We start from the raw sequence: 288,358 nt of genomic DNA on the forward strand, positions 1-288,358 counted from the left end.
GCTGTCACACATAAACCCATGCTGCACAGTGAGACCAGGCAGACAGGGCAGTGTGCTCTGGGAGAGGAAAGCCTACAGCACACACTCAGCTGGAGTTTGGGTTCAACCCCACTGCCTGACAACACGGTGTTGTTTTATCACGGGCCTGTCCTCTTTCATCTCCAGGAGCTGTGACAGAGAAAACAACCACTTTCTAATACGATCAGACTGGTTTCTTGCACAGCTTTCAGAACAAGCACAAGAAAGAAGCCACCTTCAGGATAACCCCTCTAGGAGCCATGTGCATAATCAAAGCATCTTTTAAACAAGTGAGCGATGTGGGAGCGCTGCAGGAACAAAAGGCTGCTCTACATAACCCGTCTATTTAAAATACTGTTTATTTGTGATTTAACATTAATTAGCATTACATCTATGAGCAATTTCCGATAACATTTATATATTTTCCACAGGACACAAGAGTTGGCTGGCTCATTCTTTATGCCAAAGCAAGTAAATAGAGGCATTAGCAAAAGGTGCAAATAGTTCACGGGTTGCATTTTAAAAAATATTTATGCACATTGCATTCATTTAAGATATATCCTTAAAAAAGTTATGAAAAGCATCGTTCACAGGTTACTGTTTCTACATCCGGTGTAATACAACACGAGTAATGTAGAACGTAAAAAGAAACAAAACCCAAAAGTTAAGCAACTGAAAGTTTCCACTATGATTAAAAACACTGATTCCAGTATTTAGTGATAGCTAGAAAATTGTTTCCAGGATCCATTCCAACATTGCGTTATCACACTTACACGGTCAAAGCTAACCAGCCCCCAAACATGCTATAATCAACATTTGTGCATGCCAAACCACTCTCCAGCCATATTTAACAATTATATATGGTATAATATTTCAACTGGCAGTTTGGGAATCACATGGATCTTTAAAATGTACTTCCTATTGCGATGGCTGATTTACAGACGATTTGACACAGCGAAGAAAACCCTATGTTAATTTTCTATGTTTAGTTTGTATTTACAATACAGTAAAAGTACTAAAATGACAACATCAGTAAAAATGAGTAAGTGGCAGTACCACCCTTACCCACGGCACTAGGCTCTGGTTTGCTCTGGGTTCACCCAAAGGACAACACGGATTCATGAGACCCTTTTACAATTCAAACGAAAGCGAAGAAGAAACCCAAAGTGTTGCACTCCGCATGAATCCATACAAATGATTTCAAACGTCTAATACGGAAATGTCACTTTGCTGATTTAATAAAAATATCCCACAATCCATAGCATATATTTAAAAAAAATAATCACCAAACTTTTACTTTCTTTTGACTCTTCCTATTTTCTTACTATTTCACTTTCCCTTTTAACAGTTTTGTTTCCTTCATTTGGTTATGTTAAGAGATTATTTTTCTTCATTCATTAGCAATACCATGAGAGAAAAATAAAACAACCCAAAGTAATTTTTAAACATGAATCCAGTTCAGTTTTATACGCTTTGATTTTCTGATTCCTAAGTCCCTGGATTCCTGAATTATATTTAAGTATACTCTAATCCAAGCATTCTTAAATACACTCTACTATTAAATGCTTGGTTCACATGCTTATAATACCTTTATACTGAGTGGTATACAAACATTTGAACATATAAAATCTTCTTTTTGTTTTGCCAGTTAAACTAAATTATCAATGTTAAGTGTATAAAACCCCCCTTCTCGAAAAATAAGGGTGTCCCCCCCCCAACTGATAGAATAAAAAAGAAGTCTTCAAAAATTATATTTCACTAAAATGAAATATTTGGCAAAAAAGTTATTGAAGAATGGAACTCTTTAGACATTTTGTATAATTCCAAATAAACTTTCTCTTACACAGTTTTTTCCCTAATATTATGTGCCAGTGTATAATAGTTCTATATGATCTAATCTTAAAAAAGATTTAAAGGTGTGCTGTTAATATGCACCCACTCAAACAGGGGTACAGAAACCAAATATATGGTCAAAATCACAATACAAAAATGTATGAGCTGGTTACCAAATGAGACAGCAGTTTTGAAAAGTCCTATGATCACTCAACAGCAACTTTAATGAAGACTTCAGCTGTACTGATCATTTTAAGGTCTGCAAAATACTCCAAGCAGAACTTGCTGCCGCATACTGTGATGGTATTTGATCTTGCTATGATGGGAGTTGAGCACCTGCCAGTGTAGCTCTACATGAAACTAATGAATGCTTCCAATCCTCATAGCAACTTTGGACACAGTTAAGCGAGAGATGAACTAACTTTCAATTAGCATGAAAGGGTTTCTTTGTTTTTTGTTTGTTTAGTTGGTTTTCTGAAAGCAAAACCTCTTCCAGTTCCTTTTTGCTTAGGTTAAAAGTCCAGTTACTGCACACCCCTAACACTACGCTGTTAATGGTCAACTTAAACGTTTAAAATGTGCAATGTCTCCTCGCAACAGAACTGCACTTACACTTCTACTTTCTCCTTCTTTTTGCTCTTTTTCAGGAAAGAAGGAGTACGGAATTTCTTCTTCTTCTTTGATGGGGATTTGGAGGGTGACCCTTCAGGGGACAGGGCCTCTTCTATCTTTTCAGAGCTTTTAATTGTGATCTCCACGCTCTCCACAGTACTAGTGGTTAGCTGACTGACCCTCTTGGTGAGATCTTCTTCCACGTCATGTGCATCTTCCTTGCCGTTCACCACCACAACTGGCAGCTCCACAGATATTAAGTTAGCATTCTGGGTGTAGAGATCTTCATGGTTTTCTGAAGGAATAGACAATTTTGCAATTATTTCTGTACACTATCATGCAGAAAAACCCAGTATTGAAACAAAGTCTGTGAGTCTGGACTGTGATCCAAGGAATGAAACCCGAAGTGCTTAGATGTGGTTTTTTTTCCCTTTTATCCACACTTTTACTTGTTGTGAGCAGACAATACTTTGAAAGTGTCATTAAAGCAAAACAGGGTGAAAAAACTAATCTTATCTCTGGCAGGTATAAGTACAGCTCAAGCTATACAGAGTATATACAAATACAGTCTGCACATACAGCATATACATGTAGTCTCAAGCACATTCAGAATTCCACTTCACTGCAAGAGACTACTTTATGAAAATGCAGCCATTCCATACAGGTGTTCTTTAAAATGTCGCCTTAGACTTTGCTGGAAAAGTCTCAGGCAAAAAATCCTTATCTTAACACCTGCAGTAAAATAAAAATAGAATCGATTCCCTCCACCTTATTAATATCTAAGTTGAAACTTAGACCTGTGTTGGTTTCTGTTTGCCAGAACTAAGCATCAGAAAAGAACTGGGAAACGCAGTTTTCTGGACAGAGTCCCACCCAGACTTGATAGAAGTGGGCTCTTTTTAGCTCAACTGACTTCATGGCAGTGTAAGAATGCAGCAGAAGAGTGGATGACTCAGGTTATCAGAGCCATTGGCATTGTACAGAAATTGCATTGAATACCTTCTAATTTTTCTGGGACATTTTGCGGGGATTGAGTTTGTGACTGAATTTGTGACACAGATGAACCGTCATCTGAGAATAATTCCTGTTCAGCATCTGCAGGACAAGATTTGAATTAGTAGCCATGCAAAGTGAAAATCAAGCAAGAATGTCAGTGCTAGTGCTACAGGATTTACAGCTCTGCTAGCATTGTGTTGTTCATGCTGACAACATCAAGAAGTTACAGTAAACACTTTAAAATCCACAGAATCATAGATTTACACATTTATCCGCTAACAATCATTATATATTAGTTCTTTCATAGAAAACATTAAAAAGATTGGCAGGGTTGCATTCCAAGTAGCATCTGTTTTATCTGTTAAGTCACACAGTTTGCTGTTACAGTAAGTTATTACGCTATGCCCTGAATGTGATATATAGTAACATTGTTTTATTACACAATATTAGTGAAGAAGAACATATAGTAAGTGTTATTGTTTAATAAAATACATATATATATGAAAATCAACCCTGAATTAGTAATTCCTTGTGCAACAGTAGTATTGGAAGATGTAAAAAGTGAAAGTAAATGAGTCTTGCACATTGGGAGAATAGAACTAAAACTAAAGAAGCCAAGACCAAACATCTCGGCAAACTTTTGCTCAGCTGGGCACAGACCTGAGCTACTTGACCTAATTCTGATAGCAACTTTGAGGAGGAAGTTGGACTAAGATGACCTTCATGGGCTCTTCCAGCCTAAGTTATTCTATGATTCTGACAAAAGAAGTCATTATGTTAGTGTGGTTTTGCCAACCCCATTTCTGTGCAAACCTTCCATTGCTTTAATGTTAGCACTAACCAAAGTGAAGAAAAAAAACAAACCCCAAACCAACATTTAACAAAAAAATCTGTTGTCTCAAGGAATGATTAGTTCAAAGTAGTTGTCAATGGTACATATTAATAACTATTAATTATACAGTAAAAATTAACTCATTCAATCTCAGCAGTTAAAAACACACTACTGACCTTCCAACCCTTGCTGCTTGCGTTCAATTGTTTTCTTGTACTCTTCCAGTTCCTTTTCTGTGAGATGGCTGAATGGGTTGGGTGGTGCTGGTGGTGCATGCTCATCATCTTCAAATTGCATTGGCTGGGAAAGAGAAAATCACGACATTTAACAGCTGAAAACCACAAAAGCAGCAAATGACCAAGAAGGATGTACATGGTTAATGTCTCCTTTTTTTTGCCCAAATTTTGGTGACACCAGCTTTAGAAGGAATAGAGAAGAAAACCACAAGACATATCCAGACAAAAATTAACCACTTAATAGGCATTCACATAGTAATGAATATTAAGTACTGAGCTTTAAATCACCATCCTTTTGCAGCAGAACAATCATATTTGAGGTTTGGGGCTTCTTTGTATCAAGGTGGATAGATTTAAAGTAGAGATCTGCCTCAACAGCTTACACTTCAGGGATTAACAAACCCTTCAGAGAAGTAAAACTCCTTTAGCAAGAGGGATTCAAAAATAAGGTTTCTCATATTTTTTGTAAATGCCCCAGATTCTAGGATTTTTCTTTGTAGGAAAGTAACTGTGCTCATTCACCAGTTTAGGAATCTAACTGGAAGAGCTCTTCTGAGAGGAAGAAAGAATACTCATTTAGAAAAATATTATTCTTGCCTAAAATAAATAAGCAAGCTCAGTGTTATCGCAAAAGAATACTGGAAATCAAAATGAGGAAACAGATGTACTATTTCATGGATAGTTGGAAACCTTGTAGATTTATAGAATTCCAATTACAATTCATCACAGTTTGTTAGACAGCCTTATTAAGGATGTCTGTACTGTTTGGAAGTGAGTCTATTCTATTCAAGAAGAGATTAGTGTGGAAAAGGTCTCCCAAAGAGAAGAACGTTTCTAATGAAAGCTGCCTTCTACATGTTCCCATCCCACCTTTTAAATTCAGTTATTCTGAGTATTATTTTGTTTAGCAGAATTTGCACAGACTGATGAAAAGATGATTTTTGGCACCCTGTTCATTCTTTGTAGCTTAAATGGTCTTAGGCAGGGGTCCTACTTCATTAATATTAACGATAGGCAAACTTACCATGCATATCTCCATTTGAAACTAACATTTCAAGCCATTGAAATGAAACATGAATAAAGTGTATTATACATCCAGAATCTGGCACTAAAATAATCAGTTCTAACAAAGCATTTGGAAAGAAAATGGCCCAAACTGGTGTTTGAAAGACAGGCAGCTAAATAACCCAAACATTTGTCAATCAATGAGTTATGTCTTACTCACTGGACTTGGCTTTTTATCTACAACAATCCCAGCAAGCAGTTGAGACTGTGGTCCTGCTGTCTTTAGGTCATATCGGTTTTGTTCCCGTATCTATATAGAGAAAATAAACCGGATTAGAAACAGATATTTATCTTTAACAAATCCCATGCCCATCATCTTTATAAAGCCAGTAACACAGTCCACAGTGAATGGCTGGAGGATCAAGATATATGCTGCTGCACCTAAAAATTAAGAACTCTCCTTCCACCTCTGGACACGCTGCGTATGTTGTTTTGCCCTTTGAGTACTCCCAGATATCCACCCTCCTCCCAGCTCCTGCACTTCATGGAAGCCAATATTTAGAAGCGAGCTCCAAGAAACAGTGTGTCTCTGAACCTGTCCTCTCCATCCCATAAAAGACCCATGTTGAGCTACTAGAGAGATTTCTGCAGTCACAAAGGTTTGTACCATTTTCCTTCTGTGACTAGCTCACTATTTTCCCCAAACCAACAGCCCTTGCTTCACATGGTCAGTGCTTAAGAGATTGACAGATCAGATGTAAATACAAGTACAGACCATATTAAAATAAAATCTATAGCAGAAAAATAGGAATAAACTATCTAATGAGACAGTGACATGCATAAATCTAAAAATCATTTTCTGGGGCTTGTACTATTAATTTCTAGATGATTAGTGGGTGCCTTTAAACTTCTAAGGAAGGGAGTTTCTCCTTCTAGCTCCAGTTCAGTCCCCACGGACACTGATATGGTGCTTTCCACGAAAGAAAAGAACATGTAATCAAATGGAAAGTGTCCTGAATATCTGTTAATATAGTTATGTCTAGGGTGGAGTATTTGGCCATTCTGACAGTCAGTGTCTTATGTGCTGGAAGAGAAAAGCAGTGAGACATTTGTGTTTAGAAAGAGGTCCAACAATGATCTCTCATTTTGTCTTTTTACTGCCATTATGAAGCAGACTGGACCATACAAGCTCCACCTTAATAATTGCTAGGCAAATTAATACAGAACACAGTGACATTACAGTCTGAGATTGAATCGTGCTCTAGATGACACACAGCAAGTTGGTTCATGCTGACACCTAATTATTCACTAAATATAATGCTAAATAGCAGGACTTACCATTCCCAATCTACCATTTCCAGAGAATACTCATCAATTATCAAACAATTTCATTCAAAACTTATATATATATAGCATATGCATTCATGGATTTCATGTATATCAGACATTTAAATAAATGCATGCTAGTGCCAAAAAAAGCTAAGAAACTTCTTAGCAAAATCAGAACATTTGAATATGTTATTTTACTGCTGTGCTGGATCATTACTTGAACGTAAACTTTTATTTGGGAACGTTACAACTTTCATTTCATCACACTTTTACCTTATTTCTCTTTTCCAGCACTTCACTTGGGTTTGTGTTTAGAGGAACAAATTGGTTTGGATCTTCAATTTTGATTGGCGTTCCTCCACTAGTCTTGGAGGAGTCATCAGCTTTCATCCACTTTAGAAAAAAAAACCAAAAAAAGCTAAACACACCAGTATGAAGGTGAGGAACAATTTTCAGCATTGTCCTAGTGTTAAAAAAGAGATATAGAGAAAGGACTTCCTGACTTTCTTCTCAATTCCACATGCCACCCACAAAATAATCCCAACTCCTTGCAGGTTTGTGTGCTTGCCAAGAGGATTGTCTTGAACATGTACCATCAAGATTGCTTTTTGTAAACAGCGAAATACATTCCTTAAGAATGCAGGGGTTTAAATCAGCTGCTGAGGGCACTTCTCCCGAACTTCAGTTTAAAAGCTCGCTAGCCTGCCAGCAGGAGGAGCTGATGCTTTTACAGTTTACTATGCAACTGGGAGTAGCCTGACAACAAAAAACATGCTTCGTAGTCCCAAAAGAGCCACCTCTCTCCATGCTGCAAACACAGCGAAAGCATCTTGGTGAGCCAAAGGAAGGGGAAAAAATCTTGATCGTCATTAAAAGTAGTAGCATGAACAGACTCTTCCAAGTTTGTTTTCAGTAGGCTCACAAACAGGAAAGGGGCAATTAGAGATGAATTAGAGCTTGTATCTCACATCGGTAGAGAACAGAACAACCCACGGATGATTTAAAACCTTACTATGTTTGGTGGGTAATTAATAGCACAGAAAGATACAGTAGAAAAACTGTTTTCTACTTCAGGAATCAGAAAAGCTAGTAACAAGAAGGAAACCATTATTAGATTTTATCATAAACTGTTACTATTCCAAACAGTTAAACCCCCTTGCCCCAAACAGAGGGGGCCCTTAGTACTAATGTCATTAAGTCTCCCCAAAGCCTAGTTTTATTTGCTGGATACACTTATTTGCTAATCCTGTTAAAGATTTCTTCATATAAACCATGTGTAATTCTCTTTCAAGTAGTGCAAAAACTATGTGACCCCCTAAAAAATCTACTTACCGTGATCTTAGTCCTGGGACTGGTTTCCCCATTCCAGGACTCCTCAGGCACATTAACTTTCAAGTATGTGTTTGGAGAGTTCAGCCATCTTGTCTTTTCTCTTTGTTGCCTCTGTGCTAGGAATTTCAGGGGGGAAAGTGGGACTGTATCATCTTCAAAGGAAAAGGCAGTCACAGTGGCTGGGATCTCCACATCACTCTTGTGTCTGGGTTTTTCTCTGACTAGTGGTTGCCTATAGGCATAGCCAGTTCTGTATCCCTATGAAGGAGGAAGAAAAAAAGGAAAAAATGTTTAAAAAAATAAAAAATTAAAAAATAATAAAAATAATCAGAAAAAGGTACCCAAAGAAGTAATGGAAGCTTTGTGTGCTGCTCTATATGCATTAGAGGTCCACTGAGCTCTTCAGAGATCAGGCTAGTGGTGTTGCCCATCATTTATTCATAGCATTAGCATTGAAGAGACCCATTCAAAATACAGTACAGCAGCAGCTGGACAAGACCCAACTCACGCTTCACCTTTTGCCCACCTTTGTGAATGCATGACCACCAAATGACTTCCTGCTCAGGTTGTGACCTAGGTAGCATTCATGAGGACATTTATCTGTCTTGCAAAATGACACATCCTCATTGATGACACTCTCTCATACCCCTCACTCTCATTTGTATTGAAGGCTGTTCCAGAATTCAGAGTGCAGTGAAATGGATATTTCAAACAAATAATAAGTTTTCCTCTTATTCCCTAATATTAGAGTGAATAAAAAAATATAAACAGAATCTGTTCAGTCTATTTACTAGGTAGCCATTAAAAAATATTTTTACTGTTAAGCTACTATAAAGAGCAAATGTGTTTGTGAGATGGGTTGGACAAAATTTAAGTTCAAAACATTATAAATTCTTATCAAGACTTAATACTACCGTCAGATACAGTGACACAGTAAGAACTAAACCAAGGAGAAGAGATTTCATATACAATAATAGTTACTCCATCTTCATTTTCAAACTCACAATGAAATCAGAAAAAATTGTTTGCTTTACAGAAGCTAATCCTACACTCAGAGCTTACAGAGACTATACGGACAATGCCATCAACATGCTCTCACCAGGTTGTCCAGCATCCGCATGAGTGCTTCAAATTCTTGCTCCCCAACTTTCCATTTCTGCTGAGAAGCCATATTAACCCCACCACCTCCAGCGGCTGCCACACCATGTGTGAAAGGCTTGAACTTCTGCAGATCCAGTAGTAGGAGATTGTCTATCCCACCTGCTCCGGCTAATGCATGAACCTAGGGACATGAATATTTCATTTGTGGAAAAGCTTTTGGATTCTCTGCTTTTCTGAGTTCACAGGAGAAACACACTCAAACATATGTTGCAGTTGTTTCTCAAGCTAATTTTCTGCTGTGCAAAAATGCATTAAAACATATAGCAAGTGATTCCTGTGGAAAAGATGATAATATCTGCTAAAAATTTCACTTTAGCAATTTTATTTATATATCAATTAGACTCAGACACTAGCTTCCAGAGTGCCTTAAAATCCTTCCTTGCATCACAAGACTAAAAACTGTTCATTTTTATATCTACTCCAACATGTATGAGTGATCAAAAGCAAAATAAATGGCAGGAAAAGGGAGGAAAGGAAAGGAGTGGGAGACTGCCATTTGCACCTCCAATCGCCTACTTGGGAGGACAGGACTGGATAACAAGTAAAAGCAAAGGGATGGAGTTTCTGGGGGTGTGTTCAAGAGTTATAGAAGGTGAGGACCCTTTCAGTGGTCTCTTTCCCCAGGTTATAGATAATATCTAGACACTTAACTAGGTAGCTGACAAAACAGAAACAACCAATTTGGGGACACACATTCTTTTCAAACACCCTATCCTCTACCATTGCTCCAAAGACCTTTTGTTTATTTGGTTTTACAAATATTTGTGATCATAGTGAGCAGCTTCTTTTCTTGTCACAACATTCAGCTTTGATAAACAAGCTGGATGTCAAGAGATCCTAACTCATTCTTCCCACATGCAGTGAGCACCACTGAATCTATTATCCAACAGATTCTCTGCATGAAGCTCACTCTCCACAGCATGGAACAAAACCTGCATCATTCAGAGTGTCACTTAAAGTGACACTCTTTCTAAGAAGACTGTATTTGTGCTCTTCCTTCTCTCTTTTCCTGATTGTTCCAATTTCTCTGGCTTGGTATATGATTACTGGATTTCACCATCATAAATATTCTGTAATATTAGAGATCTTCCCATCTGGATGTAATTTATAACTCAACAGCAGAAATTATTGAAACAAGATACAGATAAATTCTCTCTCACCTGTGTTTCACAGGCCAGTTGCACATTGAAAATATAGTGGAATGCTTCTTCCAGTGTCTCTCCTAGTGCTACCACACCATGGTTTCTCAATACTAATACCTAGTAAATGAAGACACTAATGTTAAATGGTAGAAACTGTCACAGTAGATGAAAATGGTTTATGAAGAGCGTGAATGAGGTTGAATACCTTGCAACTGGGTCCAAGAACTTTCTGAAGCTGAATTCGCTCTTCCTGTTCATCAAGAGATCCCTGGTAGTTGTAGTAAGCAACATCTCCCAGAATCAGAGCCTCTTGTGATATGGGAAGGATGCCACACTTCATAGATGAAACCTGTTTCAAGAAAATTAATTATGTACTGATAATTAGCAAAAAATGCAATCCTTAAGCCCCACATCTCAACCACCCAAGCCTTAGCAGGATGTATTACTAGAGGACATACAAACTCTTTATAGTTAAAGCTTAGAAACAATATCTTTTTTTTGCACACACACACACACAAATGCACATCCCATCTAATTTGCAATAGGGTGACAGAGCTGCTGCTACCCAATCTAGGGACAGTCATTACAAGAAAAGACAAATTATCCCAGCTAAGTTAATTTCTGTGATTTGTATCCATGTTTAATTCTCAATATAAGCCTACTTAATGTTTCTTCTTTCTTTCCCACCTTTATAACTTCAAAAAGCTAGTATAAAAGAAGTTATTCCTTTTTTTGTCCGTAGTCAAGGAATGCATGTGTATGCATTTAAATGTAAAATAATATGAATTTATCTATTTATCTCAAACCAATTCTTTCAAGTCTCCTTATAATTTTATCATTGTTATACAGACTGTTTTAAGCTTCTATGTTAACTATGACTTTTTAATAGAAAGGTAATCTAAACTGAACATAACTACTAATTAAGCCACTTAAAAATGAAGTCACAGAATGCAAATGATATAGAAAAGCAGAGAATCCAAAAGCTTTTCCACAAATGATGATGCATACAGCACATTATATGGTCTAAGATGCTACAAATGAATCCTGTGTAAACTACGTATTTTACAGCACCTAACCCAAGTATACTTGTATCTGAGCACCCATTTCACTATGCTGGACTAGCCCTCTTTCTCTGCTTATTTGATAACCTCACACCTTTCTTTACCAGTGGAGAGTCAATGCTAGAACAAAAACAAAACTGCCGTGAGCAGTGATTCGGATTCAGAAATGTGCTCTAAGTTATGAGGTAAACCTGTTTTCTTTTACTCTTTATGCGAGAAAGAAGACTTACAGCTGCTGTTGCAGGGGTATGTATGTGTATTACACATCTGACATCAGGGCGTGTGGAGTAGATGGCCACATGTGGACTGAATCCTGCATTGTCAATACTTAGACTTGTACTTCCCTGGTCAACTACATCTCCCAGGATGTTTACTTTAACCTGGAAAAGTCAAACAAAGGAACAGCACTTAAAACAGTTTGCAAAAACTGATAAGCCTCCCTTTCTCACTTGGTACCAAATTTCCTCCCACATATTTATGGGTCAGAGCATTAAAAAAATAGGAGAAACCATGAGTCTGTGTGTCAATAAACCATCCTGCTGTCCAAACCCTTGATAGCTGTTGGAAGTCCAGCCATGGAAGATAAGACACTGATACAACATATATTTCTCTTTGGTCTAACTAACCTTTCCTTGTTTCCGACTTTCAAAACTGAATTTCACTAACATTTCCTACATTTTAAAGATGAAGACACTTCAGATTCTGAGAAATTTCCAGTAAGAAAATTAAATGCATAGGGAATTTTTAATTTCATGGGAACATCAAAATAATAATTTCAGGATTCACAAAAAACAACAGCAGGGTTATTCCAGGTCTTGTTCTCTTGTTTGTATTTTGCTTCTGTGTTTGCTGGTGTAATGCTATCAGTCTCAATCTGCTACCCCTTTCAAGGCGGTAATTTCTTTACAGATACATACTGACACAGAGAACATATGGCAGGTTCTGCACCAAAAGATGCATGATTTAGCAGCTACCACTGCCTAAATGCCAGTCTGTAACTTTACCCAGCTCCTTTGTTTGGCCTGGAGAAGATAATTCAACTTTAGTTCCCCATGTATAAAGATAAGAGCTGATTCTACTAACACTACTCCTACAGAGTCATTTCATACGTATTACCATATTGTCAGGTTATAAAAAAATTGTTGTTATACTGAGGCTATTTGATGAGCTTCATCAGATGGGAGAACAAAACGTTGCTGCTCCACATTGAAGCTGAAGACAAAGCAACAGAAAGCGAAGCTAAACCCAAGAAGAAATGCTGAGGACAAAGGATGTTAGTATCTAAATAGTTCATCAGCTTTTCATCTGGTGAGTAAATATTAAAACCCAAATAACAGCATGATTATAGTTTAGAAGACCATTTCAGCAGCCACAAAAGTTTTTTAGGTAACAGGTTAAGCCTTACTGGTTATTACAGCAGGTGAATCACGTACCAAATTAGAAGCTGAAGCTTCAGAAAAGGACAGACCTCTTGGAATGATTAGAATATGGTCATGTTCTTTGCTCACTCTTACCTGCAAAGGAAGAAGAAAACGGATTAATGATCTATTTTTGAATACGGATTATTTAGGGGGGAAATTAATTTGAATGAGTAGGCAAGATTCCAGTTTTTGGTCTCTAAAATACTTACTGTGATATAGGCATTTGGCAAATGTGCCCACCCAAACAAGTCCGCCAATCTGTATAAACTGGCTAACTTGCAGCGAGTAAGTTTTTCTCCCTTAACAAACGAGGAGGTATCTACCCCAGGTAGATCATTGATGGGTGTAATCATCCCATGGCCTGAAAAACAGATTAAAAACCAAAGAGATGATGACCAGTTGGACAATTAAATAACTCCTAGTAATGCCATGACTTTCCAGAAGGCACGTATTTTGATTGGTAGCATAGCAGTACCAACAATCCATATACTGGAACTGCACTGCTGGGATTTCTAAGGTCTTTACCAAAACCTCTGTTGTTTTAAGACAGTAGGAATCATACTCCAAATTTCAGTTTTCATCTCAGTTTCAAAGACAAGAGAAGTGAAATAAAGGTTTCCTTTGAAATACCACTCACATTTGAAGCTCTCTCCTGATTCAACATCCTATTTAGGACTGGAACTGTGCTATAAGACATTTGTCACTAATAAAGTATTTTTACAGATTACTTTGTAAATGACAGGAGAACACACTTCTGCTGGACTTCTGACACCAGTAAAACTAATTTGAAAAGATGTTTCATTCTTAGCACTTAAATTTAGTCCTAATGAAGAAATGAGAGTTCTCAAACACTTAGATCACTTCTTAACAATGAAATTATAGAGATCAACTTATCTCTTTGAACTGTGACTGCACAAACATACCGCTTTCCCCTTCATGAATGCATGATATCCCTTTGAGAGCTCCAACCTTTTCTTACAGGGAAAGTTACGACCAGAAGATGTAAAAGTCATTTTGGTTTTCAACAAAAAGAGTATGCACTTTGAGATTAGGCTCCCTGTCTGAGTCTCTGGGCAAACAGCAGACGCAACAGTTGGACCCACAGTCTCACTAACCAAACAGAGACATGGGGATGAGATTATTTGGATTCTCTGTTGTTCTCTTCTACTTGTTTTGTTAACAAAAAGATTTTTTTTTGTCTAACAAAAGATTCTGAATGCTGACAGCTGCTACTGTACTTCAGGCTTGTAAGCTCCCATATGATGTCCACCCACAGAATTTAAATTGACTTTAATGTTTCAGCTCTTCATGACTTGGAAAGAAGAACTTGGGTGTTTACTGCAAGATTCTAGCGACATCTTTGTAACTAGAGTGCATACTACAAGCTGTTTTTGTCTGAGGGAGCTGTTTATGTAATGATTCAGTTTGACAGTCTATTCTCCCCCCTCTTTTTCTTAAATAACAATTTATATGCAAGAGTAGGAAAAGAAACAATCTCAATGGTTATGTATTTCACATCTCAGTTTATGCTAGTGTTAAACAGCTAATAGTAACAGGGCACAGCATTTTGTTCCCTACTTCAGTTTAACTTTTATTAGCAAATTCTAGAATAACTGAGTGTGAGGATGGCAAACATTTTGGATATCACCATACAAATCAAGGAATTTGAGAGAAAGAAGCCTGAAAAGCAAAGTTAAGGCCACCATCTGTACTTCTTCACAGCTGAAAGAAGCTTTGACAGAACTTTCATTCAAAGAAAGAGGAAAACCCAGCATTACTAAATCCAGCTGATAATAAAAAAAGGAAGAGAAAAAGTGCAATTATATGCATAATTCACTTACTGAGTGAAGATGAGGAAAAACCTGCAAAAGAGCTTGCTGTAATGTAGTCAGCAATCTGCTGTAATGCAAGCAGTCCAGTGGGGTTATTGCCCTTCTTCATCTGTTCTTGAATAAGGCATTCCAGATCTTCTCTAAAAGCCTGTAGAAACATTTGAGAATCATCAAGGAAACCTGGCTTTGATAGATGTAAATTATAGGTGGGGCTGGTAGCTTTGCCTGTTACTAACGTTACATGAAACTTCCCCCTAGACCTTGCTTTTATCTGCTTACAAGTTTGCCAAACTTTAACCATCCAACCTAAACTTTGTATGTTAAGTACTGGCAATTTTTGGGGCAGAAGGAAAGAGTTTGGTCACAGAGGGCTAACAAAATAAAATGCATTTTTGTAAATAACAACAAAAATATTTTTTATCAATAATTAAAGAGTTTCTCATATTTTGGAAGAGGTACTTGACACTCAATTGGCTTTTACTGCTGGATGTTCTTTTAATTCAGTAATCCTTCCGAAAATCCATCCAAATTGTGATAAAGTTATAAACAACTGGAAAACTGGAGCTCATTCATGCTCAAGTAGTATCAAAGACGTAAAAAACTAGAAGGGAAGTTGGGATGTCACCTCCTCCCTATTTCTCTCCTTCTCCCAGAGGGAAAAAACCTTCCGTCCTGTATAAAATGTCTGCAAGTCCAAGGGATAAACTCTTGCAGAATACATCATGAGAAAGGTTTTCACAGTACCAAATTTAATCCACTGTGGACAAAGGCTGTTCATTCCAGATGACAGGTTAACCACTATCCACAACAAACACCTGTGCTAGGACTAGTCCAGTCCTGACATTTCTAGACTAAGTAAATTCATTTCCCTCAGAATTTCCTTATGGATTATATTTTCTAACCCTCTCATGATTTCCTGGCAGCAGCTTCCAGCTTTTGTCTGAATCAGCAGTATGCAAAGCTGCACACAACACGAGCTGAGGTGTACTGCGAATGCTCTTGCTGGTTCGTTACAGAAAGACATTTGGTGTCTTTAACCACACAGCTGACTCCTATTATAACTCCAGGCTATTCTCTGTATGTAATTGCTCCTTTCAGTTTGCCTTCATTATCACAGTACAAGCTTTCAATTAAAGAAAATAGTTCTATATAGTAAATGTAATTTTTCACTGAATTTTAATTCAGTGCTCCAAAACACCCACTTTGTTGGGTAAAATCCACCAATCTTATGACATAGTCAGTTCATCAACAGGTTTGAGAGAGTGCTACCCCAATAAAACATCTTCAAGACTCTGCTTGATATGGCCTCCCAGTTGGACAGCTTAGCGTCCATAACTACACTTTAATATCCCAAGCTTTCAGACAGCCATGCTCGTCCTTAGAGTAATCTTGTTGGGATCATGTGTACCTGAGACTCACTAGATTTCCACAAGTAAAGCCCCTAAAATTCATGTGTACTGACTATGCAGTGATCTGTTACACGGATCTCTTGGTGTAGACCAGACTATGCACGTAACATCCTCCACACAACTAAACAACCTCTTGCTGGCCTGAAGATACAAGGGCAAATTCAGGTTTTTCTCTTTAGCAGCTGCTGCAGGTAAGATCTATGCTGCAGGTGAAAGGAGCGGATGGGGAAAAGTGAATCAAGTGAGGAAAGGAGCCTAGCTGGGACAAGGAGAAAAGAAGTGGAGGTACGGGAAGTGCGTCAGCACTAGGAGCACATAAGGGAAACTGATAGGAGGTAATTATGGGGAGGTAGTTGCCAGAAAGGCAAATAAGGATTTGTGTAAAACAACAAGTGGTTGGAGAAAACATCCTGATTTTCATCCTTCAGCAGGTGACTGTGAAACCCAGTCCTTTGAAACAGCTCCAAGGACGTCCATTATCATCATGACTCCATGTGTTCCAATGGCAGTGTGGGTGCCACCCTCACTGACAAACCAACGAGCACTGTGCCTAGCCCGGAACTCGAATGTGGCCGCAAGAAGTCACTACATACAGAGCATGTTTCTTCGCCCCTCTTGCACACAGATGATAGAATCATAGAATAGTTAGGGTTGGAAAGGACCTTAAGATCATCTACTTCCAACCCCCCTGCCATGGGCAGGGACACCTCACACTAAACCTCGTCACCCAAGGCTCTGTCCAACATGGCCTTGAACACTGCCAGGGATGGAGCATTCACAACTTCCCTGGCCAACCCATTCCAGTGCCTCACCACCCTCACAGTAAAGAATTTCTTCCTTATATCCAATCTAAACTTCCCCTGTTTAAGTTTGAACCCATTACCCCTTGTCCTATCACTACAGTCCCTGATGAATAGGCCATCCCCAGCATCCTTATAGGCCCCCTTCAGATACTGGAAGGCTGCTATGAGGTCTCCACGCAGCCTTCTCTTCTCCAGGCTGAACAGCCCCAACTTTCTCAGCCTGTCTTCACACGGGACGTGCTCCACTCCCCTGATCATCCTCGTGGCCCTCCTCTGGACTTGTTCCAACAGTTCCATGTCCTTTTTATGTTGAGGACACCAGAACTGCACACAATACTCCAAGTGAGGTCTCACAAGAGCAGAGTAGAGGGGCAGGATCACCTCCTTCGACCTGCTGGTCACACTCCTCTTGATGCAGCCCAGGATACGGTTGGCTTTCTGGGCTGCGAGTGCACACTGAAGCTGGCTGATGTTCATTTTCTCTTCGACCAACACCCCCAAGTCCTTCTCTGCAGGGCTGCTCTGAATCTCTTCTCTGCCCAACCTGTAGCCATGCCTGCGATTGCTCCGACCCAGGTGTAATCACACAGGTACTAATTGATGATAATCACACAGGTACTAATTCACACAGTAATCCACAGGTACTAATCTTTTAAGCATAGCACAGTTGTCTTGTCCCCATGCCTCATCTGACACACAGTGGCTAGTTCTCACTAGGGAAGAAATTTAGAGTATTTTTCTCTTCTCGTGGCTCAGCATGTGGCCCTGTGTCTTTTTTGCATGCTACACATACTCTGTTGAGATGACAATTATTGTTTATCTCGGAAGATTTTCTCTGTGTAGATAATTACTGTAAATCCAAGTGCTTCACAAGCATTAATTTACTAATCCCTGAAACATGTCTTTAAGGTACTGCAGGGCCCAGTCATCATTTCCACAGAACAGCAGCAAGGAGTTTGAGTTCAGATGATTCCACCAGTCTGGGACACTCATTCTGAGAGGACCAGAGGCCCGTTTGCAAAGCACTGTAGCTTCTTACATACTCAAAGCACAACTCTTAGTGCAAGTTCAAGTGCAGCACTGTGTGTTCAATGTGCTGCCATACCTCAGGGTAACAAGGTGGATACACAGAAGATCACAATTTGCAAGAACAGGTAAATGATGATTGAGAATCACCCATGACAGCCCAGTTTAAATCCTTGTGGTTTGTTGGTATCCGAATCTGAGCATCTCTCACTACAACCAAAGTGGGTTTGAATGGAATTCAGATGTGTGTGATTTAGACAACCCCCTGTAGAAGACGCAAGGATTTTTCACATAACTAGAAGAAAGCATTTTGGTGGTCAAACAGCTCGCAGTGGATAGAAAAAGGACTCGAGGTCCAACTTTTATGATCTACCAACCTGCCTGAAAGTGCAAAAACCTCGATAAAATAACAGAGGTTATGTCCTTGGCCCTTTGCACATGATATCCCTCACATTACAGAAGGTTCCCCCTACTCTACACATAAACCACACTTCCAAGCACCCACCACCCCAACACCAGCTCGCTTTTCTGATAATGGTTCACCACAAAGCCATGGGTTTATGGCATTTTCTCCTTCTGTTCCTGTGATGTATTAAGACTGCAGAAAGAAAAACTGGCCGATATATTTCAGCAGCAAGCTACACTAACATTCATTTTCAAATTCTATCATTCCAAGATATTCGATTACTTCTCAAATATTCCTGAAAGAGGCACCCTGCAAGAGAGCTCTGCCATTTCACACTCTGCACAGCTCAAATGCTCTTTCAGTCTTGTTTATAATATGTATACAAGGAAACTGCACATCTGTAGTCTCCCGGGGGCCATATGGAAGACAGAATACATGAAATTCATGAAAGTATTTGCTTGGGAGGAGGCGGAGAAAAGCAGTTATATGCATTACATTAAATCACTTTCACTTCATTTCAACAAGGACTATAAAAAGGATCTGCAAAAGCATTCACAGTAAATTCTTATTAGTCATCTTCAGATTTTACTTTTTTTAAACCCGTACGAGTAATATTGCTTCCATAGTAGGAAAAAACGGTAATGTAGTGTATTTCAGGCAATTTTTGTCAGAAAGATTTGTATTTCTTATCGTATTTCATGCTATTTTCATTCTTCTGAGCTTCGTTTTGGCTCTTTAATGTTAACAGCAATATACTGTAAGCTTGCTGAGGCTACTACAAATAAGGAGCAAATATGGAGGTTTGGGATGAGGTGTAATATAAGGTGAGGCTGTGGAAGAAGTGTATCAAAATAAAGCACACGATTTATCCATGTGCTAGTGTGCAACCATGTTTTCTAGCAGACTGCAGCTTTCAGAGTGTCATACACATGACTCATGCACATTTCTCCATGAATATTTATGAATATTTCAATACTTTTTGTTTACTGCTACAGACCTTTAAAACTTGGATTTTTCTATGTCCTTAGATAACCATCTCATGTGCTAACATAACCTCCCTCCTTTGGGAAATACAGGCTTATATGAAGGGCATCACCTTCTTCTGGACAACAACTTACCTTAAATATTAGCCATTATATGAATGATATTTACTGGAGCTTTCACTGTACGACACTGATTTCGGTAAAACCACTGCCATGGAGGGCTTTGAATTTGGGATCTGACCCACTCAGCAGCAGGAATCTACTTCTGAAAACCTAAGTGCAGCTTGGAGACCAAGTGGTTTGGTTTTGCTTTAATTCATGAGACCGTAATATATATATATCTATATGGCATTACACTGCAACTGCCCACAAGTGACCAAGTAAAAGTCATGCTTCAGAGAAACATTTTCAGAAAGATGACAAGTACTCTGCTCTGGCACAAAGCTGGTATTTTTCAAACAGAAAGGTCATTAGTAATTTCAGATGTAGTATTTGACAAGAAAATGCTGACAAAAGAAAAACTACTGTCAGATGAATGAAAAATTATGTTATTCAGCTGTGTGCTCGGCATTGCTCAAAAACGAGAGAGTTTCAGCTCTGGGATTTAAATAGCTCTTTGGGTACATGTGGGATTTTTGGTTTGTTTGTTTTAAACCACTAAAACTTTAGACATCAGATCATACAATAAGAACAGTGACTTTTTACAGTGGGGTCTAAGTCCCAAAGCAAGAAGCACAGCACCTCATGGCTGCTCATCAACACGGTTGCACCACTTCTGGATTTGGCCACCCTGCCTGTGCCTGTACAGATGCCACAGCAAAGCTGCTGCCTGGATAACCCACCCTGCCAGCTTGAGAATCGTTTCCTGTTTGCACAAGCATCCTTCTGCCTTCAGTGAGCTCACCTGCCCATCCAAACACCAGTATCCCTTCCCTTGTTTGCGCTGGAACAGCGCTTTGAGCATCCTGCTGCAAGTTTGCATAGAAAACAGCCTGCAGTAATGAAACTGGGCCCCTGACAGCTCTTGGAAAGGAGGTAAAGCAACATTTCAGACCAGCTGCACAACTAGGAGGATGCTGAGCAGAGCTTTTATTCACCTGGGAGCACACCCAATAACCCAACCTCTGTATGCAGCAGTCTGCAAACTCCCCTCCACTACTGCCAGCTGAGGTGATTGTCTCCAAAACTGCAGTAAGATGAACTACACTGAGTTACACCAGAGGAAAAGATAGTTTTGCATTTACACCATGAGCCAAAGCACCCCCTGCACAGCCAAGCCTACCAGCTGCTGGCCCAACTACATTAAGCAGGTCTGCTTCCATCTTACTCATCTGCTGAATGCCACTCCACCACCTTGCACTGAGACATGAGCTACTCAAGTGAAAATATACAGGGCAGCTCAGCTTGTTCCTAAACCCGTTTCTAGAACTCCACTGATTCTAAACTTTCTGTTTCTAAAACTTCACCCAGCTCTTTTATACCAGCTTAGACAGCCTTGCATGGTACTGCAGCCTGCAGAACAGATACAGCTTTTCTTATTGAGTCATTAATTGCATGATTAGGTCAAGGTCTTTCTAAGACTGCAAAACTGCATCTCCAGAAATAGTTGCAATCATCTTCCAAACACACATCATAAACTAGCAGTTGAGATGCAAAATCTTTTGACTCAGACCTTAGGGCTCTCTGAAACTCAGTAGTAAATTTACAAGCCTCAGTTCTGACTCACTTACTTCCTTTTTCATTCAGGACAGTCCAAGTGTGAGCTGACAGTGTAGATTTGGGCTCTTAAGAATCAAAACAACATTTGCATGTACTAGTTGACAACTGCTATTTTCCAGTCAACATAAGCAGAAAAACTAGAATAACCAACTTGCTAGAATAACCTATTTTACATATATACACATCTATATATATAGCACAAAATAATAATGTAGCTAGAAAATTTTAGTATTAATCTGTTCGTCTTGGTAGGCAGCTCTCTAAGCACATTAAAAAGTATGCAGGTTCATATCTTTCTATGCTGTTTCTTGTTTGTTGACCACTGATTTCTCCATGTACTCCTTATTCACTCAAAAGAAGTAGAAATAAAATGATAAGGAAAAAAAAGTCTTTGTAAATAGATAAAACAATGGTAATATAGGTAATCTACAAGTACTCCACACCACTGCAAACATGCAAGAGGAGAAAGCACATGCTCACATCAGGAGTAATTACAGTCAGGTGCAAACAGTTTGATAGCTAGAAAAGCAATGTGAGGTCCCTACATTTAATAGCAGCACTGCTGTCAGCCTTGAAGCTGAAGAAGACTAAAATAAACCCCCCTCACCCATTTTCACTCTTGCCCATTTTTGATCAGAGTTTATATACCTTGCATCCATTTTTAAACAGGGTCTAATTCAACTTAGCTACATACAAACACACTCACACTGAGTCTCTAAGCCAAATCACCACCACTGAAGGAAAGGTTTAAAAGAGCTTAACTGGTATTTTGTTCCTGAGAGCACTCCTGTGCTGGAAACGCAGCTGCCCGGGGAGAAGACGACAGACCTTCACCGAAAGAGCCGATGTGGCTTTGTGACAGGCTGCTTCAAAACTGGAGTTTAGATACAAACAACTGGTGCCCTAAGTGGAAAAGGGTGGAGCTGGCCACAAAAAAACCGCCAGTGAGTTAAGGCTGGTGGGGAGAAGATAAGAGTCACAAAAAGTGCTTGTTAATGCCATGAAAATAAAAAAAAGGGAAGGGCAGGGAGCTTCTGTGTTACGATAGAAAGAAATGGGCTCAATAATAAATATGGGGAAATAGGTAAAGTTCTAATAATCCCTTCACTTGCAGTGAAGCATGCGGGTATCTGGGCTGGACTCAATGACTCAACCAACAGCAAGCCAGTCCACACACACTGCTCAGCCGGCACCAGTTTTTCTGGCTCCTCGACCCTGGTCCACACCAGTTCCCCTCTGTGAGCTGAAGCAATGTTTACTCCTGCGATAAGCAGCCCGGAGATAGCCTATGATTAAAGCAAAACCTGAAGCACTGAACTCCTCTGCAAAGCCCATCTTCAGCACAGCCAATTCCCACAGCACCAGCAATCCCCACACTTACACAACTGCTGCTCTGTGTCCCTCCCTTGTGTTTACTCATGGAGTAAAGCTACACATCTTGCTGGATGGAATGGAACTGCCAACATTTAAAATGCTAGAAGAAATCAAATTTCAGCTTGACAGGGGTCTTAAACACTTTCAAACAGAATTAACTTCTTTCAGTAAGCACAGGAGTAGGGAATGTGGGAGCACACGTGGTGGCAATGCACCATCAAATGATGGGCAGAGCTCTTGCAGGGTGTTCTGGATGCCCATGCTCCTGCAGCCAGGGAGGAAAATCGTCAGTCATGATTTTCCAGGATTATTTAACAGCCAAAAAGGCTTAAAAATTAATATAGATAAGCAAGTCCCTGTAGTTATTATACATGTACTGCAATGGAAACCGCCTTCCTGCTCTCACCAGACTGAGTTGATGTCTTTGTTAGACAGAAGTTACAAGCCTAGTGACTAAAAGAAAACTTGACGATTTTGCTACCCTGCATTTTATATCTCCTTATCACTTATTATTAATTAATTAGGGAATTAATTCAGATCAGAGTATTATTTACCATTAATAACTTCAAATATACATAGGACCATAGGAAAGTCATCAGGCAAAGGAAGATGGATCTGATTGTTGTCTGTTGTCTGATGGTCTGAATAACCTAAAGAACATGGTCCCAAAAGCACCACAGGATCTGCAGACCCCTCCTCCCCAAAGACAACAAAAACCTAAACCCAAGCAGTTAACCAGCAGGAAGATTATATATATGGATAGGGGGTGGAATCGATCTGGAAACTGTTGGTGTTTATATCTAATGAAAACCACAGTTCAAACTAAATGGAAAGCAGAAAATATGGAAATGAGAGAGAAGTGAAAGGTAACTCATGTTTAATGTAAGGAAGCAGAGAAAAAACTCACAACTGCACTTGTGGTGCGGGACACTGGTATGAAAGATCATGAGAAATGGAAATTAGGCAATGCGATTTCTTGGTTTCTCACAGGAACACTGGATATCCTTGATTTCAGACAGCATTACCCTGAGCACAAATTCCCTCTTACTTAAAAGGCTGAACTTGCCCAGCCCCCCAAATCCAGGCTCATATGGATATTGTCACAGCTAGAGGGATCTTTATGGGACATTTTGTGGCATGTCTTAAATGATGTGCCAAGTTGAGCTCATCTCCCTTGCTGAAAGAGATGCTGCACAGGTCGTATGATGAAAGAATGTGATTAAATAAGCTATTGTGATGAGAGGAGAGTCATGACCCCAGCAGGAAGTCAGAAAGATGTCAGAGAAAACCAAAGCCAGAGGAGGGAGCTGAGATGCGGGAGGCGGATATGTGAGGAACTAAAAGGACTTTTGATATTTTAAGAAAATAAACTGCCCGAAAGGGAGTGGTGGTGTGAAAATACTGGATGTTCACTCGATACAAACCAAAGTGAGCCAGACAACTGCAAAAGAGAAGGAAAAAATAAATTAAGCCATCCTTCATCTCTGTCCTGATGGTTTGAAAATAACAGCGTTAGAGAAAAAAAATCAAGTGTGGGTGGGTTTGCTTGTTTTTGAGGAGAAGAATCTGCCTGCATGCTGAAGCAGACCTCTGAATAGATGAGTTGCTAAGCTGGACTGTTATCTCCCCTCTTTTCTGGGCAAGAGCAGCAGGCATGGGAGGCAGGGGGTGTGTGCATGTACAAGGCAGGAAGGAAGAGAGGCACAGGAGAGAAGTACAGTTTTAACCTCAGCATAAAACAACACTGATTTTGCAATCTGGATGGCTAGACCTGAGCCAGTGCCCTCATGTAATGGCACTGCTGAGCCAGATGTGCCCTGAACAACCTGCAGAGCCTTGACGGGTTGGTAGATGCTCTCAAAATCCAACATGAAGTTAAAGCAAAGCATGATGAGATCCTGCCAGTGAAGTGCTCAACAAATCAAAGAGCTCCAAATAACCGTGTTTCAAAGGTAAAAAGAGCATGTGCATATTCAATGGGTCTTGAAAAGACACACAAAAATTTCACTGGTAAACTGAAAACATAACCCAGGCATTTAAATTCCAATAACTGGGCATTTTTATCTTTACATATTTCAGCTGTTCAGCTCATCACTTTATACATAGATTTGACTACTCCAACTTTTTCTTACACCAGTAACAATAACAAGATGTATCTCATATCAGTATGTCTTCTGTATGAGTGCATCTTCTTCCACTCTGACCTGTAGCTTTTCTTCAAATACAGTGATATTAAGTGGACGTAAGGCACTCCTCAGTGCAATTTAAGCAGTGATTCTAATTTCCTGCCAGGTTACACACAGAGTCCTGTTAGCTAAACCCTGTAGTAAGCTTTCCTGCTGGTTAGCTAACTGTTTCAAATGGTTTCACTTGACTGGAAGCAGTGTGGCACTGCTGCACCCAACACCTTCCCTGCCTGCTCCGGGAGCCGCAGGGAGCTTCTCCCTTCTGTAAGTTCACGCAGCTCCTCAATGCTGAACTTACTCTTCAGTCTTCACACACCAAAACTGCTCAACCATTGCTTTTTTGTTTTTAACTAAGTGTTTTTGATTCTTCTGGTTGCCATGGTAAGGGCACCAGAGAGAGATGAAGGCCTGGAGGACTTGTATACCATAACTGAAAGAAGTGTTTTGATGATACAGCTAATGAATGTTTCCTCTTTGAAAAAGGCAGTTACCCTGTATAACAAACAGTATGACTGTTCAGCATATAAAAAGACAAAACTGTTTTTAATTTCAGAATTAAACCAGAAAATCTAACCCTCACCCCAATCTTTTCAAATTATTGGTCAAGTATCTCAGATCCAACATAAAGCAATTACATGAGTCCTTTAACAATAACATCACAGAACCTGAACCTTGTGAGCTTGCAGGTGTTACTGAACTAAACTTACATGGTATAATCTTAAAGATTGGCCAGCAGCACCTCTGGATGCTATCAGGCTGCTCACATCCAGCTGATTCTAATTTCTTTCCACCTTTCTAACACACACGGAACAACAAACAAACAGGTCCTATCAGATTCTCCAGGCCATCAGATGCTCACAGGTTACACACAGTATTAAGCAAACAAGTCTGAGAATTCACTGATAATGTCAGGACATTCTTTGTGAGGAGAGGTCATAAAACTCTTATAATTTGTTTAAGACTTATTATGAACAGAGTCTAAGACATTAGCAAACACCAGAGGTAATGAGAATAGCGTTTCAGTAGCTTTTAAATGATTTAATTTAGGAAAGGGAAATTGCACATCATAGAGGAGTAGTCAGACTGCACATCAATATGTGCATCAAACAGCACATCAGAGAGATGCAGCAGTTTGATGTCTGAAGATGTCTGGTCAGGGCTGCGGCCCTTACAATAACAGGCACTACACAAAGCATACCATGGTTCCTGAAATACATTCTCTAATTTATTTTCTTGCTAAAGGATTTAATTTTCCTACTTGAAAGAAAAAGTCTTGCTAATAAAATAGACTAAATCAGTACCTAAGCTTCCTAGTATATGACACTGATTAACACTTTAGTTTTACACCGTGAACCTCTGTTCAGAGAAAGTGCATGTCCAAACAAGCTCACCTCAAGTCCATACATGCTTGTGCACTTTTAAGAAATGTAGCAAGGATAATACCTCCATCTCATATTTACTAATACTTGCCAGAAGATGAGTCAATGACTATTTCTGTGATCTGAAGGCATATATTAAGGCTGGGTAAAGATATGAATGCATATATCTAGGACTGGGTGAAGGTTTCACACTGAGCAAGCTCTTCTTTAAAACATGTCTGATACCCTCTCATCCTCCCCTTCCAAGCATCTTCAAACTATTTCCTTCTTGTCAACTGGAATAAACCAGAGAAGCAAGAAAGCTCTACGCAAACTTCTAATGCAGTGTAATTCTGCAGCTATAGAACAAAAAGAACAAAACCACTACGTACAATACCCATTAATTCAATCCTGAACCTGTGTTACACAGACTGGTAACAGGAAAAATAGCTTTTGGCCTTTTAATGACAAATATATTCAAGAAGAGACAAGATACTTGTTTTCTATACTGACTCTCATGAACATTGGAACTTGGAAGAAATAATGCAGTTTCTATTCCCAAATCAGTTATGAAATCTGCTTGATGGATATAGAGTCACTGTATTAAAAATGCTTTTATTTCCTCACACGAGAAGCCACAGCAGGGTTCCTCTAAACTTTCTATATCAAGAAAAGAGACTCTAAAAGGAGATACTTGAGTAAAAATGGTATTTCAGACACCTCCTCTTCGTGCCTGATCACACACTCAGCTCCCACGTTCCCATTTCTCCCTGGCAGATGCCAAGAGCTGAGCAGGCCCCTGGCTTATTTGGACAACTGCTCCCTCACACAAAAACTTGTAACTTATTGGCAGCTCCAAACACTTTCCGAAAAGTGCTGGGCTCAGCTTCTCTTGCAGCAGGACACTAACAGCAGAACGGCAGCTCTTTGTCCCTCAGCCTCCATTTAAAACACCTAGACTCAAGGGTTGACCTTCTTCATCGCCCTCCCTAAAATCTGCATGCTGACTCTGCATCCATTCAAAAAATACCCACAGAGACTGCGGCAAAGGAACATTTACTGACAGACTTGGCAAAAGGTCCTCCAAAATGCTGGAGTAGTTACACTCATCGAATTCAATACTGCAATCAAAAGGACCAAAACGTAACACACATACAAACCCAAACAAGATCTAACTTATCTTTATCTATCAGGCTAAAGATCTAGTCTTTGCTGTGAGTTCTGGCTACTCACAATGTGAATATTTTAACAGGAAGAAGCAGGCTCTGATCACATTTTACAATCGAGTGTTAACATAAAGTTATCATGATTGAAGAGTTATGCAATACTTCCTTAGAGTATTTTCTTTATAAAAGAACCTCGCTGCAAACCCAAGCTTGCACAAATAGACTTGAAAGTAATAAATTCCTTAGTCAACAAGTTCACATTATACTCAGAGCACCACAAAGATCCAAGAGGCACTCCATGACAACACTTTAGCAAACAATCCTGTTATTCATGGATGAGTATAATGGGGTGATTACTAACAGCTGTTTGCAATCTCATTACATAGAATCATAGAACCATAGAATAGTTAGGGTTGGAAAGGACCTTAAGATCATCTACTTCCAACCCCCCTGCCATGGGCAGGGACACCTCACACTAAACCTCGTCACCCAAGGCTCTGTCCAACATGGCCTTGAACACTGCCAGGGATGGAGCATTCACAACTTCCCTGGCCAACCCATTCCAGTGCCTCACCACCCTCACAGTAAAGAATTTCTTCCTTATATCCAATCTAAACTTCCCCTGTTTAAGTTTGAACCCATTACCCCTTGTCCTATCACTACAGTCCCTGATGAATAGGCCATCCCCAGCATCCTTATAGGCCCCCTTCAGATACTGGAAGGCTGCTATGAGGTCTCCACGCAGCCTTCTCTTCTCCAGGCTGAACAGCCCCAACTTTCTCAGCCTGTCTTCACACGGGACGTGCTCCACTCCCCTGATCATCCTCGTGGCCCTCCTCTGGACTTGTTCCAACAGTTCCATGTCCTTTTTATGTTGAGGACACCAGAACTGCACACAATACTCCAAGTGAGGTCTCACGAGAGCAGAGTAGAGGGACAGGATCACCTCCTTCGACCTGCTGGTCACGCTCCTTTTGATGCAGCCCAGGATAGAGTTGGCTTTCTGGGCTGTGAGTGCACACCGAAGCCGGCTCATGTTCATTTTCTCTTCGATCAACACCCCCAAGTCCTTCTCTGCAGGGCTGCTCTGAATCTCTTCTCTGCCCAACCTGTAGCTGAGCCTGGGATTGCTCTGATCCAGGGGTAGGACCTTGCACTTGGCATGGTTAAACTCCATAAGGCTGGTATCAGTCCACCTCACAGGCATGTCAAGGTCAGAAGAAGCACTGCAACTTACAGAGGAACTGAAGGGAGAGGGATCTGTAATGCTGCTTAACCCCTTCTCAGTCACATTACCCCCACCATAATACACCAATACCCCCAAAGGCTCATCCTCACACAGACCTTACTCACTCTCTATGGCTTCAAAATACTTAAGGCAACAGTATTACTTTTGAATGTATTCATCAGGTTAAAACCAAAGCATACATTAAAATAAAAATTTCAGCTAATATGAGTGTGTTTAAATAGATTTAATAGTGTTCTATGTAGCCTACACAAGTACTGAACTTACACAACCAGTAGATAAGTGCCAATATGGCCAAGTATGGGTATGATCACCCGAAGGACATGAAAAGAACATACAGTCTAGCTTTTAAACAAACTTAACCCAATAATGAATGTTAATTAAACCACTCCTAATGCAAATGATAGGTTAATATTCAAACCCAGAAAGCAGAACATCATGTAATGCCCTAATTTTTTCCTATTTGACCAGTGACTCCTTCACTCTCTTCCCTGCCCCTAAGTTTTAATTAAGCCCCCTGCAGCCAGCCAGATATTTTTATTATACTGCAATGAAGCATGAGAGAATCAGGAGAAAAACAAGACAATAAAGACTGCTTGTTCACAGACAAAACACTGCCAAAAAGATGCTGGATAATCTGTTTAGTGACTCTTCTTAGAAGATTGTCCAGACATATTCTAGCTAGCTGTAACATCAAAAAGATTCCTAATAACACTCTTTATTCTTATTCCCCCTCAATTCCACTCACAGGGCTCTGCAGTATCTGAGTGACTCTCTTCCTTTGCTCCATCATATTGAAGTCCTGCCTCAGGTCAGGAGACATGTTTCTCTCCCGGATATACTCTGGGTCATTCTCGTTGATGCGATCAAAGTACCGCTCCTTGTGAGGCATCGTGGCTGAGGGAGGAGTAGTGATCACCACCTGGCTGGCATCAGTACTCATGCTTCAACGCTGAGGGTGATAGACCTCACCTGAAACAAATAACAAAGGGGGAAGAATGATTAACAATTAGAAGGAGGGTACTGAATATGACTTCCAAGTCTGGACACAAATGGTGTTGTTACTCATCTCTGCAGAGCAACATCTAAAATGAAAGGGGAACAAATGAATTACCATAATCAGAAAGCTGAGGAAGAATTCTAGAACACTGTTTAAAAACCATAGTTTTATGATAGTGCATAACCAGCTCTATTCAAGTTAAAATAAATCCCCAACAGCATACAAATATGACGTTCAAAATGACCATATTTTATGATAAACTTTCCTGCACCATTTTACATTGCAGTCATCACCACCCAAAGTTTTTACATAGCTTTCCTTCCTGACATGTTCAACCAAACACACTCAGAAGACGAGGCCTCTGTTTAACATGCGCTCAGAGCTCATATCCAAGCTCTTCCTCGATCAGAGCATTTCCGCAGCATCTCATAACCCCAGCTTAAAGACAAGACATGAGGATGCTTGAAGACTGCCAGGGGATCTCTGCAGAGCCCTGGCTGATGCCTGCGCTTTCAGAAGACACTTGGAGACACTGAGGGAACTGCAGAAGAGGATGTATGTTAGGTTGCACAGGACTGAGGCTGCAAGAGATTTAGCTTTTCTCCTCTTATGTGCAATTGTATGCAAAGATTCTCACTGAATCTCATTACATTAGGAAAAGAAAAACACCAAACAACCAACAACTTTCATGTCTTGGTAGAAAGCTATGCTTAAAATCTCATTAAAAACCCTGATAAGCATTTGTAAACACAAACAAAACTGGATCAAAAGCAAAAAAGCAGACACCTGAATTTTCATACAAAGAATGAGGCTCAGAAGCACACTCAAGAGTACCATTCCTCAAACAGGTACTGAAGGGGGATGTTTTCTCAGGTTTGAGGAACAAAGAGAAGTAAGATTTGTAGGAAGAGATAGTGTATTATGAAAATGCATCTTAACATGCAAATATCTGCATTCAATAATATATTTAATATAAAAATATTTGCATGCAAATGTATTTGGTATGTAAATAATTCACATCTTCAGAGGAAAAATAGCCAAACATGAAGGAATGGGAGTTGTCAAGCAGTATTAAGCAGAGTGGTTTAACATTATGGTATCAGTGGTTTTAAGTGTCCTTGCTCTATGGTACAGTTCACCCTTCCCTCATTTGGGTCAGAGCAATTACTATTTGGGGTATTCTGTGAACAGTGAGTGATCTGACATGGAGCACCCGAACTCCTCAAACTATAGCCCTGTATATTTCCCAGATGAAACATCTGGAAGTCCTGTTAAAACCAGCTTTAGCAGCACAAGCCCTCCTGCTGCTGCAACAAGCCCTTTTGGTCCTTGTGCTGAACCCTCTGCTGTGCAGTCACACCATGAACCAGGCTGGCAGGAGGATGCAAATTGTTCTGCAGCCAGTTTCCCACACTGACGCCCAAATGGCTTTGCTGGCATGCTGCAGGTTCAGCACAAGAATGAAATCCTGGGACACTGCAGCCCTGCCATCAAATCTGAAGCCCCAGACAGAAAACAAGGCAGATATCACCTACCAAGCTGGGACAGCATTAGCAGATAAGATACAGAAAAAGCATGTCTATGATTTTCTTGTATATTACAGATTATGATACAGTTTGGGATTGAGATGAAATACAACTAACACCCTTCTAAAAGAAAATGCTCCATGAACTCCGATGCTTCATTACAGAGGCTGTGGAATCACACCAGTGAGTTCTGCATTTGCTGCTTGGGTGCAGTATGAGTTCATTCCGTATTTGTTGACAGACCATCAAGAAGCCTGCTATGTGTGGTAAACTTGGGGATGCTGGGGAGAAGACAAGGGATTTGCTGCAAGTAAATGAGGGTTTGGGAAAAATCCAGAAGTATGAAAATAGCTTTTTTTTTTTTTTTTCTAAAGAATGAACTACTGTGTTTTTCCGGCTGGCAGCACTGAAGTGGAACGATAAGCGTCTTGGGACAGCATTCAGGGATATGATCACAGCCTGGCTTCCCTCTGTTCAGGTTAGAAGAGATACCCTTATAAATGCAACCATGTATTATGTCTTGCTTCCCCCCACAAAAAGAAAGAAGAAAGGTGGGGTTTAATTAGGAGAAGAAAACAGCATCATAACAAGACACAAAAAAATGAGCTCATTCTCCAAATGCCACAAGGTATGAGGAGCTTGCGACCTCTCAAGCCTACACTGTTCTCCATCTGTGTCAGGGTAAATACCTCCATCCAAGCCAGAACAGCCACCTCCCAGCACCTGCTGGGAGCTGAAAGCACTCTAGAAATGCAGATGGCAAGATCCTTGCTTGAACCGGCAACCAGCTGCGACTTCTGCTCTTCTGTTACTTCTTCCCAGGAGTTGCCTTATCCAACCATTTCCCCCAAATGCCCCTGAATCCTGTTAACCCCAAGTGCCAAACTTGCTCAACTGCTGACCCACTCGGTTCGTTGGACCGACTACACGCATGTCTGAACTTCAAAAAACTAACTCTTATTATTATAGGTTTACAGGACACAATTAGTTCAAGTCTGTTACTTTACAATTCATTCTTACAGTGACAGAAGGGCCCATTCATCTGTAAAAAGACACAAATGTGCCTGGCAATACCTAAAATCCCACAAAAGAGATTTTTCTAATTGCTCTGGACTTTATTTTTCCCCTCTTTCATTTCAGACTGGTTTGTTACCTCTAGCCATTACGATTACAACATTAAAGTCCTTGTACTACAAAACCCCCTCCGTTACTGAACATAATATGGGTATTGGGTTCAGTTGTTCCTATTAGGTCTGGTTCAATGCCCGCTCTGTTGGGCCTAGGCTGACTCTCATATAACCCCTACTGTTCAGCTAGAAAATTTTCAAACAAACCAGCCATTCTTTTATAATTTATTTGTATCTTGCAGTGATATATTTTAGAAAAGAGGACATTTTTTCAAAATATGCTCAGCTTTTGGGGATTTAAAGCTCCATACCTCTTTCTCAGCACAGGACTGGCAATGACTTAGAATTAAGTATTTACAGAAAACCTAGATCTCAAAATCTATGATTTCCGACAGAGTATTCTCTCTTCCTCACCATTTATTTTCATTAGATTCTTTTGCCTAGAAGAAAAATCAGCTTTGTTGCAAGGCTGCTTTTGGCCTCCATCCCTTCCAATGGTGTTCATGAATTAAAGAAAGTAAGCAGTACAGGCTAATGCTTCCTTTTGCACGCTACACTGCATAAGTGGTTCCAGAGACTGAGGCATATGTGGAAATGAGAGATTATGTGCCCCAGTAGCAACAAGGCACTACATCTAGACTGGTCAGAAAGGACAAACACACACAATGAAATCAAACCTAAACTAGGATCTGATTTTGCCCTGGTGAGTGCCATCCATCACTCTTGCTCAGTTGAGACACCCATTTTAGCCCACGTTTTGGCCTAACATGCACTTTGCTGTCATGCCAAAAAGGGATTCAAAATATAGTGAACTACAGATGGGAAAACTGCTCTTCTACTACTTCAGTGGAGGGGAAAAGAAACTAAAAAGAGCAATGCAGGATGTGTAAGTTTTTCTTACAGAGAATCCCCATAAAATCTGCTGAAAAGACTTTTAGGGGCCTGTGAAACAAAGACGCTCAGCAGCTCTTGCTACAAGGTAACTTGTTCATCTAACTCTGTTTCCCCCTGTCTAATTATGCCTTCCAGGTGAACTGAACTCTGATACTGCTACAAAAGAAAACAGGTCATGTCCTCGTGCTTTGATGCCTTATATAGCTCATGGGTTTGGCCTCTATATTCTGTTCTGTATTTTATACCTGTAACTGGGCTAGAAAGAGAAAGTAGAACATTTCACCTCTGTCAGGAGGCTATGCACATCTCTACTTAGAATTAAGTTCTACCTAACAAAAGCTTTCAATTTATCCCAGGATCTTGGAACTCTTGGGTTTAGGCTGCAACATTAAATTCTGAGCATCTCCATCTGATACTTTGTAAAGTCTAAGTAACATGCTGTGCTGCTTTTGTTGGAATAACTGTTTTCAATGTCACATTACAAAAGCAGCTCAAAAATAATAATGAGGTCAGAGAAACAAGGAGTGCTGAAGGAAAAGAAAAAGAGCAAGAGACCAAATGCAAGGAAAATCTACCTTGCCAAGAACACCCCAGAAAGCACTAACTTTACGTATTTATAGCTTTCATAATGTACAGAATGCATATAAAAATAAATACTACCATAAGAGAAAGACAGAGCAACAGTAAAGGGATCAAATCATTAGATCACCTAGCAACGAATCATTAACCTACCTTTTATGCTGATGTTTTATGGCTGGTTTCAGACATCCCCATTTCCTCTATGCAGCACAATCCATCTGTTTGAGAGTTTCCAGCACTGCAAACCAGCAGTGTGTACATTGCATCATTAACCAGTACAGCCGATCTCAGGTCTGAGCACTCCAGCTAGACTACACCACATCTGAGTCTTTCTTTTTTAAGGAGCACGTTGTGTTATTCTGCTCTTTCTGTTTCCCGCCTGCTTGCTTTTTAAGGAACAGTCTGCTCTTTCTTCCCCCCTCTCCAGTATCTTGTCTGCCAGGAGGTTTGTTGGAAGCGAAACGGGTGTCTCTTGATCTCAGTTCCAGCCTCTCTGTGAAACAGGCAGGTCCCAGTCTGAATCAAAGACTTGGCTTTAGGCAACACTGTCAGCTACATACGTAAGCTGGCAGAAAGAAACACACTTAACTGAGGGAATGATTAAGAAGGACAGGAAAATATGTAGGAGAATATGGACTGAGATGAGGATCACCATTACTGTCTTCTGGCATTGGAAAGTCAACTGTTCTAACTCCTTCCTTAAATTTTGGCAATGAGGTATAACTGAGTGATTGCATCTGTTCTAGAGTAAAAAAAAATATATATATTTGGATAAAGACCTCAAAACTCAATTCACTTTTTTATTCTCCTGATCAGGACATCAAATACCACAAATATCTGACAACGCATTGACAGATTCATTTTTGTTGTTAACATGTTACAGTGGGTTTGGGTCTCATTTGCCAGTCTCACCTTACACACTGGTAAGATGAGTAAGGTGCATATTCAGACGTTAGCATTTTCTAAATGCCATTTGTGGAACTGAGAATACTTCTGCTCCACTAGATAGGCAGCACTTGTTCAAGATTATATTCACTGATTTTACTAACAGATGGTGATCCCATACACTAGCATTCAAGTCGAACTGTCTAACTGCACTCTTGTATTGACACAAGGTAGTATTTGCATTAAATAAATAGTTTCACCTTATCATAACGCATTCAGTCTTTCTCCCTGCATCACCCCTTCAGGCTCATACCCATAGATGATTGCACAATCAGATGTAGGGGAAACTTATTCTTTGGCTGAGTTTAAAGTGCTGGTTTCTCTGCTGGGGTTTTTTGTTTGTTTAGGGTTTTTTAACTTTATTTGATTTATTTTGAGCTGCATCAGTTCTCCCCACCAGCTAACTGCATGTCTACACAAATGTTTGTTCTGAAACAAAGACAGTGATGATACAGGGATGTCTAATACTGCCTCTTCCAGTAGCAATGCCGCCATAAACAATTTGTCATGCTACAGCCCCAACTGGTTACAAATCAAATATTCTAATCCAGTGCTGTGTATTTGATTTAAGTCCTTCTGCTTTTAAACAGAGCAAGCTAATAAAATAACCATCACCTCCCTTCAGACAGCACATTAAAGAGACTATGTGACAACAGGATACATTTTTCCTAAGAAATAAGACCTTGAGTGTATTTGAATCTTGGGGTTGTGTTTCTCTGTTAAATCTAAAGCATAATTTTTCCCAATTATATAGTGCAATATTAAAGTCAACATAAATATTCAAGCTGTGCAATTTACATGTTACTCAGTGTAAACTGGAACTGAGCCAGCTACTCTTTGCTGTCACAAAATGAGATAACACAGTAGGCTGCTGACAGCCAGCCAGGATATGGGGGTTATACCTTCATCTTTAACTGAAGATGCAACATCTTTTTCCTCTGCTACGGAGAAATGAAGACTCCTTATAAAGACTCCTTATAATGCACTCAGCCTGTAGTAGGTGTAGCCGGCACCTCCACATTTGCAGGCCAGTCTGCCAACATTTTGCAGTGCAAGCAGGGGGGGCAAATAACCCCAAGCCCAGAGTGATGAATTGATGTATCCAATATGCTCTACCACATGGCCATAAGTGCTATTTGCATGTGTTAAATCTCATAAACGAGCTTGTATGCTTAACCCTGTAGACCCAGGGTACTTTAACCATTCAGATTTTGGTGTTCTCTCACTGCTGTCTATCAGTTTTTAATTATCCTTAATGATTCCCTTGATGAGGGACCTATTTGGTTACCCTTTTCTGGATGATAGTATGAGAAAAGACAAAACCAGTCTCATAAGGACAACCTCTATAGAGTTCAGATCCAAGGTCCATCTTGCTCAGTATAGAACCTCCTGTCCTGAGGAAAGGCTGTATGTAACTTGGCTGTTGCCATTGCTGTATTATGTGATCCTTAAGTAGTCAGCAATGTAGAGACTTCCTTGCTTCACTCCATAGAATGATAATTTCTTATTTTACAAGCATAATGTTCAGGTTGTGCTGACAATAAGAACATTTTGAGATTATAATGTTCTTTACACAAGAGTCAGGTCAGAACAAACCCAGCCACACAAGCAAACTGGTGACAGAGAAGTAATAGAGGAGGAACTCAGAGTCTGTTGGTGGAATGATGCACACAGGTGCTCCTGCACTGCACCAGGAAAGGGACGGCTGCACCATGAGAAAACACTGAAATGTCAGAGTAGCAAATCAACATGTCACTGTTGGTTATTCACTATAAATCTTCATCTACTGCTGGACAGAGTTTGCCGTGCCAGTTATCTATGACAGTATGATATAAGCAAATAAGAACTATTCATTAGTAACTTTAAAGAGACACAATAGATTGTGTCACTAAGCCCCTACTTTAAGAGAAAGAGGTCAGTCACCCACAGATATTACACTGCTGTGTTTTTTCCTTTTTTCTGAACTTGTTCTTTTAAAAGGAAATTTTCTCTTTCATAGTTACATTTCCTCCTTTTATTTACTTGTTATTTTTAATAACAACCTGTTTCAATGCAATTTCCCAGGAACAGCTTTAAAGCTGGGGTACATTTTGCTCATACGTAGGTTTATTTCAGTATCTGAGTGTACACATACTTCGAAACCTGCACTATGGACTGCTGATACTTTTCACCTTTGCTTGGGTGCACAGGGTTACTGTCTTATAAAACGGTTTTGAGTCTGCGGACAGGGACTATTTCTGAGGCAATTTAAAATAACTCACCTCCTTAAATTGAGTAAAACCACCAGAACAGCTAAAAACTTAAATTATTTGTTAAACTGCAAATAGCTTCTGTACCCACTGGACTTGAAAAGTGTGTCAGTCGTAACTCACACCCACTTTTCCTCTGTTTCTCTTTCATCTTTTAGGTTATACTGAAGTTCATGAAAAAGCACAATAAAAATGAGTTCCGTTATGAGGATGTAAGTTTCTCTTGGTTTAAGATGGTTTTCTATAGCAGCATTAAATTAAAATTTCATGCACAAGATATGAGATCACTTGAAAATATCTGAACACTGCTTCTATCCAAAGGCAAAACTGCTGTCCTCACTGTAGCAGAAAGCTAAGGACATGTACAGGAGCTGCCATGGGAAAGAAAGCATCTCTCTTTTATGAGATAAAAGCACTAGCTCTTTCCTAACACCACCTTAAAGCTTAGACATTATAGAGAATAAACTATGCTTCCAAATTTAATCACTTTTAAAAGCATATGAAGAATGGTTAGGGTTGTAAAGGACCAAAGCAGCTTCAAACAACTTTTGTTTTTAAGTCTTATCTCTGCTTATCTCCATAAGCACTTGTGGCTAAGTTAACTAAAAATATTTCACGAGTCAGTAGACAACAGAGAGCTAAATTAAAAGATTACATTCAGTTAGTACTTATCCGTATTAAGCTGTGAAAGTAGGCAAACATGCAATCCTCACACACAGACAAGAAATGGCTGGAAAATCTCCCTAACTCCTTTGGAAAAGATGAAACCTAGGATCCTCCATAATAAACTAAGAACTTAGCTGTGAGGAAAAACATGGAACTGTAAAAGGTGATTGCAGTTAAAACCGTTCATTTTGCAACTCTTCCTCTCTCGCAATGCAAAGCCTCCAACTTCCTTTGGTGCCTTTTTTCTTGGGCTGCCTCTGAACTGCACAGATGTAGGGGGAAGCAGCTTCATCCTTTATGCAGATCTACAGAGTTATGGAGTAGAAGAACCAAGTTTGTTATATAAACAATTTTTTTAAATCCCACTGATTTACACCAACCTGGAAAGCACTACTGGAGTAACAAGGGCTAATCCCAGCAATCTGTAAGAATCATAGAATACTGGGTTGGAAAGGACCTTAAGATCATCAAGTTTCAACCCCCCTGCCATGGGCAGGGACACCTCACGCTAAATCATGCCACCCAAGGCTCTGTCCAGCCTGGCCTTGAACACTGCCAGGGATGGAGCATTCACAACTTCTCTGGGCAATCCAAGAGCCCTCCTTGGTCACTGGCACCATGCGTGACATTAGAGAGCAGGGAAAACTCTTATTGATCCCAGAGCACATCAAAAGCCTTCTTGATTTATGGCAGTTTCACTATCCTGAGAAATGTCATGGCCAAAGCAGCTGCCTCCTGGGTTTTGCTGGAGGGTCAGAGGCTGCAGTGGTGGTTAACACAGATGATGGACGTGAGGCAACTGCTGGATTTTACAAATGTTCACACGAACAACCCATCTCATGCATGGCAGCACATATCCAAACCTTTTTATAGCCCAAACCCCTGGAGTTCCCCCTCTACATTGAGTCCTGACCTTTACCACCACCACTCATACAGTGTAGACCCCATTTAATCCCACCACCACACACTGACCATGCAGAATTGCAGCTCAGCGCACTCTGTAACTTGTAAGCCAGGAGTAAGGAACCCAGCCAACAGCTAATCTCAGCGGGGACATTTGTAACTGGAGACTTGAAGAAAAGACGAAATTGTGCCAGGCCTTCAATCATAAAGTCTGCAGGACAAATTGTATCTTTATTTATATTAGGCACCACACCCTGCACGATTCCCCCCAGTTCATCTGGGGATCTCAGAATCAACTCTACCATAAACTTAAATAAGGAGCAATAATACGCATTATGACACCACTATTAGCTTGATGAGGTCAAAATACATTGGCTGGCTTCTCAAAAATGGAACTGTAACTGACCTGTACATACATTCTCTCTTTAAACAGAATACAACAGCATTGATTTATGTTAGTTACACTCAAAAACTAAGGATGTTTTAGACAGAACAAGACAGTCACATGTACTGATTTCACACATGAAGAACATGCATAGTGAGAATGCTATGGCTGTTTTAAGGGTTTTTATTGTAATTTAAAGGTAGTAATGTTAAGGATCAATGAAAGTGTGAGGCAAATGATGCCAGCCGAGCCCAGGCACAGGCACATTGCCACTGGTTGGCCATGAGAAGCATAGAAAACAACAGAGGCATCTTGAGAAGAAAGTTCCACACTTACTCTAATATATGCCCCAAAAAAGCAAGCTACAAATTGAGGTGTATAGGGAGGGCTCTGTTGGTGGGACTTTAACAGCTTGCCTCAGCCATGAGATGGCATAGGGAACAATTTTGTCACCTCAGTCAGTCTCCAAAGGATTTTCCTTTATTCTCTGTTACTGGAATTAGTTTTATCTTAACATACAGGACAATTTTTCTCTTCCTTGCACCATTTGGAAACGTAAATGTTAATGATGTTAAAACACGGCATGAAAAAAGTTAACCAATATGAAGAATTCGACTGAGGTTATGCACACATGCCTACTACAAACAAAATGATCATCTGTAGAGGACTGGAGCTAAGAACAACTTATGCTACAGTTTTTCATGTTCTCCTGGCTGGCTTGAGGAGATCCTGCCCCTTCCAACATGGGTGTTTCAGCTTCTCACCTTGCAAAATGATATCCCCTAGTTGTGCTAGTACACCTTTCCATGAAGCTATGGTCTAAATTGGATACACAAAGAGATCAGGGTTAAAAGTAATCCAGAGGAAGAGGACAGGGGAAACTATGGAGCAGAGAAACCCAGAGGGATGTTCAGGGCAAAGCCAGGCCCTCCTTAAAAGTTCAAAAGGCAGCTACTTCATTAGCTGCATTCAAAGCATATTGCTTTAATTATCCTTCCCAGGGGAATCCCTAGGATTTACAGTGGCATAGCAACACTTTGCCTGTGTTTACCCACATTGCTCATATTGTCTTCAGCTTGCTTCAAAATAATTAAACTAACCAAACCAACTACCTAACTAGTAAATACAAAAAGTTCCATTTGCAGTCAAAGTTTAACCTATATAAGTATGTACATTAATCTCAATTGACTTGGCCTGCATTTGACCTGCTTCTCGTCTCTGCCACCTTTTGCTCATGGAACTAGAAAAGTAATTGAATTTAGAGAGCCAAAGGTCTTCTACACCTTCAGGAATGGAAAATTACTCCACTGAATTTCAAGGTAGGCAGTTTGAAGCCAGAGGGTCATTTAGGACTTAACCACAGCACTGAACAGAGGGAGCAGATGTGCATGGAGCCATAGCCAGCATGTTCCTGAACAAGTGCTGAAGATTTACTAACAAAAGCTTTGGTAGGACGCACAGTGAGGGCTACAGTGAGTCAGCATTAAACACAGTACCAAGATCAGTGTTTTAAAAGTCAAAAGCAGAATATATAAATACTTCAAAACTAGGTTACTATTATTTTCCAGCGCGAGCAAGCAGTTTTCTACTTTTATCCCATAATTCTTTTTTTCCATCAGCACTGAAAGCCTGGATAAAATAAAACACTCCACAACACACTACTCCAGTATCACAGAGCATGGACGCATCCTGGCATGCTACACAAAATCCTAGGGACTTGCAAACATCTGTCATGGCTGTCATTTCTAGAATGCAAAGTCAATCTGACACTGAACTTCTTGAGACTTAAACCATACTCTCTTTTGTCCCAAGAAGTTGCATGAAGCATGAATATTTTCATGTCTAAAGAGGAGCCAACCCAATGTACCAGGGACAGAATTTCCTAGCAGTCAAAGCAGCACAAACACCATCCACTACAGACAGCTTGAGAAGACGCTTTCTATTAAGTGAAGAAAAGTTGCTTCATGGTTTCTCTTAGAGGAGAAACAAACCAGGCACTTGAACGAGTTGTAGGACCAGCAACTCAGAAGCCCCATTGTACATTCCTTGGTTATAATTCTGCAGGCATGAGCCTTTGATCAGTCACACATACAGCATGAAACACTCTCCCTCAAGTCCTTCTCCAAACAAGTCTTCCAGTTTTGACTTCTACTGGTTTTTTTGTTTGTGGTTTCAAGAATATTCTGAAGCCAACAAATATATGAGATGGATCTGCCTCTTAGATAAAACTAATAACATCAAAGTTATTTTCTTTGAATTTCCAAAGCTTGTTTGTAAACCTGGCTTGAAAATGGTATTTGCCTGTTCACAATTAAACCTGCCTATGTTTATGTTGAACGTAAGTATCAGACATGTTACCCACGGGCTGGAGTTCAGAGTCTGAGTGCAGAGACATGTGGGGACAAATTTCTCTCTCAGTTATATTGTTAAGAATCAAAAGCACCCAGTTTAAAAAACAATTACTAGAAAAATGATACCATGTTCTGAGCTTTGGTGGTGCTTAGTTTTGAATAGCTCATGGAAATCATCCTAAGCAAACAAGGTATTTCAGTTTATACCGTAAGAAAATTACTGATGGCACAAAAAAAACATCTGAGGCCATGCAGATTACATCTGCTTGAGGAGTGAAAGTAAATCACATCTATGTCTTTCAGTTATCTTGTTCACTTATGTGTTTTGGGTTTCTTTTTTTTAAACATCTGTAAAAAACCCAACACTGTTCAAGGAATTAAAGATTTCTGTATTAAAGTAAGAACATGCCAAAGAATACCGCAAAACTTGATTAATCAAGTGCTGGATAATAGGTGATTAGTGGCCTGCCAAAGCCTTGTTCATGACAGCTTCCACAGACGTGCTGGAATGCTGCAAAGGACGCTGCTGACCCAGGGCAGCCAGAGCTCTGCATTAGCCACAGTGGGGACGTGGATGAACCACATCTTCTTTGGAACTCATTTCCTAATCCAAAAAGGGGGAAAAGGAATTTGCAGGATGAATCCCGTCTCCAGCATCTGGTCTCAAAGGTTTCTGGAGGAGCAGCATGGATGCTGCTTTTAGCGTTTGGCAGTAATAAAATTTCCCCCCTTTAAGATGCATTGTTCCAACTTGCTAAGTTATTGCTTTAGTTTGGGGAGAGAGATAGTTGGATTTCTATTTTTTAAATTTTAATTATTGAGTGATGTTTCCAGAATACATTGGAACAAGCATTTAAGATGCCATTTGTGGGTTGCTGTGGGTTTGTCCCTTTGTTCTTTTTAATTCTCTGGCAAATTGCTATGGGATTCTGATTTCTGCCTGCCTCATCAGTATTATGTTGGCTCTCTGCGATAAATTATCAAAACTAATCTGAGTTTGTACTGCAAAGCAGTCAGGCAAAAGTGATGAAAAGCATGCAAAATCATGCGCTATGTGAACAGACTTTTTCTTGAGACTTCTGGCTTCAAATTGAGAAAGCTGGAATTCATCATGAAAACCACCCCTACCTGGTGCACAACCCCTGTCCAACACAGAACACAATTATATAGTTATGCTATATGGAAGCTGCAGAAAGGTTTTTGTTATGTCTGTCCAGTGTTCACTTTCATGTTATATTCAAAGTGCTGTTTGCAATTGTGTGATATTGGACTGGAAGACTAGTGGTTTCTAGAAGACAAAAACGGATGGAGCCATACCAACTGGTTTATTGCTTTGAAGTTATTTTTAGCTGTCACATTAATGAGGCACTGGATACAAAGCCTTTCATAATTATACATCTCATATCTAAATAACAAAACATGAGACAAAGAAAGATAAATAACTAAACAAACAAGTCCATCCCTTCCTGGCCCCTCCTGGCATGGTGCACAAGGTTATGGGCATGACTTACGGCCCAAAAATAAGTCAACAATTATCCTTGCAATGCAACAAGGGTGCATTTCACCTTTCCATTCTGTAGTAGAAACTAACGTCCACAAGAGGAAGTGCTACAAGTCAGCTGTTTCGTCCTTCTATGGGACATACACAAAGAGTAAGGACTAAGTGATGTATTGTGACAGCACAACTTTTCAAAGCTACATTGTTTGGAAACACAGTTAATGCCTATAGGTTACTTGCCTACGTTAGATGGAAACATACACCTAAGAGGTAATGTTTTTTCTGTAGCAAATTATAAGACACTTCAAAATTGAGAATTTAAGTTATCTCTTGGTTCTGCAACCTGATCACAATTTCAATTAATTACACTTATACCGGACTGGCTTTTTTTAGTCATTACCCTATGATCAGATGGAACAAACAACTCATACCTCTGTTCAACCTCAGCACCAAAATTCCACATCTTTCTCTTCTAACCGTATATCATCTTTTGTAATGCGTAAGTTAATTATTTTTTACCTGTACCAAGTTTGGCTTAAAGCGTTCAATAGGTTCACAAGTTCAGTGGCAGAAGTGAATATATACAGTGTGATCAGGTAAGATCATATTGTTCAGCAGGTGAACAATCAGGTACCTGGACCTCTCACTGACATGCACCATGCGCCCAGGCAGGAGCACAGAACCGAGTTCAGGCATGCAAAAAACCACCTCTCACAATAATTAAGCTGAACCTATAAACAGGCACAATTATGGAAACATGGACCATCAAATGGGAACTTGCATAATCGTGTAGAAGAGCCAATACTTCTCTTTATTTTAGTAATAATAATGCCGAGGGTTGTAGCACTTCCTAAAACATGCACAAATCAATAGATATGTCTGGAAATTTAAATTTGTAGTATAAATTTAAAAGCAGCATGAGCTGAAGGCTAACCAGTGTTAAAATTGGTATCTATAAGTAGCATAAGTTCATACTTCTGAGAGGAGACAGACAAGCATTCAAAATTCCACAAGTGCCAGCGAAGGATAACCTGGAAGTGTTCTACCTGAGCAATAAAAGCACTCAACAGAACTGGGAACTGCACTAGAGCGGCAGAATAGCTTGATTTATTTTCTTGTGTGCCCTGTTCCTCCATTTCAAATTGCACTGTTATCACTAACAAAAAGATAAACTGATTCAAATCATGATATTCAAAGTTATTCCCTGTTAAATAAAAGGAGAAAAAAGCAAAACACATTCTCATTGTTATTCCTGCAGCTCATCTGACTTCCTTGCTACAACCATGACAAATGCTTGGTTCAAAGATACATAAAGCCAAACCAAAAATCTGAACAAATTGTTACATAGGCTCAGAGTGTGAGTTAAGAAATAAGCTGCTCTGATACATCTAAAGAGAAAACAAAAAAGCCTGTGCAACAGCATAACCTTTGCCTCTGCCTGCTAGCATCACAGTTTACATGGTTTCCATGGCAACCCTCTGCTAACATCTGAATGTGCTTGTTGCGTTCCATGTCAAACAGAAAATCCTTTGTGGCAAGTCTGGAGGGCCATGCCCAGTGCCAGCCTCCCAGCGGAATAATGCCCTTCACTATGCCTTACCCAGCAGGCTCATGACACACTCACTCACATGGCACAGCTGCTGCCATCGCTTGTTTGTCCTCAACTCATTCACAAATAAATAAATAAATAGAGGTGCATATCACAACTATGAAATATTTCCTCCCGCATGGAAAGCCTGTTTGGCCCCCGTTAAACTGGTCAGAAAGTCTCTAGTACTTGGACCATCAGGTGCAACCCAAGAGATGCAGAGTGAGGGCAGTAACTGCAAGGCTTCAACTTGCGGCACTGGGAAATATATTTACATAATGAGTAGACAACTACCCAGGAAGGGAAAAACACAATTCTTCATTATTATGCATTTTGAGGAAAACACATTAAAATAATACACATAAAATTCTTAGCATGTGACAGGTACACCAGTCCAGAAAAGAGACTAGTTTCATCACTGTTTTTCTCATCATGGAAAGATCAACTGATCTACAAATAACTCACATACTGCATGGGCTCCTCCTCCAGCCACAGAGGCAGGAAAATTCTACCCAAGATAGTGTGAAATGTCATCAGGAGGGCTGGTTTCTTTTTGTTGGTGGTGGTGTGAAGCGTATGTGTACACGTGAAAGCAGAAAGACTAAGAAACTAGCTTGTTTTATGAAGGAGAAGTTACTGGCAAGCAGCTGAATGTTGTGTCCCATCTGACTTTCCTCAAAACGCTCAGCTCTATATATTTCACCAGCATTGAAATAAGAGTACTTCTAATAAAACTGCACCTTTAAGACTAATGGCACATATACCTGGAGCATACTTTTTTTGAAATTAAAGTATTCCCCTATATCCTTATTCCTCCAAGATGACAAATTCCTAGGACAGCAAGTTTGATTTTTATGATATCAATGGCATCATTTATCTAATTGCTTACAGATGTGCACAGTTTCAGGGAGGATGATGGCTGCATTCATGATAAAATCAGGTGGTGGGGGGGGGAGTAAAATCCTGCCTGTCCTAAAATCCACGTGAAACTGGGGAGGCCAGCACCTTTTTGCTGCTGACTGCACTCTTTGCCCGTGATTCAGCCATTCCCAGCCATTCTTACTGTCGCAGTGACAAAAATAACTATGTCATAGCTTTGTCTTAAAAGCTGAAGAATAAAGACAGATTTTATACCAGGAAGAAAAAACCCAAACAAACCACTTGTACTTTGCCAACACTATTTCTGTGTTTATTTCTTTCCCTTTCACAGAGGGCAGCCCCTCTATGCTCCCTCACGGCCACCCTCAGTTCACACCCACCACCAGCCCAGGCTCTGGCCACCAAATAAGCTCCGAGGGCAGCCAGCCTCTCCTACACAATGAAGCAATGAGAGGTTCTAACGCTCTAATAGCCTATTGTTCTCTTGCGGGGGCCTCTGCGAGATAAAACGAAAGCGGCGTCTTCCGAGGGGAAGCGAAATCCCATCACTGGCCAAGGGCTCAGCGTCACGAGGAGGAGGTGGGGGGGTGCAGCCCAGGCTGTGACTCGCTAGGGTTTTGTTAGCAGGCAGTTTGCGGGAACATCTGCTCAGTGAAGCAGTGGCGTGGCTCTCGCCCTGTCGCTGCTCACAGGCCCTGTCCTATGGACCTGTGCAAAACCAGGTTTACTGCCTCTGCCTGTGGCTGTCACTACAGATACCCTCAACACAAGAGGAACATGGACCTCATCCAGCAAGTCCAGAGGAGGCCATGAAGATGATCCAAGGGCTGAAGCAGCTCTGCTATGGAGACAGGCTGAGAGAGCTGAGCTTGTTCAGCCTGGAGAAAGGAAGGCTCGAGAGAGACCTTAGAGCAGCCTTCCAATACCTGAAGGGACCTACAAGAACTCTAGAGAAGCACCTTTTACAGGGCATGTAGTGAGAGGACAAAGGGTAATAGGTTAGGGTTTAAACTGAAAGAGGGGAGATTTGCATTAGACATTAGGAAGAAATTCTTTACTGTGAGAGCAGTGACGTTCTGGCACAGGTTGCTCAGAGAAGCTGTGGCTGCCCCATCCCTGGCAGTGTTCAAGGCCAGGTTGGACACAGCTTGGAGGAACCTGCTCTGGTGGAAGGTGCCCCTGCCCCTGGCAGGGGGTTGGAACTGGATGAGCTTTAAGGTGCCTTCCAATCCAAACCTGTCTGTGATTCTATGATATTACCATGAGAGTCCCACCGCTAGAATTTGGCTCCTACCTGATCAAGGTTTATGCTTCCTGCATTTAATTCTAGAAGGACTGAAAACATAATGATTGCTACTGAGCTGTAGTAAGTTTCCAAGGCTTAGGGTAAAGAGACCCAACAGCGGGGCTGGAGCACTCCCAGTGTCACATCCACAGGGTTACAGGGAACAGTGTTTAAGTACTGAGATGAGAGAAAGGACACAACAGGAAGAAATTAATCCAGCAATACAGGAAATGAAAAGATTGAGAAGTCACTAATTTTATATTTTCACCACATCCTCTCATCCAATAAAGAAGTGCACTGAACATCATTAACATCCTGCTAATGAGCCCTCCAACTGCCCGGAATACAGCAATAATGAACGTGAGCTCTGTTTCCACCAAATCTACCAGAAAGATTTGTAAGGGTCTGTTTTCCCACTGACGCCAACACATGACTCCCATTAGCTTTAATAAAGGAAGAGTGCATTCAATGGGAGAGAAATTTCTCAAGGTTGCATAACTGAGCTATGGCATGCTGAAGACACAGTATAGACTGCTAGGAGAAGTTAGCCATCCCAACCTAACTGACAGGCCAAATGCTTCCATAATTTTCCCATTAATTTGTTCAACTTTGGTTGTTCTTAGGATTTCCTCACTTCAGGCCAGTGGAAATACTCAGAACTTTTCTTATGCTACAGTTATGGGAAAGCAAACCAAACAGTGGGATGCTTAGCTCCTATTTATAGGCTGAAAATAATATAACTTCAGATATGCACTTTGTCTATCTCAGTGCATTGTCTCTGCACACTATTCTTGACTCCACAGTATACAAATTTTTGCTTCTGTAACAATGCAAATATGTTGACAGGATGATAGGTTAAAGTTTATCTTTCAGGCTGCTTCCCTTGCACTAGGCAGAAAAATCTAGTTATGTCAATTTATGTCCCTTTCAGTGCTCAGCGAGGCGAGGAAAGGGAGTGGAGTGCCAGAATGTGGGAACAATGCAGAAAACAAATACCAGGACTGAGTATCCAACTCCTAGGCTAAGTTCTGCATGCCTTCAGAAAAACTCCAGGATTAATACTGCAGATCTCAAAACTGCATTTAAGAGAAACCTTAATTCCAGATGTCGAAAGCATGATTAACCTACTAGAAATTACAAGAGTTTTCTTTATTTTTTCTCCCTAGGTCAAGTTTATTTATTGTAAAATACTTGGGTACTCTGCCTTTTTTGGACACCAGAAAATTGAATTCCATAGCTGGTTATGTGTTTATCATAAGAATCTGATGTAATCCAAGACACTGGATGCTATTACAGTATAGATTAATGAGGCTGCTTGATGCATTCTGCTATAGCTTTAAATGAGAACAGACTTCTCCATTATCTCCCACTGCAATGACTAATACAGGAGAGTCTTTAGCCTGCTACTACTCATGCACGTGATAAAAGTCCATTAGCACACATATTCACATAAGTTGAACTACTTGGATACAATAAGCTGAGATAGGGAACTACAGTGCAACAATAGCTATAACCATGTGACTGGTGCTGCACTACGTTTTAGAGCCATGTGTTAAAATATATCTTCCAAATTAAATCAAGATTACCTATTCATGATCAGCTGAAAAAAGAGAACAAAGCCAAAACCTACCACTAAATAAAACCAAACATACTTGATTTATTTTGCTTCATAGAGTTAAAATTAAAACCTCAAAGGCCACTTCAGCACTATAGCAGAATCAGCCCCGTGCCTGATGTAGTTGTGCTTACTTTAGGTGCCAGTATACACTGAAAACTCTGAGCCCAGTTCTACCAAGGCTGGCGCTCTCCTGGATGTAAGTGGAAGCAAAATCTGACCACATTTCCTAAAACAAACCCCTGCAATACACACAACAAGTGAGGGAAACAGAGTAACTGATTTATGGATGACACAGATACTAGCTCCACAGGAAAATCCCATTCAAGCACAGAAATTGTAACTCACCAGTCATGGCACGACACTGAAGATAAAAATCACGCAAGTTTCAAAATAGAAGACAATCAAAATACAAGACAAATTTCTGCAGCATCCATGCCCAACCGTGCTGTCAAACACACAATGGCAATAGCACAAAGCATCTTTATGACAGGAATAAAAGGCTCTTTAAATGCTCCTTTTATTTTTTATTGAATGAAACCACTCTTACACAAAGCTCACGCAACGATGTATTGGATTATAGTCAACTAAGGCTTATAAATCACATGCAAGAACAAGCTGAAATATTTATTAATTGCATGTAATTACTTCATGTAGCAAGTCAGGTGGTTGATTAAGACACTGAACTTATTAGTATATTGAGAGTATATATAATATGAAAGTATACATAGAGCATAGTTGGCAGGAGGATTGAAAGCTTTTCAGTGTTTCACCATAACTGACTGAATACTTCCTTGTTCTAAGTCACTGTCAAAACCCAAAGGGAGTTAAGAACCAAAGCTACAGACTCCTTCCAGCTACAGCATTAGCATTTTGTGTGCTTGACTCTTCTCACAGAATTAGTCATCTTTACTAAGAGTTCCTCCCTCCGAGGAAGCACATTGCACCACACCTCCCAATTGTTTAAGAAGTACATGTATACAAAGACCACAGTTGGAAAAGATATCATCAGATGTGGCGAGTCCAGAGAAACCTTGTCCTGAATATTTTTCAAGTTTATTCATGAGAAAAGGGTGGAGAAAGAAACCACAGCTGAGAGATTCACAAACACAAACTCATTTATAGGTTTGCAAAGCAAATCAGGCCACCAACTTGTCACGTAACCCCCACAGCGATCAGGATCTTCAATGTAAATTAAATGGCCCAGCTACTGTACAAGTTCTTAAAAACTGGTTGGGCTTTTTACCCCTTTCAATCTCTCAGTCAGACAGACACTAGATTGAAGTGAATCAGGAAATAACAAGAAGCCAGAGCAGAAAGCAAAGAGTTTCTCAACTTTAACAACTTGCACTACGGGGCAGTTCAGAGCACTGTTCTCATCTATTTAGTGCCTTGAAATGGACACAGTTGGTTACTAGCCATAGAAACAACTGCAGCTCCATCGTTTCTTAAGTATTTACTAATAAAACACCACAGTACAAACGCCAGAACTGCATTCCTGATGGTCAGACTTTTCTGTCAAAACACAAATTGACAGAGAGTTTCTGGTAAAAAAACCTTCAGAACACTTTTACACTTTGGATTTAAAATCCAGATCTGCTTTTTTTTCCCCCTCAAAATACCACCCACTCTCCCCCAAAAAATAACTAATCTGATGCTGCACAGGAATTTTAATTGTTTTCATAATTGTTACCTGCCAAAAAATACTTGGTGTGACATAGATGGGACAGGCTGCCCATGATGCATGTATATTTAAATAACAACGTACATATATACACTCACCTATATACATATGTATAGCATACGACTTATGTAATAGTTAACTTCTGTGTAGCTATAAAAACAAGAAACCTTTCAAAGAGGCAGCCTGCATTCTTTGAAGTAACAGCCACAGTCTGAACATACTGACTCTCTGGCTCAGATTCACAATCAAGTTACTACAGCTGAACTTCCTGTGTGCCACGTGAGCCAGGCTTGGTTTGGTGTCTCCCTACGTGCTATTAGCTATGACATACATGAAGGCACAGCAAAAATCCCTTGGGTAAAAAGCTAAAACACTAGGATGCACTTACTGTTTTTTGTTGTAAGTACAGGCACACAGATGTTAAGAGTGTGGCTGCTACGGGTGCTGTGACTGCAAGCCTGGCTCCTTCCATGAGTTGTGTAACGTTAATTTTTCTATTATTGGTTAAAAAATTATTTGATTTTTAAGGTCTTGGTCTGTCAGCCCTTCCTCACTCTGAGCAGTATTTCTTACCACAAATAATGGCCATGGTTTCAGTGGGACCTTTGAAATACTCATCTTGTGGTAGAAGTAATTGCACAACACAAGCTGGTGGGGACATTTTCAGCATATTTGTACAACTTCATTTATTTAGTCATTAGGACCAGGTCTTAAAACAACAAAATCTTGCTCTAGCATTTGTTTTAATAAGCAATCCATTCTAGGTATCAGGCTATCTATAAGTATACAGTGTGCAATTATGGTATACCCCTAGGAGAGCTGTAGTTTTTTTTGCAGCAAAAGAGCTTAGAGATGCTCTCCTGAGTAAACTGCACGGCAGAGTAAGCCTGCTAAGAAGGGGATGCCTAACAATGCCACAAAACAGAAGTGTTTTTCGAACAGCTTAATAAACAAGAGAAAAGATATCTGTGGGGCCTAAAGGGTGGAAGCTAACAAAATATTATCTTCAACAATAGGTACTACACATTTTTCCACCGATTTTACAACTAAACCCAGCATTCTGCAGCTTTTGACACCATTAGTGCTCAGAATCTACTTTTGACAGCACTTTCTGATTTGTGATGGGTGGTTTGTTTTGCATTGTTAGGGGCTGGGTGAAGCCTGGAGGCAGACATGCAGCCCTGTTGATAACATGTGTATTTTCCAACCTCGTGATAAATTTCCCATAACTGCTGGCCGGGAACATGACTTTCAGCAACTTGACTGTTTCACATTTGGCTAAAGCAGCATCAGGCTATTTGATATAATAGCTCCAAGCCTATAGATGGAAGCCAACTATTTTCAGAACGGATTACTTCCAATGATCCACTTTGACTCCTATTTTCAGAAAACAATGAACGTTGCTTTCAGAAAGCAAAAACTCCACAGTAGACTTTTTTCAAGCTGGAAGTCCAAAACCAGAAATTACTTTTGGAAGGTGCAGTTGGATTTGAATACCCATGTCAACAGTGCTGGCTGTTACAGCTAAGGAGAAGTGGTATTTTGTATGCAAATCCTAACACGCTCATGTACTTCAGTACTTTTGCATCGCTACTGCAGAGAGAGTCTGTGCTGTTTTCAAAGGCTTTCACAGCTGCAAAGGAAATGACAAAAGAAGAAAAACACAGCCAGTGTATATCAGCAATTAATTCCATCCACAACTGCCCAGCTGTTTGCACACAGAGGAACCGGCCTGTTTCCTCTCCAAGCTTTTGCCACTGAAAGCTGATACGGCGCTTTCAGAGACGTGGGCTGTTGGTAACGCGTTAGGAATGCACGCAGGATCACACGGAGCTGAAGAAGAAGAAATGAAATCCAGACCAGGGCACTGCCTATCTGCGTTAGGAGGATAAAGTTATCTGGGGGAGAGGGTGGTGGGAGTTGGGGATAGGGATGGGGAGCTGCCAGTAAAGCCAGGCTCAGCATGCAGGACAGACACCATGTTTACTTACGAACACAGGGGCAAGGTGGGACAGTCTCAGAAACTCAAGTGTCTACACCAGCTCTGCCAAGACATTCAGGTTGGCTGATGCAAACATGTAGATTTGGGGCACTTCATGAAAGCCATTACTTTTATTTGGGATTAGTGCTTTTACAGTAAAGCTGCTAGAGACTTGGCTCCATCTACACCAAAGTAAGGCTTATTTGTAAGTTGTTACTACTTAATTGGTAGGTAATCTTGCCACCCTGAAGCTCCAGAACATAAGGCAGAATTCAGACTTTCCTATGAATAAAATCCCCTCATGCCAACCTTCGGTTTCCAGGAAAGGCACAGAATATATAAATCAAGGATGTCGATGAGAAACTGAACATGAGCCAGCAGCGTGCACTCGCAGCCCAGAAAGCCAACCGTATCCTGGGCTGCATCAAAAGAAGCGTGACCAGCAGGTCGAAGGAGGTGATCCTGCCCCTCTACTCTCCTCTTGTGAGACCTCACTTGGAGTATTGTGTGCAGTTCTGGTGTCCTCAACATAAAAAGGACATGGAAATGTTGGAACAAGTCCAGAGGAGGACCACGAGGATGATCAGGGGACTGGAGCACCTCCCATATGAAGACAGGCTGAGAAAGTTGGGGCTGTTCAGCCTGGAGAAGAGAAGGCTGCGTGGAGACCTCATAGCAGCCTTCCAGTATCTGAAGGGGGCCTACAAGGATGCTGGGGAGGGACTCTTCATTAAGGACTGTAGTGACAAGACAAGGGGTAGCAGGTTGAAACTTAAACAGGGGAAGTTTATATTGGATATAAGGAGGAAGTTTTTTACTGTAAGGGTGGTGAGGCACTGGAATGGGTTGGCCAGGGAAGTTGTGAATGCTCCATTCCTGGTGGTGTTCAAGGCCAGATTGGACAGAGCCTTGGGTGACATGGTTTAGTGAGGTGTCCCTGCCCATGGCAGGGGGGTTGGAACTTGGCGATCTTAAGATCCTTTCTGACCCTAACTATTCTATGATTCTATTATTCTATGTAATCAGGAACATCTACAAACCCTGCCCCTCTGAGTGCCTGGAAATTTCATCCAACTCTGGAATAAACCGACCAGGCTACATACACAGCTCATCTTTTCCCTCTAACCTTTAAAAAAAACCAAACCCAAACCAACATGTATTTTTTCCTCCCTTAACCCAAGCCTGCCTCATTTAAAAATTCCAAGATATCTGTATGGATTCCTTTTTTCTGGGTAAAGCCACACACAGCAAGACTCTTCTAATATATATTAGTGGCATTTCTTTCTTCAGCTCCACCACCAGTTAAAAACAGTTCCTTTGATCTTTAGTAATAGCAGGTCACTTTTGATTTGCAGGATCACTCATTGAGGGGCAACAGCTCAAAGTGCACAGGTATTCAGAAAAATAACACTAATAAAAATATATTTGCACTTGACTATTTTTAAGACCAGTACTTAAGGTAAAAAGCACCTATTAAGGGGCTATTCCCTTTACAAAAGCCACACTGAAGCACCCATCCTGTGTATTTCACTGAATAAATAGGGTCTGCTAAAACTACAGGCTTGTGTCCAGTGTGTGGAATAAAAACACTCTGCAGAAGTCAGTCTGTGATATTGCGTCCATTCAGTAACGAAACATTCAGTAATGAAACAAATGTGAGACCAATATTCTTTTAGCAAAGACTGGGGAAATATTTAAACATTACCTTTTAAAATGTAGATCTCAAGTTTATACCTATGCTTCTGGAAGGTTGGTATCATCTCTACATCTACACAAGCATGCAGTGTTGTCACACAAAACCAGTGGACTTTCAGTAATTCAGTTTCCCAAGGAAAGTGAATGCAAAACCCTGTGGCTGCCTGGAAAGTATGAATTTGTGCAAGTGGTTTAAAATACCTTCTCTTTTTACTCCCTAGGAACCAATGACTCAGTAATAGGTAAACAGAAGCAGCACAACTTTTTTAAATCAGAAGTATAGCACGTTTTAGGCTGCAAGTAATTTCGCTGTATTGTTGCAGGAATAGTTCCACTGCTGCCTGAAAGCAAGAACAGCACTCATCATTCTTCCTGTAATTTCACTTCCAGCTGCTCCACAGAGGGCAAATCCATTGGGGGTGTGATTTCTTACATTTCTTACTGCCTATCACAGCAAAACCCGACTTTCTCACATATTAGAAACATACACAGAAAGTTTCCGTATACGAACAATCCAGTTTTACATTGCGGGAGAAGTCATCAGAGGAAGGAGGTGGAAGCAAGGGCACACAGGAATAGTCTCTCTGAGCAATGCCAAGACCTCCAAGACACATAGGTCAGCTCTCCAGGGCTTAGCTCCTTTCACATTAATGCTGCGATACTACTACTACTTATATATTGGTAAATATATTACTTATCCTAAATATTGGGCCATATGAGGCAAAACTATACTTAAGCAGCAAAACACAGAAGTTTTTAATCTAAAAATCCCAGAGGAATTAAAGGCTTTATTAGATCTACCGCAAAATCTGAGATATTTCAGCAAACTAAGGGATGGCAACAGTAAGCAGTTGCTTAGAAATGACTCTCACTGTAACCTGCTTCCTATAATGGCTATTAAAACAGTAGTTACCGATTTCAGAACTGTTTCTCAGGCTCAGTTTTCAGCAATATTTTGCTAGAAGGCCATGAAAATACTGATGATGTTCAAAGTGCCAACAGAGTAAATTTCACTGCATCAGTAACTACAAACAGAAGTCCTTCGAGTGAATCTCGCAGGTGTATGCACGCCAACTAAACACAACTGTTTGCTGAGCAGTCTTTTCTCTTTTTATTTCTCCAGAGCAAAATTATTTCTTGTGCAGCAAATCTATCCACGATCTATGGATTGCTTAAAAGCGTGGAAGGTCTGGTATTTATTTCTAGGACACAATCTGTCTGCTTTTAAGGATTTACCATTTAGATTTAGGCATGAGGCTTCAAGCTGGAGATTCAAGTGACTCAGACTAAAACTCAGCTGCAGAAAGTGCACGAAGCCTGTGTACCACTTACATCCCAAAATAGACTAATAGGTGAGTAGTAGTGAGGTTTTAAGTGGTGCCTAGCTCTCAGAGTTGCTACACAGCAAAGGATTTTACACTAAAAGAATGCATAAAGGGGTTTAGAAAACCTCTGGTTTCCACATTCAGTCATAACATGAGGAAGTTTCCCTTACTCACACTGAGAAAGCACCAGCGAACAAACAGGCAATACTTATCACATACCTTGGAATACTGACTGATATATGGAAGGAGTGTGATAGTGCCTAGAAATATTAACATTACATAATGGTTACAGATATATAGTGCCCATGTGAACTTGCAAGAGGAGTTCATTCTTTACTGTTAAATAATCTGTGAGTCACTTGGGATGATTTAAGTTTTTCTCTCTCCAGAATTTGAATCAGGAGCAAAGTTGCTCAATGTCTAAAAGTTCCCAGTCTGAAAAGAAAATTCCTAAGTCCTAAAGTAATGGGTTTTGTTTATCATTCATACTGTGTATGAACTACTGAAACTTAACATCTTCATGTTCAACATTGGTGTTTGTGAAATCATTAGGTCCTAGAGTGTGATTCTTTTTGCTTAACTTGAACTATTTCCATTTAAATTGTCTAACTGAAGTCTCTCTAGGATGAAGCAAATAATTTTCTAGACTCCAGTGGCTGCACTGTAGACTTGCAGTGATTACAACAGGGGCACATAATTCACAAGCAGACATCCATATTGCAGACATCTCAAGTTATGCAAGACACATGCTGCTTGAAACCACTAGCAAGCTACATGCAAGACTGAGGAAACACACAAGACAAGATAACTTCACTATTTTAGATACCAAGAGGAGCAAAAAAAAAAAATGGCAAACGATGGATTTAAAAGCAAAAGCCCAGTCATCAAAATCTTGCAATTCACACAGCATGACAGGTAGTACATTTTTCTAAGCATCTCTCTAACTTCAGAGGCAAAGGGGTCTTTTACACTGCTCCAGTCAACAAGCCATATCACATACTGATATTCTGCACTGCGATGTAACACAGTATAAAATGAGTACTTAGCAGTACCAAGCAAATACCAAGATCTGGCAGCAGCAGTGTGAGTGTAGACTAAAATATGCTGTGAGAATATGTCACCAGGCACTAACAAGCTTTCAGAATACCAAGTGCAGGAGCTTCTAACATAACAAGCATTAAATGAAAATACATGTCCAATTCTTTAAAAAACATAAAGGCCCTCAACATGCAGGGAATTGAGCAGGAGTAAATATGAAGGGAGGAGGAATGACGGAAACATAGGAGATTTGAATTTTATTTAGTTTGTGATCAAAATACAAATTTACTTAACTAGGAAAATATATGTCCATGGAGACTACGATAAAGCAAACAAATTTAAGAGAAAATGGTGTTTAACAAGTCCCATAAAAGAGATCAAAAGCAATGATAATATTTACCCTCCCTCTCCCAGTAAATGCTCAAAGCTACTGTACAAAGACTGTCTTCTGCATTTTATTATTGCCATCATGAAAGAAAATTGAGCCAAAAAGTTAGCAAACGCATTATACAACTCACACTTCCGGACATAAACGTGGTACTAAGCCTGTACATTTCAATGTTGGTATGACAGGTAAACAAGCAAAGTCCTCCTTCACACTAGAAATCCTCTACCAGTTCATACTGAAAGCTGAGTTAAAGCTTCAAACACCCCCCCACCCCCATACCCATCAGCCCGCTACAGGCCCCCTGCTATACTCACTGTAACATGGAGTTCACTGCACTGGAATGTATTGAATGCACTCCACTGAAATGTGTTTGGCAAAAGCTAATTTAAGATCACCTCTTTGTACAACAGCTAGATGATCTGGGGTGGAATTGGCATGATTCATGGCAAACACACAGCATTGTAAGTTATGGTGAAGATGATTTCTGAATATTTTTCCAAGTCACACAAGCGTATCAGTACCCACCTACAAACAGATGCTTTCTTCTATATGACACAATGTGTGCAAACCAACAATGGTGCAAACTTGGTGGTTTATGCTCTAAAAAGAATAGCATGAATTTATCTACAGCCTACCTCCCCAAAGCTAGATTCAATCAAAGAAAGCGATTCCATGGCTGTAACCTGAGCTTTTTGGTAACCTTTCCTCATATTTTATAGTTCTTGGTTATAAAATTAGTACACAGCTGACAGATGCAGAAGAAGTTTTGGCTGTTCTAGTAAATCTATTTCACTTTAAAGTTATTTCACAGTCATTAAGGTATTAAAATTTTTTACAGAAATTGGTATTAAGGGGTTTTTCCCCCACAGTTACTTATTTTCAAGAATCCACAGGTCAACAGCAACTTTAAACACAACTGGTGAAATGCAAGTTCTTCCTGCTTAGGGTGATAAATAGGGGAAAAACAAACAGTCCTCGCAGCACACAGCCTTACTGCTTTGTGCTACTGTTTACTCCTTCAAGGGAGACATCATTGAAACAAGAATTATCAAAGAGTTCTTTCTTTTAATTAGGTATTTTTCCCTTCTGTAGAAAAAGTGAAGTTCATAAAACGCCCATTTCCTCATTCAGGTCATGAATTCATACACTTATGACGAACTAGTAGGAAAAAAATTGATGTTTTATTCCAATGCAAACTTTTTACACTGAAGAAACTTAAACCGTATTTGGCCTGCATGCAGCTAGACACCTTGAAGAGGTTGTACCCCTGGAATAACTTCCATGAAGCCACTATTAGTCAAAAAAAAAAAACAAACCCAGACAAAACCCACTTTTTTCCTCAATCCTTGTATCTGATGCCAGGATAACACTGTATCACTCATTTTGTATCCTTTTATCAGGAAGTGTGTGTTACCAGCAGTGTAAAAGTCACACACATCCAGTCTGATTTGTGCCAATTGCTATGAAGATGGGAGAAAATCCAGACTTGGCAGAATCCATAGCAGTCCACTTACTGACCATGCCACATACACCACAAAGTAAACCTCATTTGCATCTTGTGGTCAGAACTTGACCAGAACTGAACAAACGTTCCCATGTAAATTAATATACACTGTGAGTCACAGATTTTGACTCCATACAGGTTATTTAATACACCTGATGCAATGGGGTTAATGTCAGTCCATTAGTTTTTATGATCCAATTATTTATTGACATCCAGTTATCCTGTGCACTGCACTATAGCACACTGTTTCTAGGTTATAACTTTGTGAAAAATATACTTACCTATATGATTACAGAACAAATGATTGTGGTTTTTTTGCATCTGACACCAGTTAACTCCATGTTCCACCATAAGGCTAAAGCCCATCTATCTGAAATGCACATGTGCACCTTCCCCCAACCCATGAGACAAATGCTGTGTTTACCAATTCCAAGGTCTTTGTTCCTGCTGAAACATACTTACTTGCCTGTACAGACCTGCTGCTCTGTGGTACCCTGACTATTTCTGGAATGCTTTTAATATATTAAAATTGTGTTTGCCTGTTTTCCTGCCTCTGATCCTGCAGCAGTTTGAAGTACCAGATCCCAGATCAGTGCTGTCGCATGCAGTTACCTCAAGATCTTTTGGGCAAACGTTATCTACTCCGACAGTTTGCTGCTCTCTTTTAGGTTTAAATATCTTCCCTACCAACATTTCAATTTCAGACCAATGCTCAAAATAGCACCTATGAAGCAAGGCTCCTGCATTAAAATCTCTCAGGAAAGTCAACTTGGATACGAATGATTGAGCTTTCATTCCACACCTTATCTTTGCCGAGCACTTCTTTTACACTTCAGTCATCTATCAGCTCTCCAGTCTGTCTGGAAAAACGTCCATTTCTGATGTACTTGAAAGGATTCAATTCAAATGACTTATTGTAGGCTCCCATATCTTTAGCAAATTGTTTTTCAGAATATCTTTTGGCCAGACTTCTTATACTTTAAAATTCAATTTGTGAGAGGGCTTTTTTTCCTCCTTTCTATTTTCTTTGGAGAAAGCTTCAACTTTTGAAAGATGCCTCCTGGTTTCTAAGGGATCCCTTAACTCTGTTATAAAACCCTCCTTCCCTCTTAAAAAGTATTAACAACCACAACAAAAAGTTGGATGCCTTTGATAAATGGTTTATGTTTATCTAACTTCTAATTCACAGTCTTTAAAAGCTGCTTTACTACCTGCAAGCTTCAACTCCCTTATAATAAGTATTCTCACTTTTATGACTAGCAAAGGCAGAAGGCTGGCATGGGAACTGCATCGTTCAGTTCCCGGGTTCAGATGATGCCAGTGAACTTTCAGTTCAACCATACAAACATACTGACTGAGAGCCAGGTAAAGAACCAGCTTTGCCATCCCAGACCCCATAGGCCACCATACTGAAAGTGACACTGAAGTGACTGCCTTCTACAAGCTTAAGACTGGCATCAACAGGCTTCCTCCTTTGAAAACACTCATGAAATCAACTCTCATATCTTCATGGTAGCAGGTTACTGTTCCAAACATCAAGGCAGTTTGTTTAATGTATAACAACCAGGATTGGAACTCTTCTGAGTTACAGTTATGTTTCATAATACCATGTGTTTCATAATTCCTCATATTTAAAGAACACTTGTTCAAAGACTGCAAATAGAATGCAAACAAAGGGGGTTGGTTTGTTGTTAGACTGTAATATCTGGGGGGCTTGACTGCTGTAGCTTTTTAGAAGAATACACTCAATCTGAAGTTACAGCCTGTGTCAAATATAATTGTAAGGATGGCACAAGGCCATTTAAAGACTGTTAGCTGAGAATAAATGCATTTGGTTCAGCAACCATCACACACTGATTTGTGTAGCTACACTACTGTTAATCCAGAAACACAGATAAATTGAACTTAAAATTAAAAGAACCAGTTACAGGTTACTCTAATTACTTGCATAGACAAGCTTCAAACAGAACTGTTTGACATGAAGCCCCACATATCTCTACATTAAGATGTAGAAACCAGGCAACAGCAGCAACTGTTGCCCACTGAAAACAGATCCTGAGTGCAGAGCATGAACAAGTCCCTCGCACTTACACTATGTCAGAGATTGCTTCACCCGCAACCCCTTGCAACCCAAACTCTCCTCAGCCTAAAGATGACACAAAACAAATCACGTTTCCTAGCACTCCACACTGATCACCAGCAAAGACTGTGGTGTTGCAAAGTCTCAGTTAACAGCAGAAGCCCTTTTAGAAGGAACAGAATTAAGAGAGTGTCAGCTGCAAATAACTCGACTCGCATTGTTTCAACCTGCCATGGCAAGGTGCACAGCTAAGCCAAAGCTTAAAACTAGTTCCACATTTAACAGATTCTTTTCTGTGAAGAGTCACTGGTCATTAGCAGACAGAAACCTCTCATGTTACTAGAACTGAACTGTTAGGAAGTAAATCCAGCCTCAGCAAAGGGGAAACAAAAAGCTGTGTGTTTATTAAACTTGCTTTCTAAGTACCAACAATTGCTAAGGAGGTATCATTACTGAATACACTTCAATGAGTGAAGGGGGGGGGGGGAACCAACCTAAAAGCACAGCCTGTTGTTGAAATTATTAAGTCAGTATTGAGTGGAAGACAGTTTTAAGGCTTGTAACTACTTTTGGAAAAGTGCAGTTTTCAAACATCACTCATTCAAACCTCATTCACTGCACTCAGATTATGAATAAAGCCAAGCCAGACTAGGCTGGATAAAAACCCAACAATCTCCATGGTAAAGTCACAGGGTTGAGCTGATACACATGTAGCTACCTTCTTCTTTTGTGCTCTCAAATATTCAGCATTTTTAAACCATCAAGTCCAGCCTCACTCCTAAGCTAAGGAGCAATTTAAAATACATAAAGTATTTAAATTTAATTATATTTAAATTTAAAATACATAAAGTACATACTGGTAGAGGTAGGGTGACACATTTAAACCCATTTATTAACAGTTCTAGTGCTGGCAGAATAGAATGATTTTGCCTTTTGGAAAGAATCTTTAACTTTAAGCTATGTCTCTGTTCTCTTGTATTATAAGCTTACTGGTTTAAAATATGTCAGTCTGCAATTCTGAATCAGCATCACATTTTAATTCCAGCATCACATTGAAAGAGCTGAAAATCTGATCACCATATCACAAGCTTGCAAATAATTCTATCAACTCTTTTTTGCAGAGCTGCTCTTCATTAATTCACAATTAACAGGATTTGATAACACAAGCTGTACTACTAACTTTTAGCAGCCTACTTGTGTCAACTGGAAAAGGACAAGGGTTTTATTTGGTGAGCTCCAGCACTTCTGTGCTTGGCAGCACCCACCCCCTGCAATTCCCTCTGGAGATACCCACCAAGCTCTTCCAACCCTGCTACAATGAGAGACTGTATGAATGCTGTCCTCTTCCTCCTTCTGTCTCGCATGAAACTGCTTTATCACAGGGACAGAGGAATTTGACAGGCAATGAGATACAGAAACTTATCTGCTGCCAGCAAACTGTTTCCACGATAGGGGCATCAGAAAGGGAAAACTGTGAAGAGCAAGCCAGCACTCTTCAACACATTCCAGGCCCTCGTTGGAACACAAAAAGAAAAGGACACCAATAATTCAGGATTTTAGCATAATTAAACTAATGCCTTCAAAAGATACGTTGGCTGGGAAACCCTGAATGTCCCTCTCCTAACAGAAGTAGTATCTACAAAAATCCTGCTCAAATCCAGGGATTAGCAGCATGCCTGTAGAAACAGAGTCTTTGCTTCAAGTGCTCTATTCCCATTTTAAAAGGCTGAGTGAATTTGGATAAGCCTTCCTTACTACTATAGCTCACAGAAGTAGCAGCAATTCTGCAAGAATCCTAGTGTGATGATTTCCTGTTTTACTTTAAAAGCTTCCTCATCCTCAGCCACTGGGTTCTCCTCCTCCAGCTTTCCATCACAGAGAGAAGCAGTGCAAGTGCTCAAGCTTATTCTGAGCATGCCAGTGAAACTTTGGGTTTGACTCTCGTGAGACAAGAGATTGCCAGCTTGGTACTAAGGTACAGATAACCAGGTTCTACTTTACAATAGCAATCTATGTTGAAAATGATTGTGATTTTTAAATAATAATTAAAAACACTATCAGCAACCACAAAACCCTTTCACATATGTAATAAAGCAACAAGAGCTACACAAAAACTAAGTGCTTTTTGGGAGAAAGGCGACAACTGTAAAAATATTGAACAGGATCTCCTTTTATCTCTTTTTTAATATTCTCTTTGATTACTTTAGCTTGCACAATATACATTCCACATTGTAGTTCATTTGTTTATGAGCATCTGGGCAGAGTTCCAGTGCTTTGATGCAAGTGGTCACAGTGCAGCACAAGCACTACCACCAGCAGGGAAAGCTGAAGAGGTGTAGGAGGTACAGTACAACCGTCACGCCCAGTACGGTGGGGACCAGCTGTGCAAACGGGAACTGAGCTCCAAGAAGTCTCTTTACCTCAACAGAAGAGAAGAAGTCCCACAAATGAAAGCCTCCAGAAAAATGCAACAGTCTTCATGATGAATGTAGTGATCTTTTTCCAAAATGAGAAAATGCATAATGCAGATATTGCATGAACAAATCTTACTGTCTGCAACTACAAATATTTAGTGAGAAGATTAAGTCAAAGACAGACTTTTCTGCATTAAAACTTCTCATGCTAGGAACAAAAAAAGCTTCAAACTGATCCACTGTGGAGAGCCAAGTATATCATGTTACATGATTCTATGAAATGTGCATGAGCCCAGCTGTGTGTTTAACTTTGTTTTTGCTGTCAGACTGCTAGACCAACTTCTTTTTATGAATATTTACTGGTAAGAGGCATTTAAGGCAGAAATACACTTGTATCCCATGTTCTGCTTCATCATTCATGCAGACAGGATTATGTAGAGTCATTGATGTTTGAAGAGCCCCACCTGGGTGACTTAAATAGCCCCAGTTAAAAACCTGACCAAAATAAGAAACTTCACCCTGACTATGAAGATCAGAGGAAACAATAAAGACCCCAGTAAAGGATCCCAGGCCTCTAGAATGTTGAAGTGCAGTTCTGTCAGGGCTGGTAACTGACAGAACACAGGGAATACAATCTCTTCATATTTGCATGAAATGCAATACACACAGAAGTAAACACCTCTTGAACAGTTTTACTTGCATAGTCCTAGGAAGGGGTGCACTCTCAAAATGGATTTTGAGCCAATGTTCATCCCAGTTCCTCCTTTCTGGACTTAAAGGGGGGCTGGCAGGAAAATGGAGACACATGTGTTGAAAGATGCATTAAGGGGTGGGGAGGAAGCTTTTAAGAGCATGCTTAAAATAGTCCACAAACATCTAGCCTTCCTCTAGGCTTAGAAAGCTCAGGGGCTCAAAAGCACCAAAACTACAGCAGCCTGCTTAGAAATACAACCCTCACCAGTGCTGCAAAACAGATATGCCCCAGTATCATGTGTGTGTGCACACGTTGGGGAATGGGACAATAAGGATTGACACTTTAAGTAGGATAGGGACAAAATTTTTTGTCAATTTTACTTTGGTAATACGCAAAACTACTTTGGTAACTGTCTTACTCTGCCCTACCTTCACCTCTTCCACAATACCATGTGCAAGGGGATTTTAAAAGTCTAATTTCTAGCCAAATAAGGAATGCTAAATGGGGTGTAGAAATGCATTTCATATCAGAGAAAGGCACTGGAGAAAAAAACAACCAAAATCAACTTTATAAACTTGCTGAATCTACTTAGAGTTTAGTGAGATGGTTTTAGGAAATGGCCCCAACAGTTCCCTTGAATATTCAGGGTCTGAGCCCTCCTCACACATGGGACAACAGAAGCTGCAGGGAGTGCAGCTTGCCCAGCAGCTAAGAGCCAACACTAAATTTGACTTAACCAGGTTAAATAGTTGGGGGATAACGCAGCCAGTCTCTGTATTTCAGGGAGAGCTTGGGGGCTTTATTATTATTTTAAAAGAAAAATCAATTCAGGTGGTATATTTGAACACAGATTTAGATTAATCTTCCATCTTCCTGTATTTTTATACCATTTGCTTTTAAACTGTTCCTTAGGCAGAGCAGGAAATAAAAAGTCAGTTGTTTTACTGTGTTCTCCCAGCAATAATGCGATGCATCAGATTGGAGTTTACTGAATAAGCTCATAAACCCCCAGGTTACATTCTTCCTCATCTGCAGCCTTGCCTTTCAAGTGAGCTCTACTCATATTAAAAGGACCAGAGGCTGTCCTCTGGCATACCCTGCCTTTGAAGATGAAGTCCCAGTTCCATTTTATGGCAGAGGCCTCTCAGTTCATACCTTTGCACAACTGTGTAGCAGGTTTAAACAATTATGCAGGACAGTGGATTTCCATTCCAGGCTCCTCTTACTCAGTCTCAAGTTTTAAAAAGAATGTTTTTCTTTCTGCTAGGGCACTCCTGCAGTAAGTGTTCCACACAGTGATGATCGAAAGGCATTAAAGAAAGTTACAGCTTAAACAGCGTGACACAGATTATGAATAAAGAAACCCTTCCCATATGGAAAAGTTTTTAGAATTGACATTTCTTTTCAATATGTGTTAATCAGAAAGACAGTAGTGAATTCTGACTGCTTCAGACAGGAGAGAATCAAAACTCTTGGGATATATTACATAAAAGAGCAATTGCAAAGAAAGGAGAACAATCCTATAGTTTTCGTTTAAAACTTAACTATTAACAGTGTTTTCTTAAATGGCTGGGAAAGTCTCCAGTTTGGAGCCAGCCACATGTTACTTATCAATGCTTCAAATGCAGGGTGAATGAGAAAGACTGTGTCTGGTTCCGTCTGCAATAGGGAAAAAAAAATCTCTTTTGAAGTCTTTCTGAGGGACTGATGGGGGAGAAAGTGTCAGGAAAAGGATCTGACAGGTTTTGCACAGTGAGGGGCAAAAAAACGTCTGGAGCAAAATCTCTGTCTAAATTGAGCAAAGAGATAGAAACCTCTCCTTCAGCACTGGAGACGCCAGATAGAGTCCGAGACTCACTTGTATCCTTTTTCCAGCCACACATGAATTCCATTTTATGCTTTTCGCCAGCTTCTCATCTTACCAGGAGCCTGCAGGAGAGGCAAGTTCAACACCAAAGGGAATGCAGACACGCTGGGGCTCATGTACAGCTGTCAGTCTCCCAGTATCCCAGGAAAACAACTTGCATTTTAAACAGCCCAAGCATCAGAGAAGACCTCAATTTAAAGGTGGAAGCAATCACCTGAATTATCTTAAAAGTAAAAATCAAAGAACCAAGAAATTAATCTGCTTCTTGAAATGAAAGGCATTATCGATGAACATGTCATAGAATCACAGAACAGTTTGGGTTAGAAGGGACCTTAGAGATCATCCAGTTCCAAATCCTACCAAGGCAGGGACACCTTCCACTAGAGCAGGTTGCTCCAAGCCCCATCCAACCTGGCCTCGAACACTGCCAAGGATGGGACAGCCACAGCTTCTCTGGGCAACAAGTAATAAATTCATGCACTGTTAGTGGAAGAAGGCAGCTCAGCACTATTCAGCTTGAAGTGCACAAAAGTACGCAATAAGCTTTTATTAATAAAAGCCATTGTCTTTATATTTTGATGAAGTGACAATGCCTTGACTCCTTCCTTGTTTCTGCCCTATAGCACTGCATTTGTAAGGCATGTGTAGCATTTCCCAGGTAATATTTCACAGCAAATAACTTTTCTGACTCCAAAAGTCCCTGAAAACTAAACCCAAAAGAATCACAGCCAGGTGCTAGCAACAGGATAATTTTAACATAGGTGGTTTTAGTTACATAACAGGCATAAAAATATAAGTTATACCACTCTGTATTTTAATCAAGGACTGGGGAGCTGTAGAAAACACTGGTAAAAAACATACTTCAGATAAGAAATTAGGTACTAAAATCCCTAAGAAACTGCACTGCAGGAATGCTTGCTGCCTATTATAAAAATGAAGACCTCAAAACAACATATGCTAGCAATACCAAGTAACACTTGTAGAACGTAATAGAATTGTCTGAAAAAGGTATCAAAACCCCCTCGCTTGGAAAAAACAGGTTACTGCTCAGGTTTGACTGTCTTTGTCCTCCTCCTTCTGCACCTTTAGGAATTCTACATGTCATAGTTAAATAAAGTGAAATCTGCTGATGACTGTGATGAACAAAGCTGCAAGCACCACATTCACTCATCTTTGATGATACCTATTAGCTGGTCAGCGTACCCAGTAGTACAAATAGGTAATATTCACCTCGCTGTGGCTGGCACTTGCAGGAAACCTCGGTATCTTTACACCTAAGAAGCTCCATCACATATCTGGAGCAAACATCTGGTGTCCCTGCCCATGGCAGTGGGGTTGGAACTACATAATCTTCAGGTCCTTTCCAACCTTAACTATTCTATGATTCTATATGTTATGGATTGTTGTTCAGACTCTTGCATACACACCAAAGCTAAAGAAAATTTCATCTCACAGAAGTATTTTGCACAACATGGAGACTAAAGTTATTGTGATTTTTTTGCCTCTGCTTTTTAATGTGGCAGTTTGCTGATCCAGTTCCCCTCCTCCCCCTTAAAATCCTTACACTAAATGAGGAGCAACCACACAGCCAAGAATTCAGACAGTAAAATGTTTTTTAGGTACCTTGATTTTTTCCACAGCTCTCCTTGTTCTAGTAATGTAGTTGACCTGTAAAACAGAAGAAGGAGATTACTGACTCCTGGTAGGCTTTTCAGTATTATTGGAATATACTGTACACTTAAGAACACATTAACACAACATTTATTTTCTTGAACTGTTTGTCACAGTACTTTATTGAATTACATTTTACTGTGTTATCACAGAAGGCATTTTTCACATACAAAAGATTCTTCTGTAGGGTAGTCTCATTTAAGAGCAGCTAGTTGGGAATCTCACCATTTTGCCTCAGGCAGCTTGGGTTACAAATCAAACTAGAATCCAGTCTACCTGCTGCATTGTTAAAATAGAGCCTCACAGCCCCAGTCCACAACTCTTGTTGTTGCCTAGCAGAAGCTGAACTCTGGAGCTGCCACAGGCAGGCTTGGGCTGGGTGGAGAGCCAGTGAAAGGAACACAATACTTCTCTTTGAAGGCTGACAACTACTGGTGTGCAAAGCAAGGAAACAACTACCTTGCTCTGACCCTTTCCCACCACTGAGTAGCTATGGGTTTTCCGCTTGCCTTTATCTTTGACATGAAAGTAGAATGAGTATATCAGATAGCAACTGCTTAATTCTATCACCTTTTGTCTTCTAAGTCTTTGAGCACAAGTTCAATCAAACCTGACAAATCTATTTCCATTGTCTTCCCTTTTCCCTTGACCACTTCTCCAAAGAAAAGCAGTTATTCCCTGGGAAACAGAGGCCAGACTCCTTGATTTTATACATGCATACAAAACATATGCTACGTTTTCTTTTTTAAGACCTATACAGTGCAAATGAGATATTTTATGCATTATGAAAACCCTGAGCTCAGCCCACCATCAGGCACAGGCGGCACTTCACACCAACCTGCAAACCTGTTGCTATTCATGAGGTTGTAACAGCCTCTTTCAACCATCACAAGCTTTTCCTTTCCAGACTCTCATGACTAATACAGTAACTTCAAACATTGTTGCTTAAGTCTTCTCAGTATATTGTACTACAAATACTTGACCAGTTCCAACACTTCAGCAGGCTGGCTATCCCATTCCCCATCAGCACTAAAGGCTGGGTTACTCAGTGTTCTCTATGACCTTCAGCAGTAAAGAACTGACTTCAAAAGAAAACAGGCTTCATCAAAAGAAGCAAGTAGAATTATACAAAATTACTGCGAGACATTACAGTCACAAGATACTCTGAAGCAAAAAGTGTCCAAGAGAACCACAGTTAAAAAAATAAGATGCTATTGCATGTGTGCTCAAATTGTCTCTTTTCCCTGAATTACTTTGTCACAGAAAGTCAGTTCCTTGCGCCCTTGAAAAAGAAATGTTGCCACAAATACGGCAGTGTTTTCAGCAAGTTCTTATTTAGGAATGAACAATGTACTTGTACTCAGTATTAATACAGGTAAACAGCCACAAAACTATTTCATCTACCTTTAGACCTGACAGGAATACAAATTTAAGGGATAGGATTGGCTCTAGACAGGTGCTCTGCATGGGGCTTCGCCATATTTGCTCATTTTGCTGTGCTGCCAAGTGCTCCCTGGCAGAGCACATCAAGTGATGGCAGTGACTGGGGAAAGCGGAGGAAACATATTGGCATCACAATGTTGTGTTAGAGCAGGAGCTTTCCACAGCATCAGGAATTTAAACACTTTAATGTGAGTGCTTATTCTCGGCGTGAGTAGGGTTTATTTTTCATCTACTTCACACTGCTAGAGATAAGGGAATGCTATTTCTATGCAAGTTCCCGATATGTTATTTTAAGCGTAGCTGTCACCCACAAGCAGAGAGCCTGTCTTGCAGCCTAACAGCTACTCTTTCTAGAGGGCATTGCCAGACCACTCTCAGACATGAAAATGTAATATTCCCTCCTGGTCCCACAGCACCAGTTGGCAGAATGTAGAGATGCCCATTTACGATGGTGTTTAACACTACATTACCTCTCAGGGAGCTGCAAAGGCCTGTTCACTCACACGAAGGCCAGTGCACCCCTGCATAAGTGATGCCCAGCTTGCTCATCCATGCCACTGGAGAAGCTGGAGACCCTACAGCTCTCGGCATAAGAAGGCAGTGGGAAAACAGCTGAAGCCAGGAGCCATGACACTCCAAACATCGTATCCTTTTGAGCAGATATTTTTTCTGCCCTTTGTCACAAACTCTTTGATACAATCCCTTTCTTCACATCCCTTCTCCCCAGTATCACCCAATGCACTTTCACAAGTTCTTCCTCTCTTCTCAATTCAAAATTCACATTATTAAAACAAACAAAAGCAGAAACCAACAAAAACAACCCCTTGCCATTCGGTTCCATGACCCAATTCACCCTGCTTAATCCACTGGGGCCCTTTTATCCCACTCTACCCAGCCCTTGAGTATGGGTAAGAAACTCTTACATAAGTACTGGCCAGCAGTTATCTTCACTATGCTGTGCATTGTTTAGGCCATATTCTCAGCTCTTAGTCATTAATTAAATGCCTGTATGGCCAAAAGGAACATTATACATTCAGTAACAAAGGATAAGGATTGCACAAAGAATGGGAAAAAGGAAATCTGAAGAGGAATAACAGTCACACAGTAAAGAACCAACTCAAAGCCAGCTCTCAGATCAGGGCAAATAACAACTGAAAGATATTCTTGGATGAATAAATTAGGAAGAGAGACTGATTTAACTCAAGACACGACAGCAGTAAACATTGAACGTGAGCAGCCTCAACAAATTTGGAATACATCTGAATAAATGCACATGTCAGAAATCAGACATATTACACAAATCCTAACAGGATACTGAAAAAGCAAAGATAAATTAAATGTTAAACGAGGGCTTCAGTCTGTAGGACAACAGGATTTGTGTGTGTGGCAGAGATACCATTTATCTTCTTAGAACTAAAGTGTAAAAGCCATTTGGTTATTTGAGAGCTCTCTCCCACTCTGAGAAGCAACATTTTAGAACTGCATCTCTCATCATAGAGAAACTATGAGTAATCACAATGACAGAGTCAGGGGATGGGATATCCCAAAGAAACATGTGCTGGAATGAAAATACAATTTTCTTCAACTACTCGTATTATAATGGCTGATCAGTGTGTAGTAGGAAAATACACTTCTGGTTTGGATCCAAACCTCGGGTATGAAAAACAGCCCTAGTAAATAATTAAGAAAACTGAGTTCCAAACTGAAGAAGGTTTTGTTTTGGGTTTTTTTTGGTTTTTTTTTTTTTGTTTGTTTGTTTTTTTTTAACAAACACAATCATCAAAAGATTGTGCAACTCTAAGAGCCCTTAAGGAAACAATTGGGAATTTTTCATAACATGGTATTTCCTTATACCACTGACCACAGGAATGCAAACAGTTCCACCAAACAGAGATTTCTTCATTGGAAACAACTGACAATCTAGCCATGTTTCCATCTTTTCCACTCTCGGCACTCAGCATACAAAATAGATGATATAATTGGATACAGAAGTGTCATACCAGGGCCACAAGGTATCCTGACTGAAACTCAGCACCTGAGAGGCTTTACTAGAATATAGTTCCTGAGGGTTAGAGAAAAAGAGAGAAGGAGCACTTATGTTTAATTATTAAGCATCTCTGTCTAATCCAAATCTACATTTCTATTGCAATTTCTACATATTTGTTGGATTTCCCTAAAATAGGGTTAGCATCTCTATCAACAGACCAGCAGGCCAAGCTATAACTCAGTATATCAGTAACAAGAGTCAGTCCTGCATCATTCCCTGACAGTAAGGCAAGCAATGCTAGAGAAGAGGACTGGCAAGGAAACATGAGTTGTTACTCAACTTGCAAGTGGAAGAAAAAGCACTACTACTGGTAATATACTGCCTGTACCTTATACAATATCTCCCATGTTAGTCTAGTGAGCTAAGCAAGTGACCAGCAGATTGAGTGAGGTGATTCTCCCCCTCTACTCTGTTCTTATGAGACCCCACCTGCAATCCTGAATCAGCTCTGGGGTGCCAAACAGGAGGACAACATGGAGCTGCTGGAGCAAATCCAGATGACGCTGTAGATGCTCCAAGGGCTGGAGCACCTCTCCTAGGAAGACAAACTGAGAGAGCTGGGCTTGTTCAGCCTGGAAAAGAGAAGGCTTCAGGAAGCAGCCTTTCAATATCTAAAGGGGCCTACAAGAATGCTGGAGAAAGGCTTTTTATGAGGGCATGTAGTGACAGGACAAGGAAGAATGGTCTTAAACTGAGAGATGGTAGACTCAGATTAGATATTAGGAATAAATTACTGTGAGGGTGTTGAGACACTGGAGCAGGTTGCCCAGAAGACCTGTGGCAGCCCCATCCCTGGAAGTGTTCAAAGGCCAGGATGGACAGAGCTTGGAGCAACCTGGTCTAGCAGAAGGTGCCCCTGCCCATGGCAGGGGGTTGGAACTGGATGAGATTTAAGGTCCCCTTCCAACCCAAACCATTCTATGACTCCTTGATAGATTTCCGTGTCAGCTTCTCCATTTTAGGATTATTATTTCAGCTATGCCAAATGACACTATGAATCCCTTTAAAGGTAGTTGAAAATGCTGCCATCTCAATATGGGTAATTCCAGTCTTAGTACTCCACAAGCCTTAAGACCCTGCATTAGGAGACCAAGTATCAGAGGTACACCAGGGAAAAGCAAGACGGGCCTTACAAAGAGACTTAATTTTCTTGACAGCTAATTAACAAGTCACTATCATGGAGAAAGCAATTTACACCCTGTGCAGAGCTTCAGGCTGCTAAGAGAAAAAAAAAAAAAAAAAAAAAAAAAAAAACAGAGGAAATGAACATAAGCAATGGTAAAAATCAGAGAGAATCGTGAAGGGTCAGGAATAGAAAGGAACGCTAAAAGGTGCTAATCATCAGCCCCCTAACAAGTGTCTGTCATTGGCAATTTGCAACTCAATTAAGTCAAGATTTTAATCAGGGCTACAACTGTACTTAATTCTCTTCATTGCAGCTGAAGGAAAACACAGGGAACAAGTCATAAAAACAGAACAAAACTGAAATGTGCTACAAAAGAGACCAAATTGTTTTCAGAAGGAAAAACCAAAACAATCAAACGCCTTGAAAGACAAAGCTTTATGGAGTTAGTGTGTCAAATGAGTCAAGAATTTTGGATAGTAGAAAAGGCAGACAAATGCCTTAACTTCAGATAGAGACATCAGAAGACTTTGCTTATCTGGTAGTGTTTGCAATCTTACAAGATTTCAACTTTTGGAATTCCTCTTTTAGGAGGAAACATGGAAAAATCCTCCATGCTCTTTGAAAAGGAGAGTGGGATAGGACTCTGGTGCCCCATGTGCAGACAAACAGGGCTACAAGGCTTTGACAACAAACTCATCCCTACGGTGCTATGGATGAAGAGGCCATCATCATACATGAAACGCTCCTACACTCTAATATTCATAGAATCATAGAATAGTTAGGGTTGGAAAGGACCTTAAGATCATCTAGTTCCAACCCCCCTGCCATGGGCAGGGACACCTCACACTAAACCATGGCACCCAAGGCCTCATCCAACCTGGCCTTGAACACTGCCAAGGATGGAGCATTCACAACCTCCCTGGGCAACCCATTCCAGTGCCTCACCACCCTTACAGTAAAGAACTTCTGCTTTATATCCAATCTAAACTTCCCCTGTTTTAACCCGTTACCCCTTGTCCTATCACTACAGCCCCTGATGAAGAGTCCCTCCCCAGCATCCTTGTAGGCCCCCTTCAGATACTGGAAGGCTGCTATGAGGTCTCCACGCAGCCTTCTCTTCTCCAGGCTGAACAGCCCCAACTTTCTCAGCCTGTCTTCATATGGGAGGTGCTCCAGTCCCCTGATCATCCTCGTGGCCCTCCTCTGGACTTGCTCCAACATTTCCATGTCTTTTTTATGTTGAGGACACCAGAACTGCACACAATACTCCAAGTGAGGTCTCACGAGAGCAGAGTAGAGAGGCAGGATCACCTCCCGTGCCTGGGATTGCACTTGGCATGGTTAAACTTCATAAGGTTGGCATCAGCCCATTCCAGGATGATAAATGCTAAGATACCCATTGCAAGTCTCCCATAATATTTTCACATACAAAACCATTTACCAGGAGTTACTGAACAGAAAGCTAAAATTTCCAAGAGATTTATTTGAACCATTCCATCTCTTGATCTTTCCTCTCAGGGAGATGCACACTGAGCTCTCAAAGTACTGACCTTTCATCACAGGGCACTCTCGGTCTTGGAGAATTCAGGTTTTCTAAAGTTACAAACATATGAACCCACCCCTCCTTTTTAGATGATGCTGAAGATCTAAACAGAAATTACACAAAGCAGCAGCTTGGTTTAATTACAAACAATGCAGCAGAAACTGGTTGGGTTTTTTTTTCAGTTATCTTAACTGAATAACCAAACCCCCACATAGGCTGATATGCCAAAGTCAGTGCTGAGATTTAGAAGGCTACTTAAAACCTATTTTTTATTCTTATAACAGTCAGCATCCTAGAGAAAAACATGCACCAAACAGCTTTTCAATTTCATCTTACTGGTGAGGCTATAAAGAGCTACCCAAACTCTGCAGGCTGTAAGGCAAAGCAGTAGATAGAGCACACCACATTTTTCCACAATTAGAACATAGCAATATCAAGCCACGCAATAAATGATTTGCTGGTTTTCATTAAAATGCACAGTTCATATTTATTTTTGCCTACAGTCACTGCAGCAAGATGCATGATCAGGATAGTAAGAAACTAGTGGGCAGAGTCTATGTAGCATTCGTACCTAAGTTAACGGCACTACAGTCAGTGGAAGTTTGGTGTTGGTAAGGAAGCAGAGATTTTGGGAAAATGTTACAAACCAAAGCTATTGAAGAGTACCTGAAAAGCTTTAATTATGACTTCTGGCTGAAATACATACATATGAATATGAAGATGCTAATTCACATTTACTTTACAGTTTATAGTTAATACTTGCTATTCCATTTTACCTTTGTCATTTGATAAATCCCACTACTAAAGGCTCAATGCTCAATAATTCAGTGATGTGAAGACCAGAGCTGCTGTCTGGTATCTACTCTGTTTCTCAGCAAGACTGTAAATACAGTTTCAGGTGGGGTATTTTAAGTACTGCATTATTAAATTTTCGTATAGTTATAGTCCAAGCAGTGGGAAATGGCAGTTTCAGATATCAGCTGAATGGCCTTAAGGATCTGGATGCTTGGTACAGTTCTGCAACAGGCATCCTAGCTGGCCTCAGGAAAATAACTTCAGAGTTACATACTCCCTTCAAACCTTTAAAATGAAGTCCCTACTGAGATGGGCGTTAGCCAAGCTGTATTCATAGAATGGTTTGGGTTGGAAAGGCCCTTAAGATCATCTAGCTTCAAACCCCTGCAGGGACACCTCACACATACTCCATGTGTCTCAGTGACAGGTACTTTAAGTTAGACGAAATACAAGTGCTAAAGGTGGCTTCAAAAAGCCTGCCAAGGGGAAAACAGACAGTGGTCCTTTAGCCTTCATTGTGGAAAATTACAAAGCATATATTAAAGCTACACATAAGACATTTAAGCAAAATAATTTTCAACCTATGTCTCTGGTTTGGATAATTGTGAAGGAAATAAAACCCACCTAGCATTTTCCAGCTGCTATTTAATGCCCCTAAACTTATAGTATCATAGAATTGTTTAGGTTGGAAAGGATCTTAAAGATCACCTAGTTCCAACTTGCATCCTAAGCTTTTTTCCCTCTCTACTTTTTTTGTCGCGCTCCACATATATTCTGGTATTCACTCTTCAGATTTTCAATCTCTACTGGAAGAAAATAAAATCTCTTATATTCCTTTTTAAAAAGAAAAGGAAATTTGAAAGCACGGCATGAGTCATTTCTCACCTTTTGTTGCCACAGGTTTCCTGCTTTCTTTCTTCTTGTCCCCGAGACAAGATCTCTCTCATTTTCTACCAGTCTTTCAGTGTGGACTCCAACTCTTTAGCTTTTGCTACAATCTCATTACTGCCCTCAGATTTCACCTACTAACATGTCATACCCTGTGTTTTAAGAGTTGCTCTCAGCTTCTCACCAGAAACCATCCTCTCCAACCACTCACATCTAGTGGTTTGCAGGATCCCACCCTCAACAATACATAGTTGTGCAAAAATGCCAGGACTGCTAAAGGTTGTAAGTGATCCCATCCTCCCCCTGTTGCAGCTCCCTCCTTTCATGCTTCAATCCTACTTCTGCATTCAGTTTTCAGTACCATCCCCTGCACTTAGAGCACTTCATCTCTGGCCTGCTCCTCCTCTTCCATTGCCATGTGTGCTCTGGGTATGAGAACTGCCCATAAGCACTGCTTTGGGTAACCTCCTATAAATCACAAATACACTATTTTACCACTGGGAAAGGGCCCTGCACCTACATAGCCCTTGATATTTTCTGACACCCATGAAAAAAACTTTTTTAATCATTTAAGGTGATTTTTAATCAACTCAAATGTGTAATTGGAAGCAACTTCTTGGTGCTGTACACAGCCCATCTACCTCCTCCTCTGCCCAATACATCCACTGCAGCGTCAAAGCTTCAAAAAAAGGAGTAGACTCTTCAGGGAGCAAGACCTCTGCTCCCTCGTGCTCCATCTCTCACACAAGGAAACAAGACCAACTCCCCAAGTCACTCAGGTATGTGTCTTTGATACACCATTCTCATGTAAATAAACACAAGTTTGCATGCAAAAAATAAACATTTGCAGTTATAGCACTGGCATAGTGACAGTGGTCTGCCTAAGGGTAAAAAACAAGGCAAGTTTCATAGGGAATCTTTCCATACTTTTTCATGTAAAGTAACAATAAGATCTAGGGCATTCTCACACTACATTTCATCTCACAGCATGGTTTGGGTTTTTTTGGAAACTGTCTTTACCACTTCATTCCCAAAGAATGTCCAATCAGGATGTTTTTACTAAGAAGTCATGCTTTAATGATGCTTTGACCACCTGAGCAGCCGCCAATTCCTTTCTAATCTCATCTTTTCCTTTAATGTTATGTTGTTTTTATTTCTAACCCATCAAGTCTACAGCATCCCTACACCTGCACTAGCACACAGTTTTCTCTTTTAGCTAGGAAGCTGAAGCATTACCCCCATTCTACTTCAGCAACATGGCTTCTGAGCCTTTTCAGCAAGGTCACAAGCATTCAGCATCTTTCTCAGACAGTCCAAACTTGACTCATACCATGGCCGAAAACAGGAATAGAAATAAAAATGAAGCCCTGTAGTTGATGTTTTGAGGGATAGAAGAGGGTTTTTCCCACACTCCCAGCAGTGATTGAGGCAATCAGCAGAGTTGCACCAAGGCATGGCACAACCTCCCATGAGGAATCTCAGTGCCTGACAACAGATGATCAGAAGACATTTCACAACATAAACTTCAGATATATGGTATTATTTTCTTCCAGCATTAATTTATGGATAAAGCCTTAGGTAAACTCATAACACCACTATTGCTGCAAAACTAATAATGATCAGTGGACATACAGATCTTTTAAGTGTATAAATCTTGAGTGTTTTGTGGTTTTTTTTGTCAGCTACAAAGTACCCGAACTCTTGTTTATTGAAACAAGCTGTATTTGGAAGTGAAGATTACGAGTTATTTACAAACTGAAAGAAAACCAGATTTTATCAGTCCTCTTCCTGCTTCATTCTGATATTCTAAACAGAAACATTGCCTCTTTATATTCTTTAATTGAATCCCTCTCCTGAAATGCTCAATCCAGCCCCAGCCCTAAGAAAGAATAGAAACCAACTCCACTCCTTCTTTCTTTTTGAACTTTATCTTACTTGTTCACTTTTGACTTTCTACAAAGCTTAATTCATCCACCCTCCACCCTAACCCCTGGGAGCATCTTGTACTTTCCAGCCATCTGGAGTGTATTTACTTTACTAAGAAGAAAGTTAAATTTGCTCATGAACAAAGAAAATCCCCTTCTATCTTCCTGTCCTGTCTGCACAGTTATTTTCTAAGTTCTCATTTGCTCAAGAAAATTATTGTGCCCTCTGGGGAGCTCACACAATCCTCCTTGTGAGCTCTGCTGAGGCCATACAATTCCATTTACCAGAGAGAGGGAGAGAAATTACTGTTTCCCCCCCCCCCCTTCAGTTTTCACCTTTTCACAAAAGCCCTTAAAAACAGCACGAACATTAATGAATAATGAATGAGGATAGCGGTGATTGTACCAAAGTGGTTATTTAGACAGTAAGAGCAGTTTTGCTGCATCTCTCTTCCTCTTTTTCCCACCAAAACATCCCTTCTGCCACCCCCACCTCCCAACACTGTGGACACAGATGTGCTGAGGAAGACTTGCAAACTGCAGAAGACAGGCAACTACCTCAAACTGGTTTTTACTTCCAACCATATGTTCTTAAAGCACCCACCCACTTTTATCTGGCTTTATCTGAGCTGCTGCATAATGCTTCCCTTTCAGTCCAATTTATAAACCTATTTTTCAAGGCACACTATCTTTTTGATCAAAGGTAGTTAGCTCCAGCTTATCATTAAAAGCTATTTTGCAGCTTGACATGCACCAGAATGCTGCATCGAGTTTAAATGAAAGCCAGATTGGCATCTTTGTTACAGAAAAATTAATGAAAGCAGTGAGCAGTGCATGACATGCAGCTAACTTCAATGGGGAACTGAAGGATCCCAATGCTTTGTGATGCTTGTCCCAAACATCTGATTAATTCCCCAAACTCATTTCAGTTTTAACGAGCTAATTTAATACCTGTGATAAGGAGAAATGCCAGTGTGGAACTATACTGTAACAGGAATTAGAAAACATGTACTAGAGGAAAAAATACCTTTCCAGAAGGACGACTGCTTAAAGAGAACTACTGCTGTTGTTTAGTTCCAAGTTGAACCTCTGAATTTAACTCAAAGTGACCTTTCAGCGGGGTAATGATTTTTAATGATCACATCAACTATATTCCTGCCTCTTCAACAGCTCTTCTGGAATACCAAGGAGTAGAAGCTCAATTACAGATGTGTGGGAGGCTGCATACCACCACCACAGTAAATTCATTAGAGCAGGAAATACACTGTGTAGAAATAACAATGAATTCAAAACTTAATTGAAGCTGCCTATGTGAGAAATAACTGCTGAAATAACTCACCCAAATACTACCACATATAAAAGAATGCAAAATAGACAGTTAAAATCCTGCATAAACCTCTGTGGCCACACAATGCTGGAGCAGCATAATTAGCAGCTGGGACAGAAACACTTCCCTTGCCAACATTTACCTCTTACACATCTAGGAAATGAGAACTTACTGCCATCATTTGCTTGCATTTTTAGTTGCCAGTTTCTAGGCTGATTCAACATTAAGCCTTCCAAGTTTGGTCCTCCTCATCTCCAAACCCCACAAAAGGGCCATCAATATGAATAACCGCTGTTTGTCATTAAAATTAGCTGAAGCATAGTGAAGATGCAACATATCTCTGTTTCGGGGAAGTATTGCCTAATTATTTATCAGAAACAAACCCCCAGGAGATCTGTTACCAGTTAGCATTACCTCCACTAACAAAGATTTTCCCACCCTTTATGTGATTTCAAGCTGTTCAAATTTTCCCCAGAATTGGTAATTCTGGTTTCTCTTGGAAGGGAAGACATGGACAATAATGCATCAGGCAACTGAACTTGCTTTTCCTGAGACAAGCTGAATGTTTCATGCAAGCCACTAAAAATAAGTTTTACTTCCATCAATGACAACTCCTTGCAGTTTAGTCAAAGGAATATCAACCCCTAATGGGCCTTGTTCTCTATGCATCCGAGTTGGAAAAGGGTCACTAGAAGAAGACTCACTGCAGGGAACAGAAGAATCTGCAAAGAACTGAAGACCAATATACTTGCGCTTACTGTGCATCAGTTGGATTTTACATGTTTCTAACACAGAGAACATGAAGTGCCTTGATTCTCAGTCTGCAGCACTGGTATGAAATTAGTTTCTAAGGAAACAGGGCAGAATCTGAAGGAACAAAATTCCTGGTTTTGTGCTGCTTCTGTAGCAAGCACAGCATTGGCTCAGAAAGGTACATGAAGCAAAATGCCTCCAAATTGTTTAAGGAACTGAATCTGAAGCATTCTGCACTAGCAACCGCAATGGCAAGCCACAGCTATCTACTGGAGGGGCAAGAGCACAGCCACAGAGGTGTAAGCAGGATGCACACCCTCTCAGCACCAGTCCCAGCCTACTTCTCTCATCAACAGTACAAGAACAGGCGCTAAAAATAACCTAGAGTACAGTTGGCACTTGATACAGGCTGCTCCTTCATGCGTGCCACAGTTCCCCTGTAACTTTCTAAAAACTCGGGCTGCCCACATCTTGTGGTTCCTCTTTCAAAGTGAAAACAAATTTCTAACTCATGAAGCAACAAATCTTTCCTTCCAAGAAGCCCGAGGGGGTCAGGTAAAAGAGAGGTTTCAACACCGTGAACCCAAGCAGGTTTCCCTGCCGTGATGAGTACTGGATTTCAGAGAGGATTCCCCACAAAACCTCCAGACCAATGGGCCTGAACAGTGCAGGGTTCCATCAGATGCTCTCCCAGGCCAGTGCTGCAGCCCACATGCAGGGATCACACTCAATACAGCATACTCAAAGGACAGCTATGCCACGGGACTCCACATGATGAGATCCTCCATGCCAGAATAACCAGAATTCTTTGGAGAATATAAAAATTCAGGGGTATGCGGTACACTTCTGAAAGTTCAAAACAAAACATTCCTTCTACGGATATAACCCACTGCTTAGCAATGGAGGTTGCATGTGTGTATATGTCTGCAAGAGGCAAAACATGTTTTGTTATCCATCCTTGACACAGTAAGACAGTTCTACACAGGGTTTTCAAGGGGGGGGAAAAAGGTATCTTAAACTTAGATTTCAAAATAAACCCAGGTCACCTTTGCATTCAATAAAGCTGGGCCCTGAATAGAAAACAAATTATTTCTAAAGCGGTTTCAGAATGAACACTCCTCAGTTTGGATACATGCTGCATTGGTTTGCGCAGAGAGTATTCTTTTTGCACAGCTGTCTACTTTTCAAAAGGAAAATGCCAATGCACACCAAAATATCAGTGTTAGAACCTACTTCCAGAAGTGTTCGCCTGAAGGCCAAAGACCACAGCCCAGGCCTGAAACCCCAACAACGTTACCACAGGACATAATTTCACTATATTATTCCACTGCAGAATGTATGTCAATACTTATCTCTAGCTATAAATCAGTAGAACCTATTTTAGGCACAAAAGCTTCAAAACAAATTCTTCTGACCAACCTCCCAAATTAATTATGCAAATGCTGCATGAGAGTGCACAGATCATTATTCCTTTAAATCTTTAAACCCCTGCACAGAAAGGAAAAGAAAGCAATGCCTAATTATACACATTGAATAAGGCAGATAATGGCCTGTCACATGCATCACTCTGAATGCAGATCAGAGTGATGGTTTTAGCTGTAAATACAATGTGGAAACTTCAAATAACTTTGATCTCGTCTTTGGCAAGAACATGCTTCTTTAAGGTATTGTCCTGTATTGAATGGGATGTATATATTTTGCACTTTTTTCTGTTGAGTTTCAAAGCCTTTCCTTACAAAACGTATCCTATAAGATATTCCAATAGAGACAAATAATAGTATTTCCCCAAACAGAAGAATGCTGCTGCTTATTGCCTTGCTAAAAACACTAGAAGCAACAATATTCTACTGCAATATTGTTGTTCAAGCAAAGCATGATTGGTTTTGTGTTAAAAAAACAGAATCATGGAATGGTTGCGGTTAGAAGGGACTGTCAAAGGTCATCTAGTCCAACTGCCCTGCAATGAGCAGGGACACCTTCAACTACATCAGGTTGCCCAGAATTACATCCAGCCTGGCCCCGAATGTCTCCAGGGATGGCACATCCACCTCCTCTCTGGGCAGCCTGTGCCAGTGTTTTACCACCTTCACTGTAAAGATTTCTTCTCATATCCAGGCTGAATATCCCCTCTTTTAGTTTAAAACCATCATCCCAAGTCCTACCGCAACAGGCCCTGCTAAAAAGTCTTTCCCCATTTTTCTTATAGGCCCTTTTAAGTACTGAAAGGCTACAATAAACAAGAAGATCTCTCTGGAGTCTTCTCTTCAGGCTGAACAATCCTTATATCCATAAAGCAAGGCTGTACTTTAAACTTCGTGTGCAGGGGGGCACTTAGTGCTTTGGAGAGAGCAAGGAAGGCACACCCACAGACAGTAACTAACCTCCTAACATCTCCACGCACATTTAGGAGTAGGCATTTCTTCATTTCAGATACGTCTTTCTTACACAGCAAGCAAGCCATGAAGAAATTGAAACACTCATAAAAGGGATGGCTAAAATTGAACAGGTAGATGAGAATGCCCAGGTTAGATATGCCAGGGAGGCAGCAAGAACCACTGCCCTGCTCTTTGTACCTGGTACTAGAAAAATTCCTTGTGACACTGGCCATTCAATCAAACCAAATTTCAGCACATATTAAAACACATTTCAAGACAATGTTATTAAGGGGAGATTAGGCTTTTAATGATATATTTCCACAACTCAAGAAAATCAGGCTATCAGTTGGAAAAGAACAAAGAATTTCAGTGGCTACACGATGACATCAGCCATTTCACTCACAAATGTGACAAGAAAGCCTATGTGCTGCACAGCACAGCAGGCTTCACTTCCACCCCAGGATGTGCTTTCTAAGACCTTTTGCCACTTACAGGTAAAACACAAGATACTATATTTCATGTTGAGATTGTACTAGTTTTAAAGTATGAATAATAACAATACAGGAAAATAAACACACAATTTCTTAAGCAATGGATAACTGGTACAGATTTAGGATCTGTCTAATGAAAATACTGCTGCAGTTTTGCCTGGTTGGATCTCCACATTGAGATAAAAGACAGATCCTGCAGATACTGCTGCAACAAAGTTTACTGATGCAATCCTTGGTTGTCATTCACTACAGGGATTCCATTCCAGTTTACCAAAGGGGAAAAGAAAAAAATCCTCCCACCCTTCCCATTAAAACTATATGTAAGTCACTTTACAGAAGATATGAACAAGAATAATACCCAAATTCACTTACATTCAGAAGACAAATCCCTACTTTGATGAAGACATGGACTGTTCAAAGCTTCAGAAAACTGCTCAATTAGTTTAGCTTATTTTGACACCAAATGCAAATTCTTATGTTTCAAATCTGGGAGAGACCTCATTTCAGAATACACAGCTCAAGCTTTCTTGAAAATAGAAGTTGCCAGGGTGTCAGAACATGACTAGTTAACCTTTCTTTCCTCTTCAGGAATCAAGGGGGTTTTTTTCTTTTCTTTTCTTTGCAGTTGAGACAGAACTTTATTGCAACTTAGCCAAACTGACTCACTTCCACAGGCTCCTCCAGCATACTTCTAGCAAAGCCCTTTTGGGAGTGATTATTTTTCCTCCTTCAAAAACATCAGTAGAGATGATACTCAAGTGTACAGTTAGAGCAGTACAAACGTAAATTATTGCTATGCAAAAAGGATGCTGTTTAGTTTTATATGTTCCTCCCTCCAGAAAAGAGGGATGAGACCTCATTTGGTTTTGATTCCTGCCTCCTAGCTCTTGTTGAGTTAATTCAAACCAAGCCATCCCCCTCCTCACCTCTCAGCAGCTGTCTTTCTAACAAGAGCCTCAACTTCGTCATTTATTGTACACACTTGGATGCCTTAAACAAAAATTACTGAAAAAAGGGTAAGAAAACATGCTCTGATCAGAGTGCTACATAAGGTGGTGACGCGAGACTGCAGGAGATACAGCCAAAGGCCTGCAGAATGTATCCAAGTTCAGGTCTAAAATAAAACAGCACTATAGGAGAGTCAGATTTCCTGAGTATGTGCACCTCAGTCCATTTACACAAGCCCCTACCAATCTTTGCTTCCACTGCTAAAACTGCTGAACAAAACAGTGACTTTCACATGCTGCTTCTACAACACTGCCATGTTGAGAACTCGTACAAAGTAAAGAAAGCAAAACTAGGATAGAATTAACTACCATCTTCTCCCCCTACTGTCTTCCCAGCTATCTGCTCCTTCTTCATTTGCTGGTCCATGGTCCATTCAACCACCTCTTGTTGCTTGATCCATTTCTGTTCAACAAAATGCACGAGTTTAGGTCTTTGTATGAAAACAACTGTAACTGCTTGCCAAATACCACAGGGACTGTGTCGTTGAGTTGTAATATCATAACATCTCATGAACTTTCTTCTGAGTTTGGTGGTAAGCCTATAAGTTGATGCAAAGTGCAGTCATGTAATAGAGTTTCCTGTTTGAATATTCCCCCTCCTCCTCTTTCAAGCAAGAGTATTCTCATCCTTAGAAACAGGAAGTCATTAAGTTCCAAATGTTTATACTAAATGAAAACATACATATTGCCATGACTGCTATTCAGTGACTATTGGGTGGTCTCAATCTGAATCCACTTTCTGACCAGCAAGTGCTTCCCTTAGAGGAATTACGCAAGCACAGCCTCAGAGACCAGGGATTGCAAAGGTATAAACAGCCAGCCAGCATAATTACAGGTCATGAGTTTCACATTTTTTCAAAGATTTTACCATACCCACAAAAACCTCCCCAACATCTGGTTTCAGTAAGTATTTAAATAAATGTTTTCCCCAAGTTATATCAGAAATTGGCTAATGCTGTACGTTCCTTGGGATGAGGTCAGCAACATGCACTAGTGCAGCACCTTCAGTGCAGTCATTCACATGATTATTTGTGCCAGAGTGTGGCAGGCGGTTGGAACTAGATGATCTTAAGGTCCTTTCCATTCCAAACCATTCTATGATTCCATGATTCTGTGAAGAGGGAAATTCACAGCCCATTGGCATCCTCCACTGATAAACTTCAGCACACTGTCTGCAACTGCCTGTGATCAGCATCTCCAACATACCAGCTTCTGGTCATACTGTTCTTATTCATAAACTCCTAAACCATTTCAAGTTTCCTCTTGAATTTGATAAGCATTAAAAAAACCCCACAACTTCAATTTAGTACTGTGATAATAATACATTAATGGGTGGCCCACACAGAGTTCCCATACACAGAACACTTGACTAACTCACCCCAGACTAACAGAGTAAAATCTGTCACTTGCGATTTGAGTTTGTCATCCTAATCCCAATTGACTATGATTCACCTTTTGTGGATATAAATTAGACTCCAAGCGAAATCAAACTCCGGTCCACCAGCACAAAGTTTAACTGCTTTTTCACCATGTGTCCTTCTTACAGGAAAATGCAGTTCCTCCCAACCTCCAGATTTTAATTATTAAATAGTATTTGGAAGAAGTGAAGAACTCCCTTCTGAGAAGAGAATTGCAAAGCAGCTCCTCAGTAATCATGAGCACTTTCAGGAAACTGGAGTGCTCCTCCAGCACGCCCACTTGCTTCCCGTGAATAAGCAGTGTTTAGAATTATCTGGAGAGGTCTTCCAAAGTGCTGAGAACATGATTTTTGTGCATTTTGATGCTCTATGAATCACCAAGACTAGAACATGAAGCCAAGAAACAGTAAAACATGCACATACATAAACAACAAAGAAGAGCTGCTAAGACTAATATTAGACCTACAAAAAAACATATCCTGAAGGTATCAGGAAAAGACCAACAGGAACTTACACATTATGCCACTTCCACATGAGACTCTTCACTTTTGTTTGGATCCACAGATCAATATGAATGTCAGGAATTAATAAAGCTAGCAGTACAGATCAGCTCTCCAGAGACAAGCCACATCTGTTCAGCAATGCCAAGCTGCCAGCTGGATAGAGTCCCAGAAGCCTTTCAAGGGTCATCATGCACAGCGAAAGCTTGTACTTAGCTAAGAACCTTTCAGCCTAGCAACTAAAAAGGTAACAGGTATTCTGTTAATTACATTAAGTAATTAAGTCATGTTTAGCTCTGTCAATTAGGATGCCTAATTTTAAAAGGTCTAATAGCCACAGTATTAAGTTCCTGTTTTCTGCTGGTGCTGTAACAGCACACGATTCTAAACCACTGCCATTCTCATGGCTGAGTTGGAAAAGCAACTGTTACTAGCTAAGCTAATCAGTTGAAACAAAAAGAGTCAAAGCATTACTTGTTGGACACTGCATATTCTAAGCAACTTTAATGTACAAATAATCAATTTAAAATCCAGAATGAAAGAGACTTTGTATTTCAGGTGAGACCACTAACCACACAAGGATGTCTTACCTGGGTACAAACTGTCAAAATGGCCTTTCCTTGTGCACACTTGATTGGAGCCTGTTAAGGGAAGAAATAAACCCTGCAGTAGATGACATTTACCTCCCTCCCCAGTATGTCTGTCACCGACACACAAGGTCTTGCAGGGCATAAAAGCTCCCACTGAGGTATTGACACAAGGACCTACTTCTGAAATGATGATCCGCTGGCCTACATGGAAACTGCTCCTTCCAAATAGTTCCAAATCAGACGTACAGTAACATATCTGCTTAGGTAAACACTATCTACAGCTGCAGGTGGCTCAGCTTCCATGCTGAAACACCTTGGTAGGCATGTGCTGAAGAGATCTGTTGTTTGGGATTCCAACAGCCAAAACCCCACTGTGAAGCTCCCCATGCTCCGAGGGCATCACAGCCCAACACTTTTTTTATTACAGGAAATCATGCCTCTGAGGTTTGCAATTTCCAATTCTTATCTTTCAGCTGGTTCCCAAGTGGAAGCCAAAGGGTGAATCCAGGCCGGACCTCTCCACCAGCCCCACTGACAGCTTGTTTTCTAAGCTAAGAAGCCATTTTCAAGAGCATAATTAAGATCAATCTGCTGAAATTAGTCTGAACAATTCATGTAAACAACTGCTGTGCAGAGTATTTTATTAAAAGCAAATCACTGCTCCCAGATTTTACATAGTGAGCAGCACCAGGAGTTCGCTCCCAGTCCTAAAAGGCACCATGTCTATGACGTCTTATCACTGCAGAGTATTGCTGTTTCTGAACCCTTGCAACACTTCAGGAGCATTACCAGAATCACAAGGCCACTACATGGGACACTGCCCATGAAGACACCTAGAATTATTAACCCCCACCTGATTAGCAGTTCAGCTACTAATTTGATATCCCTGTAAGCAGGGCTTGTTAACCACACTACACAGTACTCCAGACTGGCCATGTGAAAATGCAGATGTCACTTGCTCACCTTTTTAATCTGCTGCAAGGTTTTTCAGATGAAGACATATTTCATCTTGTGGTGCTATATAAATAAACAAAGTATTCTAAACAATCATTTTTCTCCAACTGGGGTTATGTCATATGGTTTGCTTTCTCTCCGAAAGAAAACATGCATATAAAGTGCAACCACATGCTGCTGCCAAAGAACTGGTTTACTAAGGACTCATTTCTAAAAACATGATTACATATGTGGCCTACATCTTGAACCCAGCGTTTAAGGAAAAACTCTCTCTGTATAATTATTTCACTCATCTTGTATGTTTTCCCTAAGTATCTTCACTCACAAAAAAAATGTTTCCTAGGGCTATAAAAGTTACACACCCTCCCCTTTCACACATCCACCCCAAAACAATTGAAGCATACCCTTACCAAAGAAAAGCTGAACACGTTACTGAGGAAACATTGCTTTGTAGCAGCTCATTGCTACACCAGCTGCCAGACGGCAATGTTGCAGGTTAGAACTAAGTCTAGATGAGCTACTTTGCTACAAAGAACACTTACCTCCGACCGCGCCTGACTTGTCATTTGATTTTCAAAGTACCTGAGTTTTTTTATCACTGGTAAAGTTTTTTATAAGGATGTTATTAATGTGTAGAGCTCTCAGTAAGGAAACTCAAACATATGATAAAGATGTATTTGATGTGCTGTAGCATTGCCTAGAACATAAAAGGTAGTTTCATTTTGATACAACCTTTATCAATCAACAAAACTAATAGAAATACAAGTAAGTTTTAAACACAAAATTAATAAAGTTTGACTAAGAACTTGGTTTTTTCCTGCTTGCCAACTTCTAAAATCTTATCAACTTACCCCAGGAAAGTCTGAATAAAACTCAAACACTCTTCCAAACAGGATAAAAACAGCACTGAAAGACTGACTGCATCATTCCACATCTAAACCCAGGAGACTTTCACCATATTTGATATCCAAGTATCAAAGTATTTAAGGACAGCCCTCTTAGCAAGTGCACTCCTGAACTAAATCAGACAAATCCTGAAGGGGGTCTACAAGGAAGCTGTAGAGGGATTCTTCGTCAGGGACTGTAGTGATAGGGCAAGTGGTAATGGGTTCAAACTTAAACAGGGGAAGTTCAGGTTAGATATAAGGAAGAAGTTCTTCTCTACGAGGGTGGTGAGGTGCTGGCACAGATTGCACGTAGAAGCTATAGCTGCCCTATCCCTGGCAGTGTTCAAGGCCAGGTTGGACAGGGCTTGGAGGAACCTGGTCTAGAGGAAGGTACCCCTCCCCATGGCAGGGGGTTGAAACTGGATGAGCTTTAAGATCCTTTCCAACCCAAACCAGTCTGGGATTCTGTGATTCATATTCATATGAGTAGACAATCCAATGTTTAAGAATAATTCTCTCTCTATTTAATCATTTTACTCTCACTCCACATTCATGCTCATGTCAAATTAAACTAGTAAAAAACCAAGTAGTTCATAGCTACTGAGGTTATTGCAATTTGCAACATATTTGTTGAAGGAATTAAAGTACCTGAAGCTGGGTTAGTTACTACCAGTGACATCACTTAAATAATAGTTGAAAACAACTCACTTCCCCAAATTATTTGATTGGACCTTTGGAAAAGTAAATAACTCTTTCAGAGGACATCTGCCCTTAAGAGCACCTACATTTATTGGTCATGCTCAGGTATTTGATTAATCTAGATTATCTTTCCCAAGCAAGGTATTAAAAGGGTCATATGAAATGATGAAAAGGTTGAGGAATAAAAATTGAAGCAGGGAAAACTATTTTTACCCAGAAACACAGTGTCCGATGACATGAACAGAGCTGCAGTTTTAAAATCCTCTCAAATCCATCCAATTTCTATTCAACAGATACATAACAGCATTTGTTTCTGAAGCAGGAAGATCAGACAAGTGGATTTTTTCACAACTATTTAAGATGCCCCAAGCAACCTTTAACAAGAACTTTTAACATCTGTCACATCTGAATTGAGCATCACTTTCAACAGTATTAATACATATATGTAGTTTACATGACTTTAGTGGTGGAGTCAGATGGATTTCAAGCAGTTTGTTCAGAGAGGAAACTCTGGTGAGGATGGCAATGAACAAGGCAATCTGAGCCCAGAGGTGAGCAAAGCACTTGTTTCTGCTCCTTGTTTCCTTGAGGAAAAGGCTATTTCAGTGAAAGAGGCTTTTGGAGCACCTAGCACCAGGGCTCAGATACATTCTCCCTCAGGCATTTCCAGCTACTGGGGTCAGGGTGGGTTAGATAGACATATGGGTGCCCACATGCAGTCTATCTGCAGTGCCTAAAAATTATTTACAGGCTTCAACTGCTAAAGCTTCATTATTTATAACAGAAGCCTTGCTGGCAAAGCTTTTTCTTCAAATATAAAAGAAACCCCAATTGGAAAGTATTTGACTGATATAAAGACTGATTCTGAAGCCTATCTATGGGTGAGAGGGTGGGAGAAACAAGTGAGAATGCATATGCATGTTTGTTTTCTTAAGAAGAAAGACAAACAAATTGAACTGCTTGAGAACCCAAAACATACATACAGGTGGTTTCTGGACACATTAATGAATCAAAGGCAAAACTCTCATTCATTTACTAGTTACTAACTTTCACATGAGGGGTTTCACTGTCCCCAGAAAGGGTGAACACCAGCGGCTGTTGCATCAGAATGGGATAAAGTATTTTAAATTGAGATGGATAAAATACTGCAGCATTTACACAGCTTGTATTAAGAAGTTAAAAATAAAAAGCTCACAGCCCAAGTTTTTCCAGAAGTTAAGCCACTGTGCAGGTGGGATGTTTAAATAAGACAGAAATCTCAATAACGAGCTGAGAACTAAACATAGAATTGTCATCTGGGTGTTATCTGCATGGAGCCAGAGCTGAGAGGACCCACCGATCCAGAATTTGTATGCAGAAGGAATAACCTTAAGTGTGCTTTCACTACTCTGCTGGGGCACCTTCATTTGCCAGCCAAGCCCAAGCTGAGTTTGCCTTATTTTAAGGCTTCCTGCATCCATACAGAGCTCTCCAAAAAGCAATTCAAAGCAGGAGCATGGTTAAGGGGAAAGCTCAGATGGCTGAGCTGAGCGGTGTGAATACCTCCTGCTTTTCCGCTCCATTACAGACCAAGCCAAAGATGCTGCAGCTCAAGAGAAAATCTCAGTAGCTGTGGGTGTGAGTCCAGTGCAAACTCACCCTCCATGAGATGCTGCAAGGAAATCACTGCATCTCACAACCAAAAGCCAGTTCTACTTTTCTGCTTTTATACCTCCCCCATCTACCAGATACACTCAAGACAGCATTCAATCAGAAAGCTGCACAATTGCACAATGTGGGGCAAGTATGTGCTAGCTCAGTTTACGACAAAGGACAAGCAAGTAGAAGATGAGATCCTTTTACACTAAATACCGTCACTCAGACCTCTCAGGAAACTTGATTTTACACAACTGTAAGACAAATAATCTGAAGGTATCAGCTGTAACCTTTTATGCATTCACACTGTTACACAACTTTGCAACCCTGTGGATGACTGATTTTAAAATGCATTCACAGTCATCTTGCCTCTGGTCTGAAGTGGACATTGCAATACATTTCTAGACAGACAAATCCTACTTTTACAAATGCTTTAATAATTTAGGCACTTCAGGGCATACTTTTTTCTTTCTTATGTAATACCCATTGCTGTAATCCACAGAAATATTTCCAGAAGTTTATCCCTGGGGCAATATGGAGTTTTACCTCTTCTGTCAGTTTGCTTTCTTCATCACTTAGAATCCTATTGCACCACGTGCATATTATGGTACAAAAAAAGGACTAAAAATACTGTGTTTATTAAAGTCAATCATAAAGCATAGTGCTAATACACTGCAAGTGCTAATCTCAAATCACATACAACTTTTTGCTTAATGAAGAATCCAGTTTTCATCTTCCAAAGTGCTACATACTTAGCCATGATAAAGGCTTTCATTTTTATCAGAGACTGGCTTCTAACATGGGTAGGACAGACATAAGAAGAGAAAAGGAGTTACAGTTACACAGTTGAATCTGAATAAGAGAGAAAGCATTAAGAAGGGTTCTTCAGGATTTCTAGGGATAAAGAAATGGATCAGGTGTGTTGAAGAGCATGTGCAGAAATAGATGGGGAGAGGAAACACTTTTGTGTATTCAGTATGACTCAATTGTTGCAGCCAAATTCACTAATGTGCAGACACTGAAGTTATTGAGAACAACAGGGAAGAAAAATACTCCCAAAACATTCAAAGAGAATTAACAGGGCATTAAAATGATGGCTGCAGTTTTGACTTCAGAGGCTTTAGTTTGTAAATGTCAAAGCTAATACTCTGGTTTTTCCTCCTCCTCTCTCCACAAAAAGTATTTGTAGAAAACTGCAGTACTGCACACTCTCTATCCTGAAAGACCAACACTCTGGCATAGCAAAGGCAGTGAGAAACAGATTCAGCATCACTCCTCTTCTGGCAGTCTTCAACATCAGAGAGAAAACCACCGGCACACTCTGTGTTCTTGCTTCACACTGTGTTTCTGGCTAAGAGGCACAGTCATTTATTTATAGAATCTCTCAGCAAATTTGCTTGCATCCCTAAGTATGTTTTGATGATTCTATCCCTATTTTAGCATATTACAATTAATAATATTTTCTAACTGTAGTAGAAGGCAAAACATACCATCAGCAGCTAGCAGACAGTTGCAGCAAGCCAGAGGCAACAGCCATGAAGGTCAGGTACTCACTGTGCCAGAAAGCAGCACTGCCTCTCACCAAGCTCAACGCTTGGAACGAGGTTTCACAAACTTCAGACACAGCCAGGTCTATTATACTGGCTTCAGTTACAGTCCTTTCAGGGAATCTGGATGTCTCCTGTTGAATTTACTGCTCTAATGGTATTTGAATCCAGGAGACTTCCTGAGTAAGCCAGAATTCAGGATAAATGTATGAAGATAGGATACAGCAATCACAAGTATTGCCCAAATAATCTGCTATTGGCCTCTTGGTTACTTCACAAGCTGCCTCAGTTTTAAACTCTGCTTAAAGCAAAATGCCAATAAAGTTTGATGGAAAATCCAGCATCAGCCAAATGTGGCATTGTTTGTTTCAGTTATATACAATCATTATGTCCGGTCCTTGGATCCTCTTTATTATACCCTCATTTCCCCTGACTGAAGAAACCTCTGTAACAGAACACCCTCAGGAGCCATAATTTAACAAAGACAGCATCCAAACTTGATCCAACGACCTATGAATGAAGGCAATGATCTGGGTATGGTTAGGGTTTAAAAAAAACCATAAATTCCAATGGACAAAATGAAAAACTACATTTGACAATAAATCTTTTTTTTTTATGAGTAAGCTTAATACCCTTCCTCTTGGTACAAGAATATAATACTGTCCTCTTTGCCAAGAAACAAAGAAGGACAGAAAACCCACACAAGAACAAGAACCATAAGAAACGGAATAAACATCAGATACACATAATGTTTTCAGAAAGTTTTACCTTTTTTTTTCTGCATATGGCTTAGATCTCATTAACCAAGACTTCATAACATACCAGTGCTTCAAATGAGTCTTCAGAAAGGCAGCAGAAATCAGAGCCAAAGCAGGGCTGGGCACGATGAGACAATTGCTTGGGAACTGAGCCACACGCTTCACTATTGCGAGAAAGCAGCAGCTTACACGTGTGTAAGCATGGCAGTCACACACACTAACTGACCCAGGCTGTAGAGTATACACACATCCTTTTCTTACAAAAATCAAACAGCTGAGAACCCAAAACTACTGAGCTTATACAAGGATGGTATTTGCATCCAAGTCCAGACATCACTGCTTTGACAATCTGACTGAGAGCTCTCTCTTGTTCCTGCATTTAAAAGATACCCAACAAAACACTCTCTCTCTGAAACCCTTGGGCTAATCACATTTAAAATTTAGGGGCTCTGTTTCGGTTCATCTCACACTGAAATCCTACCAACGGAAAACAAGTTCACACTGGAGGAGATACGTGTAACAGACAAAGTAATTTTCAGAGCTCTTTCTGTTGAAGTCAGTATCAGGTCGTCCAACGCGCTGACACAGCCCAAGCTGTTATTTTTAAACATAGCCATAGTCTATTTAGCTAAAGCATCTTTACTCTGACTGAGCCAGTATTACTTTGATAAGACTCCTTAAGTATCTACACTAAGGCCTGCATATCACATCAAACAAAATAAATACAATCTTTTGAAGACAAGGCGTCATTGCAACTTGGAAAAGAGAAAAAACAGGAAAGAGAGATCCAAGAAAAGTCTAAGAGGACCCACCACTGTCAACCCTACAGTGCTAGCTGTGGGATAGCTATTCGCACTATGAATTTGTGTCATTCACCACCTGCACAGATGCTAACTGGAACAATTTTAGTCAACTTAAACAGCAAACAGCTTTCTGCTGTTGGAAACTCAGCAATACACTTCTACAATGATTCTTCTGCCAAAATTGTTGGTAGCAACACCAGGTTTTCTTACACATCATTTAACTGATGACAACCTGAACAGACAGAGAAGAGAGGCAATACCATTTTCAAAGGCATATAGGAGACTGCAAGTTATAGCTATGCAACATTTTGGGAGGTAGCTTCCTCCTCACGTTTTTCTTTCCTTTTTTTTTTTTTCCTTACATTTTCCTCAATGTAATTCTTACTTCTTTTTATAAAAAGTCGCCTTGTAAACATGTACATAAGCTGATTACTAGAACCAAGCACAACCCCATTCTTTCAGAGTAATTTGGTCCATATGTTCCTAAACATAGAGACACTGTGACCTACCTGATAACAATGTTTTCCTATAGCCTCAATTTCTTATACACAACTACAAAATAGAATCCCCCAAAAAGTAATCACCCACTGGTAGGTTCACAGACTGGATATGGGTACATGACATGGGAGCCAAAGACCAGCTCAGCCCAGCATGTTGACATTATTTTAACTAAAATACTTCAAAGCCTACATGGTTTCCCCAAAACTTCACATTTATCTGAAAGAGTCTATCTTTAAACATGCCTCTTTCCCCTCAGATTTTGAGGGTACAGGGAGGGTAAAGGGAACCTTGTAACTGAATGGCTGCAATGCTGTTATATCAAAGCCAGGAGAAACAGCTTTTTCATTCTTGGTTTCCTACAAACAAGTCCCCTTACAGAAAGCTCAACTCACAAACACCTTCCACGTAGATTTTGTCGTTGCCTCCAGTACTGTGGGCGGGAGGGACCCTGCAGAGCTGTTGCTACTGAAGGATTAAGGAGCTGGAGTCAACCTGAAGCTTGATGCTGGCAGCTCCCAATGTCCCTATTCCCTTCCTTCCCTGCAGGTCCTCACTGCTGTCTCAGACACCTCACACCCACTCTAGCGCTCACCCTCTCTTTAGCTAATACCACTTACAAAGAGTTAAAGCAGATGGAGGGAGGGAGGGGAAGGTATTCTACTGCAATTCCTGGCAAATTGCACAAGCTAAGCGAGCAGCAGGGCTTACACAAGAGAGCATGAGGCAGGACCACAAGGCCAGGAGGGAAGAGCAGGATATCCTCTTTAGTTTGTTTGTAATGCACAACCCAAATATTCTAATCAGATGGAAGTCAGAACCCTAGAGAGGAGTGACAGTATTAAAGAGGTGATTATATGTATTGGAATGGTGACATGCAGACTTCTTATTTGACTGGATTTTTAAATGGGATTACAGGGCTTTAATTTGTTCCTTTGAATTGATTTAAGAGAGAGAGTAATCCAAAACAAGTTTAGAGAGCGGATGGAATAACCTTGGAAGGAGTACGCTACATTATGCCATAACAGTTTCCCCGGTACAAATACATGCTAGCACACATTCTTCAAGTTAACTAATAAACAGAGGAGTCATAAAAATAGCATTACGTACACTATGCATTTGCACATTGTAACCTGTAATTCCGTAGCTTTAATTTCATCTTTGAACTATCAGTTATATTAACAAGTAACAGTGGCAGCAGTGTATATTAAAAAAAAAAGAGTAAACAAATGACCTTTATTGAACTTGATGAAAGTACTAAAGGGCAGATGACTTTTTTTACCCTTTTTTGAAAGCCAGTTTTACAGCCAACTACCAGCAGGGTGTGGGCTGAAGCTAAAAACTTTGAAATAGGTCCTGTGAAATCTGAAACCAAAATACAGCAAAGGTCACCTCTCTGTGAAGAACCATCTTGTCTGTATACATATATATATAGTATGCATACGAAAAAGCAAAGCTCGGGTAGCTCAGCCCTGGTAATAATGTAATTCAACTTACCCCCTGGGAATAGCAACAACATCAGGTTTCCACTACAAAGATAAATTTACTGCACACAATACCTGTTACTATACATTTTCAGCATGTGTGATAGTAGCCAGACACTAGTGTTACATGGTGTACCTCAAGCTAGTTTTTCTTGTTAAAGGCTAGCCCAGGTTATAAATATGACATTGTTATTCTCACCCCCATCCTTAGCTAATTCTTTTTAGTTGACATTACACATGCAGTAAAGCTTTATGCAACTCATATTAATAAGAAAGGAAGTAGTACAGATGATCTGTAAAAATTTTTGCTATTCCTTCCCAACAGAGAGAATTTCAACCCTTTTCAACAAGGGACCAGAGAACATTTCCCATGGAGAGACAGGATCTTCTACACAAGTACTGGGGCAACCAGCCTGCTATATTCTGTTCTGTCTTGTGGGCTCCTGTAGAACAGTTCACAGACCCAAGCTTAGAGACAAGTGCCATACAGCAAATGAGGTTCTTGAAAAGGGTTGCCCATATGCATATTGCTCTGCAGATATGTTTGAGCTAAGCAGTCTATTTTTCCAGCTACAGAAGAAGACCAGCCAGCCAAAGCTGCTGGCACTGGAACCAGTGGGTGAGCTGGGGCTCCTGCTTGCCTTGCCTATGGAGCAGAGTGCTCCTACCTCCTGTGTCTCCACTCAGAGCTTTCCCTCCTTTCCACTCTGAATTGTATCATATGCATTTGTGAACTGAAGACAGGTTTGGCAATCTTCACATCTAAGCAAAGATTTTAGAAAGCATAGGCCTGAAAGGTTGACTGCCTTTGCTGGAGGACGCTTCTCTGGTCCACAAGACATCCCACCATGCTTAATGGTCTCCATTGGCCACTTCAGGTCCATCACCAAAGAGACAGTGTCTTGATCCAGACAACTGGAGACATTCATACTTAAGCTATTTAAAAACACACAGGATCCCACCTGGCAATCCATTAGAAGTCACTTGATTTGATTAGAAGCACTGACATGCAATAAAGCACTTACACTAGGAATGGCAAGAAAAAGAACAACTTCTGAGGACCAGACAGCAAATATTTCTACTTTGAATGGTGTGGTGCTTGAGAAGAACTAAACAGCCTTTGAAAAATCAGCCCTTCACCAGGAGTTGTTATAGGGTATATAAAATTAGGGACACTGCTGTTTAAAAACATCTAGGCTTGAGTGAACACAAAGAAAGAGCGTAACATGTGCACCACAAGTCATTTCAAGAGGAAGCAGTGTTTCAGCTTTCCCCAAGGTGCAACAGGAAAACAGCTGATGTAAAAGGGAACCCAGACTGCCCCCCTGCCACCCATGGGCAAATTATCCAGGCACCTATAAAACCCTCTCCTGAATGTTTTATAGCTTCAACATTTTATGTAGTTAAACTGAATTGACTCGAGTTCACGTGCTTTATGTTATTTGATATGCTTTAAGTAGGAAGCTACCTGGATTCATTTCAAGATTTTACTTTTTTTCAAGCTAACCTGGTTTTGAGTGCAGATTCACTCCTGTTAGCACTACCCAGATGTATTCAATCCCTTCACATGCTGCAAAAGTATTTAAACAAAGTTTGAAACAGTAAAACCCACTAAATAAATAGGGAAACCTGACTGCCAGACCACCGAGTTTGGGGTTTGTTTTATTTATTTTTAAATCCTACAAATTTCAATGTATTTCCAAGTTCTTCTGCACACTTCTTACTTTTTGTTCAATGCCAGACCCATCATTTTGATCAGATTGATAAGGAACAAGCCAAACATACAAAGAGGGCTTTGGTGGTTACAGACATACTTTGCTTTACTAAACACTGCACTACCAATATCAAAGCATGTATCATGACTTCAGTTTTCTTCCTCAGCTGCTCAGGATTAAATCTCTGCAATAAAAATATTTATGAAAACTTGACAGAGTGATTTACTTTGGACACTTTGCTTCAGAGGATGGGCTTGTTTGTTCCAAATCATGCACATGCAGAGGTATCCACCAAGCTCTCCAGCTGTGTCACTCCAGTTCTTAAGCCATTTAACACAGAACATGCACATGGCCTTTGAATGCCAAGTCAGCTGCATGTCAAAGACAAATGGCTCTGGAGAGTCACCCCGTAACAATCAGCACGTCAGTAAGGAATCAGATTTGTATTCAGTGTTACGTCCATCAATAGGAATGGAAAAGGCAAACAGAATATATATATACACACACACATGTATATATGCACACACACAGATTCTTTTTCACAGCCTCAGTAATTTTAAGAATGAGAAAATTATACAACCTTTTGCCTGGACATACACAGTTTGTCCTAAGAGGAAACAGCTTATATTTAGTAAATGAATTAAGGACCATGAACATCTTTGCTTTCTGCTTTCTACTCTGACAGTGGGGTCAAAAAGACATTTGAGTTAGGAGAAGAGTTTTACCCTCACATATACTTTTAAACAGGCATTTAAACACAGCTGTCATAGGAAGCCAGAAATTGTGCAGATCAACTCTGAACATCACAAAGACAATTACTCGGTATTCAGTACACACTCCAGATATGACGAAGACCTGAAACAGGATGATAGGCTTGTTGTGGGCACTATCCCAATTTACTCCTGATAATTGAAATATCTATTTAATAGTTATTCATTTATTAATATCTATTTGACTACTTATTCATTTATTATGGTAGCAATACCACATCAGAGGGGCTAATGTTGTATCCAGCTAACATGGGAGTGCCAGGTATTAGTTTTGCACACAGCATCTTGCACCCCAAATTTCACACCTAAATTTCACACGTTTCCATCATAGAAATTGCAGACACTACAGCTGAAAACCAGAATACCTGATCTTACCATCCACAGGCTACTGCAACATGCAATCACCAAATAAAGTTTGCATGTTCTAAGAATGAAGTTTGGTTTTGTTGGATTAGGATACACAGCAAATATGGTAGCTTGTCTGATGTGTAGCAACAATTGGTATATTAAACAAGAGCTGGCTCAAAATGTGTTCTACTCCTGTTTCAGCATTGACAAGGGGCCTGGCAAAATTGTTACACACTTCATTAGCACTCCTAAAAATGGTTGTGTATCTGAGTCAGGAAAACACAGAGGTACTTCTGAGGTCACTACTTTTGTGTCATTGTATTCAGTTCTAGCCAGAGCTGGATGCACTGCCTTGTATTGTCCACTGTTTCCGTCCCCAAATCCTATTTACATTTTCACCTAATTTTTCATACATTAGGGCTGAAGGTTGCCTCTGCTAAGTGTCTGCTAGATCTGAAGTGTCTGAGCCAGAATAATTCTACTCTTCCTGATACAAGGACTCCTAAGTATGCCTTCCTAAGCTACAATTTAATTTTCAGTTTTAAATTGAGGATATTTTCTTTGGAAAACACTCCCCATCTTTCAAATACTTGAATTTTTGGCCTTACTAATGCTCTTTACAGTTTTTTGTGTATAAATCCATAACGACTAAAATGTCATACAGATTGCTACTGAAGTACTGGCATACTGGATTCCATGAAACAACTTTTACTCCTATCAGCAATCTCCCTGAACCCAGCCAGCTAATAATTTTTATTGATCTAGATTTGAATCACAAAGACAAAATCACTTCCACAGCATTCTGTTAAGACATCTAGACCTATCAAAAAAGCATTTATTAAAGAAAATGCTAGTCCACATGAACACAAGATGCAGATTCAACTGGCCTCATAACTATGCTGTATTTAGTGTAATAGCTCTTTGCAACAATAGGAAACAAATCTTGAGACCAATTGCAGGTCTAGGTGGCTATTACAGGTATGGATGAAGACAGCAAGCAAGGATTGTTCAAAGCAATTCACAGAATCCTCTTTCTTTGGCCAACACAGCAGCCAGTTCAACTCCTGGCTGAAGCACCAGCTAATATTAATGCCAATATACTGTGCTAGGTACTTGTTCAGGCAGCACAGTGACAAATGAGAGCAGCAGTAAGCTGCCATCAACTCTGTGGCATTCAAGATTGCCATGTACTTCAGCTAGAGAAGTAACTTCAGAAGGTTCTGACTGTACAAGGGAGAAGGGATTTACCAGGCATCAGCTGCTGTGGGTCAAGAAAACACACCATGAAAAGCTACAAAGCAAGTTGGAGCTCTCACACCAGCTTGTGATTTACTGATCTTCACCTCAACCTGCTAACTCGCATGAAAAATACCTGCTGCTTTGATGTCACCAGGATTTCAACATCTTAAACAATACAAGGCAAGAAAAGAGTTTCTTCCTAGCCAAGACCAGAACAGTTTAAGAGACAGGAACAATAAATGAGGCTATTATAACATTTCCCTAATTAGCACGTTGTAGCTGTGGACTGCATGCTTGTCAAGCAGAACTGACATTGCTACCATAAGACACATACTACGTTTAATATGCTCCCACAGCCCTAACTAAATTGACACCTACATCACACTTACTAAACTGTGAAGATCTAGTGGGGGAAAAACACAACCTGAGGTTTGAAGATCTCAAGCCTTCTTTCACTAACTTTTCAATGAATCTGCATAAAATCTCAATCTTTTAGTAGCAAACATTTTCCAGTTTACTGCTGACTTTGAAGTGACCTCCACCCCCAGCCTAGATTAAGAACATGCCACAGGTAAAGATACCTTCTTATGTAACCAAATTTATTAAAATTTGTCTTAATTAATAAACCACACCACAAATTATCCACAAACCACCCCAGCACTTGAAAGGATAGCTTTAAAAGTACCACCTCCAAAATCTCATTTGCTATGATGTACAATGATTTGCATTATCTTGAATACAGAAAAGAAATACAAGTGTTTCCCCATATACCAAGTGACTCAAAGTTAATATAGGAAGCCGAGTAGATCTGTTTGCCACAGCGTCTAACACAATGAGTACATTACTGCTTGTTCCCTGGGGGTCAAGGAGCTTTTATTCATCTTCAGCTGCCAAAAAGTGCTACACAAAAGACAACTACCCCCCAAGAACCCAACCAAAAGCCACACCACCATCGCCCACATCTCTCATACGGCAACCAGCATTTCAAAACATAGCTTGAAGAAAAGCCTGTGATGTAATGGGAAGTAGTGTTATTAAATAATATAGATTGTATTCCTCTAAGTCAATACCAAAACAATGACAGACTCAGTTTTTGAAACAGCAGCACTATGAAAATGCAAAATTGATTTACAAGGGAAATAACAGCCAGAGGTTGCAATGGCTGCTAAGGTTACAGGACCTTTTTTAAAGAACCAACAATTTTTATCCAGTTTAAAACCTAGCATAGGCAATTTTATTCACCAGCTCGAAGTCACACAAGTTATTCTCTGGAATTAAACTTGTTTTTTTAAAGCATTATCATTCCGACACCATCCACAGTGTGGCAAGGACGCCTGTTGCAGTTTTAACTAGCAACAATGATTTTGACAAGGGAAAATCTAGCAGCCTTCTGCCTTCTTTCATTGCAGTTTTTGATCTGTAAAAAACTTACAAAAGGAAACAAATTAACATTGGCCCATCTTAAAATAGTCTTCATGTTTTGTCTCTTACATGTTAATTTCTGATCATTTTCACACAAATAGTGTCTTACACCAGGTCATATGGCCCATAGCAAGTCAAGCCAAACAAAAGCAGGCAGCCCCACATGCAGTGCCACCTCTAACATCACATGCAACAGGGACAGTTCCAGCACAGTTCCACTGAATCCAGCTGGGTTCATCCAGCCGTGTTGAGCACTTAATGCTCATTTCATAACCAGCAAAGAGTGGACAGAAGAGCTGCAGTACACCTCTCAGATCCACAGTGAGACATCCCCAGCCACTCACATTGCTCAAATCCACTCACCCTACCAGCAGTGCAAAGTCTCTGGTGTGCAAGGCACCATCTGGAGCTCCTCTCTAGGTTGGAAATCATGATGTATACGACAGCCTAACTGCACCACCCTAAAATCATCATTTCCTTAAAAATGTCATCTGCCTCAATCCTCAGGCAAGAGTCAAAGATAATGACTGATTTAACCAAGAGACCATTCAATCCCCAGATATCCTGAAGCATAGCAGCACTCCATCTATTGGTCAAGAATTAAGGACATGCTTAATCATCATCATCATTTACTAACCTCCATCACTGCACACTCTGCTCTTACATAGCCCACCCCTTCCTCCGTGCTCAGGGCTTCACAATCTCCCAACAAAAACTAAACACACATAATAATGTCTTCAGAAAAATTATGTATCACTAAAGGTGTTAATGTGACAATTCCTGAAGTTAAAACTGGTACATACTATTAATCACACAATTATCATTTTGTTTCATGGAGGAGCGCATGCACTCCTTACTCAAGGTAGCACTGAGGAGCTTATCATAACAGCCAAGGAGCCTTCTTTCCCTCTAAGTACTGGATGCCACCAAGGAGGCTGGAGCGAGTTCACACACCATTTCCAGCCAGGCCACTGAGGTGACAGGGTGTGCAGACCAGAGAACAACCCGGCACCAGAGACCTGCTGGCAAACCCTGGCAGGGAGGTGAAGGAAGGAACCTTTCAGAGCAGATCTGCTGCCAAGGCAGCCACGCGCTGATCTGCCCCGGCTTGCGCCGCTCCTCCACTGCCTTTTCCCAGCGGATCACCCACAGCCATAGTCTGCTACACCTGGGCTTTATTCCAGTCATCAGCAACTGGACCAGGAGCGAGGTGAGACAGCCTGAAGCTGCCCCAGGCGTGCCAAAGCCGTTTTTTAAAGGCTGAGGTCACATTTACCAGCTTCGTTCCTCTGGTACCAAAGTTGACTTAACCAACTTCTCCCACACTATTAATAATTCAGCAGTTTCATACATTCATGTTTTTATAACCCTTGGCCAACTATTTTTTTCCCCAGATATTCCCTGCCAATGATTTTATCTATCTGTTTTAAAACTTAACTCCTCCACATAGTGGCACCACACAGATTCCTACACATTTTTCCTCTGCTTGGTATCACATCACTACCCTCCAGACATGATTGCAGGACCTGTGGATGAAAACCAGCAGATTCAGCCTCAACCTGCCTGTAATGTAATGATGCTGAGAAGACAGAAGCAGAAGCAACCCACCTCCACGACCAGCGGCAGTAGGTGTTGCTTTTGAGGCATGCTCTGCCCTGCTTACTGAGCCAGTCTGAGGCTTCCCTGCTAAAATCACATCCTTTGGCCATGCAGAGCATGCCTGCCCTGTAGTCCGGGATGAACACCGGTTGATAAATGCGCTCTGAATTCCTAAATAAGCCTTTTAACGCGAGGTGGAAACTGCCTTGGGGTGAAACCGAAAACGAGGAACAAACTCCCAAAAGGCCCATGGCAATCCTCATTCCTGCAGCCTAAAGTTCATGCAGCAACTGCGTGAGTTTCGCCCTGGCTGATATAAACGCACAAGGACGGTAATCCCGAACTGCTTCAGGCCACCGCGGCCCTGAGCGCGGCGAGCGCCGTGACAAGAATACGGGCGTTTGGGAATCGCCTTCCCGGGCTCCCGCACTACTATCGGCAACGAATGCGGAGCCGTGCGCGATCAAATATGTGATAAAAACCATAAAGAAAGCAAATTTTAACAAGTTTCCCGAGGCTCGTAGAGGGCTCGGAGCTTTGCGGTGGAGCAAGGGCAGCCCACAGCTGTGATAACGACTCCCCAGGCTTTACTCGATTAGCAGTCTCGGAGCAGAGAGGCGCATTTTTTAAAGCTCCGTCCTTCCCAGCTCGGCGCCGAGGCAGAACGACAGCACTGCAGCATCTCTCTCGGCCGGAGAGCTGCCCTACACCCGATGAGAAGTGCTCCCGACCGCAGCCCCCCCCTCAACCGCGGCCCCGCGCTCGCCCCGCAGCCGTGAGGCGGCGGAGGGAAGCGAGCCAGGCCTCTCGCCGGCTTCCCCAGCAGCAGCAACGGCTCGGCCGCAGCCTCTCCGAACGGGCAGGATTCCCCCCGCTCCTCCCCTCCGCGCACCGCCGGAGCGTTACCTCAGCGGGCCCGCGCCTTTGTGCTTCAGTCCATCCCTCCCCGCCAGCGGCGGGAGCCCCAGCACCACCGCGGCGAGCGGGCGGGCGGGGAAAGGGGCGGTGCACTATGTGGCAGGAAGGGACACCTGGGCTCCGCCCACAGCGCCCGCCCGCCCGCTGTGGATCACTATCTGGCAGCGAGCGGGGACGCGCCCGCCGCCCTTCCCCCGCCACCCCTCGGCCAAGTTTGAAGCCGAGGAAGGGTGAGGGGTGCCGGCGGCCGCAGCACTCCCCTCCGCCCCGGCTGCCCTCCATTGTTGGCCCGGCCTCAGCTCCCGCGCCTCAGCCGCGGCTGTACCTGCAGCCCTGGTGAGGCATCCTCCGGGAAGCGTTTGTTTCCCCATGGCGAGCGGGGTCTGCCGTGAGGAGATGGGCTCTGCAATGCCCGGTGCGCCGCTGAGGGGGTGTAAAATGAGGTGTATTATGAGGGAACAGTAAATAAAATCAACCCCCCCAAACGCAAAATAATACCTGTTTTGAGATAAGAATTAGAGACATTGGGGCTGAAAGGCAGCAGAAGGCTTATCCAGATGGCTCATGCCGCCAAGGGGAAGGCACCATCCGCAGGGAGACAGCGGCCCTGGCTAAAAAAAAAAGCTGTACGAAATACAAACCTCGTTTTGGCAAAAGCTATCCCTTTTTTTCCTTTGGCTTTCTGTAATTGTTCTGCGTCGCAGCTGAAATCATCCCTGCCTCAGTTCCCCACCCAACGTTACCGGTTTCTTGGTTTCAGGGCTGGTTTGCTCACATCCGAGCGGTTCTGGCCGGCCGTTTGAAGTTCCAGAAGCACCGGGTGATAGTTGTCCTTTATGTGCTAAAATGTCTGTGCTTTAATTGTGGTTTTAATTATCTCTAAAAGTCAGAAGTTGTCTAAAACAGGCTGGAAAGGCTTAAAAGTTCCCTTTGAAATCAGCAGGATTGCTTGCAGGTGTAAAACACAACTTTATGAAGGTTTGGGGACAAAACCTTTTCATTCTGTTTACTGCTCACTTTTAAATAGCCCCTTGGGGGCTGTGATCATGGGGAAATGAGCAGGGCTGGAGCAAGGGCAAGGTGAAGACACTACATGTCCAGGACCCTCTTCTGATGGAGTCAACAAAGAAGATCCAGCCTCACTGGCTGCTGCCATCACATCAGTATAGGAGATACAAGTCCATCAGAGAAAGGCAAGCAATGTCCCTTGGGAGTTAGAGAGTTCTTGGAGGAAAATGTGCTTGAAGCACCAAACTACCCAGCCATGGGGTGTTTGCATAGAGAGAGGATGCAGAACATAATATATACCCAGCACTGAGATGGTCTCACCTGCTCAGACCAGTGCTTTGGGAACCTGTAAATGCTGGCCACTAATAATGGGATGAGGTGGTATGGCATCTGTTATTTAATAAAGGCCTCTAACTATCTGGTGGTTGTAGGTAATTAAAACTTACCTTGGGCACTGTAAGAATATATACTTATGTGTGGGGTGTGCTATGAAGGTAGGAGCAATTGGCTTCTCCAATTTGTGTATTTATTCACTCATGGAATTAGTAGGGCTGTTCCTTGCATGTTCATCCCTTCTTTTTTATTTCCTGTTATTATCTGTATCATGTTTTAATAAACTTTCACAAAGTTTATTAAAAGGTCAAGAAATAGCAAGTTTTAGGTGTGGTTTGGAAAGTGAGGGTGATACTGCAATGAAATTGTTGGATTGGGACTTGCTTCAGATTCTGCACTCTGTATGGCCCAGACAACTGCTTAGCTAGATGGTGCTGGCATATGAGCAACAGGGTATGGACTGGCCACACACAGATTTCAGCTGGAAATTAGAGGAGAGTTGTTAATCATTTGAGCAATCAAATTTCATTTTTTTCAGAGGAAGTATTTGGAATGGAAAAATCTCACTGCTTTTGAGATGAAGTTTATGAAAGTCATTATATGATGTATTGTCTGCAACAGCAGGGGACAGACTTCATGTCTCAGTAGGCTGATTTGAGTGCTGAGGTGCTGCGTGACATTGATCACACACCTTGAAATTTGAATTTCAGAGGCACAGGTTGCTTAGCCCAGCAGATGCTTTCTGTGTTTATTGTAGGGTGAGTTTTCCTCTCCTGGGCATGTGGATGAGTTTTGCTTTAGTCCTGGAAAGATTATGGAGATGACAAGTGCTCATAAATCAGGCTATAAATGGATTACAAGGATGAAGAAGAAACTTTCCTGCATGGGAGAAACTTCTCCCATTAATTCTGGAGGTTTTGTTCCCTTCTTCTTAAACACTGCCAGGTGCTCTCGGAGAGTCACTGGCCTGTGACTGTGACAATGGGACTGTGGGACAGTTCTAGTTAGGCAGGTCTCTGTGCTGCAGCTCCTGCATGTGATGCAGCCAATGGAGATCCCTGCCTGTGCTGCCTGCCTGTGGGCTCCTGTGGTGCTTGAGGGCTGCTTTGTAGGCATCCTTCTGTGGAGTAGAAGAGCAGAGAGGACACGATGACATCCAGGACTGTTCTTTTGGGGTTCAGACTATAGCTTAGTGTATACAAAACACCAAACAACGAGTGAAACCAAACCCATAGGAAGCTACCACAACACTGCATTTTTGGCAAATGAGTCCTCAGACGTACATCCGGCTCTGTTACTCTCTCCGGACCTCACAGTGTTGCTCTGTCTGCGGTGTCAATGAAACCCTCTCTCTCTGTACATTTACTGCTAAATACATTGTAAAAAAACTCCACACGACAGGTAAAGTGTTTCATTTTTGGGGACCCAATCTGCCAGAAATACTTTGCCGCTTTACACGGTGCTGCAGCCTTTTCACCTTCTGTAAAGCCATGTGTCTAATCAGTGGACCGAGCTGAGCTACTCATTAGAAACTTGGCCAAACCACAAACATTTGTTTCCTTGCTCTATGCCAAACTCTAAGAAAGGAGGAGGGAGTGGCATGGAGCTCATGTTAATGAGTTCTTCATTCCCCACAGAGAGATAACCAGAGCACTGCTCAGAGATTCATCAACATTTTTTATTAGCACTTTAACGACCTACATGGAGGGTGGATTTTGGTTTTATTTTTAAGGAGTTACTTCAGCTAAGAGCTAGAGAATTCCTCATGCAGCTGTGGTTTAGGAAGCAGCTCAGGGGACATGCATGCCAAATTACTGTAGCTCTAGTTTAAAAAGAAATATATGCCACAAGGTTTCCTGGGTGCCTCCTTTTTCAATCAAGGGCATTATGTCCTCAATCTGTCTCTTCTGGGTTATGGACGGGGCGGGGGGGTTTAGTTTCTTTTGCAGTCTTTGCAGCTTCATGAGCCGTACAACAAAATGCCAAACACTTGTGGTACTGCATGTTCCCTGTGGACAAAGGACTGTAACAGCTCCCTGACCCCGATCGCTCTGGGAGGCAGGCTCCCTCAGGAGCAGTGAAAGGCATATCCAGGGTCCAGATCTTACAGACCTCTCCAGCTTCAGATGGCTCTATGAGGAACAAGGTTCCTAAATGCTGAGGCCTGGAACCTTTTCCACATTGCTGCAGGGTGAACCTTTAACCAAGGGATTCCGCGGTGCCTGCTGGGGTCTTGTGGTGGGAGACCTTGCCACAACCATCTACATATCACAGCAAGATCCTATGGTGAGAGAGCGCTCTCATGGGCTTGGTGAAGGCTGCTCAGATGTTACCTGATGTCACCCAAAGTTACAGCTTTCTTCCAATAAGGAACCACCATTGTGGCAGTTAATAATGGCAGCTGCTCCAGTCCTTTGGTTCGAAATGGACAAAGCTGCTGACCTTTTGCTGTCACTTAGGAGGGCTGTTGGATGGAAATTGCTGCACAGTCTCTTCCCATGCCTCCCCCGCTCCCCCGTGGCCAGATTTCCTTCTGGTCATCTGGAGAGGGCTGTGAGAATATATACATTAAAGACAGGGATGTAGTCAAATACTGCAGGATAAGCGGGCTTATGAGAGTATTATAAAGGAATACTCTTTACTTTTTCCTGAATCAAACCCCAAGTGTTTCCTGTCAGACCTCAATACAATGGGACACAAACGTACAGTTGATTACGTTCACATTTCCTCCAAGCCGCTGTCTCTTTCCTTCAAACACAGAGGACAGGAAAGGATGCTTTCTGCCCCCACTTGTGTCTCTTGACTGACTTTATCTCATTTGAAAAAGGATTTGAGACATTCAGCATTCGCTCTCTTCAGTGGGTCGCCTCCCTTCTCATGCGTTAGGATGGGAGAGATTGTAAATATGGAGTAATGCCTTTGAAATCAAGGAGAGCTTCACTGGGGTAACATCAGCATGAATGGAAACAAAATGAGGTCCATGGGGAATAAAATGCTAAGGCTGGGGGAAAAAAATAAATAAAAATCAAGACTCACAGCACTAGTCCAGAAGAATAGTAGCTCATACCATATAAAAACCCCATAGTTCTCATTTCCTCCTTATCCCTTCAGGACAGGAAAGAACATCCTGCTCTTCTAATACGAGTAAAATGCAAGTTATTTTTGGAAGCAGAAACTCTTGTTCCGAGCACATTTTTAAAAAGACATCTCTAATCTGTGATTCTGATGATGCATTTGGAGCACAGCACATCCTTTTGCATCAAGAAACCCACGTTTGGCGGCTCGGCACCATCTACACTGGGACAAAAGGTTTCTGTTGGTTGAACAACAAAGTAGGGATTCTTTGTCAGCATGTTAACTGTGACCTGAAGCTGAATTGCCATTTCTGATGGGGTGTGCAGTTCCCAGACCCACACCTTGTGGGAAGCCAGTACAACTGCCTGGGGAGAGGAACATGGAAGTGCAGGAGCATAAGGTCATGAGCTGGGGGATGTGAGGGTTGATTCAGTAGCTCTGAACAAGGCCTTCTGTACCTATCCTGGACTCCAGTGTAAGCTCCCACTTTCTTCTTCATTATCCCAGGACAAATTGGACACAGGACAAAGCTAGAGTCATCCCTTGCCCTCAGTGGTGATGCCTCTTTGCATGCTGTGCTTGTTGTTCTAACTCTGGCCCTGCAGAGGAGCATGTGGTGTAATTTCCTGGACAAAAGTTTTGAGGTTTAGAGCTTCAAGTCAAATTCAGGGCCTTTTGGGCAAACTGCTGCTTTTCATTTGTGATGGGTCACTTGAAAGGACCACACAGGGATGAAATCAGCCTCAAATTTGTTAATATGTGTTAACACTAATTCATGAATAATGTTTGGATTGTGCATAGGTAACTCTTACTCCCAAAGCCTCTTTTGAAGCAAATAAGAAGAACATATGTTAGCACAATCTCTAACGATAAGGATAAACAAATTGTAGAGGAGTTAATAATTTACCAATGCAAGATTAACAAATGGCGAATGTACTATAAAAAGAGCTCCACTTTCCCTTTAAAAACCACTCATAGAGTACAAGATTTTAGCTCCTCTCAGTGTCAAGGGCCCCAAATACCTAAGCAGACTCTTGGGAATGACCTCATCTGTAGTTTCTGAGCGTATTCCCAGGGATGTGTAATGCTAGGAATAGCAGGGTCAAAAGCCCCAAGGAGCAGTACGGGCCAGCAGCGCCTAAGGAGAGCTCGCTGGCATCTGCCAGCAGCATGTAAGCGTGTGCTCAGCACAATGTCCTTCTGTCACTGCAGCCATCGAGAGCATGCTTCAAAATCCATCGGGGGATATTCTTATGAAGTCAGTGGATTACTCGCATATTTGAAGCACTGATTTCCCTGGCGGGACAAACTGTGTTCAGTGTGTTTCATACGAAAGAACATGAGATTGTTGCTGCTGACTGTCTCGGTTTGTACTCAGACAGGAAGTGGATAAAGGCAGCGGGACTGATGATCAGGTCTGTGCAAACAGACACTGGAAACTCAAAACAAATCAGTCACAGAGGTATGTGGGTAGTGTGTGAGAGGAAAAACCTTTGCTTTGCCTGGCAAATCCCGGTAATTCTTCAGAGTGTTTTAACCAGCTCTTTCCTTGCTGATGACTTACCTTAAACTGCAAAGTCAGTGGTTTTAACTGGAGTATCTGAACTCCCTGGGACTCCGCAGGGGAAAGATACATGAATCTACACAGCAGACTTCAGTGTCACAGCTGTTTTGCTAAGGGAGATAAGGAAGCTATGGAGGAGTAAAAAATTGCCTTTAACAACAGTTATGTGTAATTCTACATACCATCACTTATATACTAGAAAATAATACACAGATCCACTATCTAAGTAGATTTCTGAATGTGTGTAAGTGTTATTCAGCAGAAGAAGCAGCTCAAACTACTGTGCAGAAAACAGACCTTGGATTGTTTAAAGATAGATGGCAAAAAGCTATCAAACATCAACACAGTTCCCTAAGCTTCACCAGAGTGGGAGATAAATCAGTACAAATTGAGTCTCTAGCCCCCTGTAGCTCTGCAAATCATCAAAAGAGACATTAATGTCATTAGCAAAACCAACAAACGTGCCTGTACTTATTACTTGTTTGTAATAAGATTTGGCTAGTGTATAATAAGCAGGCTGCAGAAGTCTTTTACAACCTCTGAGAACAGCCTGTCTACCACACTGAGGCTCACCAGAAAATTCCTGTTCTTTCCATGTAGTTACAACTTCCTCATCAGTTTCTGCCCCCTCAGATGGACTGACATTAGCATATGCAACGTGTCATATAAATCCATGTGAAATATATATATATACACATTAGTTTAGTTTGATTATTTATTCTACAAGAATAGTCTTTGATGAGGAATGCTTGTTTCCCAAGAGGCAATAACACTTTTCTGCCAAGTGGGACAGTGAGTTATGTTGTGTATTTGTGGTACATAGACACAGGATTACCCATTAGCTGGCTTGAACACATCTCATTGTGTATGGTTGACCAAGCCAGTTCTCTGTCTTGCTGGGATACTTTTTCTCCAGGCTTAAGCATGGCTGTAGTGATTTATTTAAACATGTGCCTAACTAAGGATATGCACAGCCTGAGGGAGGCTGGAATGGGACACATCCTAGAGTAGTTGCTGAGCTGGGATTCTGCTTTGGAACCCTGTGTCAAAAGCATAGATCAAGTGACAGCAAATGGCACTGAACAAAACTGCAATTTGTGCCATCACTCCGCAGAAAGTTGGGGGGTACTTCAGTCTTTGGTACAGGTTTGGGTGGTGCTGGGTGGGAAAATGGCACACAAATGTTCAGCTGACATTAAAGCAGATGAGAACAGCGGTGTTGGAGTTGACCTTCTGTCAAACCAAACGGCAGCTATGGATCCAGCATCCTGCCTGGCTTTCAGTTAGGAAACCAACTCCAAACCTTGCAGCTCTGCTCTATTTTTCTACAACTGGGGGGCTTTACAAAGCTATTGAATGAGAACATGAGAACCAGCTGCTTCACTTCCTTTTCCAACACCAGAGGTGTAAAGAGGCCAGCACACAGCCAAGAAATGGGGCCATGAGTCAGCTGGGAGTTTCTGAGCATCTGATTGATACCCTTACTCAGATTGAGTACTCCGGTGGCTGCTGCTGGGGCCAGCTCTCAGGTTCCTTTACTGTGTGTCCTCTGTGCTATGCTTTGAAGCTCAAATCAGTGACACGAGTGCTTTGCGAAGCTGGCATGGAGGTACCTGTTTTGTGATCCACCCTCAGTCACTTGCACCAGTGCTGTGCCCTCCACATTTGAGAAAGCTCCTCCTGGTTTACAAAATGTGTAACTCAGACCCTGCCTCTCTGCCTTGTGAGTGGGTGCTTGGGATGGTGCTGGGACTGTGGGAATAGCTCCTGCCCATCTCATGGATGAAAAATAAAGCCCCTTCACTTGTCATGTTGTTATCAGTGATTCAAAATGAGATAACAAAAATACTTTCCATGCTGTCTAACTAATTTCCTAGCAGAAAGATCCAGCTGCAGATATGATACACATGCTTGGTGCTTTCCAGGATTATCAGTGTAATTTTGAACACTAATGGAAAGATAACACTGAGTATTAAAAAAAAAAAACAACTCAAAACAACAGCTGTAAGGGACTGAACATGTAGTTCTGTTGCTGCTACAAACTTTGTGTATGAATGGCCTTCAGGAAAAAATATCAAATGTGCACCCCCACGTATGAGAGTTGAAGTTTTCAGATGTCCTAATGGACTGTCTTTCAAATCTCAGCACATCAGGTGTTGCCATAATTCATGACCTATCTTCCACCTTGGTGTACATATTCCCGACCCTTGACTGAAGTGTCCCAAGCCATGGATTTCTCTAATGGGATTTAACACTTTGTGCTTCGGTTTCGAAGCCTGCTAGCAGTCAGGCAACACCAGCCAGCTTTACTTGCAGAGTCCTTCTGGTTTGTGGGAAGCTTTAATTTCTCTCAAACTGGTGATTCAAGATTAATGAACTGCTGTGAATGCTCTGCTTTATCAGAGGAAATAGTTGGAGACTGAAGTCTTGGTCCCTAACAAGTCTTTTTGAGGATATTAACATGTCTTGCCAAGTCCTAGTAATTCCCTTGCAGCCAATGCGACATTCCGCAGAGGCCATAAGGCAAGACTGGAAAAGGGGATCATATGGCTCGATCCAAGATGAATTAGTTACTCCAGAGAAACACCCTGTGCATATGACTTCTTTGCAGACATGGATCTAAGGTCACAAAACCCACCAGATTTTGGTGAATCCATTCAAGACATCTATTGCCAAGATGTCTCATGTAAGAAAGAGAGGAATAGATTTTCAAAACAGAAATGAAAACCCATACAACATGATATCGTTAGGAAAACAAGTAGCCTTGAGGATTGGGGTTAAAAAAAGGAATTGGGGAAAAGGATATTGCACAGCTATGATTAGATTTTGTTTGCCTGCTCCCCTGTGAGAGAAGTGTCAGGAGGAGAAAACCAGAAAAATGCTAAACATATTCCCTGCAACGTACCTGATTATGCAAAATACTGTCCTTCTGGGAGCTGCCTACAGCAGGTTAAGCCTCACTTTCAGAAGATGAACAGCAGGTTTTCAATTATAGCATTTGAGACTCCTGAGTGGGGATTATGAGAAGATAGTGTAAATCAGACGGCCCTTTTAAGACATGCTTTTTATTCAGCAACAGGGCAAGCCCTCAGCCTGGTACTCTTGCAAGCACTCCAGGTATGCACAGTAAAGGACAGTACAAAGATCCCCAGAACATGCTCCAGGAGCAGCGGTGCATGGTTTGGTCTGGGAGGGGAGCAGTGCTTTGGATCCTGGGATGTTACCATTGCTGTGCCCTGCTAAAATGCCATATGGCTAATTGTGGGAATAGTGTTTGTGCCTGCTAGTTGGGTTACCTCTGTGCCACATGTTATTGCTGGGCTAATTCTCCAGCCTGAAGGGCAACTGGAATTTTACCAGCAGCTGCAGTGAAAAGAGGCCAGTAGGCAGTGCTTTGCATCTCCTTTGTGAAGGATCTTTACTTGGTTCATCACTCATTGTTCTGACAGTTGTCTCATTTGTTCACTTTTTACATCAAAATCCATCCCTCTAAAGCTTATGTTCAGCCTTAAGCTTCAGCATGTGCTGATTAATACTATTAAGTATTAATCATTCTGGAAATAGCTCTGTCTACTCTGCTATCAGTAGCTATCTTGATGACACACCGTCCTGGCTCCACATTGCTTCTCTGGGGGTGGCCTTCAAACAACTAAATAGGTGCACAGCAGGGGAGAGGGGTAGGGGGAAAAAGAAAGCAGAGGGTGATGCCCTTGGGTTGTGCCTCCATGTTTAGGAGCGTGTGCCAAGGTGTACTTAGCTGCAGTGTGATTCAGCCATGGTTTCTTCTGGGGAGGTCTGAGCTTCCCCTGTGCATCCCATCTGTCCTGGAGGAGACATCACACAACAAGATTGGGGTGGTAAAGATGGTCTAGGAAACCTTCCAAGAAGGGTCCTACTGTCACAGGCATCAAGGGCAGATGAGACCTGCACACAGGCGAGCCAGGTCTTGAAAATGCTTGGGAACCTGCAGTTCAAGTAAGTGTTGGTGTTGCTGCGTGACCTGCCCATATGGTTTTGTCTGTTTACTAGCCAGACTTCTGTGTATGCATCTCCTTAGAAAAAGGAAGGATATGCTGGAAGGCTTTGAAACCTTCTCCTGGATATATTAAGAAGTAACACCATGTGTGGAATCACCAGCAGAGAAATTCAACCAAGACTAAAAATAGAGGTTCCTTTTGCTTTCCTATTAAAACCAAAATGCTAATGTCCAGTTCTAAAATGCTCATTTTATTTGCCTAATAGACAGTCTTCAAACTAAAGTACCCTCTGGGGCAATGTCATGTTTCCTTCACAATTGAACCAGGTTTTCTCTTCTTTCTGACCACATACCTCACAGCTAGCTATGGCTACTGTGGAAAAATGCCAGCCATAGTAATAAGGTTGCAAGTAACACATTGCTAGCTTCTTTGAATATAATTCAGCTGCTGGAAAACAAATGATGGTTACCAGCATATGACCAGTCACCTGCCAGCTTCCTGGCCCATGGCTTAAGATCTTTGAATTAGTACAAAAATAATTCACAGTTAATGAAAAGCCTTCCTTTTCTGAAGGTCAATAGAGATGGCTCTGTCCATGATTGTACATGAAAAATTTCCACTACAATTGGCAAGTCACTTCCCTTGTCTTAGTTTTTCATTTTTAAATAGTACAAAGTACTTGCAAACCTGGCTTTTCCAGGTGCCAGGAGAACAAACCTCCCATAGAGCATTCGGTGGTCCCAGGTATACTGCTGTATGCTGCTGTACTGCAAGGTGCACATGATGAAATAGTCCTTGAATAGGAAAGCATGAGATCGTTTTTAAATATTGACAGTCCATGAGAATGTAAAATGCATGAGACATAAGTAAGAGTGGATCAGAATACTGCTATGGTAATTGTTTAAGAAATATTATGCTTTTATTCACAAATCAATAGACAAGTCAACAAGTTCATCTGAGATCACTGTGTATCTATTCGAGGCACTACAGTAGTATTGTATTTTAGTATCCTAGTATCCCATCGCACATGTCAAAATATTATATCGGTAGTTGAAATTAACTTAATTACCTGACTGCTTGGGCATTGATCATCTATTTTGACTCTGTGCTCCTTCAGGTAGTACTCTTCCTTCAACTCAAAGCATACTGTCAGCATTAACAGTGAATCATAGTCAGGAGCGAATAATCAGCTTGCAGCCTCATCTCTTTTCCAGCTAATGGTTTGCTATGAAGCATGTCTAAAAAGGCTGGAAATGAACAAAATTGAAAGTCAACTGAGCTACTTCCTGGCTTTTTACTATAGCAGCAATAATACCTGCATCACTCAACAAATTGACTGAAAAAACCCTGATTTTTTGCTGTCAGCACCATTGGGAAAAAGCCAAAGTTCCCCTCTAAGTTACAGCAGTACTGCCCAAGTGAAGCAAATGTAAAAAATTACAATTCTGTGGGGTTTTTTCCTCCCTCCATGAATGTGGTGCATTTCTTGTATTACAGGCTAAGACATCCTATTCAGACACATTGCTTTTTAATCAAATGCTTTCCTTTTACCTGTTGCTTGATATTAACCCACTGCTCCTCCTCTGGATCCTCTCCTCCATCTCTGTGCTCCCCTTCCCCTTCTGCTGCTGCGCTGTTTAAGTTAACATCAGTTTCAAAAGTTCCCTTTTAATCAGCCCTAGCCTGCTGGCATGAGCTGTCAGCAGTATTCATTTCTCTAGGCTCTTGCCTTATGTTGCATTACCTTGGCAACAAGATTTAGCAGCAAGGCAGTAGCCTTGAACTTGTTGGAGTCTGTTGCAATGCGCTGAGCATGTATTACTCTCAGGCACCTCGGGTTGCTATAACAACTACTAACAATAAAACTCATCTCCTGGCTTTAAATACAGGAACTTTTACAGTCCGTTTCCTGACAGAGCTGCAGCAGTATTATGTGGATCCTGGCTTGCTTGTTTTGCTTTCTTCTTCCTTTTTGCACATGATAGCAGCCTCCAGGAATGAGGCACTGAGGCTCGGCAATGGGTATTGCAACCAGTGGCAGCAAGAGTGGGTGCTACTGGTGCTGGGTGAACAAAAAGTCAAGTGACCACAGGGACAATGTGAGGCACAGAGCCCCAGCAGCAAACCCCAAACAGTTCAGGCTGCAGGCTGCATTCAGTGATGCTCAGTGCCTACCTGCACCAGGCCTTCGGCTGTGGCAAATACTTCCTGCACAGCTGCTAATGGTGTCCTTAGGAGGAGACAGCAGCCATCAGACAGGCACTTCTGGTCTCTAGCAGCACGAATGTTTTCTCCCACTCTCGTAAATAGCCAGCAGGCATTACTGATGAGAATAAAGTAGCAGTGCTAGTGTGGGGAGATGTGCAAGGGACTGATGACTGCCATAGAATCATAGAAGGTCTTGAGTTGGAAGGGGCCCATAAGGATCATTGAGTCCAACTCCCTGCTCCTCGCAGGACTACATTAATACTAAATCAGATGATTAAGAGCATCCTCCAGATGCTCCTTGAACTCTGACATGCTTGGTGCTGTGGGGAGCCTGTTCCAGTGATCGACCACCCTTCCAGTAAAGAATCTTTTCCTAATGACCAATCTGAACTTCCCCTGACACAGCTTCATTCCATCTCCTCGTGTCCTGTTGCTGGTTACCAAAGAGAGGAGATCAGCACCAGGATTACCCCATCCCAGGTACAGATGTGTACTCATGTATATGTGCCCTGCTCAGCACAGGCTGTCACGACACAAATGTCACAAATTAGGTCTGAATCACTCATGTTAGGTATTAAGAAAAGCTTCCACCTCTTAGCAGAGCCAAGTCTTCCAGTGCCAGAGAAGCCCTTTATAAGGAACACTTTCAGTCAATGGAAATGCAGGGTGAGGATGTAAATTGAGCCAGTGGAGCATTAGGAACCATGGAAATTTCCCAGCAGCTCACCCGCTGCCCTGTCACATCTCCTTCCTGTGGCTTCATTCATGAGGACAGTGCAAAGCACTCATCCTTTTCCTGTATGTCACTGCCATGAGTATCTCGTGCAGACTTCACATCATTCTCACTTTTCCATTGCACAGGTCAAATTTCTTCAAAGGGATGGAATTCATTACCCGTGACTTGAACAATGGAAAGGCTTGTTTAAGAATAACTCAGGATACAGCACGTTTCAAGCACTGTGAGGGATGCAAACAGGAACAGAAGAGAAGCAGCAGATCTTTCCTTCTTTAGGAGTGAAGACCAGCTCCCACAGCCAGGAAGCACTGATGGTGATACAGCTATTAGTGAAATGTGGGAGGAGGCAGAGCTCTGTCTGAGCAAAACTCTGTTTTGACTGATTTTAAACTATAAAAATGGTGCTTTTCATTTCCCACAACTGCTGCCAGGGAAGGACAGTGGTTGCGGGTGGCAGGAGGGCTGGAGGGCTGGTGTCACACTGCTTTCCAGTGACTGCCACCCTGTGGGACCAGAGGCTGTGGCCCCTCGGGGACCCCAAGCTGAGAGCACCACCTGGACCCAGAGGTCTTTTAGAAATGACCCAAATAGGACCCACGTGTGCAATGATATCCTGCTGATGATAACAGAATCAGTGCATGACAGAAAGGTTGCAAGCAAGGAGCATTCCTGGATATGCACCTTCTCTTTACAGGGACCCTTTTCATTGCTTTCTTTGCTTTTTCAGGCTCTCTCTTGCTCTTGCAGAGTTCTGAGTAAGCATTCCCCATACTGAGTTGCTAAGAGCCGAGCATCTAACTTGACAGGGATACCCCAGCCCCCAAACTTCTCTGGAGCTCCTTGCATTCCATGTTTCATTTGGCAAAAAAAAATCATCTTTTTTGACTCCTAATCTAAAGTTTTGGTTTCACAGGTAAAAATAACTGATCAAACAAAAGGAGCCTTTGCTTTAAGGAAAAAAGCTCATTTGAAAAGCCTAGGGCTCAGCTGTGCAGTTAGATCTCATGAGGGCAGTGTCCAAAGACCTGAAATATCATAGATGTGGTCTCGGATGGTCCCAGACCTCTCATGGATATGGGCTATGGATCACTGTCCCTTGGGCACTGAAGTTGAAAAGTGTGGCCAGGCATCAAACTAAAGCACCCAAACAGCCTCAGAGTTTGGTGTAATGTACAGCACATGTGTCAGCACCCAGGGTTGTGCCAGGGTAAGGCCAGTTACAGGACCCAGGCTACATTTTTAAGCTTTACACATGCAGAATGTTTAATCCCAACTTTTCCGCTCTGTCCTGTTATCTGAAACAGACAGAAACCCAATACTTTGTGTCTGGACTCCTGCACCCACTGGAGTAAACATCTGTTTCTTGTACTGTGATTCATTTAATATATTGCACAGCACAGGACACCAAATTATTTCCACACATTCAGGCCCAAGGAATTTTTCGGCAGGTGAGTGTGTCTTGCTCACAAACGCAGTGACTTTGAGTGCAAGTTGGGGCTTATAAAATGTGGCCCATAGAGATACATATATATTTATGTAATATATATGATCTATATTTATAAAAATATATGTTCATAAATATATATATTTAAAATTAGATTTCTACTATACTACAAATGTTAGTTAGAAACCAAATCCATGCCTGGTCCCTTACTGCTAATCCCAGATGTCAGAGACTTGGATTAGCATTGGCCAAAGGAGATGCGCCACTACCCCAAGCTTGCCCCCTGGGCAGACAGGGAGAGAAGCAGTGTTATGGAAGGCAAAGGCACCTGGCTGCGTTAGTTTTATTGCTGGAGCAGATAAGGAAACCTTGTGTAATAAAAACGCTTCCCAGGTGTCGGGCCAAAACACAGGCAGGTCACTGCACCCTGTTATCGTTTGTGATAGCGAGGACTTTGAGGAAGAATGGGATCATATGAACTGAACAAAAGCCTCTGTTGTGCAATAAGCATGATTTTCATATTTAAATACAGAACACATACATAAATATATCCAGTTCATCAGGATATAGTTCCTCAGCAGCATGGAGTTTTATGCAAGCTGAACAAATGATCTCCTAAATCACTTACCAGGGCACCAGTGAACACCGTGGCCTCTTGCATGCATTAGATCCAGCTTTTCCCATCTTTTGTCCTGCTAGAACAGACAAGGGAAACCTAAGAAGTGCTGGGAATGGCCACGAGGCTCACATTTCATTTGCAAACAGGCGAGTGCAGGTGAGCAGGGATGTGTGTGCAGCTTGGCGTTGAAACAGACCAGGCAGAGAACTCAGTGAACGCTTCATTTTCATCCTCATCACTGAAGGTTTACAAGCAAACTCGTAACATCTGGTATTTAACTGAAGGGAGCAGACGTGGAAGTCCTCAGATATCTACCTGGCCTGCTGCTGCCTCCCTTTCCTTTCCAAATGCAGCTGCTGGGAACCACCCAACCATGATCAACTTCCCGTCCTGGCTGGATAAATTGTCCTCCCAAGAAAACCTCAGATAAGATCTCCAGATAGGCTTGTTTCTTCTCTCCCTGCTATCTTTTCCCCCAAACACACCATGTGTTGTCGCAGTTTCCAGTTTCACTGTTTCTAAACACACAGAATTTATTTTAAATGCGATCCAAAAGGACTTGTGCCACATGTTTGAAACTTCCATTTAGCTCGGAGCTGAGAGCTTAAAATACAAGCAGTTTACTGTCAAACCATTCTCAGGCCTTTCCTTGCCTTGGCACATTACAGCACTGCTGTTATACACTACCAAAACACCGTCATTGCTTGTTGTTAGGTAATTTTCTAGGGTGGAAATAGGAAGAAAACTGGACTTAACATACTTGCTGTCTCCCACATGGGCATAGGTGTGCTTCAGGCAGGATGTGAGCTTGCTGAGCCAGTGCAGAAGCATGAATGTGACCAAACTCACTGCAGGGCTTTTGTGAGTAAAACAACTTGCACGTGACAGTTTGCAGGACAGCCCCTGCAGAGCACAAACACAAGTGGGTGGCTGTTGTCCAGGCAATCCTGGCGCTGTCACACAGATGGGAGGGGATGTTTGGTCATACGTGTATCATCGTATCCTGGGCTGCATCAAAAGGAGCGTGACCAGCAGGTTGAAGGAGGTGATCCTGCCCCTCTGCTCTGCTCTCGTGAGACCTCACTTGGAGTATTGTGTGCAGTTCTGGTGTCCTCACCATAAAAAGGACATGGAACTGTTGGAACAAGTCCAGAGGAGGACCACGAGGATGATCAGGGGAATGGAGCACCTCCCGTATGAAGACAGGCTGAGAAAGTTGGGGCTGTTCAGCCTGGAGAAGAGAAGGCTGTGTGGAGACCTCCAGTATCTGAAAGGGGCCTCTAAGGATATTGGGGAGGGACTCTTCATCAGGAACTGTAGTGACAGGACAAGGGGTAACGGGTTAAAACGTAAACAGGGGAAGTTCAGGTTAGATATAAGGAGGAAGTTCTTTACTGTAAGGGTGGTGAGGCACTGGAATGGGTTGCCCAGGGAGGTTGTGAATGCTCCATCCCTGGCAGTGTTCAAGGCCAGGCTGGACAGAGCCTTGGGCAACATGATCTAGTGTGAGGCATCCCTGCCCATGGCCGGGGGGTTGTAACTGGACAGTCTTAAGGTCCTTTCCAACCAAAACCATTCTATGATTCTATGACTGTAAAAAGTATGTTTTGGCCCCGTGTTGGCAGGCGGAGATCAATCCCCCTTCCCACCTCCAACCCCCTGTTGGTCTCCTAAAATGTTTCCTGTCTTGGAAGCAGTGCCGAGGCTGCAATAGTGGGACCACGTCAATGGGATTGCCCAATGGTGCCTGTGGCCACAGCCCTCCTATTCCCACAGGCCGCAGTGGGAAAGCAGAGCTGAAAGCATCCTTTCACCTGTTCGGTGTTCTAGGAGATGTCCCACCACTGGCAGGACCAAAAGCCAGGCTCAGAGTGAGCTGAGCTGTAGCATACCCGGTCCTCAGTGATGGCTGTGCAGATCTTCAGCCCCATGCTACAAATCCCCATTTCCTATTGCTGTCTCCCACAGCATCCTGCATCACAACCAGTGTTTTGGGGTAAAAAAGATGTGTCTCAGTCACAGACTGGTCACTGGGTCAGCCTCTGATACCACGGACTCACCAAGGTGTCAAACGGCTCCCATCATGAAAAGGTTGTGGGCTTGCTTGAAGTGGGCAGAGGTCAGCCTGGAAAATCAGATTGCAAAACAGGAGTCTGAATTTCACATGTGCCCAACAGGAAAAGGTGAATGGAATTGTTACAACCACAATAAAGGTATCATGGGTATAGAAGGGTTGATAAGATAAAGGGAGTTTTTTTATGGCTTATTTCCCAGCTTTGATCACTTGAGACAGATAAAGATTACAAAGGAGTTTATGGCTCTGTCACTTAGTGAGGTTGGTCTCAGGCAAGTTTGGTTGCTACTTGTCAGATCTTTCTTCCTCTTTCATAATCTGATGCAAATACAGCACTGTAAGAACATAAAAGATAGCCCAATTAGGACAATCTAGTTACAGCAAGGTAGATTGAAGTGCCTTCATAAACCACCTTTGCAACAGAACTTGAACCATTTCAGCTGAGATCAAACAGACGTTTAGAAAGGGTAGTTTCATCTCTTAAAACATTCCAGATTATGTATCATAGATAGCACTGCCTGATAAATAAATTATTAAAGTATTTTACATTATCTACATTGGTAGGTTCATTAGGGCCACTTCAAAGCTTCCCAGAGACCCCAAATGCCCAGGAAACAAGCATCAAACATTTTGGCTTAACTGGAAAGCTCATTCTGCTTTCTCTTATTTAACTTAATAGTCATATATTATTCAAACAAAATAAATAGTGCTGCCTCCTGTGCTCATCTGGGCAAAGCCTTTAGCAGCAATCCACTGGCTTGTGGGCATCCACCAGGCTCTGCATGGGCCACATCTCAGCACCAGTCCTCTATGCTCTCCAGTCCCCCACCCAGGCTCATCCATGGGCTTAATGGGAGTCCTGCAGGGTCAGGCCACTGGTGGTACTGGGATGCTTACAGTGTTTAGACCTAGGTCTCTGCAGACAGGCAGGACACCAGCCAATGGAGCACAGTCACGCCTCCACCTTTAAAATGGCTATTTACTGCAGAGGACTTGTCACGAGGCTCATCAAATGTCTGAAAAATGCTTTCTGGCCTGAATCCATCTTTTCTTACTAGATCATTCCTCTTCTGGAATGAGCTTCCCATGAAGAATACTCATCAGTATGTCTTTATTAGTTCTACAAGGAAAGGAAGAAAATTAGTCTAAATTTTAGTGCTCAATGAGCCAGAACCAGTTAGAAGTAACCTCTGGGTACAGAAGCCTTCACAACATGGCTCTGCAGTACCTGGTGCTCAATAGCAACTAAGAAGCTCTTGCAGACATCAATATATTCCCTTCTATTTTCTGCTTCCTTTGGCACATTTTTAGGAGACGGGAATGCAGACTTTTTTCTATTTTAGCCATTATTAAATCAAGATCTTGATCAGGAAGACAGAATGAGGACACATTTTGGTCACCAAACAATACAGTAAGGTGCTCTCAGTGGTGGCTTAATTTGTTTTAAATTACAGAGAGACATCAATATCACATTGATAGTCTGCCCATACTGGTGCTTGTTATTCCTGCCCTGAGCTGGGACCAAAGCAGAGAAAGGTAATCAAATTCAATCCTCTTGGTGTGCTTCCCTCTCACTCTGGGGCTGTAGGGTAGCTACAGGAGGCAGAACAGATCTCCTCTCACACTGTAGCTGCTCTCCTTGGCCTGGCTGTAGATGGGCAGGATGTCATCTCCAGACCTGTAGGAATTAATTAGGCATGTTCAATGAAGATGCTGAGCCCTGTCCTTCCCCTTGTATGCTGAACACTGTGAGCAGCCTGGTTATTTCATGCTCTGGACAGTCCCCAAGCTGCACTCCCACATAGGAGGTTTATTTTCTTTCCTTCTCTATTTGATTGCTGCTGCTCCCACAGCCCGTTAGCTAACCCAAACTGATTTAATAATGATTCACTGGCAAAAAAAAAAAGGTAACCAAACAAACAATTCCACTGGCACAGGTGTTAAGATCACCTTGCATTTAGTCACCGCCCTAAATTCAGCCAAACCGAAAGCTCTGCATGGCAGGAAGAGGCCACACACTATTAGCTCTGCCCCTAGAAAGAGAGTGTGGAGCATGTGGCCTATGCCAAGGAAGGGCTAGAGTCTCCCGTTCTCTTGGGTACAATGCGCACAAGCCAGGAGCATAGGTGAGGAAAAGGCATCCCTGTGGTACAACTAGAAAGGCACATGATGGACATTAGGAATGCTTTGGATTGCCTGTCCTGGGTTCAGCAGTAGCAGTCATTTTTTCTACTTCTTAGTAGCTGGTGCAGTGCTCTGTTTTAGACTTTTGGCCTGGGAACAGCGCTGACAAAACCGATGTTTTTAGTTGCTGCTCAATAATGTTTACTCTGACCAAGGACTTTCTGGGTCTCATGCTCTGCCAGGGAGAACGGGAAACTGGGAGGAAGCAAAGACAGGACACCTGACCCAAACTGACCAAAGAGTTATTCCATACCACAGCATGTCATGCCCACTATATAAACTGGGGGCAGTTACCCAGAAGGGCTTGGATCACTGCTAGGGTCGGGCTGGGTATCAGTCGGTGGGTGGTCAGCGGTTGTATTCTCTTCACTTGTTATTTACCTTATCGTTATTATTATTGGTGGTAGCAGTAGTGATTTGTGTTATACCTTAGTTACTGGGCTGTTCGTATCTCAACCCGTGGGAGTTACATTCTTTCCATCCTCCTCCCCATCCCTCCGGGAGCGGAGGGAGGAAGGTGAGGGAGTGAGCGAGCAGCTATGTGGTTCTGAGTTACTGACTGGACTTAAACCATGACACTGCCCCATTCCCTTTCCCTGGGCTGGCACAGAGCTCAGCAGGTGCAGAGCTCTCCACAACCCTCTATCAAGATCTGCAGTCAAATGCAGAATCTAACCCCAAATTATTACCATGAGTCAGAGGAGACTGAAGGGGCCATTTCACAACCCTGACTGCATCCAGCTGTAGAGTTTGCCATTGGCAAATGATCTCTGTGATCATCGTGCCAGTGCTGCAGTGCTTTTAAAATGTCCTGACATGTGCTTTAGCATGAGCACTGCTGGGTTCTGGCTGGTGTCCAGGTAATGAATCTTCTCAGCAAGCATTCTGCAGGGCGAGCATAACGTGGTCTGTAACACAAACGCAAAACACGGATGTTTTTACCCTGAGGGGGACACTGATGTGATGATCTAAATGGGCCCTTCCGGCCCAGGCTGCCGGGATTGTGTAAGTCCCTTGTGGGCAAGGCTGGAAGATGGGGGAGAATAATCGGGAAACAGCAATTAGCTTCACCCAAGCAGACTAACAGGGGAAGAAAACTCTTCCTACTCTAACAAGTCATGGTCACCGGCTTTCCCCCTTCTCTCCTGTTCCTCCTCAAGGACAGCCTGCAGCCCTGGCCTCATCCAACGGTCTTTCTCAATGCTGGGATGCTGGTTGCAGGACAGACCTTTTATTCTGTCAGATCACAGATGTTGCAGTGTTATGCCCTAGATTTTACCTGAGATGTATGAGACAGAGCTCCACAATGTGGAGAGCCACAGAGGGCAGCAGCAGGGCTGCAGGGGGGCTAGAATGGCTCAGCCTGGAGAAGAGAGAGAAGAGGGAGCCAGACCCTTTCCATATGTGCATAGCAAAACGGCAAGGGGCAAGCTGCAATGAGGAAATTAGAATCACAGAATAGTTAGGGTTGGAAAGGACCTTAATATCATGAAGTTCCAACCCCCAAATTCTGCTTGGCTATCAGGAATAAAGCGTTTCACTCCAGGGTGGTCAGCACTACCACGGGAGGCTGTGCTTCTCTGTTCTTGGAGATATGCAAAACCCAGCAGGAGAGTTCCTAAACAACCTGCTCTAGCTTTTAAAAGCTGGCCTTGCTTTTAGCAGGGGGTTGGGTTAGAGACCTCCGAAAACCTCTTCCCCCCCATGAATTATTCTACATGTCTCTCATCTTGTTTTTGCTTCATGCTTCCCCTGGAAATACATTAGAAATACATTAGTAGTGTGGGAGACCCAGGTGGCTCAGTAAAAGCCTGGACTGTGTTGGCTCACTAAATGCAGCAGCAAACATTTGTCAGTTTGTGGGTAAAGCTCTGCAGGCTATGCCATTGGTGTGGACTGAGGGAGAAGAAGGATGAAGGGCAAAGTAGCTGTGGCTGCACCTTTTCTCCTCCGGAAGAATGCCAACAGACTGAAGCCCAAGGACCAGTTTCACGAGCTGATCTTGTATCCAAACAGTTCTCCCCTGCCAGCGGGATGCTGCACTTAGTGCCCAGCCTGTGTATCTCTGAGGGGCTAGTACTGAGCATTTCCTAGTCCTAAGGGCCCAGCTGGGCATCTGCTCTCCTAATGAGTTCCCAGGATGCACGGGAGACCCTGAACTAGGGTGGGTTTGTTTCACTGAGCTCCACATTTTCCTTCTCTCTTCTTCCTCATGGAAGAAAGGGTGGCTGAAGCACTGTCCCAGCGTGGGGGACAGAGGGTCCCCAGGGCACTGACTGCTGCAAGCAAACCCCTCCAGCCCAGATGCAGTTACAAAGGAGCTTTTTTACTTTGTTATAGCCTTTCTTGGTGGTTATCTTCTCATTCCTGCATTTCTGTAACTGCCTCCTAGCTTTGTGAATAGGGTTGACTTATAGCCCCCCTGTAAAACACTGCCGGGGCAGAGGAGAGTGGTGGAAGGTGTTTTCATCAGGAGCATGCATGACAAACACCCGTATTTTACAACAGTTCCACTCACTGTTGTTACAAACACTGTTGTTACTCCTCCCTTCCAAGCACAAAACTGATGGTAATCTATCTTGAAAAGTAGATGGGGGAGCCTTGTGCTGAGGCCTTGAACAGTGATGGGATGCGGGATGCTGCCGTTCTTCTGCAGCTGTGCTCAGCCCCAGAGAGCGAGGAGTGCCAGTGCTCACTCACCCGCTCCTCCGGCACACCGGGCCCTGCTCTGGCTCCTTCCCGCCCGCCTCGGCCGCTCCCCAGCACTGGTGGCTCCGGAGCCAGGCCGGGCGGGAGGGAGGGAAAGGAGCCAAGCCTCAAATCCCCGCTACACACGGTGTGTTTGGGAGTCACAGAGCGAAGCGGATGCAAGGGCCGAGGCTTTGCGGACACAGCCCCCAGGCGGTTCGCTCCGCTCCGGTTTTACACCGCGGAGAGGCACCGGCAGCCGCCGAACGCCGACACCTCCCGCTGCTTGCAGCACCCTCGGATCCTCCGTCTGGACCAGAACATGGAGCCCTGCGTCCGGAGGTCCCTGCCCAGGCTCCCCCAGCGGGGACGGCGCCAAGCATCGGGCTGGGACCACAGGGCAGAGCAGGGCAACCCCCCCCAACCCCGATCCTGGCCCCGGTCGCGGCTCCATCCGTGACATCCGCCGTCGCGTCATCGGCGGGTGTCCGCAGCTGCCCACGTGATCGCTGACGTCGCGGCGCGGCGGCGGGCGGGCCGGCGGCAGGTGAGGAGCGGTGGGGCGGGGGCAGGGGAAGGCCCGGGCTCGGGTGGGTGCTGCGGGGTAGTGACCGAGCACTGCGGGCGGGTGTGCAGGGCTTTCGGCACGGCCTGGGTCCAGCCTCACAACCGGCACCGCCAGCCGCGCCCCCTCCGGCTCTCCGGGCCCGGTCGGGGCGCCCAGGCCCTGCCGGGGTACCCGCGCCCGGGTGGGCAGTCCCGGTCAGGGTGTCCAAACCCAAGGGGCTCTGTCAGCCTGTGAGTCAGTCCGGGGAGGCGCAGGTCGGGCTGGGGGTCTCGGTGGGTTTGGTGTGCAGGGTACTGGGGGGTAAGCTTTGGGGTTTGTGCCTCCGTGCAGGGCTGAGAGTGCTTGGGCTGCCCTGCATGCGGCCAGCCCGGGCAGGAGGGCCTGGCTTTGAGGCAGTGCCGCTGATTCCTGATGGTGAAAGCTAAGATACTGATTTTGAACACTGGTGCAGGGTGCCCAGAGAAGCTGTGGCTGCCCCATCTCTGGCAGTGCTCAAGGCCAGGTTTGATGGGGCTTGGAGCAACCTGGTCTAGTGGAAGGTGTCCCTGCCCATAGCAGGGGGTTAGAACTGGATGAGCTTTAACGTCTGTTCCAGCCCAAACTACTCTATGATTATATGAACAAGTGTATTCATAAAAGAGAGAAAACGAAGAGGAAATTATCAGGAGAATGAGCGTATCTGAAGCAGACACGACATAACTACTCGGGGTGGTCTAATACGGTAGACGCAGGCAGACCCAGATGTAGCCTCACCTGTTCTTGCCTCCCTTCCCCACCGTGTCTCTGACACACCATGGGCCTGATGTCCCCAGCCATGGCCTACACCTGGGTTGCAGCAGCCCCTTGCGCTGTGTGCATGTGGGGAGACGTCTGGTTCCTCCAGCAGCATTTTCGTGGTTGCTGTTTGACCTGTGTGTCTGATAGAGGTGTTCTCCAGGCAGGATCTGGCCATGGCACTTGGAGAACTGGCTCCTGTGGTCTAGTGAGGTGTAGATAATATATGTCTAGACAGTGAGAGATTTTGGGATCCAACTCTGTTGATGCTGCAGAGATACTTTGCATGTTACTTCTGCTCTGCCTTAGTTTCCCCATCTTTAAAGTGGGGGCTCGCCTCTGACATAATGGTTGTGAAAATAAATTGGCATAAACCAGCACATGCTTGTAAGATTTAATTGTAAGTCTTGACAAGCAAATGGCTGGCCCTTGACATTCCCTGCTCCCCCGTGGTTCACCCTGCATGCATTTCCAATCTAGCCAGTGGAACATAGTGTTAATGCACTTCCAGCTCTTCGAGAATTAGAATGTTTTATGGGGGGCAAAGTTTGTCAGCTGCTTCAGTTTTGCCCTTTGCTTTCTCAGGCACAGTGGAGCTTATGAAGACCAAGCAAAAAGCTGAATGGTATTTTGTGTGAGCAGAGGCAAGAGGCATCCAGACGTGGGTAACTACAGTGGCAGGTAACACGGGAGTGTGACACTTTGGAGAAAGGGCAGGAAATGGGACTGTTTGTTGCACTGCTAAATCATAGAATCATAGAATGATTTGGGTTGGAAAGGACCTTAAGATCATCCAGTTCCAATCCCCTGCCATGGGCAGGGATGCCTCACACTAGACCATGTTGCCCAAGGCCATGTCGAACCAGGCCTTGAATGCTGCCAGGGATGGAGCATTCACCACTTCTTTGGGCAACCTGTGCCGGTGCCTCACCACCCTCTCAATAAAGAACTTATTTCAGCTGTGTTTGCTGTTAATCACTGGGATGATTAAATAATGATAGAGAACCTGTTTTGACTTTGTAAAGGCTTATAATAATGACCCAGAAAGGAAAGGTCACCTGTTAAAAATTATGGGGAGACCAGAGTAAATGACTACCAAAGATGTGGGAGAAAAGAGCTTCACTTTCTCTGGAAGCTGAAGACAATTCTATTGGAAAGATTGTGGAAGATTTTTTTAAAGCCATTTCTTATACCGTAGGACGTCTAAAATATATGTCCTCTTCAATATGGGTTTTGTTGGTAATCTGGCTTAGTTGTGTTTTAATATTGAAAGCAAATCTTTCAACAGTGAGAGTACTTTGTTTTGTCCTTGAGAGAATCTTTTGCTTGCTAAGAAAACTATGGCTTGTCAGCAAGGAGCTTAATTAAAAGGGAAAGCCTTGTCATTCCTTGCCTGTTTAAATGAGACTTTCAGGCTCCTGGAAACAAAGCACAGATCAAGAAAGGAAGCTGTGTCCTTATGAGTCTGTAGAAAGAGATTCTTTCTTACTGGCTGGTCGCTGTGTTGTTTGTTTCTCTCCTTTGTGCTTTTTCTTTGGACATAAATCAGCAGCAAAGTTATAGAATGCTACACCAGCTTGTTACAGGGGACAGACAGAAACAATCATATTATAATAAAGTCCAGTGTATCTTGCGAACACTGTATAAACTATGAAATTTGTCCTGGAAATAAATCTGAGGTATTATCTAATCCCACTGGAGTCAAGATACCACTTTGAGGATTTAGTGTATGGTGCCTTTTGAGCTTGATTTGCTTCTGGTGGTTTGGGTTTTAAAACACACTGTACCTGTGGGCAGACAATCAGTCACACACAAGTTTGGTGTACTCCAAACTTCCTGTGATGAGACCTGTGGTGGTGTTGGGCTGAGATTTTTACGCCTAAAATGCATCAGGTCTTGGTTCAGTTCCTGACTTGGTCACAGCGCTGCTTGGTGACCTTGGTCAAATCACGTCTTCCTATGGTTTGTGAAATGGAGGCAGCTTTCTGCCTTCCTGTTTAGATGGCAGATATCACGGAGAGGGGCTGTGCTTTACGGGGTTTTGGCATAAGACCATAATGTCACTTGGGACTCCTGGTAGTTACTGATGTTTAAATAGGATAAATACTTGGATAAGCAAAAAATGTTTGAGACTTGCATGCTATTTGCTTCTCCCATGTATGATCTCCTCGTGGATGTGGCTGTGAAATGAGTTGTGAAATGAGCTGGTCAGAGTTAAATACTGCGTAGCATGGCATTAAGGCAGCACAGAGCCTACTGACCTTGCCCTGGACAGTGACAGCATTAAATTTGCAACATCCCAGCATGTTCTTAAAAACTTGAGAGGAATGGGTGGAGAACCAGGAAGGGTTCCCACTTTGGGCACCCTTTGGAGATGTGAGTGAAGAAAAGCTGGAGAGAACCTCTGAAGAGGTTCAGGTTTCTTGATTTTCATAGGTTTTCAGGCCAGGCCTCTCACCATCTTGAACATCCTCTGCAGTCAGCTGGTGCCTTCTGCTGCAGCCTTCACTTGTGCCAGCATGGCAGCGTGCTCTGCTGTGTCACAGTGTGTGGTGCTCACAGCAGGCCTCAGCTGCTGATGGTTTCTGGGTAGCAAATTGAGAGGCTGGTGTTCACTGCAGTGCCAAAGGTACATCCATTGCAAAACCACAGCAAGGGACAGGGATTGGCCTGTGCTCTTGATTTCCCCTCTGATCTGCTGCCTTCCATCCAGCCTGTGCCCCACCCCTGCCTGCTGCCAGCTGAGATCTGCAGAGCATTTGCCAAAGGTCTTCAGAGAAGGTTCCTTTAAGCCTCTGTAGTTGTCCTCTGGCAGTCACTTATGGGAACTCAACGGGCAGCTCCTCCTGTTATCATTGTGTTCTTGCTACATGAACTAACATGCAGCCCTGAGGTAAATATGGCCAGTGAACACATCCCTGTGAATGTCCTTGGCAGATTTCTTTTTTTCTGAAACCCTGGGCTGTAGTGAAACTTGTAAAAATTGCATTCTTAACTGTTCCATTTCTGAGTTCCTGATATCTGTGGCTTACTCTCCCAGCAGCCTGTGCTCCTGTGGCATGTAAGCCACAGCATCTCTGCCCCCAGAATGAAAAGACTGAAAGTTTCTCTCTGTGCACATGATATGTGGGGCTACTTGTGATCTGTGGGTACTTGGGACCATCAACATCACATGCCAAGACCTTTCCTGGCTGTCACAGGGCACGTCTGAGGTGCTCTGGTTCCTGCTGCTGTCCACACGTAAGAAGGGTCGGCAAGCATGCTGAGCTTGTGTGTATCACCACTGGAATGCCAGTCCTTCTATGGGTGGGAGAGGTCCTTTACAGGATAAATCAGCTTTGACTCTCTGGCCTCAACCTGATCCCTCATGCGCAAGGAACATGAGTGAAGAGACAAGACAGCAGAAATTTTGGGCTGAGAGGGATGATGTTGGCACAGTTGTCCTCAAGAGAAGATTCCAGTAGTGACTGCCTCTAGCCTGTACACGTGAGTGGCCTGGATTGGCTGGAGAAGCTCTGAAGTTTTGTGTTTTGTTTTAGTTACAGGTAGGAAAATGAGTCCAAAAATTACAACAGAGCTGCTGAAGCAACTGCGGCAGGTGATGAAGAGTCCCAAGTATGTCCAGGAGCCTGTTCAAGCCTACATAGTGCCCTCTGGAGATGCCCACCAGGTATGGATGTATTAAGGGAGTGATCGCACTTTCCTTCCCTGCAGAAAATAAAAGACAGGGATAACTAAAGTCATCCTTTGTTCACTCATTTAGAAACATAGAATCGTAGAATACTTAGGGTTGGAAAAGACCTTAAGATCATCTACTTCCAACCCCCCTGCCATGGGCAGGGACACTTCACACTAAACCATGTCACCTAAGGCTTTGTCCAGCCTGGCCTTGAACACCGCCAGGGATGGAGCATTCACAACTTCCTTGGGCAGCCCATTCCAGTGCCTCACCACCCTCACAGTAAAGAACTTCTGCCTTATATCTAACCTGAACTTCCCCTGTTTAAGTTTTAACCCATTACCCTTTGCCCTGTCACTGCAGTTCCTGATGAAGAGTCCCTCCCCAACATCCTTAGAGGTCCCCTTCAGATACTGGAAGGCTGCTCTGAGGTCTCCACGCAGCCTTCTCTTCTCCAGGCTGAACAGCCCCAACTTTCTCAGCCTGTCTTCATACAGGAGGTGCTCCAGTCCCCTGATCATCCTCGTGGCCCTCTGGACTTGTTCCAACATTTCCATGTCCTTTTTGTGTTGAGGACACCAGAACTGCACACAATACTCCAAGTGAGGTCTCACGAGAGCAGAGCAGAGGGGCAGGATCCCCTCCTTCGACCTGTTGGTCACGCTCCTCTTGATGCAGCCCAGGATATGGTTGGCTTTCTGGGCTGCGAGTGCACACTGAAGCTGGCTCATGTTCATTTTCTCATTGACCAACACCCCCAAGTCCTTCTCCTCAGGGCTGCTCTGAATCTCTTCTCTGCCCAACCTGTAGCTGAGCCTGAGATTGCTCCAACCCAGGTGTAGGACCTTGCACTTGGCATAGTTAAGCTTCATAAGGCTGGCATCAGCCCACCTCACAAGTGTGTCGAGGTCCCTCTGGATGGCATCCCTTCCCTCCGGCGTATCAACCGAACCACACAGCTTGGTGTCATCGGCGAACTTGCTGAGGGCGCACTCAATCCCACTGTCCATGTCACTGACAAAGATGTTGAACAAGACCGGTCCCAACACCAATCCCTGAGGGACACCACTCGTTACCGGTCTCCAGCCGGACATCGAGCCATTGACCACAACTCTTTGCGTGCGGCCATCCAGCCAGTTCTTTATCCACCGAGTGGTCCACCCATCAAATTGATGTCTCTCCAATTTAGAGACAAGGATGTCCTGTGGAACAGTGTTGAATGCTTTGCACAAGTCCAGGTAGATGATGTCAACTGCTCTGCCCCTGTCCATCAGTTCCATAGCCCCATCATAGAAGGCCACCAAATTGGTCAGGCAGTATTTCCCCTTAGTGAAGCCATGCTGGCTGTCACCAACCACCTCCTTGTTTTTCATGTGCCTTAGCATGTCTTCCAGGAGAATCTGCTCCAAGATTTTGCCAGGCACAGAGGTGTGACTGACTGGTCTGTAATTCCCCGGATCATCCATTTTCCCCTTCTTGAAAATGGGGGTTATATTTCCCTTCTTCCAGTCATCGGGAACTTCACCTGACTGCCATGATTTTTCAAATATGATGGCCAGTGGCTTAGCAACTTCATTCGCCAGCTCCTTCAGGACCCGAGGATGGACGTCGTCAGGTCCCATGGATTTGTACGTGTTCAGGTCCTTAAGATGGTCTTGAACCAGATCCTCTCCTGCAGTGGGCCCAAGGTCTTCATTCTCACAGTCCCTGCATCTGCCTTCCAAGGTGGGTGGTGCAGTCAGAGCATTTGCCAGTGAAGACTGACTCAAAAGAAGTCATTAAGAACCTCAGCCTTCTCCAGATCCTGGGTAGCCAGTTCTCCCGATAGCTTCTGGAGAGGGTCCATGTTGTCCCTGGCTTGTCTTTTATTTGCAATATACCTATAGAATCCCTTCCTGTTATCTTTCACATCTCTAGCCAAGTTTAATTCTAACTGGGCCTCAGCTTCCCTCACCTGGTCCCTAGCTTCCTGGACCACATCCGTGTATTCTTCCCGGGCCGCCTGTCCTTGCTTCCACCTTTTATAAGCTGCTTTTCCTTTGAATTTTCCTGAGCAGCTCCTTATCCATCCATGGAGGTCTCCTGGCCCTCCTGCAGCACTTCCTTCTAGTTGGGATGCAACACTCCTGAGCTTGCAGTAGGTGATCCTTGATTATCAACCAACAGTCTTGGGCCCCCCTGCCCTCTAGGGCTATATCCCATGGAACCTTACTAAGCAGGTTCCTCAAGAAGCCAAAGTCTGCTGTCTTGAAGTCCAGGGCAGTGAGCTTGCTACATGCTCTTCTCACTGTCCTGAGGATCTTGAACTCTACCATCTCATGATTGCAGTTTTAATTTTTCTAGCATAAAAGCCTGGGTAACCTGAGAAGCATCATGTTGGAAAAGGTTTCTGGAGTCTGTTCAGGAGGCTGAGGTTTTATGTTCTTGTAACAAATCAGCGTGGATGTTCCACCAGCAACTTCTCATCAGTTTGTCTCCAGGGAGCTCATGCTGCAAAAGAAGGGAGCTTGCCAGAGCACTTGCTGTCCCTTTCCTGGCTATTTGGAAGAATCGATTTAGTGGGGAAGGAAAAGACATTATCTAGCCTTGCGTTTCCCCATTAACACCTCCTGATCAACAGGTGTTCTTAAGTGAGGTTTCAGAGGGTTAGTTGCAGAGCTCTCCCTTTGCTAGATCCAGTTCTTGGTTGAATTTGCTGTCTTATACAAAAGCCCTTCAGATCCCATGCAGAGGGACAGGGAAGGAGCAGGCCATGCCAACACTTCCCCTTCAGTGCTACTCTTCATCAGCTTGTTTTGAGCACTAAAGCCAGAAGGGAAGTGGGGGCTCTGGGTGGTAACTCGTGGCAGTAACTGTTGTGTGCTGCTTCCACTGGTAAGAGTTTTATAGTCCATGACATGAATTTTAAATGGCTGAACTGCCTTTTACCTCCCCTGCCTGCTCACATGCTCTTCTGCTTACTCTGTTGAGAGACCCAAGAACTGCCAAGGGTTTTTCCCTTCTCAGCCATTTTCAGGAAACAAAAGACCTGAAGCTTTCCTGGCTCACACTCAAAACTCCTTTTTACCCCAGGGTGTGCAAGAGCAAAATGCAACTGAATCGGAACCTTTGCCCTTGACTTGGCACTGGGGTGAGCTGAGTCCAGACTTGCCTGTGCCTTGGGACTGTGTGTGCAGCATCATATTTCCTCCTAGGGAGATCCAAACTTAGGCAGGTAGAGGGAAGGCTTTTTCTGCAGCTGCTATTGTCTGCTGCATTCCTGCCTCAAGCTGCCTCTGTCCATATATAACTCTGGTTTCATTTCACTAGACGTTAAATGCTGTCATGTGAGCTGAAGAATGTGACCCTCAGGACTTACGGGGTTTTCTGTTGCTTGCTTTTCCTTGACAGAGTGCAGTTAAGCAGAGAACCCCATGTTGCTGTTTCCTGCCAGGCGAGTTGGTCAGGTTTCTCTGCAGAGCGAGTCTATCTGAATGGAAATGATTACTAAAAGCTGCTGATTCTGGCGCCTCCTGAATAGCTAGTGCAGGATTTTGTCTGTGAGCTTTGGGAATTAGTGCAATTTTAGGCATTGGCAGGAACCTCTTGATCCCACAACAGACTTACTGATTCCAGGTAAATTGTGATGAGCTGAGATTTGCAGCTTCCCCGCATTCCAAGCAAAGGTTTGTTTCCTGTACACAAATAGGAACTTAACAGCCCTGCAGTCAGCTTTTGCTCTTCAGCAGCTTCCTCTGTGACTCAGAAGGCTGTGGTTTAATGATAGCCAAGTTTTGGTGGCTTGAGCCATTTCTTCCACACAGCCCAATCTGCTTACTGCTGTCCTTGCCTAACTCAGCTGTTCCTGAGGATGTCCTGGGATCAGACACCTTGTCAACAAAGAGGACTTTTCTAGCGTTAACATGGGGCTAAGATTAGGGGAAACCTTATTCCTTTCTAGGTTGCAAAGGAACTCCTGGATTGCACTGGTGCTGATACACCCCAATGCTGAAACTTACTGACTAATTTCTCTTTGTAACATTGGGAATGTTTGAGCTCTGAGCTCTGTTGTACTTTAGTATTGGTTTTCCTGCCAAGGCTAGAAGGCTTAGGTTATAATACTGCCAGGAGGCTTGCCACCAGCTGTGTCCTTTGCTTTCCATGTATAGTTGTGTAAGGAGCTGAAGGACTTGCAGAACTTCTCAAACACATCTGGCTCTGGCTCTGATTTAACCAAGGCTGCTAATACCTTGGATTTGTGGCTCCTCCAGCCAGCCTTGAATGTTGGCTTGCTTTGATTTTTGATAAGAAGTCAGAAGAAGCAGGCTGATTCCTTAGCAATGTTGGTGGTCTAAAGGCTGGTGAACAAGAAAGGCCGTCCCAGGCAAAAGTGGGCTGAAGTCCTTAGAAAGAGCTTGCTTCCTTTCAGGAGTTCTGGGTGGATCTTGTGGCTGGAGGTCTCAAAGGATCGCAAAGAGGTGAAATGCTATCCTTTTGGGAATGAGGCATATAAATCCTTTGTGGTTTGGTTAAAAATGCCTGTCTGAGCTTTTGGGATGTTGCAGTGATAAATGCAGGATCCAATTTATGTTGAGTCCCTCAGTTTACATTGAATCTGGAGTTTGCCCATACGGGAATATTCAGAGATTGGAGGAGCGTTCTTCTTAATGGGAGGGAATGATGTTTGGATTACAGCTTGGGTTTGGAGCCAGTCACAGCTTAACTGGGGCTGGCTTCCACCCCTAGGCCTTGACTTGGTGAAAACAAATTTGGTCAGATCTGGCTGGTCTTCCACATCAAAGAAGCACCTGCCCAGCTCAGGGCCTGTGTTTGGGTTGGCAGAGATGCTGTCTTCTACTCAGGGCTGGCTCCTCTGAGACACACTTGTTCAGAGCCAAGGAATCAGCGAAGTTATAAAGCAAGAGATGGCTTGTGCGCAGGTTGTACTGACCTGCTCTAGATCTTGCCAATGCGGTTAGGTTTTTGGCAGTGAATACTTACCTCCCTCCAAGCACACAGCAGTGTTTGTTCTTTAATGGCATCAGTGTTGTAGCTGTGAGGGCAGTGAGCTTCATTTTTCATTGCTGATCTTGGTTGACACTAGGATAGAATAAGCTTCAACATGTTAATGGCCCAACCAGGCAGGCTCTTGTGATCAGCACCACTGATTTTCTTTGGGCTTCTTCCTGGCTTAGCTGAGGGTTTCTGTGATGCAGCCCCAGTTTTGTCTGTGTGTCAGAGACTGACAAGCGTGGTGCAAAGCAGACATGAAAGGCCCGAGGAGAGCCAGGTTGAAGGCCATCAGATCTGCAAGACAAGCCCCAGGGAAATACCTTGTTCTGACTGTGCTGTGGCCTGTACTTTGTGTGGTGTACGCAGGTGTTCCCCTTGTAATTTTAGCTCATGCAAAACATGGGCTCATCTTTGCACAGTGGGGGTTGCTGCATGGAACAGAACAGGTGGGTGTGCAAGAATTCAGACTGACAGATGAATGAACCATCTTCCCCTCCACATCCCTCATACTCATTTTTAAAGCCCATCTGCCTCATTGTAAACTCAAAACATTCCCTGGATTTGTCTGTAAGTGGGACAGCATGAGGTATTTCCCACACAGCCAAGGTCTTTATTAGCTTAGGTCAGCTTTTGCTGGGTCTAAAACTGATGGGATTCTTTTTTTTTTCCTTTAAGACTTCTCTTTTTAATTATTTTAATTCATTTCACTGTTCTGTGCTGTTAATGCAGCCAGCTCAGTGTTAACCCTTCCTATGAGTGTGAGATCCCTTGTCTGCACAAGCAAACTAGCCTGTAGTCTCTGCTGTGTTGGTCAAGAGAAAGGGAAGAGAAATTGCTCGTCTGATTTGAGCTGTACTTAGTGGTATGATCCACAATAGGAAATTCTGAGCATCCCCTTTAGGCTTCTGACCCTGGGAGATTGTGTCCCAGCTTTGAGTTGAGATCTGTAGGAGAAGGGGGAGTTGTAGCAGTTCGCGGGCTGAATAGTCATTAGGAAAAGTTGAAATGGGGAATCCTTCTCAGATCTGCATGGCTCTGCCTTCATGTTCTGTCCTGCTGCTGTGAGACAGGCAGCTGGGGAAATGAGCGCTTGATTCCTTTCCTGATTGACTTTGTCCTCTTGATCTGCTGATGTTGTTATATTAAAGTGGGTTATTGGTGATGGTGGTGCTGTGGTGGGCTGAAGTGAATCCAGCTAGAGGTGTGCAGAGGGTGGTCATCCCTTCCTGAGGTGGGTATCCTGACGCCTCTTATCCCCACAGCTGCTGAGTGTATGTTACAGCCCTGTGGGGTCTGTGGGGCTGGACAGGACAAGGCACAGAGAACTGGACTGGCTCAGAGAAGAGGGTGCCCATGGTCTCAATACCCGTCCCATTTCTGCCAACTTTCATTAGTGGTTGGTTAAAATAGAGGATTTCTTGGGAACATATCCCAAGATATGCCCAGGAGTCTTCCCTGGCAACCAGGAGCAAATGCTGTTCAGCCAGATCCTCTTTTGGGCCATGGGTTTTATTCCAAGGCTCAGTTTCAAAACTTGTGAATGATTGATAGCTGCTGCCTGTGGGTCTCCTGTGAGGGGAGAGGCATAGCTGTTCTGGAGGGGTTTTGACCGTGGGGTAATTGGAAGCAGAAATAAAGAGTTGGCCCTAGGTGCTTTGAATTGTGCTTTGTACTCCCTCCTGTGCTTTGAACCCTCTGCCTTCCTTAGAGCAGTAAAGAGTAATAGGTTTGAAGGGAGTATTTTCTAACAGTCAGGTGATTTTATAATAGCCCTGGCTAGAGACAGGCACTTGCAGTATCTATCACAGTAGGAACTGAAACCACCTGAGTACTGGGCTGTGATTTCTCGGCTCAGTCCCTAAAATGTTTCTTTTCCCATAGTACCGCTGAATGCAGGGAAGCTTTATGGGCAGAGGAGCAGGCTTTGGCTTCAGACCATTTGGAAGATACAAATGCAGGGGTTTTGCAGCTCAAACATCAGTGCTGTCAGCCTGGATTAAGCTGATGTGCTGAGTTGCACCAGTTAATTACCAGCCCTACTCAGCAGTCCTGGCCTCCCAGCTTGCCAGAATGGTATCCCATAAAAATGGTGTGTGGGCCACTTCAAGGTACAGTTCCTTTAATTTTAATCTCCTGTGGATGTTGAATATCTGTGCATCTCAGACTCGTCTTAACACTGCCAACAGATGCGTCCACAAACACAGGTTGTGATGGGGTTTGAGATGAGGAGGCACTGATAATCCTTGGTTCTCTCTTGCCCACTGTCCTGGGTTCAACAGTAGCAGTCATTTTTCTCCTTAGTAGCTGGTGCAGTGCTGTTTTTTCATCTTTAGCCTGAGAACAGTGCTGATAACACCACTGTTTTTAGTTGCTGCTCAGTAATGCTTACTCTGACCAAAGAGTTTCTCAGTCTCATGCTCTGCCGGGGAGGAGGGGAAGCTGAGAGAAAGCAGAGACAGGACACCTGACCCAAACTAGCCAAAGGGGTATTCCATACCACAGCACGTCGTGCCTAGTGTATAAACCATGGTCTGGTGGTTTATGGTGGAGTTGGATTTTGAGTAGGCAAGGAAGAAGTGAGAGAGGATCAGCATCTAATTATGAAAGGTCCTAAGGGTTAAAGTTTTTCCAGTTTTATTACCTTGATAATTTTCTTTCAGTGTCATTGTAGTGGAAAACAAAAGTCTTCAAGCAATTCCTATAAATGCCAGTGAGGGAACTTCACTGGAGATAGTGAATCTCACAGATCTTATGTGCTGATGACCCTGGTCTCCAAGATCAAGGGGTGCTTCTGGTTTCCCTTCCTTTCACATTGCAGCTTCAAAGGCAGCATTTGTTTGTTGCCCAAAGGGGAGGCTGAGTGTGAAATAAACATCTGCAAACTCTGAAGCACTTCAGTGTTTACAGATGTTTGTGGGAGAAAAGTGCTACAGCTTAAGAAAAACCCCAAAAGCAATTGGACATAAATGCAATTTAATCACAGATGGTTAAATGTTCCAGTAGAGTAAAGCCCAGGATTTTTAACTCATTTTGTTCTCTCTGTGGTGTCCTTTAGGAGAAAAGGCTTATCAAAGTTTTTGTCATCAGCTGATTTCCCCCCCGTCCTGCTGCTATAAATAATTGCTGCCTCTTTTGTTTCCTAGAGCGAGTACATTGCACCCTGTGATTGCAGACGGGCATTCATCTCTGGATTTGATGGCTCTGCAGGTACCTTTCCAGAACTTGGGTTCTTGCTTAAGTAAATAATGCCTCCATAAAGAAATACTCTCATTCATAACACAGAGGCAGGATGGAAAAGGAAGCCTATGCAGCTTGTTTGAACTGTTTTCTTCCCATTTCAGCATCTGCAGAGTTATGTCTTGGCTGCCCACTGGAATTATGTAATATCAGCTCAATAACAAGCTTTCAGAAAATGGTTGACCCCTGAACGAACCTCTCAGAAAGTAAAATCCTATTTAACTCTTTCATGTGGTGCTTGTAACCTACACTCATTCCTTTGATGTGCAGGTTTTTACACTGACCGTTTGGGCTGGGTAAATAGTAGGTGGACTTCAGCTAGCCTCCTTGTTTAAACACAGCCAGAAACTGCATTTGGAAACAATGCTGTGGAAAGTTTGCTTATCTTGCTGAGACAGGATGTTTTCTTGGCTCTAGTGTAGGTCTGTTTCAAAAGACCTAGTTTTTCATCTAGCTGTGCCCTAAGCTCTGCAGCTTACTCTGCTGTGTGATTGTTGGAAAGTCACTCTAGTCTTTTGAGGTCTTTTCCTTTCTAATTGCAAATTGGTTTAATAAATACTGCTACCTATGTATTTGGAGAGTCCATTCACCACTTCCTATGAACTACTCTGGGACCTCATGTGGAAGGTTATAAATCCAGGGCTCTGAACTGCTGCTAATGGATAACATGAATCCTGTATTAATTTCACGTCTTCTGCATGGCCTCTTCATAACCTTCTTCTCTATTTTGGGTCCTTGTTATGTTCTTGGGAGGTCTGTGTTCCCAGCCGAGCAGTGAGGTTTCACCAGGGGCTCACCTTGTGTTTCTTGCTTCAACTTTGCAGAATGAAGCAGCTTAAAATGGAGTTTGTCTTGGGGAAGTTTGGTAGAAGACAGTTAATTCCTGTTTGAAAACTGCTCTGCTAATCTGTGCTTCAGTGTCTGGTGACAGAGCGCATGGCCAAGAAGCAGAGATTCAAAGGACGTTTTGTTTTTAAATTGCCAAGGGCAAGGCAGCTAGAGTGCCTTGCTGAGATGTCACTACCCCTCAGCTGTCTGCTTGCATCCCTCCATCTGGAGTCAGGGGAATGGGACAGACATTGAAACCAGCAGAAGTATATGTTTGTATTTCCTGTTCAGCCATCTCTGTTAGAGCTGTAACTTTTGGGAAAGGGGTGCAACTGACAGCTGGAGTGATACCCATGTCTGCTGGCCTTTAACAGCTGTTTCTTGTGGATGGCCAGAGCCTAGGCTTCCTCACCTCAAAGAGGTGGGATGGAATCTGGGGATGTACAGTATGTGTTACTGTGAAAACAACCAAATGGAGACCGCAAGTCTGTTACAGAAGGTTTGGAAAGTCCCATTTACCCAGTTCCACCGACTGGCTGAGATTGCTTAAGTTGAATTCATCTGAGGCAATTTGTTAAGCTGCATCTGTGCGCATACTGTCCCTGAAAGGATTTGGAAAGTTGTAGTGCAGGGTGAACAGTATCTCTACTGAAACTGGACTAACCTTTGAACAGTGAGAAAAGCTGCCTTTCTGGGAACTGGGGTGCATTTCAAATGCTCTCCCTGCTCTCTGTGTCTCTGCATGGTGGCTGCCCACCTCTGCATCGCTGCATCTTTCTGTCTTCCTGCCTAGGTACTGCCATAGTAACTGACCAGCATGCAGCCATGTGGACAGATGGACGCTACTTCCTGCAAGCTGCGCATCAAATGGATAACAACTGGACACTCATGAAAATGGGTATGCAGGAGGCTGGGATACTGCTCCACTGATGAACAGGGGACAATCACAGACCATTTGGTCGCTTGGAACCTGTTATGGCTTGGGCTGTAGGGATTTCCCATCATACAGGGACTTAGGAACATCTTGGATATACTGCTCCTGCTTTAGTGTCCTGTGACTCTTCTTGCCCATGGGTCTAGACATTCATTAGTAGATATATTTGATGCATTAGCATGGACTTTGTGGGTTGTGTGGGAGTGCTTCAGTATGGCTGATGCTTTGAACCTATTTTTCTTTTTCTTCCCTTAAATCCTTGGAGGTCTGAAAGATACACCAACTCAGGAGGACTGGCTAGTAAGTGTCCTTCCAGAAGGCTCGAAGGTGGGAGTGGACCCTTTCATTATTCCAGCTGGTTGGTTTTACTTTATTTTATAACTCTGGGTTGGGCAACTAGATCTTGCTTCTCTAGCTAAGCTGTTGTATGATGGTATGTAGATAACCGTGTTTCAGCCCAGATCGGATGGTGGGTTAGACTGTTATGCAAAACAGGTTGGATTTTGGTTTTAGGCATGTATCACAAGAGCTCCATAGCAGTGCATTGACTCCAAAACACAAGGGATGAGAGCTATTCTCTGGGCTTGCAGTGACTATACCTGAAAAGCAGAGTCCTGGTCTACCTCTTTTTGTCTGTGCTGTGGCTTGGCACAGGCATTTCGGTACAAAGTTGCTAAGTGCTTTGGCCAGCTTGGGGGGCAGAACACAGGCAAAACTCACGCTGCTACTCCTGCTTTGGTGGTCTTGGTATAGCAGCAGCTTTCCCTGTAGGAAGCACATTTCTGAAGAAGTACCATTTTTATCAGATGAATGAGTATCCATCTCCTCCCTAGGCCCAATTCGAAGATCACTGGAGGCAAGGGGAGAAATACGCTTGATTCAGATGGACTAAGGATCAGTCTTGTGGCTTTGTGGAAGCTCATTTGGTCTCTTGTCTAGCTTAGATCTAGCATGGTTCTGCACTGGGGTACAGGACACAACACCTTTTACACCTTACAACACCCTTTGGGGTGCAACATCTGTCTGCTGGAGCAGTTCTTCAGCTCAAGCATGAGAGGCTTCAGGACCGTGAGGTTCTGTATCTGCTGCTGGCTGTAGTGATTGTGTTTGTGGAGCTCTAATTGCAATAGCTTTTGCTTTGTTTTTAAGGGAATGGGAAGAAGGAGAAGCTGGAAGGAAAGGAGGAGACTCAGATTCTTGAGTCTGCCCCCTGTGCATGGGGCTGTGGTTAAACCAGTGTGTGTTCTTCAAAGCCGTCACTCTTCTTTCCCTTTGGCAGACCAGTGGAAGAGGATGTCCAAAGCCTTGAGAAGTGCTGGACATGATCTTGTGCCTGTCAAAGAAAACCTGATAGATACAATCTGGACAGACTGTCCTCAGCGCCCCTGCAAGCCTCTCATCACGCTTGACCTGAGTTACACAGGTGAGAAGCTTAACTCCCAATAGACAGGGGCTGTTTCTACTGCCCCATCTCCATTTTACTTTCCTCTTACAATGTAGGGAGAAGAACACCACTGCAGCATCTCTTTTGAGGACCACACTCTGTCCTCAAAACTTAAAATAGCCATTTGTTAGAGGCTAGATAACCTCAAAACAAATCCATGTATGTCTGGAGGACAGCTTGTTTGAGCTGGCTCATGTCAGTTACCACAAGCACAGTGTGTTTTGGGTACCTCCAAAATCCAATGTGTTGGTCTGTGTTTGCAGCATCATGCACAGTAAAGCTGGTAACTGTAGCTGTTCATACTGTGTTTTGCAGGGATCAGCTGGAAAGACAAAATTGCAGCCCTGCGTTCAAAAATGGCTGAGAGAAAAGTCCTGTGGTTTGTGATAACGGCCTTGGATGAGGTAGCATGTAAGTCCTTGCATCTCCTTTCTCAGTTCTTCCTACAAAATATATGTCCTTCCTGCCTTGGAAAGGAAGAACTCTGCCAGGGTGGGAGGCACTTATGACAGCCAATGTGTTTGTTAGAGACCAGTTAACTTGTATGATGTGCAATGGTGATAACAGGTCATAAACAGCAAGCCAGTATTTCTACACAGCGGCTTATTACACCAGGGCAGAGCTCCTGAGTACATTTTTGGCCCAGGAAACTGCAAATCACCACCTTTAAAAAACAGCCCAGGCAAAGGGAGAGGAGTTATATATAAAGCCTGAGGCAGTTTGAAGGAAAAAAAAAGACCTGTAAGATCTTACTGGCTGTAAAATATCCTGATGCTGCCTTACCCTATGGGGAGATGGAGACTGTTTTCTGCTGTGGAGTCTGGGCTATAAACAAAGCAATGCAACATGCAGCTTTGTATACATAAGGCAAGGGTGGAGTACACAGCATTCACAGTAATCTTCCTAATTGTCACTACTTTTAAGTCTGTCTCTCCTTCTCCAGTGTTTGGCACATGCTTTGGTTAAACAAATAAGTTGGAGCTCAACTTGTATTTCCAGATCACTTCAACTGAGGGTCGCAGGGTGCTGCTGGAGAGTCCCCTCTGTGTTTGGGGCCCCAGGATGACTAGATCTACACACCTTGGCTCGCAGCCCAGTGTGTAGGAAGGGAGGATGGCCAAAACCAGCAGTGGTTTCCCCAGGACTGTTGTTGCTAGTGCTGTGTATCCTTTGTGCAGAAATCACCAGTGCACAGACTGGTGCAGTGGGAACACAGCATGGGTAGGTTGTGAGTGCTGCTAATGCCTCTGCCCCGTGTACGATCTGAAAAGGTAGAATTGAAGGTCGTGTGTTCCTAGTAACAGCACTGCTACCTCAATGTCTGTGGTGCTGGGTGAAGCTAGCTTGCTGTGGTCTGTGGGCTCTCCTGGATGTGGGACACTGAGGAAAGAGCTTGTTTCATGAAAGAAGTACTTCTCAGCATGGTGAATATGACCCCTCCCCAGGGAGGCCTGTGTGAGCAGAGATTGTGTGTCTCACCTTTTCAGGCGCATCTCCAATTAAATTAATGATAAATCGGTGCCCTGAGGTGGTTTCAGATTTAATGTCTCCAGCAAAGCCAAGCTTGGTTATGAATCAAAGGTTTTAAGACGCACCAGAGGTTATGAGAGCAGCTTATTGCCAGGTGCCTGGTTAATTTCCTATCCTAAAGGGGAAAGGGGGAGAAGTTGTCTTTAATTTCATCTAATTCAGTTCACTGTATCAAACTCCAGACAAGTTTCTGGGGACAGAAAGAGAGCCACAGAGGAGGCTGTTGCCTCCCTACTGCATTGGGAGTCGGCTGAGTGAGGAAGTTTGTACCCATGCAGTAAAGAGTTCTTTGTGGCTCTTTCCTGCTTCCAAGTGACCTCCTCCTTCCCTGGGGAGAATCAAACTCTATTTTTACTTTTGAGGCAGAATTTGCATGGTTCGGTGAATACAGTGCTGGGCTGTGATTTAGGACATGTTGGTTCTTTTCCCAGCTGTCCTGGTGGCTGGCCTTATTGCCTTGAGTAACTCATTTCAGCTAATTGGATACCCTGGGGTTTTTATTTGGCCCTAAAATCAGGAGTCTGGAGATGCTGAACATCCACTTCCCCTCTTGACTTTGCCTGGAGTTAAGTGAGGCTGTGCAGTCAGAATCTGAGGTGTTGTAGGCACCCAAATGAGAGAGAGGCCTTTTCGGAGTATTTTAGTCTTGCCTATTGCGTCTCCTTCCCTCAATAATCAAGAGAAGGGTTGGGATGAGATAACTTGTACCTTTGAAGTCTTCTGGCTGTTGAGAAGTGAACTTTAATTTCATTGCACAGATGAGAAAGGGCAAACACTACTTTTTTTTTCCCCTTGTCTTTTTTGCCTGTACCTCTCTTCCAAGCCAGCCCTTCTTTAGAAGTTAACCCCCAAGTTCTTTGCCTGATGGGAGTGTTTAAACTGCAGTTCTGGTGCCATCTCCTGGCAAAAACTTAGTATTGCTGGCAAAGCAGCAGGCCGTGGGACAGCTGGGTGGGAGCTGAACCCACGGGCTGCACCCGTGACGACTCATTGCTTGACTGTGTTTTGCTGAGATTATTTTTGGCTTTTTCTAATGTTGCAACAGATGAACCAGGACTGTGATTCTTGGCGTTCTTATTTTCCAGGGCTTTTCAACCTCCGGGGCTCTGATGTTGAGTACAATCCTGTGTTTTTTGCATACGCCGTCATAGGAATGAACACAATCAGGTGCTTGTATTCCCCTCTTCTGTCCCCCCAAGATGCATTTTTTACTGTGGGATTGCTGTTCTAGCAAAGCATTTGTCTTTTCAAAATGCCCATGCTTGGGCACTTTAATATCCTTTCTGAGCACTGTCTTCAACTTTAATTACTCTCCTCACCTGATCAGAGCTAGAGAGGCAGCCAAGGGCTCTGCTGCACTCCTCAGCACCTCAAATGACTTGCTGGGTGACCTTGGGCATGATGGCTGACCCCTCTGTCTGTCACCCTGCGATAATGCAGAAGGCCCTTGAAGCCCTGTGCAAAATGTGGGTAAGAGCCAATGCTGGGCTGCATGTTGGAAAACTTTACTGTTATTGATGAGTCATTTCAAAACTGCAGGGACTGTGTAGAAAAGTTTCAGGACTGGCTTATGACAGAAGGCTTCTTTCCTGTGACTGCCCTGTATAATGAACCTCAGCAAGCATAAGTCTTTTGGAGGCATCTCCAAGCTGCTAGCTAGATGTGTCTGAGGTGTAAAACCTGGCTGGGTGAGTACAGGCTATATGTGAAGGTTGAGCTGAACTTTCCAATTTAGTGAAAGTGAGAACACTGTGATATGTAGAACAACATTAGCTTTTCCTTTCCGGATGTTGCCCTTAAAAATTAGAGAATGGCCATTATCTGCCTCTGTTACTCTGCTTGAAGTGCAGTGATGGGATATAGCCAGTTTGAATGTGTCCTGCAAACAAAAATGCTGTCAGCTCCTTTCCTCTCAGCAGGGTGGTACCTCTTAATTTCAAAGCAGGATTTAAGCAGTGTGAAAGCCAGTGGTTAAAACAATATAGGTTAAAGTGTAGCGCATAAATTAACAAACCCCTTTCTCCCTGAAATGTCACCAGAGTGGTTTCTCCTTCCCTCCTTCACTCCAACCACTGTCAGATATGGTACCACCTATCATTTCTGTCTGATTTGTTTCTCAGACTCTTCATTGATGGTGACCGGATGACAGACCCATCTGTGAGGGAACATTTACAGCTTGATTCCACCATGGAGCCTGAGTTTAAAATCCAGGTGATGCCTTATGGATCTATCCTGTCGGAGCTGCAGGCTGTTGGTGCAGGCCTCTCACCCAAGGACAAAGTGTGGCTCAGTGACAAAGCAAGCTATGCTCTGACTGAGGCCATTCCCAAGGTTAGTGGCCCTTGAAAAGGAAAATGCTTTCCTCTTTTCTGCTCAGCATGGTCAGGAATGGTGTTAATGAGGGCAGCTGAACTCAGCTTCCTGTCCACAAAGGATGATTCAGGCTGGAGCTTGTGCGGAAGGAATCCAGCCATGCTGATGCTGAGGTATTGAGGAGTTGTTAATCCTAGGGTGCTCTCGCTGGAGCTTCCCTTCCAACTCACTAAGCTGATTTACCCAAAGAATTGTCAGCTTAAGATTAGGCCAGTACAGGGAGAGAGGGAACAGGGTGAACTTGGGTCATGCTGCCCAGGGATGGAGCATCAGCCTTATGCGGACCAGCAGTAAGAGCTGGAAACTTGCAGAAACTAAAGCAGTAAAGTTGAGCGGGACATTCGGGAGCAGGCATTTGGCTTGATCTGAGGGTCTAAAGATGGTTCCCCTTATTTATTTCAGTGTCTTGAGGATATCAGGCAATACGTGACATCCTGTATGGAAGACAGGAAGTACAGGGCGATAGAGTTGTTGCACGCGGGAACCTTGTGAGGAACCTAGTGAGGACACAGATAACCTGCAGGCAGTGGTTGTCCATACAGTGAGTGCATCTGCTGAGGGACACTTGCAGCATCACAATAATTTCAATACAACTGTACTTGCTATATCTTACCCTTGAACTTGGTAGTCTGGGAGTCCTGCAGTCCACCTAATATTCAGTCGTCATGAAAGAAGATACTTGGTGAAGCATATTTCCTGCCTGTTTCATGTACTGCAGGGTGTGCTGCAGGTATGTGTATGGTATAGCCGTACCCATGACAAAAGAGCTAAGTCATAGGGCCTGAAGGCTTTTTCTGTATACAGGGATTTTAAGAGTGGTATCAGCTTTGTGTCTTCCCAAAAACAAAATCCCAAGAGCAGCGTCTGTTGGTGTGTCATTAGGCTGCCACAGCTTGATGCCAGCACACATCTCTGCTCACACTCTTTGGCTCTCATGGCCAAACTAGAAGGAGTTGTTTTTCTCCAGTGAAGACATTCACTTATATACTTTAATAGGTTCATTGCACTTGGTGCGTGAGAACAAACAGGTCTGGAAAGTTTTGTTACTTTCAATGTATCCCCTTAATATGGGATGTGGCTTTCTGTGCCTTTGCACTGACTTGAGGGAAAGATGAAGTTTGCCTTGTGTAGGGTTTTTTTTGTTCTAAAATCCAATAAGACATGTATGTGAGCAAGAGAGACTCTTTTTTTGCCCCTGCTCAGGGTTAAATCTTCTGACGCCTTAATCCATTTCTAGGTGCAAATGGCCTCTTGTTTAGAGTAGCAGAAAGCAAAGGGTTTGGGGAGCATTCAGGGTAAACTGTTGTTGCTCTTTTGACTTCAGAGTAGAATTGCTGTAATTGGAGTCAATTGGCTAACCCTAGTTTGGCTAAATTGCTGTAAATGATTTACTCAGAATATCCATATAGAGAAGTACAGCAGATCTGGCCTAGATTAAGGAATGTAATGAATTGTAGTGACATTATTTACCCTGTTAGCAGTTTCAGCTGGTACTGAGTCATTACAGTGCTACACACCCTCTCTTTGCAATGGGAGAGTCCCTGCCTCAAGGAGCTCTGTGCAGTAAAAAGCAGGAGAGGGAGGACTGAAATGTCTTGATTAAAAACCACTGAGAGAGTCATTGGAAGAGCCAGAGGTTTCCTGGTTCCTTATGCTGGGCTTTTTTCTTCAGCTTTACACCAGCTGAGCAGCTGGTCTGTGGTGCTTTGAAGAACCCTAGTGCTGGAAGTCCATCTACTGTCTATCTCCATCAAAGCCAGATATTGACACTGGGAAAAAATCCAGTCCATTGTTAAACACAGATCTGCAAACCCTTTATAGATTTGCCTACAGCTGCATGTAAATGTGCTTTTCACAGAAGATCAGTAGAACCTACCAGTATCTGTAAAAGGCAAACTGATCTGAGAATCTGACAGTTGAGAAGTACTGTCCTGAATCTGATAAAAGAACTTTCCTGACTTGTGGCTTCTTCAGTACTTTAATTCCTGCGTTATGCAGTGTGATTGTCTTGCTATTTTTGGACCTATAGGATTTGTGTGAAATTGGTCTCTGCTGAAGGTCTACCAAGCCTGTGCTTGTGTAGGTGCTCATCCCATATCCTCATATATAGTGAGTAGAGTGGAGAACTGTGGGGCAGAAGATTTCGTCTTTGATCCTTCTTCTGATGTCAAGTATGACAAGGCTTGGGCAAGTCACCTCAGCTGCTGAATTTCTGAAGACGTGCTCAGAACCAGCCAAGCATTCCTGCTAATCTAAGGACAGCTGATGTTTGGGGAGGTGGTAAGGGACCAGTTACTAGTTCTTAATGTAGGGCCATCCCATCCAGGCACAGGAAAGTTTTGTCTCAAAACTGCTGATGTAAGCTCCTTTCAGAAGTGGACAGCATATAACGCTCAGCTTTGCAAAGGCCCTTCATGGTTTTTAGGGCCTTAAAGTACTTGTTAGAGCTGCTGATCATTAGAAGTGGTGATGCTCAGTGCTGAAGGAGACAGACTTGAGAGGCCCACCAGGTTCAACTCCAGTCCTTGGGCTGGATACCCTTTGCTTCTTGCTATTTGCGTGACAGGTAACAAGTTAAGGTGACTTTTGGTCTGTTTGCACAGCCTAAATTCCACCTTAGCCCTGGGATTGGTGTTTCTCATTGGCTGTCTCTGGGACTTTAGTGTACATCAGCACTAGGAAACCCATGGCTCAGACATTGATATATATTCTAATTAGGATATCCAAATCTTCACCCTGCTTCATGACAAGCTCCTTGCATTTCCTTGTGGCTGTTCTTCCTTCATTCAAGGACTGTTTCTCCTCTTTATTCACCAGTGCCCCAAGCTGCCTACTGGCAACCAGTATTTCCCGGCTCTGAAGGTTGAGAGAGACTGCTAAAGTACAAATTGTGGCCAGGCTGAGTTATTAAACCTGTAGGATTATATAGTCTGGCTAATCCACAAGTAATCCCTGTCCTTCTACTGCAGGCTTACCGATACCTCACCCCATATACTCCCATCTGCATTGCAAAAGCTGTGAAGAATGCGTCGGAAACAGAAGGCATGAGAAGAGCACATGTAAGTGAAGGTTTGAGAGTCTCCTTGCACATGGCAAGAGGTTTGTTTTACGTTTAGGGAGAGAAATTACATTTTTCTTCCAGTTTTAGTGTTTCAGACTAAAAAGCAAATAAGAATTTGGATGGCAGGGTAAAAGTGGTTTTCTGTCAAATATCTACTGCTGTTGAAGCAGTGTTTTTTGCTTGTTTAGCATTCCCTTGGAGTGAAGAACAACATTTGTGATAGTGTGAGGAACCAGCCTTGCTCTGTTAGAAGACCCTGCAGACTTGAGAAGTGTTGTTTAGAGTATGAGCCCTTAAAAGGCTGTTCTTTCCCCTTTGCTAGTTCTGTTGTCTTTCTCAGTGGAGTCTTCAAGTTGTTATGACTTGTATAAACACAGCCTAAAGAACACAGAGAAATTCTTCGACACATGGTGCAAAACACAGTTCAAGATGCTCAGGAGCAGTCAAGTGCCCTCAAAGCACTGTTGATTTTGTGTCATCATCATGTACAATGGAAATGAGACTGATTTCCCAGAAAGTTTCATATTTTCAAGCAAAAAAAGCTGCCTGCGAAACAGGTTCATGTTGGGGCTGAAATTTTCTCTTGTTCATTTCCTGTTAAGTTTCAAGCAGCAATTTTCACAAGAGGAGAAATGTGGCAGCTAAAGCAGGGCTGGCAATTCTGGACTTGTTCCATGTTTTCTGCTAGCTTTTTGGGAACTGCTACTTTCTATTTCAATGCTTTTCTTTGCCTGTAAGGTAATGGGAAGTAAAAATACTTGTACTGAACAGACACTTTGTCACCGGCCACCTGAGGACAAAATTGTGCCTTGCTCTTCTATACTTGTCTCCTTGCCTCTGCATGCAGTAAGCATGTAGAAAGAAGGAAGAAAAATGGGGGTTATCAGGCAAAAGAGAAGTCAGAAGCTGTGTGACAGACTGTGGTACCATGTGCCCAAAGGGTATGTTCCCTTGTCGCATCACCAGATGTGTTGCGTGGTTACCTGCCACAAGCTGTAATGCAAGATCTTGTGTGTCGAAGCACAAGGGACTTGAAAGTTTTTTGCTGTTTACTTGGTAATTCTTCACAATATGTTGCTTTCCAGCAGTGAACTTTTATTAATGTTTATTTAATTGTCCAGATACATTTCCAGTGCTTTTATTAATTACAGGAGACAGAACCCAGAAGGACCTCTTAGATCATCTCTTAGTGTTTCTGAAAATTGCAGGTTAAATTATTTTGCCTTAAAACCTGTTTATACTGAGGCGTGATAAATCTTTCTTCTTCTCAATTCCCTTCTGCCTGTTTTAACACAGATTAAAGATGCTGTTGCCCTGTGTGAGCTCTTTAACTGGCTGGAGAAAGAGGTAGTGTATTCATTTTTTTTAACTTGGAGATTTTATTACTATGTAAAATTCTTCATGAGCATAAAATGTTATAGTCTTTATAGTGCCTTTGCTAAAAGTGGAAAAACAGTTGGGGTTTTGTCTGTTTTTTGTTGGTGGGGATTTCAGTCGTGCTTTCATCCAAGTCCCCCATTCATTTTACACAGACCAAAGCCAGAGCAGGTGAGAAATGACCTGAATAGGCTTAATATAGTGTTAATACTGTCTTGTGCTGGCTTGGTAGTATAAATCATGAAGAAATACTCAGTTTGGTGCAATAGTTCAGAACTATTCTCATGGTGATCAGTATTGTCTAGCAGTATGGACAGATTTGGCGTTTATGAATGGAGAGGTGCAGTCATGCCCAAGTGCAGTGAAAATGGGATAAAGACAAATTAGTCGTGTTTTCTCTGGAAGTACACAGTGAAGGTGCAGAGTGCCCAGTGTTACACAGCAACTTACTAAGCTGTGCTCCTTCTGTGCTACTGCATGTCTGAGTCCATTGACTTTACCTATGGAGATAGATTGATGGCTTCCCAAAGGTACCTTTTTACATGTCTGAGTACCTCAAGAAGTCTGCCTCAGGGGTTATGAAACCTAGCTCTTGCTTCCCTTTGCTTGTTGTCCAGTCTTGGGGAGGTTGTCAGAGGTTTTGATTTATCAAATGCCTAAAGTAAAATTTAACATCCTTTGTTTTTCCTGCAGCTGCTTCCATTTCTTACTTAAAAGCATAAAAATTCTGCTAATACCATGGTTTGTTGGAAAAAACTGTTCAAGCTTAGCGTAACCTGTCTGTGAAGAGATGTTGTCTTGTGAAATGTTACCTCTGCACATATCTCAGTGAAATTAACGCTGCATTAACTGCTTCCTAGTCAGGGTTCAGCAATACTGCTTTTTCTGTCTCTGCTTCCTTTTCTCACATGCCCTGCACAATATTGCTAGGTTGGTGCTTGTCAGTACTGAGGAATGAGGACAAAAAGCCTGGAAAGAGGTCACTTCAAGATTGGGTTTCATAATAGACAAGGGTCAGTGCTTAAGCATTTAGCATTTTCTTGGTGTGCTAATTCAACCTACATCTTTGTCCACTAGGTTCCAAAGGGAACAGTAACAGAAATAATTGCTGCAGACAAAGCAGAGGAGTTCCGCAGGTAAGAAGTAAATCCCCTGTGAGGATGGTTTCTGGGTGGCGTTTTTATCCTTTGTTTTTATTTCATTCCTTAGAAGTCCAGCTCACTTGCAGATAAATTTTACTTGAGGACAAACCTTTACTACAGGATTTCTTTGAACACTTGAAAGAGTTGGGAAAGAATTGGGTCTCTTGGGAAATAGAAGTCCCAGCCCACTGGATCCCATCCAGTTTTCTTTTGAGATAGCAATGAGGAATGTCACAGGTTAGGACACTTAAATACAAGGCAGTTGCTTTGTTACCACAGAGAAGCTGATATGAGAGTTAAATTTCCTTCTCTTCTGATGGAGAGTGAACACCATTTGTATTGAGAGATACTCACATACATACGTACATCAACAAGACTTCTAAAAATGCCTTTGAGTAAATAAGTAACAAAGAAGAAATTGTTCAGGACATGTCTTCCGTAGGTGGGTTGGGTGGTGAATTTTCTGCTGGTAAGAAAGAGATGGAAAGCAGGTTTCCACACGGTTGGGAGGGTAGGGCTTCAATCTGTACAACCCAAGTATGCTTGCCCACATGGCTTTCAAGGCTAAGGGGAAGGCTGAGGCGATGTGAAATTGATGATGGGGCACTCCAGGTACCTCAGGTGCCTGTGTGCTCCTCTCACTTGTGCGGTAGTGATCACAATCTTTTCTTTCAGCCAACAGAAAGACTTTGTTGAATTGAGTTTTGCTACCATATCAAGCACAGGTCCAAATGGAGCCATCATTCACTACAAGTAAGAGAAACACAGCTTCTCCTTTCATCCTTCAGCAAACATAGTTGGAAGGAGCTGTCAGGCTTCGTTGTGGTGTCACAACAGAGTACTCTAGGGAGATGTTGATTGCCATCTCGCTTTATTCCACCAGAGCTTCCACACTTACTAAATTAAAATCTCTCCCTGCTGGCAGCATGCATGTATTATCATGCTGATCCGCTCAGGGGCCATAGAAAAGGGCTATTTTGGGTGTAGAAGTCTGAGAAGGAGGAGTATGAACTGCAGACTGTTCTGAAATATGTCCAGGAACAGATATTGAGGGTTTTGCTGGAAGCAACAAAGCTATACTGTACTGTAGTGCTATTTTATTGTAGACAAATAGACTCCTCAGTATGATCCCTGGCTCAGCATGTGTGTTTTCCATCACTGCCACAAGAAATCAGAGCCGACACATCCAAGCTTGCACTTAATATGGTTTCTGGACTGCAGGCATGAGCTGGAGACCTTAAAACTGTGGAACAAAAAGCTTTGTGTTTAACTGAACAGGCCAGTTCCTGAGACCAACAGAACGCTGTCTGTGAACGAGATCTACCTCCTGGACTCAGGAGCACAATACAAGTGAGTGGGATGAATGGTGCTATATTTTCTGCTCCCTGTGACCACCTGCAAGGTCAGCTCCCCATTGCTGTGGCAGGCATGGTAACATGTAGTTTTGAGCACAGTGCCATTTCACAGAGAGCCTGCTCATTGTATCCCCTTTTTAAAGCCAAGGGCATCAGTCAGTGGGTGGCTGATGTGTGATAGGAGGCTCTGAGCTGGGCTCAGGGCAGCAGACTGGGGCTGCTGACAAGCCTTGTCTGGGGTAGGGGATGAGGTCTAAAAGTACAGCTGTCACCTAAGTCCCATTGCCAAGGTAGTGGTAGCTCTGGTCTAGCACAAGCCTGACTGCCCTGTTTAGGCTTGGGCTGCCTACACAGCAGCCTGGACAGCTGAGTGAGGGGCCTCCCCTGCCAGGTCTGCCCTGTGGGCAGATTTGACTGATGCTGAGGTCAGAGCAAGGCAGGACAGCACTGGCCTGTGGTGTTCTGTGCCTTTCCAGAGAAGGACTCAGAGACAGGGTTTCTCATTGCAGTGGCTACTTGGGTCTCAGGTGTGTTTTTGGGAGGATGTCACATGTCTGTTGACTCACTCAGTACTGTTTTGACAGTGACATACAGTGGCCTCAATCTCTGCAGCTGTTTACTGTGGAACTCTTGACTCCATGGAAAATGAAAGAAGTGGTGTTTTTAACCAGTGTAAATAGATGAGAAGTGGCTTGTTCACTAAGATGCAGGACAGGCCTGGCTGCTTCTTTGAGATGAGCTTTGTCTTTAGAGCTTTGCCTTTTTGTTATGTCAGTCAGGAAGAACTTTGCAGAAGAACCATACAGACATCCTTTGATAAGATTTTTACAAGGAGATCTTTTTTCCTTCCTCTAATGGCCTAATTAATGATTTCCTTAGTGCCACTGTGAAAAGCAGCCGTTTGAATACAATATAAGCTGGACATCAATGGCACTTACCACAGCATTGTGACAGGGATACTGCTCTTGGCCCTGCTAAGAAGTTAAACCGTGAGCTCTTTGTGACCATGGCCTGTGTGTGCAGGGGAAAAGCGTAGGCACAAGAGTGTTTCAAAGGGAACACATTATTTAAGAGCCTCTGTGTTTTTGACAGCAGGCTCAAACTGATATTTGTTAGAAGGGACTTAGAGCCAGTTTCAGACATCTCAGACTAACCCCTATCCAAATGCTGGATAACTTGTAGAAATCTCAGAACAAGACTCTCTGAGGATGGAAGGGACGCTGTACCCCCTTACATTTCTCTTTTCTGAGCTGGTAGCTGTCATTTGTGCATAAGTATATCTTCTTAAACTGCTGATGAATCATCTTCCATACAAATTTGGCCTTTTGTGTTCTGTTCTCTATGGATGGGTACCAGTTGCTAAACCTCAAATTAGCATCATTTTTATGAGCAGTTTAGATTCTAATTTGTGAAGAGCTTTGGGATGCTTATGGATGAAAGATAACATTTTGAATTGTAAATCCTTATTGCTACATCTGGGACGTGTATGTTCAGGAATTTTGGAGATTAAGAGCTGTTACATCATCAGCAGATGACTTTACCCAATTATGAGCTTGGTTGCTTTGCTGCAGTGCGACTGGGTTTTTTTGTGCATTCTCACTTTGATCTTTCTCCCCCATCCATTTGCTTCCTGCGTCTTTGTTTGTCTTTGAAGAGATGGTACAACAGATGTGACCAGGACAATGCATTTTGGCACACCATCAGCCTATGAGAAGGTAATTTGGCATCTCAGTGTGGCTTGTGATCTGACACTTATCATTAGAGATACTTAAACAAATGAGTAATGTGTCCTATTGCTATGTAGTCAAAATACTCTTATCAAGTATCATTTATTTAATAATATGTGACAGCATCTTGATAAAGTCTGAAAAGGAGGCTGTCAGACTTCATACTTTCAAAACATAAACTAAGTGATTTAGAGAATGACACCTTTCTATCTTAAAATACACACCTCTCATCTGCAAAGTGACATGTCTTCTCTAAATAATCAAATCAGCAGGCTGAAGATAGATGTTACTGGCTTGTCCAACATGGGGGTTTAATTTAGTGCAAAGCTCAGTGTCTAATGCAAGGCTGCAGTAGTGGTTTGTGTCTAGTGTACCATATAAAAAACCAGTCTCAGACTTACTTGAGGAGGTCTGTGTTGGAAATTCAGCAATGTGATTTTGTTTATTTTAAATTGCTTCTTTAATTAAAACTAACTTCATCATTATAGTTCACCGGGTGATGAAAATGTGCTGTAGGCTATGCTCAGGAAGTAAAACTACAGCCACAGAGAAAATCAGTCAAGTAGGTCAGGTGAATCCTGCTGCTAAACCTACACTCTGAGTTAGTGACACTCTCCGTAATTAGCAGAGAAATATCTTCAGAGTAATTTAAAGTCGTTCTGCTTATGGTTTGCTTTGGCGTTGCCAGCCGCTGGGAAGCATAAGCAAGCCTTCCCAGGTCCTTTGCAATTGCACAAGATGCAGTCTTTCTTCCCATTCCTGGGGAAGACAAAATTTTGGCTCTCCCTCTTTACTTATGGCACACATTTCTTTGACAGGAATGCTTCACCTATGTCCTGAAGGGACATATAGCTGTGAGTGCAGCCATCTTCCCAAATGGAACCAAAGGTGGGTTGGTGAGTTGGAGTGTTTTGACCACAGCAGGGACCTCTGGAGAACCGGTGGTCTGAGAGCAATGTTATGGTTGACAGGCCCAGATGTGTTAGGCAGATGTTGATGTAACTCTCTGTGTCTGTTTCCATCACAATATTTTGGATCTGGATTACTCTCTTGGCATCAACCAGTGCTGAAAATTTTGAGGAAGAAAGTCTGAAGGGCATTTGAAATGCATTTAGGGTGATAGTGACTTTCATCGCTCAGTGGCACTCTAACACATCTGTGACCTTTCTGTCCTTGGAGGTTGTCTTTATGCTTTCCTCATGGCCCTGTCAAAGTGAGAGGTCACTTTCCAGCTCCAAAAGGACAGGCTAATTCTGTTCCAGTTAATGTGGAATCTCTTTTGTCAGTGAGCAGTATGGAAAAATGACAAAAGAAGGAGCTGTTCTGATTTTGTGCAGGAGAAGCTGTGACATACATTCACCCCTGGTGAATTTGTTGCAGAGCTATTTTCCCCCGATGAGACCCCTTGCACAAAGACTTTTCTTTTTAGAGTTTTCTTCTGTTTGCATTCTTGGTTAGGTGAGGAAAATGCATCTGCATAGTGGTACAAGAAACCCCAACTAAAACTGCAGGGTGCCTGAGCTGTAGCATACGGGCTTGATGTTCACAGGCAGGCAATAGAAATCTTTGCATTCTGGTTGAAGCAATCTGAAATGACTGACCATCCAGGCAAGAAGTCTGGCTGATTAGGTCACCAGATACAATTGGCAAGTCATCTATTTTGAGTTCATTTAGTGCAGCTACCTTGAAGAAAGGTGCTGAATTCTCTGTGGAACGTTTAACCACTAGATTGTTTTCTGAAAACGCCAGTGGAGCAAGCGGCAGTGCAATGTTTCTGTTACAGACCATCTTCTGAAGAACTGTGCAATCAGAGGGACAGGGGCTCTTTAGTTTAGAAAGGGCTTGAACATGAGACTTTCTCAATCTGCCCTGTAACTTGTAACAATCCAATGAGTTGCTTTCTTTGGTTGATGGTGGAGGTTTTTGGTTGGTTGATTGGGTTTTTTTTGCATATTTTCCAGGTTTGAACCTTCAGAGTGATTATCAGTTTCTCTGTGGGAGCCTGACTTGATCACATTCTCTCTCCATGTCCATCTCTTCCCTTTGGCCTGCAGGTCACCTTCTAGATTCCTTTGCCCGCTCTGCCTTGTGGGACTGTGGTTTGGATTACCTGCATGGGACAGGACATGGAGTTGGCTCTTTCCTAAATGTACATGAGGGTCCTTGTGGCATTAGCTACAAAACCTTTGCAGACGAGCCCTTGGAGGCTGGAATGATCGTCTCTGATGGTATTTATCGCTGCTGGTTTCTCTCTGGTTACTGGGGAAGGACCAAGCTCTCTTAAGATGCAGAAGGAATAAATCTGACAGCAGTGTAAAGGAAAGGTGGGATCATAAGCTCTGGTCCTGCCTCCTCAGTGTATTATTTTAATTGTCATTTAAACTTTCTAGGTAAAGATCCCTATTTTAGCTTTCACCTTCCATACAGCATCTTTGCAGTCGGATGCTGCAAGCCTGCTGCCTGCTCTGTACAGTGCAAGCCTCAGCAGAGCTGCGCGCTGACCGGCCAGGCTCTGGCATCCTGCCTCCCATTCTGCAGTGGAAGAGCTGGCTGCAGTACAAGCTGGACACCAAGCTTTCAGGAGCTAATCCTGTCTTTACTATGAGCTATTTGAGGCACCTATTAAATCTTTACATGCCTTAGTCTTCCAATAGTAAATGAGCAGCCTGTTAAGGTTTGCTGAGACACAGCACATTCCTTCAGGGCTGCAAAGTCATGTCAGGGAGTTGGGAGCGCTCTCTAAAATAAGTGGTTTTGGGGAAGGTGTTACCCACTTGCCTTTTGTAAAGACATTAATATTGTCTTTGGCTGAACACAACTTGTAAGGGCACCATTAGTATCTGATATTTGGAACCCATGTACTCTGTGCTCTCTCTTGACTTGCAAGGAGGCTTTCTGAGCTTGAGGGCTGTCTCTCTTCTCTCTCCTCTCTTTGAGAACTTTTGCTTTAACCTTGCTCAGGGCTTATGTGCAGATTAAGTAGAGTAAGAAATTTGTTTGCCTCTGTGGATGCTTGATGTCAAGATTGCTTAGTGACTTCAGCGGACTAAACCCATGCAGTGGAAGTTTGGCCATAGGGAATAAGTGTTTGCACAGTGCAGCTATGTGGCTTAGTTAATTACTGTCTGTTTCTGCAGAGCCTGGGTATTATGAAGATGGGTCCTTTGGGATCCGAATAGAAAATGTCGTCCTTGTGATCCCTGCTGAAACCAAGGTGAATGACATGCTCAAGATTCACCTTTTTCCATGACTCACTGGTTGTAAACCTTTAAAGTACTGGAACTTGAGGTGGGACCATGCTGCAGACAGCTGAATCCTACACAAGGTCTCCAAAACGTCACTATGGTGAAGACTGATTATAAGTCTCCCTTGCTAATAGAGACACAGATGACAGTTCTGCTTCTGCAGAGTTTCCATAGGTTGAAATGTGTATTTCAAACACATAAGTGTATATAAAACAACTATGTGATAGTAGTTTCAAAACGTTTTCTGTATGGATGTCAAAACATCTTTGTTCAGCCCCTTGAAGTTACTACTGCAGAGTTAGCTGATCTTCTGAAGTCAGGATTTTCTTCTCTGATAGAGAGTCCTCAGTGGCAGTAGAAACAAAACTACAGACAAATTTTGACTTTATAACTGCCAGTCTGGCTGGGTTATGCTTTTAGAAATGCCAAACTGAAAATGACTGTACAGGATCAAGCTGAGTCCTGTACAGTTGTGACATGGGGCATGACCTTTCAGAAGTAACTATTGAAGGAAATAACTAAGGTTTGTATTGAGATTCTTTGCTTGAGCTGTAAGAAAAATGTTACTTTAAGTTGCTGCCCTCTCATCTGAATGTTCCATAGGTTTTTCTGTAGTGATGACATGAACCACGGAGTAAGCGTGGTCTGTCTGGAGCTGTTCCTAAAGATTTACAACCCCATTTGTCTTTCTGCTACAGTACAATTTCAAAAACAGAGGGAGCCTGACTTTTGAACCCTTAACCCTGGTTCCAATCCAGACAAAAATGATTGATGTTAATTTGCTGACACAAAAAGAGGTAAGTGAAACAATGGGTTTGTATTGCCTTCTTTGCACTAGCACCTCCTGCTTCTGTTCTCTTTATAAAAACCGCTGGCCTCTGTTCAATTTGATTGATTCAGCGAGCGATCCTGAGCAATCTGACTTGATTTTAAACTTGATCCAGCTCTGGGTGAGAGGCTGGACTCGATGAGCTCTCCAGAGGTCTTTCCTGTCTACATTATTCTATGTCATCACAGGCAGCAAGGGCCCCTCCAATGATTTTTTTGGTAGTTCCATTGATCTATTTGCTGCTATCATCTCTCCTCTTTTCCTACTCCTGCCTTAATTTACTTCTGTGAGACTATCATGCTTTCTCCCCAGAGACTTACACTATGTCGTATGTTGTTGTTTGCATCTGCTTATGGTCAGTCCCATTCAGCCACACCACATTTTGTAGTACCTATGGACTCTGAGCAGACATCAGTGATACATCTCATCAGCATTTATGCCCTGAATAGCTTCATACTCTAAACGTACTGTTTAGGTTTCCCACCACCTTGACCAGTATTACCACCTTGTTTTTCTACCATACTCTTTATTTTGCCTCAACCCATCCTCCTTTTCTGAATGACAATCCTATTTGCATTTCGTTTTTCTGAAGAGGACTGTAAAGAGTATCAAGATCTGCTGTAAGGTTACATGTTCTGATCAATAGGGCAACTTGTGTCTGAGGGCTACATTGTTCAGTTAGAAGTTTGCAAAGCTATTTACTAGGCTGTGCCAATGTAGCTCTTCTGACTTGCTGGAGGCAGTGATTTGCAGAGGCTTTAAATCCTTGTCAGCTGAACTGAACCTGGGCTCTTCTGAAGACCTGGGACCAATTGCTTTATTTCCTACTCATAATCAAATTTACAAGTCACTTCTATACATTAGAGCTCTGTTTCTTTGGGATAGGATCCCATCCCAGCCTAACAGCTAAGTCCCAAAGAACACAAGGGCCTACAAATGTCTGGCTGAACACAACTTGTAAGGGCACCGACTCCTCTGTGGTTATGCTCAATGTCATACCCCTCCCTTTCTGTAGCGTAACTGGGTGGACGACTACCATCGGAAGTGCAGAGAAGTAGTTGGAGCAGAACTGGAGAGGCAAGGCCGGCACGAAGCTCTCCAGTGGCTCATCCAGGAGACGGAGCCTCTCCTCAGAGCTCAGTAGCACCACGGTTGTCTGCAGTGTGTAGAACATCAGGACCGCTCCGTGTCACAATGGTCTGTGTCTTCTTGACCCTTGACACCACTGGGAGAATGTTCTTCAGTAAACCTTTGGGAATCAGGATGAGATTCATGTAGTCCTTGGCCTCCCCATGATGTGTGCAGGTGGGATGGGGGTCAGGAGGTTACTGTCTGAACAATTTTGGGGGGAGGGATTGAGAATAGAAAGCAAGCAAACTAAATAAGCATGTTGCCTTTGAAACAGGGCTCTTACTGAAATAATGGTTCTAAGAGGCAATACTGGAATATTTTATACTGCCTGTTTTTTCACTGCTGAAAACTCAGTATTTTTGCATTTTTGGGTTCCAGTTGCTAAGATGCTACCACACAGCAGGACTGATTACTGAATAAAAAATTCCAACCCACTCTTTGCTCCATCTGCCTTCTCTTGCCGTCTGACGTGTTGGGTGTGACAGCTTGAAGAAGGGCAAGAACCCGATAATTCCGCCTTTATGTGTGCATCCAGCTCAGACAGTGACAAAGCATGTGCAGGGCTGCCCAGTGCCAGGCACTGGACAGATATTATGGACCAGAGTAGTCAGTTGTTCTTGTGCTTTGTGACATGTTGCGAAGGGACGTGGTGACACTCAGCAGAGGTTTATGTGTGCAGAGCACCCAGGCCAGTTCTGTCTATTGTTATCCTTGTATAACCCTTGGCAGTGCAGGGTGTGTGGACAGTATCATGGAATTGCAGCTCTTCCTGGACACGAAGCAACTACTAAGTTAAAAAAACCTCAGTGCATGCAATGGACAAAAGAAGGGCTCTGTAACTTTGGGTTGAAAGCAGCCTGGCCTTGGGCACCAGAAACTGTGCTCTGGATCCCAGGCAGCGCTCAAAGACATCTAGTGGTGAAGCGAGCTGCTGCAAGTTAAAAACAGGTAGGAGAGCTTCTGCCTCACCTGAGAAATTCTCTGCTTTGTGGTCTGAAAATCACTGTGTGCAGGTGCATCAAAGTGTCGTCCATGATGTTACATGATGGGGTAAGAATATGTTTATTAGAAGTAATTCTTAACATGCTGAAGGTGTTTTGATCAAACCTAAGTTCAATATCGTATCTAGAAAGAGCAATCAGGTAACAGCAACTCAAATTCCTGGTATTTTAAAGAGGTGTTCAGTGCCAATGAAAATATTTGTATGCAGAATTTTCTTCCCCTTTCCCTCCCAAGAGATTTGGAGAGGGAAATACTAATCTCTTCAGAGATTAATAGAAATCTCTATAGGGATTTATAGAAATCAGTATTTCCCTCAGGAGTTCTGGAAATTGGAAGCAGTATCATGCAGCCAAACAGAAAAGGCCTGGGAAGATAAACAAAGTTGCCTAGGTTCCTGGCTATGTGATCCAAGAAAGTGATAAACCAGAAGTGCAGTAAGTGCTTGGAAAGGTCATTTTCACGCCGCAGCCCCTGCAGGTACGAGCATATATTTACGTATCCAAGTGGTTTCCCATCAGCACCTGAATGTATTTGCTTTCATCTCAGCTGTGCCTGTGGAAACCCAGCTCACACATCAGCCAGGCCACAGTGTCTCATGAGCTTGTGCTGTGGACTAGAACAGACTGGGGAAAACATATCTGCCAGCTTCTGTTGCCTCTAGGTACTGACTGCCATGGGGACAAGGGGCAAGTGAGGGGTTTGACCAGGTTGTGCTGTGACAAATGGGGAATGGTGGGAGAGCTCTGAGGCTGGAACCCGCTCTCCAGGTTAGTGGTGGAAGCTGAAGCAGATACTGCTGACTGCTGATGTTCCAAGAGTGGCGTCCTGGATGTCCTCACAGAGACCCAGCCCTGGCAGGTCTCTTCTCAAACTCAAGGGCAAGTGCTTCCCGCAGGAAGGTGGAACAGAGGAGGATTTCTGCCAAATGGTGAGACACAGCAGCCAGGGAAGCTTTTGTCCTTTTGACCCAAAGCCACTGTGTTTAGTTCAGACACCTCAATGGGGAGGGGGAACACAGCACCAAAAGCAATTTGCTAGGTTTGAGTGGCCTTATTAGACCTTTTCCCCACATGGATTCCTTTTTTCAGTCAGATGTCAACCTGGGGCCATTCCCACTCAGATCCCAGAAATGCATTGCTCTTTCCTGTCCCAAAGTCTCCAGTGCACAAGGGCCAGAAGTGGGGCAACCCAGACTTGTCTTCTCTAGGCACCAACCCAGGGAGCCTCAGCAGATACCTCCTGCCTTTCACCTCCCCAGGTCGTCCTTCCATGCCACATCACCCCTGAGGGCTTTTGTTGCAGGGAATCTCCCATATCACAGCTTTGAGACCTTCACCCCTTTCTTGGATTTGGCACCTCAGCAGAGGGGCACAGTGTGTTTCATGGATGGGGCTGGTTGGCACACTTTTCCTCACTCCAAGGCATTTGCCTCTCTCCCTATTCACACCTTGAAAACACAACTACATTTTATATCCTTTCTTCTCTGAGCTTCAGGTTTCCAACAGGAATTAAACTTGCCTTGATGCCTTTTTGATTTCCCTTCTCACAGGTTTTGATTTATGCCATCAGTGCATGCTTACCTTGGGTGGTGTTTCCCTTCCCCTCTCTTGGTGGAAGGAAAAAGTTAAGGAAGAGAGGAGCAAGAAGAATGAATGAAGACCAAGTTCCTGTCAGGTTTGGGGTTTATTTTTGTATGAGTGCCGCCCACAGAAAAATACCATAAAATTAGACTGTTCAAGTGAAAAGTGTCATTTCATTTATTTTTTCCATATTGGCTTTTTTCTGTTGTTGTGGGAAGGAAGGAGCATTTTCATTAACAAGATTTGCAATGGTCTATTTCAAGCCATTCAGTTTTGCAGTATTTTTAACCCAGTGGATGTCTCATAGGTCTAGATCATGCTGCAAAGTGCGTTTCTGCTCCCTACACAGCCTCTCTTACAGGGATGCTCGATGATTTCATCCCGCCCAGGAGCTCAGTGGGTAGTTGTACCTCACCACCACTTGATCCTGTTTCTACCCATGGGACAGGACTTCAGCAAAGGCAAACTATACTCAAGGTCTATGTGTCCACCCTGACTCATGTCACCAGAGCATTTCCCTCGTTGTCCCCTGCCCAGTTGTTTGTCCATGTTTGTGCCAGAAGTGCCACAGCTCTGCTACTGCTGTGTTTGGAGGCTCTGGAATTCTTCGTTCCCTTTGGAATGAAAACATTACAGCAGGAGACAGACCATATTTTTCAGTGAGGAAAACCCACATGGGCTTTACCATTCAATCAGGAATCATGACGTGTGTGTGCATTGTCAATGTGCCTGTTGGTGTACAAGGCTTTTGAGGCAAATACACCATTTCTCCTTGAGCAGAGGTATTCATGTATATTCATCACCAGCAACAAATGCTCCTTCCCTCCATAGGCTGGGTGACTACTTGGCTTCTCTGCAGTCACCCCTCCTTCCTCAGTGTGTGGGTATTACCTTAAGTGTGCCTGGCAGCAGTAAAATCCAGTTGTTTTTTAACTTAAATGGCTCATAACTCACCTTTAATGGAAACCCCACTATTCTTTGCATGACTATTAAACCCATCCTTTTCCATGACAGCTGTTGGAGCAAGTTTTGATTTATCCCAGCCTGGCCTTAGAAAGAAAAAGAAAACTTCTGAGAGCATATTGCTGAGGACCTCCTCAGCAAACGCACCAACCCAGCCCAACGTTCAGGCTGCACACAGTGAGTAGTGATGAGGGGCTGGGGTTATGAAAGGTTATTAAAGGTCTCCCGGGGATCAGGAGATGACATCTTCTTTCCTTTGGTACTTCCTCTCTGTCATGTGGTGCTCTGAGCTGTCTCCTCTGTGTGGTGTGTGGCTGAGGACAGCATGGAGCACACCTGCAGTTGGGAAGATGCTCAGGAGAGGCTGAATGAGGCTCCTCAGTCATTTGGTCTAAAAACTACCTTCCTGTTGGTACCTGATGCCTGGAGAAGACCTGGCTTTGCCCAGCACTGTCTCCTTTTTGCAGTCAGTGGGGGTGAGTTGGCTGCTGGTGCTAAGGATTACAGACATTCATTCTTGTTCCAATTCACACCTCATTCCCAGAGCCCTCCGTCTTCTTTAGAGGGAAGAAACTGCAGGCCTGGCCATCTGGCAGAGGTGTCAGGAGTTAAATAAGTTGCCTGGTGTCACGGCCCTCAGCTTGTTTTACATGATTAGGACAAAACTCCCCATGGCTTTGGATGTAATAAGTAAAAACAAAATAAAAACTGAAACAAGAGCCTCTGGAGGGTAGAAATATGAACTGGGTTAGTGCTTAATTAAGTTGCCTATTAACAGTTGTGTAGCGGCTTGGAAGAATTTTAATGTACCAATTAAAGCAAGGAGCTATCTCCTTGGCTTTCCACCACCTCTGGGGATACTGTCAAGAATAGGGAGCTTGCAGATCAAATGCTGTTTATTTGGTCCTTGCAGCTTGTTAAAAATCGTTCTAAATCTGGGATGTGGTGGATGTCCATGGACATGTTTGCTTCTGAGAGGCAGTGATGTCTGCCCGATGAAAGTCAGCACTGGAAAAAAGGGGATGGTAATGCCATCTGACCCCATAAAACCCCTCCTGTTTCTTATGTTTTCTCAGTGTTGCTGCAGGAGGAGCAGGGGTTTGGCGGCTGCAGGATTGCTCCATGCTGGCAGTGGGGTGTGTTGGTTTGGCACATACAGCCTGGACAGCTGGTGTGGGCTCACGGCACATGTTTGGAAGGGATGCGATGAGTTATCCTGCCTGTTTTCTGGCTGTCCCATCACCACATCACACCATCCTTCAGGAGCTCACCCAACTCTGTCATGAGATGTAGGGATAGGGGGGTCTCCCTAATGTGCCTTGTGTGATGTGGTCAGAGAGCATGGATGCTCTGATGTCCAGGAAAGGCTTTAACCATCACATTCCTTGAGAATTTTGAAAGAAGAAGAATAAATTTAACCCCAGGGTTAGTATGCCAGTCTGGGGCCAGCATGTTGTAAACATATCCCAAACCAGAGCATTAACCAAAATGAGAGGGTCCACCATGGGCCTTAATATCCCTCCTATCACCCCAGCATCATGTCAAGCAGCCCTGGCTGGCTATCTCCAGAGCTGGAGCAAGCCCCTGCTCATCACGCTCCATCCCTCTGTGCATCCTGCTCTCCCTTCTGTGGTGACAGGGGACTCAGAGAGCATCTTTTGTTTCCATTTGCATTTGGAGCACATCTTCTGATAAACACCACCATGTTCCTCTTGAGGTTTGAATACAAAATGTGCTGGGGAATTTCAGATGAAGATAGCATTAGTTTGGAGCTCCACAGTCTTCTCAGGGGAGAGAAGGGGGGATAAGGAGCTTGGAGTGGTTGTGAGAGTATCTCTGCTCAAATGCAAGCAGGCAGCTTGGTAAGTGCAAAGTTGAGGGAAATGTCCTCTTCCCCTTGTATCTTATTAATATTTAGGGCTGGGCTTCAATTATTCATTCCTTCAGGGTGTGCTTTTATCATCTCAGTGCTACAGGATTAGCTTGTGCACCTTCTCTGGGCACTCAGAAAAGACCTTCTTATAATATGTGAGAAATTTCATATCTGAGACCATTTGCAAACAAAATATATGCCCTTAGTCAGAAAAAGCAAATCATTCCCATCCCCACCCAGAGCTTCTTTAAGACCACATGGAGCTGAGCCTTAGATATGGAGGATCTGGCCTTGGATGGAGATGAGTTAATTCAGCATGATTTGGTTAGAGGTTGGGGCCAGTATTTCTTGTATATTTCGTATACAAGAATGAGGCAATATCAAATGATATTAGATAGTCCCAGACCAGCTCCGTATGCATCCCTGACCCTTGGCACAACCAGCTTGCCAAGGACAAATCAAAGTATGCTGTGATTAAATACTCCAAATTACTGACATCTGCACTATAAATACCTGAGTTGTTAATAACCCATCTTCCTGCTGGGTCACAAACCCTGACAGTCAGCTTGCTCAAATGAGGATAATCAGATCGCATGTTTCTGAGCACAGCTTGATCAGGGCACGGTCTGGGAAGAGTCCTCTTTTATTTGACCAAATATTCTTGTAATTAATGAAGTAAAATCAACCAAGGGATTGCCATTTCTCCCTTCAGGAGACTGAGTGCCCGCGGGAGCTCAACAAAGCAGCAATCACTGCAACTTCAGTTGGTCAAAGCAGGAAATCCTTTTCCCTGCCCTTTGAGAATGTTTTGTAGGGCTGATCTGTTCTGGGGCAAGGCGATAAGGTCATGATAAAACCATGAAAAGTTTTGCTAACCGAAAACCTGGAAAAATGAGTGAGCTGAAAGACGATATCCATCAAACCATTTAGGTTTTGCTGGTTTAGGAGACGTTTCGTAAATACTGGCTGTTAAACTTGAAAGGTTGGATTATTTCTTAAAGAAAACCGAAGTTGGGAGTTTTCCAGTTAGAACCTGTAGAATGAGGCAGCCTGACCATTTCTGAAACTGTATTAAAATCTAGTCTTTGACATAAACCTGCTGAAACCTGCCCCGAACACCCTGTGCAGATTGAATTCTGAAGAACTGGAATTTTTCAGATAAGAAACACAAAACCCGTAAAAAACTCCCTTGAAGGCAAACATTTTGCTGAAAAAATCCCTGCTGCAGTGATTGCACTACTCCTGAGAAACAGGAGTAGCAGCTAAGATGCATCAAAGCATGTGTTCATCCTATCAAACAGAGCGAATACCTTCTGTTTGCTCTCTATACTCAGTGGAGAGAGATAGGTAACCCCAGAAATGATGTAGCATACTTATGAGTGGAAGCATCCTTTTGGAGTTACAGACCTCTCCATTGACTTGACAAGCAGAGGCTTCTCTCTCAGCTGTCTCAGGCAAACGATTGCAGCTAGGTGGAATAAATAAACCTGTGTTCAAGTGAGGAGACTCAGAAGTAACTCTTCTTTGCTTCAGGCAATGGTTCCCACTTAGGGCCTTCACCAGCCCCACTCTGTGCACAATGCTGCCTTATCACTCGTGAAGCACTCACATCCTTTACAAAGTTCTCAACTATTCAGATTTAAAAGATGTTTCAGTTCCAGACCAGCAGCACTGGGAAGCTCTGAATCAATCACATTTTGAACATGGCTGGGTGAGAAATGCTGAGCGAGGTGAGCAGCTTGATGGGCCGTGCTTGTGGGCATTATTGCTGATGCTGAGACCTGCGGTGGCATCCATGTGCAGGCAGCACTGTATGCCAGTGCAGACTAGTGAGCAAACTGCATCCCACCTCTGCTACCTAAAGCTGAGCTATGATTACATGTGTTTCTTCTAACCTCTTGTCTAGATTGTGTAGGGCAGTTTAAGAGGGCTCACACCCCCTGTGTCAGGTACTGTTACTGTCTCTGGGTTTCCCACAGGGGAATGAGAACCAGTGCTTCCACTTGGCAAAGCAAATAACTCCTGGGCATTGATGCTTTTGCATTTCCTTTGCTAAAGGCCACGGGTAACAGTACCTGCACACTTTGTGGTGCAGGGGGTGTGATAGAGATGCTTCCTGGGGTTAAGTAAGACAGCATTGCCCTGCTTCTGCTGCAGAGTGGAGGTGACAGGAGGCAGGTGCCTTTGCTATTGCTTAAAAAATAGCCCCCTTCACAAGTGCACTCTTTAAAGATGCTTTGAGGGAGCAGAGTTGGCTGTTTCCACAACACTGTATGGCAAACATCAGGTGTTTGCCCCACAGCAAATCAGCAACACAATTATAGAATCACAGAATCAACTAGGATGGAAAAGACCTTTAAGATCATCAAGTCCAACCTAAACAATCCCCTCCTGGGCAGGAAGCCACAGGTAAGACCATCGCTATTTTGGGATAACCAGCCCCTTATGAAGCCAGGCTGAAATGTAACATCTGCAAACCTGAAAGCATTGTTAGTTATAGTTAGTCATAGCGTGAGCAGCCTGATGAAGTGGTACCCAGCTCCCTCACAGGGTCTTTCCACCAAAAGCTGCAAGCCCGTTTTATTATTTTTTATTTTTTATTATTACAAAAAAGACCTATTTTGTATTAAAGGCTCTGCATAGCTACAAGGAGGCTCAGTAGGACTCAGTTTTTAATTGTGAAACATCGATAGACACAGCACTTCTGCTGCCTCTTGCTGCTGCAGCACTGCTTATAATCTTCCATCAGCTCTGGATTCTGCAAGTGACCCCAGCTGAGCACCAGGGAGGTGTCAGCATTAAAAAGGACCACTGTGGGCCCTGAGACAGTGTGGAGAGCAGTGATGCTAACTGCCAGTAAAAGCTGACAACCAGAAATTAATGTTGCTTTTAACTATCAACTCACAGTAAAAATAAACCTTGAATCCTACCAAACCTCGCTGTAAAATCATATGGATCTTGCTTTAATCATCTGCTGAGCGCACTGCATTCTCTGCTGCTGTCTTGGGGAGGATGGTGTAATGCCGATCCGGCTCATTAAATGTTATATGGGCTGAGAGATGGAGATTATGTGAATTCACTGCTCTAGCAAGGGGTTTTGGCACTATCAAAACGTGGGCTGTCCACAGGGAACAGCCTTGTCTAGGAGCAGCCCCTGGCACATCATCGTGACCACTGTCCTGGGATGGGAGACAGGCTGCAAGGCGAGGTTCACTCGCCCTCCCCAGCCTATGGTCTTCCTCCTGAGCCATGTGAGCTGTCTTAAGGAGAGCTGGGACACCCATCTTTTCCTGAGCCTGAATATATGAAGTTATCTTGCAATGTGTGTGATAACAGGTTGTTGTGCGTGATCTGGATAAATGGGAAAGCTCCTGAAACAGTAGGAGGCTTTTCTACAAGGGCAGGAAAGCAGCAGTAGTAGTACAGAGGAGGGTCTCTAGAAGGCAGCATTCTAGCTCCATTTATTCAGTTTTCTGTACAAATGGACATTGCTTGCTTGATCACAGGTCAGATGATAGTCTTTGTAGGTTGAAATATCTGGTACACAGTTAGACCTATAGCAGGAGAAGAGGATGAGCTCTCAATGTAAAGTGGAAGGACTGTAAAAACCCAGAAAAGATCCAGCTGCTGAGTCAAAAGAAGACATAGCAGGGGGGTTGGAACTGGATGATCTTAAGGTCATTTCCAGCCCTAACTATTCTATGATTCTATGCAATGGCACCGGAAAAGCAGCAGAGTCACAACTAAGCAGGTAATGACTCTGCAGTAGAGTAGGTTCCCATTGCCTTTTAAAAACAAAGCATGTGAGCTTCATGTTGCTATGGTCAAGCATTTCAAAGTGCATTTCATAAACCTAGAATTTTTAATATGAGCCATCCCGCCATTAATAACAATTGCCTAGCATGAAAAATTGTGCCACAGATGCATGATTTTGCCAGTTTTGAAACATCAGCAGATTTAATCTGCTGAAGAGCTAGAAATAGTTGCTGTAAGGATGATATTGTTTTGCATTCAGTGCGTTTATTGACATGAGAAAACCAGCAAGCAGAACAACATCTGAAGCAAATTGCTGATCTGGTGAAGGATCCAGGATGGGTTTTGAATTGGCACTCAGCTGCCTGGGTGGCAGAAACCCAGCAAGAAGGGAGACCTTCAGGATGCGGTGGGCAGTGATTTGGACATGAGATCCTGGACTGATGGGTCACTGTGGTCCAGAGGCTTCATGTGCAAGAGGCGTGAAACAAATGCTACCCAAAGAGAGAGCAGGGATGCTTCTTGCATGAGGAATGCAGCGTGACCTATTCCTGCTGTATATTGCATACTGAATAAGGCTCCCAGCTATCCATGGCATTTTTCACAGCACTCGACAGTGTGAAACTGCTTTTAAAAGAGAGGAAATAGCCCAGGGAGAAGAGCCTTTGTGCAGCCCTCCTTGTTTGCTGCAGAACGGTCAAGGGACCTGTGTGAGCTCTGCCCTAGAGAACAGGGCAGGAGCAGATTCAAGCCCAGCACAAATTGCTCTCAATTAACTTTTCTTCCCTAGGCTCAGGATGACTTTTGGGAAGATGACAGCTGTAAGGCTCCTCTGTCTCACAACTCTGCAATAAAGAAACCACGGTAGTAATTTACTCTCTCCTTTTGAGAACCAGGCATTGGCTTGGTCTGTAACACACACATCCCAGCTGGCAAAGGCAAACTGGATCATTAAGACGATAGAAACAGTGGGTTTATAGAGAAATGTGAAAAAATGACTCTGAGTTCACAATTTCTACATTTACTGGGATAAAGCCTTGAGTCCCTAATATTAAATCAGAATGTCAGAGATAGCTTATGCTAATTTAATTAAAGGCAGCATCCTGGTGCACATGGGTTAGGTACTGAATTAATATTGTGCATCATCCACTAATTTTGGGACATCCTGATGTGCTCATGGCTCTATTAGTTTTTTCTGGACAAGGATGAGTATCCCCCCATTTTTCTCCCAAAATTAGGCAGGGAAAAACATTACGCTTTTCAGTCCCAAATCTGGCATGCTGTGTGTAAATGCCATCTGTGGGTATATAGGCACCAACTTATCTGGATGTGCTGAAGAGGTGGGGTCCGTGCCTGCCTTTGCTCCCCATGGGGGGAAAAAGAGAGAGGATTCTCAAGGAAGCCTGAAGTTAAGTGCAGTGAACACCTCTACCCTTTCCCTAGATAGAACTGAATCCTTCTGGAAAACAAACTGACTTCTGAATGGATTTTGAGGCATCATAAAGGTGCCATAAACCTTCAGCTTCACACTTCGTATGTTTATATCCTGATTTTGTTTTGGGCACATTTTCTTCCTTCAGGTGTGTAGGAAAATCATCCTCCAAGAGCCATAGTAGGGCAAGATTTTGAACAGCTTGACCTTTATGTGGGTGCCACAAAGGAGCTTCACTCGCTGCCTGTCAGGGCCAGGGGATGGTGAGATTCAAACACCGTTTGGATGGAGCCACCACTCTTCTCCCTTCCAGCCATGTCCTCCCACTCCCAGCAGGTAGAAATGACAGGGGTGGATGTCCCTGTTATTTATATCACAGGAACATTTTAAATCTTCAAAGCAGAAACAAATACCTGCGTGTGTGCTGGACCTTGGCAACAACTAGGTGGCTCTTTAGGAAGTTGTCTCAGTCTCAAATGTTTTTCTTGTCCCAGAGTTGGATGCAGGAAAGAGCTTATGGATTCTTCGTGCAGCACATTGTGATGTGCTAAACTTGGAGAAGGTGTTGACGTTCCTCAATGTTTCTTGGTAACACCAAAGCTTCCAGAGAGCTTCTGAAATGCAAGGTCCTTGCTGCTTTGTCATTGGCATGGCAATGCTTGTGAGACACATTTCAGTTCTTCTTTCCCAGCTTGGGTTGGGAAAAGGGAGAATGTGCAATTAAAACATTGTTGGGTCAAACCTAGTAGCCCTAATACTGATTTCACACTTAGATCTTCAGATCTTCTTGCACGAAGCTGTTTGAATGCTTTTGCCCTCTGCAAATCAGGTGAAGAGCCTTGGTCCACTGCAGGTGGAGATGCACAGTTTGAGGCTGAACTTGTAGCCCAATTTGAGCCCATTAGAATCAAAAGTAGTCTGCTTGCTTCAATGGGGCACTGGCTCTCTGCTCCAAAGTGCTTGGTTGTTAATGGTGCCAAGAAAGCAGAGAATTTCATTAATAACTGTGAGAGCTGTGGGGGGAATTGCATCTCTGAGGATGAGGATTGCCTCGCTGGGGAATAAGACTGGCATTTTAAGCAGAACCTGATGCAGTTCTAATGTGAAGAAAGTAAAATAAGAATAAAATGCAGCATAAAGTAGTGCTCTTCTTCCAGGCAGAGGAAGCACTAAGGCATGAGTGCACTATGGGCAGCAGAGCTCTAAGACTGCTGTAATACCTGATACTGCTGGTAAGTAATAAGAAGAGCAAAGCATTTGCTGCATGGCACCTGCAGCTCCTCACTGTTAGGCTATAAGTGGCATATGGAGAGTGTGAGCACCTTTGCAATGAAAACTGCTTGTGCACAAAGCTGCCTGTGTTCTGCAGCAGAGTGAGATGCTTGATCATGATGTGAGCTCTGTGCATTGGCTATAGACATAAGGACAATAGTTATCATGGAGCAAAAGTACCCATGAGGTGTCAAGACTGAGCTCTGAGAGTCAAGATGTCAGAGAGAGCATTGCCACCATCGGGGATATATTCAGATGGGACCTTTCTGCAGTGTGTTGGTGCTGGAACAGGAGCAGCTCCATCCATGTGGTCTGTTTAAGAGATGATTCAGCAGTGTTTGCTGAGCCACCATCCTCACCTTCCTGCTGCCTTGAGAGCTAGCACCCTGCCCTCTGAACGGGTGCAACTGCAAACGTCTGTATTCTGCAAACGGGAGGCCTGAGAGGCAGACTTTTCTTCTTCCATTAGAGGTGAGCTTCTCAGATGATAAACTTACGAGAGTTATGAGAGCTGGAAAAAACTAAGATGCCAAATTAGGCATGAAATCTGCAATAGTCAAGACTTGGATTTGCACTTAGTTCTGCTTCCTGCTAAAGGGCATGAATGAAACAAGTTAATAACTCCTTTGCCTGAGGAGTGTGTAATGTCAGACCCCCAGGGGAGTTGGAAGGACTGCTCTCATCCCTTGAAATTTCCCACAGGTATTCTTTTATCACCACACTTTAAGGTGAAAACGCTCTACATCTGTCTCTGTGACTGTATTGCAGAACATGATTTGGGAATGACCCAAATAGGAAGGTCTGACAGATTGCTTTTTTTAAAGGCTCTTCAGGGAAAAAAGCAGATATGATCCTCTGCCAAATGACACCTGTGTTAAAGTAATGCATTGCTACCGCTGTTGAGAGCATCACACCTGGCTAAATGAATGTGAAAAGAGGACTGGGACCAGCATCACATTACTTTTCACTTAGCAGAGTTCTGCAGTCTCGCCTGAGCCCAGAGAGAGCCTAGGAAAACCTCCTTGGATCTGACCTCCTTCGCAGAAGTTTGGCAGGTCATCATGGATGGGGAATCAGCCATACCTTCAATCTAGTGATTTGGAAATGTAAATAGTGGCTGTATTTCAGTTTCTAAAGAAGACTTTGCTATTTTGGGCTACTTCAGTGGGAGTGTGCTGTAGGTGATTTGTGGGAAAGGTATTTGAAGCCAGTTCGTTTGGTACAAGCTGCTGAACTGCAGTGATCAGAGTATCACTTTTGGTCCATCCTCTGCCCACTGCACTGTGATCATCCATTCTTTCCCCATTCCATCTTTTCTTCCCAAAATGTTGCATGTGTGGGAGTTTGGGATATGTGACCGTGCTCCTGCTTTCCATGTTGTGTGGAGGGATTTTTGATTCATTTCCTTACGTCCAGAGAGAAATAATATTTCTTGCTCTTGAAAGTTCTGTTAAAAGACAGATTATCTGCAGCCTGAGGAACCTGAGTGTGGGCAGTGCCTCATTTTGCCTTTGAGATGTGACCTGCTGCACCGTCCTTGATCTGAGGTGGAAGAGAGGGAAGGATGCTGTGGGGCCACACCATGAACTGCACTGCTATAGGGGCAAGTAATCCTACATCCCCTGGCATGGGGTTTACTAGAATCAGCCTGGTGAATGCTGCCTTACTCAATGGGCCCCACACCACCATGGGATCAGATCCCACAGGTCTCCACTGATGTGGTTGACATGCTGGAGGGAAAGCATGCCAAACAGAGGGACCTTGATACGCTTGACAGGTGACCAGTGCCAACCTTATAAAGTTCAACCATGCCAAGTGCAAGGTCCTACACCTGGGTCGGAGCAATCCCAGGCACAGCTACAGGTTGGGTAGAGAAGAGATTCAGAGCAGCCCTGCAGAGAAGGACTTGGGGGTGTTGGTCAATGAGAAAATGAACATGAGCTGGCTTCAATATGCGCTCGCAGCCCAGAAAGCCAACTGTATCCTGGGCTGCATCAAAAGGAGCGTGACCAGCAGGTCAAAGGAGGTGATTCTGGTCCACTGCTTTCATGAGACCCCACCTGCAGTACTGCATTCAGTTCTGAGACCCACAATACAAGAGGGATGTGGAGCTGTTGGAGTGAGTCCAGAGGAGGCCACAAAGATGTTCTGAGAGCTGGAGCACCTCTGCTATGGAGACAGGCTGAGAGAGCTGGGCTAGTTCAGCCTGGAGAAGAGAAGGCTCCAGGGAGACCTTAGAGCAGATTCAGTGCCTAAAGGCATAAGACAGCTTAGGAGGGAGACCTTTTCTGAGGGCATGTAGTGGTAGAACAAGGGGGAGTGACCTTAAACTGAAAGAGGGGAGATTGGGATGAGATCTTAGGAAGAAGTTCTTCCCTGTGAGGGTGATGAGACACTGACACAGGATGCCCAGAGGAGCTGTGGCTGCCCCATCCCTGGCAGTGTTCAAGGCCAGGTTGGACGGGGCTTGGAGCAACCTGATCTAGTGGAAGGTGTCCCTGCCCACGGCAGGAGGTTGGAACTGAATGAGCTTTAAGATCCCTTCCAATCCAAACCAGTCTGGGATTCTGTGATTTTGCCGCCTCGCTGGGATGCTCCGGGGGCACCCAGAGGAGGCTGCTCACTCGGGTGGGCATGCAGAGGGCAGGGTGCTGGGGCCGGCTCCCCGGGACACAAACCTGCCCATGGGCAACATTCAGCAAGGAAAGAGCCGGAGCAGCCCTTGCTCTGCTCCCGGCCGCCGCCGCTTCCCATCACCAGAGGGACCCCTCGGACCAGCCATGGGATCCCCCCAGCTCGGCTCACTGGGGATAGTCCTGCTCGGGACCTGGCTGCCGGGCGGAGCTGTGCCCGCCGGAACCCCCCAGGATCGGGCTCAATAGCGGTAAAGCACAGGACGGCAGAGCAAGCAGAAACCAGCGGGCTGGGCATGGAGATGTCAAACGCGCTGCATCCACCTCCGCTCCTCCGGATATGTGTCCATTAGGAAAACCTGCTGATAATTGCACAGTGATGCAATGTGTTCCGAGAACTCTGCAGGGACCCGGCGTAAATCATCTGCTTCCTACCATGGGGAGTCAGTGTAGAAAAGAGCTATGACTATGGGGGAAAAGTAAGAAGAGAAATGATAATCAAGTCTTTCTGGTCACCTGCAAGTTGCCTGATGCTTCTTTTGCTGCCGGCAAGCGTTTGAAATTATGAAGGTAGAAGAGCCTTGAATAAAATTAAGGCCCATTGCTACCAAACCTGTTGTGTAATAGCCTTGTTCGTGATTTTATGGGCACTAAGACAAAAGTAGTGGGTGATTATGCATGGGTTTAGGTGAGAGCAGGAGTCTGGTCTCTTCTTGGGGAATACCATATGCCTTTACATCTGCTGGCGGCTCAGCATTAAAGGTAAGCCTCATCACCCCCTTCATCCTCCCCCTCCAAAAGGGAAAAATGCCCATGGGTTGTTCTCGACAAAGTCATGAGGTCAATAAATTAGCAATAGGAAAAAGCAGAGCAAACAAAGGGCATGTGCTACATCCTAAGAAACTGCTGGTCTCCGCTATACCAAACGCTGCAATTATTAAAGCAACAGACAAGGGGTTGATCCAAAACCTTAGTGAAGTTGCCTGTCGCACTTTTTCCACCCTTACCAGGGCTGAAACGCGGATTAGGGCCTTACAGAGAACAGTTTTCCTCAAAGTAAGTGCAGCTGCTGGGTTTGAAGGAGGACATGGACACCCTGTCCTCAGCTCACTGGAAGGAACTGCCCTTTGGAGCAGAGTCTGCGATGAGGGCTGTGTGCTCAGGCTGTGACAAGAGCCCCCTTGGTACCCCTGTGAATTCTGCCACGGGAAGCTCTCGTCTTTCTGCTGTCCTTCAGAAACTACCAGCTGGATGGGAAAGATTTTTAGTGCATTGATAAAGGATTATTTGGGAAATCACTGTTTTGCGTGCATCATTCTTTCTTTTTGCAAAGGATTCCTTTCATTTCATAATGACTAAGTGCAGTGCTGTGAAAATGCCTTGGAGATGCTAAACATGGATAAAGAGACCTCGAGGCAGAAGCTTTATACACAGCTGAAGTAGAAGGATGGATCCCTGCCCTGGCTGCTTTAGTCATCTGTATTCATCTTTGCTGCAATAATCCTTCCTGCAAAGCCAGCCATATGCCTTTGGTACAGCTGCGTGACTAATCCTTAAGTAATCGTTTATTTGGGGAATGTCACCTCTGGGTGTGCTATCTGTTGGTCTATAATAGTCCATTTTGAAGGGAGCAGGTTGAAATAATCCAATCAGAATTTCCTGAAGGGGGATATGACCCCTTTCCGCTTTTCTCCTTGTCCCCAGCAGAGTACAGGAAGCACATGGTGTGAGTGCGAAGAGATGAGAATGTGAGTCTCAAGGAGATGAGGGGTTTCTGAAGGCTGATTGCAATGTGATGGGTAGACTTGGGAGGAAACATGGGAAAAACAATGTGGGAAAAGCTGTCTTGCCTGACTGTTGGAGCTGCCTGTTATAAGGCAATGGAGCCCCATGGTGCTTTTTGCAGACATAGTGGGAGCCATAACACTGTGCCTTGCAGTGGGATGCTTTGTGGTCGGAGAACATCTGGGTTTCCACGTCTGAGGCCACATCATGGCCACACTGTTATTCTGGCATTTCTGCTACACCTGAATGTCCAGGTCATAGAATCATAGAATCATAGAACAGTTAGGGTTTGAAAGGACCCCAAGACCATCCAGTTCCACCCCACCTGCCATGGGCAGGGACACCTCACACTAAACCATGTCACCCAAGGCTCTGTCCAACCTGGCCTTGAACACCACCAGGGATGGAGCATTCACAACCTCCCTGGGCAACCCATTCCAGTGCCTCACCACCCTCACAGTAAAGAATTTCTTCCTTAGACCCAATCTAAACTTCCCCTGTTTAAGTTTGAACCCGTTACCCCTTGTCCTGTCACTACAGTCCCTAATGAAGAGTCCCTCCCCAGCATCCTTATAGCCCCCCTTCACGATCGTCCAGGGTGCAGAGTTCTCTAGTGCTGGTCCCTCATGAGCTTTGTTGGGCTGGAGCAGTGTAGTTGAGGATAGATGTGTCTCTCCTGTTAGAAGCTGGTACATTTCAAAAGTCACAGCACTCTAGCTAATCTTTAAGGGCACTGTCAAGACTGACAGCTAGGAAGAATGTTATGTCTAAAGCCAGATCCCATCCCAGCAACCAGTGGAGTACCTGCCTTCTCAATGTCTCCTCCTGAATATAATGCTTCAGCTTTTGTGTACAGCTTATTTCCAGGGGAAAGAACATTTTCAGCTCAAACTCCCCTTGTTTTTTCACTTCATGTCTTTTTTTTCCTCATATAAGTTAACTTAGGAACTTAGCAGCTTGAAGAGGAGGGTGCTGACAGTCCCTGGGGCGGGTTCCTCGCTCTGGCCTGCATCCCAAGACGTGGTTTGAGTTGTTGGTGTAACTCAGGGAAAATTCAGCCCGTTGCAGGACTGGTTGCTATGACACTTTGTAGATCACCATATCAGGAGCTATTGGTGAAAGAGTAACCTGGGTTCTGCCTTGTGTCTGATTAAAGCCTTTTGACAGGAACTTTCTGTGTTTGCTATGAATATGGATGACCTGGGCTTTGCGAACCAGAAAAATTTACATTCATCCAGTGGTGATAAAGGATAACTCCCGTGGGACAGCTCTGGGTCATTATGCTTTTTTAAGGGATGAGTTAAAAATAAAGCTGTTTTTTATGCATCTATTGCTTCCTTTGGCGACAATGCTTATCACTTACAATTTGCTATAGGGATGGAGAATTTCTAGGTGACAATTTGATTTGGAAAGTCAGAGTAAACACTTCGAAGAAAACTGACTCCCACAAAATGAAGAGTGGGCTGGCATTTTCCTTAGATAAAGAGGTCAAAACTTATCATTTCCACACAAAGTAGAAGGTAATGTTCCTGCCCTGCTCACTAAAACCAGGAGCTGGTCAATGGGCCATTGGTCAGGTGTCCAAGAGACATTATATATAAGACAACTTTGGTAACATCCTTAGTCAACATCCTTAATGCTGCTGCAGTTAAGAAAAAGGAAAAGCTGGTTCAAATGAGGACCAGCATCTGGATGTCTGGTTCCAGCAGCATTTTTAAGGCAATGCAAATGTTTCTCATGGTTATTTTTTTGCATTCTGGTTCAAACTGCTGTCTAATTCCATCTAGCATTTGGTGCTTCGGAGAAAGGAAAGGAAGAACAAAATGAAGCCTCCCTGTAGACCCAGAACATTGGAGTAAACTACAGTTTTTCTTGTCTTAAACAAGATTAGCAATCATTAAAAAGACAACTCATAGAATAGCAGTGCTGGGTAATGGTCATTTCCATGAAGTTATCAATACGTCCTTAGGCATGAAGTCTTCATTTTCAGTGCCTTCTACTAAACACCAGCTCAACAGGATCATCATGGGGTCACTGACATTAAGTCAATCGGTTACTTTTCCCAGCTGATGCTACCACCTATTTTTGGCTTTGCCCTTTGGCTTGCCTTTGGCGCTTGAAGTGTATTAACCACCAGCAATATGAATCAGTGCACAGGCCTGACAGTCTAAAGTCATGCAGGCAAGCTGGAGATGAGCCGAATAAATAATCAAAGCTACTAATGAGGCTGCATAATGCTGAGGGCTTGAAGGGAACTTTCTTCAGATGTGGTCATGAGTGTCACAGTGGTTTGAGAAGAGGGGAAACTTAATATTTGCTACAGCAGAGAGGAAACATGACTAGAATAATCTAAGTTAAGTGAGTAACAGCCTTGGTGTTGTTTAGACTTTCTTGCCACACAGTTGAGTATGTCCATTATTTATGATAGCATTGTTGGCGGTGCAGTTGTATAAGGGCAAAATGATTTTTGTGAGGAGAAGTAATAGCTTTTAGTTGTAACAGAAGTTATTGCCTTTACCTAAAAGCCCTTTTTTCATGGTTGCCACATAGGTATCTACATCTGGGGAGTGATTGTGCAAATTACAAATGGGTCTTCTGCTTTTTTTGCCTAGAGGAACTGTTCACTGTAGCGCAAATATAGCGATAGGCTCATCTTCTCCAGGAAATTCCACGTTAAACCATTGATTATCAGCTGACTTTGTGGCAACTTATTGACTACCAGTTCCACTAAGGAAACTGCTGCCTCTGTGCTTCAGGTTAACTCAGAGAGAGGAAAGAAAGGAGGTTCAGAGCTCCCCTGCATCACTGGGAACAAACTGTAGTAGTCCCCAATAACATTTGCCACTGGAACCTGCTGTCCATCTCTCCAGATATGACAGCACACTTTATGTAGGGCAAACATTATCAAGTCTTGCTATCACAAACTACCCTGTAGCACAGCTTTCCTCATCTGGCCAGCCAGCTAATCTCTGCCTGTCCTCACTTTTGTGCAATCTTCCTGTAGAGAGGAGTGAATAGGAAGCTCATCTGTTTCTTTACATGTATGTTTAGCCTCTTGGTCTGTCTCTGTCCCAGAATGAAAAGGGAGGGTGGAAAACTTTATTTGATAGAGATAACTGGAACAGTTTGTCAAGTAAATGCATTGTTTTCCTCCAGTAACAAGGGCCATCTTCCCTCCTCACCCACCCTGCTGGGAGCCTGCAGCAGTGCTGTGACTGCTAAATCCACCTTGGTGCCTCCATGTGTTGGGGGATGTGGCACATGGGACAGCATCCTTGGTCCCTCAAAGTCCTGGTTACCAATGGAGGACCTGGATACCATTTTGCCTGACTAACCCAGGACATGTTGCCTTTGGGAGCACCTTGCTTAGCCCAGATAAGTGAGGCAGATCACTCTAACATCCTCAGGCATGTTATGCAGAAACCAATTCATTATGCCCCAGCCCCCCAAATCATTAGTCAGCATTTTTCAATTATGCGGCTTAAGGGATTATTGTGAGTTATTCCCATAGGTATTAATATCTGCATTGCTACTGTAAGGGTTCAAGTAAGGAGGTGGTACAGCACCTGCACCCAGGACAGCCAGGAGCTGGGAGCTCGACCCTTTCTTTCAGTCTGCAGAGCAGAACTGAAAGGAAAACGTGCCCTTGTGTTAAAAATCCAACTCATTCCATAAGCTTTTCACTTTGTCTCTCGAGGGGTCAATTAAAGCTTCACACTCTTTCCTGCCACACTGGCAAAAAAAGATCATCATGTCCCCTTCCTTTGATTAACTATGGTGCTGTAAACAGATGATGCAGCACAAGCCAGGGAAACTAATAGGCTTTCCCCCCTAGCTGAGGTCTTTGTAAATGAAACAATTAATTTGAACTAGTGCACCCCTGTGCTTGCAAAGGTGCGAAGCTGGCACACAGCTACAACCCTGCTGAACCTTCAGTGTCATGGGGGGAGAACGGCCTCAGATATAGGAAGCCACCACTGCACACATGGACATCCCACACATGTTGGGCATGGGCTTGCTGAAGCTGTTTACTGCTGCAGATCCATCCCCTAGTTTAAGAGATTTTCTTGGCCTCTTCGTTTCATGGAAAAGATGCTCGTAGCAGGCATTTAAATTTTTATGAAGTGCTTGCTTTATTATCTTAATAAATCCTTGTTTGGTTTGCAGAATGCATCCCCATTGAAGTTAAGAGTTTATATGAAAATTAAAGCGGCACTTTGTCTTCTTAATTAGACAAATGTATAGATAAAAAGAAACAAATGTCAGCTGGCAGTGGGATTTAGCTTTGCTGGGAGGGCTCTTTTTCCTTTCTCTCTCCAGATGCTTGCAGAGGTTAATGCTGGTGCTGCAGGCGCTCAAAGGGACAGCAAAACTGTCCCTTATCAGTAGGCGAAACACGGTCACAGTCCAATCTTCTGTGCTGCGCATCACATCCTTCCTCAACTATTTACTTCCAGAAATAAGTTACACAATTATTATCGCAGAAAAATTAAGCAGGTTTTATTTCCCACCGGTGAACAGCCAAGGCTGAGGCCATGAAGCCTTTGCTCTGGTGTGTTTCTTAAGGTACAGTTAACTTACAGGCTTAATTGGTGGAAAATGGTGGGAGAATATTGATCAATGAATGTTTTATTCAGATTGGTTTTGGCTTTCAGAAGCACGTCATTATTATTTCTTACACCTCCTAAAGACTGTAGCTGTAAATCAAGGGGAATCATCTGATGTGCTCTACAAAACAGCTATTTCTTTCCTGTTTTTTCAATTTGAAAGAACAAGCAGCAAATTTTAGCTGAATTGTGGGAATAATTTTGTCCTAGCTCAGAGCTGGCTGCAGGCTGGACCTCAGGCTGCATTTGCCCTATTAGCTGCATATGGTAGAAGAATTTCTGGTTCTCATAATCAAATACAGTGTGAGAAACCACTGGATTTTAAAATGAACTCTTACAGTTGCTGGCTGTGATGTCCAGGGTTTTTGGTAATGGGGTTTGTTCCATGTGGTAGGTTGGGATAACTGCTGCTCTGCAGCAGGTCTAGCGCAGCAGAGATGACCTTGGCTATAGGAACCATCAGCTTCTTTCTTGTGTTGAGGTGGATGGAGACTGGCAGGAGGCATCAGTCTGGGGATCTCCTACCAAAGGGTTTCAAGATAGATCCTATTTCTTTCATGTTTGTATCATTTCTGGCTGCAGCAGCAACCTCTCCTCCCCTTTTTTGTCAAGCAGACCAGTACACATAAGAAAGTACCTGCTTTGGCTTTGCAAGGAGTTTCATAACCCTGCCCTGCAGCGTGATGAGTGAGAGCCAGCAAAGCTGTCACTGCAGTGGCTGGAATAAGGGTAGAAAGCAGAGGTATAAAAGTGTTAATACAACATTTAAAGATCTCTTACAGCAGATAGGATGCTTTCTATTTACTGTACAGCTTAAACCACTCTTGCCCATTGACTCTGTTTAGAAGATTTTTCATCTTGAATTCTCAAGCTTCTTTTAAAACTTTCTAAATTAGGGAATTTGTTCAGGCTTTAAAAGGATCATGACAGACTTGGGGAAACTTTCACACTTATCAAACAAAACCAAGACCATCAAAACACATCCTTGGTCAGGGAAGTCTTTCTGTCTATGGGAAATCACAGAAAAAGCTATTTTTTAAGTAAAAAAATAAATGTGAGACCATATTATGACATATATTATGACAGTGAGCAGTGCTGATATTATCAGAGCAGGAGGAGACTTCACTGTGCCATGAGTTGCATGGGTAAATCATCAGCTTTTTGAGAGCTGGGACCAACTCCACCAGTGTGGTGAATGTGTGGGTGCGTCCTCTTAATGTCCTGGTGTCTGGTGCCCCTTGCTTTGCAGATGAGTTCAGTCACTACCAAGTGGGTGAACAGAGGCTGGTTTCTGCTGTGCATTAGCACAGTGCTGCTGCAGGACACGCTGCTGGGCTTGAGTGTGCATCTGGATGACAGCATAAACATGTCCAAGGGATTTTCTGCAGCAGAACAGCCCATCTCAAGTTTTGAAGCATTGAGCTGTGGCTGCTTGAGCTGGGGCTGGGCAGGAGCTGAATGTATTTGTTGCCTGGGTTATCTGACCTTCATCTCCCTTGGGAAAGGCAGGATGGGACCAGCAGTCTTCCTAGGGAGAACAGCCTTTTAGGGGAAGAATTCCTCTCCCAGGCACACAGCAGCAGCAATCATTAGTTATGTTGTGCATGTATCTTCCAAATGCAGAAATCAATTCTGAATATTTTATGGCTTTAATTACACCACCCTGCATGTGATGCAGAGAATGGGTTATTAGGCTGCCGGATGCTAATTTCCTTCTAGGATGCTGGGTGTTTTTCTCATACTTTTCATGCTTTGGATAGCAAAATACTGCATGCAAGAAGGCAAAATTTCACGACAGCATTGAACTAGCGGGTAGGCTCAAAGCAAGAGCTGGCAGAATGAAAAGTCCCCACTCTTTTCCAACATGATGCAATAGCTGGGCTATCAGAAAAAATATAGATTTAAAAGGTAAGAGAGGCAGTATTTATCAATCAGAAAGTCATTCATCTCTGTGCCAGACTGGGTCTTTTGCAGTTCCATCAAAAAGTCCCTGGAGTCACTGGGTTTTGCTCTAGCACCCAGGATACATGTATGGGTGTTCATGAGCGGGTAGGTCAGGCTAGAGGTGTTGCCATGTCTGGTTCAAAGAAAGGGACCAAACTTGCTGCTGTGATGTGCCACTAGACTCACTTTTAGCAAGCACAGCCAAAGCCTGGGTGTTGGAACTAAATGCAGGGCTTAGTTTCTACTAGGAAAAAAGACCAGTGGTATTACAACTCTCACAAGCAGGATCTGGACTATCTCTTTGTGCTTTCTAAGCTCACCTGCAGGCAAATCTATCAATGGTAAGCAGGTCTGCAAGTCTTTGAAAAGTCAGGTCTAAGGAATAACGAAGGGACTATGGGCACAAATCAGAGCCTTGATGAAAAGTTTGGCTTTTCCCGTCTAAGCCAAGTTCCTGTCTCTCCCCGGTATCTTTATCAGTGTTGATCTTTCCAAGTCATTAATTTTGACAGATTGTACCATGACATAGAATCATAGAATTGTTTAGGCTGAAAAATACCTTTAAGGTCATCAAAACCAACACCATGCAGATGCTGTCTACTCCAGCAAGTAATGGCTTCAGATTTTTCTTTGCATATGGATGTAAAAGGCCATTCCCTCAGGTTGTGAGGTCTTGGCCTATCGTCACATCAAATCTCATCAATGAAACAGGATTGAGCTGATTTAATTTTAGCATCTTCTAAGTGGGTCTGGTGATTGAAGGAACCATATAATCTCTGCTGAGACTGAATTCCAGATCCTGGGCAGCCTGAGGGAGGCTATGCAAGCACTTAGTTTGTTCTGAGATTTCCAGATGTTAAAACATATCCATACATCTTTGGGCAAACATGGGCCAGGGGGATCAACAAGATCCCCCAGAGCATAGTACATGCTCTTCACTAATCATAGAAACAACTAGGTTGGAAAAGACCATTAAGATCATCAAATCGAACTATTGATGTCTGAGTGCTTGAGCTGCTCTCATCTCTACAGCAGGATATGCTGCTGTATCGTGCTGTTTAAAAGAGCCGTGTGCTGCTCTGGCAGAGACTGTGTTTCAGAGGATATTGCATTCAGTCATGAGTTGCACTTGGCTGAATTCAAAGGAACTGGTTAAGGCTGGAAAATAGCTCTTCTCAGTTCCATCATTTATCAACGACAGAAAGTACACACACAGCACTTATCTTCTTTGAGACTGGATTTGTTGTCAGATAAAGTCAATGGCAGCCTCTTCATTGACGTGAAATCATTGAGGATTTTTGGGTTAGTTTCTTCGATACCACCTGTTACAGTGAAAGGAGTCAAGGAAAAATAATCCATGTTATACAAAATCTTACTCTCCTAAATGGTCTGCATTCTTTTTTGGTACCATTTCCTACAACTACCGTGTCTTAGAAAGTCTGTTTTGTTTTGCTGCAGAAGACATAGTTCTCCTCCAAATAACTTCTAAATATGCCTTTCAGTTGTGGTTTTTGCTTTTCCTTCAGTGCAGCTGAAAGCTTAATGCATGTCGGCTTTTAGCAGATCTGCCTTTTAAAAACCTGTCTGGTTTCCTCTGTGAGTTTTCTTTGCTGGGCAGGGAACTGACACTCTTCTTACATCACCTCCCATAGCAGAGCATTTCTCTAAAGTGTGGTGCTCTTTCTGCTTTCCATTAAACCTCTGTGTCCTCATAGACCTGTTCGAACACTGAGGAATTTTGTTTGTAAATCAGGCACTTTACATTCACCTCTTCAAAATCCTGTCTCTTCGTTTTTCCAAATGGTATTTTTCAGGAGTTCTTGACACTCGTGTGTGAATTTGCTGTGCATTTGGATGCTGAGTTGTAAAGCTTTTAGTGAATAAATCTCCAACAACTCCCAGTCTGAGGTTCTCATCATGGTTACAGTGTTGGTGGTGAGGAGACTACAAAGAGTGTTAGAAAAACCTGGAAAGTTTTTTGAGAAGGAGCCTGAACCAGTCTATTCCTCATCCTAGACTATCCTATCTAGGAGAGCTAGATGGAAGTGCTATACTTCATCTTTCTTACCTCTACAGGGCTTGTCAGTTTGCTGTCCATGGGAAAGCCCTGGTTATTATTTCTTACAAACAGGGGCATCAAGGCAAGAGGGTGGTCTGGCAGTGTTCCTCATTCCTGGAATCATGAATTTTTCTTGCATGTAAAAGAAAAGATTGACTATTCCTCTAAATCTTGCCCTCTATTCATTGATCTCCTGTTGTGGTACAGCCAGGGGAGAGGAATGGTTGCATTTGCATTATTGCAGCCTTCTCCTATCTTGAAGGTTTTCCCATCCCAGCAGAAGAGATGATCTCTATCTATGTTTATCTTTAATCTCATTCCATTGCCTATGCTTCTTTATGTGATTTCATTAAGCGTCCTTTATGCTTATCTTGGAGAAATTTAGAAAAGATGGAAAGGCCTGTGTGATGAGAAGGAGATGAGAAAGTGCGCTCGCAGTGGTACCTAGCAGATAGGAAAAAAATAATGATTGCAAGATACATGAATGCAATTGCTATGGGGGTCAGAGTTAAGGTTAATTAAATGTCTTCATTGTGCATTGTCTTCCCCTTAAGGTGTTTGAGAACCTTCTAAGTGAACCATCAACTCTGAACAGCTAAGGGTTTTAATGAATATTTTTATTGATTTTGCATGCAACAGGTCTGCTTTTAACTCACCTATATGTACTCTTTGTGTAGTTTGCCTTGAGATAATGTTTAAATTTTCCCAATTCACTATTACTAACTGGTAAATTTTTAATCAGATATGGCATGCAAATATTCCTTCTTTTTAAGGCAAAGCCATCAAAGTGCATATCATAAATTCTTTTTCAGTCTTTCTTTAAACATGATATGAATAAAATAGTCTGAAAAGTACATGCAGCTAACACAGCTCCTAATGAACTAGGCATTAAACCATCTGAATAAGAATGGCTTGGTTTTCTGCAAAAGCATTTCATAGTTTATACAGGATTTAAGATTAAAAAGAACATTTTTGCACCTAGATAAAGATCTGAAAATTGTTAGGTCTCTTGTTTATAACCCGCATGTTACTGTGAAAGAGTTTCTCCCACATCTGTCTCATCTTTTGGTAATATAAACAGTACAGTGCAGTTCTGCCGTAGTTTTTGATATGTTGCAAGATTGTCAGGATGGCTCTTCATATTGCTTTCCCAATGCTCTCTGGTTTCTTTGGACTCTTAACTCACAGATGTTTTCACTTCTCTTGTCACATACAATGCTTCTGAAAGGAGCTTTCACCACAGTTATGTGTTTAGCAAATTTTCTACACAGAAGTTTTGTAAAGCCAAAGAAGAAGGATACTTATCTGAAGCAGCACATCTAAATGTTGTCCCAGACAGTCAGAGCTTTTCAGAATGGAAGATGTTTTTTTTGTTGTTGATGGATTTGTCAGGAAAATATACAACTTTATACAATTTATATATTTTTTATGCAAAAGGAAGTGCCTCAGGGATTCATTCATAACAGGTAGAGAAGCAGAACTGCATCCCGTATGTTGCGAGGTGCTTTTTTAAATGCTAATAAGTTTTATATCTCTGCATTTTCCCAACAATGTCCAAGTTTAAAGCTGGTTTATAATTCCCTGCACACAATTGATTGTCCTTCATTATTTTATCAGCTATTATCCTGGCTCCGCAGGGAAGTGGTCACAACACCAAGTCTGTCAGAGTTCAAAGAGCATGTGGATGATGCTTTCAGCTGTATGGTATAGTTTTAGTAGTCCTGTGGAGAGCAGGGAGTTAGTCTCAATTACTCTTACGGGTTCCTTCCAACTTGAGATATTCTATGATTAAGTATGAGCATTCATGATTCATTCCTTCTATATGTATGAGCATTTCCTCTCAATATGCCTGCTTCTCAGTTTACATGAAAACTGCTGTTCTGCTGCCATGGAAATGAGAAATTGAAGAAATTGTGAGAGTTAATGGAATGATGAATTTCCATTGCTTGAAGACTTTCAGCCAAGGTTGGCCATCTTGGAGAGTTATTGTTCTCGTTGTAGGAGGAGCTAGAGGAGATAGTGACCTATGTCTTTTTTAGGGCCCTTTTCTAGTCTTAAGATGATTCTCTGATTTAAATACCTTTTTTCTACTCAGTCTGGCTAGGTTTTCTGGAGGTATCAGCTCCTGCTGATGGTGCTGAATGTGTCTTTGGGAATGCTCTTGGAGCTCTGACACTGGCTTGGGGCAATGTTATGGAGCTCCATGACATTTATTTTTTCACTTTCTGTAATTCTTCAAGTAACTGTAGTCTTGGACTGTGGGGCAGGTGATCTACACAGAGGTCTCCAGTCCTCATCTGTCATTCTCCAAACTGGAGATCCAGCTGGAACATCCCTGCTGGTCTGTGTGCCCATTCAAAACACAGCTGGGCTGAGAGACAGGGAGAGGTAAGTGGTGTGCACCGACACTGAGTTAGGGCTTAGGCTGGGAAGCTCTCCTGAGCGCCCGAGGTTACGCACAATCACAATGTTAATACACCATCACCATCTTCTCCATGCGGAGGTGGTATCTCTTCTCCATGGGAGTCAGGGTGATGGCCAGCTGCATGTGTTTGAGGAGTGGATTCCAGGATTGGGATGCTGCACGTGGCACATACCACACAGGTATGTCCATTCCCCACATAAGGATGCACCTGAATGTGGAGGAAACTTAGCCCTTGGGGAACTTCCTACCATTCATAGATGGGGAAACTTATTCAGAGATGTAGGGGACATAGGATCTTCTACCCGCTCCTTTCCACTGGAGAAGGGTGGAAACCCCAGGCTGTTAGCTGGGTGCTAAAGGAACCTTTGGAGGCTGGTGTTTACTACACAGTCAGCTGGTCCCCCTACCACCTCAAAACAGTGCATCAACTAGTGTGAGACATCTCAGGTGCTGGGATGGGCTCAGATGGACACCCACTTCAACCTCTTTTAATGAAGCACCTATACTTCAAGTAAGACTTAAGAACAAAGTAGTCCACCAAAACCCATATGATCTGGTGTTCACTGAGAGAGGATTTACTCAGCCACTGCTCACAAGGAATGAGAGTCCATTCTCAGGAATGATCACTGATCTTACTCTGATTCTTACTCTTTCCATGGGCATCAGCTGCTGATCACTGGTAGAGACCATAAGTGAAGGGAGACCAACCGTGGTCTCAACTGTAATGTTCTTATACCCATACTGGGAGTTATTTTTGGCTGTTCACATTTTACCACTGCTTGTATGGGCAACGATTTAAGGTTTCTACAGGCCACGGCTTGTTTCACCTTCGTCATGTGAAATTAAAATCCCAGCTGTAGTATGGTAGTCCAAGTGGGAAAAGCCCAGTGGTTTGAATTTATAGCTTAACAGCTCGAGTCAGTCCCAGTACTTGGAATAACAACCCACCCTGCACATGTAACATTTATAAAGCAGTGGATTGTCCACTTCATACCAATAAACATGTGGAGATGAAGCAGGAAAACTGGGAGGATTCAGCAGGCCACATGATTTAAAAGCTAAGCTGGATGTCAAAGATATCAAAGCTATTCTCACATTTTTCCTGCATCAGTTCACAAATGCCTAGTTTCCAAGAGACTTAAACTCACCAGAGGTCTTGTGAGCCTTACCACTGCTTGTTACTCATCTAACAAAAGTCTCTCAGGTCTCCTTTGTTTTTACAGAAGGAAATGTTCAGTTCTGCTCCTATTCAACTTACCAGCTCTGTGTTATAACACACGACAGTACAGATCTGAGATCTTTAGTTAAAGACATACAGAATCATGCCCAAAGCTGTGAGCATAAATTTTTGTGATTTTTTTTTAATTGAAGTATTTTCAGGAAATTTCCATATAGGTTAAACCCTAAACATATGAAATGTCAGTCTGTTTACATCCCGCTGCCTTCACATCGCTGCTGTATGTGGATTGAGTTCAGAGTTGAAGCATCCTCCTCATTGCCTCTAACTAAAACACTACAGCATTGAGGGTTAAAAGGGACCTATATAAGCCACAGACATGCTGGGAAGGTCTTTAAGTTGCTTGAACTTTGGTGTGAACTTGTCTTAGTTTTAACGTATGTTGCCTGGAAAGCTAATGAGCCTCCATATGGAGACATATAACTGATTATAGGCTCAATTATTTCTCCTGCCTCAACAGCTCAGTCCTTTGTTCATAGTCACTCCTATGAAAACAACAGCAGGAATGACTTCTCCTTGTTGGAAGTAGGTAACCTTTGCTGGAGGCTGATGTTCCATGGACTTGTACCCCATGCAGTCAAACACCTCATTTCTTTTTGGCTTTGTCTTTTTTCCCCTCTAAATTTAATTTCTTGGACATTTTAAATGACTCCTCCTTCAAGGTGATCTTGTAGTGGTTAGCAATACATCAGGATGGATGTACAGATAATATCAACATCCTTGTCTTCAGGGATGGGGCAGTATAATCTAATAGCTGAAGCACCTGAGGGGTCAAAATACTGGGATAATGTAAAGTGATCACTTCTAACTAAAATATGATAGCACTGAAGGAGAAAATAAAAGTGTATGGAGCAAAAGAAAGCAGAAGGTGCATTTGTTTGGATAGTGATATAACACAGCAGGAATATGTCCACAAAACCTTATCAATAGAGCTTGCCTGTCAAGGCAAAGGATTTGAAATCTGCTTTGTAGACTCGCTATTTCCTGCTGCAGTTCCCTTCTTTCATCTTTCTGTCTTCATCAGGAAATAAAGGAATCAGGTTATTATCTATCTAAAGAGAGATTGTGCACAGCACTTGGGTCTGTGTGAACTCAGTGCCATTTGGATCTCTAGGTTACTAAAAGGAGAGGTTGAGCAGAGGTGATAGGTGCACCCTGAGTACATGGAGTACTCTGTGGAAGGATCTGGAAACTATCTAACTGAAATCTATCAGAACTATCTACCTATCTATCTATCATCTATATGTCTTTTATATATATATAAAAATATATAATATATATAACATATATATTATATAAATGTATATATATGTTACATATTAAAATATAATAACTCATTTGTGAATTTCAGTTGATGCATTTATTCGTCCATCAGTTCGAGGGCTCAGTTTTTATGGGCACTTTCATTTTACAGAGCACCTACCATAACATTTTTCTTCCTCTTCCTTTTGCTTTATTCTCGTGAGCTGAAGCCAGCCTGTTGGGGGTGACTGGGGTCCTCTCCAGTTCAATGCAGGCAGAATGAAATCGCTACTGTAATGAACTGAGAAGGGCTTATATCAGCCTGTTCTGCTGGATGATACCAAGATCACTCAACCCTGGGTGATAGGCTGCAGCTAGCATCTGCTTTTAAGTCAGGAAATAAAGATTAGGTCTGTGTCAGTGAGGAAGCAGGATCTAAAACCTGATGAGACAACAGGTACAGCCTCATGACAATGATGAGGGCATTAGAATCTCCATCCTAATTTTTGGAATGTGAAAGTGGCTTTTGATTTGCTGGGGACTGGAGGAAATGATTCTGTGCAAGCAATAAATACTTTGAAAGAGATGCAAAAACGTTTTCCTTGCTTGGCTAAAACACCCACCTGAGATGGGAAATACCTGTGCCTGGCTCTTGCAGGCAGCCAGAGAAGTGTCCCCAGACCTTCAATGCAGTGTGAAATGAAAACTTTCTCCTAACAGATGATACATTTACCTTATTAGTTACAGCCCAGTGGCCACTATCAAACACATATTAATTATTCCTCTGTATTTTTTCCATTTTAGCACCTGCAAGAATCTGTTCCCTTCCATGAGCAGCTCTTTATTGACCAGCAGTTTGTTATTGATCTCTGTGTTCAATAAGAAGTGTGGTAAACAGCGACATTAAATTACTCTAGAGCTCTCACTTTTAAAAATGCAAGGGAAATAGGATACTATGATGTGGTTTTTTAACACAGAATCTTTGCTGTGGGGGACTGCTTGAGGTTTGTCTGTTTTGGTTGCAAATGGGAAAAATTTGGTCTGTTGTATGTGCAAGTACGTATGCACACATACATATATGTGAAGTGGAGATTTTCCTCCTTAGAAAACTGGAAGTCATTTCTCATTTGAAGCCCAAGTCCTTTCATTTTCACTTGGATGAAAAGTTAATTGTGAGGCCACAGGAGGACATTCATTAGGCAGAGCTTTGCGAACAGTCCCTCAGGCTGTGGCCAGACCAGTCACAAAGCGTGATGTGGGGAAGGACTCAGGAGTAGGTTTAGTTTAGGTTTGTGGAGGTTGGTAGAGCTTGTACAAACTGATAGGAAATCTGGTCTCTCTGTAGTGCTCCCCTCAAAATGAATGCATGTGCCCTTAGCTGTGAGCTGAGGGCCTGGGGACTGGATCTTCAGTCACAGGAAAGGATGTGAGATGTGTGAAGTGACGGGATATCCAGGCTTCCAACAGTGAAGTCAGTGCCCTTAACTTCTTTACTTTTGAGAACCACCTCACATTGGCTGACAGCATTGGGGCTCTTGCAAACAAACATCTTGAGTATCCTTTGCTGCTAGAAGCATGTGCATAGTGTACATGATAACTTGCTTACACACCTCTTGCCTTGACCTACAACAAGCATGACATTAGAGTAGCTTTAGAACAGGCATGTGTGGTTATAACCTACTTAGTGAAGGTGAAACCTGGTGCAAGGGGGAAGGCAGGGAGGGGAGGTTAAGTCACTGTGGAAGTGAATGTGATTTCAGTCCCTTTTGTACACTGGGTAAAATAAGATCTCTCTTTTCCTCTAGTTTCCTTCTATGTGATTCACAGTCCAAAGCCTCTCTAAGTGTATTTGGTCTGTGCTTGGTTTTATGTATGATTTTGTTTTTTCTTCAAATAGGGAGATAAAAACTGGGTCAGGTAGTGTAAATGCAACTAAGCAATCTGCTCAATGGGGAAAGTCAAATGCAGGGCTGGCATGTCTCTGGAGGCTTCCTTGAATGCATGTCCCAGTAACTTTTGGGCTGGAGAAAGTGAAAAAAAACCCCCCCAAAACCCAAATAAACAAACAAAAGAAGCCATTGCTCTCACATCTGCTTGATTTTTTTCCCCTTTTAGCACTGTAATAAATAGATATATGACTCCTCATTCTCCTTCCACTCTTGTGGAAGTCAGGACAAATTGATTTTGAGCTCTGTGGAATTGCATGGGAATGAGGCTGGGGAAATGAGATGTTTCTCTTTCTGCCTGTTCTTGTCTTCTGAGAGTTCTCTCCAGTCACTGGATTCTTGGATATGGGTTAGGGAACAAGCTGTAGTGACCTGACATGCTGCTACTGCTCTCCTGTCTCCTATTCTGTGAGTACAGTATGCTGGCTGTAATCCAAATGCATGAGCTTCATATAGCAACTGACTTATCCTATTGTAGGTACATGTATTTCTAAACAGAACTAAATTGTGGCCATAATCATTTATCCCAGTAGGTCTTAGAAGTGCCTAGCACAGTGCTATTGCAGTAATGACAACAGTAAGAACCCATCCAGTTCAATGCCTCTGAGAGGTGACAGTATTGAGCCTATGGATGTATGAGCACTTCTCTCATGGTGCTTCACTATTTAGCTACCTCCCCCTGCCCAAGTGCTTCATGGACATCTTTGTTTCCTAGGCAGCTGCATTTCCACAAATCCAAGAGGTTTCTCCATGGCAGGCTGTGGAGCAGGTCCCAGTACTGTCTGAGGAGCACTGGGGACCATGTTTGCTGATATGTGCCAGTATTGCCAGTCTCCAATGGTGCACACTGCTCTGATGCTGCCCTGCCCTGGAACATCCTCCGCTGTCTGGGAGTATGTGATGCCATATGAGAAGGGGAAAGCAAGGCTGAGCATGAGGAATGCTTTTTCCAGGCAATCTCTCTCTTCCTGGAGACTCTCTCTGTAGTCTCAGAGGTGCTCAGCTCTAGGCTTGTGAACAACACTGTGTTTGTAATGTGACATCAAGTTGGGATTTGGGCACACCGAGGCTCAGAACCCCTGTTGTCCATCCCACTTAGGTGCTGCCTTTAGCTTTACACCAGTTTCCTAATGGAAAAAAAGTGTGGAGGGACTGGGTCAGACTGGGTTCCAGCTCTGGGCAGCAAGGATGCAGCCTGCTGAATTCCTGCCTTTCCCAGGCATAGATGGCAGAGGCACAAGAAGCGAAGCTAAAGCCTGTCTGAAGCTGTAGAAACTGAACTGGGCAGACCTAAAAGAGAGGAAATTCTGTTCTTTTTCTTCTAAGAGAAAAAGGACAAATGCCTGCTGCATTGTTCCTACAGTACTCAATGCTGGATGAGGGATTGCTGTGACTGAGCTGCCCTCTCAGCAGGTGTTGAACCCTGTATTTCCAGGGTTCACCTTGGCACTATTTGTGGTCTGGGGAAGAAATGGGAGTAGAGGTTTACAACCCAGGACTCCTTGCATCACCAAGAGGGGCTTCCAGTAGCCACAGGAAGGGAAAGGGTTTTGGGCTTCCATCACAGCACTGCTGTTGTGGTACTGGTACTGCTGACCTCGGGGAGCTGTCTAGCTCCCACTGATGCATCTCCTTCCCCTGAAGGCAATTGTGGAAGCCACAACACTTGGTCTAAAGAAATGCCTGTGCTTAGTCCAGCACCTGCACAGAAGTGGGGACAAAAAGTGGGGTTTATGCCCTGAGAGCTCCACAAGCTCTGCAGCCCCAGAACTCTTTAACCCCCCTCCCAGAGCCTGCATTGCTTCTCTGTCTTTCCTGAATGAACAGGGACCTTGAGCCTTTTGGGCCATTTGTCATTCTTTATGAACACACCAGTTCACTTAAAATCCTCCCACACTATCTTCCTCCCAGCTCTTGTTCGGTCCATTTAGTTGATTGCTGCATACTCCTGTTAGTGCTCTGTTGGGCTGATGATGTATGTTTAGTAACTCTCCATAGCAGACTAGTTCTAAAGAAATACAGTGTTAAGGATTTCTGACACAGTCAGCTGAAAAGCCAAGGATGTGTATTTCAGGATGAAGCCCTGCTCTTGGCTTCCTGCCCTCTCACTGATATGGCCTGATGAGGTTGAGAATAGAAATTTCTGGTCCGTGCCCCTGCATTGGGGTTAGTTAAACAGGGCTGGGTGTTTGGAGCGGTTCTTTTTGCCGTTAATTGCAGTTTGGCAATTGTGCTTTATGATGATTGGAGCAGCTCTGCATATAATAGATGCAATCAGGTAATTACCTCATCTGTTTAAAAAGGCCTCATGGACAAATAAATTTCCCTTTCTCACTTTTTCCCCATTTCTGAGAGGAGGAGAGGAATGTTAAACAAACAGTGCCTGTATTCTGAAAGAGCCTTCCTGATGTATGTCATACACACACATACAGAGGAACAGGTCTGGCCCTTTCCAGTGTGGTCAAACCTAGGATTCCCATCCTGCAGTACCTTCATGCTACAACTGTGCTAAGTAATAGCAAAATCTTTTAATGGGTTACGCTTGGTGCTTTCCTGATATGAACTCGTCAGGCTCCATTTCCTTCTCCCACATATCGCGCTGTTTTACAGCTTTCTCATGCCTTGGGTGAGAAAAAGCTTCCTCTTGCTTTCAGCTGTGGCTGGAGAACTGTTTTATCTCTCCCTCTCAGGTCTCCCTGCACAGGGAGGTTTGGCTGGCAGCTTGCTGCTGGTATAAGAGCAGCCCTGTGGTGCGTGTGGGATGAGGCTGCTGCAGTAGGAAAGGCTCTTGGCTGCTGCTTGACCTGGGGTCTGCAGGGGCACAAACACAAGGGTCTGGGTCTGCTGACGCTAAATGGGGTCAAGAGGTGCTCTGCTCCTGCTGACACGATTGCTCTGCTGGTAGTGGAGGGAAATTGCTCCAGATTAGAATTAAAAGGAAGCGATTTCCTTACCACTGTGGGAAGCAGTTGGCTGAGGATATCTTTGAAAGGGGCAATCTCCAGTAAGAGGGACGCAGGTCAGTCATATTCCTATCGTGTGGATAAAGATATTTACTGCTGAACAACAGCAGTAGATATTCACAGAGTATGCTTTAATACAGCACCTCATATGTCTTACCCTTATGGCACCATACATGTGGATTGCCAAAGAGTGAACCAAAAGCTTCCACTAATTAATGTAACATGGCGTTTTCTGCATACAATATAACCATAGATATGAAATTCGATGTCTGTGGCCTGAAGGAATAGTTTGCTGGATTTTCTTTCCTTATGATTAAATTTCTAGTCTTGAAGTCTCCTTAGGAAAAGGAATAATTATGAGAGGTCATTTGTCAAAAGGGTTCATGCACATGATTAGTTTATTGCACTTCAGCAATTCACCATGGATCAGCAGGGAGATGGAGACTGTGCATCCCTAAGCCCTAAGCACATATGTGGGGCCAGGGCAATATTTATTTACATAAAAGTACATTTCTATGGGATGAATTTTCAAAACAGTAGTGAAAAAGCCAGAGATTTTCATGGAGTTGCTCATATTTTTGCCAAACCTGTGTTATTACTGCAATGTTAGTCTATTACAGAGCTCAAACTATAACCTGGCAATATTTCCTAAAGGTGGAAGTACTGGTTTTTAAGTTAGCCTTCCCCAGAAGATGCTTTTCAAACCATATCTTATTACCAGATAAGGTTTTTCCCCCAGCTGTCAAACGTTTCATCCTTGGTTTCATGAACTCACTGTCCAGAGAAATTCTTGGTCATTTATATAGAGCAAAATCTTAACTCCAAGTAATTTTGTTCTCCTAAATGCTCCCAGGGCTCAATACTTTTCTCAATGTCTAATACTTGAGAATGATTTCTCATTTCACTAACTTTATTTTGACGATTCTCCTTTTGATGTACTGAAATGCCTCATGTCTTCTTGGGCAGGGTCATTCTAGGAGAGTTATGCAATAAATGAGTTGAGACATTATTGGTACAGTCCTTCTGAATTCACAGAGGTTTTGGATCTCTTCCTAACCTGTGTCCAACTCAATTGACTTCAATGAATTCCTGTGGCTCTTTGATTTTAAGAGTTCATTATTTTTTATTCCAAGACCTTTTAGATATGGTTTCTTTGCTGAAGGGAAAATTTTAGTGTGTATACACACACACACACATACATACGTATGTATGCACACACACACACGTACATTCATATGTATGCACACACTCACACAGATTTGCTATATAATAGTGTTTCAGACTGACTGGAAAATGCCAGGTTAAGATGGAAATGGCTGTCCCTCAGATATCAGGCATGGATACTGATTGACACATGTTCTTACACCACATCCTTTTGGAACTTACAGTCCTTATAGACACAATGAATACTCCATTTATGTCCTTGTGCACAGGCAGTTCACCAGACCTGTCTTGTAACCTGTGACAGCATCGCGTGAAGCAATGTAAACCAGCAGTGCTTTCCTCTCATTGCAGGTGGCCCAATTGAGTTCCTTGGGTCAGGACAGCCCTCGGAGCTGCCAGGTAGGCCAGGAGCCACCAAATGGTTCATTCTTGATGGAGTTAGAGCTATACTGGTGTTGGGGAATGAGAGAGATTGTGCATTTCTAACAGATTTTTGGTTTGGTTTGGTTTCCAATGTGTTATTTTATTGCTGTTACATATCTATACTGCAGCAATGACTAAATACGCTGTAGTACTGGGAGATGACCCAAACAATTTACATTCTAGTAAGTAAAAAGGAAAATACAGTTATGCATCTTTTACAGATGGTTAACCTACTCATTGCAAGCTTAAGTGGCCTTTCCGGTACCATAAAGTGAATACTGAAAAAGGAGTAAACCAAGATATCCAGAGTCTCAGGCTGGAATTTTAATCACAAGATCATCTTTCCTGGTCTGGTTTGTCCCCAGAAGGAAGAAACTTTTGCTGGTACATTTAGACAGCGCAGGGCACATTTGTCCTTGTCACTCTGTAGAGGGAAATATTTACACTCAAGGGCTTCCCTTGTGTAAGGAGGAGCTGGTTTGGATGAGAAGAGGAATCCCAGCTTTGGATTTTTTACACCATCTGTCCTGATTTTCGCATACAGGAAAAGGAAACAAGTCCCTCAGCTCCGGAGTGTTTGCCTCTGCATTCTAGGGATTAAAAAAGGAGCAATGCTGGGTCCCTGTAAATTTGGTGAGCCTTCATCTGCTGGACCTGCCTGCAGTATTGCAGGGTGGGAAGCTTTCCACCAGGGCTCATAAGCTCCTTTTTGCAGGTCTCCAAGCTATTATTGCTCTAGTCATCTTCCTTGTGCAAAAGTACCTGTACCTCCTAGTAGAAAAGTACTTACCCTGCTTTAAGCCAAGATGTTATGCTTGTTCTGAAATGTCTTCTATGAAACATGGGTCAGAAGAGACCTCTTAGACAGCCTATTCTGTAATTGCCCACTTCACCTTCTTCTGAAATGGCCATTACTGGATATGGTAAAAACCAGAAGAGGGTCTCCTGTCACCTTTGCTTACTTTACCATGCCCCTCAGCTGCCAGGGGAGTGAAGTGGGACAGCTTCATTCATTAACAAGCAAGAAGGTGGGGAAGATTCAGGTAAAACCTGTCTGGGATTCAGAGCAGCTGCTGCTTTTCAAATCAGGCTGTAAGATGTGGATCATCTTTTGAGCTTCTCCAAGACTGAGCCAAGTAGGAATTGATTTAAAGCGTTGCTGATGTCAGGACTTTATTACCGGTCCTCTGACTGTGCTTATGCCAGTTTTTATTATGAAATCATTTTGCACCATCTCTGAGTTGACCAGAGTTAGGACAGAACACCCAACAGGAAGTTACTAATTCTTGCTCAGTCAAGTCAGTGAGCATTGCTTGATGAAAGTGGCCTTTTCTGCTGTAGGAAATGAATGCTTTCTTGTTTATTGCTCTTCCTCTTTTTATAAAGCAGAAGCTGGGTCAATTAGTTAGAGAAGGCCAGCAGTCTGCTCGGAAATATGCAAAGCTAAAAGCAGTGTTAAGGGAATACTTAGATAAATTACTGAATCTGCACTCATTAACAAGTAACAAAAATGCTTAACCATGAGTTTAGGCATGAAAAACCTTAAGGTACTTGCTAAATAACAGACTCTAGAATTTCGCAAACTGTCTCTCTCTGGAACAAAGATGACTGTGACAATACCAAGTAGATAATATTAATAAAGTTCAATTGTTGCTCAGTCTAGCTTGGATGGGAAGAGGAATCTTAGACTATGTCTTGAAATGAAAAAGAGCAGGAAATTTCAGGACCTTTTGGGTTATATTTTTCACAATTCAGAGCTTTGAAACATAATGAAGCAAATATGCTTGTACATGTGTTCCAGGATTAACAACTGTTCTCTTGTATTCTCATTTCCCTCATAGTCTCACCTCTACTACTTAGCCAATGGTACAAGAACTCATCATGAAGGATCACACAGCTGTTGGAAATTGCCATCAGAACTTCTTCACTGCAGTAGATTGTGGTTCTGAAGGCAAAGATATGCTATAACAGCTGTATGTCTCTGTTTTTATCTTCAAATTAAATAAAATATTTATGGAGTAATATTTATAAGCTTGCAATTTTATCTTATTTCAGTTACCTGCGGTACAGGCAAAACCCTCTGCCATCTGTATTATGCACAAGGAGTGATGACTTACCTGCTCATGATCAGAAGAGATATTTGTCTGGTTTATTTCCCAATAAGCTCATAAAATTGCAAATATTCTAGTGTGCCTGCCATGATTCTGTGTAAAGACGTGTGCATATTTGTTTTTAGAGCTGAGTAATTGGAAACAAATAATTTATTTAACATTTTTCCTTCAGCTGAATCTACAAAGAAATGCAGCAGAATTGGTAAAGCAGCTACGTGCCTCCCAGTTCAGAGAACCTTTGAGTAGGATTGATACCAAAGTTGTCAACAAGTCATTTCTGAAGAAAATGTCCCTTTCGTTAAAAATCAGGGAAAATAAATGTGTTTCCTGTTTTCTTTCCAGTCAAGAAAAATACTAAAAGATAATTTCTTTCCCTTCCTTCCTTCCTTCCTTCCTTCCTTCCTTCCTTCCTTCCTTCCTTCCTTCCTTCCTTCCTTCCTTCCTTCCTTCCTTCCTTCCTTCCTTCCTTCCTTCCTTCCTTCCTTCCTTCCTTCCTTCCTTCCTTCCTTCCTTCCTTCCTTCCTTCCTTCCTTCCTTCCTTCCTTCTTTCCTTCCTTCCTTCCTTCCTTCCTTCCTTCCTTCCCTCCCTCCTTCCCTCCTTCCCTCCTTCCCTCCTTCCCTCCTTCCCTCCTTCCTTCCTTCCTTCCTTCCTTCTGTTCTCTTTCTCTTTCATTCTTTCGTTCTATCTTTATTTATTGACCAAATCTTCAGAGACACAGGAGTGGGAAGCATCTTTCCCAGAACAATTCCTTTAAAAAGGCTGTGGGAAGGACCTCTTGCAGCAAAGAAGAGGGGATCCAACTCTATAATGAAATCCCAGACAGTCTAGCATTTCTTGGGGTTCAGGATGGGATTTGGATCTCTGCTGCAGTTAACAACCTGCCAGACCCAAGTCAAGAGATCCTCACACATGTATAGTGGGGATGTGACATTTGGCTCAGAATACCTCTTCTCTCTCATAAGACTCAGTCCAGAGAAACACTTTCCAAAAAACTAAATTAATTATAGAGCTGAGAAGGAATATATTTGAAAAAACCTCACCTTTTATCATTGGTGCTCAATGACACAACAAAATCAGCTATTTTTTTTGCCGCTCTTCTCAGCTCCAGAGGATCATTTTATACTGGGAATTAAAATTCTCCATCTCACACCAACAAATATCTGCTGTTCTTTGATAACAGGGCCACTCTCCTGTTTCACTGCCAGAAGCTGCTGGAGAAACCATTGACTGTGTGGCCTTTTAGAGACATTAAATGTGGAGCACGATGAAACGCGATTACTAATCCAGTATCTCTCCTTGCTTTGGGCTTTCTCTGTGTTGCCTTTACCTCTTCGTGGTCATTCTCATCTGAACAGTATCAGTTTTTACAACAGGGCAAAATACACATTCATATGTTTAGGAAGTAGCTTAGCACTGAGTGTGTTTTCTGCATCTCACTGAAAGTTAATGGCCATGAACTCCATTGTCTGTAAAATTTATTTAGAGTGATGATTATGATAATGTCTCTTGGGGTGCATTTATCATTCATGCTTCTGAAGTGAGTCCTGTGAAAAACAAAGGTTGACATATCTGTTTCCCTGTTCAATTAGCAGCATTAGCTGCTCTTAAAATATTAATCTTCCAAGCTAACTTGTAAAAGAATTTGTGGAAAGATGACAGCCCAGGGTTTCAGGGATGCCACAATGTGAGATCTCTTTGCAAGGGAATAAAAGCATTTTTAACAATAAGTATACTGCAGATCTTTGATACCTTTTATATTGGGATTACAAAGCATCTCGCAAGCCTCAAACCAGTGCTTATGTTCTCCTTAACATTACAAGGCCACATAGAGACAAATGATTTCTGATTCCAGATGGTTGGGAGGATCAGAGGAACTAGAAAGCATGGTCTTCTTCTTCATCCAACTCACTTTTCCTGCACTCCCTCCTCTATTTATTACTTGGAAGTATGTCTGCTCCCTCATTTTGTCATAACCTGTTCTTTATCCCTTCTGCATGTGGGACTTTCTGGCCAGCTATTCAGTTGACTTTCAAGAGGGTATTCAGGGACTATGGCCCCCTCAGTGGCTGCCTACAGCTGGGACATCAAATATAGAGTTTGCTTCTCAGGATGTCAAGATTTCAGGATGTGGCACTTTGAAAATCAGATTGTTTATTTATAAGACCAAAATAGAATCATGTTGCTTATATTAATGCTTCATAAGTGAGTTTCATCATCTGGGGCATGTCTTGAATGTATCCTGTGAGTCCCAGATGTGTTGGAGCTACAGTTGGACACATACTCAGATAGTCGGTGTTGTGTGATTCATGTCTTCTGAATCCCCATGCTCATGTCTGCTGGAAATGTGTCTCCATTCCAGAATCCACTGGCATCTGAAGGTACAGACAATGTCAAAGTCAAGACGGAAGTAAGTGTTGCACTTTGACACCTTTCTTTGATTTTGTTTGGTGGAAGCGTGGCAATACTTAGGCTCCAGATGTACTGAAGCAATGTTTCAGTGCTGACCCAGAGGGTCCCTTTGTCTCCTCATATTCCTTCGTTTTTTAGCTGTTATCTTGCCAAGAAAAGTGCTGAGGGCAAGAAACATATTTTGATCCTGCATTTGCAAATGATTCAAAAGGGTATAGCTTATGAATGAGCCCTTAAGGCACTGCTGCAGTAATGTGATAAATAACAATAATTATGATAATAACAGAGATGGCATCTATTAGCAGAGACACTAATAGAGTTCTAATAAGGATCACAACTAGGTGATACTTTTTAATCAGAATTAATGATGTGTGCTGAAATATGTTATAGCAGGATGCCATTGATTCAGCATCTGGGTATCTAGCAGAATCTCAGACCTTTCTCTAAGTAAATTCAGGCCAAAGGTAATTAGTTAGAATATAGATAAGGAAATTCTTTAAAGCTGCACTTTCCTTTTAGGGAAACATCCGTCTGTCTGTCTGTCCATCTACCTATATATTTATGTATTTATTTATTATTTGAACATTAGAATGACCATGTGAGTGCAATATTTGCCATTAGGGTCATAGGAAGATGCTAATATATGTGCCACTTTTCTGGGTTTGTGTGCATGTATTAAACATGAAATATTCAGGCATGTTACCACAGTGTCATTCTCTTAAAACAGTGAAATTGCTAGCCGTGCCCTGAAAGCACTGCTTACAGAAGCCATGCACTGAACAGGTAAGAGTCAGGATCTTCAATGTGAAAGCAATCAATTCTAATCAGTAAAAAATAGTAGTAATAAATATAAAACCACATGCTACCCCAAGCTGACCTACAGCTCATCACTTAGTACAAGGCTAGGGAGCTAAAAGAAGCTTTTGCTTTGTTCTAAAATCTCCACTATTTTGTGAAAATCTACATTCAAGCTCAGTTTGGGGAGAATGGATCCAGTTTCTCCCTTCTCATGTGAAAAGGGGCACAGTTCTATCTTCCCCTAGAAAAACTGGTCCTGTGTGGTGCCTTCCAGAGCTGGTGATCACTAGGGACACTAGTGAGATCATAAGTACTGGCTCTCCCTTTGGGTATCCTTCTGCGCATCGATACCCCCAGGCTGGTACTGTGGCTGACCTAGGAATCCTATTGACCTAGGAATCCTAAGTGCCTGCTGCAGAGCTCTGTCTAGGAGACACTCTCTTCTCTCACACTGGAGCCCCTCTCAAAGCCAGAGAGCAATAGCTGGTGGATGTGGGTCATTTTGCAGGGGACGATGCTTACTGGGATGCACTGCTTTGGAACAGACAAAGAAGAGGTTCACGGTTCAAAAGTCAGTCATTGCTGAAACAACATGCTTCAGCATTCACCATGAGTTTCTTGGAAGTGGAGGATTTCAGGGGACCAAGGACAGCCCAAGACTAATGAAAAGATGTCTCCTTGGTGAACAGATCTTCATAGTTCATCTGGAAAGGTCTAAGAGCAAGAGATGTGTCTTGAAATAAGTGAGGACTACCTCACAGCAGTATGAATCAAGATTTGATGTGTTTTCATCTGAACTCACTCTAGTAGCCTATCAGCACCGTGCTCCACTGCTGTGCAATACCATTAAACAGCAGTATCGGTATCAGTGGCAGGTGATAGGGAAATGACTGCCCACGGCTGATTCACCCTTCCCTCCTCAGCGGTCTGTCCCCTGGTCTTGATTGAAGAACGCAGGATGAAGCAACAATTGCTCCTCCTCTCATTTGCCAGCTGGGCTATTCGTGGAGTAGGCTCTGGTCTCTGGTAGGATTTCCCTCTCAGTATGGAGGCTGTGTCATCCATGGTTCACAATGCCTCTCTGCTGTGTCTCTGCTAATAAGCAATCACGAGTTTCTTGATGTAAATCTCCTCACATCCTTCCTTAATGATACTGAGTTGGTTACAATCACTGTTCTTCTGACATCCCATCTATTATGGCACCATTTATTTAGTGAGGGTTTCTTTTTTTTTTTAAAAAAAAAGAGAAAATAATTATTCCACACTGTTCTTGTTCCAGATGGCTTCTATAATTAGTTTATTACTTTTGCAGATGTTGTATGAAAACTTCAGGATGCGAGCCAACAATGTGGAGATGAAACTAATGAAAGTGAGTTTTCAGTTGATTGTTCACAATGTGGAAATAAATATATTCTGTGTGTCAACTGAGTGCAGTGCAGAATGCAAAGCATGTATCTGGAGCATTTGATTCCAAATGGTGTGTGTTGTATCTAAGTTTTCAGTTACTGTTCTTGTCTCCTGCTTTTACAGGCAAGAGGCAGGGAAAGGCTGATGTCTTTTCTGCCCGAAAGGCCAGGGTATCATGATCAAGAATAAAACCACAAAGTCCCATTTCCCATCCCTATGCTAACCATTTTTCAACCTTACCTGGATCCCTGCTCCAATCTCCAGAAAGCAGGATGTCCCTATTTGGTTTTAATGTCTACTTTCTTATACTTCACTGGTTTTTACAGTAACTGCACCACAGAAACAGACCTCCTGCCCTCTGTTCATATGGTAATGAGATGATCAGATATTTACTAACTTTCTGGATGGCAGTTATTTCATTAAGGGCAATTATTCACTCACCTTTTGGATTTAGATTGCAATTAAAAAAAAAAAAAAGAAAAAAAAGAGAGACATGGGAGAACCTCCCTTGCATTGGAAAACAGTGTTTCCCTCTGAAGAGCACCAGTACTCATTTATAAGCCCTCCTGGATAGGTTTCAGTGTTAATATCCTTGGCTGAAAATGCTTGGTGATTAATAGCATTGACTGGCTAGTTAAATACATGATCAACCTGGGAGCAGTCATGCTTCTCAAGTAACAACAGTAATTGATAGAATGTTCAGTAAATAAAACTAGCTTAATGCTGTACTAATATATAATTAAAACACCTGTAACTCTTTCCGTCACTGGGGATCCAGCTCTGCCTTCGAAATGGCAAGTGTTTCAGTTTAAAAAAGGTACCAGATTTAAAAAGCCTGATTTTTCTTCGTGAAGCCTCCCTCCCCCTCCACCCCACAAATAGCCACAGTGGTAATTCTGTATTCAGAGGTGCCAGCGAACACAAGACCATTTCAGTTTACAGTCGCTCCCACACATTGTGCCTGCAAATGGGAGGCAATGTATATTTAAAGAGCTGCTCATTGGTGTCCTTCCTTTCTGCCTGAAACGTATCCCACCTACAGCTCAGGGATATGAATTATTTACTGCTGAGCAAAAAGTGAGGGCATTTAGTAATGATACCCTGGTGGTGTGAGTGGAAGTGAAAGGATTCAGCCTCCCCTTCCAGCTGGGCTGCTCCATGATGGCCAGCCCAGGGCTGAGGATGTGGAGGGTTCTGTGCAACCTCTCAGTGCCCCGTGGTGCAAGGATCACCCTGCAGTATTCTCTGTTCAAACTTATTGTCCTGCCTTTAATTTTCCCCCATCACCTCTTCAGGCACATCCTAAAGGGGATTTACTGGCAATGAACATTCAGATGTAGCACACGTCTTGAGCTTCAAGTGCTCTGCAGTGTTGTGGTCCAGATCTTTCACCATCCCTGAAGTCAGGAGCAGAGGCAAGACATTAAGCCTGTATCAGTGCATTACACTGAGCTGCCAGACACAGCTAGAAAGCAAAGCAGTGTTATAATCTCCTTTTCCCTTCCACTGGCCACACATCTTCAGTTATAACACAATTATGATGTGCAGTTCCCCAGCTTTGCTGGCATTGCAGCAGTTATTAATCTATGCATGCTATCCATTGAACTATTTGTTTTATCCGGATATGTTATTAACCTTCTTTCTATCAATCCAGTGAGGGCCAGAACTGTTTGGAAGTATGTGTATGTTCACTGCTTTTACAGAGCGTATAGTCAAAAAATTAAAACCCCTTAAAACAGTAAGTCAAATTCACACCAGTATAATTCTTAGGCAGCTGGTAGAAAGGCCTAATGAGGGCTAGAGCCCAGCCCTTCCTAACAGAAAAGCACCAAATATGTTGGAGCTCTGCTAGAACAAGAAAAAACATCCCAAAGAAATTAAGTAGAATGAAAGCAATGATAGCACAGGGCTGCCAATAGCAATGTTTTGTAGTATGGAAGTAGGCAGAGGAAGCAGGAGCAAGAAACGGGAGTATCAGAAGTCTAACTGCTGTGCAAAAATACAATAAAACATGAGTCCTGTCCTAAAGACCTTCTAGTCTTTGGATAGGAAAAAAAAGGGATTTCTCTCATTTTTTCAAACTGGGAAACATGGTTAGAATGAAGTGAGTTATTAGAAGTTAGACAGAGAGTCTGTAGGATGCCCATGACTGATCTCCCAAGTGTTGCAAATTGTCTGTTCTTTTAGAAGATTGGCTATCTCTTTCTCTGGAGGGAAAACAGGATTAAACAGAAACAGCTGTCAGCTCCTTAGCTGGAGAGTGCTGGGAGGACAGAGATAGATACAATGAAGATAAATTGCTGGAATAATGGAAAGCAAGGCATTTGATTGATTTCATACAGTGATCAGCTCATTAAGTCTTTGGGTTACTCTTAAATCTCTATATTGCACAAAATGAAAAAAATTATTAAAATATATATATACTCATAAATAAATTAAATCACAACTATAAAATATTCTTCATTTTACAACAGTTTCTATCTCAAAGCAAATCCCTTCCTCTCTTTTAATTATCATCATTCTCTGGCTGCCACTTGGACACTTTGTGCAGCACCATTACAGAGCTGACATCTGTTGTGCTACATCTATTCTTATAAATAGCCCTATCTCTAGTACAGAGCTGTGCCTTTTTTTCTCACATGGTTGTTCATGTTGTTGTTTTCCACTGTTTTTACTCTTCAAGTTAGCAAAAGGCAAGAAGAAAACTTTGGATTCAACTGGGGCAAAGGATCTATTGCTACAGACCCAGGTGAGGCACAGATGTTGAAGCACTTTTCTTCTCGGGATATTTTTCTTTATGATCCAAATCAAAATCAGTAAGACAGAAAACCTGGAGGGGGATAACATACGAAGACACTATTGCAGCAATGCCTATCATGAGTGGTTTAGCTTGTTAAGTTTTTGTGCTGTGGATCTAATGCTTCCTAGCTTTCGTCCAGTCCTGAGCCATTGCCTTCAAATCACCCTCTGGAGTTGTTTTATTGACAAACTTTACAGGCTCACAAATCTTTTGTGCACTTGAACTGGGCTGACACACTGATCTGTTCTTCTGTATCCACCTTCTCGTTAAGATCTTAGTGGAAATTGATTCTTTAGCATTTTTGTGCGCTGGCAACTGAGACCTTTCACTTGCCACTGTCATCCGGCTGAGGAATCACCCCAGAGTGATCTGCTGCAGTCATCTGCAGAACAGTTGCAAGCGTGAGAACAAATTAAAAACGTGCTGCAAGGAAAATACATCAGGGGTCATCACTGTCACTCACCTTGAAACCTGACAGACTGTGGAAGTTTAATCTGAAAAGCCTCCCTTTGGCTCAGTATCACCTCACTGATGAAATCTGGTGTATGATGCTAAAGGGTTGGTGCCAAGTGATCCTTTTCAATATCATTGTAGGCCCAGTGTACAGCCTTTCAAAACACCTCATTTGCTAGCATTAGCTGTACAGTATGCTACCTCTTTTAGACACGCATTTTGTGCACTAAAATCCTTTGGACTCTTTACCTGCACAGAGGGTTCTTCAAGCAAAAGATAAGAGCTGATTATAAGGCAGATCCACAGTATGTCATTAGCAATTTCAGTCTTGAATTACCTTAATGGTTGAATTACTCTTAATGATAGACAAGGGACTTGGCTAACAGGTTAGATCAAGGCTGATCCTAAACCTCGAGGAAAACTGCAGTCACGCTTGAATTTCAAGTCTTCAGTATTGATTTTATGAGCCATGTGATGGTCCCTATGATGTACCATTCTTTCTTTCATGTTGGACTTGTTCTACAGTTCATGTTGTTCTACAGTTAATGGCTTCATGCTTTTGAGTTGGCACTTTTAGTGTAGGGAATTGTAATTCTCTTCACATGGCTCATGAGCAGATAATCAGGGCACTGAAAAATACAGCTCATCTTCTATAAGCATTATCTTTCTAAGGGAAAAAGACTGTGGCATGTTAAACACCTTTTAGGGACAGCTTCTTTTAGTATGATATGGAGTCTTGTTAAGAGTGATCTACATCTCCACTGGACTGTTGTTTTGGTTGTATAATTAACCTGAATCAAAGCCTGAAAAATCCAGGAACAAATGTGATGAAAGGCTTCTAGAACCAACCAAAACCTAAGGTCCAGGACACTCCAGATGAAAAATGGATGTCCTGCTATTGCCTTGGCTCAAGCTGCATCAATTCCCTGCCTCATTATTCTGTGATAAAAATCTCAGAACCAGGCCATGATCCAACATCTGTAACTACTATAAAAGGTTGGTGTATTGTGGTGCTTGTAGTGTCATGAGCATGAGTTCTCCATAGGACCTTCTGCTCATCAGACAGATTTGAACCTTTCTACCATGGAAAAGTGAGAAAACCAAAGTGACATGACCAAGGATAGAATTATGAACATTGTTTTCTACTTCTCTTAATTCACCACATGAGATGCATGAGCAAATGGAATGACCTTAAGAAAAGGAGCCAGGTTTTGGTGTCTGGGAATTTTACATTTTGGGAAGGTTATTTTAGAACCTAGAGGAGGGATTTGGTCCTGGACTGATTAAAAGCGGAGGCTTGAAAATTGTTTAGTGTTATGTATAATTACTTTTCCAACGGTATCAGGAAATTATTTAAATGCAAATTAAACTGTGCTGCCAGAAGATAGATGTATAGCACTGAATAGAGCTGCTTTAGAAAACAATGTAATTTTAGCAAAATTGCCTCCCCTATCCTGATTAAAAAAAACAATGGCTGTGGAATTAGTGGTACGAATAATGTCGTATTACTAAGATCGGTTAAACACTGCTGTTCTTCAGGACTTGGGCTGCTATAGAATCCCTGTAAAACGAATTAAATGTTGCTTAAGTAAGTCTGAAATGAGATTTTGAAGTGAAACAGTTTACCTAGCTTTCTTTTTACACAAAGCATATACCACTTAACACCATCCAGTTGGAAGGGCAGGTTGAAACCCGAGTTTAGAAAGCCTAAACTTCTGTCTTTTTGGTTACCAAAACTAAAAGGTTTGTACATGCCAGCCAGATTTATAGAATCATAGAATCAGAATAGTTAGGGTTAGAAAGGACCTTAAGATCATCTAGTTCCAACACCCCTGCCATGGGCAGGGACACCTCACACTAAGCCTAACTTTGTAACAATACTGTGGAGCTGCTTGCCATTTTAATTGGGGGATTCATAGAGACAACCCAGGTCCCACACTGTGCCTCTCTGAGCTGCTTTGGGAAAGCCACTGAAGGTCCTTCTATGACCTTCAAAGAGAGTAAAAGAAAAAGAAAAATACACCTGAAGAAAAGAAATTAATACAGATTAGTATAGAGAGAACACCACAGTGTACTGGAGGTGGGCAAGTAATTTGTCTTTCATGAGAGGACTGGACTCTATCGACTTTCCCATCTGTTAAGCTTTCTAGCGGACTATTGCAGGCTATACCACTGGTCCAGACAGGGAGTTGTGTTTGTTTGACAAGCCCAGGACACATTCAGATCTTTCTTTGATTTCCTCTTTATTGTAAAATGTCATATTTAGGGGATCAAGACTAAGCAATTCTGGTTGCCTTGCTCAGCCTGTTTTTGTACCAAGTTACAATGAGGGTGGCTGGGTAACTCTTAGTGTTACAAAGTGGGGCTTACTCATACAAATAGGAGGCTTGTGAAAGAAAGAGCCCAATGATTAAGCAGAAATTGCACAAGCATGTGTGGAGAGGTGATGGTGATAGTTCCTGCCATGTTGGGCTTTCTGTCAACCCTGCTGGGGCAGGTTTTGGTAAGAGCTGAGAATCGCGTTTCCATCTGCCAAGAATCCATGATCAACAGCAAAATCTGAATAAGATTTAAATCCTTTGGGACACTGGTACACCTCAATTAAAAAAAAATATAGAAAAAAGTGTAATATGGAGCAAAAATATTTTTTTAACTACAAATTCTTTTCCCAAGAAACACTGGGAACTGCTATCCCCACAACCCTTCTGAAGAGGGGGACACAGTGACAAAACCAAATGAAGTATTCCCTGAGGGCTGTCCCACAGACTCCAGAACTCAGTGATTTAACACTTCATCTAACACGCTTGCACTCAGTGCCTAGGAGTCAGTCACAGTTACAGGATATAGGCATAGGGTGCACTTCTAGGCTGCTCTGAGTGTCTAAGAATGGGTGAAATACAGCCTCTAGGAAATAAGGATTCAGCCGGCTGTAGGAATGACACAAGGCAGGAAGCAATAAGGTGCAAACAAAGGGAAAATCAGACAGAATTAAAGACCTTCTTGCTTAAGACCAACATTTCCACCCCTTAATCTGTTTAAGGAAGAGGTCAGGTGCATAAGAGACAAGCAGAGAGGTGAAAAAAATAATTTTGTTATGTTGATAGCACCCAGCTTGGACCCGTTTGAGTACTGGTTATGCGCGTCCTTGTGAAGATACATATGGCCAAATGTTTCTCTGGGGTACATCATAAAGCCCATAATTGCAAGACATTTCCCATGTCCCCCAAGGAGCCTGCTGTGACAGTGTGACAGCTGCTGAAAGACAAATGCCAGTAGCAATCAGCGCCTGGCTTGCAATATTTCAGGCAACTGTGCTCCCAAGGAAAAGTCTCCCCTGTTAGCTGCAGTGCTACTGACTTCCAAAAGGACAGAGCATCTGAGGTGAGAAGTTTACCTTGCAAACTGAGGTGTAAGTTTGCCTTGCATCGGTACAGGGGGGATCGGGGACCAATCTACCTTCTCTCCCCTTCTTATTTCCCCTTTTCCACCAGCCTGCACCTGTGCTTCCCTGGCATGTGAGTACCCAGAGGTGTGGGAAAGTGGCTAGCTTGGTGTGTGTTTGGAAAACTTCTTGTTCCTTGTTTCTATGACTTTCAAGAGTCTCTTGCAGTCTCATTACATTAAGAACATCTTTACCAAGGCGGCTAAAACTCATTGTAAAGAAACAAAGCAATAAATGTTGATCAGGTTAGCGGGGCCAGGTGTACACCACATACTAAAAATGCATACTGGAGGCAAAAGTTTAAACTAGTATTTTGCATATACAACAGCCTTGCAGTATGCTAGGGCCTCTTTATGTCACCCTGGCAGCAGAAAGAAGTTTAAAACCATTATTTTGCCTAAAGAGCCTCCTTGAATAGGCCACAAGTGCATGGATGCATATTCATAGTCAAAATTAAACTGCCTAACAGTAAGGGTTTTACTTTCCAGAGCCTGTGGGAAGAAGAGGGTGAGACAGAGCTTCTCCAAGGGAACATGCATTTACTGCCAGAGGGCTGGGGAGGCTCTTCCTGCATGTGTGGGGCAGGCTGTAGGGCTGTGTTTTCACATAAGCATTGCTCTTTGTTCTTGTTCCAGAAGGAATGTGCTAAAAATGAGACCATCTTATCCTCAGAGAAGGGTTATGTGGGAAGTGAAAAGCTATAATGTGAGGGCACGGGATCGCTCAGCAAAAATCTGTCAGCAATATGGCCAGAGGAGCACTGAAGCAGGAATCAAGCTCCCTGTGAAATGATTACTTCTGTTGACAAATCAGCTCCTTGTTGGAGATTTTTGACAGCTTGGCCCTAGATGGCTGTTCTCCCAAGATTTTTGTTGTTTTGGCTTCTAGCTCTGGCCTGAAAGAATTGGCAGAGGAAGGTCGTGTTTACCTAGCAAAATATAATTTATATAACTTGAATTTGAGGAGGACGCTTTTGATGTGAAATATGGGTTGTGCTGCGAAGTCTGACAAGCTGTCACAGTGGAGCAAGGGACCCTGTCCTTTGTTTAGCCCTGCAAAAGAATACAGCAGCACCGGCGCGGGATGGTGATAAACACGAGATGCACGCCGCCTCGGGCAGAAGACTAGATGGACCATTTCAAAGGTGTGCCCAAGGGTATTAAAGCTGAGCTGAAATCTTTATGCCTATATAACTAGGTACCTCCAAGGTCCTCTTCAACCTGCACCTGTAAGCTTCCTGCTTTGATTTTACGCTGGTCAGGATTTTACACTGGTTTTAGGCAGCTCCTTTAAGAGATAGAAAAGCTGCCAAGCCAACCTAACCGTGGAAGAATTTGTATCTAGGGAGAAGCTGTGATTCAGCTTTCTTGGCATCTTCTTTGTTTGCATATCAAAAGCAATAGAGGACATGGAAGTTCAGGTGGTCCTTTGCACCTAGCCAGGCATAGTAAGTGAGGGTTGTTCATCTACTAATCACTGATAATGTGTGAAGCTTAGGTCTGGGATAGTATCCATACTGTACAAGATATTTGGGGAAACAATTGTTACTATTGCTTAATCAGTATAGATAGTCTTTAATGACTTTCATATCTAAGAGATAAAAAGAAAAAATATACCCCAGAGCAATGAAATAAGCCCTCTTAAAAACTTAATTAAAATATGAAACCTTTGATTTCAGGCAATTAAATGGTACATTTTCTGCCTTTCAATTAAGTGTTCTGATACTCTCTAAACAGAATATACTTATGGCTGGAGCTGTCTTCAAGTCCGGATTAGTAGTGCTTCAGATGTGCACCTCAAAGCAAAACGGACTGCAGAATAGAGGCAGAGATTGCTTCCCAAACGCTAATGAGAGCTGAAGGTGCTCTGCTGGTGGCTGTCAGCATTGGCAGCTGCTTATGAAGCCAAAGGACACAGTTTAAAAACCTATGGAAAATTTGAAGTAGGAAATGCAAATGTTTGTGCTTCTCTGGACTTAGATGGACAAGTACAGGTGCCCATAAACTGCCCATTTTATCATAGAATCACAGACTGGTTTGGGTTGGAAGAGACCTTAAAGCTCAGTCACTTCCAAACCCCCCTGCCATGGGCAGGGACGCCCTCCACTAGACCAGGTTGCTCAAATATTCAGGAGTAACCTGAGATGACGAATGTATGGTTGGGAGCAATCCAAAAAAGATGCCTCTTTTCCAGCTGAGTCATTCGTTTGTTCAGCCTGAGGCATCCCTCGACATAGAACCATAGAATCATAGAATAGTTAAGGTTGGAAAAGACCTTAAGGTCATCAAGTTCCAACCCTCCTGCCATGGGCAGGGACACCTCACACTAAACCATGTCACCCAAAACCAAACCATCTCACTCATTTCCACCCAACATTTCCAGCCCAAACCATTGTATGATTCTGTGATTTCGGTGACAGTAGAAGGAGAAGATGGTCTTGGTTGTCAGCCAAATACCAGCTTTGGAAAGCAGCTTTGACTTACCTAAAGTCACTCTCATTGCACATGATTGGAGCTTTTGCTTTTACACCCTGCCCTAAAATATTGAACAGCAGCATGCTTGGCAATTAAATAGCTGTCATGCCTTCTCTGAGACCTAACAGCACTTTGGGGATATTATATGACACATGATTTGTACAATCAGTAAGTAAAAAACTTTGTGGAGCACTTTGGGATTCATCTGAATGAAAGGTACTACCATAAATGTAAGATCATTCTCATTATCATTAATATTCTTTTATGAGGGACCTTATCAAAAGCATTTTGAAAATCCAAGTAAATTATATCTACCAGGTCACCTTTATGCACTATTTTATTAACTTTTCAGATGAGGAATAGCTTTGAAAGAACAATATTTCCTTACGAAGACTGAAGCGGGTTTACTCCCTACTGTCATTTATTTGCCTCCGTTATGGTGACATTACGGGCTGCAGCTGAGGTCGAGGGCCTGCTGTGCTGAAGGCTGCACAAACACAGAAGGGAAGACTAGTGACATTTTGGAAAACATAAAGTCTAAATAAACTGGATGGTTTTGTCCCTGCTATGATCCGTATCCTTGTGTCGTGTGTAGCACCAAGTGGTGGTTCCTAGGACTGGGGGGTCATCTCTCAGCTAGGTGTCTCTGACAGTTTTGGGGTGTAAACGACCCCAGAGACCCTTCATCCCTCCCCACACTGGAAATGGTCCGGATGGACAGTATTTCCTCAAGAATTGCAACATACCTGCATTGGCTCAAAGTGAATTTTTCCTTGTTGTTACCATGCTGTAGGAGCCAGCTCTGAATCCCTTCCTTTGTTTTCAAGGGGGCATTTTACCCCATAAGGTGAGGAGGGCACCTTGTTTGACAGGTTCACTACTGTGTAGTGTGTTTTTGCCACAGCCTGGGTTAGGTACTAGGTAGTCCAGGTGATTTACTACCCCAGTGAACTGATGGCCACATAACTCCTTCTTCAGGTCCTGTTCACCTTCCACAGAGCTAAAGTAAATCACTGCTGAAGACACTCTTTAATTTCCCACGAAAAGGGGCACAGACAAGAAATCTCTTTAGTTACATCCATAGAAACAACTCAGCCAAGGGGCTTTTTTGCACTTCAGCATCCTTTAATTTTTAGCATCCCCCCCTCTCCGCAAAGACAAAGGGTTCTGCAGAAGAAATGCCTGCTTTTGTACATCTGATAGCATGTAACTACAAAGAGTGGTGTCTTCCAGCAGATACATTTATTTGAGTTAATTAGGTACAATAAAACTGTCACATAACAACTGCACTTTCCAAGTTTTGCTCATTATGTGCCTGGTTGGGGGGTTATTTTTTTTTCTTCTCTACTGTATCAGAAATACCTTGATTTTTCTTTTATAGTCCTATGTAATTTTCTTTCTAGTTTGTCTGCATTTATTCCAGCTTCTGTTCTGCTCTTTAGTCATATACTTTTAGTTTTTAAAAGGATGTTTATTTTCAATAAACTTTGCTCAGCCAGGCAGATTTTATCCTTTCTGTTCTTATTTTCAGCTCAAAGGTCCAACCACCATCTGCTTCTCTAGCACAGGTTCTTAAATAGCCTCTGGATTGATTGTATTAGCCAAACTCACCCTTGGTGCAACTCCTGGGACTGCTGGAGGAGTTACTCTAGGAGCAAATTTGCTGCAGGTTGTTAAAGAGTTTCACTATGCCCTTGAGCCTTGTGTTAATAATTTTTCTCATAGTTTTAAAATCTGGCCTTTTAAAGTTCACCCTCACTGCATTACCCCTAGGAGAGTAACCTTCTATTATGATATCAAACCTAATTGCACAGTGATCATGATTACTCAGTGGATTTCTTACTCTCACCTCCCTTAACTCCTGTGCATAATTTAGCACAGGGTTGAGATTCAGTTCCTCCAAGAAAGGGCTCCCCTGAAAAGCAGTTTTTAAATAATGTCAATTAATTGGCTTTTCAGACATGGGTTTTTCAGCTGATAGGCAGCATAGTCATGGAAGTCATAGTTCTTCCACTGCTGACTCAGTGCCCCGCAAAGGGCATTAACCTGCATTGTCCCAGTGGTGGCCCTGATAAACACCATGGGTTGATCGGTTGATCTCTAATGGCTTGCACTGTCCACAGTAGTCCTTGCAGTTTATCCAGGTGGCCTTGGCAACTGCAGGATGGTGACAAAGGGTGAGAGGAACCTCCCTAAAAGCCAGAAAACTGGAAAATCATGATGTTTGGAAATGAAAAATCTGATTCTGGGCACAGGATAAGAGAAAGAAGGGAAGTGGTGGGGTTCAGTGCACGCTTGGAATGGCTGTTTGGTGACTGCAGTTCTTGCAGCACATGGGTGATATACATTAATACAGATGCATACCCCATCAAAGCCTCCTGGAGCCTGTTCTTCCCATGACCCTTTCTAATGAGCTCAATGGCAGACCAGATCAATTTGTTTGGTGGTTTTCATGAACTAAGAATAAATGGAGCAATCTGGAGAGAACATGTTGCTAATTTCAGAGTGTAATAGCTCCTGGTGACTGCACTGGGTCATTATGAAAATGTTTACCCTTCAAGGACTTCTGGAAATTCAGGGGAAATATTTAGGGCTGAGCTCATGACAAAGGTAAATATTCTGGTCCTTACAGACTTCTGAGTTGGAGCATTTTAGCTGAGGATCAGGCACACCTCTTATAAATAGCAGCAGAAAATGTAATTTGGGTTACAAAAAAATTAACACTCATTTTCTCTATAAAAAAACCCCAACACAGTAGCTGTGAAGAAATGAGAAAAATGAGAACTAGCTTGTAAAGATTAATTCATCACAGGAGAGATTTCCTGTATGAGGTAAAGTGTGGTAGGATTTTAACTGTCTTCAGTAAATGCAAATGAATATTTTCTGTTGGCCCTAGTGGCTGTTAATACATGTATTTTTCTTAATGCATTTGGAAAATAATTAAGTAAAATAAAAATAAAGCTCAACAGCTTGCTCTAAATGGATTCCCTGCTTTGGCAGAAAAAGACGTACAAGGTGCTAAACATGCCTTTGCTCAATGCTGTATGAGTGTATACCGATGGTGCTGAAAACAACATAATGGGCTGTTGCCTTTCAGCTTTATAATTGTGGCTACACAGTGTTGTTGGGAAATCTCCCGCTTTATGGCTGGGACGTGTTGCTATCATGCCAAGCAGTGGCTGTGCTTGGATTGATACCAGTCCTGCGTTTTCCTGCCTTTCACCTGTCCTTAACGTGAAGTCCTCCCTGCTGATGGTTTGTAGTTTCCTTGGAGATGTGAGATGGCACGGCAAGCTAAAGCACTCAAAGAAACAATTGGAAGCTGCAAGCTTTTATTTTACATAGAGCTGACATACCACTTGAGTGTCTTCTCTGTTGTCTCTGGCTGACAGTTCAGTATTGCCCTGGTAATTTTCTTTGGCTGTTGTTTGCAGCACTCTGCTTTTAGGAGGTGGTCATGAAAGTGCATTTATTTGTTCAGACAATCAAATCAGCCACTTGGTGGTTACTCAAGCTTTTTCTACGTTCCTTTTCCTTTTAAACAATTTCTTCACTAAGATGAATCCAACGCATTTATGCAAGGACCTTAGGTACAAATTGGCCTGGATTTCATCTCTGATATATCAGGAAAACACATTCTTGTCTTAAAGGACTTGTGTTGTTGAGTGTGATGCAATAAACAGAGGAATAAAAATCACAGAGTCATGTAAGTGCAGAATAAAAAATAAAAAAAATCCCACTGTTTTAATGGACCTGAGGGCATCCCCTCTCTGCAGTGGATTTTCTTATTAGTCCTGAATGCAAAGAGAAATCCATTCTGGTATCATCCAATTAAGTCTTTGTTTCACCGTGCTCAAAGCATGTCTACCACCAGCATCTCTAAGTGCAGGATGATATGAAAGGAGTAAATAGTAGACAGGCACCTGTCATAAGCCACATTACACCCTGTCCATGCTGCCAGGCTGCTCCAGGCTCTGCATGAGATGGGTGCCACTCTGGAGTAGGGGCATTACATGGATCTGTGACCAGGTGGTACTACTGAGTGAGCTCTGTCCCTACTAGGTAGCTAAGGCACTCCTCATAAATCTTCCTCTCCTGAAGTAAGTCTAGCCAAACCAGAGCAGAGCTATAAAATCAGCTGAAGAGATTTCTTAAGGACTTACGAGTGTACCCAGTCTGTGCAGTGGGGGGTAATTTGGACAATCAGTGGAACAGGGGTCAGAACTGTGTCTAAACCAAGAAGCCAAAGGCAATAATAACTAATGTGTATCCATAAAAAATTCATGGGAAATTTCATCTTGGGTAAAAGAGAATGAATAACTATGTTGATTAAGTATTAAAGTTCATTTTATTTTTAGAAGTACTCAGAAAATTGAAAACATCTGGGAACATTATGCAATTCTTTTTACGTAATATCATCCATTTACATTTCACCAATGCCATCAGTTTAACCCTGACCTGTATAGAAGCAACCCACAAGACCCATCCTCTTTCTTGCTGGGCTGCAAGAAGTGGTTGAGTTCAGACACTTTGCAGTGTGTATATAAATCATAGAATTATAGAATGGCTTGTGTTGGAAGGGACCTTAAAGCTCGTCTGGTTCCAAGCCCCCTTCCACGGACAGGTACGCCTTCCGCTAGACCAGGATGCACAAAGCCTCATCCAGCCTTGCCTAAATGATGGTCTATATCAGACTTCAATGCCCAAGCCCTTCTACACATCTGACTTTCAGCATCCTACTAGTAAAGTGTGGCAAGTTTGAGATGTGAGTAGTAGAAAAATGTCTTAAACTGATCTGTTAAAATGTTGAATCTCTGAGAATTTGCCCTGGGATATTCCATAGGACTAGCTGTGGATTCCATTAAACCACAAGCAAGAAGATTCCAGAGAAAGCTTAGAACCTCAAAGATCTTTTGATGGGTAATGCTGTTACCGGGGAGATACCAGTTGGTATCTGGAGGGTAGAAACTTTAGTGCCTTTAAAGGTCTGCCATCCCTCCTGCAGTGAGAAGCCCAGGTCTATTTTACTCAGGAGGTGATGTGACATTGTTCTTTACATTTTTCTTTAAGGAGGTGGCACACAGAGCCACCAGGAGTAACAACTGCTCAGACTGGGCACACAGGGTTTTGTACCCCCCAAGGGAGAGACTCCTCCAGACAGCAATTGAGGGTGGGCAGGGTAGGTGACTTGGAGCTCCAAGACCTCCAAAGCAGAGTCCTCCACAGGTCTCTGGCAAAGGGTGAAGCAAAAGGACGGTGAAGCAAAAAGACAGCAGCTTTTTGGGTCACCTTCCACTTCTAGTATGCATTCTTCTTTTGGCCCAGATCTCTGTGATTCCCATTAGGTACAAATGCATCATAGCAAATTTTTTTGGTCCATCATTAAAAAGCTCATTCACAAGCATTGCAGCACCTCTCTACATGGCAACAAATCCCTGTCCTGCAGGGAACTCTATTCCATGTCCCACAGAGTAATCACCTTTCAATGACAAGGCTCGTCCTTCCCTCCCATGCAGAGAAGCTGCCAGCAGGAAGGACTGGGTTTCATTTGTGTGTGTTTGCTAGATAGTGGCATGAGATTAACTCATGTAGGATTTACCAGATGTCTCTCTGTAAAGTGGGCTGCTTTTGGAGAGCAAAAGAATTCTTCAGTCTCTGCCTAACTGGAGAAATGAATCATATACCTGTGCACACTCCGTTCTTTGAAGGACAAGGTGCCCTGTGGAGATGAGGGTGTTCCTTTCTTTCCTGGAGAATCTCACATCATCATGGGTAGAATATCAGAGGAATGAGGAAGAGATGGTGCACTGACTTTGCTTTATAGCCTGCCTCCTTCCTAGTCTCTCTGGCAGGTCAGATAAGCCTGGTCTAATCTCGCATTAAAAAGTTTTACCAGTGCTTGCTTTTCCCACCCCCCCTGTTTTAAACTCTCTTGCCACTTGCTCTGCTAACAGAAGGTATTACATTCTTCAAGCACCTGCAAAAACATGCTTCTCTGTTGAACAAAGGAAAGTAGATGGGATGCACCGAGAACTATCTGAATCTGAGCACAAAGTCTAATTGCAGTGAGGGCAGTTCAGCTTGCCACGCTCATGCTGAGCACTGTTGCTCAGCTCCTTATCAGCATTGGCAGGATGACTCTGCAATGCTGTCTGGGATGTCTATGCAGAGTATCTGGTGCAGGTGATAGCATGTGCAGGGACAGTGGCCTTTGCAGGGTGCCACGGGAGCTGAGGGCAGCACTGAGAGCGTCCCTGGAAGAGAGGTTGCTGATAGCCTTGCTGCACCTGAGAAGATATCTGCATATGTGATGGAAAGCATCCTGCCCAGCAAGTGCTGCACAGTGTCTGGAGCTCATGGTGACAGATGGGTTGGATGGGTAATGGAGTCTGGTCTTCCTTACTGCCATCAAAGACTCAGATTGATTTGTCCAGCTTGCAGTGATGAAGTCATTAATCTTGGTGACACTTGCTGCTCAGGTGACGCACCAGAGTAATTCTTTTTGCACCTGCCAACAGACAGGTCAGATAGTAGGATTTTCACTGCTCATGAAAATTGTGGGCCTGATTCCTAAGAAAGGCCTAAAACATAGCCACTAAAGGGATCAGATCAGGAGATGACCTGCCTTTGTGGTAGACTGAAGGCAAGCAACTTGTTTCTTGTAGTGAAAGGAAAGCAAAGGATGAACACTGGTTTTTAAGAGTCCATATCTTTCCCATGACAAGTCTAAAACTAACACCTCTATCCCTGTAATCCACTATACAATGGTGGAATGAATCCCACAGGAGAATATAGCAGGACAACTATCTGGCCAACACAAAAGCACATCCTGCTATTCAATATAGTTCGCAAACCTCTTCTTAAAGTGGAGGCATTATTCCAGGACAGAGGTGCCTTATATCAATGCAGATCCTATTTTGCAATAATAGCATGATATTACATTGTAATGCTATAAAACACTTCTCAGTGACCTGACATTGCCCTTCTTCAATGTGGCATCAGGTACTTCAGCTTTCTCGGTATTCAGACAACACTTAAGCTTGGTAGGAGTGGGCCTTAAGGAGGAACGGCTGGTACAATACAAAGTAGAAGTTGTTTCCTAGGAGTTGTTTGTACCAAATGACCCCTTGTTTCTTTGTCATTTCCTGCCATCCCCCCGAGTCAGTACTGAACAAAATGAAGCATGAGTCAATAACTTTTAAAACACAAACAACAATCAGGCTGCTACATGGAAGCGAAGGGATAAATGCATTGGATGAAGTTCAATATTAAGACTCTGTGTAAAGGTTAAATGTTTAATTTCTGTCCACTGCTAATCTACCTATTTTTTTTATCATGGCTATAACTCTGGAGGAATGAAAGTTCGAATGACTGTCTATAAATTGTAGTACAGTCCACTGCTAGCAAGGTTAGAGTTAATAGATTATTGATCAGTGTAATGGTAAGTGGTAAGCTAATTTTTTCCCATCATCTCTCTTACTGGGTAGTTATTTTCTGGGGGCCAAAAGCATAACAGAGCTTTGTGTTGAATTAGCTTGGAGAGTTAAGCAGTATATACCTTCATAGATTCAGCCCAGGATACTGCCAGAGCCCTCCACGATTCCTGTAATGATGTTGTTGTTCAGACACTTTTCAAAGCTATTTTTTAATTTACCATTGAGACTGGTAAATCCCTTGTGGAGAGCTGGGAAAGGTCTGCAAACACTGAGATAAGAGTACTGTATCTCCCTGTACCATCACCCACCAACACCTGTTTGCACTTGACTGATTTCCCAGCTATACAGCATCTTTACAGCACTGTGAGGGAGCGTCCCTGGAAGACATGTTACTTACTGATAGTCTTGCTGCACCTGAGAAGATATTTGTGTATGTGATGGAAAGCACCCTTTGAAACACCAACTGCTGACAATTTTGTGGTTATAAAGAGGATATTAATAGTACTGGAAAAATTATTTGTTCTGTGCACTTCTAAGAATTGGGTGGCTGAAAAAATCACTACTCCAACACTGAAAGAACCCCTTGGACATTAAAAATGTCCTTGACTTACACTGCTGTGTCTGTATGGCCCAGTATCATTTACAGCTTCCAGTTTTTCAGATAAGGAACCTTAAGCTTGTTAGAGAATGCAAGAGATGGGGAGCTCAGAAAGGGGAGGGAGAGGTGCCTGGTACCACAAAGTACACTTACCTTGTGGCAAAGCATCTGGGTTTTTGTTGGGACCCTGGGACTTGGATGGACTCAGATCACACTCTGGTGCTTTTGCATTGATTTGGGCTGAATACCAAGGGTGGATTTGCTGTTCAGTATTGATCACTCACTGGAAGGGAGATCAAAGCTTGTAAGTCTGGTGTACAATAATATGATTTATTCCTTATACTAAGGTGTCAATATCAGATCTTGATTTGAAAAAGCTTACTGGATGCATTAACACTACTCACACACATAAAATACTAAGGCAACCTGTACTTTCAAGAGCTTGCTATGCCATCCAAAGCAGTGGATGGATGTGAGCTATATTAACAGAAAGAATCCATGGAAAGCAGCATGGGAAATCAGGAATGACCCTTGCTCAGCTGAAGTTCAAAAAGAAATGTTTTTTCATCCTCTGAGAATTTCTGAGATTACAACAATTTTTTCCCTGTTCTAAGATGGAATGAAAAAATCAAAATCTTGATGTGTTTTTTTCCCCATCAAACCAATGAGCTGTAAATAAATACATAAAAAGATAATTTCAAACACTTCATTTTGAGCTCTTGACATTTTCCAACCTTTAATTCCTCTAAACTACAATTCCTCTAAAACTTCATCCCCTCTCTCCTTCCCCCAATCCCTCAAATTGTGTTTTGTTGAGGACTTTCTGCTTGGCTCTGTTAATAAGATGTTAATTAGCAACCTCAGACTTAACCAGCAGGCACAGAACAGCAATGGCTGTTTGCATGGAGTGCGTTTAGTTTCCTTCTTGCCATGTCAGGACCCCATAGCCGAGCCATCCTGGCACAGTGATGTGAAACGCTGATGAAAACCCATTTCTGATAGCCTTGGAGTAGGCAGGAAAAACATCTCTGGCTGCAGCTGCTGACTTGGCACCACAGTTCCCCCTCCAGATTTTCCTGGGATCTGCCAGCAATCCTTGACTTGTACCCCTTGTCCCATAGATGCAGGGACTGACCTCTCTCCTGACTGTCTCTCTGGAGAAACAAATGGTCTGATTAGAAGACAGCTACTGTTAGGGGTGCAAAGCAGACTGTGGACTTCTGCTTATGAGAAGCATCTTCCCTATCTGGCTCTGGGTATCACCATGGTGAGGATAAGAGGTGCCATTTCTCAAAGGATCAGCCATCTTTTTTTGGTGGCAGGTAATTTTCCTAATGGAAACGGGTGCCTCATATGCACACACGTGTACACATATATACACATGCATATGTGCATATACACATATATAACAGGAAATTTGTGTTTATATTTGTATTTATGTTCATGCACACACGGAAGAGAAAGGTCAATGTGCGTTTTGTAAAGACACAGAACACTTATTTGTTCACAAGGAAAGAAGGAATCAATATGTTTGGACAGCAGAAATGGATTATCCTTAAATATTCTGCGCAAGCTGAAAAAGTTTCTATTTGATGTTGAAGTGAGTCGTTTCTAAAGACCGGCCCCATCACACTGGTTTGGCTGTAGCCAGCCCAATGAAACACAGCTTTCAAACTTTCAGTAATATGTATGTTTTTCTGCATCTTCCTGGTTTTAAAGCAAGTTTACTGTGTGGAAGTGGGTAAGTGCATGTGGCGTTACTGAATAAAGATGACTACTTTTTGTTGCAGCTTTCAATAACAGTGAAGGGGGGCATGAGACGCGCTTGAGATTACAGTCAACCTGTCTTTCCCATCCCAGACTAATTTCTGAAGCAATTTCTCAGAGTAATTTTAGATAAAGAGGTGAAGTCTTGAGCATTTTAGTGAACTGTTAAAATCTATTTATTGCTTCAAAACAATTGGAATTTTTTTTTCCAATGTTTTTTTCTTTTATGTTTTTGCCCCCCACAAGTAATGACATTTATAAAGGAAGAGTTGTTTAACATCTCCTAAATGAGAAAAACACAACCAGCCTTGCAGCATCGGGCTGTGAAATTATCACAAATATCACTGGATTGGAGATGGGCTGCAAATGGTTTTTTCCTGGCATCCTTTGCAATTTTGACAAACTCGCGAGGTGTACCGAGCTGTATGTGCATGGATGAGCACATTTATACAAATGATGTACATGAAGTCAGCACCATGTACAAATCCTTCTGTTCCTTACTTCTACTTTTGAAATGCATGCATAGGTGCTGCAGACTTTTAAGGCCCCTTTCTGCACAGCACCTTGATGTGGTCACAGCATCCCTGGCATTTACTTCTGTAAAATATATCCAGATATTTGCCTTGTGGCAAGAGTGGGAGCAAGCTGAAACCGCAGTGAAATAAATTTTATAACTAATAAAAAGCCTAATACCTTGTTCCTTTCTTCAGTCCCAATAGTTTCATTGTTTGCTTTGCTTGACTTGAGGCTGCAAGAAGGAAACCCAATAGGAGGTTTTTTGATGAAGTGCTCCAAATTAATACCCGTGTCCTGACACAGCAGCGGCAGCAGTGACATAAAAAGGAAGTAATGCTTAGCTGTGGAATTTTGTTTTCAGACAGATAATCAAAAGGGAACATGACGATATATTCAATTGCACAGAGACCTGCCAGTTTGAACAGCAGCCCATTAAAACATGCCTCTGCTGCGGTTGAAGGCACATAAGATTGGAAAGTGCCAGCAAGGAAGACGGACAGCTCTTGGGGATGCTATCTCTGCTCCCTGCGGAGTCTGATGGCAGAGCCCTCCGGGGCATGGGGAAGAGCAGGAGGGTGTGTGCAGGAAGCCACCACTGCTGCATACTTGCCCTTCGCTGTGCTCCTCTGTTCATACTGTGGGGTGCTGGTCCTGCCACAGGGGCTAAGGGAGCGTTTTCTGAGTGCATCACAGAAACTCTTAAAGCTGCACAAAGTGACAGAAATGACTCCAACCATGCCATGCACTTGTATCAGATGAAAGTACCCAGATATATAATCAGATGACAGTGGTGGCAAGGTGCCCCACAGAGGCTGACACAGATGTCTCACCTGGAAATCTATTATTGCTGAGACTCAGTGTGCTGTCACATCTTTACAGAGAGGCTGTGTTTATTTGAGTGAAATGGTGGGTCAACAGCAGTAGGAATCTTTAAGGTTTTCATCTGTTGATGTTCATGCACCTGAAATAAGGAGGCTGTGATAACTGTGACCTTCTTTTTCCTTGGCTTGAGAAGTGTGTCAGGCTAATAGCCCAAATAAATGATCTCAGATGGACTCTGTGTGCTTCCTGAAAACACTGGGAAAGCACTCAGTGTTCCCACAGGAGAAACTCAAGGAGAAAAGCACTCTCACAGGAGACCTCACTAATGGTTTCAGTGGCCTGACAAAGGGTGCAGACAAGGCAGAGCCAGACCCTTCTCAGCCGTGCACAGCAATGAGTGGCTGTGGATACAAGTTGGAGAAAGGTAGATACTCAGATTCTCTTTTCCCCAATGAGAGTGGCCGAACACGGTGACAAGGACTTAAGGATTTTGTGAAGCCTCCATCTCCAGAGATATTCAGATGTTTACTAGACACAGCCTGCAGCGACAACCTCTGAGCTGCCCCTGTTCTTTACAGCAGTTTGGGCTGAAGACTGCATAGCTTTACCTCCATCATGGAGAACAACATCAGGCTCATGTCACAGTTCAGGCGAAGTTTTGCAGCAGAGTGGCAACAAGACACTTCTCTCTCCTCCAATTTTCATTTGTGAGGAAATCCCATAAACTTTTTTTGGAGATGCTAGGATAGGCTCCACATGTAGCCTTTTGGTTTTCACTCTGTAGAAGTTAGAATCCCCCTTCATTTGGCTTAATTTGTAGCTCCTTGGTGACTCTGCTCCAGATATCATCAACTCAGTCCTTGCTGACTTAACCAAGACATCATCCACCACAAAACCACCACCTGAGTCTCTCTCTTCCAGGAGTTTTTCTGGTTGTTAGCAGTAGGCTAACACGTACCCATAGTCTGCAGAATCACTGTGTTATTTAGTTACATTAAAGTAATCTTCTTAGAAAGGACTTATTGATGACTTATACTCAAATGTGCAAATAATATGCTTGTAGAACATTAAACCAGCTCTAATAGGGTGATAATAAATTTCTTTTTTTCAATATGGATGATTAGAGACTTCAGTAGTCAGAAGCTATTAATGTACTCACCATAAAGCATGAAAGTCCACCCGCATGAAACCCTAAATGACAGTACTGCCTATAAATTTTACTGGAGGTGGAAAGAGCAGTAATTACATGGCTGGCATTAGGCGTAGCGTTTTCCGCAGAGGTACTAGTGGCAGGTCTTTACCTCCTGTTGTTAAGTGCTATTTTTGGGCATAGCTGGTAGCAAGAGTATACTGTAAATAATATTGTTTTCCATGATGAATTTCTACACAAACAGGAAGAAGGAGATTTTTGATTAAAAGAAAAATTGGCAAACAGTCAAGTGTAGATGGCTTTGAGAGTGGCAATGCAATAAAGAGCATTGAGCATTTGGTTCAATGTTGTCTGGCTGGCCTGTGTGGATGGTGATGACTGAAAAACCCATTAGCTGCTGGCAGAGAAGTAAGTCTGAGATATTGTTCAGGTACTAGCAGAGATGTATTACAAAACCACCAAATCCACTGGCATTCTAGCTGATAAGATTAGTGGAACAGACAGGGAATGGGTACTCTCGCACGGAGACTAGTTTGTACCCATATAATCATCTGAAATACCGGATAAATTGAAACCTTTATGAGTTGTTTTCTTTTCCTTGTTCAAACTGGGAAATGAAATAAGGTGCAGGTACAGCCAGGGCTGCTTCCTGCCTCCCATACAGCAATTATTTTGGGGTATCAATGATATGTTCATTCTTTCTCTTTAGCCCTCCTTTGAGCCTCCCATCCAAACCAAGCCTGCCTCGTATTTAGTAAAGACACTTCACAGAAGTATTTCTGTCTTTCTCCAGTTTTATTACTGCAGTGTACTTCTTTCTGACAAAACGTGTATTTTTACTTTCAGTTCTTGAGCGAAGTTCATCGGGGCAGGGTGAGCAATTGTACTTAGGAGGATTCTTAGAGTAGCAGGGCCTAATTCTCTGGCTGGCAACTTCAAGTGTTTGCAACATGGATTGTAAGGGGAAGAAGCTAGGTGGTAACGCCTTCTGATTTCTAATCAAATAAAATGGAAGTTATTCAACACAATGTCATATGTTTCTGCTAGAACTAAAAATATCTATGAACATACACCTCCTCTACTATCTGAGCTACCTGTCTGGTAGCATTTGATCACATACATGGAGCAAACGAGAAAACAATCATGACCGGGAATACAGATAGTTAATTAATGTGATATACAAAACAATTTGGTATTGCATATCAACCTTATAAAATATGAAAGTACCTATGAAAGCACATGGAAAAAAAAGGTTTTTAGGCTAAACATAAAGTGTGAAGATCATGACAAGTTGGATAAAAATGTCTCTGCATATAGCATTTCTTAGGCTTTATGATTTTCTCATTTAAATGCTGAGTTCTCCTTCAGCACAGAAGTCAGGGAAGCTGCTCTTGGGTGTGGAAGTGATTTTTGAGGGAAAAACAAACATCATCTTAGAATGTTCAGGACCTCTTGAAATCTTGCACTCCAAAACATTTCCTGTGACAGCATTGTATCACTATATCATTGTATTGAAAAATCATCAATCCCCAGTGGTGAAACCGTTGGAAGGATTAAAGTCTTCTGATAGATTTCTGATAATTTTTACATAGGTACAATGCTGCTTAATCTGACAAATTTCTTGGGTAGGCAAATATAGGCGATCTTGCCCCTCTACTCTCCTCTCGTGAGACCTCACTTGCAGCACTGTGTGCAGTTCTGGTGTCCTCAACATAAAAAGGACATGGAACTGTTGGAACAAGTCCAGAGGAGGGCCACGAGGATGATCAGGGGACTGGAGCACCTCCCGTATGAAGACAGGCTGAGAAAGTTGGGGCTGTTCAGCCTGGAGAAGAGAAGGCTGCGTGGAAACCTTATAGAAGCCTTCCAGTGTCTGAAGGGGGCTATAGGAAGGCTGGGGATGGACTCTTCATTAGGAACTGTAGTGATAGGACAAGGGGTAATGGGTTAAAACTAAACAGGGGAAGTTTAGATTGGATATAAGGAAGAAATTCTTTACTGAGAGGGTGATGAGGCACTGGAATGGGTTGCCCAGGGCAGTTGTGAATGCTCCATCCCTGACGGTGTTCAAGGCCATGTTGGACAGAGCCTTGGGTGGCATGGTTTAGTGTGAGGTGTCCCTGCTCATGGCAGGGGGTTGGAAGTAGATGATCTTAACGTCCTTTCCAACCCTAACTATTCTATGATTCTATGATTCTAAATAGAATGACACAAAGGAAACCTCAGTAATTTCCACTTGGAAGGTCTTTTACAGAAAGCATAGACATGGGTACGGTTCATTAGCCCAGTATATCTTTCCCTCTGTCTTCTGCATCACTACTTCAGTGGTCAAGTTATATGGTGTAGACCTCAGCAATAAATGTTTTGTTCAGAATTTTTCAAACAAATAACAGAATGTGTGTCAGCGCAGGCAAATCTGATTTAAGGTCTTGATTTCCTTATTCTAGAAGAAAACTCTCCAGTGAGTAGGAAGAACTGGCAGATTTAGAAGACAGATGGACAGACAGAGCTTTGGGGATCAAACTCTAAGACTGTTAGAACTTGGTCAGAGTTTAGAAGCATGTGAGAACCTGCTCAGAGTGAAAGAGACAATACCGATGCCTAAGGGACCACAGGGTAGTTACCTGTTTATGATTTATGGTTTCCATCTGCCTGGAAAAGTGGCTTGCATGTTGCCCTAACCCTCACCATCAAAAATGCTCCTTGTGAGGCTTCACAGTACTATAAATTGATGTGACGTATGGTGGCACTACACAGCCCCTTTTCTTATGATAAGCACTTTCCCACTTTCCTTTTTATGGTGAAAGACTTCTTGTGGGCTGGTTCTGACATGAAAGATACCACTTGAATTGATTTCCAAGTTGAAAGTATCTTTCCTCCAATCGTGGACCACGTTGTCGCTCACCTGATAGATCTCTGGTTTAACTTGCAATTGTATTTACCTCTACAGAGCATATTGTGAGGCAGTTTGCATAACGACACTTTAAGCTAGATAAAGCTGGATGGTGCATGTTGAACACAGCCAACACCATGCCAGTTACCTTTAAGAACATTGTAGGATCTTTGGTGGATAAATGGGTAGCTGCTGTCAGTGATGTGAAGCAACACAATCTCCATGAGCTCAGAGCCCTTGTATCGCCAAATGTCTCAGCATGCAACATGACTAAATACATGCAGCAGCCAACACTCAATGGTCTTAAAAAAGGTAAAAAGAAAGCACCCGCTCTTGTCAGTGAATTGCTGCCTTGGAATATCTTGCACAGGGTCCTGTTCAAAGGATCTGATGCTTCATCAGTCTGCAAATATATTGATTCCAGCCTTGCTGGAATTTAATAACATGGAAAATGTCCTCTTACCACTGCATTGGGGATATCATAAGCTGTAACTATTTAACGATCCTAATGTTTCAAGTCTCTTTGGATGAATAATTTCCTTGTTGAAAACTGAAACTTCATGTTAACCAAATTGTTCCTATTTGGCTGAGGATTGTTTTTGGGAAAAATCAAAAAGGAAAAAAAAATATTTGTTTTATTTTGCACAGAAGGCATCAAATTTTCAATTTGATGGGAAAAACCCTGGCTGTGCTTAGCTTAAAAACAAATAAACTAAGGCAAATAGCATGAAACAAGTTATTCATTTTCTGGGTAAATAAAATATTGTACTTCACCAGACAGCCTGTGAAGAAAAACAACATCTGGGATCAACCAAAGGAATATTCTGATTTGATTTTTCAGTATATTTAGAATGAAAAAAACCTGCTTACAAAGCTGTGGGTTTCGGGTTGCTAGAGGGTGTTTCTGAAAGACAGAGGCTCTCTTCATCTCCTTAGCTAGTGTGTTGATTTGCTGGTGCAAGCTCCCTGAGCTGGGCTCACCATGGATGTTGAATGGCTGATACACTGTCTCATAGTGAAGCTGAATATTTGCATCCTTGCAGGTCCTTACCAAATGTGGAGATCAGCAATGGGATTCATATCAATTCAGTTTTCTAGCCTCAGTTACTAATATAATTTCCTTTACAATCAATGGAGGGAGGGAGAAACACTTCCACTGAATTTTTATCTAATCTCAAGACAGATACCTAAAAGATATTGGATCCTTCACGGACATCCCTCTGTGTATGTACCATGTAAGGCCTTTGGACATGTCTTTTGGATGGGTAGAAATATCTGAGATAAATCTCATCTTTATGTATTATTTCTTATGCCAGGGAAATTCTTTGCCAGATATTCCTCCTCATTATTTTTACACTAAAAATGATCACCATGAGCAACCTGACATTTTCACTGAGAGGGTCTGGTTCTCTTTTTACTTACATGGATATAAAAAAAGGTGCATCTTCGTTAAAGCCAACAGATTTTATCTAGTGTGAAGCTGGTCAAAGGTGGAGAAGGTCTTTCATAATCGCTGTACACATAGTATGGAGAATGTCTGAGCACAGACTTGGAAGGTGTTAAGCATAAAAAGCAATTCATCCAGATACCTTTGCAGGATATGGCAAATAATTGTTTCCAGGCAACATGGAATTCATTTTGTATATAGAACAATTTGGAGTTAATGTTGGGTTTTGTTCTCCTCTCTTACCATGTACTGCATGGTATTTGTAGTGCAGCTACATCATTTTATTCACCGTATGGACTAGGACCTTTTTCCCCAACATGAAGCTGAGATTCTTGCTTTAAAAGACAGTTGAGAGAAAACAAGTCAACACTTCCAGTCCTTAAATTTTTCAACCTGTTAGCATGAGATGGAGAAAAGTTACAGGATGCCTTCTACAGCACCTTGCCCTTAACAAGTGATGATGTTAAATATGTGTGTCACAAAAGCTATGGAATTTCAGACAGTCTGATCCCTACCTGTAAAGAGTATAGTGAAATGAATGAGTCAGTCTGCTCTGCCCTTGTGCCTGTCTGTACAGCCAAGTAAGCACCAATACCAAGGTGAAGGCCAGTGATCCTCCAAGTTAGGATGGGTATGTTGCATCTTCTCTCATTGTTTTTTTCTCCCTTCTCACCCTTTTGTTTTGTTTGCTCTTGCTCTTTGCGAATAGGAGCTGTTCCTGGCTATGTGTCTGCATGGGACAATAGTGGGCTTATCTCTGCTGGGTTTTTTGTTACAGCAAATGAATCTCAAAGAACAACAATAATCATAATGCAAGGCAGAAAAGGAAAATGATGGCAATTTAGGCCAGCATCACTAAAGGCTCAAAAATTACATTTTTTGAGGACCTGGCTTGCAATCCTGTCCTTCAAATTGTTAGACTCGGCTGTGTGTCACAGGGTCTTCATGCAGTGATTCAGAGCTGAGGTGTACAATAGGCTAATTATACTGTTGGTTGTGGTCCAGTGCTGACTTAAATTTGCAACTTATTAGAGAGTTTATTGGATTGCCAACCCAAGCATTTCTTAGAATAAACAGTTTTGCCTTAATTTTGCTGAAACTTCACGTGCTTATAATATGATGGTTAAAGGCAATAAAAATTCATCATGGTAAATATCATAAGCTTTGAAAGTTCAGTAAGGCAGAACTAATACAGTTTTAAAGCAGAAGGCTTTCCTCCAACACATGGACTTTGCTGAGGAAACCAGCCTTTAGTCCAGCTGGAGGCAGAGGGAGCATAATGATCATAGTGTAACACCCAAATGATGCTGGGGACCTTGGCTCTTAGGCTGTGTCTATGGACAACACCTCTTCCTGCAACGGCTCCTCTGCAGTGACGTTTGGGTTTACAAGAGGGAAGAAGCCAAGTGTTTGGAATCTTCTGCTCCTCCTGCATCTGAGACCCAGTTTTGACCTGGACTGGGTTCAGGCTTTGTTGGAAAGTAAAATCTAGAACTGGTTGCAAACCTGTGAAGTCTTCTAAGTATGTAAGCAGGTTTCTAGCTGAACAATAGGAAGCAAATTCTGATCCTATCTATATATCTACAGCTTTCTGTGGTTCAGAAAGAAAGCTCTTTTGTGTTTCTGTTAAAGAAGACTGAAAAATGGGTTTATATTTGAGGAATTCTGATATTTAAACACTTGTTGCAAATTGGGATGAAAAATAAAAAAAATCAAAACTTTTGGAAAACAAAAACTTCCAACACATATTGATCTATAAATGTCAAGTTACATTGTTTTATTCTAAGATGTTTAGACTGTCTCTGACTGATAGAATTTGTTTGAGTGTATTGACAACTTGGGATTTGGTTATTGGTGCCTGTGCTGGCACCATAACATTTTGTGGTGTTCAGTCCATACTTCAGTTATGCAAAAATGGATTTCAGTCCCTCATGGGGCTTGTAGTCCAATGAGGGCAAAGAATCTGTAATGAATGAAGGAAAAGTAATGGGGCTCACTCTGATCACTCAGATGCAGAGTTTTAGGTTGGCTTTGTCCAATCAAGCATTTTCCTTTCCTTTATATAAAATTATTTTAAAATTTTTTTACAGAATATTTAGACTAAGATGGGACTGAATTTTCTGAGGTTAAGATTTCAACAGGTTTTGTGGTTAACATTGAGTCTATTTACACCTTTTCTCTCCACTATTCAGTTTTCAATGCAGTTTCATGTATCTATTTATTTTGTTTGTAGGAGAAGTAAAACCATGTAGTCACTGTGCTGTCAAGATTGTTTTCCTAATTGGATGCAGTGAACTCATCTTTCACAGTTTGAAACAGATGTGGCTATATTTTTTGCTTTAAGCCCACCTGTGTCTTGTGAATTCTCTCCCTTTTAATCTGTCAGGTTTACAGTGGATATTGATATCAGCATTCATAACAGACTTTTGGAGCTGCTATAATAATGACAAGGATTGCAAGGGAAGGCCTCAACTTTTGGTAAGCTGGGAGATATGATTAGGGAAGCACAGAAGCTTTCTACCCCCTCACTCACCAAGGCATGTTTGGTGTTTTTCACCTTAATCAGTGGGTCTAACAAAGAAATTATTTGTTTCCCACTTGCTTTGTAGCCCATTCAGTAAAATGTCAGATACCATCCTGATTCATTTCAGGCGGTGTAGCAAAGATAATCATGGAAGTGAAAGATTTAGGATATTCCCTTTTGTTGTCCCAGAATAAAAACTGCATCAGCAAAATAAAATCCCTCTCTAAATAAGATTATCCTCCGCTTCAGTTATCTATAGTTCCTACCCCACTTTTTTATAGTTTCTAAAAAAGTCTGCCCTAATTGCTTAGGTTTGTCTCATACAGATTTCAGGAGGAATGAGGCTATTGAGCTTTCATATTTTGCAGGGATGCAAGCAGCTGAGCAGAGGAAGGGGGTCTGCAGAAGTCACCTGTGTTAAATGCTGAAGAGAAACAAGAACAGGAACACAAGTATTGTGAGATCCCTGTTCCCTGGCAGGCATTTCAGGTCTCCCTGGGAGCAATGGGGGTCTCACCCTTGGGGATGTCTGCCTTTGCTGATGCAGGTCACACGAACTGGCCTCTCTGGTGCTTGGAAACCCTTTGGGATCAGCTGGGAGGAGATATGTAGATACTGCACATGTGACATAAAGATATGTAGATACTGGACCTGCAGAGTGAGGAATCCTGCCTTGCTCAACAAAAATCAAGTCACACCTGAGCTTTCACTCTGAAGAAGGAAATATTGCTCCCCTGCACCTTTGCTGAACAAGGGATTTGCCCTGACCCTGGTGGTACCTGTGACTCTTGCCTAGGGTGTCAGAATTTGAGTGCTGTGGTGTGGCCAAGATTGAATCGTCACTCCTGGTTCTGCTCCTGTGTCTTGATGCTCTGTGCTTGCTGTCACATCCTAGGTACATTTCTTATTCAGAGTTAAAACTCTTGAGTGCAAGTGATCTGTTCTTATTGATTTTAAAAGGCTGAACTTTAAATAGCTGCTGTTTAACGTCCTGAAACATTAATATTAGATTAGAAAGATGTTCCTGACTCGTTGCCCTCAACACTGGGAAAAAATATGCATGAAACAATTCTGCTCTTCCAAGATCATTTGTGACAGTATTATCCTGCAGTAATGAATTAACGCTGTGGTTAGCATTCCTTTTGCTGGGCTAAAGGGGACTAGAGGGGACAATCTGATCATGCTTCCCAGTTCCCCTCAATCTCAGGAAACTGTTAAGCAAAGACTGAAGTCAGAAGCACCTACAAGAGCAAGCACCCTGTGTCTCAAGCCTAACACAGTCCAGAAAATACTTGTCAGCATCCCATGATAAGCTTAAGACCTTTTAGAAATGTTAGACCAAAACACGTAAAGGCCCTTTTGTGTCACTAAAGAGATTAATAGAATCATGGATTTGTAGAATAGAATCATAGAATCATAGAATAGTTAGGGTTGGAAAGGGCCTTAAGATCATCTACTTCCAACCCCCCTGCCATGGGCAGGGACACCTCACACTAAACCATGCCACCCAAGGCCTCATCCAACATGGCCTTGAACACTGCCAGGGATGGAGCATTCACAACCTCCCTGGGCAACCCATTCCAGTGCCTCACCACCCTCTCAGTAAAGAATTTCTTCCTTAGATCCAATCTAAACTTCCCCTGTTTAAGTTTGAACCCGTTACCCCTTGTCCTGTCACTACAGTTCCTAATGAAGAGTCCATCCCCAGCATCCCTATAGCCCCCCTTCAGATACTGGAAGGCTGCTATGAGGTCTCCACGCAGCCTTCTCTTCTCCAGGCTGAACAGCCCCAACTTTCTCAGCCTGTCTTCATACAGGAGGTGCTCCAGTCCCCTGAGCATCCTTGTGGCCCTCCTCTGGACTTGTTTCAACAGTTCCATGTCCTTTTCATGTTGAGGACACCAGAACTGCACACAATACTCCAAGTGAGGTCTCACGAGAGCAGAGCAGTGGGGCAGGATCACCTCCTTCGACCTGCTGGTCACGCTCCTCTTGATGCAGCCCAGGATGCGGTTGGCTTTCTGGGCTGTGAGCGCATATTGAAGCTGGCTCATGTTCATTTTCTCATCAACCAAAATATATACCAGGTTGGAAAGGACCTGGTCCAATCTTTATAGGCAAAGCATGACCTAGACTTGATGTTCCACCACGCTGTCCAGCTGAATCTTAATGATGTCTAACACTAGGGAGTCCACCACTTCCCTGGGGACATTATTCCAGTGCTTGATTGTTCTCACTGTGAAAAAATTTTCCTTTTGTGTCCCATCAAATCTCTTCAGAGAGCAGGAAACACCAGAAACTTCTGGTACTTCTTGTTATTTCCCTGTCTTAGCAGTTTTCTCAAACAAGTCTGAACTACATGCTTATTATTATTACCCTATTTTCTGGTCCAGTAAGTTTGTTTGTGTATGCAATATATCTATAATACATATCCATGTATTATATGTATTACACACACTACCTTTGAGTGGATATGTATATGTGATTTATGTGCATACATACTCATGTACCTTTTAGCTGCTTTCACTTTTCAGTTAAGATCAGTTATTTTTTAGTCAGTAAACTTTCTAATAGTAGGAGTGCGGCTTTTAGGTTTTACCATGAAATGTTCTTAAATTGTTCCAAATCTCCATTTTCCAGTGCCCCTCAATTCAGATGTTCCCTTCAGGCTCATTTGGCACATAGCCATTTTCAGTGCAATTTAGTATGCTACCTTTTAAAGCAGCAGGTAGACGGAATCCTGGTTTGGGTTGTGTATTTTCTCTGCATATGGCAAATGTGATCAAATTAGAGTTATTGCATTGCGTCGCCAGCTAACTTTCAGGTACTTGAGGGGTTTTTCTTTAATTGTAGCAATCAGGCTTTATATTCACATCTCACAGATGCAACCCCTTTGGAGTTTTTCTTTTTCCACAGTGTATTATTCTGCTCACTGAATAGTAACAGTTCCAGTAATCACCATATCTCACACAAACTCTTTCTTTCTAAATGTCATTGGTGACTGGAACTATCAAATGAAAGTAAATTGTGCTACAGAAGGACTCAGCAATTAAAAAAGCACAACAAACACCTCACAGCCAAGCAGAACTGCAAACAACTCATTATAATTATTCCAGCCTGTTTGAACCTGCCTTTCACTCGCACACTCAGGCAGAGCTGCAAGGCACTTCTTCTCCATCACGGCTGAATCAGTCTTCTGCTGACTTCTTATAATACACTGTAGATAAGAGCTCTTCAGTGGTAATTTGCTTGAGTTCTTAACAAGGAGAGATTTTAGAAAGCACAGACTAGTGTACACAATAAGCTAAATGTATCCATATCTGTAAGTAAGCAGTTCAGAGTGCTGTTTCTTCCTCCCTTTTTCTTCCTTGTGCTTTAGAGACTAAACCAATTAAAGAGTTTGGGTGTGTTTTTTTCTCTTAGTTATTCAAGCTACATGCTCACACAATCTGCAAGAGGCTGTTTCCACAGCTGTTCTCCAGGATTTGTGGTTGTGAACCAGGTGGTACTGCAAGAGCCTGAGGCTATATGGCGTGTAGCACTGTGAGCTGTGCTGCTCGGATGGACCATAGCGGTTCACTGAGGTCAGGGCTCTGGCACTGCCCCAGCAGAGTACCCCAGGATTTGTAGTTATTACAGGATGTTTGACATGTAATTTGTGTCTGGAAGGTGCAGATAGATTATGGAGTGCTACTTTTAACCTGAGCAAGGGCTTTCCAGAGAGACCAACAGGAGCTGCTCCAGCAGTTTGAGGTCAAAAATGATGGGCAAAGTGAGTCACAGACATTCTCTCCTGGGTTTTGAGGGAGTTTAGGTGTCAAGATACTCAAAAAGAGTGAAAGGTGCACTTTGAAAACAACGTCTTGGCTCCATTACTCTATTCAGAAAATAACGGAAATCAGCAGTGTTACATCATGACAACAAAACGAGAAGGTAAGCCCAGTGTTGCTGAGGCATGGCAGGGACGTGTCTGCAGTTTGCATCGTGAATGGCACAAAAGGCAGTTTGACACTGATCTTTACACGTCATGGCTAGAAATTAAAATATTTGGGGAAGATCTTCTTGAAAGGATGTTACCAAATGGTGGCAGTGAAGAAACACTGAGCAGAAAATCAGTTGTCCATGGCAGGCTATGCATGCCCATTTTGACAGGGACAGTAGGCAAGAATGGTTTAGGTTGTGCACTTTCATGGTTGGGCTGAGATGAACCAAGGAGAAAGATGAGTTGGTTTTGCAATGAACTGTGCAATAGCTAATGTGCATCCATTTATTTGGACACTGCAGGTGAAATTCATCAGAAGGCCAGATAGGATCTATGCACCAATTACATCCCACTCAAACCTTTGTGCACGGGAATTAATTTCACCTTGTCTGACCCATGAAGATAATGTGGATGCTTATCCCCCTTTCCTTAAGACTTCATTTTTATAACTTGAAACAGCTAGATTTTTCTTTTTCAATAGTAACTTTCCTTGATGTACGTCTGTTTCCAGTTTAATACTTACCAGTAACTTGACATGAATGGCAGAGATGTCTTTTGTCTGCAGTTTAATATGGAAGTAACTGAATCATTTTCTTTTATAAAGTGAAATCTATTTCTTCTCAAGTCTTCTGCAACGAAGGTAATGTTTGCAAAATGCTTTGAAGATGAAAAGCACTACAGTATATAAAGTATTATTTTTATATCTTAATCATCTATGCTTTTAAAATTAATATGAAAAAATCCTATGAATACCCAAATGGCCAGTAAAATGCATATCCTCCTTCTAATCCTAATGCTTTCGTCTATGAATCCTCTTAATCTTTGAAATTAATTATCATGATTAAAAATGGGAGATGTATTTTCCCAGAACAATCAAATCGTTCTGTTGCAAATTTTCATATTCATTGTGCATCATTATTTTAATTCCTTTTGATATTACAACACACACACATGCACACACACACTCACATTCCTGGATATGACATATTCTGTCCCTTTAATAGAGAGATCTATTTTGTTACCTGCTGTCTACAGACAACAGTGACCCTGTACAGCAGTAACCTCAGAAGGGGAAGGAGGGGCTTACCTCCTCTGCCTCAGGGTCTCCTGTATGGGCAAGGGCCATGACTATTGTCAGCCAGAGCTCAGGAGAGTGCGTTCATCTGCACATCCAAAAGAACTGACTTACAGAAATGAGTCCTTCAACAGACAAGGCATGTTCACACTGCTGAATATGTGCCAGTGGAAGGGAATCATTACAGTTACAGAAAGACTTATAAAAATGACAAATTGAGTTTAGCCCAAAGTCCTGTTTCTTTTAGTCTTTGTGAAGCCATCTGATTTCTTACTTCAGTGTCAGAGAACCAAATGTGAGAGTACTTTAATTGCATTGGGGAAGTAAAATGGAAAAAAAGCCCTGATACTTTAATGCCTGACTGGTGATCAGGGCTAGCACACATACTCCTTGACAATCACAGCAAGGGAAAACTCTCACTGTGGCTGGGTTTTGACACAGTCTTCCATAGACATTGCTGATATTTGGATTCAGGCTTGTGTCTCATCTATGTTCAGTACCTACTGCAGGTTTGCACACCTGAGCAATATTCCCTATAAACTGTTTACAAAGAGAAGAGGGAAAATATCTAAGTCCTCACACTGTCCAAATTCTCTGACCAAAGCCAGTGGGAGAGAAGAGGGAACTCTTTTAAAATATTAGTGTCAGTATGTTTTGAAGAGCCTCTACATGCAGCACTCACAACTTGAGATTTTAAGGAAGTCAATTGAATGGTTCCCTAGGAAGATCTTGCTTTGATATAACACAGAGAGTTCCTTTTGTTGCAAAAATGGCAAGAAGAAAGGGGACAAAGTGTGTGAGCTGAAAAAGAAGAGAGACTGAAATAGAGTCATATCACAGGTGCTGAAAATGGATCTTTTATTGGAGATCACAACAATACAGAATTTCTAATGCAGAAAGGATTTGACAATAGAAAAGAAGGCATACAGTGTGCAAGAAAGGCACAAGGAGATGTGTCTTTTATTGCCCTTTAATGTTTTTCTGCCCCTCTCATCAGAACAAAAAGAAAGGTCAGGCATGAGATGTGGAGATTATTTTGGCAATGCAGGCACTGCTGTAGTGATATGTGACAGACAAAGCATGGAGCTCGTCCACGTGGAAACCTCACAGAAGAATTGTTGGTTTAGAAAATGGCCAGTTGGCTGTGAAAAGAGGTGCATATGTGTGTGGGGAAAGAAAGTGAGACAGGAAAAAATGGAAAGAGAACCAGTCCTGCAAAGAGCTGAAATGGGAGAAGCCTGCAAAACGGTTAAGTATGAGTGATACTGAGAGTGTGGAGCCATGAAGCTGAGTAGCATGGGGATGGCTGGGTTTCTGTGGGTTACACAGGAAAGTCCTTACAGAGAATCAAATAACTGCATGTGGTCTGGGGGATCTGGGATGGAGGCTCAAAATGTCTGGGAAATGCTTGGTTTGTTCTTGAAGAGTCGTTAACGGAATGAAAACCACCTTCATCAACAACTTGTTATGAATTATTTTTTGCAAATGGATATTACCAAATCTCGGATGCAGACTGAAAATTCACAGCTTTGAACTTAAAAAAATACTACAATTTAAATTCTAGTTTGAGGAAGTCCTGATTTTCTTCTCAATATAGTTACAACAGCAAGTAGCACAGAAAAAAGACTTTTCACAGATGTCCTGGCTCTGGATGGTGACAAGACATTTCAATATGATCTCTGAGTTTCTTTGGCCATGGCCTTCTCTGTCCTATTGCTGGCCGAAGGCCAGGAGAAGCAGGACACTACAGCATATGATACATGAGGGAGAGGGTGATGTTGAGAAATACAGCCTGGTGCAATGTTGCGGTGCCACCAGGAGCAAGGTGGAGTTTGGCTTTGGGAAGGGAAGAGGGAGTTGTGGCGTGAGGGAGTGTAGCTGAATGTCCCCATGTCTAACCCCAATGATGTCAAGGGCAGCTGGGCAAAACCTGAAGACCCATGTGGCCGGTGTGAGGGGAGGGATGTACCCTTCCGCCTGACTAGCAAGTGTGCTGCATGACCATTTTCTAATTAGTCATGGAGAGGGAAGGAAAGAAGGAGTTTGAGTAACCTGATAATGCCACATTTTCCAAAGCAGAAAGTTCCAGGTTATCACTCAAATTAAAATGATAGAGCAAGTCACTACAAAACTGCATCTTGACTTCCTTTCCTCCTGCCTCTCAATGCAGAGAGAGGATTAGCTCTAAGTTCTGATTCCATGGTCAGTGCCTATGCTCACTTTATTGATTCACCTGTTTCCTACTGAGACTGTGGAAAGTACAGAAAAGCTTATGTAATGAAAGTTAGGAAAAGGATCTGCTCTGATGAGATTCTCCGGAAGACAATACAAGTTCTAATTCCTCCAGTTTAACTTTCTGCTTCCTGAGGATTTGCCAAGGTAGGAATTTCATTTTTTTCCCTAGGCAAATATATTAATATGCAATAAAAAAAAAGCCAGATGACACTTCTAGAGAAAACAACATATTTACATAAACCTTTTGCTGTATTTGAACAGAACAAGATAAATTGAGGGGGTTAACTCAGATATTTTTTTTCTTTTCTAAAAAATAATAATAACAATAAAATACCCGAAAGGCTTCAGCTTCAGATAATGGGGTTTTGTGTTACTCCATATCAAGTCATCTTGTGTCTTAAAGAACGCATTACATCCTCTTCCCTACTAATTTGTCTCCTGATTCTGGCTTGTCTTCCTAGCTTGTGGTTGTTGCCGGTACCAGGCACTGTGAGCTGGCTTACCAAGAAAGCACTGAGTCAAAGAAGGCTTTTCCACCTCAAACTGTCTCCTCATACTCTGCCTGCATGACCAAGGCTAAGGCCTTTTTCTTAGCCGTTTCTGAACATTTTTACTCATGAATGTTTGCTGTTCAGCCCTTTTTACAAGAGGCTCCCCAGGACCTGTGTAATTTGTCTGAGGTTTCTGGAGTCTCACAGTTTATGCGGACTATTTTAAAGAAAACCAAGAGTTAAATCCCAGGGAAGCAAAAATGAGCTGTAGAACTTTCTGCTGGTGGGTATGTCTGCCTGATGCCAAACTCACTTCCCTTCCGTTTTCCTTCAACAGCCTGTCAAATGTAATATCTGTCTGAGTGCTGGGGGACACAGATTTTGCCACAACAATTGTCAGAGACTGCAAAAGTCATGAATGCCATGATACAGCGTCACCAGCTTAGCACACTAAAGAATGATTTGACTTTAGAAATGCCCTCATGCTAACCCTTTTCACTGGTTTTCTCTTCCCTCCACTTGTACATACCCCATAGACGTGAGAGCATCAATAAGAGACTGATCAGTTAAAGATCATTTCTTTTCTTACTCACCATTTTGCTTGAAAGCCTGCACAGACATGATTGCTAACTCTATTTTAGAAGGATATATCAAGTCTCCTACCAGGACTCTGCACAGTCTTTTTCAGTATCACTTCACTTTCCATTGCCAAGCTTTTAAACAAAAATAAACCAAGCTAATGTCAATAAATCATGTTCCCTCCTTTCTAGCTCAGCACCAGTGGAAGACTGTGGTAAATTATCATGTTTTTAACTATAAACCTGTCTGGCTCTGTCATTTATCTTGTGTCTCCCACTTTGGTCTGGTTTAAGGCTGAACATTAGCAAATGAGGAATGCAAGGCTGTGTCTTCTGGTTTGTACTGGCATTATTAACCCATATTCCCTGAATATTTCATATTGTAATGCATTATTAATGAGTTGCTAGAGTTGTGGCAATTGACTCTCAGGTTAGCTGTCCTGTGTGTGGGGGCAGGACAGAAATATTTGCTATTGATAGGTAACCTCTATTTTGTATTCTCAAGGATTTTCCTTACCCTTGTGATTGTGAGTATTGTAAAGCAGATTAGCTAGTATAAATTGGCTATTTCACATGCATTTTCACCAGTATCTATCCTAATGATGTTTTCTAGGTGGCTATGGTATCATAATTTGATTTACTGTAATTCTAAGAACTAATTGTGTAATGTAACAACTCTGTCTGTAACATATAGTCTGCCTTCTCTTGCTTAAATAATGATCTATTAACTATTGTCCTCTTTTTCCTTTTTCTCTATTGTTCTATCTTTTTTTTTTTTCCTGTTTTTATGTTTTTTTTTCCCTTCAATACATTGCCTCAGAAAACAGCTGCTATAGAGAACAGCAATAGAAAAAGGCAGATCTTGTATTCCTCCCTGGCATGGCCAACCTTGCATGAGAGAAATCTCTGGAGGTCCAGAGTTCAGTGACTCAGCTGGCAGAGTTGGACTCTGAAGATGTGGTGATTTCTTATTGTGTATGCAAGAGGCAAGGTCTTTGAATTCAGTCTGGAAATCAGTGAAGATCCATCTTTGTATCATACTGAGTTTTACTGTGTGTTTAGGAGTACATGTCACACAGCTGTATGCCTGATGTTTCTCTTGGCAACCATCACTGAGAAGCAGTTCATAGTGGGTGCCAACATTATACATACATAGACTATATGTACTTCCTGGGAAACTGAGGCATGTCTTCTCTGATCTCCTGACCATGAAGCAGGCTTCATCTTCAGATTTATATACATATGATTCACACGGTGTGGTGATAAATGAGCATATTCTGACATATGTTGACTGCTGCTGCTCACGTGTGGTCTTTAGGTTTTCTTGTGTTCTCTTTCTAACTGTATCATGGCTGGAATGGGTGACCAGTGGCTGTGGGAGATCTCCAAGCAAACAACAGGCACAGATTTCAGGATTTTTATTACAGGGACTGTACCCTGCATTTTGTTCCTTTAAAAAAATAAAACAGCAAACACTTTTTACCTAGTTTAGGCCAGGAAACTCTCCAGAACTTGTCCTCTTTCCTCTGCTGAGCTCCTGTGCATGGTGGAACATGGTCATATCTTCAACATGCAGAACTGTTCAGTTTTGTGCTCTAAAAGTTTGCACTTAGATGCTCCAATAGAAACTAAAGGAAGGACAATAAATCTGTGCTGCTAGCACAAGTTTAAAAAAATGAGGTACTAAAATGATGAATTTGGAAACATGAGTACTGAGAAATGGAAAGATGTTCCAGTACCCCCAGTCATATGCTCCTTCCTTCTGCAGCAGAGGGGGCTACATTTCTGTTGTCAAGGAAGTATAACCCCGAAATCAATTATGTTGTCTGCAGCTATTTGCATATGTACAAAATCATAACAAAGAGACCATCTCCAGGAGAGCTCAGGGTCATGACTGGAGGAGCTGGATTTTTCTGCAGAACATCTGCAGATCCCCCTGCAGTGATGATTACCAAGCTGTGTGTCATGTAATGAGGGTCTAAATATGACTGAGGCTAGAGGCACTGTAGGTAGATAGTTAATGAGGTGCTAATTGAGTGAGAAAAAAGAGAAAGAGGGAAATGAGTAGGGAGGCAGGTTTCTCTGATTCAGAAGAGTTCCGAAATTTGGAGTATAAATACAGGTTGTTTTTGGCTCCAGCTCCTATTCCTTCATTCTCACCTGTTCAGGAGATTAACCTGTTCTGTGACTCAGCAGGAGACCTCATTGTGCAGCATGGTCACTCTGCTGGAGCTCATGTACCATTTCATCTTGTTGCCAGCTTTGCCTGCACGGAAGAAGGAAGCAGCTGATGGGGCGAATGTCTGTCAGGAGCTCCTGAGAGGTCCTTACTGATTCTGTGCTAGAAGTTAACTGATACCATTGGCTTGCCCCCCTCTCCAGGGGTCTTGGCATCCTCCTGACTTTGGGCTTCAGTGAAGGATGAAGTGTCACATGAAGTAAGGGTAAGGCAGGAGAGATCCACGGGTGGGGAATATCAGAGCAGAGGCTCTTGGAGCTGCAATCACGTGCATAAAAAGCATTATAAGTGAGCTGAAATACTCCGTCTTATCCTGTAAAATCATTTAAACTTCCTATTACTCATCAGCCATGGCAGAAAAATGAGGATTGATACTTGTTAATCACAGTTTTGGGGGCTATTTGAGACAAGCCTAGGGGGACCCAAAGGAAGTTGTAGATTGTTTGAGTCTACTCTCAACTCTATACACTGCCATCTTTTCTCCGCTGTAAGAGCTTCACTGTAAAAGTTGCTTGAGATGATAGTCTCATTATCTACCTATGCCCATCGCAGGGAAGATCACAGATTCTGTTTCCTTCTTCTGATGGTCTCTCAGTCTCTAAATTGCTCAGTAAGTCAATTATTGTGGGTTCCTCTAACCATCCCATTCCTGTGACAAGCACCTTCCCTCTTTCAACTCTGATGTTAAACGTTCTTCTTGCATTTCTGTCTTGCTAGTACACTAGGGAATGATACGTATTTGAAGAAACCCCCACTATTTCCCTCTCTTCTTCTCTCCAATTTTGTCTTCTGAGAATGGTCTTTATGGAAATATTTTACTTGAATGTTGTCAATTTTTATATTAAGACATTATAGACCGTATACCAGTGGACTCAATTTCTCAATATTATTTAATTTTTATTTAAAATATTTGATTTTTTAAAAATATAACTAGGGACTAAAACCTAGCAATTTAGATTTCAGTAACAGCATTGATTCAGACTTTTCATATGCCATAAATTAGTTCCTGTGGTTTAGTTTCCTTTTCTTTGAAACACAGACTGTGTTACACCCCTAGTCGTTGCAGTGTGGGCAGTAAGATTATGGTAATCAATGATCATTCTTTGATTGAATGAGGATACCCATACACATGCAAAATGCTAGTGTTTCATATATTCCTCATGCCTATAATTTCCTCCTGCCTTTCAGGCTGAATGGCACTGAGTTGCTGTTCAAAACACAATTAGATCATTCGGGAACAGCAGGATTTCCAAGGTACAACCATGTACAATGAAAGATGTGATAAATGCTGAGGTTGTTTCCTAAGCAAAACGAAGAAAATGAAAATTATACTAGTGCTGATGAAGGTGAGCAGCAAGCCTTAGATTTAAACAAGGAAAATGACAGCATTATCAGTCAGGTATCATGGCAACCAAAGAGCCTAGAATTTGGTGTCAACTTTCCAATCATATTGTCTCTTTTCCTGGCATAGCAAGGTACATTTTCCTTTAGGGAATTTAATCCCTTCTCCACTGGAAGTCATTCAGAAATTTAAGCACCTGAACACACTCAGGAACTTAAGGAATTCAAATTGCTCCTGCATGCCTGCACCTATATATTTGTAGAAAACAAAAAGGAAAGAATCCCCCCCAAAACCCCACAAAATTAAAACCACTTCCACCACACAGCTCTGTCAAAGAAAAATCACAGCTGTATAAGGTGCCTTGGTTGTTATTGCAACATCCTGGTTGATACGAATTTCATGCTCAGTGTTATCCAGTGGCTGGAGTTAAAATACTGTAAATCCAGTTCTTCTCTGGAGACAGCAAAGGTCATTTTTTGCACAGTGAGCTGAACCAAGGATAGTAGTAAAGCTAGAGCTCTACCATGAAAAGTCAGCTTTGAATTGCACACTTGTCTTATTGTAGACACATACACATGCTCATGTCTGCATTACAGTCTGGGATGAGAGAACTGCAAAAGGCTTTAGAAGGATGGATTTAGTCAGGGACAACTTCTCTTTGTGGCAGAAAAATGAGATTATGATGTAAAATAAATCAGGGTTAAAATTAGAAAGTAGAAAGTCTGAGATCTGTAATACTTAATCTTTGACCTGTTCCTCAAATGATGACAAGAGCAATCAGGCTACACTGGAATCCTCTTACTCAGGATGTGATGAACATTAATGTATTTCTAAATTGCGAACTGAAGGGGATTTATTCAGACCGGGTTCTTTTTCTGTCTGAGATACAGACTAAGAACAGCTGCAAGATATAAATTGAAGACTATGGTTGATGCAGATGGGTACTACCTCTTCCTAGCAGATCCAGGAGGGAACTAATTGCTTCCTTCAAATCACGTGTATACACAACGCATGCAATTTCTTTCATCATACAGATATCTGCAGTAGACGACGCAAAGAAGGTTCTTCAGTTTTCCTGACTGGAGGAGTTTACCTATCTAGTACTATACAACACAACAATGTGATACAGTGCTATTACTTTTATGCAAAGCTTTTAACCTTAGCTGTATGGCCTATGCATGATCTTTACTCTTCCATTTGTTTATTGAGCTTAAACCACAGATTTGAAAGCCTCTGCATTTTAGTCAGTTTTGTGCTTGCTTTTAAAACCAGATAAAGGATAGATTAACTACTGTTAAAAAAACCCCAAAACCCAAACAAAAACAGCAAACAAAAAAGTGTTTGACATATGATTATTCAGAAAGTCACAGCAGAGTTTAAAATTGTGTTTATACTGAACACATTACTAGTCTAGTGGGAATCGACCAAATTTCTCACCCTGCTGCTAAATTTCACTGAATATGAGAGTCATTGAATACAGACTCAGAGACTCATGGACTGGTTTGGGTTGGAAAGGACCTTAAGGTCATCCAGGTCCAACTGCCTGCCATATCATTTAACTTGTGTCAACCTGGGCTTGCCTTTTCTCCAGCAAAACAGAGAACTGGGACAGGACTGCAGCGCTAATTGCGTGTAACTGTGGAGAGGTCTCTCACAAAATTTCTCTAAAAGCCAAGCTCTGCTGAATAAAGTGGCAGGACACTTGGAGTAGTGGCTCTGTTAGGTAGGATTGCAGTGTGGTTATCTATGCCTGTCACTTGGAAATGCTCATCACAACATTATCTTCTGTTTCCAAATCCCTTCAGAGAGATAGTATGGGACATATAGTATGTGACACAGGATTCAAGCATCAGTTCAAGCAAAGTGGTTTTGTTTCTGTTGAATTTCAGTGTCAGGAACCTGCATGTGTAACCTGTGCTCAGCTTTATCCAGAAGTTACCAAACATCACTCTATTTCTCTGGCACAGTGTTTCAGGTGCTTCTAAGTCTGGTGCTGGGTATGCCTAGATGTACTTTAATGTGGAAAACAATGCGTTGTATTTAATCCTCCTCCCACATAAACATGTATCTGCACAGTGTGATCTGAGACCTTGGAGATGGTTTGCGGTCTGAGGACAGGAAAACAAAAGCTGAAGGAGCTTGTTTATTTCTGGATGGGTGACAGAAAGGGCTGTGCTGGGAAGGATGCTGTTTGGAAAGGAGAGAGACATTAATGACATGATTGGTTGTCAGACATAATAGTCCCTCAGGGCTACTTTAATTAATGCACGGTGTCTCAGCCTCACATCTGTTGCAGTGCCACTTCCTCCTCCACAGCTGCACCTCAGAGAGGAGTGTGTGTATGAAAGTGGAGATTGGGAGCTTTGCTGATTGCCTTCCATGTGAGAGAAATCCATACCTGCTTTAGCATTTAGGATTCCTCTTAGGGCTGCTACAGTGACAGCATTTATGGAAGGAAGCAGAATTTGGCCCTTTTGGTCCCCCAGATTGTGTGTTATATCCTTTCAAAGAAGAAGGTATCTCTCGGTCTGTTTCTTGTTTGACTTTTCCTTCTCATCTTTATTTCAGATTCTTATGTTATACAGTATATTTATTGCTGGAAGTTATATGAAGGACAATAAAACCTTTCTGCTTTAAACATAATTACCTCCAAATCAGAAGCAAGAAAAAGCATGTTTTCTGCTATAAATGTGTTGCAGGTCATATAAATCATGTCAAAAGTTGGAATTAGATTGGGAATCTTGTACAGCGAAGTGCTATATATAATTTCCACATACACATTTTCTCTCCAAAATCTGAAGCCAAAGTATCCTTCCTCCCTGCCACCTCCTCACTTCAAAGCCCTCCCCATACTGCTGTCTGTTCAATGCCACCACACTTGCTAGAGACATTAGTCAAATCCATGCCTCTGTGAAACAGACTGAGAGCAGAGGGGACTTCTTGCTGGTATGAGAAGTACTGGACTGAAATAATTTAACAGTAAACATTATGAAACTAATCCCACATCTCCCATTTTCTTTTTGGTTGGTAGAAAGCTGGCAGCTGCCAGACATGGAAAATGATTTTCTAATGTGATTGGTCTGAACCATCCTGCAGTTAAGAGGGCTTTGTCGGTTTTTATTTTTTCAGAGACATTTTACTGCATTGGAAGATACAAAGTGTAGGAAAGTCTTTGCTCTGAGTTTGTCTTGAGTGATTGCCTTCTCTTTGTGGCTGATTTTAACAGCAGTTAGCAAGGGAGCATGCTAATACAGTTGAAGAAATCAGTCTGAATTGGTTAGCGAAGATGTAGGGTGGATAATTTTCAGATAGATAGTTGACTGTACTATCCCCTTCACAGACCTGACACAGGGGAATGAAAGAGGGAAACAGAAAGCCTCTGCATTTCTTGCAGGGAGGTGAGTTGAAGGTGTTTTAGGTGAAGTTTATTCCATCAACTGCATTTTTCGTTTGAATTCTTCAGAAACTCAAACCAAAATTCCTAGTTTGTACTGTTACTGCTGCTGCTGGCACATGGTAATTTGTAGGGTATCTACTCATGGATGACAACCCTAACATGCTACGTGCTGTACAGACACCAGCCTTCAGTGGATGAGGTTATAATTAAATATATTCCCACAGATCATGAAATATAACCTGAAGGGATTTAAAACAGACCCTTCCACCCTGAAATACAAGTCTGACTCATCTCAGCACAAGAACTAAACCATGTAAGTGAAGCTGAAAGCAGGCCAATGCAGAAGTTGTGCAGCCAAAGGAATGGCTGTTAAGTTGCAGGTGCATCCATCCCCCACAAGAAATATGTCAAACTCCTCCATCACACTGGTGGAAATCGAATCATGTCAGCTCGAAGATAAGGAGGTTGGTAAGCCTATTGCTGTCTCTATCCAGCTCCAGTTTCCATTTTGACTTCAGCACCCTGCTGTCAGCATTAAGCAGAAGTCTGCAATTTATCTCCCTTGTGACTAGCAATTCAACTGCAGAGTTGTTTTCACACTTGTTCTCCATCTCCTTTTCATTTTCCCTCTATTAATGCAGTCTCTCTCCCTTCTCCCCACCCTGGGGCAACCCATGATTGCTGTTGAAGGAAGACAAATTGATGTGCTATTGCATGGATGGGCTCTCCACATTACTGCCAACACTCGCCTCAGTGTGTGTTCCTTTGTGTTTTGGACAGTCCTGTCTCCCATTCCTCCTCCTCTGCTGTAGAGAGGACAGGAAGGCTGCAGGGGACAGAAAGTGGTTGTTTTGAGTTGTGGTAGTTTCAAGACATGTGGCATGTCCAGCCAACAGTGACTGAAGGTGTGAGGTTTGGGCCATGGGATCTGGCAGTGAAATACTGCTGAAATCCCAGAGATCCCTGTCCTAGAGGTCACCTTAGAGTACTGACATGCCAGGTCCTGGAGATGGGCAACCCTGAGGCCTTTTCTTGTCCAGCAGCATGTTAGCTGTGCTGGAATACCTATTAGAAAGGTGTGGGGATTTTGCTGCTATCATTATAACCAGGCCCTGATGGACACTGTCACTTATGTTGGCACTGAGGAGGCTGGTGTTTCAGCTCATGACACCATTCTGGGTGTATCTATAATCAGGTTGGAGGTACTTTCTGCTGACGCAGTCTGACTTCCTCTTTCAGGAAGGGATGAGGATGAGTCAGTCTCTTTCTCTGCTGAATTTCAGAGAAGTCTGTATGCTGGATGAAAAGGCTTCTCAAATTCAGAGAGCTCATATTAGCTGAGCAGCACCCCTGCTTCTGCCTTATTAACTTATGGGCTGATAATTTCCATGGAAGTATCTTTTGTTAACCAAATCTCCCCCAAAGTCCCTGCCTCTTTGTCAGCAAGCATCAGAAGCTTGTAGTGAAGCCTTGTATTACTAAGATTTCATTACTTACACTAAATATACTCGAGAGCATTTATTAATGTACTGTAAAGCAAAAAGAATAATTAAAAATAAACTATGCTTGTCAAAGAAATAAGATACATCTTAGGCTGTATGTTCCTAGCTTCTTTTTTGATAATTGCCCTTGTTCATTTTGCCATTAATTCAGGGAGTGAAAGAATTGCAGTGCAGTCTGCAAGATATTAGAACAGTTTAATGATGCTTTACCTTAAAAAACAAGGAACAGCATCTTCATTTTTATAAGTAGAGAGCCAATGACAGAAGCCGTCAAGTCTTTTACATCAGAATTTTAATAGCTTAAATGATTTCAAGAAGAGATTATAAAGGCTCAGACCACTGTTCACAGTCTACCTATTTGAAATAGAAGCAGTTCTCAAAACATTTAATGACCACTTTACAGGCTGAATGGGTGTTTTCTGTTAGGCTAACCTTTTTGCTTCTAAAATGGAAGCTTCCAAAATTGTCATTCATAGCCCACATTGCAGGCTCCTTCTTGGCAAAACTTTTCTATGACTGTGTTAAGACAGTGACCACAATAAAATAAGGACAAGGTTAAAAGCTAACAGCTGGAGACCATATTCAGAGATGGTTGGATGTTCGCATGCCCCTAACATGACATCTTTAGAGCTCAGCCTGTAGAGAAACAAAAAATGCATTTTAAATTAAATCAAGCTATTATTGTCTCAACCTGTGGAACAGAACTGCATTTGTTTATCTGTCTTTTCGTATCTCTATCTGACTGGAATATAGGGAGAATTGCCTCCAACCCCATTAATGCACTGAGGCCCATTCAGTTGTATTGTTTTCCCAGTGGAAAATTAGGGAAATTCAGAAAAAGAAAAAGGTTTGCGGAAATGTTGCTAGTAAATGCAGATGGAATTCAAGAAAAAAGCGTCATTCATATATAGTAGCTGTTGGGGTTTTTTTGCTCTTATTCATAATAGTCTTGCTTCTCATTTCTGTACTCCAGGGAAAGAGACATTTGCAACCAACGATATTTGCAACTAGAAGAATAATTAGGGAGAACAACAGCATTTATCTCAGAACTTGCAGCACCTTTTAAGTTTGTTCTCTATGGTGTTTTTTCTTTTGTCCTGACCTAATGGGATATATTTTTCAGATGTAAATGATACTGAATGGGGGACTGTTTGTGGAGCAATTGCTTTCAAGAAGATGTTTGCATGCTAAAATGCTGCTCTGTTGATTAAGTTTAGACCATTAAGGAAGAGAATAACCCATCCTATTCATAAAGATAGGCTTGAATGAAAATATGTGATTCAAATGCACTGCCAGCTCTATGTCTTTTTCTGTCTTTACCAGCTGAATTCATGTGTGGCAGTGAAAAGTGTTTTATTCCTACTTTACCAGTGTATCACTGCATGAACTTGAGGAAATGCTCATCTCTTGTGTCTCCACCTGCTCAAGATCATCCTCCATTCATGAACCCTTTTCAAGAATACTACCTGTATCTTATAGAACAATTTTTACTGGCAGTTATTGAAGTACCTAAACAAGTAACACAGGAAAAATTATGTAGGAAAAATTAAATGGAGAAGGCATCTTCAGGTGATCCTTCGGCCAGAGGTAGAAACGAACACATTTCCACTAACTGGAGAGAATTTTGGTCCAGTAAACTGCCTTGTTGAGATACAGATTGACACCTTTCTGATCCTGCGAAGAAGCTTCCACCATGACCTCCATGCATTCCCTCAGGAGAATTTGCCTGACTTCCCTGAAGCCTCCCTCAAGGGATTGGGCTGTTGTTCCCAGTGGTCTGATCTTTCATGTCTTTAGCTTTGACAGATAGAACTATGGATGAACAGGTCTCTTGGTCAAGGGAAATCTGATGCAGGGTTTCTCATTCTTGCCTTGTCTGACCAACAGAGGAAGGATGACCTCATCTTTTTGGTCCTCAGGTCGTTCTTAGGGACTCTGGAGTCAAGGTGCAGCCTGTTTGCTGAAGCTTCCTTTTTGGACATCTAACCACTTTTCCCTGTATTTTGTTTTCCCTTTTATTTCCCTCCTTTGACACTTTTCCTTTTGGAGTCTGCATTAATATAATCTTTCACAGACGAATCCTGCTCCATGTTTGTATAGTACCTTGCATGGTGAGATCCTGAGGCAACTGTAGCTGACAAAAATGACAAAATCCTTTGAGAAAGGGTAGCAAATTTGTTTCCACACTACTGAGATGCTTCTTGTTAAACCTTGAAATCTTTTCACCTATGGGTATGAATGAGATGCGGTATTTTTAGTCACAGTTCTCTTAGGATGAATATGGGCAATAGTTCTTGTAAAGTACTGATGCCTTGACAACAGAGTAAGCAAAGTCTCTTTCCAGTGTTTTGTATTAGAAAAAAAAATAAAATAGGGTTCTGAGAGGTTAAAAGAGACTTTTATTTTCCTTGCACATTTATTCTAAGATCTGATGTTCCAGATGGAAACAGAGAAAATAAAAATGTGGAGACCCATGGTTGTATATTTAAGACAAAGTAACCGAATTTTAAAATGTTTTATTTTCTGGGAAATCAAATACATTTTTTAAATTTTATTTTTATAATTGCATCTGCTGGTTCAGCTGGAGGAAGTGGTCTGCACTGGTTTACAACAAAGACAAGATAAACAGGTTTTTCACAGTGTGCATCCAAATCAGATTTCCATGCCCCCAAGAAGGAAAGGACTCTAAACCAAGGGGGGAAATTTCACATGGAATCAGCATGGGCACATATTCAGGCTTTCAGCTGTGGCTCCTCTTATGGCTCTTGCAATCTGGAGTGATCCAAACGGCATCTTTCTCAAGGCTGCTTGGACCTGCCTCCTTGTGTAGTCAGTGAAGAGAAGAACCTGGAGCATTTCAGTTATGTACCTGTGGTATGGAGCTGGAGCATGGCCCACTCCTCATTGCATACAGTCAGACATTCTCCAGTAGGCAGTGAAAGGAATTGATTAAAAACATACTGAACTTGGGCACCAAATCAGCCTCCTAAGGTCTGTGCTTGGCTTTCCATGCTAGAGCAGTTTCTTTCTGGAAGCCTTCTGAATGTGTAGGAAATAGTTGTTCTTCTAGGGTCAAATGCTGATGTAAGCAGGGAGAGATGGATTGTACTCATATTGCTGGCTGAGAAAGAAAAAACCTTTGAGGAACAAATGCACAAGAAACCTGCAAGATTTAGACATTTTGAGAATCCAAGCTCTGCGAGAAGACGCTCAGGTCCTCGGTTGGAGTTGTGGGCAGCACAGCAGTGAGGTTTGCAATAACTAAGAAAGGTAATGATGAGGTTGCAAAAAGTGAGCTCTGTTTTAACCTGTGTTTGAACCTGTGCTAACAGCCAGGCAGGAGAGAAGGAATAGCTGAGACATAGGCTATGTGAGGGCTGACTCATGGTCATACTCTTAAGTTTCTCTTTTGAGAAATCAGTGGAGACCTATGCAAAGATAGCAATGAGGCAGAAGGAAGAGAAGAAGCAGAACAATTAGGGCTGGTTAAGAAGAAACAGAGTTTCCCTTGACTTGTTTTGAGTCTGGTCAGCAATTAAAACTGGGTTATTTTATAAAGAGTTTGAAAGTTCCCACTGCCACATGCCCAGAGGCAACTGGAATGAGATACATTTTTCAGGTTATCCAGTTTCTCATGGATTGGTCTTTTTTTTAATGCATTATGTATATAAAACAGACACCTGTCCACACAGGGGGTATTTAGAAGTTATAGAAGGCATGTTTTCGAACATGGGATGATTTGACTATCCCCTTAAGTGATCAGTAGCCCCAGATTGCTCATCTGTCTTCTCTTCAGGAAGGAAAGGTTCTTATTCTCCCTATTTGCAAAGGTTTGCCCTGTTGCTTTGTTTTTCAGGAATATAATCCTAAAGTCACTCCTCAGTAGCTGGGGAAGCCTGACAGGACAGAGCAGGGAAGGAACAATGTGGTCTGCAGGCTGCTCCAGGTTGTCTGTGTTCCACTTGCCTTTTCCTACCTCATTCAATGTGGATGTGAACTTGTAGGTGAATACACTTCAAGAATTGTCACTCCCATTCCAAGACCACCTTGTGTGAGATACCTAATGAGGTACAGTATTTCTAGTCCATTAGATGGCATGACAGGGAGTTGTACTGCCATAGCCAGGGACCTTGCCTTCCACAAGGCCAGGGGCTCTTTCTGACTGGGAAGCCCCCAGTCTCTGAGCTGGTCTTAGCTGGGGTTGGTGGTCTTAGAATCATAGAATAGTTAGGGTTGGAAAGGACCTTAAGATCATCTAGTTCCAACCCCCCTACCATGGGCAGGGACACCTCACACTAAACCATGCCACCCAAGGCTCTGTCCAACATGGCCTTGAACACCGCCAGGGATGGAGCATTCACAACTTCCCTGAGCAACCCATTCCAGTGCCTCACCACCCTTACAGTAAAGAACTTCTTCCTTATATCCAATCTAAACTTCCCCTGTTTAAGTTTGAACCAATTACCCGTTGTCCTGTCACTACAGTCTCTAATGAATAGTCCCTCCCCAGCATCCTTGTAGGCCCCCTTCAGATACTGGAAGGCTGCTATGAGGTCTCCACGCAGCCTTCTCTTCTCCAGGCTGAACAGCCCCAACTTTCTCAGCCTCTCTTCATTCAGGAGGTGCTCCAGTCCCCTGATCATCCTCGTGGCCCTTCTCTGGACTTGTTCCAACAGTTCCATGTCCTTTTTATGTTGAGGACACCAGAACTGCACACAATACTCCAAGTGAGGTCTCACAAGAGCCGAGTAGAGGGGCAGGACCACCTCCTTCGACCTGTTGGTCATGCTCCTTTTGATGTAGTCTTGGAGAAGTCTGAAGAGCAGGAAGGAAGCTCTGGCATTTCCTGCAGATGTAATGCCATATGCCCTGACTGTGGTTCGAGATTTGCAAGGAAGACACAATCATGATCTCCTATCTTGAGGCTTGAAGCAGAACTCTGTAGCTGTCTGACTAGACAGCATGACAAACCTTACCTACAGCAGTGGAAGCTGTGTCCATGGACAAAGAGTCTTCATCTCAAGCGTGTATAAAATCTTGCTTCACATGAACCTCTGTGGAAGAGATTTATGAATTGATAAGTTATTTTGTGGTTGATAATTTAATAGCCTCACTTAGCTGCAATAATATTCTTGGTTTTCTTGCCTTAGAGTCAAAAGATGACTTTGCTGAAAGCACAGCCAAAATTGTATGTCTTACTGTTTTTTGGGGGATGAGTACTGTCTAGATACATATTTCCAAACCAATATAGATCACATTTTTCTTTTCAGACCAAATTCTTTGTCCTCACTTCCTTGCAAGCAGCCAGGAATATAAGACCACTAAATACAAAGAAAAGTCTGTAACCAACGCCACATTGTCAAAGTACCCCACTTACATGATGCCAATAAATCAGGCAGGCTGAAGCCATTTGTCAAAAAGACATTTGCTTGAATCAAATTCCCATTGTGTGCAGGGGATGGTTGGGATGTTAGTACTTGCTAAATAATTAATCAGCTCAGGATTTGTTTGAAATACAATGCGATAAAAACAAGAACAAAATGAGGCTTTCAGCTAATGTGGCATGAGCATTTGAAGAACATTTAATTATGTCATCTTTTGATCAACACATGCAGCCTTTAAATATAGACAGAGAAAAAGAGTTTCAATGGGGTGGTTAATAACCTTTTTGTCAACCGATACACATTATTATAAGAGAACAAACCTACTGTTTTCTGGCCTGTTCTTTTCAGAATGGAAAACACTGTTGTATCTTTGTCTCCTAAATCCCTTGGTGTTTCCAGGCAATATTTCTTGTGGTCTTGGAAAGCTGTGACAAAATCAGTGTGTGTAGTTCTGATCTCTAACCTATGCTGCACAATGCCACTAACCCCTATCATAATACTGAGTGTCAGAATCAGTCTTTAGGAGACCTGGAAGAGTACGCTTTGCATAACCATATCTTCCCTCTGAGAAGCTGACTGTTTCATGGCCCCTTGGGTTGGTCAGTTTGTCTAAAGGTACAGCTTCCACAGAGCAAACTGGGAACTGAAAAGTTCAGTTATTTTGAATTTCAAGGCATTGATCTCAAGGCGGTGTGACTACACTGTCCTTCCAACAACAGCTACCAATTAAGATAACAGCAGGGAATCCATCTTCTCTGTAGCATCAGTGGAGAAGCCATCTGCTCCTATCTTTCTGGAGAGACAGCAACATCTCCTGGGGCAGGCTAATACTAATTTCAAACTCAAACATGAGCAAGGTGACGCTTGCATTTATGCTTTTTATCAAATTTGACATAGATCTGTATGTTTTCTCAGCCTTATGGAGCTAGGGGACCAGCCCCTGTAGGAGTGCTATTTGTTACTCCCATTAATGACTCAGTAGGTTAACCATATGCCTTGTCAGCGTTCCATTAATTCTGCATCCCATTAGTCTTGTTTCTTTACAGGATCTCTTTGTTTATCCCAGTATACTACTTATCCCAGTACTTTGTCAGGATTGACAACATGAATACTGTAACTTTAAAATTCATTCCATGAGTTTTTGGAGAATGGAGGCTGCCAATGTTATAGGGAAGGTTCACGGTCTTCTAGAAAGTGCCCACCTGAAAGATAAAAATGGCTGGTGGGATCTCACCTTGTTGTCAGCTGGAACAGGATACCTCTTGTTGGTACGCTGAAGACGTCACATCTATTTATAACATCTGGTTTGATAGTGTATTTAGATACATTTTTTTTGGTAGATTTAAGAGACCTTTCAATCTGACCCTACCTTGTAGGGTTACAAGCTGCTTACTGTTCATGGGCATTGTGATATGGCACAAGATCTATCCCTATTTGAAGACATGGAACAAGGAGATTCCCATGGGATCTGCCTGGCATCTGAAACACCCTCATATTTCAATAATTGTCATTTGTTTGGTAGTCCACCTTTTGTACTACATTCTCAGACCACATTTGATACAGACAGAGTCTACACAGGACTTGACTTAAGATGAGGAAATTCTTACGTCCATTTATAGGAAGACAAAGTGAGCCTGAAAGAGGTTAAGTGATTATCCACAACTTGAGAATAAATCAAAGGCAGAACCAGGGGCAAGCTCCTGGGGTGCTGACACCTATGCCCAAAAGACAAACATGCATTAAGAAAAGGAGCAGTAAATCAGGCAGCGCTTCCGAGTTCTCTTGATTAAGGAAACGATTTGTACAAATGATTTTCTAGGAATTTATTGCTGATACCTGCTTCCTTTCATGTGACGGAGGAGTGACTTCCACTCTTACTCAACAGCAACTAGACAGCATGAAACACCAAACTGTAGAAAGTAAGAGGGAATGCTCAATTTAATAAAAAAATCCATGACTTTTTGTTAGAATAAGGAATATTGTGAGGAGCTTTCGTTTGTGTGTTGATTTTTTTTCAATGTTCAGAATTATATTTTCATAAGCCCTTTCATAAGCACACTGCGATTCTTGTTAATTTCCTCTTTACCAGGTTTACCGCCCTTAATTATAGCTGAAAGTGATCTTTGTCTCAAGAAGATGAAAACCCTTTGTGAAAATGCATTGACGCAGTTTGTTTCCAAATCCAGGTATATTTTCTAATTAGTTGCTTGTTGTAATAGGCTGCATAATTAATGAAAACACAGGCAAATATTCAAAGTAATAATTTTCTTTGAACAAATGTACATAAAAAGGAGAAAACTAAACTATTACTTTAATTAACTTGCTTTGGAAAGGCATTGTCAACGTCAAACTGAGTATTAGCTCTTCTGGGCTTTGCAATATTTTACATCTTACCTGTCTGTTAATCAGTTTAGCCGAAAGACCTGACACTGCCAGGAACAAAACCTCTTATTTCAACAAGCTAAGCAGGGTTAGGCTTAACTAATGTTGCATGAGAAATGCTAATGAGAAAGCTTCCTGGGTAATCCCACCTTTCAGTTTGCTTTGATACTACCATGATGCCTGTTTCATGACTGGCTGTGATGCCGCAGACCAATGCCAACAGGAATCAATAGGCTCCAGTTTTCCACACTTCCCTAGTAGCAGGCCTGGGTGTCACCAGTTCAGCCTCTTGATCTGACAGAACATGGGCAGAGTTCTCCCTCCAGGCAGGAGGTGGCATCCACAGTTTGGCCTCTGAGACTAACGACTGGTAAGCACTGTGGGATGGAGCAGCGGTGTGTGTTGATGTGCTGGTGGGATGACTGATCTTTTCTCAGTCAAGCTGCAACTCATTCCAAGATCTCCCCTGGTTTGGGGATTTTTCCCTGGATGGCATTGTTCCATTTCTCTCCACCATTTCCTATCTGCTGAGGCAATATTCGTGCACTTCAAGATTTGTAGCTGTCCATGGAGCATGTGTTGTTTCAGGAGACTGATGTTGTGGTTAAAGCAAGCTCAGGGCTTTCAACTCTTGTTTCTGACAGGGGAACTGAAGATCCCTCGCCTTTCCAGTTTCTAAGTTAGTCCCTTTTCCAGCATGTGCTCTGAAAACATGATCTGGCTTCTCAAGGTTCCTTTAAGGCACCGCTATTTCTTACAGCAAAACGCCACAAGACACTAATAAAAACACTGTCCAACAAAAGTGTCTGCGTGACTTTCACAGCTAAAACACAGCAACCGGAGCCTCTTACCTCCTTTTTGCAGCAAGGAGAAACTTCTCACTACTCAAGAGAGTGCCAAGGGGGGGGTCTCGTGAGAGAGGGGTGCTGTTGCCCTTGGTTGAAGGGGATCCTGCAGCTCCCTCAAGACCCAGTGAGGGTAAGCCTTAAGCACCCCACAGTCTGAAACGTGCTCCAAGTATCTTCAGCTTTTCTTGGATGTGATATAGGGAATCTCCAGGGATCTTCAAAAGGAGCATCTGTAACTCCATGTTTTTGTTTCTTTGACCTCTAAAGATCAGAGTTGATGTTTGATTTGATGCCATCATTAGTACTCAGTCTATTACATTTGTATCACTGAGGCGCTGTTTCTAGGACAACTACAACGTACATTAGCAAAGCTCTGCAAGTGACAGATAAGTCTGTTCTGCTTTTTGGTAGTGTAGCACCCTCCTGGTTTTGTACAAAGGAGAAAAGGAAAAAGGATGGCACTACATATTCTGTTGTATATGGCAGGCCTGCTTCCTACCATACAAATATAAAGGGCAATTAAAACAAATGAGAAAATCTAGCCAGAATCCTCCTGTCTTCCCCCTCAACAAAGGACTTTTCCCTTCCCCAAGAACCAGAACATGATTCCTGGCTGATGACAAAATAAAGAAAGAGTTGAGAGGAGATGACTTAAAGATAGTTAATTTACTTGGGAGATTTTGGTACTGTAAGAATTTATGAACAGTAGAAGGGAAAAGAAGGCATGGTTGAATTTAGATTCTGAATTCCCCATTGGTATGCTGACATTAAATTTTCAGGATGTTTTTGCATATATAAAACACAAGGGCTATCCTGTGGGAAGTATAATTGCAATTAAAAAAAAAGGAAAGAAAATAACTTATGAGCATACAACCAACCTTTTAGGGAGGGAGCCAATATCTGAGAGAACTGAAGGAATCAAAGCTGCCTGAAATCTTTTAAGGCACAGCTTAGCAAGAAGTTAGGGAGGAGAGGCCAGAGCAGAAGTTTCCAAAATTAAAATTCTAGGAAGTATATTAAGAAAGAAGGAGAACCAGTAATGGGTATAAATGCCCAGAGAAGGATCTAGTGTTCACCAAACACTTTGAGCTTAGAACAAGAGACCAAAAACTAAGAGCCCAAGCTCACCGGAGTAATAGGAGCAGATTTAAAACAAACAAGAGGAGCTTGTTCTTCACAAAATTTGTGGTAAACTGGTGTAATTCATTTCCTGGGGATATTCTGGATGCAGACTTACATGGGTTCAAAGGAAAGCTAGAGAAATACTTGGAAAAGAGAGATTTTTGGACTTATTAAATAGGCAGGCCACAGGAGGCTTAGGGAAAATGTTATATATAATTGTGCAGACTTACTTTCCCCTAGGGGCTTGTGTGTTAGATGGTGTCAGAGAGCATGGCCATTCCTGTGGTTTTTTGCTCAAGCTGGTAGCAGCATGAGAATCTGGAATTTGGGTTCATTGCTATTGTAGAGAAAAAAGCAAAAGCCTGTTCAAATATCAGCCCTTCTCCATCTTCCCAAATGTTAATAACATGGCACATACAATGTCCATTTGTGGAACTTTTAAAAATGATAGAATCAGATAAAAAACATTTTTCATTTTTTTTTTCTCCTTCAGTAAAATTGCTAACTCCTCTAAAGGTCACCACTTAGATGTGAATAGCACAGCGCACAATAGATAATGTGCTTTTCCTAGGTAGCAGAACTGAAATAAAGGCTGGGAAGGGCTGCAGGCAAGGCTGCAGGACAGGAGGCAGATATCACGGCTCTCAGTTGTCCATCATGGGTCCCAAATGGGATAAAGGGTACAAACTGTGAATGAGCATCTGAAATCCCCAAATTAAGAGTCTGGCAGTGTTTGGATCTCATTTTTGAGTCCTTCACAGTCCTAAACAGACTTACATGGAGGCATAGAAAAAAACCCACTCAAATCACCTGGCAACATCACAAACTCATTAAGAAGAACTAGATAGCACACATCAAAGCCCCAGTAAAGGCTACCATGTTTTCTGAGCATAATTCACTCACTTCATCTGCCTCTAAAGACTTTATGGCCATTTGGTCATTCCACTCGTAGTTGCCATTTAAACAAATTTAAGCCTGTCCATTTTCTCTGGGGTGAGACAACCCCAGCTAAAGGACAATATGCAGACTTCTAATCAAACACAGTTCAGCAACAAACCTTGTATCTCTGTTTTGCTACCAGCGAATGAGCAGCTCCTCTGCATTATGATCCGTCTTCTTCAGCCAGCCCTATAGAGACAGGACAAGACAGTGGGATGGCTACACCTCCCGCCTTGAACTTGCAAAGGAAAACAAGGGGTGGGTTTTGGCCGGTAGATCCTGAGTGGCAGAGACTCCTGGGTGGCTCTGCAGAGACCAACTCATGTTCATCCAACCTTGTTAATAGTATGGTGTCTTCTTCCTGAAATCCAGGTGTGGCCTTTGTGTCACAGGACAGCCATCCTGGGTCTATTGAAGAGTTAATTGTCTGGTAAATGGCTACAACTTCAGGAAAAGGACTTTTATGAAGCCAGAATCCAGGCTTATCGTAGTGACTGACATCAAAGAGGATATTAATTTGTCCCTTCCCTCCCTTATGGCCTGTTTCTCTTAACTTAAGCTGAAAACTCTTCTCAGCAGAGGCAATACCTTGACTATATTTGTAGCTCGTCTAACTCAAAAGGGACCTCCTCTTGATGTATTCTTACAAAGCAAGAAATAATAATGGTGATTTTGCTCTGGTATTTAATAAGATGGAGCCTTGCAATCCTTATTGCAACCTCCAGCTGTGCAGAGTGTAGGGCCAGGAGGGATGATTAGATTATCTAGCTTAACCACCCATAAAACACAGGACGCAGAATTTCATTCTCCATCGCAGCACAAATAATAAATAGAATAGTCCAAGGCAAACTGTTAATATCCAATTTTTAATATCAACTACAATATACATGTAGAGGGAGACATTAAACAAACCCCTGTGTCTACCAATATACTACCCCCCCGGCAGTACTTACACATTTCTTATTGCTCACTAGCTTATTTGCTGTGAAGTAACAAAGTTAATGCTGAGCTCTGAAGCATTTCTAATGCGAACGAATTTTGCCCTGCAGTTTCATGATTAGCCCCATCCTTCTTCACCCCCCTTTGTTCCCCTTTCTTTCTACTCCTTTAATTTAACAATGAAGTGAAAATATGCCCTTTCTATGAAGCAAAATTCAGATTAGTTTACTTTAATTGGTGTTTAGTACTCAGGCTACTAGCTTGAAGCCAACCGTGTGAATCACAGGTTTGATTGCTCTGACAGGGCAGGAGAGTGTTTTGCTTAAAAAACCGGAGGAAAGAGAAAGACAAGGTTTTATGGCGAAACTCTATTAAAGTCATCAACTTTCTTTTGCTTGAGGTCAAAACCTGTACAGTCCCACTGGAATAATACGAATTTAGAAAATTTCTGTACAGCCTTTTTTCCTTTTTTCTTTCCTTTTTTTTTTTCTTTCTTTCTTTTTTATTCCTGTCATGTTTATGCCTGGGGTCTTTTTATTTGATCACTGTTCTATTAATGGTCTTGAATCAATGAATGAGCAACTACCTACAAAGTAGATAGAACAAACAAAAAGGTGAGAAGCAGGAGAAAATAGATGGTGTGGACAAACCACATATCATGGGGAACCACACGGACTTATCAGTGAGCCCTGGAGGTAGGAAAAGATGAAGGGTATCTCTTGGTGAGGGAGATCTGCCAGAATTAAGACTACTGAGAAAAAAGTAAGGCACAAGGGGACATGGCATGTGGAGTTTTGTGGAAAAATCAAATCTGTCCCTCTTTTCTCCCAGTATATTGTATAGCTTCAATTTGTCATTTGGTGCCTGTAGATAACAAATGCAAACTGTTTTACTTTAAGGCTGGACCTTGAAGACAAGTGTCACAAATGTTTAGCTACTCAGGACAGAAGAAACCTGGGTCTGAAAGCAGCTCACCATGGGCACAGTGAAGATCTGAGCTTGTCAGCTGTAGGAATAAGGATCAGAGAGAAGGAATTCACATGCAAAAAAATTAAGTTAGTTATTATACTCACTATCATGAGTTTAACAATTTGTCCGCAGTCTGTCATTCACAGCAAATCGCTAACACTTGCTTTCACATTGATTTTCAGCAGTCTCCTGTAGCTCCTGGAAATCCATTTCACATCCATTTCTACAGCTTTTCAATCTGTGAAATGGGAGGAAATGCTTATCTTATTCAGAAGCACACAGTTAAAATTTATAATTAACACCTTAAAAACCCATTGAGGGTCTATGTATGATTTATTTTCAATGAATAGTAACACAAAACGAATTACGGGTTGGTCCTTTTATTGTGTTTGCATGGAAAGGTTTTGTTATTGGTTTTGGCTACAGGGTAGTTTCTGTGAGAAGCTGCTAGAAGCTTCCTCTGTATCTGGTAGAACCAGTGCCTGCTGGCCTCAAGCAGGACCTGCTGCTGGCCAAGACCAAGCCCATCAGCAATGGTGGCAGTTGCCTCTGGGGTAACAGACTTAAGAAAGGGAAAAAGTTACTGTACTGGAGCAGTTGTAGCCGGAGGAAGGAATGAGAATATGTGAGACAAACAGCCCTGCAGACACTCAAGGTTAGTAAAGAAGAAGGGCAGGAGGTGCTCCAGGCGTCAGAGCAGAGATTCCCCTTGCAGCCTGTAGTGCAGACCATGGTGAGTCAGGCTGTCCCCTGCAGCTCATGGAGGTCCACAGTGGAGCAGATCTCCACCTGCAGCCAATGGAGGACCCCGCACTGGAGCATGGGAAAAGAGTGAGGAGTCTCCCATGGGGAGGAAGGAACAGCAGAGACAATGTGTGATGAACTGACTACAGCCCTCACTCCCTAGACTCCAGTGCTGCTGGAGCTGAGGAGTAGAATTTGTGGAGAAAGAGGGGGTGGGGGAAGGGGTTCTTCAGATTTGGCTTTACTTCTCCTTATTTTACTCTTCTTTGATTGGTAATAAACTAATTTCCTGATATTGAGTCTGTTTTGCTCATGACAGCAATTGAAGATCGATCTCTCCCTGTCATTATCATGACCCATTATATTTTTTTCTCCCCTGTCCAGTTGAGAAGGAGTAGTAATAGAGCAGCGTCTGATTCCCACAACATTCCTGTAATAGTCTCTCCTTTTAAGATATTTCATATGAAATTTGTATTATTCCACAGCAGTAGGACTTGAAACTTCATATTCTACATGTGTAGATCTATATTTGTTTAAAAATGATTTAATTTTATGCCAGATTTTAGGGGCTTGAGCAGGTTTAGGCCTCTGTTTTGCTAGATGCTATACAAACATGGGACAAGGACCTCTTCTTGCTGGGGTTTATCATTTTGAACTTTGATCCCACTCCCAGCAAGTTTAGAAATGTAGAGATAAGCATTAGCTTAAATACTTTCAGTGAAACACCCATGGGCTTAGCTTCCCAGTATTGATATAATCACAGCCTAATTGTTGCTGTTATACAAAAGAAATTGAGTCTTTTTCAGGGGTTGATGGTAGAAAGACTTTGGAAACTTGCATGGAATGTGAAATTTGAAGGGAAATACAAACTTTCAGCTGACCACACTGATGCAGCTGATGTGTGGTAACCTCCTGTCTCACAGTTATGTCCCTGGATGGTCAAGTCTGTGTTCGTATCGCCCAGAGCCAGTTTGAGCACCCAGATTCCCTTCAGCTGTTTTGGGATACTTCACCTCTTGTCATGTGGAGACAGCTTTAAAGTTATGGCAAAATGCTGTTCTTGCTATCAACAGTGCAGGGGAATAGGAGGAGAAAAACTTTTCCAAACTGAGGGTTGGATTTACTGCAAGTGAATTTGGTGCTTTGAGTAGCTCGGTGGTAGGTGGGAAGGAAAGGAGGAAAAGAAAGGGAAAAGAAATTTGTTCTTACATTTTCTAGCTCTTTGGCTGTAAAACAAACATCTTCAGAGCCTGAGTGAGGGAAATAAAAAAGATGACTTGTTAATATTGAAAATTAAAACCATTTCTTTCAAATCACAGGCTATGTGCTATAGTACTTCCCAGTACAACTTCAGGATTAGCATAAATTATGATGTACCCAAGGCATGACATAACCAAGTCATTTAGGACTGTATTTTCAGGGGTACTCAGACCTATGCAATTCAGCGTCTGATCTTTGCCATTCTACGCTTTTTTTCTCTTTTTTTTTAAGACCAGATTGAACTCAACAACACAGAAGTGTAAAATAGAAGAGCGTAATACTTTGCACACATAGAACAGTGAGTGATGTGTGTTTCCTTCACAGACGCTGAATGATAATGCGTGATGCCTGGGATCCTGATTCCTGACACCAGCTTTCTTATGTAAAAATAGGAACTTGTCTAGGATGAGATGCACTAAGTAAATCTTGCTCTTCTATGACAATGCAAAATAGACCCAAGCATAGATGAGAGTAGATTATTCACTTGTTCTGGGAATAAAGTGGATGCAAGAGGCTACTGTTATGGTTACAAAACTAATTTTTCACATGCAAAAAAAGGACATAAATCATAAAAGGAAAAGGACATAAATTATAAAAGTTTAGTTTTGGAGAGAAAAGAGGGTGAAGGAATCCCTTTTAGCTACAGGAGGTTACACTGTAGTGGGTTGAGGAATACCCCCAACAATTGTCAGGAACTGTTCTGAGATTGGATAGTAGCAGAAAGCGAAGGTTATTAGTGGAACATCAGGTCTTAATTTCCTATCATGGTCCCATGCTTTTCCCCTATGCTCTTTCCCCAACAGCACATCTCAAGACACTCTTCACCTGCCTCTAGCTTTATCTCACAGTGATAATCTCTGCCTCCCTTCAACACTCAATTTAATGCAATCTCAATGCTTGAACTGTATTCCTAGAAAGAACAGAAGGTAAACTCAGGGCTAACAGTCTTCCAGAGTCCTGTGTCAAGGACTGTGCAAAATCCTTGTAACTCCTTTAAACAGATGCTGGCAAATTACAGCAGTGTCATTTGGTCTTCTGCTTAACAAGCTGCACTCACCCTTTTCTTGCTGTCAGCTCTATTTTCCCTGGGTTTATCAGTTGTCAGATATCTGCCAAAAGGAACAGATGAAATCTCATCCCTCAAGGGAGACGTTGCTTCCTCACCTCCCTCTACACCCTCTCTTCCACTCTATTCTCCTGTTTGGCCACTCTTCACTTATAAATTGAGTTCGACTGAAATTGGGTTTGAGGAATTGGCCTATTTCTGTGTGGTGGTTATGAATAAAGCATGGTGTGGGCTTTTCAGTTTTAGATGTTTCTCATTTTTTTCCTGTCAGGTACAAAATGACTCAAAACTGGATTTAAAGGGAAAGGATCACTGATAAATCAGTGCCAGATAAGCTGCAATAGTTATGGCTTTATTGAGAAATGGTAATACGCCAGTGGACAGGCATATATACGGTTAAAAATATCAGCTTGCTTGAGCACCATATTATTATTTCATAAGAGGTTCTGGTTTATTGAGACTGAGGTAATTAATAGGCCAAGCAAAGTCTGCAGAATCGAGTCTGACTTATGGCACATGCAGGATGCATCTGAAAGCTACTTCAGCCTCTAAATCCATCTCAGGATTAGGGCAGTTCCAAGGAATAACTTTTCTATCTAGGATTTCTATAAGTACTGGCTAACACAATCTTCTACCACCCTGGAGGAGAGATTCTGTATTTTTAAATAAATTAAAGGAAAGATATTTAATATCTCAAACTATTATTAAGCATCAAAATTCATAACTGCTAGGAAATTAAGTATTATTAATTTAGATTAATTTAGACTGGTTTAGCTCACATTCACAGATTGTTTAAAACCTGTAGAATCTACACTATTTTCTTCAGAATCTGATGATCTCTTTTCTCATGTTAAAATAAAATAATTCTTTGTAAATAAAATGATTCTTGTAAATAAAAACATAGTAAGGAATGAGGACACGGGTTATGACACAACAAGGGCAAGATTAGAGGTAACTGCTGTATGGCCTCAAAGACAGTAGCTATTTTAACTTAATTCTTTGCAAGATGTGAAATATGGAGGCACTGTTAGTGCTCCTGCAGAGAACGAACATGCAGGAAACAGAACTCATTATGTCTGAGGTAGAAGCAAGAATTCTGAAGAACTCAGTATAACTGAGCTTTGGGACATCTGGCACTCTCAAAGAAGAAGACGACGACAGATTTTGGCACAGAAAATGCACTCATGGACTTTTAAAGGAAGAGAGTACCTCAGTGCCAAACAGGAAGCTACTGACATACATCCTAAATGCTAAGGAAGAGAGAAAACTCAAGCAGATGAAGTCTGCACAGGTGACCATAGGAACACAAGGTCTATTTTACAAGAAAAAAAACCAGATTCTGGTGTGTTTAGTCTCAGAAAGTGAAAGACGTGAGATGTGATTCACTGCAGTTGTCATTTAAAAGTATCCCACTTACATGGGAACTCCAAGTAATTTCCTATACAGTAAAACCACTGCAGTGAAAAGAATCATCATATAAACAGATATTGTCCAAATCAAGTGAACAATGAAATGTATGTGTTAGATTAAGAGGTAGCCAGTGCCTGGTTACTGTCTCAGTCACTGTGAGAAAAATTATAATGAACAAGGGAGATACCTTCTGCCTTTCCTTCATGTAGTTCAATCCTGATGACAAGAATAACTCACTGGTTATTTGTTTTGTGAAATACAACAGCAGAAAGTAGCTGTGCATGTGTCTTGAGACCTGTGGTGAAGATGCTCGCTAGGATTTTGACTCTGTCTCTTCTCCCAGAAGTCTGATTCTCGATGTCTTTCAAAACAAGGCAGTAAAAACATTACCAGAATCAATACATTCTTGTCCTCAAAGAGCTTCTTTCTATCTCTGGTTAAATATTATAAACCAAAGTACTCTTGTTCCTATTTTAATGACCTATCACAATCTAACCGTGGTTCTGGAATTGGGGCTGACGCCACCACTTTTTATCTGGGAAACCATGCAAAATTAAAATTCAGATCTAGCAAATCATAATTCAGAACCATATCTAATTCCTTGCTTGTTCCCAGGCCTGTTTGTGAGGCAGCCAGGTGTCCAGCTTTTCATCAGCTGCTGCCAGTGTGCCAGCAAATGCTGTCACCCGGAGAGGTGAATCGCTGAGTGAAAGAGATGCTGTCATCTCAGGGGCACCTCTCCTGGTTTTCTTGTAGGCTCCCACACTTTTGTCCTACTGTAGTTCCCAAACCAGTAAAAATTGAATACAGCTCCCCCAACCAAAACTGATCTCTTAGTCTGGAAGAGTAACACAAGCAGCATCTTCCTCTAGACGTGTATATGAAAAAAGATTATGACTGCATTGGTTAATGTGCTTTATTTGGCAGAGGTAAAAAGAGATAATTGAAATGAACGTTCTATTTAAACCAGTGGAAACTTCTTGCAACTGTCTGCTTTCATGCTCAAAGCTGTATTTATTTTGAATGTCAAACCAAGTAGTTTTTTAGGGTATTCAGAATCTTTCCCTATGAAAAGGAGCACACAGTCCTCTACCCAGGCCTTTCAATTACTGTAGAAATACTAAGGTGTCTTTGTGTACCCTCAGGAACAAATCCTTATCTCAGGTCCCCCAAAGTTACTCAGTTTTGGAGTATCCTAAGTGTTCTTGTTAGCCATTAAAAACGTATGAGGGAAATGAATGAAAAAGCAACCGAAGTTGCTTCCATTCACAGAACATCTTCTGTCTTCACCCCATTTTTATTCACAGGCTTTTACACCTCCCACAGAAATTGATTTCAGGTCTGTCTTGTACTTTGCATCTCATGTTGAGGCCCCAGAAAAGAGGAAAGTGTTGGACCCCAGGATTTGTTTTTTATGTAATTAAATCACTTCAAATCATGTGGGGAACAAGGGCCCAAAGAGATATCCATCAGGCCCACAGTCTCAGCCTGGGTTATTATAAACCTGTCCTCTTATTTTGCTTGCTTGTCATTCTTATGAACTAGAGTGCAAGGATTATCTTTTCCTAACAATAAATTTATTACTTCAAATTAATTCACATTCTCTTCTTAGTGACTTTAGAGTTTGGCATTACTTTTTAAACTGAGCACAGCCTTACTCATCCTAGATTCATCTACATGAGCAGAGATAGAGCTAGCATCATTTTAGATGCAATACTTTCAGTGCATCCCCATGCAAGGACATTTGTGGAGTCACCATTTAATACTCCAGGTCTTTTACTATCCTCCCTAGTAACTTCATTTCCAATTTTCTTCCACCACAATCTTTCTTCCTGTAACATCTTTAGGTTTTTCAATGCTTAAATATATGTACACATATATACATACATATATACGTATATAAACCCAGCCCAGATACAGAAGTTGGACAGAGCATTAAATTTTTTCTTCAAATAATTTCACATCTTCTTTTCCACCTCCCTGAGAACTAACACTGAAGGTATATTCTTGACATTTCTAGGTCTTGAACTTCTGTCAAAGGTGCCTTTTGTATCTGGTTTTCTGTGAAATGCAACAGAAGAAAATAGCTGTGTATGGATTTCAGGACTGTTATCCTGAAAGGTGTTACAGGTTTTGTGGGCACACACATTTTAAGATTTACCTGTTGCAGAGCAAAGGTGTTTTCCAAATTACCTTAAGAAGTAAACTGCATGATAATTACCTGTTGGACATATAATCTGGATGTTTAGGTAAAGAGCCACAGAATAAGAGGTCCTGGCATATGCCCTGGAGAGCAGAGTTCTGCAGTGTCAGATTGCATCGTGCTTATCCAATAGTTCCATCTAACACCCACTGCTTCAGTTCCCGTTCTTATTGGCTTCTTACATAGTCTCACTGGATTCTTGGGTCTGGTTTGTCAGGCATTTCCAGTCTTCGGATTGGTGCCTGCATTTTGGCAGTAATTTTATTGGTTTGGGAGATTTCCCTGAAGAATCTTGGACAGGCAGAAATAAAGTATATGGTAGAAATCACAGAAGAAGCACCATCCACAGGTACCATTTTGTTTCCAGTAATTTCAGTGACGGAGAATCCATCCCCAACCCAGCCAGTATATTCCTATGTTATATATTTGTCATGATTTTCCTCTAATGTCCCTCTAAAAAGTCCCAAGCAGTGTGGCTGCCTCTAATTGAAATTCTACAGTAATGTCCTTTACAAGATTGATGGACAATCAAAACCTGATCAGTCCTTTCTTTTAAGTCCCAGAACTGAAGAACAGTGTTTCATTTGATTAAATTAATGGCTTGCAGGTTTCAAAGAATCAAAAAGTAGCCAGGCTGTGAAATTCGCTTCCCTAAGAGAGTCACTCAGTCAAATGTTGTTAGTAGATTTTAGAACGGCTAGAGATAATAAACACATAAATTTTACTTGGAGAAGATCAAATCCATTTTGCATTTCAAAGGTGAAATTCTATACTACTGAGGGCTTAGAAGGGTTCTTTTTGCCCTCTTCCCTTCCTCCTCACCTTCAGTGTCATTTAATGTTGAATTAGTTTGGCAAAATCATACACTTCTGGACTTTGCTTTGTCCAAGGTCTTACTGACCCAGCTTTCACTCATGTCCTGCTGCAGCTACCTCAAGTGGAGCACAGATGTTCTTACCATGGCAGCATTCCTCTGGGTTGTTTAATCATCTGATAAGGGCTGGGCTACTTTTCTAGGTAACTCTTAAAGCCAAATACACTAGTGTTCTGGTAGCACAGGCAATAATGGCAGTCTTGCTCCCTCGTTTCTTAAGTTGCCCTCAAGATACTGAAGTGCTGTCTGAATCTTTGTGAGGGAAGGAGGATGCTCTACACATTGTTCTGTCTCAAATGCACCCTATGGACAGGGTATGCTTTTATTTTCTCCTTTCTGTGACTACTTAGGGACATTGACTGTTCTCCTTTATCTCAGCACCAGCGGTGCATCCAAGAAGCAGGGCAAGAGCCATTCCTAGTCAGGGAGCCATTTAGACGCCTTGCACATATCACCTTCATGGCAGCTCCCAGCTCCAAGGGGCATTTCATGTTGACTCAGTCCCATAGCAGGGGACAGGTAGTAGGCAGCATCTCTCCAACCTCTCTGAGCACACTTGCACCAGATGGGAAAGCATACACAAACCAAATAGCTGTGGACACATTTTTTCTTTACTGTAATACAGCAAGTAAATAATTTCATTTCCCACAGAAATGTCTTGTAGCTTGGATGGAAGCTAAGAAACGCTGTCACCTTAACCCATTTCAGTACAAAACTGCGTCTGTTTATCCCTTGGGATTTCGATTTTCTCTTGTATAACAGACAGGGTTTTTTGATATGTGGCCTTCAGATAAACTCAAAAAACCAAAATGAATAATCTTCAGGCCAGAGAGAAGAGAAAATAAGCATCTGGTTCATTGCAGCAAATGCATACAGCAAGCTCAATTGACATATCCCATGGAGATGTTTGAAATGACAGGGAAATCAGCTCTGCGAATCAATATGCTTTGTAAAAATAAGGCTCAGTCATATCTTGTTGGACATAATGGAAATTGATTGGCAGTTATCTATTAGAGATAATTTCTGTTTGATGACTTGCCATATGTTATCAAGCTCCAAATCAGGAGGGAGCGGATTAAATGAATAGATTCTGTCATGAAAAAAGTACAGGGTATCAGCAGCATAGCAGAGGATGCAACACATAATATGCACAATGTCCTCCTAAACTAGATGAATTATTTAATCTACCTTAATTTTAAATATACAGGGGCTATGCAGCCTGGCAGTGTTACAGATTTGAGACTCCTAGGGACAATTTTACTCAGATTTTTTACTTGCTGCTTTTCAGTGACAAGCAATCAGTGAAATGTGTGTAGGCTTTCAAATAATCTTTCCTTTAAGATTCAATAGGACTTTACATCTGCTGAGGTGAACCTATTAAAGGAGACTTTGTGATACAGTCCAGAGCTCTGCCTAAGTGCTGCAGACGACACAGAGCTCAGGTCTATTTATGGGAATGTCACTTGGGGAGGAGGGTCATCTGCAAAGCATTTCCCCCTGCCAATTATAATTAGAGTGAGTTGAAGAACAGACCCTGAAACTCAGTGTACAAAGTTATGAACTTCCAGTCAAGTAAAATACTGACATTCTGTTGAAGCCCCATTACTCCAATATACCAACAAAGGCATGGAGCATGAATTCAGTAGTATGAGAGCTGCCTTATTTCATCTCCAGGAACTGAAGAGTAAAATTTTGCTTCTTTCTTCAGATTAAAATACTACCATGATTATACAAAAGATGCTGTGAAATAGTCATGAGTGAACAGAGCTTGAGGGAGCTCATTTCAGTGAGTGCTGACAGAAGTTTAAATGCTATTTATTTGGAAAAATTCAGGTAGCTAAATTACCCAGCTACCTGAATTACTCAGTTACCTGATGCCTTCTTAAGGTAGAAACAACAGAGGCTGAGAGAGATATCTCTCTGAAACAACTCTTCCCCTTTGATCATCCTAACTATGGCTTATAGCAATGCCAAATCTGACACTAGAGCTTCATCTTCTTGAGGACCTTGTGAACACAAACAGTAAAACCCCAGTACACTGTCACATAGGATTATGTGGAGGTCTCCTCATTCATTACATGGTGCTGCATATCCCCAGACTCTTACTTTGAGCTCTTTGGATTTCTATGGGTTATTCTATTAGAATTACTAATTTCCTACAAATTATTGAAATCCAGCCCTGAATGATTTCAGATTCAAATTCCAAACTTGGAACTAGGGCTTTAGAGAAAGCTTCCCCTACCCCCTGTGACTCCAGTCTCTCTCTGGTATGCTTGGGGAAGCTCTCTCCTCCACTCTGCTGACTCACCCATGCAGCTTGACAGAAGCAGAAGCTGTAATGTGAAGCATCTCCATTTTCATTTGAAAACCTAAGCCAAAAAGAAAATGCTTTCATAATTTATATTTAAAAAAAGAGCAGCTGCAATGCTAGGTTCCTGAATTTAATAAAATAGGTTGTTAACTAAAACTACAACGTCTGGAATGACTATTGATTTGCAAGCTGTTGTCCCTGGGTGGGGGAAGGAGGAGGGGAAGAGCTTGACAGTTTCTACTTAGTAGGGAGCTATGCACAAAAAATTAAGATAATCACATGAATGCTTTTCCTGCTTGCACTATTTGGGGCCTGATGCTTCAGTATGGCTTAGATATCCAAGGTGGTTGTATCTCTGAGTGAAAGGCAGTGATTAGTACAGTGTAGGAGAAAAATAGCCTTACTTAATCAGAATTACACCTTTTTGAAGTTATCAATTTGCTAATTATTTCAAGAGTTGAATTATTCTGGCAAGGGATGAAGAGTTTTTCAGCCATTCAGCACCAAATAACTAATGACTGATAAGTGGATGCCTAATGCTGCCTTTTGCCTTAAAGGATTTCTGGAAAACTTCTGCTTATTCACTGCCAAAGGAAAGGTGTCATCTGAGCTCAAGGAAAAAGATTCATTTCCAGAACAATTGGATATGAATAAATGTGAGGCAGTAATCATCAGAGCATCTTGCTCCTGGAAAAGCTTTCCATGCAAAGCAAAGCATCCTTCCCAGTGCCCTGTTCCCAGAAACCCCTTATACACCACTAGAGAAGCAGATACACGTGTGGAGGTGGGCAAGCAGCCAGATGCAATCATGGTTTTGAAACAGTTGTATTCGTGCATGAGGTGCTGTGTATGCTTTGTGGTTCCAGCAGGAGTTTGTCTTCAGAGATAACCACACTGGTAAAGGCTAAAGCTTTCAAGTTTTCAATAGCTCTGGGTGAACAGCTTTCCACTCCTATTCATTTGCAGGCTGGAGTTGCCAACAGAAGGATTAAAAAATCCCATCTGAGATTACTCTCTTAAGACTGGCAATCCAATTTTGCATACTCCAGAAATCCAGATAAGACTCCAAGCGTCTGGATGCTTTTACCAAATAAGCCCTCTGACATTTATCGAGCTTGTACCTTCACGAGGTACTAAACACTTAAGAGAAAACCGATAAAATAAATCTTTCTGGTATTTGATGCTTTTCTGATCTATTCCCATTTGTCTAAAGACTCAGGAATTGAGGTGAGAGAAAATGTGGCAATGAAATAAAGAAAAAATCTTGCTTGAGGCATTTTAGTGGGCAATTCGGGATAAACACATCAGTTGACCTGCAGAACCACAGAGCTGTAATACACTCATTGTGGGTTTTAAAGATTACATCTCGTTACTGTTACTGGTCAGCCTGCTGTCATTCCTGAGGCTGGGTGCAAGGGAAGTAGATCCCGGATGTGAGCTACCCTGGCACATGGCACTGCTGCAGGAAACAAGGGGGCTGCCACTAAGGGAAAGGCAGCCCTGGAAACAACTCAGGCTTCAAAAAATAGTAATTTATTTACTGCCCTATATTCAGAAGGGACTATGAGAAAAACTACAGAAGCTTACACTTGGAGGTAGCCTGGTTTAATTGAAAGACAAATAGTCTGATGGCAGCTTTGTTGTGTGACTGATTAATCATTCCTCCACGCTTACATCTGCCTCTGCAAAGTGTCAGTAATCACACAGCCTTTGCTTCGTCTCTTTGCTTGTATCCAAATGAAGTTGTGATCCCACCAAGGCCCTTTGGGAGTGAGATATTCTCCTCCTGACTCCTTCCCTTTGTACATGAAGGCTGACTCTGAAATCTGGGTAATTCCTTTACCTCCTCATGCTGTATTTAGGAGCAAAAGACTAGGAACAAAAGATTTACAAAAAAATGACTCTTGTGCTTTCTTTGGGCTTGTCATGTTTGCCTTTACGAAGCAGAGGGGACTGTCCCTGGAGCACATTGCTGCATGCACAGCTTCAGCAGAGGCTCTGGCACTGAAAACACAGCTCTCTGGAAAACTGGTGGAGTGCAAGTGGTGTCAGGTGTGCCCCGATGTGAACAGCACTCCTCTGCCTCCCCACTGAGGATATCTGGGGATGTTCCAGGTGTCACAGGGAGTAATATTTTGTTGTGGCTTAAGTTTTGCTAATGCTTCATTTTATAAAACCCAAATTCTTTTTCTGTTGATTAAACAGATAAAACTCTCTATTGGTAGAAAGCATCAGGTTTCAGGCTGAGCTGTATGTCTTGCTTTGCATAGTGGCCTTTTTCATGTGGTCTCTAAAGAATACAACATCAAGCAGATCTCACCTAAATAACCAAGGTGACCAAATCTGTTATAATATGCAGACATTAACACTAGGCCTCACAGCTGGTCTTGTACAAAGAGCAGTTTCTGGATGTGAGCTCTCCTGAATTGTGGGAGAAAACAGAGCTGGCCAGGACTTAACAATGTGAATGAAGAGTAGAGCAGGACACAAGATTCCAAACACCTACTCTCCACCTTCCCACACCACCCCTGATGCTTCCATGCCATCAGCTGTTCTGCTATAGGGCTATGTGAGAAATAGGACCAAATTTCATATTTTAAATTCCAAACAGGGTAAGTGCTTGAAAGAATGCTGTTATAATGAACATCTTAATGCTGTATTAAAACAAGGTAATTCGTCTCTTCCTATGGAGACTTAAAGAGTGGCATTCAATCTCCTTCTTTAATCCTCTAGATATTTTCAATGTAAGGTAATGGATTTGGAGGGAATTTATTTTGGGGATCAAAACAGTTATACAGAAATTATGTCAGTAATGTCTCATCAGTACTGTAATCATAGAAAATATTTTTTCACAGCATAAAAGAACTAGGCACTGTGCCACTAGAAAGTTTAATTGCTAGATGACTTTAAAACATGGTAATTTAGTCCAAATTAGTGTTATACTAATTTATTTATCAAATTCCAGTATATGTAGTTATGTTCTACAATCCATTTATTCTTGTAAGCTGTGTGCCCCATTAGACGGTGAAGTAGGTCATTAACCTGCATTGCTAGTTCAGATGATGTTATTAGATTGAATTTAGTTTCTTCAGTGGTGGGTGTTGACATTTTAGAGTGCTTTCAGGGTAATTTATCTACAGCCATTCAGTTCTTTTCAGCCATTCAGAGACGTTGTGGATCTAAAATACTGCAAGCCTGATGAAGACAGATTTCTTGGTTCAATTTCAGATGTGGCTTGTCTTTGTGCTTCTGATATTTTTCAAGTTCTTTTTATAAAAGCGGATTTATGACACCACTCATGCAAAATATTAAAAAAATAATGTCAGGTCCCATCAAAATCATCAGCTATAACTTAAATGCATGAGTTTTAAATATAATAAATTCTAGATGTTTTTCTGATGCTTTCCTGTGTTTAGAGATGTAAGGATTACATTCAAGGGAACTGTTTTTCCACTGCAATTTCCGCTGCCCTTCCGATTAAGCAGATGCAGAGTGCTGTCCCATGGCCCCAGGACTGAAGCATCACCCAAGCACAACCTTTCGTAAGTGAGACCTAGGAAGGAATAATCTCTAGATTTATTAGTGTAGCTGTGGCCAACAACCCGTGACACCTGACAGTATACGAAACAAGTCATGCCTTTCTTGACGCTGGCAAACTGGGGGAACTTGCATAGGGCAGGAGCTGCCCAAGAGCCTCAGGACTGCAAAGAGGCTCTGCCAGACCAAGGATGGTCCAATACAGCAGGTCCTGCCTTCCCCTTGCTGTTGGATTTGCTCAATTATGAACTCAAAGTAGAATACAGCCTTCATGGCCCACAACAAACCCGCCACCATTCTGGTCTTCACAAGTCCCTTGGGCCCACGCCGTTGGTGGCCACGCTTCAAAGGACAAGCAATGTGAAAACAGCAAGTCCATCTTGGTTAAAATGACACTGAAGAAGGGGACAATGAGGGGGAAGGTTTTAAATATGTGGTGCCCTATATGGGTTTGTTGAGTAAACATCTCTTTGATTCCCAAACAAAACACGGGGAAAGTACCCAGACAAGGAAGAAGACACTATTGATGAGAGCTTGCAAAGTCTCATTTCTTCCCATTGTTTTGCTCTGGTGAAACCCACAGGGGCCTTTCCGCTCATGGCAAGGTTTGTTTCCCCTCCAACTACAAATCCTTCCTAAGCTTCCAAATCTCTTCCTTTTTCAAGAAAACCTTTTGGTCAGCCATTTCAATTTCTTTTTAATAAATGGTCTTCCCCTCAGATTGTCTCTGCCACAAGAGCAGTACCGGGAAAACAGATGACTCTGCACGCCCTTAAAAATCCCAACCTCTGACACTGTATGTGCAGATACCATACAATGATGATAAAATGGGTTTTGCAAGTAGCTGAAAGGCAGAACCAAATCCACCTGGTTTGCAAGAGAATCCTTGTCTCTGAGAAGATTATAAAGAAGATATTCCTGTCTTGTTCTGCTGGCTTTTTCTTTCTAGCTTTTTTAAGAGCTTTCAGTATTACCTGTAAAAGAATCATGATATGGCTGTGGGAAAGAAGAGAGTCTCACCACCCACGCCTGCTTTTAATGATCTTCATGCCTCTTACAGCAAAGAAGACACCACTTCTTGTTTTATTTTTATTGCAGGTTGCACGTTTCCCTCCAGTATCCCAAGCACTGAAAAACAGTAGGGACCAAACTGAGGGTTTCTTTTTAGGGGTGTAAGGGCTCCTTTCTTTGGCTCAGAGAGGTGCAGTGTAACTATCGGTGTCCATGGGGATGGGGTGGTATGGTATACCCCATCCCATCACATCCCCTGCTTAGATGAGCTGAACCCTTGCTCACTGTTCTCAGCTGAGGGATGTAGTTTCTTTTAGACTTAAAGCTCCCTGATACAGTGTTTTCCTGCCCGATTGCTGTTGATTACTTCAAAATGCCTTGTATCTGAAGTTCAGGCTATGAAAACCGGTGTTTATCTTGGGAGAGGAAGTTTACAATCCCTTAAATTGCTTTTGTGAAAGATTCTGGGAACCTGTTTCTCAATTTTCATGCTTTTGCTACCTGTCTGTGGCCCTACTTGCAGTCTGGGAGGGACACAAAAGTGTCTCTGAGCCCTGCTGACATCTGTTTGACCATCTGTCTGACCATCTGTCTGTGTACTTGAACTGGGAGGGCAACTCAGCACTTCAGGACTTGGAGATGCAACTTCTCAGCTGCTTTGCTGAGCAGATCTGCTTCTAAGCAGGCCTACTGTGGTGGGTTGAACCTGGATGCATGTCGGGTGACCACCAAAGCTGGCTTATCTCTCTCCTCCTCATCTGGACATGAAAGAGAAAATATAATGGCAGACTCCTGGGTTGAGATAAGGATAGGAAGAGATCACTCAGGAAGTACCATCACAGGCAAAATAGACTCAACCTGAGGAAATTAGTTCAATTTATTACCAGTCAAATAAGATCAGGGTAATGAGAAATGAAACCAAATCTGAAGAACACCTTATCCCCATCCCTCCTTTTTTCTCAGGCTTAATTTCACTCCCAAATTCTCTACCTCTTCCCCTCCAGCAGCAAGGAGACACAGAATGGGACATACAGACAGTTCATTACACGTTGACTCTGCATGGGTCCCTGTGGGGTCACAAGTACAGTCAACAAACCTGTTCCAGCATGAGCTTCCAACAGGTTCACAGCCTCCCTTAGGCATCCTCCTGCTCCAGCATGGGGTTCTCCCTGCGCTGCACGTGGATATCTGCTTCACTGTGGACCTCCATGGGCTGCAGCGGCACAGCCTGCCTCACCATGGCTGCAGGGGGACCTCTGCTCTGGTGCCTGGAGCATCTTCCCCCTTGCTGTGCACTGACTTTGGTGTCTGTAGAGCTCTTTATCTCACATATTCTCACTCCTCTCTCTCTCTGCAATTGCTCCTGTGCAGTAACTTAAGCTACTTTTAAAATATATTATTCCAGAGGTGCTGCCACTGTCGCTGATGGCTCAGTCTTGGCCAGTGGCAGGTTCATCTTGGAGCTGGCATTGGCTTTGTTGGACACAGGGGAGCTTCTAGCAGCTTCCCACAGAAGTCACTCCTGTAGCCCTGCTCTACTACCAAAACCTTCCACATAAGCCCATTGCTGTCTGTTTTCCTCATTAGTTGTGAAAACTGTAGAAATAGGGCTCCATTACTCACTGCATGACTCCTGAATAAACATGTACTGTGCAAGGTTTGCCTTTGTAAACAAAATAGTTTTCCCTTCAGGAGCTGTTTGGATAAAAGCAAGTGTTGTCATGGTAAGATAAATTCTGGCACTCCTTTGGTGGAATTAACTATTCCAGCTTTTATCCTGAACTAAAAATAACAATAAAGCACATGAATGAGGTGAATAAATCTCAGCTAATCAACTGGACAGCACTCCATAGATAGCAGGAAAAGAGGGGATTACTAAACAATCCTATAGTTATGTAATAGAAGCATAAATAAAACATGCAATTTTGCACTCTTGCATTCATGTTTGTTAGAGATACAGGAAATCATACAATTTCCGCTGCTAACTACAGTTTTTGTATGTGTTTGGGACAGCATCAACTATTTATTAACTGCCAAAAGTAGAAGTACTTGCTAACTTGTCAAAATCTTGTTACATGTTTCTGGCCATGTGTTTGTTCAATAACTAGTTTGATGGAAGTGGATTACGCAGGCACAGCTATACTGTAGCTGTTATAGCTGTCACTTTCTCTCTTTCACTGCCTTGACGTTCAGATGAATTTATGAAATCAACAGGCTGGCTTTGGCTTATTTTCTCTCTTGATCCCTTATCATATTATACACAGCTTCTTCTGTGTCAGAATAATAATGAAGAGCTGCTCAGGGCTTTTGCAAAGTAATTCTTGCATCAGTTGGGTTGAAGGGACACTGCCCTCCGTGGTATATGCATTCAGACATATGGAATCGGGCTGCTTTTTCTTTGTGAGGTAGCCTGGCTAGGTCCAGCTTCAGACTGTGCTATCGAAATTCATGGCATTCAAATGCCACTAAAAAAGTCTGCAGGATTCCAGTAGTCTGACATTTTTTTTCAGACATATTAATTTGATAGTGAATGGATATCACTGAATGGAAAAGAGTGGAACAGCTTTAGCCCATCAGTTTAAGCCATGGCGATACATCTGAAAGCTCTTCTGGAGAAGGCTGTGATGTTGGTCTGTGGTGGATGACGGGTGAAGGCAGTGGTGAAATGGTGGTGGAAAATGTGACAGAGTCAAAGTGTAGGGTTTGTTTTAGCAGTGGGAAGATCCACAGAAGGATTATTTCTAGAGTATGATAAATGCTCCTGGAGATCAGCTCATCATTAATTCATCAGAGTTTTGAGGCAAATTCCTGCTCAGAAAATCTCAAAAATTGTGGATTTCCTGAAGCTGAAAGAGGTTCTCAGGAAATGACACCTTCTAACTTGTTTGACAGAGCAGTTGCCTGAATATCTGCCACCTGCCAATGTCAAAGGCAGGTTACTGTACCCCTGGTACAACCCTGTTTTCTGTTCCCCGTGTGCACTTGCTCTGCAAGCAAGTCAGTGATGAAAGTGTGGTTGGGATCTCTGAATGCTGCTACTGTGATTAACACCTGTGGCTCACTGAGGAAGGTGAGGAGGAGACTCACACAATCACCAACAGATTCCATTCCAGAAAAGCTGTCCAGCAGCTCCAAGCTCTCTTCAGTGTTCTGCTGGACCAATAGACACCTTTGCAGTGGGCAAAGCCCTTCAGATGGCAGCACTGTCCAGGGGACAAGCACAGCTTCAATATGTCCAGGTGTAAGTATAGAAATAATGTAAATGCTTTTCTTTCCTTTTCTTCCATTGCTGTTTCAACTCAGCATTGTCTCTGCTCAATAGCAAGAGAGCGATTTTGCAGATTTTAAAACACTAATCATAGGCAATTATTTCTAAAAAGATTTGCTTGCAGTAGGCAGACTTTTCTCTTAAGTTGAAAGCCTTGCTGTTCCATTCTTTCTTCTGTTTCAAATTATAATAATTTTCTGCCTTGTGTTCTCTCCCAGCTGAAATTCCTCGTCTTCTGGCACAATTTGAATCTAACTAATCTTCAATTGGAAGATTTTTATATATCTTTTTTCAAATAATCTATAGCAACAAAAGCATTGCCAGCAAACACAAAGCAAAACAAGCAGCTGAAGCTGTTTGTGTATATACCTTAAAATGTAATTCTGGCCTTCACAAGGCAGCAGTCTTTCTTTTCTAAGGTGGATCTATAAAATAAAACTTATTTTTCATGCTTAGAATTTAGGAACAAAGCAGAGAATGCACATTTTATGGCATAAGAGCAATGAACATACTTATGTTGCTTTCCAACAGCTGTTTATGATTGGAGGAAAGCGCAAGAATCCTGAAATCCATTTAAATTAGTAGCTTTTCACCAACATTTTTACATGAAATATTCAGAAATTTCGGTACAAAGCTTGTTAATTTTCATATTTTCTTTTAAATTATCAATAATAAAATGAAATATTTATTGGCTCAGGACGAATGGTTGGATTAATCCTCAAGTGAAATTATTCTACAGCTATCAAAAATTACAAATTCATTCTTGGTCCATTTCTAAACAGAACATCAAAGTCCAGTTCCCACCCTAGTAATGTTTTTTCTGTAACCCTGTGATCCTAGTTTCTGTGCTTTTTACCTACTTTTTGTTCATCGTTCTCCTAAGAGATGTTAGCTGCTTCTCTCTCCAAACCATTGGTATGTTCAGTCTAGATCATAACATTTTGAAAGCTGGTGCTGAATTTTGTTATGAGCATGGATAACATAGCTTTTTAGAGTCATGTTATCCAGCCCAGATGGTCTGCAAGTGTGGCATGGTAACACCAATTGCCTATGGTATATATATGATACGCTATGGTATAGCTGAAGTGATGTGACCAGGATACACTTTCTTCTGCACCTTGAGTCACCAGGGTCACATTTAGTGTCGTGATGATCAAGGCAGCCATTGCCATGGGTGCAAATCAGGGCCTGAACGTATCTTTCTGAATCCAGACTTTGAAATCTTAGCAGCTCCTCAGCTCTTACTTACTTTTTAGCTAATAAGTAATAAACATAGCAATTATTTCGGAAATGTGTGAATCTCTTACTGTACCATCTGAACATGACACATTGCATGAGTGTATTGATCATTGAAATTGAAAGTGTTGACTGTTACTATTTAATCTGTACCAGTTCCCATCAGAAAGGTATATTTCAAGCGGCTGGTGCCATTTGAGCTGCCCTCGGGTATGTTGCTAAGCCCCTAAAGGTTCTGGGTATCCTCCAGGCATACATAACTTCCTGGCTTTTCCACACATCCAGCATATCCTGGGGAAGGAGTATCAGTGTACTTGGGAGGGTTGTCCTGCAGTGTCAGGGCATGTTTGCAGATTTTTAACCAAGCAGCCATTATTGCACCTTGCTTTCTTTCTCAGTGCTGAAGCTCCAGGACTGATGGCCTCTGTGCCATGGCTGCGGTTGCTGGCTCTGAGGATGTGTTGAAGTGCTTCAGATCCCCACAGGGCAAAGGCAGGCATGGTACCCCATAGTGCAAACGATCCTATTGTTAATCCATCAGTTTTCCTCAGAAGTTCCAGATCTAAATACAAGATTGGGGTTGGATTGAAATAGTTGTGAAGTATGCTGCATGCTTAGCTTCCTGGGTGTCACCAAACAAACAGCTGTTCTGAAAATAGAAAATCACTGCCTTCGTTAACCAGGCTGGCTCTTCACTGCTAACTTTTTCTCTGTCGTTAGAGTGCCAAAAAAATGGACCATTCTGAAGCACTGGCAAGTCAGAGCAGAAAATGAAGGAGAGGACTGCTGCTTCTCTGAACAGGGGGTTTCAATAGATATAAGGCACATTCTACACATATGTAAAAAGGGTCCCTTTGTAGTACCCTTTTTAGCTCTTTTTTTAATATACTTTCATTAGCAGAACATTCTCTTTTCTGAGTGTGGAATAAAGTCCCATCTTCTGCATATATTAAATTGCAGCTTCTGCTTTCAGCATGATTGCTCCCTCTCTGGACCAGATTCATAATAAGGCTTGCTTTTTAGTTTTTGTTTCCCCCCCCTTTTTTTTCCCCCTCTCCTCTCAATAAGCTCCTGGTGAAGCAATTCCTGCTGTCATGAACTGAAAATTCATCTACAGACTCTGCTGCTGGGGATGCTTTTGGGGAACTTTTTCCCCCAGAATTCTCAACTTTCCAATGAAGATAAATAACCACATCTTGCAGCTACAGTTTTTGAGTGACAGCTTAAAAGAAGATCCCTGTCAGCTTTCATAACAGAAGAAGAAATTGTTCCAACAATTCTTAGCAAAATGAGCAGGCACTTTTTCTGCAAAACTATTTTGCAGCCCTGCTGCTGAATTGCAGCTCACACTGAGGCCCTTCAGGTTGGTTTCTCGTCACAAAAGAAAGGGAGTGACCTGGAGTCGTGGTATTTTGGTAGCTTCCCTTGTTTTAGCTGCACAAACTTTGAAGTCCTAAATGCAAGGTAAATACAAAAAACAGGCAGCTGGAATCTCTCCCTCAGGGATCCTACTTCCTCAGTTTCTGTATCTGAGGAAGCACTTCTGTATCATGGATTAGTTGGAATTAGAGAAAAGAAGTTAAATAGCAAATGTTTGTTGCTTGCAATAGCCACCCTCCAAGACCTGTGCACCACAGAAAGCACTGACACTGCAGTAACTTCTTTGGAGACTGTTCAGATGAAGAGCAAAGGTGAGCTGCTGAGTATTTGATCTTAGGGTCCTTTCCAACCCTAACTATTCTATGATTCTATGATTCAGCTCTTTCTGTGGTGAACTGCATCTCAGCTGCTGTTCGAGAAAGGCTCAAAATGCTTTAGCATCAGCTAGGAAGGTTTGTCATAATTTTACAGCAATGCAGGCAAGATGAAAATGGAGAGCTTCTCATACACTTTTTGGCAGCTGTTAGTAAAAGCTTCTTATGCATTGGATCCTCTTGCTGAAGTTAATTAGGACATAGCATTCAGAGGGCAGCACAGGCAAAATGGTCACAATTGACCCCTGAGGATGCAGAGGTGTTGAGGGGGAGATTGACCCAAACCAGACTCACTGTACACTAGCCTTTCTCAAGTTTGGCTGGCACAGGGCCACATAAGAAGCTGGATGGTGAATTATATCCCCCTGATTGCTCTGACTTGCAACCATGTCCTGTGATACTACCATGTTATGAGCACCGCAGGAAATAGAGGATCATAATGCGGTGTTGTGGGACTGATTACAGAGCACAGTGCAGCTCTGAATGAATAAAGACAAGCAGAACTGGGGATTGAAAGAGGAGTTCAGGTTTTATTTCCCTAAACAATTCTGATTAATGCTGTTTATGTAAGTATCAGCATCTCAGATCAAATGCAACTGCTCAACAAAATGCTTGTCCTGGAATTTTCACTGTTCAGACTTGATTTTCTTCCTTAAAGATATCGCATTGCCAGGGAAGAAAAATGACAACAGGAAGTGTGCTTTGCATGTGATACAAGCAAGATGAACAAAAAACATGCTGTGATACTTTTGTTTTTGCTAGGCCTAATGACACTGATAGCATATCTGCTGGTGGCTGTTCATGCTCCAAAACCTCAGGATGGGGCCAGAATAAAAGATGACATCAGTGATCACAGGAGAAAGATACTTGTCACTTTTTTCCCTATATGAACTCTAATCTGGTTTAGCTACAAAGGCTTCTTTCAAGTGTGGTCTGCTCCTTCAAGGGCAATGGAGATCAAATGCTCTGCTAGTACTGCTGTGGGAGTTTACAAGGGGAGCTCAGTACCTGAGAGGAAGACAGCTTGGCGGTACGGCAGTAGCTAGAAAGGTCATGGAGATCCTTTCTTTGGGGATCCAGAAACATTGCAAGCAAGAGCTACCTCTGGACGACCACCTGTAAGAGACTCTTATGGGGAAAACTGCATTGGTGAGTAGTTCTGTATGTCACAGAGCAAGGTGAAGTGATAGAAGACAGAGTGGCTGCTAGAGTCCAGTTACAGAGAAAAGGGGTCTGGAAACTGTGTTCCAGGTCATTGAAAAGGTAACATTGTCAGAAGACAGGAGATGGAGCAAAGTTAGGTCTGAATGCTTCCACAGATCCGAGTTTCTTAATTTCCATGCTTTACTCCCAGGCAGAGATATAATTGGAAATGGAGAAAAATACAGGAGAAGCCAGTTGAAGAGCTAGACTTGACCATCAGGCTACCATAGAGGAGACAGCAGGAGAGAGCGTAAGTGGAGGGAACCAAGGCAGGTTTGCAGTGTGAGACTGGCACTACTGCCTTTCCCTGGGAGCCCTTGGAGTTCAGTTCTGGGAGGAGTGAAGATGTCAGTCGATGTTGAGAGATGTTAATTATAGTTATTATTAGCTCTGTATTTCTCATTGAATGCTTAGAGTCATACATTTAATTAAATGTTAAATCAGTACTTTTTACCCCTTAAAGTAGTAGATTTTTTTCTTCATGAAATTTATAAGTATTTAAGTGCACAGGAGACACGGCTTACAAGTGGTTCACTGACACCACTTTTACATCCATAGATCTGGACATGTCCATCCTGGCATCCGTTCATAGTTTCCAAACAGTACTCAGGAGTGTATCCAATTAAATCAAAAAAAGAAAAAGAAAAAGAATGGGTAAATTCCACACTGCTTCTCTGGCAGAATGATTCCATGGTGAATTTTCCAGATGAGTTACCTCCCCTTCACTCTGCTGCTGAGTACCAACCACGGTGCTAAGAAAAGGCTGTATTTGTTCCAGCAGGCATGAAGATAACATAAGTTGGGATTGGTAATGCAGCTCATTTTGGCTCTGAATTCTGTGGTCTATCCGCAAACAAGTCTGCTCAGCTTTTACCAGCCTCAGAAAGACTGAGAAAAAGAGCCAAAACCTGAAGTTGCATGGATCCAACCTGAAGTCCCATTCCCTTTTTCTTGTTTCTCCTTGCAATTCTGTTTCTAATGCATATAGTCAGTGTAAGGGATAGTCAGTGTAAGGGATAGCAGTGCCCATCCAGTTTCATGATACTTCAGAAATAACCAACTTGTGCAGACAATCAGTCCTGAGTTTTCAAGTAAGAGCGAGAAATAGTCTGGATCAAGGCCTTGAATGTGCTGTGATGGTCATGTGAAAGTTATGCCAACAGCCACGGTGTTCTCATTTCACACAGTGTGTTTTGCTGCTTACAAAAATGTGTTTGCAAGTCTAAACTGTGAGTGGGTATGGACCATAATAAAGGCTATCCTCTCATTTTGCGGAGTCCAGCAAAGTGATGCTTTATGGGAGAGATTCTTATTTTCTTTGCGTCTGGGGCTGATAAGGTGCAGTAGCTCATCAGTAACACCAGTTGGTTCGTGCAGTCCAATTAGTGACAATGCCTTACTTGGCACCATGCTGTTTGAATGGTTCTCAGTCAGAAGAATTGACTGGCTCCAATTAACTCTAAGCTTTTCAAGCAAAAATATTTGTAAATAGTTCTGTGCTTCAGCCAACATTTTTATATGACATTAGTGTGGTCAACCTGCTGTTAGACATTTCAAAGCTGCTAATTAGTCTATCATGTCCAGCCTCATACAGCTTGCACAGTTACCATTTTGTCATCTTTCCCACTGACACCAAATGTATTTTAGATGCTGAAATACAGATATGCCAAACAGTGAGCCTTCACCTGCTCTGTAATGCAAAGAAGAAGGTACTGGGAATCAGGAATGGCACATAGGGGTTGAGAATTTTCCCAAGTGGGGCAAGACCTTGGTTCAGAGAAGATCCTTATGCTCAGAGCCCCAGATCAGTCCTGGCAGGGCACCCCCAAGCCAGTGCAAGAGGTTGGTTGTCTTCTATGCTACTCAGAACTGTACGTACCTGGCATGGACCTGCCTAGTCTCCTCATAACCAGGGTACATGTGTCTTTCAAAATTAAGCACTTGCGCTCATTTTTCATAGTTCTTTTTTTTCCATATTGTGGCTGATTTAAGCTTAAAGATCACTTTGCAACAGGCTTCTCAAGCTCGCTTCCTTTGTGATGTCAGTATTAATTTTCCTTCATACTGGTTTGTCTCTGATCTGAGCAGGTTTTATCAAAGGCTGGGAAGGTGAAAGTTGGCCAGTGTTTGTGTTGGTAGCTGGATGTTCCTCATGGGTATCAGCAAGATTGCAGAAAGGTAATTTGCAATACAATAAATAAAGGAACTTACCGACTGTGAAATAGATTGAGATATTCCTAAATCCAGTTTCTGTAAAGAGCTGACATTGGTTTTGAGATTCATAACTGGAGAATTCTTACTGTTACGAATGTTCTAACTGCAGTGGTTTGGAACCGAAACAATCTAGCTCCCAAACCCGCAAAATTCCAAGTCCTCAGATGTTCACACAATTGCTTAACTTTTCCTTTAAAAATGAGCATAATATAGAGTATATCTTTATTCTTCAGGCAGTTCTTGCAGCAGTTCTAGGGTGAAACAAGCTGGTGTTATGCATAATGTATGGTTTTATGGAAGCTTATGTAAACAGAATTTTTTCTTAAATCACCAAATTCACCTGGAAATATTTAAGCTCCAGGCTTCCTTCTAAACACCACTTTATTGGTTTTGCTGCAGTGTGAAACAGTAGAACAAAATTCTCATGTTATCTGTCTCCAAAAAATTTACAATATTGCAAGATTAATTATATTAGCTGCATTTCACGATTCAGTGCATTTGTATTACCATTTCAGAAGCACAATAATCTATCAGCAGCAAACTTCAGGGCATTTACTTTCCATGCCCTGGCATTGTGAACTGCGAAGTACATGAGCTTGCTGATGAGCTGCACATGAGTGCATTCTCCCTTTCCCAAAGAAATTTTGATGGTTTTATTCCTCTCAGGGTTGGACAATATTTTACTAATTATGATGTGAATATCAGAGTCAGATTCTGATGCCCTTTTATTACTCAGCTTCTGATGCTGTAAATGATCCCCTTTAAGTAATTGTGGATCATCATGGAGGAGGTAAGCAACACAGAGGATGGATCAGTAGAAATCGGTTAGAGATGATCTTCAGCTCAATGTGGAGGCTGTCCTGAGTCACATCATATACCCCTCACGCATTACAAGACTTCTTTCCATGGTCTGTTCTCTACACCTTAGCTCTAACCAGTTCCCAAATAACTTTCTGGAATGCGTATCACCTGGAATACATCACAGCCTCCCTGACATTCACTGTGTGCACTTCAGCATATTGCATCTTTCTCTTTCAGACACAGACATTTTCCTCTTTCAGATTTGATCTTTTTCTGTGCTTACTCTAGTCATACCAGCATTACTTTTTAAGCTATAACACATAGATACTACTCTGTTTTTATGAAAGGCTTCACAGTCCTTGTTGAGCTCTGGACTGTCAGTTACAGATGCCTAGCAACTTAAAGCTGCCTCAGGTATGTCCATATTACAATGTTTCTTAACGTGGCTGCAACCTAATCATGACCTGAATTTTGTCCACTTTTCTCCTTACTTATTCCCACTTGAAATACTTTAAACATTTCCACTCCTTTCTTTACAGCAGGGGGATGAGGGGCTGGGTGCGTGCAATGCAGCAGCGTTATCTGACCACTGAGAACGCTGGCTGCTAAGAAGCTGACAAATTGCACGTTATGTTCTTGTGTGACTGGGTCTGGCAGAATTCGTTATGTCAATGGCAGTGTTGTGCAAATAGCAACCTGGCTCTTGAGCACCTGTGTGGGAATAAGAAGTCTCAAACCAGAGATCTGCTGTGGGAAGTGCCAGAAACGCCATTTCCCTCCTCCAGTTCCTCTGATCTCTTTGAGTCCTGTGGGAGTTAAATCTGCCCTGTGGCTCTTTTCAGAAAGTCATGATTTCCTTTAAATTGTCACCCTCTTTTCCAAAGAAGGAAATGTTCAAAGAGCAGACAGACATATGCTGCCGACCCTCAGATTCAAACACATGGATTGCCCATCTGCCCACCAAGCAGCCACATACTACACTGTCTAAATAAAAACCACCTGGTACTGGATAAAGTGAAAATCCTACTGAACTGATAGTTGGCATAAAAAGTTATTTCCTTCCCCTCTATTTTCTATTATTACTACATTATGGTTTGCAAATTCCCATCATTTTGAACAATCCGACAGAAAAAAAGACCTGAAGCTGAAGTGGGCTGAATGTTTCAAAAAACACATAAATTAGTCCATGTGCATTTTGACAAAGAAGGTGGTTTGGGACTGCAGACAATCATTTCTCTTGATGCAATTGGCTCACAAGTAACCTCAGGCAGGTCATTTTGCCTTTCAGAGCCTGAGATTTCAATGGAAAGGATTACAATTTTACAGTACTTAACTCCTGAGGATAATGATTTTAATTTCACCTTAAAACATTTCAAAACCTAAGGAGGGACATGTACTCTGTACATATTGAAGGAAAAACAAGCTCAAGTCTGATCTCCTTTAGCAGACCTGACATCACAGCTTCAATTTTCCTTCAATTTACATAGAAGTTGGTTATGCTTTTGAATACATTTGTCCATATGTCATTTTCCCTCACAAAGATTAAGAGCCATGTATTTTGGCTGTGAATGCCATCTCGATGTCCCGAGGACAAAAATGTAACAGCTTCACAGATGTAAGTGGAGTTGCATCTCTTGAGACCAGACTCATCTTAGTATACAAACGTTTACTCGTAGCAGCTCATTGGGATGTGGTGGTTAAGGAAGGTCCTGGCCTGCATCTTGGTGCAGACTATTTCTCATACGCAAAATCAGTTCAGATTCTGGGAAGACCAGCAAAAAACTAATAAATGTTATCGTCACGCAGGGTCCAAGGAGCAAGAGATATCAGATTCCTGCTCTTCATCACACTTGTTATTGTTGTATAAAAATCAGTTTGGATAACACTCTTGAAGAGTACAGCATCACACATCCAAAACAAGGGGTATGTAAAGCTAATAAATTTCTGTTCAGCAAGTCACTCCTTGGATAGCACAACTTAATATAAAGGGTGCATTTGAAAGTCCACTCAAATGTGTTATTTCTTAATCTTCTCTTGATATTAATCTCTTTTATTATTTTTTTTTTTTTTTTTTGTCTATGATGTGCAAGTGCCAACATAAGGGAACATTATAAATCACAGTGAGAAATAAATGCTCCCATTTAATCTTGCAGAGGGATATTAAATTTTCACCACCTCTAACTTCCGATTATCCCATCATCAACCTATTGAATATTTCAGTAGTTTGATGCTGTGCAGGACTAAAATGGGACCCAAATCACAGCAGACTTGCTTAGAAAATCAGGCCTAGATGCTTATTTTGTATGTACGTGCCCACTTCCAGTCACTCTTGTGTCTGATTTTTGCCAGATCTTTCTGATGTTACTCAAAAACCAGGTGGTAGTTCAAGTGTGATGTGTTGCGCTTTTGAATTATCTAATAAAAGAACAAACATATGTGCCATTGTAATTAAAAGGACCTTCATGGCCATCAGGTGAGTTTAGAGACAGCACACAGTAGCCTGTACCATGTGCTGAAGCAAGAGAGTCACAGGAGACCTGACACCCTGTACTCTCTCACAGACGCTTCCAACTCTACTGCTTTCATGCTGCATTTCCCTCTGGGCAGAGATTAAAAACTGAGTCAGTCTCCATGCTTTCAAGAAGCTCAAAGCAAGAATTGCTTTGGGACAGTGTAAAGGCAGGAGGTACCACCCCAGGCTTCTTGAGCAAATCTCCTCCCCAAGGACAGCTGCGAGAGCATACCGCCTTCGTTAGGAATCAGGCTGGGAACATGACGAAAACAGAGGAACAAAATTCCTTTACCTTCCTTTCTTTAGTTGTAATGTCTAAAAGAATGACCTTCAGGGCCACAGCCTTTACAGCAGCAGACGGGAAGCTGTAGCTAGGGAGTAGCATGCTACTCTAAGTCTCATTGTACGTGTTCCTTCCTGAAGATGAAAGAATTATTCAGATGGGTTCAAATTTATTACTTGCACAATGAATTCTGATGCCTGGGATGGTCTTTCTCTATATGAGTGAAGGGAAAAATACAGCATTCCCAAATCACTAAATTTGCTTTTTCCTTGCATTTGTATCTTGATGTCTCCAGACATCATAATCTCTTTTAGTGAGAGGTTTAGGTCACTTGGATCATTAAACTAAGCTACTTGAAACAAAACCCAAGGTGGTGGCAGCAAAGAAGCAGAGGAGCACTGGGCCAAACAATCATTCACGAAGCACTTCAGTATCAAAAATAGCCTGTAAAGGGTGAGGAATGCCTCCTTGGCCTTCTCCTGAAGGACAGGAGCTGATCAAGCCTACTGGACAGATTTCGGTGTTGGTAGCATGGCTCATAGCGGGAAGGAAGAATAAGCAAAGTTATTTAAGGTGCAGCATTGCAAAACCTGCCTGAGAATGGACTCCCAGTCCAATCATTCATGAATTGTTGTTTGCTTACATGGCAAAGAGGGAAAACATTCCTATTTAAAAAACAACCTTTTAAAAAATAGACAACCAAACAAATACAAATAGGCCAGCAGATTACTAAGATGCTCTGGGGTTGTCCTAAGCTGTTATGAACACGGTCTGAGATGTTTACCCCAGCACAGAGATATCTGTGAGTGGCACTTCACTCATACACTGGCATAGCAAAGAAAACAAATGTCAGCTTGCACCAAGTGGAACTGAGGAGAAGGTGGCAATTCAGAACTGCAGTTTGGATGGCTTGGTGTAAAGATATCGGGAGAGGGCAATAAAGAGGGACCCATCAGAGGCGGTCAACTTTCTAACTCTGGAAAGTTAAAGAAAAAAACAAAAGAAAACTGGGTGCAGGTGACAAGATCTATTTCTGCTTTAGGCCAGGGAGAATATGATTCTAGACCAAGAGTCCAGGTATTAACTTCCAGCCCTGCTAAAGCCTCCTGTTTTTGTTGTGGAAACTGTGCAATCCAGGGGTGAGTGCAGTGCCCTCTTCATGCTGGTTGCCAATGCAGTGCAGAGAAAGACACTAGTACTGCTGCACTGCAGGATGACATCCTCTTTCCCTCCTTAGATAATGATCAGTTTAACATGCAAATCACAAGGTTTGTTATTGCTGGATTTTGCAAAAAAGGGACACCTTTGTGAAATATACTTGAATTTGGACACTCTACCATATCATGTGCCCATGAAGCTGTGTTGAATCAAGTTAGGTTTCTCCTGCAGAAACCATTACTGTAGTGATTCATAAACTGTTGTTTATAAATAACAGTTTATAAAGGGGTTCTCTGGTGACATTGCTGTTCTCTTTAGATAACACCTAGGAAAATGCAGTGAGGAATTAGCCAGTTAATGTGCTGCATGTCAGTACTGCAGATGGATGGTTGATTGTGCTCTTCCCTGCTCTGAATCACATTGGAGATATTTTGCTTATCAAGGGAGCAGAATTGCTCCCTGAAAACAACATCCTCATTCATTATTTGTGTACAGAGGCCTGTTTTCACAGCAGGGTCTGTTTGGATCCACTGGGAGGTCAGCATGCATTGTGGTACCATCTCCTTGCTTGGAGGGCAGAACAAGGACTCCATCAGCTTGACAGACAAATCAGTCCTCTCATAGGAGTGGTTCAGGCATCCCCAGGAGCAATGAGAACTTCAGACACTAGGAAGAGAGATCTTTTGGTCCCCTCATCAATGCAGAAGCTCTCTACTGTAAGCCATGTTTTTTGCTCAGAGCATTGGTGGTTTAACAGGCCACTCAGTTTACAATAGAGTTC

At 42.3% G+C, this 288,358-nt stretch overlaps 2 protein-coding genes across 4 annotated transcripts; one reads left to right on the top strand and one right to left on the bottom strand.

Moving 5' to 3' along the window:
- Positions 1-469: 469 nt before the first annotated feature.
- Positions 470-101,838, bottom strand: ADD3 (adducin 3). Of its 2 annotated transcripts, XM_080622164.1 has the most exons (16): positions 101,810-101,838; positions 66,270-66,314; positions 29,235-29,458; positions 14,820-14,958; positions 13,188-13,339; positions 12,991-13,071; positions 11,788-11,937; positions 10,702-10,845; positions 10,515-10,613; positions 9,293-9,475; positions 8,194-8,451; positions 7,135-7,254; positions 5,753-5,842; positions 4,468-4,591; positions 3,463-3,558; positions 470-2,758 (listed from the first exon to the last, which is right to left on the bottom strand). In XM_080622164.1, exons 3-16 carry the CDS (start codon positions 29,427-29,429, stop codon positions 2,460-2,462), a joined length of 2,130 nt encoding a protein of 709 aa, XP_080478290.1. In that variant the 5' UTR covers positions 29,430-29,458; positions 66,270-66,314; positions 101,810-101,838; the 3' UTR covers positions 470-2,459. The 2 variants fall into 2 exon arrangements, with proteins under 2 accessions (XP_080478290.1, XP_080478291.1); XM_080622165.1 differs by lacking the exons at positions 29,235-29,458; positions 66,270-66,314; positions 101,810-101,838 and adding an exon at positions 21,919-21,993.
- A 23,817-nt stretch (positions 101,839-125,655) lies between these two features.
- Positions 125,656-158,207, top strand: XPNPEP1 (X-prolyl aminopeptidase 1). Of its 2 annotated transcripts, XM_080621071.1 has the most exons (20): positions 125,656-125,754; positions 128,613-128,743; positions 136,888-136,951; positions 138,603-138,707; positions 139,009-139,101; positions 140,023-140,166; positions 140,503-140,598; positions 142,803-142,884; positions 143,838-144,048; positions 147,060-147,149; positions 148,448-148,498; positions 149,606-149,664; positions 150,346-150,423; positions 150,949-151,020; positions 152,680-152,740; positions 153,571-153,640; positions 154,807-154,980; positions 155,890-155,966; positions 156,696-156,794; positions 157,842-158,207. In XM_080621071.1, exons 2-20 carry the CDS (start codon positions 128,627-128,629, stop codon positions 157,968-157,970), a joined length of 1,872 nt encoding a protein of 623 aa, XP_080477197.1. In that variant the 5' UTR covers positions 125,656-125,754; positions 128,613-128,626; the 3' UTR covers positions 157,971-158,207. The 2 variants fall into 2 exon arrangements, with proteins under 2 accessions (XP_080477197.1, XP_080477198.1); XM_080621072.1 differs by lacking the exons at positions 125,656-125,754; positions 136,888-136,951; positions 138,603-138,707; positions 139,009-139,101 and having other exon boundaries at positions 128,628-128,743.
- The last annotated feature ends 130,151 nt before the right edge of the window (positions 158,208-288,358 follow it).

Source organism: Psittacula echo (genome assembly GCF_963264785.1).
Source record: "Psittacula echo genome assembly, chromosome: 6".
Taxonomy (NCBI): Eukaryota; Metazoa; Chordata; class Aves; order Psittaciformes; family Psittacidae; genus Psittacula; species Psittacula echo.

Coding starts and splice junctions, on each gene's coding strand:
- XPNPEP1 (XM_080621071.1), top strand. CDS start 128,627: ATGAGTCCAAAAATTACAACAGAGCTGCTGAAGCAACTGCGGCAGGTG. Junction 136,952..138,602: donor TGGATTTGATGGCTCTGCAG/GTACCTTTCCAG, acceptor CTTCCTGCCTAG/GTACTGCCATAGTAACTGAC. Junction 149,665..150,345: donor AAAGCAGAGGAGTTCCGCAG/GTAAGAAGTAAA, acceptor CTTTTCTTTCAG/CCAACAGAAAGACTTTGTTG.
- ADD3 (XM_080622164.1), bottom strand. CDS start 29,429: ATGAGTACTGATGCCAGCCAGGTGGTGATCACTACTCCTCCCTCAGCC. Junction 13,340..14,819: donor TTTTTCCTCATCTTCACTCA/GTAAGTGAATTA, acceptor TCTGTTTTTCAG/GCCATGGGATGATTACACCC. Junction 13,072..13,187: donor TGCCAAATGCCTATATCACA/GTAAGTATTTTA, acceptor CTTCCTTTGCAG/GTAAGAGTGAGCAAAGAACA.